Here is a 270,200-nt window from a genome sequence, read left to right on the forward strand (position 1 = left end):
GAAGGGAGTTGGAAGTCAGCCGGGCCGCCCCTGCCGTGGGGTCCTGAGCCCCGTCTCTCCCAGCTCCCTCCTCCCCCTGGACTGGGTCACAGGGACAGAGGCCCTCAGCCCCGCACCTGGGGTTTTCCCAGGACCTGACTCCGGTTCCCCCAGCAGGACAGGGGTGGGAGTAGCTGCTCTACGAAACAAAGGCTGGGAGAGGAGAGAGGAAGTAGGGAACAGGGAAAAGGAAGGGGAAGGGGCTGAGCACACTCGAGGCCACCTCTCCAGGCGCTGCCTCCCCCATCCCTCTCTCCGGTTTCCTGCCCTGAGCCTGTGCTCGAGCGCTGGGGAGGAAGTGAGGGAAGAAGGGCACGAACCAGCTCAGTTCCAACCACCGCCACAGCCTGCCTCACCATGAGGGAGAGTGAGGCCGCGAGTGGGGAGTCTCGGGTGGAAAGGTGTAAGAGGCTCCGGGAGCTCAGCCCCAGTGGGCTGCAGGACGATGGGGGCCGGTACTTGGGGAGCAGGGGAAAGAGCAGGCTGAGCACCCCTACCTGCAGGCACCTCCTGCACCCCCAGCTGGTGGCCTCTGGGCACCTGCGCTTCTACCCACTCACGTGTGTCCAACCTAGTGTGCGGGTGCGAATACGCGCGTGCGTACATCTATAGGTGCGTGTATGCGCGCGCGTATGTGCGTGTCGGTGCGTGCGCTGGTGCGTGGGTGTGCGTGCTCACGTGCGCGCGCATGCGCTTGTACGGGAATGCGCATGTGCGTACATCTGCGTGTGCCTGTGCGTGCGCTCGTGCGTGGGTGCGCGCGCACGTGCTGGTGGTGGGTGTTCGACGGCGTGCACGTACGTGCCTGTGTCTCCAGGTTGGTTAGGTTCGTGTGGAGTCGAGTGGATGTATGTCTACGTGGATCTGCGTGTGTGCCCTGAGTCTCTGTGCCTCTGATATGTTTCCGAGCAGGTCCCCGGGCCTTGCATGTGTGCACACGTATGCACTCATGTGTTTGAGTCTGCATCCTGGGCATGTGTCCGACTGTATGCGTGTCTGTGTGGCCTCCGTGGACATCTTGTTTGCGGGATGGAATGCTGTTTCCCTCTAAGGTTGAGAAGGACCCGTCCTCCGCAGAAAGCCTGGCCCCGGGGAGGAGCGGGGGGCAGGAAGGCAGCTGTTAGGCTCTCTCTGCTGCCTTCCCCCCCCCCCCCCCCTGCCCTGACCGGGGGCTCCGTCCACCTTCAGCACAAGCAGCTCAGCTGAGTTAAAAATAGCCCCAGGGCCTCTGGAAGCGGAAGGGGTAGAGGCACCCGCGGCAGCAGGAGGGAGGAGGCCTGGAGGCACCCCTGGCCCAGCAGGCCGCGGGCGGGTGGAGGCCGGACCAGCATTCCAAGGCCAGCTGGTCAGGCTCCAGCAGGGTGGGCCCCACATCCGCCTGGCCCCACCTGTAAGGCTGCAGGACCCCCACCCTGTGTGGTTACTCTGGGCCCTGTTCTTGTGAAAGAGCCTGGCCTGAGCCCAGCTCTGAGCCTCAGTCCCCAGGGGGGAGGAAGCGCGCGCCCCCCCTCCCCCAGTGATGCCCCAGGGGCCGCCCTCACCTGCCTTCTCAGCTCCCTCCTTGGAGGGTCCCTGGAGCCTTCCAGGCCCTGGTGGGATGCGGGACAGGGCGGAGGGTCCCAGGGAACGCTCCTTTCTCAGGGAGGGGTCAGTGGAGAGATTTGGGGGTTGTTTTGTATAACTTTTTATTGAAATACCACATGCATACAGAAAAGTGCACATACTTTAAGTGTGTGGCTGAATAAATTTTCATAAACGGAATGCATCTTGTCGCCAGCACCCAAGTCAAGAAAACAGGACATCGCAGCCCCAGGGGGGCCTCCTGGGCCCACACCCCAAAGGTCATCCTACGTGACCCTGTTGGCAGCACTGGTCCCCACCAGTGTCACGGGAACCCCTCTGCTCCACTCTCGATGACACCGGTGTGGGGTCCGCAGAGGGGCCTGGAGTCGACGGTGGCTCCACTGTGAGACGGGCCCAATTTTATTTGCCTCCTCTACTGCTGAGGGACATCTGGGTTTTTCCACTTGGGGGTATTACAAATAGGGTGGCTTTGAACATTCTGGTACGTGGTTTTTGGTGAACCTGATGAACAGGTCCCACCGGACCCCCCAGGAGTGGGATTGTAGTTTAAACCCGGCACAAATCCCTCTGAGGATCTGATGGGTGTGCTATGGACACTCTCCCAGAAACGCTAGCGTTTGCTTAGGATTTCCGGGAGTCCTGTTCCCCGCCCCACCCCTGGGTTCCGGAAACTCGAACCCCGGCTTCTCCAGCCTCAGCGTCAGCTTGTCCTTAGCCAGCCTAGGTCTTGGGCTAGGGCCCCCCAGGAGAGATGGGCAGCCCCCGTGCGCCCTCCAGCAGCCAGGCACGCCCAGAGGAGGCGCTCCATCCTGGAGGCCCACCCTTCCTTCCTCAGGAAAACCTGTGGTCTGATAAGGCCTCCAGGCTCTGGTTCTCAAAACCACCCCGGCACTCGGACCCCCCAGGGGAGGAGGGAACAGAGCCCCAGGCAGCCTGTGGCAGCTGGGGTGGGGACCTGGTTCTGGGCACTCCACAACCACTCCTGCACGACAGGTCCTCCCCTCGCGGCGGCCAGGTCGGCGGGCTGTGTGGCAGAGGAGGCTGGCCAGGTAGGGCAGGGCAGCTCCTCTCAGCAGCCCTGCCCCCTTCCCCCCCCCCCCCCCCCCACCTCCCGGGGCAGGGTGGTCCTTCATTCAAGGCTTTGGCCAAGCTCTCGCCCCCCACTGCAGCCCCTCAGCCTGGGCTTTTCCTCTGACCCTACCCGACCCTACCCGAGGGTGGGCAGGGGGCCCAGAGGAGGAATGCCTGCACCCAGTTCTCCCTCACTGCCCGGCAATGGCCCAAGCAACCCCCTTTCCTCCAACGTGGCCTCTTCCCGGGGTCTGTGAGCCCCGGGGCTTCCGCTGGCATCGCAGGACCACTCCAGGCCAAATCCCAGCGGGAAAGGGGTGCCCACACAGCATCCTAGGCTCACAACCGCGGCAGTCGGCCTCAGAGCCCAGGCTCAGCCGCCCCCACCTGCGCCCTTCTTGCACCCACCTGGCTCTGGTGTTTGCTAAGCTCCTGTGTAAGGAGCTGTCAAGCAACACAGCATGTCCTGGGGCCCCTGTCCTGTCTTGCTCAGCCCACTCAGCCCTACCGGGTCGGTTCTTGAGGCGTAGACTGATGCTCAGAGGAGTAAGTCACTTACCCCAAATCACACGGCTGTGCTGACCCCCAACCTGGCCCGGCTGGCCCCAGAGCCCTCAGGCTCTAGGACATAAAGGGAAACCCACACGGCCCTGAGCTCGTGGAGCACAGACAGAAAGTGCAGCCGGTAGGCCAGAGGCAGGGCCACGTGTGGGTGGGGTCTTCCGCCTGAGGGAGAGGGAAGGGCTGTCTGACCTCGGCAGAGTGGGGAGCGGGTCCTCAGGGATGGCTGGGAACCGCGAGGTGGGAAGGAGCAGGTCCGGTTGGGGGCAGAGTGGGTGCGGTAGCCCTGGGGCAGGCCACAAGTAAGTGGTTGGTGCACGTGCAGGCTGGGCACTTGGCCTGTGGAGCCGGTGGGGGGCAGCTCAAGCAGCAACCTCTCGTCCAAAGCAGGGCGTGTGGGCACGGGACCCCCGGGGTCGTGAGACCAGCTGCAGGTACAGCCGGGTGGCGAGTGGCGAGGGAGGGGGGCCGAGTCTGTGCGAGCAGGCTGGCCGGCAGGGGTGAAGGATGCCTGAGCCACAGAGATGGGGAGAGGAGGGAGTGTTCCGTTTCAAGTGTTCCCTTCTCCTTTCAGGCCGGGCTGACCTGGAGGGGACGCGGGAGGCTGACCTGTGTGGTGGCACTTCTGCGGGAGGGGGCCTCACCCTTCTGGGGGTTGGCGTCATCCTGGAGTGTCCGCTGGGGGCTGGTCCCACCCGAGCAGGACTGGAGGTCACCTTGCCACATCTCAGTGGGAACCCTGGGGCCCAGGGAACAGATCCCGGTGTCCCCACGCTCCCCCTCGGCTCTCTGTCCTCCGGGCAAGGCTCGCGGGAGTCACCCAGGGCCCGGGCATCCTGAGGAAGGGGCTCTGCCCTGGTGCCTGCCCAGGTGACACCCGAGACCCCCCGCGAGCAAGAGGGAGGAGTGCGCTGAGGTCACCCCACCGCCACATGACCTCTCCTGACCCCAGCCGTGCAGGGGTGGGGGCTGTGTGCCCCGCTGGCTGCCAGGACGGGATTTCCCCTTTATCACAGGGACCAAGCTCCGCTCCCTTCGAGGGCTCCCCTCCCCCACGTGGAACCTGCAGCCCCTGGCCCAGCGGCAACTGGGTGGCTCCCACATCCATGCCCCCTCTGGCTTCTTGCCCCCCCCCTTGCTGCCACGTGGAGGGGGATCTTCTACACCTGCTCCATCCAGGCGACGTCAGCTCTGCATCCTAAAAATCTCTCTGAGTCATTATTAGATCAAGTCTGTCTCCTGTTCAAAAGTCTCCAATGGCACCCTGTAGCTTGTGGAAAAACCTAGAAGCCCCAGCCTGGGGTTGTTGGAGCCCAGCTCATCCTGCCGGGCCCCAGGCAGGCCTTTGATGGCTCCTCCCCCTCAGGGGCACCCTCTGGACTCGGCTCACTGAAGATCACCTGCTGCCCGCCTCTGTCCACCCCCACAGCCGTGTCCGCCCACCCCGCACCCACAGACACGTCTTGCCCTCATTCCTGAGGCCTGGGCGGGACCATCTCCCGCTCCGTGTCCAGAACTGGGCCCGGCGCACACGCGTGGGTTTGTTCCGCCGGGAGAGAGGAAAGCGCAAAAGCACACAGAGCCCACACTCACACTCTCGCACACTCTCCACACAAATGGCTGCTTCTGAACGAGCACACACAGATCCCCCCACCACCAGGCACACACAGGCACTGTTCACGGACACACGCCTAGACGCACGTGGACACACGCGGGAAGACACACACGTGTGCAAAGACGAAGGCTCTGGCAATTGTCCACAAGAAATAGCACTGGGTGGTCGGGAGTGACCCAGCCAATGTCGCCGGGACCGCCGCACCTGGGGGCGACACACGTACACACTGGCTTGGCGCCCGTGGCACCAAGACGGCCAAGACTTTTACAGGCAGGACGGCGGCGGAGAGGGCCGTGGTGTGGACAAGAACCGAAGGGGGTGACGGAGGTGACCCAAGCGTCGGGTTGCACGCGGCGGAGGCTGCGTTGCGTTATCTTGAGCAAAGACTCAGCACCGGGGCGGGGGGCACCGCAGGGACGCGGCCTGGCGAGTCAAGGTCCTCGGCACAGTGTCGGGGCAAGTGCTTTGTGAGAGTCCGCGGTTTCCGAGGCGCAGGCGCACGCTTCTCGGTCTGCGGGGGAGGGAGAGCAGAGCCAGGAGTGTCCCCGAGTCCCCGCGCTGAGGCCGAGCATCTGGGCCGCGACAGCCCCGGACCCACTGTTTTGTTTGATTGATTGGCGGTTTTTGAAGCTTTTGCTTTTTAAAAACAAGCTTTCTAGGGCGCCTCGGGGGCTCAGTTGGTTGACCGTCCCACTTCCGCGTAGGTCGTGATCTCACGGTTCGTGGGTTCGAGCCCCGTGTCTGGCTCTGTGCTGACGGCTCAGAGCCTGGAGCCCGCTTCGGATTCTGTGTCTCCCTCTCTCTCTGCCCCTCCCCCGCTCATGCTCTGTCTCTCTCTCTCTCTCTCAAAAACAAATATTTTAAAAAATAAAAACAATTTTTTTATTTTGGAATAGTTTTAGATGCACAGAAAACTTGCAAAACAGTGAAGGGCAGAGAGCTCCTGGACAGCCTCCCGCCCCTCCCACCTCCCCTCCCCCACACCTTGAGTGCCTCATACCTCGGGCAGTTCAACCTCCTGCCCTCACGCCTCCCGCCCCTCACACCTCGTGGGCCTCACACCTCGTGGCCCCTCACACCTCCCGCCCCTCACACCTCGCGGCGCCTCACACCTCCCGCCCCTCACACCTCGCGGCACCTCACACCTCCTGCCCCTCACACCTCGTGGCGCCTCACACCTCCCGCCCCTCACACCTCGCGGCGCATCACACTTTGTGGCGCCTCAACCTCCCGCCTCTCATACCTCGCGTCGCCTCACACCTCCCACTCCTCACACCTCGCGGCGCCTCACACTTTGTGGCGCCTCACACCTCGGGGCGCCTCAACCTCCCGCCCCTCACACCTCGCGGCGCCTCAACCTCCCGCCCCTCACACCTCGCGGCGCCTCAACCTCCCGCCCCTCACACCTCACGGCGCCTCAACCTCCCGCCCCTCACACCTCGCGGCGCCTCAACCTCCCGCCCCTCACACCTCGCGGCGCCTCAACCTCCCGCCCCTCACACCTCGCGGCGCCTCAACCTCCCGCCCCTCACACCTCGCGGCGCCTCAACCTCCCGCCCCTCACACCTCGCGGCGCCTCAACCTCCCGCCCCTCACACCTCGCGACGCCTCACACCTCCCGCCCCTCACACCTCGCGGCGCCTCAACCTCCCGCCCCTCACACCTCGCGACGCCTCACACCTCCCGCCCCTCACACCTCACGGCGCCTCAACCTCCCGCCCCTCACACCTCGCGGCGCCTCAACCTCCCGCCCCTCACACCTCGCGGCGCCTCAACCTCCCGCCCCTCACACCTCGCGGCGCCTCAACCTCCCGCCCCTCACACCTCGCGGCGCCTCAACCTCCCGCCCCTCACACCTCGCGGCGCCTCAACCTCCCGCCCCTCACACCTCGCGGCGCCTCAACCTCCCGCCCCTCACACCTCGCGACGCCTCACACCTCCCGCCCTTCACACCTCGCGGAGCCTCACACCTCCCACTCCTCACACCTCGCGGCGCCTCACACTTTGTGGCGCCTCACACCTCGGGGCGCCTCAACCTCCCACCCCTCACACCTCGCGGCGCCTCAACCTCCCGCCCCTCACACCTCGCGGCGCCTCAACCTCCCGCCCCTCACACCTCGCGGCGCCTCAACCTCCCGCCCCTCACACCTCGCGGCGCCTCAACCTCCCGCCCCTCACACCTCGCGGCGCCTCAACCTCCCGCCCCTCACACCTCGCGGCGCCTCAACCTCCCGCCCCTCACACCTCCCGCCCCTCACACCTCGCGGCGCCTCAACCTCCCGCCCCTCACACCTCGTGGCGCCTCAACCTCCCGCCCCTCACACCTCGTGGCGCCTCACACCTCCCGCCCCTCACACCTCGTGGCGCCTCACACCTCCCGCCCCTCACACCTCGTGGCGCCTCACACCTCCCGCCCCTCACACCTCCCGCCCCTCACACCTCGTGGCGCCTCACACCTCCCGCCCCTCACACCTCGTGGCGCCTCACACCTCCCGCCCCTCACACCTGGCGGTGACTCACACCTCCCGCCCCTCACACCTCGCGGCACCTCACACTTTGTGGCGCCTCACACCTCGGTGCGCCTCAACCTCCCGCCCCTCACACCTCGTGGCGCCTGAACCTCCCGCCACTCACACCTCGCAGCGCCTCACACCTCATGGCACCTCAACCTCCCGCCCCTCACACCTCCCGCCCCTCACACCTCCCGCCCATCACACCTCGCGGCGCCTCAACCTCCCGCCCCTCACACCTCGCGGCACCCCACACCTCCCGCCCCTCACACCTCGTGGCACCTCAACCTCCCGCCCCTCACACCCCGTGGCAACTCACACCTCCCGCCCATCACACCTCCCGCCCATCACACCTCGCGGCGCCTCACACCTCCCACCCCTCACACCTCGCGGCGCCCCACACCTCCCGCCCCTCACACCTCGCGGCGCCTCACACCTCCCACCCCTCACACCTCGCGGCGCCCCACACCTCCCGCCCCTCACACCTCGTGGCGCCTCAACCTCCCGCCCCTCACACCTCCCGCCCCTCACACCTCGCGGCGCCTCAACCTCCCGCCCCTCACACCTCGTGGCACCTCACACCTCCCGCCCCTCACACCTCGTGGCGACTCACACCTCCCGTTTCTCACGCCTCGTGGCACCTCACACCTCCCACCCCTCACACCTCCCGCCCCTCACACCTCGCGGCGCCTCACACCTCCCACCCCTCACACCTCGCGGCGCCCCACACCTCCCGCCCCTCACACCTCGCGGCGCCTCACACCTCCCGCCCCTCACACCTCGTGGCGCCTCAACCTCCCGCCCCTCACACCTCCCGCCCCTCACACCTCCCGCCCCTCACACCTCGCGGCGCCTCAACCTCCCGCCCCTCACACCTCGTGGCACCTCACACCTCCCGCCCCTCACACCTCGTGGCGACTCACACCTCCCGTTTCTCACGCCTCGTGGCACCTCACACCTCCCACCCCTCACACCTCCCGCCCCTCACACCTCGCGGCGCCTCAACCTCCCGCCCCTCACACCTCGTGGCGCCTCAACCTCCCGCCCCTCACACCTCGCGGCGCCTCCACCTCCCGCCCCTCACACCTCGTGGCGCCTCAACCTCCCACCCCTCACACCTCGTGGCGACTCACACCTCCCATTTCTCACGCCTCGTGGCGCCTCAACCTCCCACCCCTCACACCTCGCGGCGCCTCCACCTCCCGCCCCTCACACCTCGTGGCGCCTCAACCTCCCGCCCCTGACACCTCGTGGCGCCTCACACCTCCCGCCCCTCACACCTCGTCGCACCTCACACCTCCCGCCCCTCACACCTCCCGCCCCTCACACCTTGCAGCGCCTCAACCTCCCGCCCCTCACACCTCGCGGCGCCTCAACCTCCCGCCCCTCACACCTCGCGGCGCCTCAACCTCCCGCCCCTCACACCTCGTGGCGCCTCAACCACCCACCCCTCACACCTCGTGGCGCCTCACACCTCCCGCCCCTCACACCTCGCGGCGCCCCACACCTCCCGCCCCTCACACCTCGTGGCGCCTCAACCTCCCGCCCCTCACACCTCGCGGCGCCTCACACCTCCCGCCCCTCACACCTCGTGGCGCCTCAACCTCCCGCCCCTCACACCTCCCGCCCCTCACACCTCGTGGCGCCTCAACCTCCCGCCCCTCACACCTCGTGGCGCCTCAACCACCCACCCCTCACACCTCGTGGCGCCTCACACCTCCCGCCCCTCACACCTCGCGGCGCCTCAACCTCCCGCCCCTCACACCTCGTGGCGCCTCAACCACCCACCCCTCACACCTCGCGGCGCCTCACACCTCCTGCCCCTCACACCTCGCGGCGCCTCACACCTCCCGCCCCTCACACCTCGCGGCGCCTCCTCCTCCCGCCCCCACACCTCGTGGCATGCCGGTCTACACCAGGAGCCACATTGGTGCCTTTCTCTCAACTGCAGTCCAAACTCTCCCCAGGGTTTACCGTTTCCCCGTGTGTGTCCTCTGTCCCAAGACCCCACCCAGGACACCGCACACGAAGAGTTGTCACGTCTCCCCACTCTGGGCGGTGACGCTGCCTCTCGTCACCCCTGGCCTGCGTGGCCCGGACAGGCCTGAGGAGCACCGGCCGGGTGTTTTGTGGAACGCCCTTGGATCCGGGCTCGCCCGAGGCATTTCCTCATGATCACACCACGTTATGAGTTCTGGGGAGGAATACGGCAGAGGCGAGCGCCCTTCTCGTCACGCCGGGCCCGGGGTGCCCGACGTCCCACGACACCCCTGACGGTGTCCGCCCGTCGCCTGGTGAAGGCACTGCCTGCCAGGGCTCTCCACAGTGAAGTGTCCCTTTCTCCATCCTCTCGTTCAGAAGGGGTTCTCCGCGCCCAGTCTACACTCGCGGCCTGTGTGTGTGGGTTCGCCCGCCTCCCGGAGGGGAAACCCACACGACCCCTCGGGGTCCAGGAAGATCCGTGTCCCGCACGTAGCTCTTCATCGCCGGGTGTTTGCGCTCCAGGGTCCCGGCTTCTCGCTTCGCGTGCTAGCCCCGCACTGGGTTGACTTGCCGCCGCTCGGTCGGACCTGGCTCTGCCCGTCTTCCTTGCCACCCCCACGTCCCTCTGTTGGCTCCTGAGCACCTGTGTCTGGCAAGACCTGCTCCACGCACGCTCAGCCTGCGGTTCCCACCCCAGCCCGGGCATCAGCCGTTTCTCCCAGATGCCCTCTTCCCAGGTCCCCACTGTCACCAGACACGCTCTCACTGATGTCTCTCTCTCAGAAGTTTTATTTTATTTGTTTTGGGGGGGGGCTGTGGAGAGAGAGAATCCGAAGCAGGCTGCACGCCGGCGGCACCGAGCCCGATGTGGGGCTCACACTCACGAACGACGAGGTCGCGACCTGCGCCGAGGCCGAGAGTTAACCAACCGAGCCGCCCAGGCGCCCCGCTCTTGCCGACCTCCTGACTGAGCGTTATCACCCGGCTTCCTCCCACAACCAAGGAGTTCCGTCTCGCTCTCCAGACAGAACACCGCTGGCGTGCGGGAGGCTCCGTGCGCTCCACGAACGGTGCCCGACAAGTGAATGAGGGAGGGGGGCGTTGAGGCCGGGGGCTGCCACTGCTCAGGGTTGGGGCCTCTCCACGGCCAGCACGCGGACTCCAGAAGACACTCCTCCAGCGGGAGTGGAGAGGCACGTACTTGTCCCCGGAGGGTAGAGCCCTTCGTCCGGCAGGCCTCGGGGGGGGGTGGGGGGGGACCCTCGGCCGCCTCTGTTTCCTCCTCCTCCCGGCTGCTAGCCCAGGAGGGCCAGGTGACCCTGGGCGAAGACTCCCTCTCCGCCCCCATGGGAAGGGGGCCCTCCTCTCCTCCTTTCCGGCCAGGACAGAACCCGGCCAGGCTGCAGCCGACATGGCTCCCCAGTGCCTCCCCCTCTGTGTCCTGGCCTCGCCGCTCCTGGATGGGACACTGGGGGGGGGCAGGTGTCCCTTTCACCTGCCGTGACTATCTGCAGCCATCGGCAGCCTTTGCAATGTGAGCCTCGGTGGCTGTGGCCCTGGGGAGCAGCTGCGTTCCTCCGGTGGAGACTGAGGCGCCCGGCCCCCTTGCCCTGCTCCAGAGCTGACTGGCTGGTTCCCCGAGGCTGGGTTTCCAGAGCCCGCCTGAGATGGAATTTCAGCCCCAAGCCCGCACCCGCAGCGGGCAGCGCTGCCTCCTGGCTCCGCCGGGCAGGGACCGGTTCGCGGACGCAGCTTGCCGTGGCCCCCGGGGGGCAAGGGCTGTGGAAACCCCATGTGGGGTGGGGATCGGGGAAGCATCCCCGGAGGACAGGATGCCACCACGGGGACCCCAGGATGAATAGGGGACAGGAGGTGAAAGGAGGAGGAGGGACAGAAAGACGAAGGAGCCGCAGAGGTGGCCGGGGGTCAGATGACAAAGGGACCTGGGCGGGTGGGGGGCGCTGGGGTGGTAACACGGGAGGGAGCCCAGTGCTACCCCTCTGAGCTCAGGCGGGCTTTGGACAGCTGAGACCCCAGAACTGGGCCCACCTGGCTCTGTGGAAGGCTGGTGGCCCCCCGAGACAGACCTGGGGGGAGAGGGAGGCAAAACGCCCTCTGACCGTCGCCAGGCCAGGGCGAGGTCGGTGGTCAGGCCGAGCCGTCCCCGACCCCCTGAGGACAGGCCCCAGCACTCCCCACCGTCCCCTGGGGCTGCCCAGGCCACGCCCCAGCTGCCGTCCCACCCCTGTGCTGGCCCGGCCGTGCAGCTGGCACTAGATGGTAGCTGTGCTCTGTCCCCCCCCCACTTCTGTTCCATTCTCTTCCCGCCCTTTCCCCTCTGCCTGCCAGGCCCTTGGCCCCCAGACGCGTCTCCAGCTTTCCGCCTCTGTTCTCTGACACCAGCTCCTCCCGGGGAACACAGCAGGTGTGGCCCAGCCTCGGTCCCGGAGGGCAGGTCTGGGGGCACAGCCTCTGTGCTGGGGCCTGAGGGTGCTGGGTGGAGCGGCGGCTCAGGAAGGAAGGGTGCTGGCGCTTGTCAGCGGCACTTCGGAGGGACGGCTGGGGGTGAGCGCTTGGAACGGAGACGGGGCGGCAGTTGGCGGTGGCAGCTGGACGGGCGGTTGGGGCTTGGCAGGGGCGCCGGCCCGGAGGACAGCTGGGGTGGGGCAGCCGCGGGGTTGGCAGGTAGCCCCTGGCCCCGAGCGACTCCGGAGGGTGGTCTCGGGGAGGCCCAGCAGGAGAGCGGGGCCAGCTGGCCACAGACGTGGGCGGGGCGGTGCCGTGCTGCAGCCTGGAGCCGCCTCGCCTCGGCCGGTCCACCCGGGGGTGACGTGCAGGGGCGGGTCCCGCGGGGCAGCCCCAGCATCCTCAGGCCCGCCCTGCCCTCGGCCCCTCTGCCTCCCGGTCGGGTCCTGCTTCCAGCAGGGGCTGGGAGAGGGCAGGGGCAGGTTCCGGGCAGCTCCCCGGGAGGGGGCAGGACTCCCAGGGCTGTTGCCATGGGGATGGCAGAGCAACACCACCGGTCGGAGAATAAACAGACAAGTTCTCCGACTGAAGTCAGCTCAGAAAACCCAGCTGGGGGAGCACGGGGGTGGGGACGCTGCCTGGGGGAAGGCGGTGTGGCGGCGAGGGCCTGGCAAGGGGGAACACGGGGGCTCCGGAAGGAAGGTGCGGGGGATGCCTGCTGCTCCTCCTGTCTTCCCCGCGGCTTCCCCTGGGCTGTGCCGCACGGGAGCAAGCCCGTGGGCGGCAGGGCCCTGCTCCCGTGGTGGCATCAGAGCACCTGGCATGAGGCTGGACCCCTGCCAGCTGCTCTGCCCTCCTGAAGCCTCAGCGTGGGGGTGGAGGACAGGGCGGGGGCTGGCCGAACACCTGGTGCAGGGGGCAGCGCCGGGACCTCATGGGGACCCCGCCGAGCCGAGTCTGTCCTTCAAAGGTGCGAGGGCGGGGGCAGCATGTTTTGGGGGCACTGCCGTCAGCAAGCACATCTGTGGGCCCCACTGCCTTCTAGCGCTTTGGCCCTCAAGCCCCCTACCCTGGCCTGCCGCTGCTCATTCTTTCCAGGCCCCCAGACCGTCACAAGCCTTGACACGTCTCTTGGGCAGGCTGCTGACAAGCTCACACATGTGGCTAGGGGTGAATTTCCAGAATGACCAGCTTGCAATGACCAGGGAGTGCAGAGCCTCAACCATCCGCTTCTCTCTCTCTTTCTTTCTTTCTTTCTTTCTTTCTTTCTTTCTTTCTTTCTTTCTTTCAAGTTTGTTTGTTTGTTTGTTTGTTTGTTTGTTGAAGGTGGGGGCAAAGAGAGAGAGGGAGACAGAATCCCAAGCAGGCTCTGAGCTGTCACCACAGAGCCCGATGCGGGGCTGGAACCCACAAACCGTGAGATCGCGATCTGAGCAGAAACTGAGTTGGATGATTAACTGACTGAGCCACCCAGGTGCCCCTCGACCGGCCATTTCTTAACCTGTCTCGTCTACCAGCTTAGCCAGGGCAGGGACCACATTCAGCTCACCAGTGTTCTCAGGCACCGTATCCCCTGCACCCGCTCAGACACCCGTCTGCGAGACACTGACCCCGAAGTGCTGCTGAGGTCATACCCTCGGTCCTCACCTGTTCTCAGAGCTGCTTCCACGGTGAGGCTGCCCTCAGAAAGGCCATCTGTTCGCAGACAGTGAGAGGCCAGCTGATTGTCAGGTAGCAGGGACTGCCTCAAGTCAGTGCCACGCCTCAGCAGTGAGGGGCAGGGCACGTCATCTGCACGGATGTCCGGGGGATCCAAGGAAGAGAGGAGGCTTTGCAACCCAGCCTGGCATCTGCCCACTGTGAATCCAGTCCTGGCAGCAGCTTAGCCAACCAACACTGGGCACCGACGAATGTGGGGTTCCTGGGGCCATGCAGCTAGTATCTCCCCATCGAAGCAGATGCACCGATGTGGCTCCAAGGAGTCCAGCTACATGATCTCCTTTTTCTCCTGGCTCTGCTGAGAGGCCACAGCTGTTGCTGTTGGCCGTTGGTTTCTTTGTGTGTGTGTAAATACAAAGGGGTTATTGGGGCACCTGGGTGGCTCAGTCGGTTAAGCGTCCGACTTCAGCCAGGTCACGATCTCGCGGTCCGGGAGTTCGAGCCCCGCGTCGGGCTCTGGGCTGATGGCTCAGAGCCTGGAGCCTGCTTCCGATTCTGTGTCTCCCTCTCTTTCTGCCCCTCCCCCGTTCATGCTCTGTCTCTCTCTGTCTCAAAAATAAATAAAACGTCAAAAAAAAAATTAAGGGGTTATTAGTTCACAGAACAATACCCATCTGGAGGTAGTCAGGCTTCAGGTATGGCTTGATCAAGCATCGCTGGGACCGTTCTCACTTCTGCCTTTTTGGTGTTATCGGCTTCCTCTTCAGGCTGCTTGCCCTTCTGTTAGTTCTTGGAGCAGAAAAGATGGGACTTTCAGTCCCATCGCTGGAATGCAGGAGACAGGTAACCTTGAGGCAGGGTAGGGGAGTGGTGGAGAGAGAGGGGCTTATTCCAGAACTCAGCAAGCCTTTCTGTCGGGAGCAGAAGCCCTGGGCTGTGATGGGCTCTGGTCCTGGTGAGACAAGGGCTCAGTTCTCGGGGGCAGGCCTGCTGAGCAATGACTGAGCACCACTGTGTGCTCTGACTGAGGTAGGCTTTGCAGCTCTCATTCCCGCACCCACAGCGGATGTGACAACTCCGCAAGGCTGTTCTCTTTGCGGAGCGTCTTAGGGGACTGAGACATCTCGGGAGAGACTGGGCTCTCCGAGAGGAGGGCAGGCACCAGGGGTCTGGTCCTAATCCGTTTGGCCCCCTTTCCACCGTGGGCTACACGGGTGCTCTAGGCAGGCAGGTGGGGAGACTCCTGGCGAGAGCGCCCCCTGTCCTCTCGAAGGGAGGAGGCAGGTGACCCGCTGGACTCTCCCGGAGGCCTAGAGGCACCCGCTTCTTCCCAGGGCCACTGTGTCCAACCTTCACTTCCTGGCTGAGGAAACTGGGGCCTGCTGTTCCAGACCAGGAGGATGTGACTGAGAGGGTCCTCCACAGAAAAGCTTGGGAGGGGGCTCGCGGGCCGGCAGCGCCAGACCAGGCAGCGGGGAGGGAGTGCGGTGAGGGTGTCTGCACAGCCATTTCCAGGCGCCGGCTAGAAGTGAGGGAGTGTCCGGGCCTTTCATCGCTGGCTGCCAGACCGCGGCTCGCCCTTGTGCACTCAAGGAGAATTTCCCCCGCCGCCTGCCCTCCCGCTGCAGCCCAGTGAATGCCTCCTTACACATCCTGAGAAAGCATCCATAATGGCCCGCCGCCTCCCACCTCCCGAGGAATTCCGCGGCGCTCGGCCCCGGCCCCGCAGGGAGGCAGGGCGCAGACGGCCCGCGCGGAGCCTCGCCATTGGATGGCCGGGTCGTGCTCCACTCCTCTGCGCGGCTGGCTAGCCACAGGCTCACCTCCCTTCCCACCGCCGCGCCCGCGGGAGGAAGCGAGGTGGCCTTTGCCCCCGCACAGGCCAGCCAGGAATGTGGGGCCACGCTTCCCATTCAGCCCGCCCGAGGGCTCGGCTCGACGACAGCGGGGGCGAGAAGGGAGGCGCAGGGCCCATCCCGGGCAGCACGACTCCAGGTCGTGGAAGGGGGTGAGGGGGCCGGCGCCCCAGGCGGCTTGTTTCCCGCTCCTTCGCCCCTTCCCCGGGGGCCGCACCCGCGCGGGACGCACGACGCGGCGGGAAGGACCCCGCGCGCCCGGCCGCCGGCGCTCCTAAGTTGGCCGAACCCAAGCCCCCGGGGGCGGGGGCCGTCGCGTGGCCCGCGCCCCGAGGTGCCCCTCTCCCCGGGAGCGCCGAGGTCCCCCGACGGCGCGAGCGCGCGGCCACAGGCCCTCTCCAGCCGCGCGCCCCAGCGCCGCCGCGACAGCGCTTTCTCTCCGCACCGCGCGAGGTCCGCACCGCCTCCTGAGCAGGCGGGGAAGTCGCGAAGTTTGCGAGACGCGCGCGGCGGGACTGCGCATCGGGTCGTGGGGACAGCCTGTGGCCCGGGGACCCGCGCGCCCCCGAGGAAGAGGCGCGTGGGCCGCGCCGGGGAGGAAGGGGCGGGGGGGGGGCCCTAGTCCCCGAGCCCCATCTCCCGCCGCGGTGCTCGGCCCTCCGCTCGGCCCCCCGCGGGCACCCGCACCGGCGCTCCGAGACCCCCACGCCGCGCCGCCCCCGCCCCCCGCCAACCCAGGGGAGGGGGCTTCCCACAATGCCCAGCGAGCTCCAGCCCGCACTTCCGCTGTCCGGCCGCCCACGGGGCGGGCGGGGGGGGCCCGGAGGAGCCGACCCCCGCCGCGGCCCCCTCCCGCCCCGCGGCGCCGAGCCCGGGGCCCAGCGAGGGGCGGGGCCGGCGGCCGGGCCGGCGGGGGCGGGGCCCGGGGCGGTGGCCGCGGCCCGGGCGCCGCTCGGGCCAATCAGCAGCGGCCGGGCGCGCGCCGGGGGGCGGGGTCAGGGTCCGCAGGCGGGGCGCGCGCGCGGGCGGCGGGGGCCGCGGGGTTGGAGCGGGCGCGGGGGCGCGCGCCGGCCTGACGGACGGACGGACGGACAGACGGACGGAGCAGCCGAGGCGAGCGCGCAGCTCGGACCCGCCCGGACGCAGCGCTCGCCTGGCGGCGGCGGCGATCACCGGCGCCGGTCCGGCGGCCGCGGCGCCCGCCCTCGCCCGCGCCCCATGGGGTCACAGGTAAGCGGCGCCGGCTCATTGTCCGCGCGGCCGGGCCGGCGCATCGCGGCCGGGCCCGGCCAGGGCCGCTCCGAGGCCGGGCAGCTCCGAGCCGGGGCGCGCCCCCGCCGCCTGCTGCCCCGCGCCCCACTGCGCCCCGCCCCGCGGGGGCGCCCTCCTGGCGGCGATCGGCGCGCCCCGGCTGCGGCTTCGGGGGCGGCGGCGGCGACCCAGCCCGGCCCCCGCCGATCCTGAAGCTCGGGCGGCTCGGGGCGGGGCGGGCGGGGGCGGTGCGGGGTCCCCGCGGGGCTGCGCGCGGAGGCGGCGGCGGCGGCGGCGGCGGCGGCGGCGGCGGCGGGGCTGCCCGGCGCCCCTCGCCCTCCGCGCCTCCTGCCGCTGCCGCCGCGATCCCTCCCCCGTCACCTCCAAAAGGGGAATTTTCCAGCTGGTAATTTCTGCTGCGTCAACGCCCGGCCCCAGGAGGCAGCCCAGGGGCGTCCTGGCGCCCCCCGCCCGCGCCGTCCCGCGCGCCCCCCGCCCGCGCCGCCGAGCCGCACCCGGACCCGCCCGCGCCGAGTTTGCCAAGAGTCGGAACTGCGGGAGGTGGGCGCAGGCGGGTCCCCGCGCCCCACCAGGCCTTTGGGGTCATTGTCTCCCCCTGACGCCGGCCACCGGCCTCGTCTCCATTTTAATTGCTGGATGAACCAGGGCGCAGGGGCCTCGGGGCCGGGTGGCCAGAGGAGCGCGGAGGAGACGGGGCGCGCGGAGCGGCCAGGGGCGCGCGGAGCGGACGGGGCGCGCGGAGGGAGCCGGGTCCGCCGCGAGCGGTGTCTTTGTTTCTCCGTAAATAGACATGTCAGTTTCACAGGGTAGCACGAGTCACTGTCTGACAACTCAATCCGATGGCAAATGGGGAATTTTCTGCGCCAGGAGGAGGGCTGTGGCTAGTTGGGGTTCCCCTGGCCCCGGTAACAAATTTATTATTTGTAGGTGTAACGGACCACGCACAATAGGGCTGGACCGAGGAGCCTGGGTACAAGCCCAAAGGGGTAAAGAACAGGTATTTTCTGACACCGAGAAATATAAACAAAAGAAAGTTTGACTGAGATTCACAGCGAATTTCCTCGCGCTCTCCGTGCTACAATCTCAGCTACGCATTTGTGGAGGATTACGGTGGCAAGATTGTTATCAGCATTGTTTAAAGAAATGCTAATTAGGCAACGCGTTTTGCAAACTGCTGGGCGAGGACACCTGTGCGCGGAGTGCTCGCGTGCAGCTTAATCGGGTCAGTTGTAGAATCTTTCCTGTTGGATTTATTATCAAAGCTAACTTTCCGTGTGGGTAACAGACTTGTGGATTCACTGTGTGGCTGGCCCGCTCGCTGCCTGTACAAGGCAATATTTCCACTCTGCAGGAATGGAAAATAGCTCGTTCCTCAGAAAGAAATTTAGAGGAGGGTTTTTCACATGAATAATGAAGTAAACAGTAGTACTTTATCATACTGGAGTCCTTTCATTTGGTTTATTTTATGGTAGTTTTAGATATTTTGCACTGAAAACTGTGGGGTGCCTTGTTATTCCAGAAAGAATTAAGTGAATGATAGGCATGCTGAGGCAGAAGTTACTGAGATCTAAGCCCTGTGTCCCCTATAAAGTTAGTTGTCATCTTCATATTCTCTGCTGAAGGAGGGACGGGGGTGGTTATTGTGAGTTTTCTTTAGAAGATAGTGGAAGGTCCTCACTTTGGGCCTTTCCTGGAGACCAGCCTTAGGGAAGGCATTTTATTAAGCCTCTCGTTGACATCATCTTGGATATAAGAGTTTCGTTTTGATGAGACCGTTTCTGTTCAGGTTTGCCTGTTTTCTCTCTGAAAATGCCTCGTTCCTGTGCTCAGACCCCGGTGATGTCCACCTTGTGGGGCTCAGGTGACTGCCGCCTAGAGGGGCACCACCCTCTTTGACGCTCTGTGTCCCCACTCAGTTATCCAGGGCCCGGTGATTCCCTCGCCCCGGTGACACCCGTGCTCCTCCGTCACGCATGAGCACAGAAAGGGCAACGCAGACCCCTGGAAAGGGCAAGATCACTCCTGGTTTCGAGGAAATGCTTAGGCCCGACGCCCTTTCGCTGTCAGAGGGTGTGTTATTTACAAACATGTTACACGAAATTAACTTTTAAGAGAGTGAACTTTCCAACGTTATCCGTATGTGGGGCTTTTCAAATTAAAAGAAATTGGGCCACACTGTCCCTGTGGTATGTGTTTCTGGGACAGCTGTGTGGCCCTCCTGCTTTGTTCTCTACCAGAGGTCTTGGACCAGCCTGTACGAGCTGAGGAGACCCACTTAGTGCACGGTGCTTAGAAGAGCGGCCGGTCACCTGAGCGAATTCCTTCCTTTGCTGGCACGTCATGTGCCCAGGTGCCTTCTTGGCTGCTGTGTTAAGGTGAGGGGAAGGTTCTAGAAGCCTCCGTCCCTCCTGTCCTCCTCACACCTTGCAGCACAGCACCTGCCACGGCAGTCCATTCTGGGAGTTGGCATTCCTTCCTGACCCATGTTCTCATAAAAATATAGGCTTTTGGGGCGCCTGGGGGGCTCAGTCAGTTAAGCGTCTGACTTCAGCTCAGGTCATGATCTCACCGTTCGTGGGTTTGAGCCCCGGGTCGGGGTCTGTGCTGACAGCTCAGAGCCTTGAGCCTGCTTCGGATTTTGTGTCTCCCTTTCTCTCTCTGCCCCTCCCCCCATTGATTCTCATTCTCTCTCTCTCTCTCTCTCTCTCTCTCTCTCTCTCAAAAATAAATAAACATTAAAAAAATGCATAGACTTTTTATTTCCTCTGACCTAACGTAATTTACCTTAAAGTCTGTTGAGTGATGGCACATTGCCCAGAATTCCCCTGTGTATCTGTCCCCTCCCCTGATAAAACATTGCTACCAGTTTCCTTTAGTGGGCTGGCTGCTAAGAATGAGTGGATGATTAAAAATCTCTGTTGAGGCCACAAGGCTGATTTAAGCGTTTGAAATACTGTGTCATCCTGATCGTGGTTCGGATGCCTTCGGCCCCCAGCTCTGGCTGTGCGTGGCCTGTATGGCTGGGCCTCACGCCATGAGGTTAGGGAAGGGTTCCCTCTTTTCTGCCATTCCGGCCTGAACACTTCGCGTCTTACATGTGCAGACCCAGGCTTTGTGTTCTGGTTTGCTAGTGATGGCAGAATGTGGCCTGGGATGTTATTTGTAGATGAAAAAGTCATAGAAAACAGAGATAACCTTTCCTAACGAGCTAGAAAGTTTTTCTGTTAAAGGGTAAAGAGAAACCAGGCCAGTTAAATTTGATCCTAGTATGATTTATGCAAAGTTTTCTGTTAAATTTCTTATCAATAATGCTATTTAAGTCATATTCAGATTTAAAAATTACTGAGTATTTTAAAACATCATTATTTGGACTTAAAACTCGCTAAGGTAGGTATTTTAGACTAGAAAAGTGAGAAATAATGTTCACGCAGTTTTGAACTTTGTGTGTTGACAGGTGTGCTTTTGAGTCACACTAGAGAGACACTCCCAAAGTTTCTTCTTTTTTTTAATGTTTGCTTATTTATTTTGAGAGAGAGAGAGAGAGAGAGAGAGATTGGGAGTGGGAGGGGCAGAGAGAGAGGGAGACAGAAAATCCCAAGCAGGCTCCAGGCTCTGATCTGTCAGCACACAGCCCGACTCGGGGCTTGAACCCATGAATCTGTGAGATCGTGACCTGAGCTGAAACCAGGAGTCTGATGCTGGACGTACTGAGCCACCCAAGTGCCCTGGCCCTGTTTGAATCTTAAAAACGTTTCTTTTCTCATCCCATCCCATTTAAAGTAGTAAAACTTCTTCTTCTTCTTTTTTTTTTTAATGTTTACTTATTTTTGAGAGAGACAGTAACAGAGCATGAGGAGGGGAGGGACAGAGATAGAGGGAGACACAATCTGAGCCAGGCTCCGAGCCTGATGCGGGGCTCGAACTCACAAGCTGTGACCTAAGCTGAAGTCAGATGCTTAACCGACTGAGCCACCCAGGTGCCCCTAAAGTAGTAAAGCTTCTGAGTGCCATTATCCTTTTATTTCAGAAGCTTTAAGTCAGCTTAGGAAATTTTGAGAGAAGCAGAAATTACTCAGTTTCATTTAGAGACAGAGAACACGCTGGTACAGAAGGTAGCAGCTGGCCCAGGGTCACCCACAGGTTCACGGGCACACAGGCCCTCCTCAAACGGCAGACCGGCTGCAGGCCTGGTGGTGGCCCCGTGCCCCACGAGGAGCCTGTCCACACCTTGTCCGGTCAGACGCTCCCCTTCCCGGTGGGTCTGACGCATAGACCCACCCCGCATGCCCTCGTTGCCCCGGGGGGGGGGGGGGGGTGCTGGGGCCCGGCAGGTGCCGCCTCAGGCCCCGGGGTTGAGTGTCTCTGGCTCCCTGCCCTCGTGCTTCTCCACGTGTGCGCAGGGAGGTGGGCGCCGCCCGCTGTTTCCCAGATGGCGTGTTTGGGTCTGGGCCCTGGACCCTGGAGGCTGCGGGTCTGGGCGGGCCTGAGCCCAGGGTCGGTGGCCGGAGTCCCAGGGCTCCCAGGTGGAGGCCTTGTGCGTTCTCCTCCTGCTGCCAGAGAGCTCCTTGGTATGCGGGCCGCTTCCCGCGCAGCCTCCGGCAGACGGCAGGATATTTGCAGCGCATTGGGACTCTGGGGACTCAGCCGGGTGCCCCTTCCCTCCCAGGCGCCCTGCCCTCCGGGCCCTGCGGTGGCGGCTGGTGCGAGCTCTTCATGCTCCCCATTTGGGTGCCTCTCCGTCCTGCTTCCTCCATCCGCTTCTGAGTCGTTAGAGGTGGCACTTTTCCTGTGCGACCTTCTGAGATGAGAGAGAGTTGGGGATGTGAGTCCTCGCAGACTGGACTCGCAGTTGCTGAGCGCTTGGGGCCGGCTGCTGGGTGTTTTCCGTAACCACGCAGAGGTGCCTGTGCTGTGATTATTTGTCAAGAGAGCCCGAAGGAGTCAGGACGTGGAAGGGCGCACGGGTGGGCACTGGACAAGGCCCTCACCTGAAGCCAGGGGGACGTTTCTGAGTCACGTCGCCCCGTGCAGTTCGGTAATTCCGCTCAGCTTGTCACAGACTACCTTTCCGTTTTTGCTCTTGGTCGTACGTGGGCAACTTTGGAAGTGGAAGTTTACAGGCCTTTCCACGGGGATGTGGTGGTTTTCCATCGTCTGTGGCGATACAGAAACACGTTTTTGTATCGTTTCGTTGTTTTTGTTTCGTTTTGTGTGAAGGCTTTTTTTCCTCCAACCTCAGAGTAGTTTGAAGAACTTTTCAGAGCTCCTTAGCAGACACTGTGCACTGGGGCAGTAACCACACATCTGTGTGGCCCACTGGGAGGCCGAACAAAGTGATTTTTAATACTGAGTAGGCTCGGCTTTCTCATTTTCTTTTCTTGTGTTGGCAGAATGAGACCAGAACAAGGAGTGAAAACGTGACACTGTCTTTGGGCGCCCCTTTGAATTAAAGTTGGCGGAGCATTCAACTCTTCATCTTGGGGTCGTGAGTTCGAGCCCCATGTTGGGTGTAGAGGCTACTTAAATGAGTAAATACACTTAAGAAAAAGACAGAGAGAAAAGTTGGTTTGACACTTGCCCGCTGAACTTGGTTGGGCAATGTAGTGAACATCTGAGGAATGGATAGGTGGTCTTCTGAACTGTTGGCATCTCCTCTGCTCTGGCTTCCGGACTGCTGGTGCTGCTTTGCTGTCTTCGGCACGGTGGAGACCCAGCTGGCCTTGCTGATGGGGCAGAGGGCGGCTGGCAAGGTTGCCCGCAGTACTACAGAGTTCTCCCGATGGAGAGAGCCACGAGTATTTCCAAGGTGTGTGTGTGCACTCGGGGCCCGAGGAGCAGGTTGGGAAGGGGTCAGCACTGAGAAGCATGCCTTCACTGTGTCCAGCACAGAGGTCGGGGGCTCGGTCAGAGGCCAGATGTGTCTTGCTGTCTTCTCTCCTGGGACCAGTAGGCATGCCGTCCTTGCATAGGGAGAGCGGACGGAGCACCAGCACGGCAGCCTCCCGGTGCACTGCCCACACCTGCTCAAGATCATTCACAATCCTCTTGCTTTTTACTTAAGCCGATCTTTGTCTTGTTTTAAGCAAGAATATCCACGAAATCGTGCGTTTGATGTCGGTTACCCTTTTTGGGTGCCCACTAAAGCGAGCACGTGACTCTCAGTGCAGACACAGATTTGCCCAGGAGCTGTTCTGGAGCTGCCCTTGGTGTTGCTGTGGTGTGCGGGCCACCCCTGGGGGTCCACCCTTCTCTGCACAGCTGCCTTCCGCTCTGTGCCTCCAGAGCAGCCCACACACCACACCTCACTCGTCACTCAGAAGAGCGCGTGCTGCGCTCTCCCCTTGTCTCCACCCACAGCCCACGGGAAAGGTCCGGTGCTTCCACCCAGTGGCAGGGGCAAGGGCCACTGAGCTGTTGAACGGCCACCCCTGCCTGGGTTCTGGGTTCTGAATGCCAGCACCTTTGCCGCGTGGCTTTCCTGGGTAAAGGGGCGGACTGTATCGTGGTTCTCACCTTGGAGCCCCTCGGACAGCTTCAAAAGGATGCATCTCCCAGCTCTGCTGCACACCACTGACTTGGATGGGGTGGGTGCTGGTGCATGGGACACACAGGAGGTGCGGAACCACTCACGCCCCATCTCAGACGGCCTTTGTGATCATCTGACTGGGAGCAGTACTCTAAGTTAGGTTGCTGTTGTATGAGTTTCTGGGACTGTCGTGACAAAACACCACAGACCTGGTTTCTACACAATGGAGATTCATTCTCTCGTGGTTCTGGAGACCAGGAGCCCCAAATCGGAATGTGCGCGGGGCCACACTGTCTGCAAAGGCTGCAGGGGAGGACCCATCTGTTGGCAATCCTGGGTGCTCCTTGGCCTCTGGATGCATCATGCCAATCTCTTCTGTGTGTTCTCATGGTCTCCTCCCCTTTGTGTCTAGATTTCCTTCTTACTTTGTTTTATTTATTTTTTGTTAAAATTTTGTAATGTTTATTTATTTTTGAGACACGGAGAGAGAACAAGCTGGGGAGGGGCAGAAAGAGAGGGGAACGGAGGGTCCCAAGCAGGTTCTGCGCTGTCAGCACCGAGCCCCACGTAGGGATCAAACTCACAAACTGCGAGATCATGACTTGAGCCGAAGTCGGATGCTTAACTAGCTGAGCCCCTTAAAATTTTTTTTTAAGTAATCTGTATACCCAACTTGGGGCTTGAACTCATGACCCCGAGACCAAGAGTCACATGCCCCTCCAACTAAGCCTGCCAGCTACTCCTGAATTTCCTTATTCTTTTAAAACAATTTTTTAATATTTTTAAAAATGTTTTATTTATTTCTGAGAGGGGCGAGGGGCAGAGAGAGGGAGACACAGAATCCGAAGCAGGCTCCAGGCTCTGAGCTGTCAGCACAGAGCCTGACATGGGGCTTAATCCACGAACCAGGAGCCAAAGTCATACTTAACTGACTGAGCCACCCAGGCACCCTGGGATTTCCTTATTCTTGAGAGGGCATCAGTTACATTGAATCAACGTCTGCTATGATGACCTCACCTTAACTTGATTAGATCTGCAAAGACCCTGTTTCCAAACAAGGTCACATTCACAGGACTGGGCGGGGGGGGGGGGTTAGGCCTGAACGTGTGGGACATGATTTACCGTAGCTTGTATTTGCACGTTTGCACGTGTGCTTCTCAATCCTGCGTTAGTGAAGGTTCTCCGGTCGCCAGGCATCACCTCTCCAGCTGCTGATTCCCGGATGGCACAGCAGAGGTGGCCTGTGCAGCAGGCCCAGCCCCATGCCTGCCACATGCAGGGCTCTCAGCTGCCAACAAGGCCCTTGCTTTGCTGAAGTGCATGTCCTGAAGGGGAGGTGACAAAGACAGACAGACGGGCCTCTGAGACACAGATGGTGACCCCTTCCCCGGACAGGTGCCCGGGGAGGCTACCGGGACCAGGTTCTTCTGCGTGGTGGTGAGTAGGGCGGAGTGAAGGGTACTCAGTGGGGCTGGGGGTGGGGGGTACTCTGCTGCTGCTGCAGAGAAAGTGCTGGATGCACGTGTGCCCTGTGTGTGCCCCGATGGACGCATGTGTGCCCTGTGTGTGCCCTGTGGACACACATGTGCCCTGTGTGTGCCCCAATGGATGCACGTGTGCCCTGTGTGTGCCCCGATGGACGCATGTGTGGCCTGTGTGTGCCCTGCGGAAGCACATGTCCCCTGTGTGTGCCCTGCGGATGCACGTGTGCCCTGTGTGTGCCCCGGTGGATGCACGTGTGCCCTGTGTGTGCCCCGATGGACACACGTGTGGCCTATGTGTGCCCTGCGGAAGCACGTGTGCCCTGTGTGTGCCCTGCGGATGCACGTGTGCCCTGTGTGTGCCCCAGTGGATGCACGTGTGCCCTGTGTGTGCCCTGATGGGTGCACGTGTGCCCTGTGTGTGCCCTGGTGGATGCACATGTGCCCTGTGTGTGCCCCGATGGATGCACATGTGCCATGTGTGTGCCCCGATGGATGCATGTGTGCCCTGTGGATACACATGTGCCCTGTGTGTGCCCTGCGGATGCATGTGTGCCCTGTGTGTGCCCCAATGGATGCACGTGTGCCCTGTGTGTGCCCCAATGGATGCACGTGTGCCCTGTGTGTGCCCTGATGGGTGCACGTGTGCCCTGTGTGTGCCCCGGTGGGTGCACGTGTGCCCTGTGTGTGCCCCAGTGGATGCACGTGTGCCCTGTGTGTGCCCCGGTGGATGCACATGTGCCCTGCAGACACACGTGTGCCCTGCGTATGCCCTGCGGAAGCACATGTGCCCTGTGTGTGCCCTGCAGAAGCACGTGTGCCCTGTGTGTGCCCCAATGGATGCACGTGTGCCCTGTGTGTGCCCCAATGGATGCACGTGTGCCCTGTGTGTGCCCCAATGGATGCATGTGTGCCCTGTGTGTGCCCCGATGGACGCATGTGTGGCCTGTGTGTGCCCTGCGGAATCACGTGTGCCCTGTGTGTGCCCCAGTGGATGCACGTGTGCCCTGTGTGTGCCCTGATGGACACGTGTGGCCTGTGTGTGTCCTGTAGAAGCACGTGTGCCCTGTGTGTGCCCTGTGGATGCATGTGTGCCCTGTGTGTGCCCCAGTGGATGCACATGTGCCCTGTGTGTGCCTTGCAGAAGCACGTGTGCCCTGTGTGTGCCCTGTGGAAGCATGTCTGCCCTGTGTGTGCCCCGATGGGTGCATGTGTGCCCTGTGTGTGCCCTGAGGACGCACGTGTGCCCTGTGTGTGCCCTGAGGACGCACGTGTGCCCTGTGTGTGCCCTGCGGATGCATGTGTGCCCTGTGTGTGCCCCGGTGGACACACGTGTGCCTTGTGTGTGCCCCGGTGGATGCACATGTGCCCTGCGGATGCACGTGTGCCCTGTGTGTGCCCCGGTGGACGCACGTGTGCCCTGTGTGTGCCCTGTGGAAGCACGTCTGCCCTGTGTGTGCCCTGATGGGTGCACGTGTGCCCTGCGGACGCACATGTGCCCTGTGTGTGCCCCGGTGGATGCATGTGTGCCCTGTGTGTGCCCCAATGGACGCACGTGTGCCCTGGGTGTGCCCCGGTGGACGCATATGTGCCCTGTGTGTGCCCTGTGGATGCACATGTGCCCAGCTGCCCCACCAGGTCATAGCCAGGCAGTGAGTGAGGCTGGTGGCACCGTTTCAGGATGGGTTTAGCGCTTCCCGTAAGATACATGGGAAAGCAAAGGAGCAGCTGTTGAAATGCAGTCTTTGAAATGGAGAAAACTCCGTCTTGTGCTAAAGAAAACGTGGAGCTGAGGGCATCGTCGTGCCCTGCGGGGTCTGCGACGCTAGGCGTGTAGTGGCCGTGAGAGCAGGAGTGTTGCGGGGACGTGGACGAGGCCGTTGTGGTTTAGTGGGGTACGGTCCACACTCACAAAGGCGCGGTCCCTCGAACACTGACCCTGCGCTCGCCAGGAGGTTCAGAGGTCGTTTAATGAGCCAGGAGCTCCGCTCGCCAGGCGGGCCGCTGGGGGGTGGTTGCTGCTGTCACTTCTGTTCATACTCGCTCGCGGTCCCCTGTGAGTGACAACCTGGAGAAGAGGGCCTGTGCCTGTGCAGCCCCAGAGCCGCGGCCTGCGGGTCCCATACATAGCACCTTAGAGTCTGTCTGCGTCTGCATCGCGGGATCACTTATTCTTCCTAAACTACAAGCTGTGTGGGCCCCACCGCCTGATTCTTACTGACCCGGGGCGTTTTCGAACACGCACAGAACTGGCGAAAACGTCCTTGTCACGCAGCCGCACTGGTTCCCATTTCGCTGGTGTCCCTCAGCGTCTTGCTCTGGGCCGCGGGCTGGGTGGGGTTAGGGTGCTCTGCGGACCCTGTTTCCCTGTAAGGGCTGTGCTGTGGGGCGGCCGTGCCGGCCTGGATCCGGGTTCCCCTCGGGCTGTTGTGTGTTCGCTGTCGGTGGCTTCGATGGCACTTGCGGTGGCGCCTCGGGGACCTCATTCACGTTTATCTTATACCGTTTGTTGGTTGAAGATCGGAGCTGTTGCTGTAGCTGCTTGCACCTGTGACCTTAAGGAGCCCCCCACTGGCCCCCGGGAGGGTCTGGGACCAGGCGCAAGGGGCCGTGTGCGTCGTGCGGAGTGTCTGCAGGAATGATGTCCACATCGGAGGCTCAACTCATCATATCTTAAAGCCCAGTAGTTTTTACGTTTTGATGACTGCTTTTTTTTTTTTAATTAAAAAATTTAAAATATTTATTTATTTTTGAGAGAGAGAGACAGAGTGGGAGCAGGGGAGGGGCAGAGAGAGAGGGAGACACAGAATCCGAAGCAGGCTCCAGGCTCCGAGCTGTCAGCACAGAGCCCGACGCGGGGGCTCGAACCCACAAAGCGTGAGATCATGACCTGAGCTGAAGTCAGACGCTTAACCCACTGAGCCACCCAGGCACCCCTGGTGTCTGCTTTTAAAAACACGTGTGCTTTTGGGGCTCCGAGTTTGGAATTTTCCTGTTCGTGAGAAAGTTCTCCGTCAGCGGGTTGACTCCAGGCCTCAGTTTGCCGTTTGCAGGCCTTTCCTTTTGAATGTTTTAACGCGTGCTTCTCAGCTTGTTTGGAGCCGCGTGCTGTTTTTGCCTTAGTTTTCTTCCCAGATAAATGGTTTTTGCCCACAGCCGACACTGGGTCCGAAGAGGAAGAGCTGGCCCGCCAGAGCCACGGGCGTGGACGAAGTCAGTGTGTGGCCGAGCCACGTGGGCTTGGTTCTCAAACTCCGGTCTCGTGAAGAAAACGTGGCGATTTTGGCGGAGCGGGGGGAGCACAGGGGTGGGTTCATCCGTCGCTGTTCACGTGCTGCTTCCCGAGTGCTGTGAAGACGCGAAGGCCACAGCTTGGGTCCTGTGGCCTCTCTCCTCTGACACCAGCAGGCTTGGGGTCTGACGGGGCCTGGGGACGGCGGACGGCTCGCCCCTCGTGCTTGCAGGCCAGCGTGTGTGTCCTGCCACTCGTGTCATCCTGCTCAAGATCGTGGTGACAGACGTCACTTAGCTGCTGCCCTCTGTCCCGGACTGTCAGTCAGTGAAAGATGTCACCGCGTGTAAGGGAGCCGGCGAGGTGGTGGCACACGCCATCCCCTCTGTGTGAGCACAGAGGGAAATACTAGCAGGGAAGGTGACAGCTGTGCGGCCAGAGGGCTCACGGCCCAAGGAGGGTTTCCTTTTGTTCCTTCGAAGTCAGGCTTGGGGTCCCAGGGCTTTGGCAGCCACTCCACGCCAGGCAGTCGGGGGGGGGGGGGGGCGGCAGGAGGGAGAAGTGTGTGTTCTCCTCCGGGGGGGGCCCTGCCCCCTGGTGCTTGGAAGGTCCTAGAGGAGTCCATGGCTCACATTGGCCCGGTTCTGGGGGCCAAGGAGGCAGACCGTCCTTGGTCCTGGTGGAAGGATCTGTGAAAGTCCCGCCCGGGCTCCGCGGGGGCTCTCCCAGCCCAGGTGGGAGGGAAGAAAGGGAAACATGGGTTTCTCTCATATTTATGCTGCGTTCCTCCTCTGCAACGTTAATTTCGAACGGTTTCATCCTGCCCCATGCAAGTGTTTGGTCTTTTGAGTTTTATAAATGAGCAACTTGCCGTGGGGGGGGTGGGGCGGGGATCTGAGCAGACATCTTACGGTCCGTGGTCCCAGCTGTCCCTTCTTTCCGTCAGTTTATTTGTTGTAAACTCCTGAGCACCAACATGAACAACCTCTCATTGTTCCTCTGAGTTGGGCCTTGTTCAGATTTAACGTCATGGTTTCCTTGGCTGCTTGGGCATTTGAGTAGTTTCTTACATCGTGGTGTTATAAGTGGCACTAGCAACATCTTTGAGCAAGTTAGCATTTGGGGTCATTTCCTTGGGGTAGAATTTCCCAAAAGTAGAATTACTGGCCAAAGACGTGTGTTTTGTCTCACCATGTGCTGCAGGCTGTGTTCCGGAAGGACCCGTGGCCTACAGTTCTCTGGTTGCACGTGACCACCGTCATTGGGTTTTTGTGAATTCGTGTTAATCTTTTCAGCTTCATTCGTGCAGAATTTTTCTTTGAAATCTTTTCTCAGAGTCTAGTATGTTTCACCAGGTTTCTTCTAGGCTTTGCCCAGACACCTTTACAGTTTAGCATTAAGTCACGGGGTTCACTTTGAGGCTGGCTGTGGGGCTCACCTAGCACCCCAGCCAAGACCGTCCTCAAGTTGTCACCGGCCTCGGGACCCTCTGTAGCAGGCCTGGGGATAGGTATGCGGGGCGGGCTTGGTGACAGAGGCAGATGATGGCTGGCCTGTGTGGCTCATTCCCGAGGGCTTTGTCATACAGGGGTACCTGGCACCCCTGACCCCATGCTGTAAGGGCAGGACCCCGCCCGCCCACTGGCTGCCCAGAGAGACAGCACCTTCAGTGCCTGCTTCCTGCAGCTGTGGTCACTGCCGGCAGGGCAGACCTGGAGACCCCTCGTGTCTCTGCCACGTGCCCCAGAGCCCTGAGTGGCCCCTGGTAAGTTCCCCTTGAGACCCAGGTCTTCCCTTGTGAATCGGGAGTTTCATTTCTTACCGCGCCTTGGGGCTGGTCCCAGCCCAGCACTTGACAGAGGGGCTTTCCCTGGGAGAGGCCATCTCCCTTACGTGTAGAGACGGGGCACAGGATGCCTGAAACCTCCCCTCCTCCCCCCAGTCCCAGCCCAGACCCTGCCCCTCCCACAGGGCTTCTGCCCCACGGCCTCGGACTCCTGGTGGGTCCAGGTGGCCCCCATGCTGGTGCCCACTGCTGGCCAGGGCGGCCCCGCCTTGACCTCCTGCCTTCATCACATGCCGCTGCCTTGGGCCCCTGCAGCCTGGCCTGTGCCCCCAGTTGGGCTCGGCTGGCCACTGATGGGGTTGCCAGGGACCAGGGTGATCTCTTTGTTGACGGCTCCGGGACTGGCTGTGTTGTTGATGTCCCTGTGAGTTAGGGAAGCTGAGCCATCGCTGGGGGCCGAGCGGTCCTGGCTGCAGCTGCCCACCTGGTCTGCTTCCTGCTCTGGCGATGACCCTTCAGTCAGCAGCTGCCTGTGCGTCCTTCAGTCTGTCGCGTATTCAGCACGTAACGAGTGTTTACCTGGGAAAGGCCTGTGCTGTCTGCTGCTAGTCTCAAAAGGGGACGGAGACGTGGCGATGATCGATGCCTGTGCCCTGCTCAGGGTGGTCCTGGCCCAGCTGGCCCAGCTTCGCGTGCAGCACCTTTTTTTAAAGCCTGTTTATTTATTTTGAGAGAGAGAAAGTGCATGGTGGGGGAGGGGCAGAGAGCGAGGGAGAGAAAATCCCCAGCAGGCTCCAGGCTTTCAGCTCAGAGCCTGACTCGGGGCTCGAACCCACGAACTGTGAGATCGCGACCTGAGCTGAAATTAAGAACTGGGCGCTTCAGTGCCGGAGCCGCCGGGTACCCTGCCGGCAGCGCCTTCCGTGGACCAGAGGTGGCTCGTCTACGACGGTTAATAGGAACGTGGCTGTGTGAACACGTGGGCTAGTACTTGATGTGAACAAACGTTGCAAAAAGTTTAAAACTGGTGTATCTGGTTCAGGGGTGGGTGGGCATTGTCTGAATTATTCTTACAACTTTCCCGTAAGTTGCAAAGTGTTTCAAAATGAAAAGTTGAATACAGCGGCACAAAGGGTTTCATCCTGGTGCCGAAGAGCAAGGTGTTGCCTTTATTTCATTTCGTATTTGGAGTCTGTTCCTGTCTTGATGCAGGGAGTGCAAGTGCTCGGTTAGCATTTCAAGTCACAGCGCGTCTCAGGCTTAAAGTTCACAGAAATGGTTTTTCTGCCTCGTGGAGCTGTTCAGCTTTCTTTTTAAGAAAAAAAGTCCAGGGACGTCTGGGTGGCTCAGTCGGTTGAGTGGCCGACCCTTGATTTCGGCTCAGGTCACGATCTCGGGTTTGTGGGGTGGATCCCCTCTCGGGCTCTGTGCTGACAGTGCGGGACTCTCTCTCTCCCTCTCTCTGCCCCTCCCCTGCTCGTGCTGTTTCTCTCTCTCCCTTTTAAAACAAATTAAGTTGATGTGTGGCTATTCCTAGGACTTTCGTAACAAAGTACCACAAACTGGGGGCTTAAAACAACAGGAAAGTGGGGCCAGAGTTGCAGTCAGGTGTCCCAGGGCTGTGCTCCCTCCCTCTGAGGCTCTGTGGGAGGGTCCTCCTTGCCCTGTGGTTCTCAGGGCTCCAGGCCCTGCATGGGCTGTGACCCCATGGCTCTGTCTCTGCCTTCAGATGGTCTCTCTCTGCGTTTGTGTCTAGATTTCCCTTTTTTATAATGACACCAATACCATTGGGTTATGACCTCATCTTGGTGAAATCTGCAAAGACCCTGGTTCCAAATAAGGTCACGTTCACAGGCGCTGGGGTTGGGGCTTCAACATGGCTGTTTCTGGGACACGACTCACCCACAACAGCGAGTGGCTGCGTCCACCCCCGTCCCACGAGTGCTGTCACGTCTGGAGCCATGTCACCTGGGCACTGATGGCTTGGAGCTGGGATGTCATGGAGTGTGTGGCTGGTCGGCTGCGGCCTTGCCGTCCGCTCCCCCGGATCAGGGATTTGCTGTCTCCTGCTTCTACTGGCGCTTCACGGGGGACGTTTGGAAAACACTTCTCGAGTTTAACACGTAAGACTTCAGTACTACAGGTTTAATGTGAAAAAGGCACCATAGTCATGTTGACCCGAGAGTGTGCTCAGAGGTGTGTTCCTGTGCTCAGAGGCTCGTGCCCTGACTGGGGAGGAGCTCCTGGGAGCTTCCTGGAGGGGGAGGCAGCGTCTGGCAGCTGGAGGGGTTTGCCACACCTCCTCTGTTCCATGCAGAATTTGCCTTTGTAGACAAGGCCCGTTAAAACAGCACGTCAGTACTGCCCAGTGCCTCATGCGTTACCCGAAGGAGCTTAGCTGCCCTTAAGACCAAGTGTGGTTTAAAGGAGAGGCATCCAGAATAGGACCCCGGTCTAGCAGGAGGTGTCTGGGGGGGAGGAGCGCAAAGAGCTGACCTCTTCCCCTTTCTCTCCCCCAGCCCACAAAACAAATTCCCCCAGGCCAGCTTCCCAGCTGCGGAAGCAGAGAAACTGGAAGTCAGTCGGAGCTGCTGCACTTGCTCAGCCCTCAGGTGGATTCGGCAGGCACGGGCCCTGCCTGCTTTTGCACCAGCCTTTTTCGGAGGTCTCTCTCGAGACCCCTGACCCTGCTCAGGCCTTTTCCGTCCTCCCCCACCCCCAGGGCCCGCTCCTGTGCACCAGAACCTGAGTTAGGAGGTCCGGGGCTCCTGCTGAATCTCCCCTCCCCTTGGAGTGCTGGTCTCTGGGTCCCTGTCTTGGTGACTGCTGCCCCAGCCCTGAGGCCGAATCCTCCGCAGCTGGGCACTTGGCTGTCAGCTGGCTCCCGGCCTGTCGCCGGCACTGCCCGGGCTCTCCCTCGGACTCCAAAGGGTGGTGCCCTCACCGCCTCTGTTGTGGGTCTCGCATGCGCTTTGAACCATCCAGAAACACAGAGGCTCGGTGTCTCTCGAGGTTCCGTGGCCGACTGGGTTCTTCTGCCCACATGATGTCGGGTGGGCCTGCGGCTCCTCGGGCGCTGGGCTGGAGTGGCCAGGCAGGTGGCTCAGTGGTCGGGTCAGGGCCCTGCTGGGGTGCCCTCTCCCTCCATATCACCTTAGCTCCTGTAGCTGCACGGACCTGCCCACCCAGAGAGGTGGGTGCTGTCAGCTCCTTGAGGCTCAGGCCAGGCCAGAGAGGGAGAGGCCGCTGAAGGCCCTGGACTCTCACGGGGGGCTTCTTCAGAGGCCACTGTGACCCTCTGAATGTGCGCTGCTCCCTTCCCCGCTGCCCGTGACTGGTTTGTGCCCACTCTGGGGAGCTGCCCCTGCCCAGCCCCTCCCTGTACCCACACAGCACCTTCGCGCTGATCTAGAATCATCCTTGCTGTGACTCTGGTCTTGGTGGTGGTGCTGGCGGCGGGGGGTGGTCTCTGTGTAGGGAGTGGTGTCCTCAGACCTGGGTTGGCTCCATCACACTGGTGGCGCAGTGAGAGCCTGAATTCTGCTCCCATGGTTAGAAATTTGCTCAGACGGTCTTCAGTGGAAAGGGGGCACCTGAGCACAGGGGCGGGGGACCAGGGTGGGGGTGTGCCCGAGAGGGAAGTGACACCAAGGCAGGTATGGAGGCCGCAGGGACAAGAGGGAACAGAAAGCGGCAGAGGAGGGGCCGGAAGTGGGGGCTGTGCCCACAGACCCGCAGCCGGGGCGGGGGGGGGGGGGGGGGGGGCGGCTTTGCATGTTGCATGTTTAGACGCTGTCGGCTGCAGCATGGAAACTGTGAAGTTCTCCAGCAATTCCCGCTGCCTGTGGGTTCTCACCAGAGAAAATTCGGGTAATACCACTTCCCGTGTCGCCGGCCACCAAGGACCATTCGACGTGTAAGAGTCTGATCTGTAAAGTGATTTCCCATCGTGGGTGTCTTCACCTCGAGTTGTTCAGAACATAGCAAATCATCTAAGCACTTCACAGGGTGGGAAATAACATCTGCGTGGGGAGGACAGAGCTGAATTTCAGGGCCGCACAGACTTCCGCAGAGGAGCATTTCCCTGCCGGCTGACCAGTGGTGTTCCTCGGCGGGGGGCATGGTGTCTGCGCGAGTCTCCCTCCGGCTGAGCCCCGCAGTCTCCCCCACGGCCTCCTCGGGGGCCCATCTGTCCCTGTGTCTCCGTCCTGCACAGACACCATCGGTCCCGTTGGACTGGGGCCACCTGGTGACCTCGTGTGAACCAGCTACTCTGCAACCACCTGTCCCCGAGTAAGGCCACGTTCTGAGCTCGTGGGGTTAGGGTTGCAACGAACAAATCTGGGGGGACAAAACCCACCCCACCACACGTGGTGAGAAAGCTCAGGTTTGTGGTTCACGAAAGCAGATTTCTAATGGACTTTGCGGAGGCATAACTTGCACACAGCAAACTGCCCTCATTTAAAGTGTCTCTCTGTGGGTCTGCACGTACCTGGGTGCCAGGGACACCGTCGCGGAGGATGCATCCCTCAGCGCAAGGTCTCTGAGCCCTCAGGACTCCGCCCCTTCGCCGGCTGCAGCCACTGCCCTGCCTCGCCCCGTGGATCAGTCTGCACGTTCTAGATCAGGTTCACGCATGCTGCTCTGTGTGGCTTTTTTTCACTCAGCACGACTACCGTGAGATCCATGCGTGTCCAGGAAAGTGACGTTTGGGCTGGACGTGCGCGGAGACCTTCCTGCCAGGTGCATCCCTGTGTTGGGACAACACTTACTGACTTACCAGTTTGCCTGTAACGCGCGCTTGGGTTGTTTCCGGGTTTTGACTGTTAAGACTGTCTGTGTACCAGCCCTCGTGTGGACCCGTGTTCTCGCTGCATTGGAGTGGTTGGGTCACCGGGTGTTCGTTCAGCTTGTGACAACACTGGTGAGCGTTTCCCAAGGAGGATGCGTCCTCTTAGCTTCCAGCACCCTCGCCAACATCGCTGTGGCCCCGCCGCGGTGGTTGCTGTTTGGACGGGTGAGCGGGGTGCAGGTGAGCCAGTTTTGTGATGTGTCTGTTCAGAATATGGCCCACTTAAAATATCACAAAAGTAACTACAAACGGGGTTTTTAGGGCCATCAAGTGGGCGCTGATGTCTGTGCGGCACCCTCTCTCCTGCGGGGACTTTCCGTGGCAGCACGTGGCCCGTGGGACCACAGTGGTCCGGTTCTAGCACTGACGGTGTTTTCCTCCTGCTTTAAAACAAGGTTTGTCTGTTAGATTCCCTTTTTTTTTTTAAGCAGGCTTCACGCCCCGTGTGCAGCCTGACGCAGGGCTTGAACTCACCACCCTGAGATCAAGACCTGAGCTGAGATCAAGCGTTGGACACTTAACCGACGGACCTACCCAGGGGCCCCTAAGGAAAAGGTTACATCGAGCTTAGCAGGTGCGCACAAGTCACAGGCGCGAGGTAGGAAGGTAAGGTCGCATCTGACGTGAAACAGGTTTGCCCGTGTGTTTGTGATGGACGCTCACGTCTCACGCGAGTTCCTCATTCGATACGGTCTTTCGTGAGTGGGGCTCAGGGACCGGCCCTGGGGGAGGATCGGGCTGGCCAGGGGGGCCCCGGGCCCCTGCGCAGACTGACTGTTTCACGTTTTCATGGGAGCCTGTGGTCTTCCCGGTGGAGCTCCTTACCGTTGAGGGAAGAAGTGATCCCACCCCGGTCCCTGGACCTTGAACACACGATGCCCCCCGTGAAGGGTGGCATTCACGGTGGCCTTCAGAAATCGTGGTTCTTGTGCATTTTGAGACACGCTGATGCATTTGGACGTTACCCATGAAGCACCAGTAGTCGTGTGACAGGTGAATGAATGACAGACGTGTGTCTTCAACAGGCTGGCTTCTGCTGGTAACTTGTAAAGATGGCTTTCTGGCTGAGACGCCCTTATCTTCAGACACTGGAACGTACTCTGTAACTCCCAGGGTGACCGGGGATTGGGGTGCTCTGTACCTTCAAGTTGGGGACCGGTGAGGGAGCTGCCCTGCCCTCAGCATCCTCGCCGCCAGAATCGTGGACCGACAGGACACGCTCCCATGGGTGGGAGGCAGTTCCGGTGCTCGGCTTGGAGCGTGGTTTACTTTGTGCTGGAGCTTGGAGCTGCATCCCTGCCCCGAGGTCCCCGTGCCGAGCAGAGTCATTGGAGCCAGCACGGGGCACGGGGTGCCTGGGAGTGCAGGGCTCGGTGCCACACGCAGGCACCTCCGTTGGCCAGGACCTTCGTGTCTTCGAGCTTCAGTTCTTGCCTCTTGGGGACGCCCTCCACCTTCCCCAGAGGCTGCGGGATCGCAGGTGGCACCTGAGTGTCATTGCGCACGTTGCCTGCCCAGAAAGGACCCTCCCTTTGGTAGGAGTCTCGCCGGTGACGTGGTGAAGTCTCGCTGTGTCCCTGGTTATCCATGACAGGGGCTCCCGAGGCCCCATCGAGCCCCCAGCGCTGCAGGTGACATGACCTTTGAAGCCCGGTCTGGAACGGGGATTCAAGTTATTTGGGTGCCAAAGCGTTAGGTTTCATGAGTGATTCCGTGAGAAGCGAGTGTCTGCAGATCAGGAGGCTGTGAATAGGTAGTGGGGGGCCCAGGGGAAACGAGAATGGAAGTTTGGAGAACAGGCAGGGGGAGGGTGTAACTTTGAGGGGTGCCTGGAGCTCCTTTGTGGCATCCCGGATGCCAGCCCTGCGGTCTCCCCCGGCCCTCAGACCCCTGCCTCACAATGAGATGGAACCCTGACGGGCTGCAGGCTCCTCTTTGAAAGGGCTCCTTCCTCACACGGTCCCACGCAGCCCCCTGACTTCCTGAGGGCGCTGTGGGCTCCGTGCGGGAGCACAGGTGGTTCCGAGGGGACGGTCGGGTTACCTGTCCACAGGTGTGTGTCTGTGGCCAGGTCTGTCTCCAGCAGGTGGTGTACTCGGGCTGAGCTGGCAGGGGTGCCGCCGTCCGTGTCCTCGAGGAGAAGCCCTGTGGACACGTGCTCTCACCTCGGGGCTGTGTCCCGTCCGGACGCCATAGACCTGACTGGCCGTGTCGCCCGGGATGCTTCCACTTTTAGGGTCGCAGCCGCTCAGAGCAGGGGACAGCCACCCCCTGCTGTCGTCCGGCGGGCGGAACCCCTTGGGCACCTTACCGACGCTGAGAGGTTATCCATTTTGTAACGAAAATTCAGCTGTTTTCCTGAAGCTTCTCCGAGCCTGGGTACGCCCCATGTAGCCTTGATATTTTCGTAGTATTTCATGTACCCGTGATAATTTCGTTTCGTTTCGTTTCGTAGCATTTTCAGGTATCTTAGATTCCATTTCTTTTTAGTGTACATTTTTCCCTGATGAAAATGGTCTGGTTTTTTTTGCTGCATCGTACTGTCTGTGAAGTACATAGCTGATATTTAAGCTCCCCTAATGGAGTAAAAATTTATTCCACAGTTTTCTGTGCAAGTTGAAGTTATCTTAGCAGTACAGACCCTGTGTGGTGGTCGTTGGCTCAGTGAAATGGAGTTTTCTGTTGCTTTCGTTGCTTTTCCTAATTCTTACAGAGCCCGTTTTGCTGGCGAGTAAAGAGACTTGTTGTTCATCCAGGAAACCAGGGGGTGAAGCAGCTTCCTGACCGGCACTGGTCACCTGAGCTGTCAATGCTCCCATCACGGCCGGGAACCAGGTACCACTTTGTCTGGACTTCAGGCGTTAAACTGATGCCTTTTGTTTACATGATGGTTTCCCTTGACTTGAGGCACATTTCCGACCCTCTGTCCCTCCGCGTCTGTGTATCTGCGCCTGTAAAGCCGGGCGTGAGGGGTAAAGTCACACCCGGGCGGAATGTCTGTTCCCAAAGCCTCTTCCCGTCCCACCTCAGACAGTCTGGGGTCGGGGGGGCAGCGCCCTGGCTTAGGGCCCACCTCAGGTGGCTCTGAGGTGCTCCAGACAGAGCGCCCGTGGTGTTGTCTGTGACCGCGGGAGCCCTCCCTGAGGCCCATTCTGGACATTCTTCGTGTTTCTTCTTTTTGGTGGCCAGTCCTCGTCGGGGACAGGGTCGGCCGCTGGGACCACAGACCCCACGGAAGGTGCGAACAGCATGTTCACTTTTGCCTTTGGTGCTGCGCCCGTTGGGGCAGGGCTCGCACCCCCGGCGCTGCCCCGAGCTGTGCGCGGCCGGCCAAGGAGAGGGACCGTGTGTCGGGAGCCCCCAGGACCCGGCCATCTGAGGGAGACGCTCTTCCTGCCGGTCTTCCCGGCCAGGGAATGTGAAACGGGGCATTTATTTTTTTAATTTAATCTTACGGCCACTAAAACATAAAGGAGGGTAAAATTTAGAGTGTCAATTTCAACACTTCCATGAAAGCAATGATGGTTTTTAGGTGAATATTAAAGGTTATCCTTGCACTTCTGAGAAAGCAAACAGAATTAAAAATACAAATTTTTAAAAGTATGCCAGATGAGTTAGAATACATGTTCCTGAGTCTGTGAGTCAAAATCAGCAAGAATACAGACCGTTACTCTTGTTTTTTAGAAAGTAAAACGAACCCCGTGTTACATTCCCCTCCCGCTCCTCTCCCTCCCTTCCTAGATGCATCCCAGCTGGCAACTTTTGTGCTTCGCCAGTTACTTTCTCTAATAACGATAGAATGGCAGCCAGCGTGGCGCTCGGTGGTGTGGACCTTCCTGTAAGAGTCCGTAGACAGTAACTCACGTGATCATAATAACCAAAGGGCGAGTACGGTTGTTGTTTCCATTCTACGGATGAAGAATTTGAAGCACAGAGAGGTCGAACAGCTTCCCCGGGCCCCACAGCCAGTGCCGCCGGAGCCAGCGCTCCGGTCCGAGCGTGCCGACGCTGAATGGCCCGCGCGCATCTGGACTCACGAACAGAAAGTGGCCGCTGAGCCTCCAGAACGAGCGGTGTTTTGTGCAAGCCCTCTCGTTAATTTCAGTAAACGTTGCCATTCGTAGCCCTTTTGCAACGTGACGTCTTCATGAAATATTTTTGATTCTTGTTCTTTGTGACATAGACCTACTGCGTTTAACCGCTGGGAGGCCTTGTATTCTCCGCTTGTGGTACAATTGTGTGTTTCTCTCTACTCCCCATCTGTTTATTCCGGGGGAACATCTCTCGGCACGTATAGGTACAACCCGTATTTTGTGACGAAAATGTTAAGATCCACTCTCTTGGCGGATGCAGTTTTTAACCATTAGCAAAATTGAAGTCCAGCGCCGTGAGGACACGGTGTAATCCTAGTTTCAGGTGTACGATACCGTGACCCCGCGATCCCATGCGTCGCCCTGTGTTCATCGTGTCAGGTGCCCTCCTTCATACCCACCCCCTGTTCCCCCATCCTCCCGCCCACGTCCTCTCCGGCGACCATCAGTTTCTTCTCTAGCGTTAAGTCTCGTTCTTGGTGTGCATCAGTTTTGTTTCTTACGTTCCACATACGAGTGAAATCATGGTGTGGGCCATCCTCTGACTTATTTTGCCAGCATTATACTTTGCAAATGGCCAAGTTTCATTATTTTTGTGGCTGAGTAATATTCTATCATATATGTAAGTGCCACATCCTCCTTATCCGTTCATCACCTGATGGACACTTGGGCTCTTTCCATAGTTGAGCTGTTGTAAGTAATGCTGCTATAAACATCGTATCCTTTCAAATTAGTGTTTTTGTATTCTTTGGGTAAATACCCAGTAGTGCGACTCCTGGATCAGATGGTATTTCTATTTTTAGTCTTCTGAAGAAACTCCACACCGTCTTCCACTGGCTGCACCAGTCTGCATTTCCACCAACAGCGCACGAGCGTTCCTTTTTCTCCACACCATCCCCAACACCTGCTGTTTCTTGTGTTGTTGGTTTTAGCCATTCTGACAGGTGTGAGGTGATGTCTCATCATGGTTTTGATTTGTATTTCCCTGATGATGAGTGATGTTGAGCATTTTTTCATGCGTCGGTTGGCCATCTGGATGTCTTCTTTGGAGAAGTGTCTATTCGTGTCTTCTGCCCGTTTTTAAATTGGGGTATTTTCTTTTTAGATGTTGAGGTATTTAGGTATTGATGCTGTGGCCGATGTCAGAGACGTTACCGCCTGTGCTCTCTTCCAGGATTTTTATACTCTCGTGTCTCCCATTTAGGTCTTTCATCCATTTTGAGTTTATTTTTGTGTCTGGTGTAAGAAAGTGGTCCGGGTTCATTCTTCTGCGTGTCGCTGTCCAGTGTTCCCAGCACCACTTGCCGAAGAGACTGTCTTTATTCCACTGGATATTCTTTGTTCCTTTGTTGAAGATTAGCTGACCCTATAGTTGCGGGTTAATTTCTGGGCTTTCTATTCTGTTCTGTTGATCTACATGTCTATGTACTGCTTTGATGACTACAGCTTTGTAATTTAGCTTGAAGTCTGGAATTATGATACCTCCGGCTTTGCTTTTCTTTTTCAAGATTGCTTTGGCTTTTGGGGGTCTTTTGTGGTTCTGTACAAATTTTGGATTGTTTGTTCCAGGTCTGTGAAGAGTGCTGGTGGTATTTTGATAGGGAGTGCGTGAAATCTGCGGACTGCTTTGGGTCGAACAGACATCTTAGCAGTGTTCTTCCAACCACGAGCGTGGACCGTCTCTCCGTTTCTTTGTGCCCTCTTCAGTTTCGTTCAGCAACGTTTTGTAGTTTTCGGAGTACAGGCCTTTCATCTCCTTGGTTAAGTTTATTCCTAGGTATCATATTATTTTTGGTGCAGTTACAAATAGGATTTTTTAAAGTTTATTTATTTATTTTGAGAGAGAGAGAGAGCGCGTGTGAGCAGAGGGAAGGCAGAGAGAGAGAGGGAGGGAGAGAGAGAATCCCAAGCAGGCTCCGTGCTGTCAGCGCAGAGCCCGACATGGGGCTCGATCCCATGAACCATGAGGCTATGGCCTGAGCTGAAATCAAGAGTTGGACACTTTACCAACTGAACCACCCAGGTGCCCAGGATTGCTTTTTAAGTGTCTCTTTCTTCTGCTTCATTATTGGTGCTTAGAAATGCAACGGTTTTCTGTACATTGACTTTGGATCCTGCGACCTTATTAAATTTGTTTGTTTTAGTAGTTTTTTGGTGGGGTCTTTAGGGCTTTCTGTATGTGGTATCATGTCATCTGTAAATAGTGAAAATGTCACTTCTTCCTTACCAATTTGGATGCCTTTTGTTTCTTTTTCTTGTCTGATTGCTGAGGCTAGGGCTTCCAGGACTGTGTTGAATAACAGGAGTGAGAGTGGGCATCCTTGCCTTGCTCCTGACCTTAGGGGAGAAGCACTCAGTTTTCCCCCATCGAATATGATGTTGGCTGTGGATTTTTCATATCCGGCCTTTATCATGTTGACGTCTGTTCCCTCTAAACCTACTCGTTGAGAGTTTTTATCATGAGTACATGTTGTACTTTGTCAAATGTGTCTTCTGTAGCTGTCGAAATGATCGTATGGTTCTTATCCTTTCTTTTATTGATGTGATGCATCACATTGATTGATTTGTGACTATTGAACCATGCTGCAGCCCAGGAATGAGTCCCACATGATCGTGGTGAATGATTTTTTTTAATGCACTGTTGGATTCGGTTTGCTAGGATTTTGTTGGGGATTTTTGCATCTGTCCATCGGGGATATTGGCCAGTAGGTCTCTTTTTTCTGTAATGGCTCTATCTGGTTTTGGTATTGGGGTAACGGATTTTAGAGATGACTTCGGGTGGTGTTTGGATACGTACTGTAATGAGCAAAGGAAGGTGGGTGTGTGGTGACAGCTCTGAGTCAATAAAGAAGCGTTAGAGGTGGACCCAGCTGAGTCCTGGGGAAGCAGCCCTCACGGGAAAGAGGCCAGTGACCCTACACTTGGCCAGCTTAGTTCTCTCCCATTAAACACACGTTGGCATCTTTGGTGAGAGTTCCTGCTTGACTAACCAGCTGGAAAATGGAGTATTTAAGTGGGAAGATCAGTCTCTAACTACCTTGTCTTTCTCAGGGAGTGTTGTGGGGCGAATGTGTCTCAGACCATGACCTAATTTGGATATAATTAGTTAAGATGACGAAGTAGGGTGTCCAATATTACTGGTGTCCTTGTAAGAAGGGGACACGGGGACACAGGCTTCCAGGGAGAAGGTGGGTGAACGTGAGAGCAGAAACTGGTGATTCTTCTCCGGCCGAGGACTGCCAGCCACGAGCAGAAGCGGGGAGACGCCTGGAGACTTCCTTGCCCGGGGCCTTCGAGGGCCTCCAGGCCGCGTGAGAATCTGGTTCTCTCACAGCCCCTGGCCTGGGGCACGGGGTTCTGGCCGTCCTGGGAAGGTGATACCGGCAGCAGAGGAAAGGAGAACACGGCAGACGTACCAGGAGGGCGCCGACCAGAGGGCTTTCCGTCGGGAGCTGCTGGTGCCTCTGGGCCCTGCAGGCCTCCTCCCTCGAGCTGGTTTGAGCTGGAGTTTTGGAGGCTGCAATGTCTGCTTCCGGGCCTTTCTGCTATGTGGGCGTCGCTTGTGTAGGAGGCCTTGTTTCGTCTTTAAAGATACGTCCTCGAGGGTGAGGGTGAATCTCCCTTGGGTTATGTCACCGGCATTTTACGTTTGGGTGGGAACCTCGCTTCGGCCGCCGACGGGCGTTTGCCTTCTTTGTGGACCGTTTGCTGTCTGTTGCGAGAAGCAGCCAGTGCACGTGGGGTTCCGTTCAGGACTACGTGTCCGTTGTGGTCAGCCTGGAACCCAGAGCCCTGCTCGGGTGCGTCCCGCCCGGTGGCCGCTCGGCCAGACAACTGCCGCCTCCTCCGCCCGCGCACAGCGCGCGGCACTCTGCCTGACTTCCGCGGGCGTGTTTCTGCCGGCCACCTGGGTAACTGTCCCGTTCTTGCCCCCACAGAGTCCGTAGAGGAGCAACGGCAAGGCTTCCAGATGAACAACCGAAAGGAAGACATGGAGATTGCGTCCCACTACCGGCACCTGCTGCGGGAACTGAACGAGCAGCGGCAGCACGGCGTCCTGTGCGATGTGTGCGTCGTGGTGGAGGGCAAGGTCTTCAAGGCGCACAAGAACGTCCTGCTCGGCAGCAGCCGCTACTTTAAGACGCTGTACTGCCAGGTGCAGAAGACGTCCGAGCAGGCCACGGTCACGCACCTGGACATCGTCACGGCGCAGGGCTTCAAGGCCATCATCGACTTCATGTACTCTGCCCACCTGGCCCTCACCAGCAGGAACGTCATCGAGGTGATGTCCGCCGCCAGCTTCCTGCAGATGACGGACATCGTGCAGGCCTGCCACGACTTCATCAAGGCCGCGCTGGACATCAGCATCAAGCCCGACGCCTCGGACGAGCTCTCCGAGTTCGAGATCAGTGCCCCTCCTGGCAGCAGCACGGACGCCCTCATCTCGGCCGTGATGGCGGGAAGGAGCATCTCCCCGTGGCTGGCCCGGCGCACCAGCCCCGCCAATTCTTCCGGAGACTCGGCCATCGCCAGCTGCCATGAAGGGGGCAGCAGCTACGGGAAGGAGGACCAGGAGCCCAAGGCCGACGGCCCCGACGACATTTCTTCGCAGCCGCTGTGGCCCGGGGACGTGGGCTACGGGTCTCTGCGCGTCAAGGAAGAGCAGATCTCCCCGTCTCATTACGGAGGGAGTGAGCTCCCTTCCTCCAGGGACGCGGTGATACAGAACTCTTTCTCGGAGCAGGCTGGCGGGGACGGCTGGCAGCCCACGGGTCGCAGGAAGAACCGGAAAAAACAAAGAGACGGTCCGGCACATCACACAGCAGGCGGAGGGCGATAGCCGGGCCGGCTCCCCGGTGGCCCCTTTCCTTCCGACGTCCGGGTGGCCATTCGGCGGCCGCGACTCAGGTAAGCCTTTTGTTTTCGTGGGCGGGGCTCAGACGCCGGCGGCCCAGACGGCGCCGCTTGTGCTGCAGGGGAACCAGTGTGGGCCAGCCTCACACCGGGGCCTCCCACGGGCCGCCTCCTTTTGCGGCAAATTATGTGAGTGCAGGGAGTGTGACTCTGGGTGCCCCCGTGTCCCTGGTGCACAGAGGCCACTTGATGATGTAGGGCTTCTCTGTCGCCGAGGGGTCAGTAGCTGGAAAAGTGGGTGACGTCTGGTGCGGGGGCAGTTTGAGGGTCTGTGTTCCTTTATCCGGGAGTCTTTCGTCAACACTGCTTAGGAGAACTTAATTTTAAAAGGTTGAGGGGCGCCTGGGTGGCGCAGTCGATTAAACGTCCGACTTCAGCCAGGTCACGATCTCGCGGTCCGGGAGTTCGAGCCCCACGTCAGGCTCTGGGCTGATGGCTCGGAGCCCGGAGCCTGTTTCCGATTCTTTGTCTCCCTCTCTCTCTGCCCCTCCCCCGTTCATGCTCTGTCTCTCTCTGTCCCAAATATAAATAAAAACGTTGAAAAAAAAAATTAAAAAAAAAAAAAAAGCTTGTCTTCAGCTGGGGGGACTTGAAGACTTCCGCCTGAAAAGCTCCCCTCGCAAGGAGGGATGTTTCCTTGTTTCCAGTAAGTGCGGGTCCAGTGGTTCAAAGTAATACATGTTTTTTCTCGCAGCCGCTGGGCGTTGCTGTGCTACGTGGGGAGGGGGCGCTGAGCACGCGTCAGACCCTGTGCGTCAGGTTCAAGGTGGCTCTAAGCTCAGCTTTGCGGAAGCTGGTCCTCGCACCTGGATGGTAGTTTTGTGTCTGTCTCGCAGACAGTGGATGATACGTTAAGTGTTTGCTGAAACACCAGACACCCTCCTGGTCCTGGGCGCGTAACGGCTGCTGTTACACCGCCCTTCCAAGTGGCGGACCAGGGGGTAGGCTCCCTCCACCCCCAGCCCAGCCCCGGGTGCACTGGGGTCCAGAGGCTGAGGAAGGGTCTTCGTGGGAACAGAGTTGGTCCAGAGCAGGATAGAAGCTTCTTAGCAAGTTCTCGTCCAGGGGAGGCCCCTCTGGGAAGGTCACAAATCACCGGCAACACGAGAACGGACAGGCGTGAAGGCAGCAAGCTAGGGTCATAGCCCTGAAAAGTGTCACAGTTGCCAAGCATCCTGTGCTGGGGGGCAGGAAGGAAGCTTCCCAGGCAGGGCTGGCGGGCCCCTGGACATTCTGGCTCCCACGCTCAGCTCTCCATGCGTTAGCTTTTATTATCGTGGTGAGATATACGTGCCGTAACCTCTACTGTTTTAACCATTTCTGAGTCTATAATTTATTGGGATTAAATACGTTCACACTGTTATGGCAACCATCATTACCATTTATCTACCAGACCGAGACTCTGTACCCGTTGAACGGAACCTCCCCGAGACACGCTGTCACCTGTGTTCGTTGTCACTCTCTGTCACTGTGTGTTCCCAGCCCAAAGCACAGGGCCAGACCCCTGAATGCTCACTTCAGGTTGGTCGAAACACAGCCTTTTGACCTCGGGCTGGATGGCTCACTGCCGCGGGGGTGTCCCGGGCGCCCTAGGGCAGCAGCAGCTCTGACCTCCGTCCACTAGATGCCAGTAGCCACCCACCCCTAGTCTGGCGACAGCAGAAGTGTGTCTGGACGTTGTAAAGGTCCCTGATGGGCAGCACCCCAGAACTGCTGGAGGTTCACTGGAGAAGAAGGTTAAGTGTCTGAGCTGCTCGAAGAGCCGTCTCCCTGCTGGCTGGCTGTGGGGAGAGGACACTCCGTGTGCTCCAAACTGTTCATAACCTCTCACCGGCTCTGACCGAAATCTGAGAAGCAGTCTGTGGCACATGACCTAAGGACAGCTGCGTCGTGTCGAGCCTTCTGGGCCGGTCGGTGCCGCAGTCCCGTCCTGGCGAGTCCCGTCCTGGGTGTCGAGGGCCGCCCAGCAGGCTGTGACGCCGGGGGGCCTTGAGGTTGAGGGCCCATCAGCGCAGTAAGGAATGTGCTCTCCTCAGGCCTGTAGGTTTGGGGCTTTGAGTGCAGTAGTCAAGCAGAAGGTGTTTTTAGATTCCAACAAGTGACTTCGACCGTGTACTTTTGTTAATGTCTTAAATCCCCTAGGTTTCCAAGGCAACTGTGAACAGCTTCTGTTAGATTATTCTGAGCTGCTGAGGCAGGGATGTGGGGTTGGAGGCTCGCATAGGGTGGTTTCTGCCCTTGGTGGTGGTGGTGGTTTATCCCTCCATCCTGGCCCTGGGGCTGGGCTTGGAAGCTCAAATTGTGATCCCCAGTGGGGGCCGGTTTGTTTCCACTAAAGATTCCTTACCTCTTAGGGAAGAATGCCTTTAAATTCTCCTACTTGCAGGAGCAAAGGCCCTGTTCCAGAAGAACTGTCAGGTGGTTTTCGCACATCCCTCGGAGGCTCAGTGCGGGTGCTCGGATGCTCGGCTTTGCCGCCAGGCCCGCCTGTGTCCCCGGCTTGGCTTTGGCGATTCCGAGGCCTCTTGGCGTTGGAGAGTGATTTTTTCCGAAAGGGCCAAGAGCATGTGAACCTAGTGGCCTCCGAAGTGTCGTTGGAATTCACTCGTACGGTCACTTGTGTGGCAGCTCGGGGGAAGTGGTGTCCACACGCGCAGGTAGGTTGCACGTACTGGGCCGCGTCCTCCTCGGGCCCCGGCCTCCCCCCTCGCGTGCGACCCCACGGTGGCCACAGACCCCCAGTAGGCGATCTGTAGCCGCTGGTTCACAAGCGGGAACGGGAAGGGCCCAGGCGCTCGTCCTGATGTCCCACACACAGCCTAAAAAGTTCCGCCAAAAAAGAGAGTTCTGGAGCCAGGATAAAATGGGTCTGTTTTGTAAAGTAAATGTTTCTGCCTGAACTTCTGTAAAGTTGGATCTTGACATAGTGGGATCTTGAAAAACACATTTGGGTGGGTGAAGGTGGTCTCTGTAGGCTCCCAGCCGACCCCTCACGCCCTTGCAGCATTTCCTGGGCAGGGAGGGGGCAGGTGCACCACCTGTCAGGCCGAGGTCGTCATGGGGGCTGAAGTGGGGGCACCAGATGGGAGGGGAGACATCCCCCACTGCCCGTCCTCAAGTATGTGAGGGTGCGGGGCGGGGGGGGGGGCTTGTTCGAGAAGCGGTGAACCTTTCGAGTTTGTCTGAGTTTCCCTGCATGTCGGGTCGTGACCCGCCTGCAGGCGTGAAGGGTGAACCGAGCGCCGGTCGCCCTGATCCTCCAGTCAGTCTGTCCACTTCCGCGACAGGTGCCCTTTCCGCTGCCGACAGTCCAGCATCCGGCTCAGTGTGGTGTTTGTGACTTTTGGGTAGAAGAGCCTGAATGCAAAGCGGCAGCACGTCTCTGGGACTTTGGCTCCCGGACGGGTGGGCCCGTTCCCGAGACCCCGTCACCCCTGCCCTTCACCCCTTCCTCAAGAGGTGGAGCCCATTGTAGCTGCCGCCCGAAGTTTCCCCTTCCGACAGGAGCAGGACCATGTGGAGCCGGTGCCCGCTGGCCCTTTGCTGTCTGGCTGGTGGCAGGTGGCGCCCTCGTGGTTGCGGTGTTGGGCGAGAGCGCGAACCCTGGCGGCCGTGCCAGGAGGTGGCGGGAAATGCTGGCGACTCAGAGCGGGCCGAACGGTGGCAGGAGCCAGCTGCCTGCGCGGTGCGGTCTTCTGGGAAGGGGCCCCGCGGGTGGAGGAGCCTGGGGGTCGTGCCCTGTGACCTTTGGCTCATCCACGCCCAAGGCCATGATTTTGAATCACTGTCCTGATTCAAGACCCTTATGAACTCGGCTCTGCTGAACTGCTGGTGTAGCTCAAATGCAGGTGCTGCCTTTGCGTCTGGATTTTCTAGAACATCGCATTCGTGAAGGATGAGTCCTTGAAGGGCTCTCACGGGCATCAGGCTCAGCCTGGTGCCTGAGGGAGCTGGGAGGACGTCCCACCTGGAGCCACCGGGCGGACGGGCCGTAGCGTGTCCCGGGCTGCTGCAGGTCAAGGCAGACCACGTCGTGAGGCCGTGGCAGGCTGGAGCCAGAGGAGAAGGTGCTTCTGGAAGCCCCAGGAGTCGGGCAGCACTCCAGGCTCAGGCGACACAGGGAGCCCAGCAAAGGCTCGCACTCAGGATCCCCGAAGTGCGGCCCACGAGGGAAGGGGATCTCAGTGGAATGTGCCTGAGTTGGTGTGATTGCCATTTTGCTAGGCAGCCGGGGGATGTGTTTTTGCACGGCCCGTGAGCACCTCGTTGTGTTCTAGGGTTGTGCGGAAAGGAGCCTGTCCCCTCTCCGAGTGCAGGGCGCCGCCCCCAGCAGCTTACCGGAGCTCAGGCTCTCGTGCCCGTCCCATCCGCAGGGAGCCTCCGCTGCTCTGTGGTCGGTTCGCAGACGTGTAGCCGTCTCCCTGGATCCTGTCTCGATTTGAACTTGGGGGTGTTTCCACCGCGTGAACGCGCACTGCCCACTCCCGTGCCGATGTGGATGGCTCCGGCTGCCTCTGGTTTGGGCTGTGACAGTCACTGCTGCCACACCTTCCAGCGCTTCTGGACGTGCTTCTCCTGCTGTATTCTGGAGGTGCTTCTCGGGGGTGCGGGGGTTTCCTACAGCTGCCGCGAGGAGTTACCGTGTGCCCCGTGGCCTCACTCTCTTCCAGCTCTCAGAAGTCGGGGGTGGGGTGGCAGGGCTCCTGCGTTCCTTCTAGAGTCTCAGGGGAGGACATTTCCTGGCCTTCTCCAGCTTCTAGAGGCCCCGTCTTCCTTGAGTCCGGCCCCCCTGCCGCCCTCTTCCCCTTAGAAGGACCCTTGTGTTGACACGGACCCACCCGGATAATCCGGGACAGTCGTCCGCCTCAGGGCCCCTAACTCCATCCTTCGTGCCGCATGAGGTCGCCCACTCACAGGCCCTGGAGATGGGGACCTGGACGTCTAAGGACCGCGCTCAGCCTACCCCATGGCGCATACGTGTCATTAGCAAGGTTCTGTGGTGAAAATTGCCATTCTTTTTTTCTGTTCCTTGAAGCATGATATGCATGCAGTAAACTGCACAGATTTCGAGTGAACAATTTCGGGTTGAACAATTTCTTGTTTCTGTCTTTAACATTTTATTGGGGAAACATTTATTCTTAGAGAAAAGGTAAAAAAAAAAAAAAAAAAGAAAAGAAAACGAGCACGTCTACCAGCCAGATTCTTCACTTAACGTTTCACTACATTTGCTTTATTGTATGTTTATTCACCTAATCGTCCAAAAACACATCTTATTTTTTGGTGCCTTTCAAACTACCTGGCAGATCAGTATATTTCATTCCAGAGCACGGCAAGTTTTTCATTGGGGTTCGGTCCGTGTGCACGCTCCCACGCCCTGCACACACCAGGCCCGCCGCACCCCTTGACCAGTCTAGACAAATGCGTGCTCCTGAGCCCCCTCGGAGCAGAGTGTCCCCTCTGCCTCCGGCCATCGGTCCCTGCCCCAGCCCCGCGGCCCCTAACCTGACTTTTTCTGCCGTGGGTCGACCTAGCCTGTCCAGCGCTTTGTCTGGACAAAACCTCGTGTCCCACGAGCCACATCACGGAGTACGTGCTCCCCACTCACACCTGCATGGCTGTGCCTCGTGTCCCAGCCTCTTGTCACCCGGCACCTGGGCAGTAGCCAGGTTTTGCTGTTGTGAGTAAGACTCCCGCGAACACTTTCGGCAAAAGCCTGTTTTGTGGACGTATGTTTTCATTTCTCTCGAGCAAATACCTTGGAGTGCAGTGGCTGGGTCTCAGAGGACAGGTGACTTGAGCTTTATAAGAAGTTGCCAGACTTTTTCCTGAGCGTCCGCACCCCCCACATCCTCCATAGCTTGGCGTGTTGTCTTTTTTTCTTTTTTTCAGTTTATTTATTTATTTATTTGTTTATTTATTTATTTATTTACTTACTTATTTTGAGAGAGAGAGCATGAGCAGGGGAGGGGCAGAGAGAGAGGGAGGGAGAGAGAATCCCAAGCAGGCTCTGTGCCGTCCACGCAGAGCCCGACGTGGGTCTTGAACTCACAAACCGCGAGATGGTGACCTGCTGAAACCAAGAGCCCATGCTTACCTGACTGAGCCCCCAGGCGCCCCACGTGTTGTCTTTTTAATTGTAAGTGCCCTAGGCGGTGAGTTGGATGAGTTTTGACAACCTCGGACACCTCTGCCATCTGGATAGAGAACACTTTCACTGCCGGGAAGGACCCTCCTGCCCTTTCCACTCACCCCCCCCCCCCCACCCGGACACGGACAGGACCCGCAGACCTCCCCCGCCACAGCCACCACCAGGGACCCCGGGGTGCCGCCCTCCCCGATCTTTGGCAGCCGGCAATCTGCCCGCGCGTCTGGGATTTCCGCTTGCCTGTGAGGTTTTTGCCGTTGCCATGGGTGTCAGGGGTCATCTTGTATTTCCAGAACTAGAACTGGTGTTCTGTTCCCCGGCTGTTGCGAGACAGGGCTGTGACATCTACACCTACACCGTCAAACGCACCTTGTGAGCATTTTTGGGAATTGTGAAGAGTGGAGGTTTGGGGAGACGTTCGAAACCGGGTGCTGGCTCTCGACCAGACCGTGCCCCCCAAGACACCCTGGTTGTGAGGTCGGCGCCCCTCACCCTCCCGACCCTCCTGCCTCCACGACAGCCGTGTCCCCCCAGACTCTAGGCCTCGCGTGGCGGGAACCCACTCTTTCCGCTTCCGAATCTGCTCATACCCCACTTTGCAACTAACACTGCCTGATCTAGTTTGATCATTTAAACATTCTGCTTATTTTCATCATAATCTCTTTTCTGCTTTTAGCTAAAGATTGTGATCTAAATTTTCAAGTATTAAGATGTATCATTTGTAGAAGAGAAAAAAAACACTGTATTTCCCTCTAGAATAAAACCTTTACATGTAACATGTAGCCCTTACAATTAAATGTTGGTATTTTTAATCCTGTTTGCTCCATTTATTAAAAAGAGGTCAGTGGGGTGCCTGGGAGGCTCAGTCAGCTGAGCATCCGACTTCGGCTCAGGTCATGATCTCGCGGTCCGTGGGTTCGGGCCCCACATCGGGCTCTGTGCTGGCAGCTTGGAGCCTGGAGCCTGCTCTGGATTCTGTGTCTCCCTCACTCTCTGCCCCTCCCCCACTCATACTCTGTCTCAAAATAAACATAATAAAAAAAAATTTTTTTAAAGTTGCCCCAAAACTCAAGATGATGAAAACTATCACTTTTTATCAAAAAGATTCACCTTGTTGGGGCGCCTGGGTGGCTCAGTTAAGCACTGGACTCTGGATTTTGGCTCAGGTCATGATCTCACAGTCGTAAGATCCAGCCTGAGTCAGGCTCTGCACAGATAGGCTCTCTCTGCCCCTCCCCCCACTCACACATGTGCGCTCTCGCTCTCTCTCTCTCTCTCAAATAAACAAACTTAAAAAAAAAAAAAAACTCAGGGGCTCCTGGGTGACTTGGTTAAGCGTCTATCTTCAGCTCAGGTCATGATCCTGCAGTTTGTGGGTTCAAGCCCCGTGTCAGGCTCTGTGCTGATGGCTCGGAGCCTGGATCCTGCTTCGGATTCTGCGTCTCCCTCTCTCTGTGCCCCTCCCCCGCTCAAGCTCTGTCTCAAAAATGAATAAACATTAGAAAAAATAGTAAAAGAGGTTGGCATCAGGAAGTTACCCTGCGTGCCTTTCTGTCGCTCATGCAGCTGGCGTGTGGTCACTTCTCTCTGCCACACACGTGTGACGTGTCTGCCGGGAGCCACGTGTCACGTTGACGCCGTGTCCTGGGGGCAGGGTCTTCCTGGAAACAGAGCTGTTGTCAGTGTTCTGTCCAGAGGCAGCATAGCTTGTGTGCCACCCACACGTGTGCGTGTGAGCGACTGCGTCTGTCTGTGCATTCGGGGGAGTGTGAGTGAGCGCGTGTGCACACAAGCGTGTGACGGTCCCAGGTGAGGGAAGACCCTACGTTACTAACTTACAAGTGAGTCTTGGGAACTCAGCCCGCTTTTCAGACTGAGGTTGGACGCTTGGTGTGCTCGCCAGCTTTTTCTAAACAACGTAGCCTGAGTCCAAGGTTCAGGTGGCCTCCGTCTCACGCTCCAGCCTCCTGGACGTGGCGTTTATTCCAGAACCTCCCTGCACAGACGAGCCGTAGCCCGGGGTGGGGGCGTCCTTGCCAGGCCCGGGATGCGCAGGGTGGGCCCTGTGAGGGGCGCAGAGGGCTGCTTGAACATCTGTCCTTGAGGTTCCTGGTGGAACTCACCGGGGCTCAGAAGGGTCAACGGCCTGCACGCACCGCCTTGGCTTTCCGGGTCTGCGACCAGGACAGCGTGTGTCAGTGCCTCGTGCCTTTCCGCGGCTGGGCAGTAGTCCCCCGTGAGGATGGGCCGTCTCGCCCGTCAGCTGCTGCTGGATGCGGGCCGTTTCCTCTTTCTGACTGTTGTGACCCATGTCACTGTTAGTGTGCACGTGGGTCCCCACTGCTCCGGGCACCGGCTCCTCCAAGGGGCGTCAGGCTCTCCCCCAGCGGCCGCACCATGGGACGATCGCAGGGGAGAAGGCTCCGGTTCCCGCACGTCCTTCTCAGCCCTCGTCACCGTCTGACACTTGGGGTGCAGTGGCCTCGCGGTGTGGCTCGGGTGCATTTCCCTGAGGACTGAGGGTGTCAGATGCTGCTCACCGGTCATTTCTGGGTCTTCTTTGGAGGAGTACCTACTCAGGTCCTTTGCCCACTTTAGAATCGGGTTGTCTTCTTATTGAGTTGGAAGCGTCGGTAACTCTTCCGAACAGGATCTCGGGTCGGATCTGTGATCTGCAAACATTCTCACGGCTTGTCGTCTTTCTTCCTTTCCTTTTTTCAAAAGAAAATTTAAAGTTTATTGTGGGGGTGGGGGGTGGGGGACGGAGAGTGTCAAGCAGACTCCGAGCGGCCAGCGCAGAGCCCGACACGGGACCTCGAGATGATGATCTGAGCTGGAATCGAGTCAGACACTCAGCCGACTCAGCCCCCAGGTGCACCCCCTTTTTAAACCTCTAAGCGGACTCCACACCCGCCCTGGGGCTTGAACTCAGGACCCCGAGATCGAGTGTGGGTTGCTGCTCCGACAGAGCCAGCCGGGAGCCCCATCTCGCTTCTCCGTAGCCTCCTCTGAGACGTCGGAGGTGTTAGTTTTGCCAGAGCCCGGTGTGTCCGTCTGTTGCTGGCACCCGCGGTGTCGTATCCCGGAGCCCATCGCCAAAGCTGAGACCCTGGAGGTTTTCCGAGAGCCTGTGCTCGTGGCTCTTCGGTCCTGGACCCCTGCTCCGTGTCGCCTCTTCTCTGAGAGGTGAAAACGCTGCAGGAACGTGACAGCCCCTGTCCCGTGTCCCCCACCGTGCTGAGTGGAGCTCCCGCCCGAGGCCGCGGCCTCGCCGCCATCCTGGGGCAGGCGAGGGGCCTCCGCCAGCAGGACGGGGGTGGGCTTGGCAAAAGCAGCTGGGTGCTCAGACAGCCTGCCACCCTGGCTTCTCCTAAACGTGCCTGTTTCCGATTGGAGAGTCTTAAATGACCTGCGTGTCCTCTGTGTGTTTGCTCCCCCAGGCGCGGACCTGACTGTCGCCGAAGCCAGCAGCTCTGACAGCCGCGGGGAGAGGGCTGAGCTGTACGGCCACGTGGACGAGGGTCTCCTGGGAGGAGAGGCCAGCTACCTGGGCCCGCCCCTCACCCCCGAGAAGGATGAGGCCCTGCAGCAGGCCGCCGCGGTGGCCAACCTTCGGGCGGCACTCATGAGTAAGAACAGCCTGCTGTCCCTCAAGGCGGACGTGCTCGGGGACGACAGCTCCCTGCTGCTGGAGTACCTGCCCAAGGGCACCCACTCTCTGTCCCGTAAGTGCGTGGCCGAGTGCAGAGGTGGTGCGGGAGGGGTGCGCCCCGCACGGTGCGGGGGGGGGGGGGGTGACCGCTCTGGCCTGGCGTCACGTGGTGGAGAAGGTGGTTGATGGGCAGTTGTCAGGGCAACAGCAAGTACTTGTTCGAAGGCTTCAGGCCGAGATCACTGAGCTGCTGGCATCTGAGCCAAAACCCACATCAGGCTTACAAGTGTTCCCTGGGCGCCCCGAGCCCGCCCGTCTGCGAGGTGGGACCCGCAGGGGGCCTTCGTGCGAAGGGACAGACTCGGGCTCCCTCTGCTGGCCCCGGTCCCACCTCAGCGTGCTTGTCGTCCGCAGGGGAGAGATGTGCGCATATCCTTGCTTTGTCTCCGCTAGATGATGCTGGTCACACGTGGTCACACGTGAGCGTTTAAAGGCCTAGGGTGCCCACTCCGTAAATGTCTCCGGCCGAACTCCAGTTGTCCCGAAGCAAATGACAGACCAGCCTGAGAAGCAGCTAAAGGGGCAGCAGAGCCGTGGGCCCCCGGGACGTCCTTCTCCCAGCCAGACTCGAGGGCATTTGGCTTTTACGTGTAACTGGCCGTGAGCCACACACGCTCTGGGTGCCAGCCCGAGAGCGAGCCACACACGCTCCGAAGATCCGTTCTGGGGGTGCTCGGGGACCGTGGCGGCCACCCAGTGCCCTGGAGGAGGCAGCCGCACTGTCTCTGGCCGTCCTGGGATTAGCGCACGGTGTGCGGTTAGTGCCCCCCGTGGGCGCCGGAGGGGACGAGGCCCGGGGGGCTCCCCCCACAGCGGGAGGCGCTGAGTGTAGCAGGGGTGCAGGGGCCTGCGGTGCGAGCGTGCGGGGCACGAGAGACGGCCCGTGTGGACGCAGCGGTCTCCCGAGCGCCACTGCAGGAAGTAGGTCCATCGTCTGTGTTCGGGTTTGGGAAGGGCAACCTGTTTCCATGTTCAATGTAAAAAAACAGTATTTTTATAACTCTGTTTTCGTGAGCGCTGAAATTTCCTAAGATTTTGTGTTGGAGTGATGAAAATCGCTACGGCTAATAAAGACTAAAAGTGGGAACGACGTTTCTGTTCACTTTATTTCCCTGACTTAAGGAGCCGTTGCCATATTCTGAGCAGCCTGGATGCCGCGGTCGGTTCACGGGACTTGGCTGTGAAGTCAGACCCCAAGCCGAGTACCTCGCTGACGGGCCGCCTGGCTTTGGGCACGCTCTGACAGGCATGTTGAGGCTCATTTCCCCAGCTGAGAACCGCGTCACGCGGTCGTTGTGCCTTTAAAACGCAGTAGTGTCTGTGGACCCTCAGATGTGTGAGCAGAGAGTGGCTGACGTGCTCCCGCACGTCGGTCCTGCCCCGTCTCGCGTCAGACCTTGTGCTGCGGCCAGAGGCTCCGGGGCCGGACGATCCCAGGACACTTGACGGGTGCCGGGGGCGCCTGGCTGGGGGTCGCCGGGACAGGTTTTGTGGATCTCGTGGAAGGAGAGCGGGGGGATGCTCCGGGGAATGGGTGGCCGTGTGGGGAGGTGGGGGCACACTCGTTCCGAACCCCTCACACGCTCCTCACGCGTGCGTGCGCACCGTGCGTCACAGACCGTGGGCAGCCCGACCGGTGCCGCCGAGGGTGGCTTTGGAACAAGGGACGGTCGTCGGTGCTTTTCACGGTCGCCCTGTCTGCCAGGCTTTGCCTCCAGCGTGGCCTTGTCCAAAAGGCCTTTGGTGTATCTGTGCCGGGAGCCACCCTGGGCCAGGCAGCGGGCCTCGCGCCGGGTGGGGCTGGCCCCCCGCTCCCGGGGGTCCCGTGTGGGCCCGGCCCCTCCCGCGGCAGCCCTCCCATCTCGCGGGTGGACGTTTCTCCCCAGACCTGCCTCGTCCCGGGTGGTCAGCACACACTGTGTTAATGCGTCGCGATGCTGGGCGCGTGTGTGACTGTCAGAGGCGTCACACGTTGGAGGGAGCGGAGAGCCCGGCAGTGGGACCCTCTACCGTTTATTTTTAGTACGTCTGTGACAAGTTCCAGGCGAAGTCTCTCAGTGGGTTTTGCTGTTCTGTTCTTTCTGTTATGTTTTAATCTTGCTTTTCCTATTCTAAATTCCCCATTTTTCTTGTATGAACCTACCAGAGGCAGAGGGGCCAGAGAACAGGGTGCAAAAATGGGTTATTTTAAAACGTTGTTTTCTGACATCCCAAGTAAAGTCTGCGACCGGGTATTTGTGGCATCGAGGAATGAAAATACCCAGGTAAAAACCTTGTTTCCCAAAACGTCGTGGTTGGCCGCCGGCCCCTGCCCCGCCCCCCACCGCCCTGTCCCTGGCAGGTGGCTTCGGGGAATCGGACGGATGGAGGCCGAGCTGCCGTCCGGGGTTAGGAGGGCCTGTGGCAACCTGTCCAGCACCCGCTTTCCAGGTGTTTGTCCCCGCGAGCGTGTCAGTGTTGGTGTGTGGCCTGGGCCACTGCTACACGTTTCCCGCCCCGAGAAGGGGCCAAAGCGACTCCTCTGTGCTGTCTGCTCAGCAGTGCCCGGTTGACTGGCACGGTCTCTCCGGGCGCCCGTGGCCAGGGGTCAGGCTCAGAACCCCATGCCGGTCACCCTCCACAACCACTGCTGGTTCCTAGATGCGTCCTCATGGGCGGGAGCGAGTGTTCTGTTCGGCGGAGCGCGGCCTAGCAGGGCCTGGCCCCGGCGGCTTGGTCCCGCGCCTCCCTCCTCACCCCCCAGCGCCAGCTCAGCCTGGAGACGTGTTCCCGGAGCCCCAGGCACCAGCCGGCAGCTGACATCTCCGGCCCGGTGGGCAAGCGGTGCGTGTGCCCGAGCCTCCGACGGCACCTCCGAGGAGGCGTGCTGATAGCAAAGTTCTGGGGTGAAACGCCCGGGCTCCACCAGCCCAGGGGCCACCCCTCAGCTCAGGCGGGCGCAGGGGCCTCTGTCTCCTCCTCGGGTGGCTCAGAAGGGCAGGGGCCGGGGCCGCGGCGTGAGGCGTCCCCAGAGCCTGGTCTGGCGTGAGAGGCGGGCAGTGCCGGAAGGCCAGGCCGCGGCAGCTCCAGCCTCCCTGGGCGGGTTGTTGACGATGCACGTGTTGTTACATGATTTCTGGGGCGCCCCAAACGGGTCCACGTCCCAGCGGACGTGGGCTCGTAGCCGGAGAAGCGAGAGGACGGTGTGGTGCGAGGCTCGAGCGGCTGTGCGGGGTGGGGTCCTGCCCCTGCTCGCCGGGCCTTCCGGGGTCGGGACGTGCTAGGGCACAAGGCCTGGCCGTGGCGGTTCGGCGAAAGAAAGGGAAACAGTTGCAGGTGTGTAAATCAAGGGGTCTGCCACACGTGCAGGCAGGGCACCAGTGGTAACCGGCAGCCAGCCTTCACGGTTCCCCCTGGGCGGTCCGGAACCTTCTAGGGGAGGTTGAGCGGGTCTCATCGCATTGGCTTGGCTGTTAGGGTTTTCGGACAGTTTCATTTCTAGATCAACGGTCTAACTGATTAAAGGACCTGCTCGTGTTGATTTGGCGTAACTTGGTTCTTCTGCTCTTCCCGGGTTCCGGGGGTAGGCCGGCACCGCACCTGCTCACGGTCCTGCTTCACTGAGTAGAGACTGAGAAGCATGGGCTGTGGCCCCAGACTCGGCCCCGCGGGGTTTGTGAGCGTGCGCTGGTCTGACAGGGACCTCGACGTGGGCGTCGCCTTCCTGGGCCTTGAAAGCTGCCACGGGACCGAGCTGCTAGAGCGGCCCGCCGCGGTCCAGGAGGGTGGGCGCCTCGTAAAGCCGCCACGTCCCCCCAGCAGCTGAGAAGTCCCTGCTGTCGTAGGTGTTCAGTCGGTAGATACCACGTGTGAGGGACGGGCTGAGGGTTTCCCCCGGTGCTTACGGGTGGGCGCTGTCGCGTCTGGGCGCAACGCGTGCCGCGTTCCCTCCAGCTCTTCACGGGGAGGGAAGCCTCAGAAGAACGTGGCGTGGCCGCGGGCGGGGGCTTCTGCGTGGGCCCCGGAGCCGCCGGGCTGTGCCCGTCCCTGCCTGACCCAGGCCGGCCCCGACGTCCAGGAGCACTTTGTGGGGAACAGCGGAACCGTTTTCTGTTCTGACTGTGGTTAAAGATGATTTCCTATCATGCGTAAAAAAATGAATCAAGGACCTTTTCTTGATTCTGGATTGACCCTGGAATTGTAAGCGACTTCTTGCAAAGAGGCACTGGATGATGTCACCGCACTTCTAGAGAAACACCCTGCTCGACACACCGTGAAGTACTTCGCGGAAGATCGTTTCTCAAGGCCACAGGTGCGCGTGTGCTTGTGTTTGCACCACGTGTCCTCACTTTCTGTGCTAGAACCCTCTGTTGTAATCCTTTTGCTTCTGGGAGAGAGACCCGGCACGCAGACAAGTCGCACGCGGAGACCCCGGCTGTTTGGGGGTGGTGAGCTGATAAAAATACCCAAACACCGGCCCCCGGCGAGACCCAGGCTTCGTGCATAGCAGTGCTCTGCTCGCGGCATCAGGATCAAGGACGGCGCTCCCGGAACTCTCCAAAACAAGCCACCAGCAGGTGTCCATTCACGTGGGTGAGACTCGTTTCCTGTGTTCCCAGGGCCTGGCACCAGCCCCAGTCACTCTTGGGGGGATGCTCATCGCAGAGCAGAGGCCCCTCCCTCTGGCCCCTCCACCCTCCACTCAGAGCCCGGATGCCTGCTCTGGTGAATGGCCAGACCCAGCCCAGGACAGCACCGCCCCCCCAAGCCCAGGTAAGACGTGAGAGCGGCCGCCACGTCCCGAGCGTCCCGGATCAGCCGCCGTCCAGCAGGCTCGGGTGCGTCCCCGGCATGTCTGTGGTCGTACCAGGCTCACGATGAGCGTCCGTAGCAGAAGCTGCTCTACCAGATAGACGTCTCTGGTGCTCAGCTCGGCCCTAAAGGAACCTCACTTTAGGTTGACAAAGTCACGGGCTTTGGCGGTAGTTACCGTTACGCTCTCACAGCCTGACGTAAGTCACGTATACGTGTCCGTACGTTTTACTGAGGCACGGTTGACACGCTGCTGCGCTGTTTTCGGCGTGCGGCACCCTGATTGCACGCCTCTGCGCCCGCTCCCCGCAGGGCGCCTGCCGTCTGTCGGCAGGTGCCGGCAACTGTGTTCCCTCTGCTGTACTTCTCGTTTTCCATGTGCGTGTGACGTAGACATGTACTTAAGTAAATTTAAATAAAAGTGCATTTTTTAAAGTTGATTTCTATTTAATTTGAGAAAGATACAGAGAGCAGGCGGGGGAGGGGCAGAGAGAGAAGGAGACAGAATCCCAAACAGGACGTGGGGCTCGAACTCAGGAACCGTGAGGTCATGACCCAAGCTGAAATCAAGAGTTGGGATGGTTAACCGACTGAGCCACCCCGGTGCCCCTGAACGTACGTTTTTATATTTAAGTCAAGAGATTTCTCTAAGGAATTTCCCCCTGATGCGAAGACATTTGATTCGTCACCTGCGGGTTAAAAATGGCTGTGCTGGTGGCCGCGCGTTTGTGACCGTCATGGACCCTGGGTCCTCAGGAACGTCACGGGGAGTGAGCTCTCCTTCCTGTTCCTTGGGTCCGAGGGGTTGTTTATAAAAGAAAGCTGGCAGGGTTGCTTGTCTCCCTGAAGGAAAATAAGTCTTTAAGAAGAGCTTACTCACATATTTTGGATTCTGAAATTAATTGATTTCCTATGCGGTCTTTTCCAACAGGACGGTTTTGGTGGGAGATAGATCGTGTTCTGTGCATGGATCTTCCCTGAGTGTTCACTGAGAATCAGTTGTAGCCTCCCTTCCCAGATGTGGGACAGCTTGTCCTCATGGTGACAGGGCAGGGACCATGGCAGGGACCTGATAAGAGGTGGCATCGTCACGTCCCGACCGCCTGTAACTTGTCTGTGTCTTGTTCTGGATCGATGCCCCTTGTTAGCTGGAGCCCTGGGCTCCGCAGGAGGCCTGCCCTGGAGTTGGCCCCCGCTGGCCCTTGGGAGGGTCTGTGGGGGCCAGGGGCCCCCCAGGATGTCTGGGGCCTTCTTCCAGCATGCCGTGCGGCCAGCACTCCACCCCACCCCCCAACCTGACGGGCGCCCAGAGCTCCGACAGCCTGACCGTGAAGTCAGCAAAGGAGCCGTGAGGGAGGCACCCGTGGAAACAGAGGGCTCTGCTGACAGCCTCGAGGCTGGAGAGGCCTCACCAGGCACCTTTGCTCTGGAGCAGACGCTCCCACCCGCCTCTGCCTCAGCCAGGCCTGGCATTCAGGTTTGGTGGCCACTGGGTGACGGCAGAACCACACAGGACGGGGACAGCTGTGGAGGCTGCACTAGGCATCCGTGTGAGCCTTTGAAGCTGTCACTTCTTGGGGTGCCTGGGTGGCTCAGTCGGTTGAGCGTCCGACTCTTGATTTCGGCCCAGATCATCATCTCCTGGTTCGTGGGTTCGAGCCCTGCTTCGGGCTCTGCTGTGACAGCCTGCAGCCTGCGTGGGATTTTCTCTCTCTCTCTCTCTCTCTCTCTCTCTGTCTCTCTCTCTCCCTCTCCCCCCCTTCCTCCTCCCTCTCCCCCTCCCTCTCCCCCTCCCTCTCTCCCAGCCCCTCCCCCACTGGCTATTTCTCTCGAAATAGATAAAAAATAAATGAAAACAAAGCTGTTACTACACGGCAGCCAGGTGCGGAAGGCCTTCCAGTGCCCTGCTGGTGGGCAGGTGGGCGGGGCTCCTCTGGGCGACAGGGCTGGGGTTCGCCCGGATGTTGTAGGGTTTGCCGTCTGCGGGGGCAGAGAAGTATGCCACCGTCCCTGCAGCAAGGAACCTGATAGCTCTGACCCCATTGCTGTCTGGAAAAATCCGAGGACAGGGCCTCCGCACGATGCTCTTGATGTGTGTGTCTCACGACGTCTCTCTCCAGGTGTGAAGGAGAATTACCAAAACTGCTTCCTTTCGGAAAGAATGCCTTGTGTTTGCTTGTCCGCCTCTGTTGGACGCGTTGGGTTCCACCTCTGCTCACTGGCACGGAGCAGGTGGCTGGGGATGTGGCGGGCTGCCCGGGACCCGGGGCTCACTTTTGCCGGCAGGGCAGCGGGTGCTTTCCTAGGAAGGAAGCGGGCGGCCCCAGTCCGGGCTGTGGAGCGAGCGGAGGCAGAAGTGGCTTGGCTTCTGAGAGGGAGGTGCTTCCCCGTCGCTCTGCCGGGCGGCCCCCGCCCTCCCGGGCCCGGCCCCGACCGCGCTGCGGCTGGCCTGGCCCAGCAGTCCCGGCCTAAACGTGGACACTGGCAGAAAGAGCCTGTGTGGATGTCTGGCTTCTGGGGCCACCAGGTGGGGACACAGGGGTCCTCCTTTCATTTGCTCACTTGGAGGACTTTTCCCCGGGGTGGATGGAGTGTGGGCATCTGCACTGGGGACTGTCTGTCTGTGCTGTTGTGCCGAAAGGCTGTGGTTAAAATGTTAAAACGGTCGTGGCTCCCGGCTGGCTCGGTCGGTGGAGCACACAAGACTTGATGTCGGGACTGTGAGTTCGAGCCCCACGCTGGGTGTGGAGATGACTTAAAAATTGTAAAACAGTGAACACGTTTCAGACAGGTACGATCCCCTTAGATGGTGCCTAAGAGAAATAGGTTTGTAAAAAGAAAGAAATGGGTTTGTGGTCGATGGTCCAGGGATAAGAGGCGCAAGAAACATCTTTAGAATAGGTAGCTGTCCGATTGGGTTCTTATATTTACCATTATTTCCCTTAAAACTGTACAGCCATCTAATGTGGAATTTTCAGCAGGTGCATTTAGGTATCCATTGCTCGTATTTTGTTGAATTTCTCGTTGAAATATTGTGGCTCGTGGATTGATCTCAAAGAGTTTTTTAAAAACTTATCAATATGTAACATCAATGTCTCTTGAACACAGAATTTCAGTAATAAAAAGTTGCCTCTTGTTTAGGTATATTTACTGCCACATAACCCGCTCCACATCTGTATTCGCTTCGGGCCTCTTGGTGTATTTGCCGTGTTCACGTGCTGGGGAATGAGAGATGCCACAGACGTGGCTGTCAGTCCCATGTCGCAGGGGCGCACGTGTGCGTGCGTGTACAGAATTGAAGTCTTCTACTCACTTGGGGATATTAAATTACTAATTTAGATTGCATTTAAAATATATCATCCAGGGGCACCTAGCTGGCCGAGTCGCTGAGCGGGTGACACTTGATCTTGGGGTTGTGAGTTCGAGTCCCACGTTGGGTATAGAGTTTACCTAAAAAATCAAAAAGACCCCAAAATCCAGACACAATATATAATCTAGTCTTGATTATTGCTGGTTTTGCACTTGTGTATATAACTCCAGCGCTGGGGAAAAGGCATTGCTTTATTTTAAGGAAAACTCTCTGATCTTGTAGTTTCAGCCATGACTGGCTTGTATTGGGCTTACTCTCCAGCAAAAACCATTTGAAAACCCGGCAAACACACACACACACACACACACACACACACACACACACCCTGGAGACTGGCCAGCTCAGGTGGCACATATGGGGCTGTGCTCCTAGAGACAGGAAGAGCACACAGGACGAGCTATGTTTTCACCTTGAGGTTTTGCTGGTGGATTTCCCAAACGGGGGGACAGGAAGCAGGCCAAGCACAGAGCAGCAGTGTGCTTGCTATGCAAGAACATGGAGGGTGTCCTTCGGGCACCCAGAGTGGCTGGGACTGGAGGAGCAAATCTCAAAAAGCAAGAACCCACAGAGGAGGAGCCCCCAGTTCTGCACACGAGCCCGTTAAACTCGTGAGCCATGCACAGAGCAGAGATCTCCACGGTTGTGCGGCTCTGGGACACGGGGGGGGTAGGGCAGTTCAGGCCCAGGGAGGGAGGCAAGGAGACATCCTGGGCTTTCAGCAGAGACCCCGGAGGGGCCACACTTTGAACGTGAGAGTCACTCCCTCAGAGTAAGACCAAAACCAAATGAGACCAAATTTAGCCCCAACAAGAGCTAAGGCAAAGCTCCACAGGGGAGGGTGATCGTCCCGAATCTATCTGCTCAACAGAAGTCATAACAACATGCAATAAAACCTTAGCTGTCTTTAAAAGAGTGACCCCACGGGTAGCGTCCCCGCTGTCTCATCAGCCAGGCCTGGTGTCTAGGAAGCGGTGACAGCACGTGCTAAGTGACAGAGCCACATGACCGAATCCCTCCAGGGAAGGCGGGCACACACCACATTCACCTGGCAGGGACATGAAGACCCACTACTGACATATTCAAGGAACATTCTGGAAATGAAAGTATAATATCTGAAATTCGGTATTCACTACATAGTTTAATAGCAGTCTGCATACAGCGTAAGGTAGGATTAGTGAACTAGGAAGTTCATAGGGAAAAAACCCAAGAATGGAATAAAAGCAAAGAGGCACAGGAAACACAGTGAAAATGCTGAATGCATGAGTAACTAGAAGTCCAGAAGGAGATAGGAGGAAGTGGGACAGAAGTTCAGTTTCCCAAAGCTGATGAAAGACGTCAACCTACAGATTTCAGAAGCTCAGGAACCCCAGAGCAGAATGAATTCCAGAATAAAGCAACAGGAAACAACATCTGGGCACATTATGGTCAAACTCCTGGAAACCAGCAACAAAAAGAAACATCTTAAAGCAGCCGGATGGGGCGCCTGGGTGGCTCGGTCGGTTGAGCGTCCGACTTCAGCTCAGGTCATGATCTCGCAGCTTGTGAGTTCGAGCCCCGCATTGGGCTCTGTGCTGACAGCTCAGAGCCTGGAGCCTGCTTTGGATTCTGTGTCTCCCCCTCTCTCTGCCCTCTCCCTGCTCATGCTCAGTGTCTCTCTGTCTCTCAATAATAAATAAATGTTAAGAAAAAAATTAAAAAAAAAAAGCAGCCGGTGAAGAAAAGTCTCCCTTTTCAGGGGAGCAACAACTGATGTCGACTCTTTGGCACAGCGACACCTACCAGTACCGCGGGGAGCCTGCCCTCTGATGTGCCCACAGGGACGCCCTTCACCGATCGGGGCTGCGTGAAGACGTTGTTGTCCAAACAAACAAACCGACCCGAGAGTTCACTGCCGGCTGACCCCACGCTGGCTGGAGGGTGGCCCTTGGCAGGCGACCCACAGAATTGACCACGTGAGTGCTGCAAACGCATCTCGGTTGTTTAAAACAACATTTATAGTTTCTTCCAGGGTTTTAAACAGGAATTGGAGTCTAATGCATGACATTAACAGCACAAAGGGTCCGGGATACATGAGCTTGAGTGGTTCTTGGATTCTTCTTGAAGTCATGTAAATAATGGCAAAAGTGGTAAAGTACAGTTAAAGGCTGATGAAGAGAAAAAAATGGAATAAAACTTGATTCATTTGAAATAAGGCAGGCAAGGAGGCATAAAGGAACAAGACACATAAAGGACAGAGAAACCACACAAATAACCACACAAACTAAGATAGATTTCACCCCGCTGTGCCTGTCGTGACCCATAGACTAAAGACTCCAATAACAAGATGAAAAAATCTGCTTTAAAAAAGTTTACTGTTCGTAGGTGACATAAGTCATAGATAAGAACACAAAAAGCATTAAAGCAAAGCGATAAATAAGATAAACCAAGGAAACCCCTAAAGGAAATCTTTAATCTTGATGTCAAAGTAAACTGAAGAAATCTTACTCAAGAGACATTACAGAATGATGGAAGAGCCAATTCTGCAGGAAATGTGACAACCCTAAGTGCGCGTATTTAGTATTAAAGTATAGGAAGTAGGGGTGCCTGGGTGGCTCAGTCTGTTGGGCGGTTGACTCTTGATTTCGGCTCAGGTCATGATCTCAGGGTCATGAGATCGAGCCCCACGTCGGGCTTTGCCCTGAGGTGGAGCCTGCTTGGGATTCTCTCTCGCGCCCCCTCTGCCCTCCCTACCGCTCTCTCTGTCTCTGTCTCTCTGTCTCTGTCCCTGTCTCTCTCCCTCTCAAAATAAGAAATATAGGAAGTAAAAGTCGAATGCCGTCAAAGGAGTAAGACGAGTCCACGTTAGAGTCAGGGATTTTTGGCACGTCTTCTCAGTGATTGACAGGACAGCAGACAAATGTGAGGGAGGACAGAGATCTGAACAGCTTTCAGATGTTACACGAACCGTGAATTTCTGCAGTAAATCCATCTGGTCAAGGTGTTTGTTTCATCTATCGCTGGATTCAACTCGCTGCTGGGTTAGGTGTCTCCCATCCCAGTCCGGGGATGTGCCACTTGTAACAGCACAAGTAACCAATCTGAATTCACACGCAACAGGTGCAGACTCCTCCCAGTGCACCTGAGGCATGAACAGAGTTGAAGGGTAAGTGTGGCTATAGTGCAGGTCTCAGAACCAAAGGACTGGAATCGTAGCGTGTTCTCGGACCTCAGTGAAATTAAATTAACAAGTAAATAAATAACAGCAAAAAGGTACTGGAACATCCCCTAAATGTTTGGAAATCAAACAACATACTTCTAAATAATCCCCAAGTCCAAGAATAGGTCACAATGGAAATTATAAATATTTTCCACCAGGTGATAATGAAAATAGAAGCCATCAGGACTGACACGATGCACGGGGGGACCTCATGCCTGTAGCTGCACTTAGGCTAATTTGGGGTCAAGAAATGAGAAAAAGAATAGCAAATTAAACCCAATGAACTAGAAATCCGACATCCGGTAGGAAAGTGAACAAAACGGAACATCGGTGTGTTGAAAAGATTAATAAAGCTAATGAACTCCTATCAAAAGTGATCAGCACAAATAGAAGGCAGTGCTAATTGTAAATAAAAGGTGTTGAAAAGATCACCACTAAGATCCTATGGACATTAGACAATAATAAAATACTGTGAACAGTTTTATGCCAACACATTTGACAAGGTGGGGGGGAATGCTCAAATTCCTTAGAAAACACTCTATCAGACCCGGATGTACCAGGTCAGCCGGGGAAGGAGCCCTGACTGTGGCCTCCTCGGGACCAATGGGACCAAACGTGGGAGAGAGCCTGCAGGCTCAGGATGGCCGGTTTGACTGACTTTAGTGGCTCGCGGGGGCTGGTTGTGTGGTGCTGGGTGAGGCAGTGGGAGAGTTGGCTCGCATGCGAAAGGCTTAGTTGGAGGAAAGTTATTTGTTATCTCCTGGAATCGGCCAACCCCAGAGGGGCTACCCCAGGACCCCAGATGTGCACGCACCAGAGTCCAGGAGAGAAGGAGTGTGGACACAGTGGAGGCTGCCTCTTGCAGAAGGAGAGCTCGTGGACGCGAGGATTACAGAGCCGCAGTGATCCACGGACAAGCCGACCGCAGAGGGGAGTCTGGCTCAGACCCTGACATGGGTGGGGGCGCCTCCGCCGTTCTTTCCAGTCTGTGGTTCTCAGGGGACCGGATGTCGTGCGTGGCTCTCAGTATATGTGCTGCCGAAGCGAGCACATCGTGCGTGGCTCTCAGTGGACCGGATGTCATACGGGGTTCTCAGTGACTCGGATGTCGTGCGTGGTTCTCAGGGGACCAGATGTCGAGGAGGAAAATGGATCCTGATTTCGGCCTCAGGCCAAGCACAAAAGTTAATTTGGGATGGATCATAAGCCTGATTATAAAAAGTAACAGGTTTCCTAGAAGAAGCCCTAGGAGAGAATAGCTTCTGATCATGGTGGTAATTTCTTAAGCAGTTCATAAAAATCACTAATAATAAAAGTCTGAAAAACTGGACTTCATTAAGTTTATTAATTTGTCCACTAACAGTATCTTAAAGGGAGTAAAAGGCCAGTCACAGAGTAGAGAAAATGTTTGCCATAAATATATCTGACAGAAGAGTCCCATTCAGAATACATGAAACTTTAAAAATCTAAGAAAGAGGCAACTTAGCAAATCCATGAGAAGACTTGAACAAGCACTTCACGGGTGGGCTCAGTGTCTCCAGTGGATGGGAGATGTGTGGCGCCTGGGCCACCAGGGGCAGGAGCGCAGAGACCGACAGATCGGCGATGCCTGGTCTCTGGGAAGATGCGGCAGCTGGGATACTCATGTGTGGCTGGAGGGAACATAAATCGGCACAGCCACGTGAAACACCTCTTGGTATCTACCAAGATGGAACGTCCAAGTACCCTGTGGCCCAGGCATTCCTGTCTTAGGTTTATGTCCAACGGAAGTGAGAGCCCTGTTCAGCGGGAGGCGTGTATGAGAGGCGTCTGAGCACCACTGTCCGTCAGGTCGGATATCCTTCAGCTGTAAGATGGGTGCGCGGTCATGTGGTCATACCATGGAATACTACGCAGCAACAAACAAGAACAGAGTCCTGCTCCAGGCAGCGACGTGGTGACCGTTGCAGACTATGTTACGGGAATAACGCCGGGCCTGAGTGTGCGATCCCACCCTGAAGCAAACGTATGGTGATGGAGGGCAGAACGGTCATTGCCTATGGGGCGACATTGACTAGGAGGGGACCAGGGGCACCTTCAGGGTGCTGCGGACGTGCAGAGTCCTGACGTGCATGGTGGTCACGTGGGTGCGAACATCGGTAAAGATTCACTGAGCCGTACACTTCAGGTACGAGCACTTCATGTAAGGCTAGGAAGCTTCCAAAGATAATTTGGACGTAGCATAGCTTCACTCTGTTCTAACACAAAATAATCGACAGCCCAATGCACTTGTAAACGGGAAAGCAAAGTGGGGTTCACATGAAGTGGAGTCTCTTGGAAACTGTCATCAGAGGTAGGCTAAAAAATCCAGACAGCGATATGGGTAGACTCGCGTGCTCGTCTGGAGAAACTTGCCCCGTGCACCTGTCTGCAACCTGCCAACTCCATTCGTCGTACTGGCGGTTCCTTGGAGTCTCTGATGATACCACGAAATAGTCGTGGAATGTTCGCTTGAATGGTGGATCCTCGTGACAGATCCGATTCTCCTGCGGCCCCGCACGGAGCCGGGGAGGTCCAGGACGGGGGGCAGGGGGGCAGAGGTGCTTGCTGACCAGTGTCCTCGTAGATACACTTCTGTAAAGTCATAGTCGAATGTCGCTGAATTTATTCTGGTCAAGCTGGTGCCAGCTTCTGAAGCCCTGCTCCTTGACCACTGAAGCTTGCTATTTTGCTGGCATGCTTGGTCCCAGGCCAGAGGGTTCAGTTTTGGGGACAGATGGGCAGAGCGTCTGTTCCAATTTAATGGCATCTGTGCTGTTTCGTTGATTTCAGTTGCTCTTTCCTCATTGGCCTCTTAGGGCTTTATTAGTGTCTATGAGAAGGACGCTGTGTGATGCTGAGAGTTTTTCTAAGATACACAGACTGTAAATCACAGGTCCTAGAGGTGTTAGGTTCTTTCCAAGAGTAAGTTATTTCGGTCACGACAGCCAATGAACGTTTCCCTCCCTGCTTACGGTGCTGGCCACTAAATGAGTGGCTTGAATGGTGCCCCCTCCCACGCATAAGCTGTGTCCATGCCCGAAAACCCGGAACCTCTGAGTGTGACCCTGTTTGGGAAAAAGGGTTTTGCAGAGGTAACTAAATGAGGTCATCTTGGAACATCCACGTTGGAGCTAAGTCCAGTGGCAAGTGTCCTTAGAAGGGACAGAGAGGAGACCCACAGAGAAGGAGCCACGTGAGGGAGACGGAGAAGGGGAGGACGTGACCTCAGGCCCAGGACGCCTGGACCGCCTGGAGCCCCCAGAGGCAGCGGCCCTGCCCTGCCTGGACCTCGGACTCTGACTTCCACGCCGGGCGACGGTAGATTTCTGTTGCTTTAAAGCTGCCCAGTTTGGGGGCGCCTGGGTGGCGCAGTCGGTTAAGCGTCCGACTTCAGCCAGGTCACGATCTCGCGGTCCGTGAGTTCGAGCCCCGCGTCAGGCTCGGGGCTGATGGCTCGGAGCCTGGAGCCTGTTTCCGATTCTGTGTCTCCCTCTCTCTCTGCCCCTCCCCCGTTCATGCTCTGTCTCTCTCTGTCCCAAAAATAAATAAACGTTGAAAAAAAATTTTTTAAATAAAAAAAAAAAAAAAAGCTGCCCAGTTTGTGGTGGTGTGTTCTGGCCGAGACAGGAAACTAAGAAAACACCAAAACGTGCTGGGACAGGGTGACTTCAGAGGATGTTTCAAGCGTCCCGTAGCCGCACGGGGGCTGCGTTCCCGGGGAGGGGCCCTGAAGGGGAGCCTTACTCACTCCTGTGCCTGTGTGAGCTAAATTGTTTTTCTAGGGAAAAATGCACTTCCGCACAGAGAAATTTTTTTCACATGTTCGTCTGAGTTGTTAAATACAGAAGGCTGGAATATGTAATTCAGCATTTTAACTGTCGTGTTTATAGAAGCTATGACTAAACACATTCTCAAAAAAAAGGTGGTTTTAAATAAAATAACGTAAAAGTTCACTTCGTCTCCCTTTCCCTCCCAGAGTCCGCTGACTGACGGGGCGGCCGGGCCAGCAGAGGCAGATAAGTGACCGCAGGTGCGACTGGCACGGCCAGACAGACGTCCCCCACAGCTCAGAGCTCCCCGTGTGCGTCCCCATGTCCCGGGTCCTGCCGTGGGGGCGCCGGAGCCCCCCGCCCTGGGGACCAGAGCCCCAGCGGCACCTGGCAGCCCCCTTCCTCCGGGCCCTCCCTCAGGAAGGGCGGCTCCTCTCGGCCGAAGAAGCCGCTGGGCCCGCAGGCTGCCCTCTCACCAGCCCGGAAACCTGCCCGCAGCTCTCTTCCCCAGCCCGTGGCCGCTCGCCCAGCGGTTGTGGTGACCGCCGTCACGCCCGCCTGGCCTCGGGGCTCCTGGCCGCGGGGCCGGGGCCGGGGCCGGGGGAGCTGGTCCCCGTGCTCCTCCTCAGAGCACATCCTCGGCAGGTGTTCGGATGCGCGGACCTCTCGCGGGGGCCTCACGGGGTCAGTCACACAGACAAACAAGTGTGTGTGAAACGGCCACTGGAAAGCATAGCATGGAAAGGTGGTCACCGTGAGTTGGGGCTGACCCGGGCCGGTACGCAGCTTCCGTCTGAAGCCGTTCTCTACGACGGTACGTGACGATTCCAGTTCTGTGATTTAAACAGTATGTTTATGCGTAGAAAAGGGACTCCAAAGACAGGTGTCAGCTGAGGCCACCTTGTGGGATGGGTTACTGGTGGTTTTCCCTGCCTCCCGCTGGCTGTCGTGTTCTCTGCAGCATTCTGGCGTCACCCCTTCCCCCGGCTGCACCTTCCCTCCTGTCCCCAGCTCCCGCCTCCCCCCCCCCCCCCCCCACGTGTGCGTGTGCGCAAGAAATGCATGTGAAAAGTTCCTAAGTGTAGGAAAAGGCTTTACTTCTTTGGACAGGATTGAGATTTCTGAGAGGCACGGTGGGGGCTTGGCACCCTTTCCACGGGCACAGAAACCGTGAGGCGAGCCGGCAGCAGGCCTCCGCGGTGGCGTTGGCTGTGAGCTGTGATGAAGTCCACGTGGCTTAGTGTGGGGGCCGTGATGGCCTGAGTGGGGGTAAAGTCTTCCTGGGAGTGTGTCCCTGTAGGGATCGGCTCTCCGAAGGGTGTCGAGAAGCCCCGGGGTCCTCAGCTCTCAGGCACGTGGTGGGTGGATGGTCTCACTGGAAAATACAGAAACCCGGGTCACTTGATTTTTTTAGATGCCTTTTAAGGGTTCTTGAGAGAAACACTTAAAAAAGAGCAGAGGCTACTTTGCGGCCCCTGCTTGGTGCAGTCGGCCGAGCACCCAACTCTTGATCTTGGGGTCGTGAGTTCAAGCCCCACATTGGGCGTAGAGCCAACTTAAAAAGAAAGAGCAGGGTCGCCTGGGTGTCTCAGTCGGTTAAGCATCTAACTTCAGCTCAGGTCATGATCTCGCAGTCCATGAGTTCAAGCCCCGCGTCAGGCTCTGTGCTGACAGCTCGGAGCCTGCAGCGGCTTGGGATTCTGTGTCTCCCTCTCTCTCTGCCCCTCCCCTGCTCATGCTCTGTCTCTCTCACTCTCAAAAATGGATAAATGTTTAAAAAAAAAAAAAAAGAGCAGAGACAGAAGCAGCGTTCCCCCACACCGAAGTGGTCATATCCTAGGAACAGAGGTGTGGGAGTGAGGCCCAGCTCGAAGCAGGCCAGTCCAGGGGCCGGTGCGTCCGAGGTTTCTGCTCTGCACAGCTCAGCCAGCGTCATTTCCATGGCGACACGCCCAGGGCTGAGGTGTGAACAGCAGAATGGAGTTGGGGCCACGGGGCAGGGCTCACGGAGATGGCAGCGAGGGTCCCTGCCTCTGGGCGGCCTGGTGGGTGGCCCACGCTTCCGGCAGGCTGGCTGGTCCCCTCCAGCAGGAGGGGCCCAGGGTCTGAGTCGCCTTAGCTTTCCTGGGTCCCGCTGTCTTGGGCTGCGTTACTCTGGGGTGCTGGTTTTCTTCTCTGCCTCCTGGGCACCTCCAGGGGCAGCTGTGAGTGGGGTCAGCACCTGCCACACCTAGACATTTGGCAGGGGTCTGAGGGTGTGGAGGAAGACTGCCAGCTGACGGTGTCCACACCCCTGCTGGGGTTCATTCCAGCAGCCCACCTTTGGTCTTGACCGTTCTGGGTGCTGGTGCTGGTGTGCAGTCGGGCAAGTGCCCTCCAGAGTGTAAGGCGATGCGAGGGCCCAGGAAGCTGCATCCAGACAGATGTCCACCTTTCACAGCAGGAAATGAGATCCCAAGATCTGGCTGCTCCCAGCAATCCCAGTGAGATCTGTCTTCAGGACGTCTTTAGGTTAATGTGTGTTCCAGACGGGGTCACTGTGGTGTCTGTGGGTCCCCGTCGCCAAGGGCACCACTCAGGATCAGCTGCCCAGTGCCCAGTGGAGCCCTGCACACTGAGGACCCCACTGTGGGACCAGGGACCCCAACCCCCTTGACCCTCTTGACCAAGAGGCCACCTGGAATGTGGAACGAGATGATTCTGAGGGTGTGGCCACATCCTGGCGTGGAGTGTGGCCCCAGCCATGTGCTCAAGCTGGCCACAGGGGTGACCCCTGTGGGGCCCATGGCGTCACTCTCTGAAGTGTGGAAATAAGGGTGGGCGGGAGGAGCACCCCCCCCCCCCCCGGCCACTGTGGCACATTTGGGGCTGGCCCAGGCATCTCCCTTGGTTCTGTCCACTAGCTGCTCAGGCAGGCTCCTTTCTTCCGGGCACAAAATGCAATGCCACCGGCCTGCAGATGTTTGGACAGGGCGGCTCTGCCCGACTGCCTGCTGGGCACCGTCCGCCTGTGGCCGTGAGCAGCACTGCGGGCTGGGGGCCGTCCTCTGGCTTCCTGTCTTTATACCTGTGTCTTTGTTACGATTCTGCATGTGGACACCACGGGGTACCGGATGCTGATGGGTAAGATAATACCGGCTGTGTCTGAGAAGGTCTCTTTCTTAAAAAAGCGGAAGCAGTGGCCTCTGACCTTTGGCCCCGGCCCTCCCAGCACCTCTGACACCAGACCTCCTGGAAGAGCCCTTGGCAGGGGCCGGGCGCCGGGCGTGCTTGGGGGCAGTCTGCGGGGGCCAGGGCCTCGCTGGGGCCGGTGGGCTGCACGCTGACCGGCTGGTCTGCTGTCTTTCAGTCAACGAGTTCACGGTGATCAGGAAGAAGTTCAAGTGCCCGTACTGCAGCTTCTCGGCCATGCACCAGTGCATCCTCAAGCGGCACATGCGCTCCCACACGGGCGAGCGGCCCTACCCCTGCGAGATCTGCGGCAAGAAGTTCACGCGGCGCGAGCACATGAAGCGGCACACGCTGGTGAGTGCGCGTGCAGGTCCTGGGCGGGGTCCGGGGCGGGATCCGGGGCGGGGCCGGGGGGGGGTGTGTCTGGGCCTGGTTCTGGGCGGGGTCCTGGTTCCGCAAGGGTTTGGCCAGGGCACACTGTGGGGGGCTGAGGTGTGCGGGAAGGTGATGTGGGGTGCCCAAGTGATGGGGGGCACCCAAGTGATGGGGGGCACCACCTTGAACCCCACCCAGGGTCAGGGTGCTGAGGGCAGGGGCCGCATCACCCCCAGCCCTCAGCCTGGCCTTGGCAAGTGCTTCCTCCCCCTGCCAGGACCTCCCCTGGCCCCGTGGGTCCCACCGTGAGGTCCCTTCCTCTGTGCCTGGGCTCCGAGTGGTGGTGAGACCCGGCCTCTGCTCCCCCCGTGGCCTTGTAAGACGTTTGGTTACCTGTCTTGTGCGCACCCTTAGCTGGCAGTTGCCAGGGAGCAGATGCCGAACGGATGGATTTGCTTGGCAGGAAGTGATAGGAGACGGTCATCTTGAAACAGGGAAGCAGATTCGCCAAAAGACACAGGGCAAGGGACTCTTGTGCGTGATGAGCCGTGGGGGCGGGGTGGACCACAAGGTTCCCCGCAGTGTCCAGTCTTCCTTGGACACGGTGGAGTTCAGGGCTGAGGGTGGGGCCACCTGGAGCTTGCAGCCATTAGATCGTGAGACTGTAGATCCAGGCCGCCCTGGGTTGTCAGGTGCCCAGAGCCCCCAGCGCGTGCCATGGGGGCGCAGGGAGAGGGCGCTGGGGCGACGTCACGAGTTTGGGAGTCTCAGAGGTGTTGAGAGTCACCTGCGAGGTGCACAGACTTGGCTGGAGCCCTACCGCATGCTGATCTGATGACATCAGGAGCAGACCCCCCCCCCCAGGAGGTGTGGGGGGACTGTGTTGGCAGTGGTGAGGGTGACCTGGGTGTGCCCTAGCACAAGGGCAGCAGGCGGCAAGGGGAGAGTCTCAGGCCTGGCTGCTGGCGGGGTGAGCCATATGGATGAGCGGGGTCTTTTGCTGTGCACGTCCATCCGTGGGGTGAGTGGGGGGCTCTGGCTCACTTTGGGGTCACGTCCAGATTTACTCTCCTTGGATCCTCCATTTGGCCCCCTTCAAGGGGCATCCTTCCCAGCCCAGTGGGGGGCACTTATTAGGGGGTGAGGACACCCTGGAGAAGCTCCCGTGAGGTCAGGCGGCAAAGCGGGAGGGGAGACAGTCCTGAGAGTGGATGCACCCAGCCCGTCTGACTGAGGGTCGCCCATGACCCCATCCTGCAGTGTCTCCCCAGACGGGGTCAAGCAGAGCGGGAAAGTGGCAGTCCTGGACCCCGGGGCAGGTCTGCGGGGCCAGCAGCCGCAGGCTGGCTGGACGGCACGGGCCCCGGAACTGCCCTGTGTCTCGTTTCGCTCATCTCCCAGGGTCCACCCTGAGAGCACAGGGGTCATGTTAGCAGACCGTGTACAGCAACTTAGGGGGACATGCGCCCCGCTGCCCACGCTGCTCCTGGTCAAGGGATGAGTAGTGTCTCGTCACGCGGAAGTGCTGGAGGGTTGTCGCTACCAGGTTGCTCCGTCTTGTCTTTAGCAAAACCATGTCATTGCTTTAGGAAGCATCAATCCCATTTGAGGCTCAGTGTGGTTGCTACCTTGGATGGGCCAGGTTTCCATCCTGGGTTTGTGTTTGGGCTTCAGGGAGAGTCATAAATCCCTGAAAACGTACCTACCGATGTTTTGGGCTTGCTTTTTTCTGAGAAGAGAATCTGTATCTTCCCCTTTAATTTGCCGGGGGCCCCCGACCCCAAGGAGGCTGAACCCCTGCTGACAGCAGGTGGCAGTAGGGGCGCCCTGTGCCACCTTGTCCCGCAGCGGCCCTTCTGTGCAGACGCCGGTGCCCGCTCAGCAGACAGAGGGGCTGGCGGCAGGCTGGCCAGGGGTGGTCTGGACGGTGAGGTCTCAGGAGCTGCTTGCCACCAGCCGGGAACCACGGGTTGCCATGGTGCCCGCATCCTCTCTCTTTCCCTTGCTTCCGTTTGTTTGTTAGGACAGGTGCTGGGCCATCTGGTGCTGGCCGAGTGGCTCCCTGAGACGCCTTTGTCACTCCTGGGTGTCCTGGCACAGCCCTCAGTTCCCCGCGTGGGAGCCCCAGGTTTTGAGGGGCCTCAGTGGGCACTGCCCAGCCTGCTCTCAGAACACAGTTTCTGTTGTGAGAGTGTTGAGGAAGCCTGGGTTTAAGATACAACAGAGAAGGTGCAGGAGGGCCCTGGGGACCAAGTCGTTTCATGCTCCATTTCTAGAATCAGAACGTGTGAGCCCAGCTTTGCCCGTGCCTGGGGACACAGTGGTCTTCATGGCTGGGATTTGTGGGCAGGTTTGACGGGGAAGGTGGACTGTTCATGTCAGTCTGTGGTGCCACTGAGTTGGGGGGTGGAGGGGCCCTTAGCCCGGGACTCGTGAAGGGGTCCCTTCAGAGGGTGCAGCCCCCAGGACAGTGACCCATCAGTCAGGGGCCGCTCCGAGTGCGAAGGAAGGACACAGCTTGGCAAGCCCTCTTCCACCGTCATGCCACTGGTGGTGTATTTATTGCAGTAACAGTATTTACTCGATTGCTCTAGAACACTGGAGAATTCAGAAAAATATGAAGAATTAAACTTGCATTCTCCGCCCTCCTGCACTGACTGCCCATCCCCCCTGCCCCCCCCCCCCCGCCCCGCACTGACCGCCCGTCCCTCCACAGGTCCACAGCAAGGACAAGAAGTACGTGTGCAAGTTGTGCAGTCGGGTGTTCATGTCAGCCGCCAGCGTGGGCATCAAGCACGGCTCCCGGCGCCACGGTGTCTGTGCCGACTGCGCAGGCCGCGGTGTGGCCGGTCCCCTGGACGGCGGTGGCACTGAGGGCTCCCCCGAGCTGTTCCCTGGCGACGGGCCCTACCTGGAAGATCCCGACGACCCGCGGGGGGAGGGCGAGGAGGAGCTGTGTGAGGACGAGGACGAGGTGGGCCTGGCCCACGAGGACGCGCTGCTGGCGGCCGAGAAGGGGGACGAGGACTCTCCGCGGGGTCCTGGCAGCCCCCCAGGGGCACCGGACAAGGACTTCTGGATCTCCTAGGCGCCGGGCCGGGGTGGCGCGGCACCACCCTCTCCTGTGTGTGCGTGTGTGCGTGTGTGTGTGTGTGTGTGTGTGTCCTGCCTGCGGCCAGGCCATGCTGACCCCCTTCCTCCCCCATTATTCTGTTCCCGCCCCCCAGACACACACACACACACACACACACACACACCACCCTGAGGCTCACAGGCAGGCATGACCCCGGGAAGTAAGGGCTCTGGAACCGAACAGCATGTTGGGGGACACGGGGTGGGGTTGAGCCCAGGAGAGCACACAGTCCAACATGTCTGTGGGGACAAATAGAGGATCCCCAGCAGGTACATGTAGATAGGGCGTCGAGGGAGCCCGTGTGGCCAGTCTGGCCTCGGGATACACCGTAGCCCGATGGCCAGGTCGAGGTCGGCACTGGTCCCGGTTGTGAGCGTGGTCCCCGAGGCCACAGGCCCAAGAGACGTTAAGGGAGGTTTTGCACACGCCCGATGTCCAGCGTGGAGTCTCCCCCTGCCCCCTGCCCTGCTCCCCTCTTCTCAGCAGCCCGGTCACTGCCTGCGGCCACCGCCGCAGTCTCTTGCCGCTGTTGTGGCCGCCGGCGGAGCCCAGGTCGGGTGTGCAGAAAGCCCGCGGCCCTCCCGCCTCTGGGCTTTGGTGCTTAACATAAAACAGCTGCAGAAGCCCCCCACTGGGGCCGGGGACCCCCAGGTGCTATCTTCCGGCAGAGGCAGCCAGGTGGGGACCGATGGGCCACCGATGTGCCACGCTCCTCTGGTGCAGGGCTCAGCGCTCCCCGCGCCTGGCCACTTGGGTCCTTTTGGGGGGCCTGGGCTCTTTGTTCTGCGTGCACTTCCTTGGGGAGCCCGGGGGCGGCCTCATCCCCTGGGCTCCGCCGTCCTCCCTGCCTGGGCCAGTCCTCCTGACCCTCCTGAGTGCCCTTGCCTTGTTGCTGCTAACACTGGAGGCGGTGTTCCTGGCTGCCGTGTGCTGCTCGCACGTCCCCGCGTGGGTAACCAAACCTGTCAAGTAGTCAGAGCCGTCCTGAGGTAGTTACGTAAAAATACTTGGTTTGGCATTATTTTCTCACCTGACGAAACAGAGTTGTCTTTCTCGTCCTCTCGTCGTCTCTTTAGATGCGCTCCCGCCTCTTTATTAATTTTCTGGGTGGAAAGCCAGGCCTGGCTGTGAGGAGCCTCCCCCCGGGCCGCAGGACGCACACTGGTCTGTCTTCTCCCTCGTTAAAGCTGTTCCTGACGACACTTCACCACTAAGACATTCCGTCTCGCACCCACGTGGCTCGGGCTTGGGCAAGACTCAGGCCACGCCAAGACTCCCCCGGGTGCTCAGCTGGAGCCCCCGTGCAGACGGTGGTTTTATTTTCTCTTTTCCACAGACTCTAAGCTTTTACCAGGTTTTCCGTTGTGTCGCATATGTTCTTTCTAGGTGGAAAAGGAAAATGCCACAAGACCCTCACTTCGGTTCCGATGGTGGCCGGGAGCACGTTGGGCCCAGGCCGCTGTTGGGGGTGCTGGGGACCAGGGCTGGCGGGAAGCCCTGCGGGGGGAGGGGGGGTCACAACTTCTGCGTTTGTCTTAAGTACAGTCAGCCGAGTATCCATCAGTTAGAGGGCCTGCACAGAGCTGTCGTCCGGCCTCCTGCACTCCTGTCCCGCGTGGTGACCGCGCGGTGACCTAGCCCTCTCTGGCTGCCCTGCTTGCCCATCCGCCCACGGTGGGCAAGGCCAGCGCAGGGGCTCTGGGACACACTTCCCTTCCCGCCTCTCACCGGTGAGGCCCGGGCTGCAGCCCTCACGAAGCCCTCAGAACCAACCGCGTACCTCCCCGACTTTCTGATCCCTTTTCTACACAGACTGATTTTCTTACAAATGTATTTGGAAACCAGACCTTTGCTACCAACAGTGTCTCTGGGTTTCTTACCGGCCCCCACCCCCCCTTCCCGCTCGGGCCGTCCTGCCCACACCCCGGGCCACCTGTGCCTCCGCACTCAGGACACCTCGCTCTTTCTGACCCGCTCGCTCCCTGCTCTGGACCGCCCTCGCTGGCCTTTTGGGGGGCTCGCCGTCAGTGCCACGGGGCATCTTCTTCCTTAAAACCAATACTGTACCGGACGACCGAGGGCCCCGCTCTGCCCGAGCTCCCCAGGCGTTTGCTGCGTGGCAACCTCAGCTCTACGCGGTTGTCCGCCGTCGGGGATGAACCCGTCACCTCTCAGGAGGCGTGGAGGGAAGAGACGTAATGAAGGGTTTTTTTACGTGACTGATTTTTTTTTAAATCGATGTTTAAACTAATAAATATTTTTTTATGAAGAGGAAAAAATGTGTAGATTACATTTCACGTTTTGTACTTTTCTGTTTGTGTCTTGTGTGTATTTTGGTGTTTGCAACACCAAAGTGGAAAATGCAGTCCGTTGAGTGGGGAGTTCTTTGGGGTGGGGGTGGGCAGGGAACCCGTATGACTTTTGTATCAAGCTCTGGAGCCTGACCAGGTTGTACATTTGGACTCTGGGTTGTGGGGAACAGTCAGAACACTGCCAGGACTCAGTAGGGACCTCGACTCGAGAGACACAGCTGCTGCTTCCAACTTTGCACATCTTCCTTTTTAAAAAAGAAAACTCTGAGAAAATGCAAAAACTGGAACTTTTTGCAATATTATGAAAGATAATCTTATTTTCGCTCATCCTGTGACGTGTGCGACGCTTACGAAAGCCATACTTCACGGTTGTTTTTATTTTTTAGCTTCTATCTTGTGTTTTGTACGTGGCCCTTTCAGAACTACTTGTAGTGAGGGTGCTGTGTGTGCTTTTCTTAAATATTTATTTTTTCAACATGCTTTCAACCTGTCAACAAAAACAAAACAGACAAAAAAGGGCAGTGTTTGAAAAACTGTTGTGGTTTTTTTCCTCCCTTGGGGATGATCTATAGTCTATCAACTCTATATTAATCATCATAAACCTGTGTTTGTATCGGAGACGTGTTTTATACTCGGGGGGCAGAGACTTTGGTAACGGGTCCAGCTGCTACCGTCTGCGGCCACAGGGCAGGCGGACAGCGCACCCTCTCTAGCGGTCTTGCAATTCTTGTCCGCCTCGGCGAGCTCCGGTCCTGCCTGTGGGTTCCTTTCTGTGACGGGGTTAGCTTAGACATTCTTGCAAAGCTTCCACTTTCAATAAACTGGGAAATTGCTGCTCAAGCAGACGCCTCATGAGTGTTTCACGGTGTCCCCTCCTCTGGCCTCAGCCTGGGTGGAGGTGGCCAGAGTGACTGCCCCTGCCCCCCAGCCCTCGGTGGTCTGCGGCTGGCCCCCCACCCCTGCCTGTGGCAGGGTCCCGGTTCCGCATCCTTCCCCCCAGGAGACAGACACAGTTTCTGGAAAAACCCCAAATCTTTAATTTTTCTCCTCGCCTGGTATGGCCCAGACTCGAGACACCTGAGCTTCACAAACAGGAGACAAAGGTCAGCCCCTGGGCCCTGGAACCATCAGGTTAAGTGCAGGCAGGAGGCCCCTCCCCTCAGGGCGCATCACAGACTGGCCCCCCACGCGGCCCTGAAGTTCGGCCTCAGCGTCCTGACAAGTCCACGGGCTGACGGGCAGGGAGGGCAGCCACCCCCAGGGACCCCGGGCCAGGGGGACGGCTGTGAGGTTGGCTTTAGTGCAAAAGGCTGGTTTCTTCAGAGGCACTTTGAGTGGCAAGAACCCCTCCCCCCCAACCTCTGGGGGTCCAGGGTCACCAACTTCCCCCACTGTTAAAAAGTAAACCCTGCAGCTGGGAGAAGCCCCAGGCTGGGGAGTCGGGGGTAGCTTATTTTTTCCTTTAAAAAGTCCTGGAGAGCAGGCAGCAGCACGGTGTGGGGCATGGGGGTGGGTGGGGGGCTCAGTCCAGGAAGTGCGGGGGGGGGATGGGGGTGGGGGCGGGGACGGCCTCAGTCCAGGGAGCGTGGGCACAGAGAGGTGGGGGGGTGCGGGGGCCATGGGGGGGCTCAGTCCAGGGAGTGCTGGCATGGGGGGGGTGGGATGGGGGACCCTCAGTCCAGGGAGTGCTGGCATGGGGGCGGGGGGCAGGGGGCGGGATGGGGGGCTCAGTCCAGGGAGCGCTGGCATGGGGGTGGGGGGCGGGGGGGGGCTCAGTCCAGGAAGCGCTGGCACGCCTTCTTCCAGCGGCAGGCTGTGCACCACAGGTGCCTGTGATCCATGCCATACACCTTCCGGCACTTCTTGGCATCACCTCGGGGCTTCCTGGGGGGACACAGAGGAGACGGGGGCTGATGCGGGGCTGGGAGCCTCTGCCCGAGGCCTGCCCCGGCCCCTCCACACGCACACACCTTGGGCTGGCGCCGAGTCTGGAGGGCGGGGTCGGCACACAGGTCCTGACGGTGGTCGGCTGTGGCTCCGGGCGGGTGGGGGCCAGGCAGCCCTGAGAGGAGACACAGGCGTGTCCTCTCCCCCGTCCCGAGCACCCCGAGACTCACCCCGAGCTGCTGCCTGTGGCCTCACCCACCTGGTAGGCGTCGTCACCTCGGCGCGCCTCGCGGGGTGCCACGGGGCTCAGCACCGGAACTGGGGGCAGGGCCAGAGGGTGCAGCAGGCTGGACAGGGTCCGAGGCTCTGGCAGCTCCAGGCGGGGGGAGGCGGGGGGCACAGAGGCCGCTGGAGACAGGCTGGACAGCCCGTCTGTCAGCACATCCATGCCAACGTCCAACTCTGTGTAGTAGAAGTCCTCCTCCCCGTCGCTCTGCTCAGGCTCTGCCTGCCGCCTGCTGGGGACACGGCCGGGGGGCGGGGGGGGAAGCTGAAGCACTTTGCTACTGGGGGCTGCCCCGCCCCCACCGGCCAGCCCCATCGCACCCCAGGTGCACCAGGCGGATGTGTCTCTGCATCCCGGAGGCCGTGCTCAGCACTTTCCCACACCGCTTCCACAGACACTGGAACAGGACCCGCACGGAGCTCTGGGCGACAGGGGCTGGTGGTCAGGCGTGGCCACCACGTCCACCCTGCCCTGAGGGCTGCCTCAGGCTCACCTTTCTCTTCTTTGGGGCAGGTTCCCCGAATAGGAAATGGGCTGCCTCGGAGGGCGGTGGGGGTGAAGGGATAGATGGAGAGGACCGGTCACTGGCCAGGTCCCAGCCCCAGTCTCCGCTGCTGCTGCAGCTGCCCAGTGGCCGCACCAGGGCCTCCTTCCAGGGCTCCAAGCCAGGCTCTGTGGGGACACACCAGCACCCGTGTTAGGGCTTTTAGCGGGCTCAGCCTGCTCCACAGAACCCGCCGCCGCAGGGCCCTTAACTCTGGGCCTCCACCTGTTTGCCTGTTCACTGGTGAGCTTGGTGGGAAGGCGGTGGCCAGGAGAAGCTGGCGCAGCACAGGGAAGGATAAGCAGAGACATCCTGTGTGGGGATGCCCAGCCCGCCAGGTGGAAACGGATCAGAGAAGCCCGCACACCGGTGACACTGGCTTTGACCTCAGTGAGAGGCACTGGGGATCCTGAGGTCTATTTCAGGCCTGGAGAGGTCTATTCACAAAGTGGCCTTCCAGGCAAAGGGCAACTGCTTGCCCCAAGGGGGAGGCAACTACGGTGTCCTGGAAAGGCAGTGGTCCTGCCTCCCTACCCAGGCCGGGTGTCCAAGTCTCACCTGGGCTACAGGCTGCAGCTGGGGCCCCCAGAAGGAGGGTGCTGGTGGACAGACTGGTGAGGGCTGCCGCAGCCATGACCTCGTCCAGCCGGGATTTTCCTGGGGGGTCTCTGGAAGAGACGCGAGTGGCATCCAGCAAATACTTCAGGCATCTCTCCTGGCCCTGCGCACGCGTGCGTGCACACACACGTGTGCGTGCACAAGCGCGCGATCAGGCGCCCGCTCCCTCCCTCCAGGCACTGGGCCGGAGGCCCATCTCCACCCCCCAGCTCAGGTTACAGAGCCCCAGATCTCCAGGAACCTCTGGGAACATGGCCTGGGCTGGGGTCTCCCCAAAGTCTTGAGTTCTCTGCAGCCTGGGCTTTGTTCCACAGTGACTTCTTCAGGGCCTGGAGCTGGACAGGGGTCTGAGCGCCGCCTCCCCTCAACCAGGCCAGGCCAAACCCAGCCCTCCTCCCCCAAATCACACATTAACCAGCGTTGTGCAACAGCAGCTGCGGGCCCATGCCAGGCCTGGAGGGGAGGGAGCAGCCAGCAGTCGGCAGCAGCTAGGGCAGACTGGGCTCCAAGCGCAAGCAGAGAGTCCCCAGGCCCCAGCAGGCCAGGCCAGAGCCCGCCTCTACCTGAGAAGCCAGCCCCGGGTGTGGGGCACCCAGGAGGGTTTCAGGCAGGGTAGGAGCCGGCAGTCAGAAGCCCCGGGATTCCTGCACCGTCAACCTCACGCCAGCCTGGCAGCCTCTACTGCACAGATTGACAGGGGCCCCCTCCCAGCCCTGCGCTCTGGCCCCAGAGCTTGGGGGGCACAAGGAGCGCTATATATTGCTAACTTGTGCTCAACTCCTCCAGGGCTGGAGAGCTAGGGAGGGGGACACAAAGTCCAGATCTGGGCCCAGACCTGTCCTCCACCAAGAGCCCCACCGCAGGGTGGGGTTCAAAAAGGCACGTGCCCGCGCCCCACCCACCACCCCTGCACACGCCAGCGCACGTGTGCGCACGCCCACCTCGGCCTGGCGCGCGGGACCCTGGCTCACCTCTGCGCTGGCACCGGGATGTGCGCCGACGGCGTCGGGGGCCCCGCCGCTCCTCCCGCCCCCGCCCACGTCCCCGGGACCCCCAGGTCCGCCGCCCGCGGCTCTGGCTCCTGAGGCAGCGCCAACTCCAAGCCCGCAAAGCCGCCGCCCACGGCAGGGCCCTGCGGAAGGGGCAGGCTCAGCGGGGGCGGGGGCTCGCGCGGGGCGGTGTTTCCCAGCCCCCACCCCGGATCCGCTCCGCACCCGCCCCCCAAACCGGCCGCGGCCGGTGGGAACAGCGCGGCCCCGCCCCCGGCCCCGCCCCCGGCCCGGCGCGGCGGGGAGAGCTCCCGGGCAGCCCCGCACTGCCAGGCCCGCGGACACGCGAGGACCTACGCGGCCGCCCCCGCCGCCCCGCCCCCGGGGGCCCAAAGTTTGTGCGGCCCCGACGCCATCTTTGCAGCGAGGGAGTTTTGTCGGCGCCCCGCCCTCCGGCGCCCGGTACCTGCGGCGGCGCGGGCACCGACATGGGCGAGGCCGCGGGGTCCCGGCCGGCGGCACGGGGCGGGGGGCACCCGCAACCCGGAACGGGCACCGGAGAGCGCTCGGCCTCCATGGCCGGCCGGCCGGGTGCCGAGGCTGCAGCGGCGAGGGCGGACGCTCAGGACACGGCCCCGGGCCGGGCCGGGCCGGGCTGGCCGGGCCGCCGACCCCCGCCCTCAATCGGCCGCCGCCCGCGCCGCGCGGCCGGGAGGCTGCCGGCCGGCCACGCCCCCTTCGCGCGGCTCGCGCGCCCCGCCCCCGGCGCACGCCCATTGGCTCTCGCGCTGTATCAACATTCCGAGGCGGCCGGCGGCCGGGGCCAGCCGCGCTCCCATTGGCTTGTGCTCCGAGGCCCGGCCCCCGAGCCGGCCGCTCCCGCGCGGCCTGGGGAAAGGGCCCGGCTCGCGCGGCACCTCGAGCCCCCGCCGGCCCCTCGCCCCTGCGGAGCTCCCGGTGCCAGCGGGACCCCGCCGCCGGGGAGGGCCGGCTTACTCGCGGGTGTGCCCGCGCGCGGAGTTGCCAGATCCGGGGAAGGGGCCGCGTCTCCTTGGCGGGCTTCCCGGGACCAGGTTATTCTTTAACGCACGACTGCCCACCTACCCCCACACCTTATGTAACACCAGGGGCTGCGTGGCGAGGCCCTCTCTAGTGTTCAGGGTCCAAGTCCCACCCTGGGGCGGCCAGCTTGAGGGCCGGCTGCAACCCCCGCTGAGACCAAATGAGCTTGGGGACCGCCACTCCTGGGGTTTGCCTCCCTTCACCACACCGTCTTCTGAAACTGACCAGCCAAGCACAGCTTCAGGTGACAGTGCCCAGGCACCCCAGGCAGGAGGGTCCTTCTAGACAATCCCCGACAACCTTCCCGGGTCTTCAAGAAGAGCAGACTGCGAGGAACGGCTGTATTCATCTTTCCTGTGTTGGGTATTTATTAAGATCTTGCGAAAGGCCAAGAGGCCATGGGGGCCAGGACCCCCAGGGACCTCACAGGCTAGAAGCCTTGGGATCTGGACTTTGCGCTGCCAGCTGGGGGGGGGGGGGTGGACAGGGAATAGGCGTTGGGCACTACTTTGGAAGGATGACCGTCTATACTTGGTTGTTCAAGGCAGATGGGGGTTGGATGCCCCTCTGGGGTGAAACTGGGGAAGCAGGGAGCCCCCATGCCCTGCCTCTGTCCTCTTTTCTTATGCTAATAGCTACAGCCAGAGGGCTCCGGGTGCTCAGGGGCCCCCATCTCCTGGATAGTCTCGTACACATTGTCTGGGAGGCCATCATCCATGCCTAGGCCCCTGAGTGGGAGGGTCTCGTAGGCCTGGTCACTTCCCAGAGCCGGAATTTCTCCTCTGCCCTTGGGGTCCAGCTGATCTGTGGCAGGTCCTAGGTCCCTCTTTTTAGGCTTCTTAACCCTGGAGTACAGGATGTCCACCTGGAAAGAGGAAGCCCACTCAGGGAAGGGTCAACATCACCAAGCACTCTCCACCCACCCTACCCCGTCCACTCTACTTTACCTGAACAGCTGGGGTCACCTCGGCCTTCCACTGCCTGAGGCTTTGGGGGCCTTGATCTGTTCCCTTGAGCTTCTGGATACAGGCATACTCAGCCACCCCGGGTCCGGCCTCAGGCCCGGGCCTGGCATGGCTGCTGGTCAGCCGTGCCCCTGCCCACACCACAGGGCGGGCAGCCAGCCCCACATTGGAATAGGTGGCCTCGGGGCAGATGGAGGGCAAGGTGGCAGCAGGCGTCGCCCGGGGCAGTTCTCGGTGTGAGAAGGCTGTCAGAGGTCTGCTGGTGCCTCTGGGCACTTCCAGCCATCGCGGGTACAGGATATCCACGCTGGCAGGTCGAGGGGCTAGGGTTGGGGTCAAGACTGAGGTCACTTGGGGATGGGGGAGCTGTTTGGGTAGCCTGGGAGCAGCCTAAGGATGCAAGCCCCCACGCAGCCCCGTCCGCCTCTCCCGGCTTGGCTCACCCCTGCAGCTTTTTGGGCCCCGGTGCAGCTCATGCAGTCTGGTGTCTGACTTGCTGAGGGAGCAGAGGCGGTGTTGTCTCAGCAGTGACTGGGGACAAGGAAGGCTGGTGGGTCCTGTGTTGGCCCCACCCTGGCCCCGGGGACAACCCGGCACTCACCACTTCCACTGGCATCACACAGCCCTGGGGCCCGGCCCGCGACCTCTGCACCCGCTTCCTAGGGGCAAGGGGCTCATCAGGCCAGGGAGGCAAAGACGGGGGACTGAGGTGCCAGCCTCTGGCCCAGGGTCTAGTAGGGAGGCTCGTGCAGAGCCAGACCCGCCTGGAGCCCTACCCCACACCAAGCCCGGGCCAGGGATGAACATACCTGTGGCAGGCTGTGCACAGTGTCCACAGCCAGAGGAACAAGGCAAGGCACCCTAGGACCCAGAGGACAGGAGGGGCCGAGGGCACCTGTGGCCCCATCCTGTGAAGCCACAGCTAGGCCTGGGGCAAGAAGACAGGGATGCTGGGGGCTGACTGACGGACCCGGGCACATACCTGGGAGCCCTACCTACTTTTGCACCTCAAGCTGTGGGCAGTCCCCTCCCCCTTGGGTGCTCTGACTCAGCACACAGGAAACCCCAAGACTCCACAGCCCCTCCTTCCTGCAGAAGCATGGAGGACGAAGCCCCAGCAGCCACCTTCCTAACTCTGGCTGGGGGGCCCTGGTGACATGCGAGGAGGTGTGCTCTGCTCGGCCTCACGAGTACCTAAGTCGGTGTGGATGACCCAAGTGGTAGCTGAACATGGCCAGTGAGGAGGGGCAGGGGAGCCGCGACCAAGCCAAGGGCCTGCTCTGCTCACCGTAGTCTAAGCCTGGGACCCGGGGAGGCCCTGAGGTCACGCCTTTGGCCCTCCAAGGCACAGGCCACAGACGCAGGTGATGCCCCCCTAGCCATCTACTGCAGAGCTTGGCCCCCTGAAAGGCTGGAAAGGCAGGGGAGGGGTCAGCAGGCAGGGGGAAGTTGCTTTGGCCCCTGACCACCCCCACCCCATTTCTTCCTTGGCTCTCTCTCTCCCTTCCGACTGTCCCGGTCATCGGATCGGTCTGCTTCCTGGGATCCTAGAGCTGCTAGGGTGCAGGTCTATCCCGCAGTCAGCACAACCCTTCGTAGCACAGAGACAGGGGGTGGGGTGTCTCTGGAGATGGGGACCAGTCTGCCCAGACCCAGGGAGTGGGCTCACCTCGCAAGAGGGTCCAGGCTGGCTAACCTGGCCCCAGTGCCCCAATCTGGTAGGGCCTAGTCCTCCCAGACCCCAGCCCTCAGCTGCCCCCAGGAGGCCACCAAGGGGTCTGGGGTCCCAGTCGGGCTAGAGGCCGGGAACAGGCACTTACCAAGGCCCTGCGCACGGTAGCTCCTCCTCGGCCCCAGCTGGAGCAGGCCCAGTGGCTTGGGCACCTTCAGAGGTGCCCTTGTGCAGACCTCAGCAGAGCTCCCCACCCCACTTCCTGCCAGCGCATCTCCCCACATCTCCCCACATCTCGACACGCAGCCGCTCAACCCTCTGCTGCCGCTGCTCCTGCCGTAGCCCCCGTGTGGGATCTAGACACTATTTGGTGGGTGTGTGCAGCAAGCCAGCACCTGCTCCAGCAGCCTAACTCACGTGGTCTCCACCCACGAGGAGGTGGGCCTGCGCTAGTGAGGTGACAGGCACAGCACGGGAACTGGGCGGTCTCGTGGCCACCAAGCCCTGGGCTGAACGCCGCCTCTCAGACTTCCAACCCACCCCGCCAGAGCCTTCTGCTTCATTAGCAGTGCCTCCCAAGGGCCCCTCACCAGCCGCAACCTTCTCCTGGATGCTGTGGCCTCAAGCCCCACACATTAGTGGGTGTCGGGCAACGGGGGGGGGCACCCTGACCCCCCTCAGACCAGCTGGCAGAACCCCATCCCAGAGAACGAAGAGAATGCCAGCCCTCTGGGCCCTCTGCCTCTGGACCGGGGGCAACAGCCTCACTCAGGACCCCCTAGCCCGGACCCATGGCCCTGTGCAGAGATCCCTTTATCCCCAAAAACCTCACAAGCCTGAAAGACACCACAACACAACACTTTAATGTCCTTGCTAAAGAGACTCCCTAAGACACTGGCAGGTGGGCCCAACAGGCAGGCAAGTGTCCAGAAGTGAGCCCTGCAGGGCCGTCTCCATTCAGCAGCGTCCACGTGCCCTATGCCAGAGAGAAGGCTGACTGTGGGGGCTGGCCTGGCAGCAGGCCGGCCCCTCTCCCAGCGGCATCCGGTTGTTGGGTGACGGCTGGTCTTCCTGAAGGCAGCCAGGAGCTGGGGTCCCTGAGCTCTGTCCGCTGTGTGTGCCCGGGGTTTCTAGAACTCCGTCATCTTCTTGTGGGTGTCTGCTTTCCTCTGCTCGAGCTGCAGGCCTGCCTCCTGGGCCTGGAGCTGCCCCAGCTCCCGCTGGGCTCCCGCCAGCCTCTCCTGCAGCTGGGCTGCCGTCACACTGTGCCTAGAGAGGAGCCTGCCATTCAGTATGGGCTGCTGGGCCACGGCCACCGAGCCCCCACAGCAGCGTGGCCACTGCCCATCCTCCTCCCGTCATCCAGACCCTCCTCAGACAGCCACCACCCTCGGGTCAGAGCAGGCTCCTGCGTGTGAGCTGTGGGCCGAAGGCATCTCCACCCTGGGGCGGCCCTCTGCCTTGACTTTGGCCCCCACGTACCGGCCGGTGTTTCGGGCAAGGGCCTTCTGGATGCCCCGGATGTCCCGCTGGGCTTGCTCAATCTTCTTCTCAGTCTGGAAGAGCCGCAGGCTCAGGGCCCGCTTGGCACTCTTGCTGGCGTGGTACGTTTCCTTACTGCCCCTCCTCCCTGGGGAGGCCACCCCCGCCTCCAGGGTCGCAGGGGCCCGGCTCTGTAGCTTCTCGTTCAGAAAGTCAAACACGCTACGAGGGGGAGGGCGTCCACCCCCTCTCCGCGGGCATTTCGGGGGCCTCTGGATGCCAGCCTTGCTGTCCTTCGTCCTCTTGTGCAGAATCTCTGCGCACTGGTCCAGCGACTTCCCCCGAGGCAGCACCACGGCATGGATGGGCTCTACCCGGCCCTCTGCATGTCGGCCCAAACCTGGGGGCACACAGGGCTAGCGCTACTGCTGCGGGACCCCTGAGCTGCGCCGTGACACCCGCCGCCCCAGCGCAGCACATACTCACCCTTGCCAAACTCGTAGCCCATCTTGGCAAGGAGTCTGGAGCCAATGCCCCGTGTGTGCACCTCCCAGCCGGCGAAAGCAGAGCTGCAGGTCCCGTGGTCGGCAGCACTGGGTTCCACCACTGCGGGAAACAGGGCGACGGCTGGGCCCCACTGCCCACGGAGCACCTGGGCTGCAGCCAGCGTCAGCCCCCGAGCTCAGCTCTGGGTCGGGGCCGTGATCCCCTGTACCTCGGGCTCTCCGCTGGCCGCCCAGACCTGTCGTTGGCCCGTGAATCTGAGGCAGGAGGCACGGCAGTCTCCGGCCCCGTCTGCTCCAGCCCTCCCCCCACAGGTCACATGGCAGCTCCTCGGCACACGGGCCCTCCCCTGACCCACCTTCTGGAGCAGGGAGCTCCCCTCGTCCCCTCGTAAAAAGTCATCGCCTACTTCACGGCTCAGTCCTCCCCTCCGCTACCGTGGACACGGGCTTTCCGAACCCACCAACTCACAGAACAGATCCCACTGGAACGCCTCCCCCCTACATCCTGGCTGACCCCTGGGGAGGGCGGGATGGCCCCGCCGGCTGCCTGGACACGCGGACACCCGGCCCGTGTGGGGACCCTAGTGGAAGGAGCCACCCCTTCCCGCACCCCCACGCCCCACGTGCCCGGCAGCCACAGCTTTGGTTTGCAGGGTGTGGACCTGTAGTGGTCACGTGTGTTCCTGGAAGACAAGACCCCGCACGTGGTCACATCTCCCCCCACCTCCCAGGGTGGGTCTCCATGCCTCCGCAGCACGACTGCACGCGGCCCCCTGAACACAGCCCGCCTCACTGCGGTCACACTCTCCAGCCCCCTGGCGAGATGCTCACGGTGCCCGCCAGCCGGAAGCCTCTCGGGCTGCTGCCGCCACTGCCTCCCCACGCCCCACCTTCCTGGCTACGGGGACGGCCGCCGTACCTCTGGCATAGCTGGGGTCGTCCGCATCGCCGCTGTCTGAGTCCGAGGACCCTGTGGGATCTGTGCGCAGTGGGGGCAGGATGCTGTCCCCCTCCACCACGGCCTCCTTCAGCAGCAGTGAGTCAAACTTGACTGTGTAGTAGCCGCTATCCACATCTGGAGGCAGGGGACGAAGACAGGCCAGATCAGTGGCCTCAACAGGTGGTAGGAACCACCCTGGAAGTCGGAAGGAAGGCGGGGCCAAGGTCAAGGGTGGTCTTGCTCCTCTGGGCACGGAACAGGGTCCTGACGCCTAACCAAAGGAGTGGTCCCACAGGAGTTATCACACGTGAAGCACGGACAGGGCCTTCCCGGAAGGGCAGCCTCACCAGTTATCCGGGCTGGGTACCAAAGGCCATCTTGCTGCTTGGCCAGACACGCAGAGCCAGTCTGTAGAGAGCTCAGGTCCGGGTCCTGGAAGGGGCGCAGCTCATCGACAGAGACCACCTGCCCATGGGAGAACCTGCCAAGAGAACCACAGGGGGCAGGGGCTCAGACAGGGCACAGCAGGGGCGAGTGAACCCAGGGCCATGTCCACGGTCCGGGCCGCAGCCTGAAGGGTGGGAGAGACGGGGGACAAACAGACACATGTATCCATGCACACGCACACACACAGGCACGCACACACGTACCCCTGCACGTAAGTACAGACACGTTATGTGCGTGTACACACGCGTGCACACTCTCGGTCTCGGTGTGGGCCTGGCCGCTCTGAGGACAAGATGTCTCCGCTACGCTCCAGCTCTCTGGGCTACAGTAACTACGTGGCGGGCAGACAGCGGTGTGAACCCCACCAGACAGGAGGCCCCCGGCACGAGCAGATGATCAAGGCAGGTGTGTTTGTGCGTGTGAGCTCACAGGACGGAGTCCTTCCCAAACCCCGTAGGAGAACCCACTTGCAACAGTGATGTCCTGACCTTTAGTTATCGGCGAACCAGTGAGATTAAAACCAAAACCGAGAGAGGGAGGGGAGGGGAAGAGAGGAGGAGGAGGAGGAGAGAGGAAGAACCGTGGGGACAGAGGACTAAAGCTTCAACTCTGCCAAATAAAGGCATGAAAGACAACCACACATCCACTCTACTGTGCCGGCATTTCAAAGAGGAAACAGTTGTAACCCTACAAAAGCAATCAAGGACTGGCATTTACTCGGTGACACGTGGCAGTCCTTCCGGGCAGGAATCGGCAGTGGCAGAGGGAACGGCAAGGAAGGGGTGGGCAAAGATGGCCGCAGACACCTCCCTGCGGGATTCCAGGCAGCTCCTTCTCGTCCCGGACCGTCCTCAGGCCCTCAGGACGCTGCCAATGACCGAGTGCAGTTGCAAGGCTGGGCCCCAAACGTACTGCAGAAGTGACTCCGCTTGAAAACCCTTCCTCAACTGAGAAGGACGCAGTGTGTTAACAAACCCCACTGAATCCAACTAAATACCCACTTCAACACACACGCACACACACACACCCACGGACACCACCAATTACACTTTTCCGCAGGACTCTCCGGTGATAACAGAAGCCTGAAAATTCGGTACACTCCTTAACCTGGGAAAGTGGTTCTAGGAAATGACTCTAGAAAAACAATAATGAAAGTATGCAACGATGTGCCCCAAAAGATGTTAACCAAATACAAAAGACTTGGAAATAACCTACATTTTTTTTTTTTTAAGTTTTTATTTTAGAGATAGAGAGCATGCCAGCGGGGGAGAGGGGCAGAGGGAGAGAATCCTAAGCAGGTCCAACACGGAGCCCACGACCCTGAGATCATGACCCGGGGCAAAATCAAGAGTCAGATGTTCGACTGACTGAGCCACCCAGGTGCCCTGGAAATGACCTAAATTTCTAACCCCAGGGAGTAGTGACTGGCATATCCACAAATGTGAACTTAAAACTAAGAGAAGAATGGTCAGGCTGATGGATGGAATGGAAAAGAGCACCGTGCACACAGCTTTCTGTGTGACGGGCAAAGAGCCACACACAAGGCATCAAAGGAGGGATGGCTGGTTTCATAAGGAAAAGATTAGAAATTGGCTTCCCACATAAAAAACCCAACTCAATCTCCTACATCACAACATTCACAGGAATACATTCCAGAATACATAACACTTGAACCTGAAAACAAGCATGTAGAACTATAAGGAAGGTGCTGGTTCCAGCCGTGGCCAAGTATAGAAACAAGGCTAAACCTCAGCGACATTGCCAAAACTCACAGCTTCAGAGCTCTGGAAATGAAACGAAACGGATGACACACGGGTAAGTCGTCATAGTTGAGGAAACGCCCAGCTTTGGGGCGGAAAGGGAGCAGGGAGCGCCTGTGCCTTCGCCGTGGGGGCTGCCTCTTGCTTGCCCCTGGGGCGGAAGCGCGACAGGGGCAGAGACCCAGGGCCCGGAACACCAGTAGAGAACACCGATGGCTCGTGCTGGGAGCCCGGGTGGAGCGGGCACTGGTGTGTCACAGGGAGGTACTTACCAGGGATGCAGAGACCCTGAACACGAAAGAACCACAGAAGGGCTCCACCCGCGAGCATCCCCGATTCTCTCGGAAACGATGTGCGCGGATCGGGGGCTCCAAGAGACGCCACGGCTAAGTGGAAACAGAGAGAGACTGGGGGCTGGCTGAACTATGATGTGCCCCCCCGCCCCAGCCCACATAAGTTGACTGACTGATGGGGAGAAGCCTCCTTGGCAAGAGTGTTGGAGAATAACTTCTGCCCAAATCACTGGCTGGCCACTAAGCTATGCAGACACGGCAGTGACTCCCAAAGAGCCAGGCTAAAAAGGAAACACATACTACGAGATCTGAGTAGCGGTATCCGAGGCTGCACCCTATGAGGGGCACAGACTCTGTAACGCGGGCCCAGAAAACATACTAAAATGAAACAAAATACTGAGGAAGACGATTCAGAGTCCAGAGTTGCTACAACGTATTACCTGAAACGAAAAGTTTTCAATAAAACTTGCGAGGCGCGCAAACAAACAGCAAGTTATGACCCACAGTTAGGAACAAAAGCAGGTTTAAGACAACCCGAGTGGGCCCAAGTGCTGAATGCGGCAAAGACCTCAACACAGATAGCGTATGTTCCAAGAACTAACTAGAAACGTATGAAGGTGATTCAGGAAACTGATTCTTTTTTTTTTTTTAATTTTTTTTTTCAACGTTTATTTATTTTTGGGACAGAGAGAGACACAGCATGAACGGGGGAGGGTCAGAGAGAGAGGGAGACACAGAATCGGAAACAGGCTCCAGGCTCTGAGCCATCAGCCCAGAGCCCGACGCGGGGCTCGAACTCACGGACCGCGAGATCGTGACCTGGCTGAAGTCGGACGCTCAACCGACTGCGCCACCCAGGCGCCCCCAGGAAACTGATTCTTGAAACGTAAACGCAAAGTGTGTAAAAGGGAGGAAGGAGAATCTGCAGAGCTGGGAAGTCAACAGCCGAAATGAAACCCTCATCGGACCAGACACCCCTGGCTTCCGGTCTGCACGTCAGGAGCTGGGGAGTTGCCCCTTTGCTCCAACCAAAGGTGAAAGGCCGAACAAACCAAAATTCAAGAACTCTTCTTAGATCCGCAAGAGAGGTGAGGTCACGCAGCCAACTGCTATGCCAAACTGGAGGCCAAAAGGTGAATGTGGAGAATCACCACTCAGCAGACCAGTGACCCGCCAGCAGTCACCACGGCAGGACCCGGAAGTAGAAAGACTACCTTCACTGTGGCTGGGTGTGGACAAGTCTGAGTTGAAGCCTCCAGAGTTTGTGGCTTTTACTCGGGTGAAGACTGGAGAAGACTCGTCTTGTGCCCCAGCAGAGGGAGGGGAAGGGGGCATATTCTGAAAACCTCAGAGCACTGGCTCTTCCTAACAAGGCCCGTCCTCAGGGGAGACTGGCGAACCAGAGCCTAACTGCACAGGAGGTCAGGGAAACGCCCAAATCCAGCCCCGTCTGGCCACCCTGCCCCACCTGACGGGGGTGGGGGGTGAGGGTCATGATCCAGAGGCACCGGGATCTGGTCGGAGGACCGCAGACTGCTTCCCTCCCTCACATCTCACCACATTACTAAAACCCCGTTAGAGCTATGGTTCCTTAAACCCAAAGACAAAGAAAAAATCCTGAAAACAGCAAAAGAGAAGGCACTCCTCATGTACAAGGGATCTTTAGGAAGGCTAACCGCCAATTTCTCATCAGAAGCAATGGAGGCCAAGAGGCAGCGGGATGACAGACTTAAAGTCCTGAAAGAAAAAAACAACCACCTGTCAACCAAAATTCTATCTCTGGCAAAACTATCCTTCAAAAGAGAAATTAAGACATTCCCATACAAACAAAAGCTGAGGGAGTCTGCTGCTAACAGACCTGCCCCACAAGGGGTGCCCGTGTGGGTCCTTCGGACCAAAGCAAAAGGACACGAGACGGTAACTCAGCCATGCGAACGCTGACACAGGCCACTACGGGGGTGAATGTACAAGCCGGTGTTGCCGAGGAAAACAGTAACGGAGGCACTGAGACGCAAACGGCAGAAAGAAGGAGGTGACGGGCTGGCTCAACCAGAGGGATGTGTGACTCTTGATCTCAGGGTTGGGAGTTTGAGCCCCACGCTGGGTGTAGAGATTGGGTAAAAATAAAATCTCTAAAAACAAAAAGAGAAGAAAACAAAGAACAAAATGACTGAGATGTCTTTCCCCATCGGTAACCACTTTACTTATTTTTAATTTCTAAAATAATTTTCTGTAATTTTTTAAATGCTTATTTATTTATATTTTTAAAAAATTTTTAATGTTTTTATTTATTTTTGAAGGAGAGAGAGAGACAGAGCATGAGTGGGGATGGGGCAGAGAGAGAGGGAGACACAGAATCTGAAGCAGGCTCCAAGCTCTGAGCTGTCAACACAGAGCCCGGATGCGGGGCTCGAACCCATGAACCACACGAGATCATGACCTGAACCGAAATCCAGAGTCAACTGTTCAACCAACAGAGTTACCCGGCCACCCATCAGTAACCACTTTATTATTTGTTTTTTTTAACGTTTATTTATGTTTGGGACAGAGAGAGACACAGCATGAACGGGGGAGGGTCAGAGAGAGAGGGAGACACAGAATCGGAAGCAGGCTCCAGGCTCTGAGCCATCAGCCCAGAGCCCGATGCGGGGCTCGAACTCACGAACCGCGAGATCGTGACCTGAGCTGAAGTCGGACGCTTAACCGACTGAGCCACCCAGGCGCCCCTAACCACTTTAAATGTAAGTGAGGTAAACTCTAATTCAAAGGCAAAACTGGAAAAATGGGTAAAAAGAATCATCAAATTCTATGCTATCTATAAGAGACTTATTTTGGGTCCAACGATGACAATATGTTGAAAGTTACTAATGTAGATTTTTCATAAAAAGTGGTATAACATGAACTTTTGAAAAGTGGGGGAATATCTGTATAGAAAATCCTAAATAGGGGATGAGCCTGCGTGGCTCAGTTGGTTAAGCATCTGACTCTGGATTTCAGCTCATGTCATGATGTCACAATTAGTGAGTTCAAACCCTGAGCTGGGCTGTGCGCTGGTGGCGTGGAGTCTGCTTGGGACTCTCTTTCTCCCTCCTCTCTGCCCCTCCCTCCCTCCCTCCCTCTCAAAAACAAATATATAAACTTAAAAAAAAAAAAAAAACAACAACTTTAAAGAGGAAAATCCTAAGTAATCCATAGAAAGTCCTATTAGGGCTAATAAATGAATTCAGCAATATCACAGGATACAAGATCAACATACAAAAATCAGTTGTATTTTAATACACTAGCAATGAGCAATCTGAAAACGAAATCTGGGGCGCCTGGGTAGCTTAGTCGGTTAAGCAGCCGACTCTCAATTTTGGTTCAGGTCCTGATCTCACAGTCACGAGATCAAGCCCTGCACTGGGTTCTGTGCTGAGTGTGGAGCCTGCTTAAGATTCATTCTCTCTCTCTCTCTCTCTCTCTCTCTCTCTCTCTGCTCCTCCCCAACTCGTGAGTGCTCTTTCACACACACAAAAAAATAACAAAAATGAAATTAATAGGGGCACCTGCTGGGCTCAATCAGAAGAGCATGTGACTCTGGATCTCGGGGTCATGAGTTTTAGCCCCACGTTGGGTGTAGAGGTTACTTAAATAAGTAAAAGTTAAAAAAATTTTTTTAATTAAAAAAAAATGGAAGTGTTTCATTTATAATGTCATCAAAATGAACAAAGTACTTTGAAATAAATTTGACCAAAACCTGAAAACTATACAACACTGTTGAAATAAAAGAAAACGTAAATGAATAGAAAGACATCCCATGTTCATGGTCAGAAGACTTAAAACTGTCAGGATGGCAACAGTCCCCAAACTGATCCGCGGTTTCCATACATCCCTATGAAAATCCCAATGGTCTTTTATGCAGAAACAGACAAGCTGATTTTAAAATTCATATGGGGGCGCCTGGGTGGCTCAGTAGGTTAAGCATCTGACTTTTGATCTCAGCTCAGGGACTTGATCTCAAGGTCAAGTTCAAGCCCTGTGTCGGGCTCTGTGCTGGATGCAAGTGAGGCCTTAGAGGCGCTTGGGTGGTTCAGTTGGTTGAACATCTGACTCTGGATTTTGGCACAGGTCACGATCCCGGGGTCTGGGGACGGAACGTGCACTGAGCATGGAGCCTGTGTAAGATTCTCTCCCTCTCTCTCTCTCTCTCTCTCACCCTCTGCTCCTCCCCTGCTTGCACACACACACACACACACGCATGTTCTTTCACAAATAAAGTTAAAAATTAACAAATAAATACTAAAATTCACATGTAATTGCAAAGGATCTTCGATACCCAAAAGAATCCCGAAAAACAGAGCAAATGTTGGAGAACTACCACTTCCTGATTTCAAAGCTCAATCACAACAAGGCAGCGCTGTCCTAAACACAGACGTACAGACGGATGAAACAGGAGACAGAGCTCAGAAGTAACCCCTCACGCGCATAATCGATGGATTTTCAACAAGCGGGTCACGACCACTCAATGGGGAAAGACCAGTCTTTTCCACAAATAGCGCCGGAAAAGCGACATCCACATACAAAAAAATGAAATTGGACCCTTACCTTACACTATTAGAGCATGTGATTTATAAATGAAATAAAGTCAGATCACTATTAAGCTTTTCAACAATACCTCACGTAACAAGAAAACAGAGTGACATATTTAAGACATTCAAAGCAAGTTGTGCAAGCTGAGCATTTCATATCCAACGAAACTCATCTTCAAGACTAAAAGACACAGGGGTGCGTGGGTGGCTCAGTCGGTTAAGCGTCTGACTTCGGCTCAGGTCATGATCTCACAGTTTCGTGAGTTCGAGCCCCGGGTCGGGTCTGTGCTGATGGCTCAGAGCCTGGAGCCTGCTTCAGGTTCTATGTCTCCCTCTCTCTCTGCTCCTCCCCAGCTCATGCTCTGTCTCTGTCTCCTTCAAAAATAAATAAAAACATTAAAAAAAAAAAGACTAAAAGACACAAACAAAGATTTATCAGCGTGCCAGATCTCTGGGAATGTTATTCCCGTGAGCCCGTCCTGAGGAATCTCATAGAAAATGAGCCTCAGACAGCCAAACTGACTAGAAAGACACCAACATGTGGGACGCTGGTGAGCATGAAACACGCAATTCTTTCTAGAACTACGGCTGAGTGTAAGAGGAAGATGATGGCACGGGACACTGTGTGGTCGGACACGGTAGGACCACGCGAGGTAGTCGTCAGTCATCCTACCAAAGAGAGGCTGTTGTGACTCTCAGTGTCACGTGTGTAAGACAAGATGAAACCAAGAAGTCCGGATGGGACATCTAGGGTCCGCCATGCCCTTGAGAACCGGAGAAGGAAATAAAGATGTGGTCCAGAGAAGATCAAGTAAAAATGCCACAGTCCTGATCTGAATTGGAAAGAGGAGTATGGATTCACAAGGTATTCTGTCCTTAAAAAATAGGTACATGGCGTGTGCACACACACGCTTATACACGCAGACGCACACGTCCACCTAGACTTCTTAGCTCTGTGTACTGAAAAGACCCAGGACAATGACTGCCCAGTAACAAAGAGTATCCCAGTGCTTGCACTGTCTTGCAAAACCATCTCCCATTAAAGGAAACCAGGGCTGGGCACCGGGGTGGCTCAGTCGGTTAAGCATCCGACTTCAGCTCAGGTCATGATCTCATGGTTCATGAGTTTCAGCCCCATGTCGGGTGAGCTCGAGCCCCACTTTGGGTGAACACAAGCCTGCTTCATGTAAAACATGAGCCCCGGGTGAGCCTCACTTCTCTCTCTGCCCCTCGATCACTTGAGCCCTCTATCTCTCTCTCTCTCAAAAAGAAAAGAAAAGAAAAGAAAAGAAAAGAAAAGAGAAAAGGAAAAGAAAAAAAACAAAGCCAGGGCTTCTTGGAGACGTCATTGATTCCAGATGGGACAGCTTGAATCTCAATAAGGATCAGAATCTCAAGAGATTGAAATTTGTCAAATATATTGAAATCCATGAGTCCATAAAGATACTGCAAATATTTTAAAAGCATCTTTTTAAGTTTATTTATTTTGAGAGAGACAGAGACAGTGCAAGTGGGGCAGGGGCAGAGAGAAAGGAGACAGAGGATCCCAAGCAGGCTCTGGGCTGCCAGTGTAGAACCTGATGTGGGGCTTGAACCCACAAAACTGTGAGATCGTGACCTGAGCTGAAACCAAGTCAGATGCTCAACCAACTGAGCCGCCCAGACACCCCTGGAAATATTTTTTTTTTAACCTAATTCATTACTTTCTCACCATGAAAGAAAACCAACTCATTATCTTGGAAACTACGTAAAGAAAACAGGAACAGAATAGAGAACCCAGAAATGGACCCACAAACGTATGGCCAACTAATCTTTGGCAAAGCAGGAAAGAATATCCAATGGAATAAAGACAGTCTCTTCAGCAACTGGTGCTGGGAAAACTGGACAGCAACATGCAGAAGAATGAACCTGGACCGCTTTCTTACACCAGACACAAAAATAAACTCAAAGTGGATGAAAGACCCAAACGTAAGACAGGAAGCCATCAAAATCCTCGAGGAGAAAGCAGGCAAAAACCTCTTTGATCTTGGCTGCAGCAACTTCTTACTCAACACGTCTCCGGAGGCAAGGGAAACAAAAGCAAAAATGAACTACTGGGACCTCATCAAAATAAAAAGCTTCTGCACAGGGAAGGAAACGATCAGCAAAACTAAATGGCAACCGACAGAATGGGAGAAGATATTTGCAAACGACGTATCAGATAAAGGGCTGGTATCCAAAATCCATAAAGAACTCCTCAAACCCAACACCCAGAAAACAAATAATCCATTGGAGAAATGGGCAAAGACATGAACAGATGCTTCTCCAAAGAAGACATCCAGGTGGCCAACAGACACACGAAAAGATGCTCAACATATTCATCACCAGGGAAATACAAATCAAAACCGCAATGAGATACCACCTCACCCCTGTCAGAATGACTAACGTTAACAACTCAGGCAACAACAGATGTTGGTGAGGATGCAGAGAGAGAGAGGATCTCTTTTGCACTGTCGGTGGCAATGCAAGCTCGTGCAGCCACTCTGGAAAACAGGATGGAGGGTCCTCAAAAAACTAAACAGAACCACCCTATGAGCCAGCAATTACACTACTAGGAATTTATCCAAAGGATACAGGATGCTGATTCGAAGGGGCACATACACCCCAATGTTTATAGCAGCACTACTGACAATAGCCAAAGTAGGGAAAGAGCCCAAATGTCCACGGACTGGTGAACCGATAAAGACAATGTGGTATACGTATATATACCCAATGGAACATTACTCAGCGATGAAAAAGAATGAAATCTTGCCACTTGCAACAACGTGGATGGAACTACAACATATTGTGCTAAGCAATATAAATCAGAGAAGACCAATATCATACAGTTTCACTTATAGGTGAAATTTAAGAAACACAACACATAAACATAGGGAAGGGAAGGAAAAATAAGATAAAAACAGCAGAAAGCAAGCCATAAGAGACTCTTAAATACAGAGAACAAACTGAGGGTTGCTGGCTGGGAGGTGGGGGGGTGATGGGCTAAAGGGGGTGATGGGCATTAAGGAGGAGGGACCCTTGTTGGAGATGCCTGGGTGGTTCAATCAGTTAAGCATCCGACTTCGCCTCAGGTCATGATCTCACGGTTTGTGGGTTAAAGCCCCTTGCTGGGCTCTGGGCTGACAGCTCGCAGCCTGGAACCTGCTTCAGATTCTGTGTCTCCCTCTCTGCCCTTCCCCTGCTCGTGCTCTGTCTCTCTTTCTCTCAAAAATAAATAAACATTAAGAAAAATTAAAAAAAAAAAGAGGACACTTGTTGGGGTGAGCACTGGGTGTTGTACGTAAATGATGAATCACTAAATTCTACTCCTGAAACCATTAATACACTATTATGTTACTAACTTGGTTTCAAATACACTATAGAAAAAAAGACAGACAGACAGAAAGAAAGAGAGAAAGAAAGAGAAACAAAAAAAAAAAGAAAGAAAAAAGAGAAAGAAACAAAAAAAAGAAAGAGCAAAAAAGAAAAAGAAAGAAAAAAAGAAAAAGAAAAAAAAAGAAAGAAAGGAAAAAAAAGAAAAGAAAGAAAGAAAGAAAGCAAGCAAGCCAGCAAACAGGAAAATCCAGCATTTGTCCTGCATTTCCTATGTGAACTGTTAACACTGGGTCGCCAAACCACAGATGACGGAAAGCCTCTTTAAAGGTAATAAATGCAAATGGACTGAAAGATGTCTGCTTTGCAATCCCCACCACATCAGTGGATCAGGCACTTATCCCCAAGGGATCGGTCACTGCCAATGTCACCAAACGAGGCAGCAAGTAGCTCCTGATGAAAGAACCGTACACGCTGGCTTGCCAAAGGGTGTGAGCCTGCGTATGGTCCCCGGCTGCAGCTGCCCGCTCGCAGAGGGACGTGTGGACCCCACCAGGGGTGTTCAGTGACGGGGCAAAGGGCCCACTCCCCCAACAAACTGTGAGGCCCGGAAAGGCAGGCAGAAAGGTGTGGACGGCCAGATTCAGACACGACAGCGTAGTGAGCGAGACCACGCTAGGGCACTTACAAAACAGCTACACTTGAGTGATGAGCCCTAAGGAACACAGAGAGGTGATCGTAATAAAAGTCTGGAAGAGTGGTGATTTTTGTAGGAGAGAGCAGGCCATGTCTGGTTTGAGGTGCACGGAGGGGCCTCGGGGGTGGCGGCAGTTCTCACCGAGTGGTGATGGCCAGGGGGCTACAGTAATCCCCAGGCTATGAATTTACTTCCCACGTCTGATTTTATTTTGCGGCAAGATGAAAGTTTATACCCACTCCGAACTTACAACGCGTGACGTGCTATCTTGGACTCTTTGCACACATTGACGTCTTTCATTCTCCGAACCACCGTGAAAACCAGTTCTCCTTTCCGTTTTACAGAGGAGATCGAAACATAGGGCCTAAGTGACAACAAACGTATCGAAAGCTACTCTACCTCACTAGCATCTAGGAAATACAAATCCAATCATGATACCGTTTTCCCAGCTTTCAGCGGGCAGGAATCTGCAAGTCGGATAATGTTCCCACCGGTGGTTATAGAGAAGACTAAAGAAAAGGACTAGGACACCTGGGACCAGAAACTGCATGTACTCCGCACCCCGGCGACGTCACGTCCCGGGGAAATTCTCAGCAGGAACAGAGAAGACACTGAGATGATCACAGCCAGTTGTTTGTATAAATAAAAACTGGAAAACACCCCAAAGGAAACAGAATAAATAAAATGTAGCATTTCACAAGAAAAAATAGCAGTTACCAGACAGCTCTGTAAACACCAATATAGATGCCCCTCACAAACGTGCCTTGCGAACAAAGCCAATTACAAAATGAACCACACCGCGTGATACACTTGTTTTAAACACGGCACAAATATGGGGTGCCTGGGGGGCTCAGTGTGTTAAGCCTCTGACTTCGGCTCAGGTCATAAGCTCACGGTTCGTGGGTTTGAGCCCCTCGACGGGCTCTGTGCTGTCAGCGCAGAGCCTGGAGCCTGCTTCGGGTTCTGTGTCTCCTTCTCTCTTCCCAAAATAAACGTTAAACACGCGTGTATTAAACATTAAAAGAAAAAAAACAGCACAAATATGCAGCCTTCGCATATACGCTCGCATCTGTGAAGCACACACACCAGAAACACCATGGAGTTGTGACGATGACAGCCCCCTGGGGTGGGGAGGGGGCAGTAACAGAGTGGGGAGCCAAAGCGTGCTTCAACTCTACCCGTTTTATATCACTTTCAAAAACGCAAAGGAAACGCGAGAAAATAGCTGATTGCTCCTAGGTGGAGGCGAGCGCTGTTGCGGGACGCGTCAGGCCTAAAGCTAACGCAGCAGCAGCTTGGGAAGGTACGGCACCTAGGGGCCATCTCAGAGCTGGCCTGTCCCCCGGCGCAGGCTCCCGCGCCACCTCCCGGAGCCCGGCAACCTCGGCCACTGCAGGGCCCACCTCGCAGGGCTGCTGTACGGATGGATGAGTTCACGCACGCGGAAGTCTGGGACCGGGGCCTGGCCCAGAGGAAGCAGCGCCCGGATGCGTCGCCAGGGCCGTGGAGGTGCCCCAGAGGGACTAACGGCAGAGAGGTCAGAGGGCTCACTGCTCTGCTCCTTGACCCACTTGCTCCCCAGCACGTGGGTGCGTCCACTCCGCGCACGCTCATCGGGCACACCTACGGGGGACGCGCCCTCCTGTGCATAAGCTACGCTTCAGTAAAACTTAGAGAAAAAAAGAAGCCAGGAAAAATGTGCCAGATAACGCTATGGGCCCAGCGGCAGCCTACAAGGAAAGACGCCGACCGAAGACCTAGGGACGGTGTCTCCGCACTACGGACTAAAAAAGAAAATTACCTGCGAAAGATTTCAGCAGACGTTCCTTCCAAAGACAAGGTAAAAAGGAGCAATGGCAAAGTTACACACTTAAGAAGAAACAGAAGACGTCGTTCCGACAGCCACAGAAACTTCAACGTAAACAAACAAAACGTGACTGACAATCTCGTCGGGTACGTCCTTAAGTGTTCATAGGTGAAAAAACCAGTAACTTCTAGAATCCGCTTTGAGACAAGCCAGAGAAAGCCACACGGCACGGGGAAAAGCGCTGAAGCAGACTGGCAAACGCCGGCCACCCAGGAGGCTGGGTGGCGGAGCCGGGGCGCTGGCGGGGACCTGCACTGCAGCGGGCTTCGCTCTGAACACAAGCAGCGGCGGGTGGGGGGGCCGGTCTTTGCAAGGTAAGCCCTGCCACACTTCCCCATCTGCCCACGGAAATCCAGGGGGCACGTAAGCAAGGACACGGCTGTGAGGACCCACCGGCCCCCAAAGCCCTCTCTCTGTCGGCACCCTGCGGGCAGAGGACCCACTGTGACCCTGAGCCTGCCCCTCCTCCCCCACTCCGTGGGCCCCCAGATGCCAAGGCTTTACCTGCAGTTCTCCTGGAAGCGGCACTTGCCCTCCAAGAAGAAGGGGCAGGGCTTCAGAGACTTGTGAGTGGGGTAGAGGTAGAGGACCCGCACGCCCGCCGAGCCGTCGTCCGCCTCCTCTGCGCCCACAATCATGGCGTTGTGGTACTCCAGGGTGCCCCAGGAGCTGTAGTAGGGGGCGTTCACCTTCCTCCCACTCCACTCTTCCTCCTCCTCGTCCTCTCCCTCTTCCTCCTCCTGCCCAGGCCTGCTGGGTTCTGGCCCGGCCTCCCCTTCAGGAGCCGTCTCCAGCTCTGCCCTGGGGGCTACAGACCCCTGCGCCCCCTCAGCAGCGGCCTCCTGGAAAGCCAGGTACTCGGCATCGCCCCGGGCTGGGTGCTCTCCGTCCAACGTGGCCAGCAGCTTGCTCTTCCTGACGGACACCAGGCTGGCCTCGGTGAGCTCGATCAGCTCCTTCAGGTCCCCCTGCAGCTGGCGCAGGTCGGCCAGCTCCGAGGGATCCAGGCCGGCTCCCAGAGCCAGCTCCACCTGCTGCAGCTGGGCGTCATAGGTCCGCAGGGCGGTCTGCAGGCTCTCCTCGTCCATCCTGGACGGAACGAAGGCAGGGGCGCGTCCTCGGGGCCTCAGAGCTGCAAGGAACACAAGCCGAGGGGTCCCGGACCTGCCGCCCTTATTGCCGAGCTACCCCTGCGGGGCCGACGCCGCGCCCTGCGCCGACAGCTGCACTCCGCAGTCCCCACCGCAGCCTGCTATTCTCCCTCCCGTTTGGGGGACGAGAAAAAGGGCCGGCAAGGCCATCAGCTCCGAGTGGAAAAGCCGCCGGCCCCGCGGCCTCGGCTCCCCTCCCTCCGCGCCCGGCGCTCCCCGGCCCCGCCCCCCAGGTCACCCCTCTCCCACCCCCCCCCCCCCAACCCCCGGCCTCCCCGGCCCCAGCCCGCCTCCGCTCGCCCTGTCACCTCGGGCCCCGGCCCGGTCGCCCCAGATCGCGCCCCCTCGCCCGGGCGGGGCCCCTCCGCCTCCGCGCGGGCTTCCCGGCCGCGGCCATAGAGACCCCGCGGGCCTCACCGGCTAGAGCGGCCAGCGCACCGCTTCCGCCCTCGCAGCCCACCGGCACTTCCTCCCGAAAGCCGCCGCCGCCGCCGGAAGTGCCTGGCGCGGAGACCGCCGGGATGAGGCGCGCGGGGGCCGCCGGGACGACTCCGCCCTCCCCGAGCCGCCGGCCCCTGCCTCCCGTCGGGCGCCGCGCGAGGTCAGCGCGGGGTCAGCGCGGGTCTGCGGGGTCAGGCGCGCGGCGGTTCCGCGGCCCGGACGGGCGCGAGGTAGGCCGCGGGGCTGGTTGCCGCCCGCCCGGGCCCGAGGGCGCGGCGGGGACTCGCGGTCGGCGTGTCGGCCGGCTCGCGAGCCCGAGACCCGGTGTCGGAGCTGCGCGGCGGAGGCCGGGGGCGTGGGGCCCGGGCGGCCTCCCCCCCCCCCCCCCCGCGGTCGTTCCGCGCCACCTGCCGGCCGTGCGGCCTCTGGGGGGCCGCCGCCGCCCCGCCATCCCCGCGCGGCCGCCACTTCTGGAGGGCGGGCCCGCACCTGCTGGCTGCCCGGCGGCGCGCCGCCTCCGAGGTGGCCCAGGCCGGGGGCGGGGCGTCCTGGGGCTCGGGGGAGCCTGACGTCACCGCCGGGACGCAGACCGGGACCGGACCTGTCTTCTGAGGGCCGAGGGCCGGGGAGGGGGAGGGGGGCCGCCACGGGAGGGGGCGCCGGACTTGGCGAGTGCGGCGGCCGTACACGGAAGGGGAGGGGTCGGGCCCGGCCGCCGCTCGCCCCGTGTGACGCGTCTCTCCGGGTGCCCAGGGCAGGATGTACACGCTGCTGTCGGGCCTGTACAAGTACATGTTCCAGAAGGACGAGTACTGCATCCTGATCCTGGGCCTGGACAATGCCGGCAAGACGGTGTGTGCCCGTCCCTCTGTCACCACCCCCTCCGTGGTCCTTGTGCTGGTGTACCTGGAGCTGCGTGTTTACTGCCCAGAGTCCTCTCCAGCTGCTTTAGAAGCAAAAACACTGTTCTGTTCTGCTTTGTTCTCAAGGAAAAGGCCCGAGAAGGGATGTTTGGGAAATAGACTGGAATGGATCCCAGTCCTTACCTGCTGTCTGTCTGTCTCTCTCGTCAGACGTTCTTGGAGCAGTCAAAAACCCGGTTTAACAAGAACTACAAGGGGATGAGCCTATCCAAAATCACTACCACCGTGGGTCTGAACAGTAAGGGGGTCCCTTGGGGCTGTGGGTTTGTGGGGCAGACCCCTGAGGATGCTGCGATGTCCGCAGGCCAGCCGGCAGATGAGCAGGGCCACGTGAGGCTTTTATCCCAGTTCGCACTGGGCAGATGGTGGGGGAGCACCAGAGTGGCTCGTTCCTCTCCTGGAGCTGGCAGGCGGCACGTCAGGGACCCAGGACACGCAGCCTCATCCGTCTTCTTCTCTCCCCAGTCGGCACTGTGGACGTGGGAAAGGCTCGCCTCATGTTCTGGGACTTGGGGGGCCAGGAAGAGCTGCAGTCTCTGTGGGACAAGGTAAGATAAACGCTGTGTAGGGTCCTTGGCCACGCACTGCCTGTTCTCAGGCCGTTTCTCCCCCGGTGACACCCCTTGGCCGCTTCCTTTCCTCGTAAGGCCTCAGACTCCCCTTTTTTCTTTGTTGTTGGTAGCTTTGTCACCCGCTTTGTTCCCCGGGCTTCCCCCCCCCCCCCCCGCCCCGTCCTATCCCAGCTCCCGAGTCCTTCCCCCAAGAGCAAGGATGTACTTGATTCCCTTTGACTTGGAGATGTTGCTGCTACCACAGGACAAGACGAAAGCTGGCCAGGAAACGGGTGTGGGGGAGGTGCGATGACAGCAGGACACTCCGCTTCGCCGCTGGGGCTGAGTCCCTCTGCTCGGGCCCTTTCCCTCAGTCGTAGCTTGGGACCTGGCCTCTGTGGTGGCCTCTTCCCCATTAGGGGAGGATGTTTTCAGAGGCCTTTAACAGCTGCCTTTTTTCTTGATGAGGTTTTGGGGTGTTTCCAGGGCCCCGGTGCCGTGCTGCTTTCCCCACGCACCCCAGCCCTGAGGTCTGTCTGCAGCTCGCCCTGTGCCAGGCACTGGGGTCCAGCGGCGAGCAGGACAGACCTAGCCTCTCCCTCAGGCGGCCCCCTCCTGGTGGATTGGTACAGTGGATTTGGTGCAGCCGATGCGAGGGGCACAGATGTGCCTGCCCCAGTGCCAGGGGCACGGACACGCTCATCTGCACTCTCGTTAGTCATCCGTGTCTTTAGAACTAGCGTCTAGATCCTGGTACCCGGTCACCTTTTCCTGGCTTTCCTCTAAAGTGTCTCCTCTGTTCCGACTTCCCTCCAGGAGGCCGGCTTCCGTCCCGTGGCCGGAAGGTCACCAACAGGTTCTCTGGCTATTTAAGGTCACTGAAGCAGAGTGAAGCCGGGGCCTGCTCTTCTGAACCAAGACCCATATTCCTGACGCTGTGTCGCAGGCCAGGGTCTCAGGAGCAGACGCTGAGACAGATGTTGGGGCATAGGATGTGTGTTGAGGGCCAGCACCTGAGATGGGAGCTGGGTTACTGCGGGTCTGGGGAGGGGAAGGGCCAGCTCAGGTGGCCGGGCCAGCAGGGAGCCCGGCAGGAGAATTCCTTCCTCACAGCCCTCCCACATCAGGCCAAGCCGACTGGGACTCACACGGCCTCGTGGGTCACCACATGGGCTGCCTTGGGCAGCTATGACTTGGTAAGGTGGCTCTTGGTGGGTTAAAGTAGGCGCCGCAGGAACCCGCGGGCTCACCCGCTGGGTGCGCTGCCTGTCCCTGGGCTCCTGGACCACGGCCCACCGTGCACCGCTTAGCACTCATGCCCTGAGGTGGGCGTGGCTCTGCCAGGCGGGAAGAGAGAGAGAGAGGAGGCTCTGCGGCTGGCAGCGTCCCCCACTCCAGCTACTGCTCCTGCTGATGTTGTGGTTTGTCACAAGAGTCTGCGCCCCTGGTGGCTGACCCTACTAGGTTCTTCATGAGCTTTCCGGCCTCCCTGTGGAGCGGGTGCCCTGCCTCCCGCTGATAGTGTCCATTATCCCCGCCAGCGTGGGGTCTCTGCTGGCTCCTGAACGTGAGTTGTCCAACATGCCCAGGAGACAACCGGGGTTTGTGATTTAGCGGGTCTCTGGCTGGGCCCTAGGGAACGGGGAGCCTTGGTGGTGACCACATCCCCAACCCTGTAGGGCCCAGAGCTGTGAGGATGGGCAGCAGGGTCCCCTGTGGGTCACCAGGATGGATGGGAAGTAGAGCTCCTGCCACCCCCGCCCCTTCCTAGACACTTGTCCTGGGGCCTGGTCCCCTGCACAGTCTGACACCTTGGCACTGTATTGGGGTGGCCATCGTTTCGTCCCTGGGTCTGTCCACGTACCAGCCTCGGGCTGCACGCAAACAAGACTGGCGGACTACCCGTGCCTGCCACAGGGGCCCTTCTAGCTTCCCTCCCTCCAGGCCACACCCGAAAGCTCTCCGTCGTGCGGTCATGGGTGACACTGCCATCAGGGTGCCGTGGGGCGGAGGCAGCCCACTGTGCCCCCAGTCCTACCCCTGCTCAGCCCCCAGTGCCCAGCTCCATTGCTCCCGGTGCCGTCGGCCATCACCTTACACCCGTCTGCCAGGCCAGGTCATACGCCCCGAGGGCTGTGAGGGGATTCCCCGGGCTTGCCGTGAACCCCGTGCGGTACCCCTTCCTGCTACGGAGACCTCTGTCGCAGGGCCCGCCAACTTCCAGCTCTCGGCAGCAAGATAGGGCCTGCAGCCCTCACACCACCTAGCACGTACGCTACAGAGGTCCCTGCCTCTGTGTGATTTGCGGGCTGTGGGATCCAGACGGCCACGCGTGTCGGGCTTCCTGTAGCGAGTGTGGATGCTGAAGCCTGTCCCGTGCGGGGGCGGTTGCTTTCAGCTTGCCCTCGTTACACCCCGAGAATTCCCCGGAGCTGTCAGGCCTGCGCATCTGTGGGGTCGTCAGCTCGCGGACCGCGAACTGGCACCTGGCGTCCTGTCGCGTGTAACGTGCGGGTGTCCCCGGCCTCCGGGCTCTAGTGACAGCTGGGGGCAAAGTGGCAGAGATGCTGCTGTCTGCTTGCCAGACGGGGACGCTTGCGGGTTGTATTTTTCGATTAGGTAGAATGTGGGTTTACCAAACGTGTGGCTGCGTCACCCGTGCCCCGCACTCCGAGGGCCCGCCCCCACGCGCCCCGTTTTGTCCATCTGTCGAGATTCCCTTTGCCGCGTGACACTTCCCTAGGCCTGGGCTCTGATGCCGCTGCTGTGTGCGTGCCTGGGCTAACTGCCTCCTGCCCCAGTCCGGCCCGCAGAGCTCAGTGCTGCTGGTCTGGTCCTCGGCGCCGCCCCTCCCTCCCTTCGGTGGCTGTTGCGTGGCTCCCGAGCAGTATGGCCATCGGCTTGCTGTCCACACTGGCATGTGATCTGGCTAGCATCCTCCCTCCACTTCCAGGGCTGCGTGGGGACACCCTATCCTTCCCCCGCCCCCTCCCCACCAGCCACCATCAGACCTCCGATCGTGGGCGGCTTTCAGGAGCGGATGCTGAAGTGGGGTTTGGGGGCACGGTACCTGGGAAATGACAGTGTTGCCCGAGGTCAGCAAGCTGTTCCCAAAGGCCTCCAGGGCCGCCTCACTCTGCCCTACCTTCTGCCCCCCAAAGGCGCCTCGGAAGGGCCTTCCAGTTGGCGGCTGGCCCTGGGGTGGCCAAGTGCCTGTGGCCCAGCACCCCCTTTCTGCCCCTCCCCAGTACTACGCGGAGTGCCACGGTGTCATCTACGTCATCGACTCCACAGACGAGGAGAGGCTGTCCGAGTCCAAGCGAGCGTTCGGTGGGTACAGCCCGGCTCGGGGCTGGGGAAATGGTCAGGTCTAGTCTGCCCACCCCAGGTGCCTGGAGCTGGCCCTGGTGGGAGATGGGGCCCACACTAGGTCAGGCAGGGCTGTGGCCAAGAGAGAGCGCACATGTGGTGTGGAGGGGTGGGTGGGCCTCGGCAGCCACAGGCAGATCAAGGGTGCTCACTGTCCCCTTTCTGCCCACTCCAGAGAAAATGGTCACGAGTGAGGCACTGGACGGTGTCCCCATCCTGGTGCTGGCCAACAAGCAGGACGTTGAGGTGAGCTCACTACAGCATGCCCACAGGGCAGTCCCCGGCAGAAGCACGTCCCACTGACAGCTGGGACAGGGTGCCTGTCCTGGACCTCCCAGGCCAGGTGTGCTCTAGGTGCACCTGGGCCTCTCGAGCGGGGCACCTTCTCTGCACAGGCAGGTGGGCGGGCAGTATTCCTCTGCCACTGGCGTGGGTGGACATGAAACGCAGAGGCGTCCCAGGGTGAGAGTCAGCTCCGATCTTGGCCTGTCTGCTGCCCTTGGGATCGCCTCAGCTGGCCAGTGGATGCTCAATGGCAGTCTGTGTGGAGAGGGCTTTGCAGGGCAGCGTCCTGATTCTGCAGCAGAGGCGCTCTAGGGCCAGGGTGCGTCGGAGATGGCTTCCTTCCGCCTGCGGTCCCTTTCCTGCAGCCCTTCCGTGCCACCTGCTCCTCCTCCCGAGACTGCTCGCTGCAGGGCCTCTCCTAGGCAGAGAAGCCCTGAGCCCAGCCCCTCCCCACCAAGACCACGTCCTGCCCCAGGAGCAGGACATCTGCAGCGCCTGCGACCTTGCCCCTCACAGCCTCTCCTTCCCCCAGACTTGCCTCTCGATCCCCGACATCAAGACTGCGTTCAGTGATTGCACCTCCAAGATTGGCAGGCGCGACTGCCTGACCCAGGCCTGCTCGGCCCTCACTGGGTGAGTGGGGCTCTCCCTGCCGTGGGCTGGAGGCCGGGCTGGCCCCACCTCATGCTTACTGTCTCCACAGCAAAGGGGTGCGCGAGGGCATCGAGTGGATGGTGAAGTGCGTCGTGCGGAACGTGCACCGGCCGCCGCGGCAGAGGGACATCACGTAGGCATGGCTGGTGCCTGCTGGTGCCCACAGCTCACCCCTGAGTGCCCGAGGAGCGCTCCTGCCAGCTCTGAGCCGCCAGGCCTGGGGGTCGGGTTTGCTTTGCTCTTGGTTTTTTCAGTTGCTTTGTTTTTTCTTTAAGACAAACGTTTCCCTGTGTCCATAAAAGTGTGGGCATGCAGAGGCTTCTGCTGAGGGGGAATCGGGGCGGCAGGGCCAGGCTGGGTGCCACCAGGGGACCCCCACAAGACCCCTGCCAAGCCTGCTGGTGTTGGTGGGCCGCCTGGCCCTTTGGAGCCGCCACCCCAGCAGTGTGGCCTGCCTGGCCCAGGGGGCGGAGGGGCACCTGTCTGGAAACGAGATGCTCCAGAGCTGCTCTGTGCCGTTCACCCACGGAGGAAGCTGGTGGGGCAAGTGTGTCTGTCCTCAGTCTCCGTCCCCTCTGGGCCTGGACATGGGTTGGGGGCTCGTGTCATCTTGAGGGAGGAGGGAGACCTGGTCCACTTTGCTGGAGGCCAGCGGGGCCCTGGGTTCTGATGCCTCGGAACGGGGTGGGGGAGATCTGCCTGGGAGGCCCCGTGTCCTCTTCCGCTGGCCTCCCGTCCAGTCAGGGAGGGAGGGAGTGTTCCCTCTGAGCGTGTCTGCCGCTGGTGCAGGACAGCCAGTCGCCATTGTGGGGGGCACACCAGCATGGGTGTTCCAAAGGCCAGCTAGGTTCCTGTGGAGCCCAGGCCAGTTGTGGGATGGGCCTTGATTCCCAGTTGGATGTGAGGGGTGGGGTCCCCGTCAGGTCTGGGGACGGGCTAAAAACCCATTTCCGGGTCTGTGCCTGGAAACTGTCCCTCCGGGTGAGGCTGGTCCTTGGGACCCTCACCACATGGCCCCTGTGGGAGCTGGCAAGACCCAGTGGGCCTAGCCCTGGGCAGGAGGCTGATTGGCCAGCACTGGGTGGAGTATGCCAGAAAATGGCAGTCTGAGTCGCTGCTGTCTGTTGTCCCTCCAGAACCCCAGGACTGGGTGGTGGGCTCCCAACTGTCTGGGCACAGTGACCGCAGCACGAAGGGCTCCCAGGCTAGACCCAGGGCCTGTCTGGGCACCACCTTCCTGCTTCCGTGGGAGTGCCAGAGCCAGAACCCTGACCCTGCTAGACTACCCTCCCTCCGAGGTAGCAGCCTTGGAGGGCCTACTGAGAAAGGCTGAGTCAGGGCTGGGGGTGGGAATGCAGGTGAGGTGACTCATGGGGAGTCATAGGCTGTGGGGTCCCACCCCCCCCACCCCCACCTTGGGACCTATCATGGGGATCAGGCGCCAGGCTCCAGGGCTCACGGGAAGGGCTGGGAGTCGGCCAGGTTGTTCTGGAGCACTCCAGCCCTCATCTGAGCCTTCCTGTGGGGAAAAGCCGTGTTTCCCAGAAAGCACATGGGATGCACCCGGCCTAGGGGAGGTCCTTGGCTGGTCCCCTCCGGGGAAATTCCCTGCCTGCAGGGACTGGGTGGAGCTCAAGTGGAGGGGCAGGGTGAGGGGGAAGGGTCTCTTGGCAGCCCAGGTTAGTGTTGGCCAGTCCAAGCTGGGTCCTATTCCACAGCAAGAGCCCCTAAACTGGGTAGGACCCTCACGACACTCCCCCCCCCCCCCCGCAGCTGTCCTTCGCACAAAGCATGACTTGGGGTCATGGGATGAGCCTCAGGGATCTCCACTGTGCCCACAGCCACAAGGGATGCACCTGCCACCCGCTGGCCCTCTCTGACAGTCCTTCCCACCGAGGGTCTATCCCACTTGGGGTGACCAGCAGCCAGAGGAAGCATGGGACGCTAGAAAGCCCATGCAGGTGTTTGTTTCCCCACCAGACGTGCCCGCCAGCACCCGGTAGACATGGCACAAAGTTTCATACAATCCGTTTTATAACGGCTTTATAAAAAATAAACTTTGTTACTGTAATGGGACCCCGGTCGGTTGAGCTTACTTTAGTAAGTCACTTTCGGTGTGATGCCCATGTGGGAGCCCCAGCTTGGGAACAGAATAAATAGGGGGCGGGGTGCTCAGCGTGCCCAGAAGCGTGTGCGGACACTGCGCTCCAGCCCAGGCAGCCGGGCTTCGCGCAGGGCCCGCAGCAGCCGTACAGCCAGCACCCCAGCCTGTGCCTCACGGAGCTCCAGGAGCTGCTGCCTCAGCTTAGGCTGCAGGCCGTTGCGACCCTCCCTGGGTGGCACTAGGCCTTGTGCTTCTGGGCCCCTGAGCGCCTGCCACAGCCGCAGGAGCTTCTTGAAGGACCAGTCCTGGAAAGCCACGAAGTCAATGACAGCGCGCTCACACTCCTCGGCTCCTGCAGCGGGAGGGGGGGGAGGGGGGGGTTAAGGACCCAGTGGTAGAGGCCTCCATGTGCTCTGGGTGTGGAGGGGAGGGACACCCGACAAGGGAGAAATCCCTGCCCACTAACAGGTTCAGTGCAGAGGTGGAAGAAGAGGTCAGAGAGCGTGCAGGGGTGGGAAGGGAGATGGGGTTTAAACTCCCTGGGAGTCCGTTTCCCAAGAGGGGGTGGGTGGGTGGCTGGCGTGGCCTGCGGAGGCACTGGTGCCACGCCACCACCGCAGGGGACTCCCCAGGTAAGTTTCTGGAGGACCCTCCCAGAGGCTGGATAAACGCTGCATACCTCAGGACTGGACTCTGGCCTGGGGACAACGGACACAGGCTGACCTCCTCTGACTCGCGCGCCCCCTCCCCTGCTCACCTGGCCCCCCTGGCTCCGGGGTGCCGAGTGGGAAGCCGGTGCAGCTAGTGCACAGGGCGTCGTGGGAGGCGGAGCCGGGCACGTTGAGGACGAGGCCCAGGGCCGTGCAGTTGCGGTGGGGCTGGCACTGTTCCGAGCTCGAGCTGCTGGCCGAGAAGGTGCCCGGGGGGCACGGCTGGCATTGCGTGTTTTGGCTGGGGGTGCCTGGGGACGAGATGGGGAGGAAGGGGTCAGGGGGAGCCAGGGGTGCCGTCCTCACCGGTGGCTGAAGTCCCAGGCCGCCGCCCGCCAGCCCGGCCGCGCACCGGGGACAGTCACGCCCGCGCCGGGCGGGCAAGGCGCGTGCTCCAGGCAGAAGCCCGCGTGGGCGAAGAAGCCGGGGCGGCAGCGGCAGGCGCGGTTGTGGGTGGCGTCGCAGGGCCGCGCCTCCTCCTCGCGTTCCCCGCAGATGACGTTGCAGTAGCGGCAGCGCTCCAGGTAGTTCCAGAACTGCGTGTAGTGGCGCGGAGGGCACGCGCCGCACGTCGTGGGGGCATCCCGACGGCACGGCCGCTGCACGAAGGTGCCCGGGGGGCACTGGCCGCACACCAGCCACTCCCGGGTCTCCGCGTCCCGCCACGGGTAGGTGAGCGCGCCCGCCGTCGCCGTCGCCGCCGCCCCCTGTGCCGCCAGAGCCAACAGTAGGGTGGGCAGCGCCCAAGGCCGGGTCAAGGGCGGCGGTCCCCGCCTCTCCAGTGCCCACATGATAGTCACCGGAGCGGCGGCTCGGCCTCCGGGAGGCCCACGAGCGAGGACACGGGGACGACGCGTCCTACCCTACCTGTCGCCACCCCACAAGCTCGCCCGTCGGCGGCCAGCGCCGGCCTATATGGCCCGGCCTCGCCACGCCCCCGGGGGGAGGGCTCACGACCTCCACGGGGCCGCGCTGCGACCCGACTTTCGGCGACGTCACCGCCCCACGGCCCCTCCCTCCCCAGGGAGCCCCCTCACCCCGCCCCCCGCCTGGCGCCAGCCTCCGCCGGGCCTTAGTCCAGGGGGCGGTCCTGCGAGGGCCTCCCCAGCACCAGGGGCAGCTCTCTACCCGGGAGCAGGGCTGGCAGCCGGGGTGCAGGCTGGGGATGCCTGGCTCCTCTCTTCTCTGGTCTCAGCCATCTGCCGGTCCACCTGTGAGGACGGAGGCTGAGCCCAGTTGGGACAAAGCGCTCAGCGTGCCCTTTCCCGGACAGGGTGGGACGACCCTACTCAGATGCCCACGTCTTCCTTCCCAGCACCCTCAAACCCCATTGCCAAGTCCAGACCCTACAAACAGCGTCTGGATACGGTATCCGCAACTTTATTAGAGAACCTGTCACCTGATTAAAAGCAGGTCCACTGCGCGCGCGCGCGCGCACACACAGGTCCCGGAGAGGAGGGAGCAGAGCGTTTCCCCCACCTTCCAGTCCTGGGCTCAGGCGGCAGCAGCCAAGCGCCTGAAGCTCCACCCACAAAACAAGCAGCCAAGGAAAGTTCTGAAGAGGTACCTTTTAGCAGACCCTCCCCAGACCCTAAGGGTACTTCGGGGCTTCTCATAGGCAGGCGCCGATCCTGCTGCCATTTCAGGGGCATCCCCACGGGCACTGGCCTGGCCCGTGGCCCGCACCCCGTGAAGGGACAAGTGCCCCAGCTGCGTCCCAGCTGGGACAGAGGCGGCGTCCGCCTGCCCGAGGGTCTCCAGCCTCACTGGGGCTCTGGCCAGAAGACCTGTGTGATGCTCTGCTTCCTGGCAGGGGCGTGGCAGGCCGGGCAAGTCCTAGAGGCCTGCGGAGATAGGGCAGTGCTGCACAGGCGCCGCCCCCCGCCCCCCCCAGCTCCCGGCCCCCCAGGTGGCAGACGCGCAGCAGGCGGGTCCGCAGGGTCCCGCCGCCAACCTGGAGGAGCCGTCGCCAGCAGGCCCGGCAGCGGTGGAAGTTGCAGGAAGGGCACTGGAAAGGGACCGTGTCCTCCGCCCCGCAGCCGGGGCACGCCGAGCCTGCTCCAAGGGGCCGCTGTGAGCGCCGCGGCAGCTGCGCCGCCCCCACTGCCCACACTCCCTGCGGCCCCTCCCAGGAGACCTACCGGACTCGGAGGGCGCGTGCCTGCGGGGGGCGCTGGGGGGCTGGCTGGGAGCCCCCACATCCCCGGCCTGCCTCGGTCTAAGGAAGGCCAAGATCTTGCTCTGGGTCCTCCCGGGTTTGTCCTGTCCTGGGGGACCTGGAGACACAGGCGCGAGTCTGAAAGGGTGGTTCGGGCTGATCTGCGGCCCCCTTTGCAGGGCTGCGTGGGGCTCCAGGGGCACCAGGTGGTCTCCCCCCTGCTCCCCCCCGCCGCCGCTACCTGGCCTGGAATCACCGTGGGCGAGGTCGGGAGGCACGGTGGGGGTCCCGTCCTGGGGACACGGCGGCTCAGGGCCCGCGGTCGGGGCGGCCGGGCCCATCAGGTCGGCGCACACCTGCCGGAAGCGCTGCTGGTGGCGCGGTCTCAGGAACGCGCCAAACCCTGTGGGGAGAGCGATCAGGCCCCGCCCGCAGCGCCCGGCCCCCCGGCCCGCGAACCCCCAGCCCCGCCCCCTCCGCGGCCACTTGCTCTCCAGCAGGTGCAAGTCCTCCGGCCTTGAGGTAGTGAGTGCGGCCGCCACGGCCACCACCTTCTCGAAGTCACCGTCCCGTCTGTAGGCGGTGAGCGCTGCGAGGAGCTGGCTGCAGCCTACGGACCCCAGGGCCTTTCGGACATCGGCCAAGTAGGCGCTCCCCACAGGCGGGCCTTGCTTCTCCACCCTGGGGGCTCCAGATCCACCCTCTTTTGGACAGCTGCTGGGGTCTCCTGGTGGGGAGATGGACAGGATCATGGCGGGGATCTGGGGCCCGAGGGAGCTCCCCTGGCACCCTTCACACCAGCCTGCTCCCTCGCTCTGGGGTTGCAGAGCCAAAACGGCACCCGCGCCCCCCAGGGAGGACGCCAGGGCTCTTGTGCTCTGCTTCGAAGCCTCTCTGGGGACTGGTACCTGCCGGGGCTGGTCCGCAGACCAGGTGAGGCCTGCCTTGATTCAGGTGCTGTCCAGGGTCCAGTTGCCCAGCTGCACCCTGGGACAGGGTCAGCTTTGGGTCACACTCCCTCCTTCCTGAAGAAATGGGGACACACAACGAACCACCCAGCTGGTTCCCAAGGGTCTGGAGTGCTCCCTGGGGAGGAGGCAGGTCTGTCCAAGGGGAGACTGACACCTGCCACCCTCCTCTGACCACAGCACGACCCAGGCTTGAGCCCCCACCACAACCAACTGCTGCCAGGGGACCAGCAGAGACACCCCAGTGGGCACCAAGCCCAGAAAGGAGAGGGGTGACTCTTTTGCCGGAAAGTCCCCTCCTTGGGGCCAAGGGGTCTTCCTAAGCCAGCTCCCCACCCCCCTCCCTGATACCTATCCTTGGGGAAGTCCCTGCTCGGGGGTGAACTGTTTGCAACCGGGGACACAGGCTCCCAGGCTCTGAGGTGCAGGGCCCACTCCTGGCAAACACAGGTGGGGACAGGGTCCCAGCCTGGGCCATGCATGCTCTGGGGGACACACACCTCACCCTCAGCGGGCCTCCATGGGTGAACAGTCCCACCCACGAGCAGGGAGGCTGGGCCAAGCTAGCATTGCCCACCACCCCCGCCCCCCGGACCCGGACCCGGGGTACCGCCCGCTCACCCCTGGGGGCCTGGGCTGACGGAGCGCCCCGCCTCTGAGGAAGGCTGTGCTCAGGCCGGTAGCCGCAGCCATGGCCTGTCCACTTCAGGCAGGCCTCCTCAAACTGCTGCTTGTGGTGTGGCCGCACGAACTGGTAGAAGCCTGTTGGAATGGTTCCACCATGCGGCCCCCGCGTGCTGAGCTGGGTGGAGGGCTCTGGGGTCGGGGGCCGTGCACCGGAACCTTTTCTAGGGAGCAGGGACAACCAGGGACCCTGATGCCCGCCCACAAGCCCCCCTCCCCGCCATGGCTGCCGCACTGCCCCTGCCCCTGGGTCGGGGGACCACCGCGGGCCAGGGCACCTTGGAGCAGGCCGTGCTTCTTGGGATCCTCAGCAAAGAGTGGGCCGAGACAGGCCACCAGAGCCTCAAAGTCGTCAGAGCCCTTGTAGTCCTGCAGGGCCCTGGTGAACGTGTCGAAGCTGGCCTGGCTCAGCGCCTGCTTCACGGCCACCATGAACAGCTTGGCCCTGCCCGCCTGTGTACTGGCCGCCGGCCCCTCCTGCTGGACACAGGGCCAGGGGCCCCATCAGTCAGGACCCACCCTCCCCTGTCCCAGGGACGCTGGGCTGCTGCTGTGGAGCACAGGCACTGGGAGGGACACCCCGGCTCCAGGGCACGGCTGGCCTGGCCCCAGGAGGGAATCCACAAAGACAGCCATGCCCCTTGGAGAGCAGCAGAGGCCAAGTGTAGTTTTGCTTCCCCTGGGTCGGGGGCTCCTACTCCTCAGCCAAGTTCCCTGCGCCCACGCAGCAGCAGACAGCCCCAGCCCGAAGGATGGTCAGATCACAGCCAGAGGGCACTTCTGACCAGATGGGGGACCTAAGACATCACTGTGCCTCACTCGTGCTGCACAGCTCAGGCCCGGACGCTGCCGGGGCTCTCAGCAAGAGAACACAGAAACCAGACAGGAGGGGTCCAGGCTCCCCAGTCTCCGCCCACTCCACCCACTTCCTGACAGCAGCAGTTCCCAGACGCCCAGGGAGATGGACAAAGGCAAGTGGTGCATGGGGCTTTCCAGAGCTTTCCTGGTTCAGAGGGACTCAACTGCCCTTAAATCCTTCATCTGAGGCTGAGAAAGCAGACCCTCCCCACACTCGGGCATGTCAGCACCCACACTTGAGCCAAGGGCTCAGCTCAGGGGGAGCTGACCTGGCTGCCAGCCCCACACCAAACCTGCCCAAAGGGTGAGGGCCCGATGTCTGTCCAGCTGGACCTGTCTACCACCCACAAAGTGGTCTCCAGGAAAGACAAAAGGAAACGAAAGGCCCAAAGCTGACCACAAGTTTGCAGGACTCCAAAGTGTGGAGGAGCCACCCCCGGTGGGAGGGACCCTGTGGGCCCCAGGCAGGGCCGCACTGGCAGGGCCGCAGGACCCCATGCCGTTGCTGGGAGCTCTGCGGGGTCTGAAAGGTTGTCAAGGTGAGAAGTTAAAATGCAAAAGAGACCTGGAGCCCATGCAGGCCAGGCCCTGCAAAGATGCTGGGAGGCAGGAGGGAGGCGGGAGGGGGCCCAAGCCCAAGAGGAGGGCGGGAGGAGGCCCTCGGAGCTGTCAGAATAGGCTCACCTACTAAGAGATGAGGCTTAAAAGACCCTCCTTTAAACATTGCAGCTGAACAAAGGTTGGGGGGGGGGGCAGGCCTTGGAGAGCCAAGGGCATGGGGCCAGGCTGCACCCCTGGGAAGGCAGCAGGGAGGCCAGGCCCAGCCACACCTCACACTCCCTGGTCGGCACCGTGCGTCCTGGGCCTCCCACCAGACCCCGTACGTGGGACGCTTCACGTACCCGGCTGCCCACCAGCCTGATCTTCCTTCTGCCTCCTTTCTGCTGCTGTGCAGGCCTCTTCTCACGTGGGAGGGACAGGGTGGAGACATGCGCTGCCTGGGGGGGACACGCTGTGGTCCTGGCCACGCCCTCAGAGCCCCCAGGCCCCTTGTGACACTGCAAGGGCCCACAGTGGGAGAGAAGAGCCCTCTCCTGGGTCCGGCCCACCAGCCTCCCCCGTGGCCCAGATGGGAAGGGTACGGAAGGGATGGGGGGAGGGGCCGCCTGCTGTCGCAGCCGGGCTCACCCCAGGCCCCAGGGAGCAGGACTGGGAGGGGAAGGGACTCTGCGGCAAGCAGGGCACGGGGGCTCCAGGTCCAGCCAGAGCTAAGGGCTCCAGCGCAAAGGCTCCAGGTGAGGAGCTGTGTCCCCCCTGCCCATCCCCACCCCCAGCTCAGGCTCCCAGAAAGGGCTGACCTCTGGGGCAGCAGGAGCTGGACTCTGACTGCTCGTGCCAACCCCCAGAGAACCAGCAGGGGCGTGTAGGGCAGCACCAGCTGAGGACTGGGGGCGGGGGCGGGGGGGCGTGCCAGGGGTGTGCCGAAACTCAACCACCCGCCTGACCAGGGGGTTTACAGGAGGGAGAGTAGATGTGCCCCAGGCTTGGGAGTGGGGGGGGGGGTGCACGGGTCTGTCTCTGGGGCCTCCCGCACCTTCTCCTCCCCAGGGGAGGCCTTGTCACCAGGCCCCCCAGCCAGATGCTCGCTGTGTTCCAGGGCTGCCAGCAGCCCCACAGGCCTCTGCTGAGCGAGGGCCAGCTCCCGCCCGTACTCCACACACAGGCTGCTCTCGGCGTCCCTGGTCGGCGACCCTGTGGGAGCACAGATATCAGCAGCAAAGCCCGTGGGAGGAAGGGGGTGATGGGGGTGGGGGGAGGGGGGACAAGTCAGGTCTGTCCCAGCAACACTCAGGCTCAGCCAGGCACTCTGGTCACTGGACTGAGCGCACCGGTAGCCAGCAGGAAGCACCCCAGGCCCCCAGCCCGCAGGGCCCCTGCCCAGCCATGTCCCTCAGGCAAACGCACCCGCGGGTCTCCGCCTCAGGCTGGGGACGTGCACATCCAGACTCTTGGCTTTCCTGGTGGAGAGGGGGCCAGGCGACACGGCCACCATGACAGCACCTTCTCCCTCACCCAGACTTGGGGCAGCGAGTAGGGGGGCCGGCACCGGCATCTGGACAGTCACAGAGAGGTTGGGGTCGCGCACAGACCCATCCCCTGGGTAGGGCGTGAGGACGCAGCCAGCTGGGCATTAGGAACTCACATTTTTCTGGGCGACACGGAAGAACTGGGCCACGTCCCGGATGACGTGGCCGAAGCTGTCATACACCTTGACGTGGGGGCGCACCCAGGAGGGCAGCTGGGCTCTGGCGTCTGCGTGAGTGAACCTGGCAGGGCGTCGGCTGTCAGACGGGGAGCCCCGCCCACCCCATGGCCCACGGCCCACAGCCCAGGCTCACGCTCGCTGAGGGAAGGACCAGAGCCTAGCTGGCCACCCTCGAGGCTGCGTGGAGAAGAGCCGCACCTGTGGTCACAGAGGAAGATGGCCCCGTAGTCGTGGCGATGCCGGATCACCCGCCCGATGGCCTGGTTCACAGCCCTGGACGCCTGCTGCCGGTACCACTCGTGCCCGGAGAGGAGCTGTTGGGGGGGAGCTCAGTCATGGGGGCTCTAGACCCTCCTCCCCACTCCCACCCAGGCCTGTGGCTTCTCACCTGACCTCCAGGCCCGCTGCGGCCCTTCAACTCGTCCAGGAACTGCATCTTGAGGACCACCCGGGGGTCCATGCGTGGGGGGTACGGCAGGCCCGTGACGATCACACCGCGGCCATTCGTGTCAGCAAAGTCTAGCCCCTCGCTGGCCTGGGGGCGTGAGTACTCTTTTCCCCGGTCTGCCTTCCCCAAGGGTCTGCCCACGCCCAGGTCCTCACAGCCACGCATGTACGGGTGGGGAGAAGCCTCCCACCCTGAGCCAGGCCCTACCTGGGGTTCACGGCTCCCGGGGTCTCACACTCCCGGAAGCTCCTCCACCCTCCCCACCCGCAGCCGGTGAGGGGCGCTCACTCTCAGTGCCTAGACCCGATGCCCGCCAAAGGGCTATCCAGCCTGGGATGCCAGGGCTGCACCCTCCTCACTCCTGCTTGCTGGACACGGGGCACCAGGGAGGCGGTCGGACTGGCCCATCCCACTGTGTCACAGCCCCCAGGTCATGAACTGTGAGCTGCCTCCGACACAAGCACCAGCCGGGGGAAGACAGGCTGGCGGGTGTGGGGCACAGACCCTCAGCAGCCTCACCTTCCCCCGGCACACAGCCAGGAAAGTAGCCCCGCTGGACCCGGGGGAGGCGACTCGAGTGTAATAAGCATCCACCACCTGGGAGGAGACACCGGTCAGCTCCTTCCATCCACGGAAGCGAGACCCCAGGTCTCATCCTCTGAGATGAAGGGCTGTCCCAGCTCGGAGGTGGGCGAGCAGAGTTCTAGAAGCTTCCTCATGGCACAGGTTTCCCAGGCTGACCCAGAACCTGTTCAATGTTTCCCAGAAAGCATGGGGACCCCAGGGCTGGGCTAAGGGGGCAGGGGAGGCTTGCTTCAATGACGGCCCCTCAGACTCGAGGGTCTGGGGCCATCATCCCCATGCCCAAACTTCCTAAGAGGTGACCTGTCAGGGCCAGTGGCCAGCCTGGGGCAGCGGAGCCCGAGAGCTCAGACCTCTGAGAAGCCACCTTTGCTCCTCGGCTCCACAAATAGAGGCTTCAGGGACTCCAGCTTCCTGGCAAAGTCACGGGCCTGTGAGGAGAGACAGGGAAGGGGGTGCCCATCACACCTGTCACATCTGGCAGGCGGAGGGCCACATTGCAGTCACCTCTGCCTTCTCACACAAATGTTCGTGCTCTGGCCCTGCCAGAGCCTTGGCTGTCTGGGGCTCCCCTCCCACCCCCAGGACACACAGAGGAGGGACGTACCCGCCAGAACTCCAGGCTTTTCTCCATGACGGGGTAGGAAGGGAAAAAGACCAGGAGCCCGTGCGGGACCACGCGGGCGATGTTGCCTACAAGTGCCACGGTGGCTATGTCAGCGGGAGTAGGTGCTCAGAGAGGCTGCCAACGATACCCCCTGGGGACAGCAGGTAGGGCAGGGACCCCAGACACCAGGGAGTGGGTGGGACCTCAGGATGGAGGCCAAAGCTTCCCACGGGCACTCACCTAGCGCCTTGCCGAGGGAGGACAGGCATGCATCAGAAAACCTGCACAAAGCCAAAGGCCCACCATCGCGAGGGTTCCAGCAGGTGGCACACTGCCCGCCCACCTCCTTATCCACCAGGCCCCCTACCGTTTGTCAAAGGCAGAGCTCAGCTGGGCTCCATCGGGGCCTTTGGGGACGATCCCCACCCAGATCTGGTGCTTGTCGATGACGTGTGGGTTCTCCAGGCAGACTGGGAAAGGGCTGGGGCAGCAGGGTGGCCCCCGTGAGGTCTTGAACCCCAGCACCTGGCGGCCCGCGGCTGGCCCTGGGACCCCCCGCCCCCACAGGGCACAGGGCAGCCTTACATCTGCAGCTCCAGGGCGAAGGAGGACACGGGGGCCAGTGTGCCGCTGGTGAGGATGAGGGTGCGGACGCCCTGACGGACCAGCTCGCGCATGCTGTGGCCGGGGCTGAAGCACCAGTAGCTCAGCACCTTCCCTGTGAGGGGGAGTGTGAGGCTGGGTGGGACACAGGAGGCCTGCCACAGGCGGCCGCTGGGCCCCGCAGCCCACACGTACATGTCTGAACACGCGGACCTGCCTGAGCCCTGAGCTGAGGGTCTGGGCCAGGGCCCCTCTTTCTTCCTTCAGGCGTCCTGGGAGCATGGGCGGACCCAGAGCAGACCCGCAAGGGGAACATACTGGGGGTCACCTCCAGAAAGGCCAGCCAACCCAACCTAGACTTGCAGACACGGACGTGTGGCTCAGGGCACCGAGAGCAGGCAGGCAGGCTGCCATCACGTGCCCCTGGCTGAAGGGCACACCTGGAAAAGGAAGCAGAACCCAAGCTCTGCTGGAGGAGGAGGAGGGAGGGGCCGTGCTTCCCGGAGGCGGGATCAGTGCTTCCCTGGAGGGGCGGGGTCTGCGCTTCCCTGGAGGGCGAGGCCAGCGCTTTCCCGGAGGGGACCGTCGTCCCCCCCCCCCCCCCCCCCCCCCCCCCCCCGCAGGCAGCGCCAGCGCTGAAGTCACCAGCAACAAGACAGTGGTGTCCGGAAGCGGAAGCAGCCGTTCCTAAAAGTGCCTGCCTCCTACTGGCCCCCAGCTGGGTCCGGAAGCTTAGGAAATTAAACCAGCACAAGAAGAATGACTTTAAATAGCACTCCAAAGTCCACACTAGGTCATGGGTCAGCAGGGCTGTTTCCAGAAAAGAACCAGTCCCCTCCTGGGGCCAGAGAAGGTTTTTCCACCTTCAGGTGGGAATCTGGCCCGAGATGGAGGGGGAGAGCGGGGGCTGGGTGCTCTGGCCTCTCCCAGCAGGGCCGGCCTGCCCCTTGCTCACGCACATCCTAGCTTCTCGGGAAGGTCAGCAATGAACCGGCTTCCCACAAACGCCCAACTCGGGGCGGCTATTTCTGAGAATTCACATGAGCTCCGAAGTACACAGGACACAGGGGACGCCCCGCCCCGCTGGCCATGGATACCTGCATACCCTGCCCACGTGTGAGTGCTCCCCCAGGGCGGGGGGGGGGGGGGCAGGCCCCAGTGCTGGCGCAAACTGCTTCCTGTGACCTCACAACACGCGAGGGTTGCGCTGGTCTCCTTGCCTTTCATGGAAGCTACTTCCTGCTCTGAGAGGCCAGGTGACTCGCCGAGGGCACCCTGTGACCCTCCTGCTTGGCGCCAGCCTTGCCCATGGGCCCAGCCCCCCTCTTCCTGCTCGGCTCCGTGGGATGGCTGACAGAGGCATGGAAGGGGGTGTGCCGGCAGGGCTGGGCCCAGAACACAGACCACCAGCCATGCTGAGGGGTGACCGGGACAGGACAGTGACCTGACCTTGGGACCCACTGCCCCAGACGTGCCTGGCAAAGCCCACTCCAAAGGCCAGGCTGCATGGGGTGCTGAACTCTGCCTGGGATTGCCGGGACACTGGCCACCACCAGTGTGGACCACACCACACCACAGGGACACACACCTTGGCCAGGACAGGCCAGCCTAGCCTCACACCAAGAGCCACGGGATGCCTGACACAGACCCCATCCTCAAGTCACAAGTGGCCCCGTCTCCAGGACACGTGGAAGCAGGTAAGACCAGTAACAAACCTGGAGAGTGGGACGTGGGGTCAGGGTAACAGAGGCAGCACCAGAGGGACCGAAGTGGCCATCACACATGACCCTGGGGTCTGGAGAGTGGCCTCGGCCTGAGCTGGCCCCACACGTGTCCGCTCGGTGGGACGGCATTAAAGCAGCACACCTGTGCCGACGTGAATGTGCCCAGGTCTCCCCTCCCCGTGGGGTGGGGGACCTGGCTGTGCCCTCGCTCCACGGAAGCCCTTCAGGTGACTCTGGGTAGGCCCTGTGCCGTCGGCCAGCTCTGAGGCCCTTCTGTCTCCGCCAGCTCTGTCTGGTTGAGCTGTGGGGTCACGCGGGGCAGGCTGTGCCCGGGGCGGGGGGGCCGGGGGCGCTGTGCGGAGCTGGAACAGGGGAGCGCGGCCCCGCCCCCCCAGGCACCATACCTTGCTTTCTGGCCGCTGTGGCGTTCCAGGCGTCTGATCGCCGAGCTGTCCTCTGGTGACCGGCATCAGGGTGGATGTGCACCTGGAGGGACAGAGGGGACAGCATCCCGAGACCCAGCCCCAGGGTCCCCCCCGTCCCCGAGGCAGCCCCTACCTTGTAGGATTGAGAGACCCCAGGCCCCATCACGGAACTAGACACGCCCTCCGCAGGGTCTGCACTGAACACAATCTGAAAAGCAGACATGGGGGACAAAGTCAGCAGAGACACGCTGGTCACACAGCGTACAGCAGGGGCCACCACTCCTGAGTCGCCCCCACACACGGGACGGATGCTCAGGGCATTGTCATCCCCTACCCTGCCTCTGAGCTCATGGCATCCCTGCTGTGGGACTCCAGGCCGAGGGGCAGGAGTCGCACTTGCCTGTCCCCTCTCCTGAAGGACCCCACGGCACCGGAGACACAGCCATCCCCCAGGGCCCCCTCTGTGGTAGCTAATCCGTGTGCTCTCACAGGGAGCAGGCCTGGGGTGGTCAGGGAGCCAGAGGAAGGGACTCAGTTCATCCCCAGAAGTAAAAAGACAAAAGCGACCCCTAACTAAAATAAAGAGAACCGTACTCTTGGCCAAGGCAACAAATGGAGAAAAAGAGTCGAGCGGTAACTTTGGGGAAGAAGGCGCACGATGCTGGAAGTTAACAAACCACATGGCGGGACTGCTCAGAAAACCAAACGACTTTTACAATTAGAAGGAAAACTTAGTAAGACAGTACCAGGAGGCCGACAGAAACACCAAGAGTGCCCCAGGATGCCCTGGGGCCCAGCGGCTTCCTGTCCACGGCTTTGCAGGTGAGCAGGTCTCACGCCGCCCCAGGGCAGGCTGCACCTGCCCCATCCCTCCTGAGGCTGCCTCTGTCTGTGTGGGCTACATACCCCCTTTCTCACCCTACCTTGAGGGGATCTGAGTTTCGGGAGGTACGAGGCTCTACAGCCCGCCTGGGGGTGCTCTCAGTGCGGCCTGTGACATGGGCTACCTGTCTGGCCAGCCCACTGACATCCTGTAGCCCCGGGGCCAGCCCAGCACACCCCCTTCCCATAGGAGTCAGGTCTGGGAGGAGCAAGAGCCCGGTCACACTTCCTACAGCTGGAAGGGACACACCAGAGAGAGAAGCTGGCCTACAGGCAGCACGGGGCAGGCAGGGACACGGAGCCATCTGCCAGGCCCACTGAGAGCGGCTGCCAAAAGAAATTCCAAACCAATGGGGTAGGGGTGCTTGGGTTCCAGTGAGTCTGCGGGGGAGAATCTGGGGAGGGGAGGGGGCTGCGTGGGACCGGGTTTGAGCTCAGGGCACCTGTGGAGGGGACAGCAGCCCTAGCCCAGCGCCCGCTCATCTGCAGGGACCCTGAGATCAGTGGGGAGTACACGCAGGGAGCAGCTCAGAGGAGAGGGCCCGCCTGGCAGGAGTCTCAGACAGGGGCCAGGGTACCCAGAGACCCGACAGTCACAAGAGGCCATGGCCCCAGGCAGCAGTGGCCTGGAGCGCCTCAGAGAAGTGCTGGGAGGACAGCAAGGCAGGGCCTGGCACGCCAGGACAACACCTACCCACACTTCACACTCAAGGAGACGGAGCCTCAGGTACCAGATCACGGTGGCTCTGGGGGACGTATACCTGCCTTTCCCTGGGCTGCAGGATCACCCACTCCTAGCTCCTCCTCCCTCCCCCCCATCCCAGTTGGACCTCCCCCTCCTGGCCTCCCCCAACCCCAGGCAGACCTCTCAGCCTGGCCTCCCCCCACCCCAGTTGGACCTCCCCTGCCTGGCCTCCCCCCAACCCCAATCGGACCTCCTGCCACCCCAGTCGGGCCTCCCAGCCTGGCCTCCCCCAACCCCAGTCGGACCTCCCCCCTCCTGGCCTCCCCCAACCCCAGGCAGACCTCCCAGCCTGGCTTCCCCCCAACCCCAGCCGGACCTCCCCCGCCTGGCCTCCCCCAACCCCAGTCGGACCTCCCCCGCCTGGCCATGCAGGTGTGAAGAAGCACCACTGAGCACAGAGCCTCCTGTGTCTTGTTTCAGCAAGGACCACTAGCACCAAGAGTCCTCTTAAGAAAGGGCTAGCGAGGCCCTCATCATAGGGTCCTTTTCCTCAGAAAGGGACGGTCCTTGACAGCTGGCCCGGCAGCCACTCGACTGAGGGAAACAGACCCTGGCTTGTCCACTTGAGCTGAGAAGTGGCTCAGCCAGACCCAAAGACGGCTAGCTGGACACACGACAGCACCCCGGGGGGCAGGAGGCAGCCGTGTCCACAGGCCCTGAGGTGTGTTATGTCCCCACTGGTGGCCTGGCTAGGGAAAGGTGGGGTTTGCATGCGCCAGGAGGGGCTGCCCTCACCCCAAAGTGGATCCCAGAGGCCAGAGTGAGGCCAGTCTGGCCCAGAGAACATGCTGGCCGCGCCTGCCGACTCTGAACGCCAGCCCCATGGGCCCCACCTGGGCTCACAGGCGTTGCCCAGACGCACTCACCCCTAGTATCTGAATGCCTCTCTGGGTGGGCTGGCCCAGTGGCCAGACAATGGGGCTGGGTAGACAGAGTCGATGGCCTCTCACTCTGTGATGGACTCATGCTTTGACTTACCTCTGAAAAGCTGCTTCAAGAAATTACTTGAGAAAAGGTGAGAGCGGACGGTGTGGCCACGAAGCCTGCCTGAAACCCAGGGGACCCCGCCAGGCCCCCACACCCCCTGGCCCCCGGGGAACCCGCCCTGGACCTGACTGCCCAGAGCAGCCAAGCATGGCCCGCTCCCCTAAGGCCTCGCAGAGCACCTCCAGGTTAAGAGGAGACACGCTTCAGGTGCCGATTCGAAGCATGTGGCGTGGGCGCCTTGGCCTTGCCCCAAACCTGGGAGAAGGAGGCACCCCTCGACCCCCATCAGGAAAGGAGTCGCCATACCTTCGCCATAGGCCCACCCTACCTGGATGATGTCTGAGAGCTTCTGCAGCCCCGCCGTGTTGGTGAACGGCCCCGTACCTGTGGGAGCAGCAGATGCTGGCCATCCCGCACCTCTGCCAGGGAAGGCCCCGGACCCTCCGCCCTCAGGAGCCACGAGCAAGCTTGGCCTCAACCCAGTGTTGGTGTGGGGCGCGCCCTTGCGGGGGGTGGGGGGCAGTTCCCACACTGCTGCCAGAACGTCTCCGGGGGGGTCGGCGGGATGAGAACAGGCTCTGTGCTCAAGTAAGGCTGAGGCTGCTGGGCCACCCCAGGGCCCAGGAGCACAGCAAAGTGACCGTCTGAGATGAGAACAAGGCCCCACCCAGCAGAAGTGGGCCCACGGTACAGCCTCTGGGTGGACACAGGATGCGGGGGGCTCAGGGGAGAGGCTGGCGGGACCCGTGGCTCAGTCGCCTAGCAGGTGCCTCACCACCCTTCCCCTCCGGGGCTGACCAGGGAACGTGCTTTACAAAACACATGCCCGTTGAACGGCAGCGAGGCTTCAACACCCCAGGCAGAAAGGGGGATCTGGGGGCAACGTTCCTGCCTGGGGGTGCAGCAGGCTACAGCCCTGAGTCAAGGCCAGTGTGGGGGCCAAGGTGGCCGCGGGGCCCAATGGGGACTCACGTCCTGCCAGGTGCTGGATGATCTGGTCCAGGGAGTCGAGGATGCAGCCTTTGGTCTGAAAGGTTATCTGGGCTTCGGCAAACAGCTCAAAGATGTAGCTGCAGAGGACAGAGGCTCAGGCAGGGCCCAGGCCGCCTCCTGAGAGGAGGCCAAACTTCAGAGCCCTGAGTGTGAAGGAAAAGGCAAGGCCCCACAGGGCAGCTCTGGGAGGCAGGTAAGCCCTGCCGTCTGGGCCGTGAAGGCCGAAGGGCCTGGGGCAGCTGGGAAGCAAGTGGGAGTCCCACAAGGCTCTGAGCACAGTGTGACAGATGGGCTCAGGAAGAAGGCAGGCAGCAGTGCTCCAGCACATTCTAGAACATTCCACACCTCGAGAACCTGAGGCTGGATCCCAGCACAGCTGTCAATTGTGCCCTGAGGAAAGCTACAACCGGCCCCAGGCCACGATCTCTCACCTGCCTTTAGGAAATAAAGCCAGGTGCCCTGGGCTGCTGAGACCACAGTCCTGCACACCCCGGCCAGCCATCCGGGCCTACGGGCGGCCGGAAGAGGAGGCTGGCGGGAAGATGCGCACAGAAGCTCCTCACTCTGAAGGGTGGCTGCGCTGTCGCCCAAGGGCTGGGCCAGAGCGGGAGAGGCCGGGGCCAGGGCAGCTGGGCACTGTAAGGAGAGCCGGGCACACCCACTGTCCTTTACCTCCCTGGCTTGGTGACACCACTCTGGTCCCCCGGCAGCTCAACGGCATCAATGGCCCCCTCCAGGCGAAGCAGGATCACTGTGGGCAAGGGGTCGTCAGGTGCAGCCCGCCCGGCCACGCTGCAGCGGGGGAGGGCAGCACTCACCCTTGAGCTTGGCGAGGTCTTCCAACTCCATGCGCAGCCCTGGGAGAGCGGCAAACGCACAGTCACTTTCCACCGCCACGCACCGCATCCTGGAGACAGGATTCGGGCCGGATTCCTGCCAGTTTCCCCAAGTCGTGGCGGTCTGGAGGTTCGCACAGACCAGTCCAACAGGCTCTGAACCCTTCCAGCCCGGCTCTGAACCCTTGCAGCCTGAACGCGGGCCAGAAGCAGCGGTGTGAGCTGGCGGTGTCTCACCTCTAAGGACACGCGAGCACACACACACTCGGATGCTCGCTGGAGGCCCAGGACAACGACCCAGCTACAAAGTGTCCCAGCGCCCGCCTCGTGGCTCTTGCGAGATCAGATCTCCCGCGAGAGGAAACCAGGACTGCTTGGAGACTTGGCTGGAGCCAGATGAGGGACAGGAAAAGCGTGGACAGGTGAGGAATATCCCAGTCTCCCTCAAGGCCTGGCGGGGCCACGCTAACGGCCAAAGATGGGACCCTGAGTTCAGGGAGGATGAGGCTTAGAGCAGACCGTGTTGAAACACAAGTGCCCACTGATGACATTAAAACTACTGTCCTGAGGGGCGCGTGGGGGGCTCAGCCGGTTGAGCGTCCGACTTCGGCTCAGGTCACGATCTTGCAGTTCAGGAGTTCAGGCCCCGCGTCCGGCTCTGCTCTGACAGCTCGGAGCCTGAATCCTGCTCTGGATTCTGTGTCTCCCTCTCTCTGCCCCTCCCCTGCTCATTCTCTCTCTCTAAGAATAAATAAACATTAAAAAAATTTTTTTTCAACAAACAGAAAACCCCTACTCTCCTGAGGGGGACAAGGGACCAATAAGCAGTCGAGAATAAACTCCCAAATATGAAAATTGGGAAAATAAAGGAAAACAAAAAAAGAAGCATCTATTCTGCTTTTCCTATAAAAACAATATCACCAGGGGCATCTGGGGGGGCTCAGTTGGTTAAGCACCTGACTTTCGATTTCGGCTCAGGTCATGACCTCATGGCTTCATGAGTTCGAGCCCCACATTGGGCTCTGCGCTGACAGTGTGGGGCCTGCTTGGGATTCTCTTTCTCCCCCTCTCCCTGCGCCTCCCCATCTCTCTCAAAATAAGGTTAAAAAAATTCTTTTTTAAGTTTTTAATTTCAATGATGTCCAATTTATCTTTTTTTGTGCTTGTTAGTTGGCGTCTTTTTTTCTAAGGTTTTATTTATTCACAAAAATCTCTACACCCCATGTGGGGCTCAAACTCACAACCCCGAGATGAAGCATCACACGCTCTTCTGACTAAGCCCACCGGGCTCCCCAGCTGGCACCACTTGAGACCACGGGCCTGTGTGCAGTCCCAGAGAGGGACACCGAGGGGAACGGGCCCCAGGTGTGGGCTGTGCTGAGCGGCCTCCTTCCAGGGAGGACGGGGTGGAAAGGAGAAGAAACCAGTGGCTGCAAAGAGGCCCCGCACACAAAGGGGCTCGCCTGGCGGTCCCGGCCGAGGGTCCTAAGTCACACACAGCTGGCGGGACGGGACAAGAAGGGCACTCTCCCAAGCCCGGGAGCCCCAGCACGGCCCTGAGAGAAACATCAGACGCATCTGATTAGGGCACACGCTGCCAAAGGCCTTATCAACCTTCCTCCCGACCGACTGTCAAGGTTTTTCAAACTCAAGGAAAGTCTGAGAAACTCACAGACAAGAGCTGGCTGGGGGGGGGGGGGGGGGGGGGGGGGGGGCTGGTGTCACGTGGTTTTCTGGGACAGAACAAGGACATCACGTGAAAACTAAAGATATCAGCCACTCCACACCCACAGCACAGCCCTTCCCAGAACAGAATCCACATTCCTGAAACAACTGAAAAAGCCTTCAATTTCACTCCCGGAAGGAAAGCAAACGAACAGCACACCGCGGCCCGGTCTATTAGACCGGCAGGATGAGAAGGCCCAACGTCGCATTCTGTGGCCAAGGCTGTGGGGACGCAGACCTCTGCCCACTGCCGGTGGGAGTGCAAACGGTCCCCTGCCACCAGTGATGAGGGGCCCAGGGTTCAACAGCCCAACAGCATGCTTCCCTGTCGACAGCAGCCCCGGATCCTGGAGCTGACCCTGAAGTGCGTGTGCCATGTTGCCCCCACGGCGCCGTTTGTGACCGGGGGTGTTGGGAACAGCCTAGATGCCATACGGACGGACATGGGGCATCCACAGGGGGACTCAGGCAGCCGAGGAGGAGGGAGCCTCTGCAAGGGGAGGCCTTGGCCGGGCATGCTAGGAACGAAAGCAGTAAGGTGCAAACACGCGTCTCCAAGGAGCACACGGCCCTGTGTGCAGGGGAGAAGAGGGAGGCAGCAACACACGCTTGTATCTGCTGCTTTCGTGGGGGAAATAAAGCCCAAAACAGAATAAACCAGAGACTGACAAGACACTTCTCGAGTAGACGATGACTTCTGGACCCACGTTAACATTTCAAATGCTCAAGAAATAGCAAAGGCGTGATAAAATCAACAGAGGGAGAAAAATGCGTAAGAAGTGAAATCTAAAGGAGAGCAAGGGAAGCGGAGAGGATGATGAAACGACAGTGGAGCTGCAGGCACAGCCGAGCACCAGGGCACAGTATGCGGGCTGCACACTTGGGCCGCCGACAGAACGGGTACGAGCGAGCGTTCGGCTCTGGCGGGGAAGCCTGCCGTTATCACGGATGCGTGAGCTGTTTAGAAACAACCGTCTGGGTATTCCAGGATAAAACAAGTAAGTGGACTATTGGGAAAAACAGAAGCCAGCTTTTTCCACTATCAAAAAAAGGATGGGGGGGGGGGCACCTGGGTGGCTCCGTCGGCTAAGTGTCTGCCTTCAGCTCAGGTCATGATCTCACGGTTTGTGAATTAGGGCCCCGCATTGGGCTCTGTGCTGACAGCTTGGAGCCTGCAGCGGCTCCTCTGTCCCCCCTCTTTCTCAGCCCCTCCCCAACTCGCTCGCTCTCAAAAATAAATGAACATTAAAAAAAAAAATTCTAAAAAAAAAAAAAAAGCCCCCATGTTTATAGCAGCACTATCAACAATAGCCAAAGTGTGGAAAGAGCCCGAATGTCCATCGATGGATGAATGGATAAAGAAGACGCGATGTATATATATAATGGAGTATTAGTCAGCGATCAAAAAGAATGAAATCTTGCCATTTGCAACTACATGGATGGAACTGGAGGGTATTATGCTAAGCGAAATCAGTCAGAGAAAGATAAAAATATATGACTTCACTCACATGAGGACTTTAAGAGAAAAAACAGATGAACATAAGGGAGGGAAACAAAAATAATATAGAAACAGGGAGGGGGACAAAACAGAAGAGACTCACAAATACGGAGAACAAACTGAGGGTTACTGGGGGGGGGGTGGGAGGGGGGATGGGCTAAATGGGTCAGGGGCACTAAGGAATCTACTCCTGAAATCACTGTTGCACTAGATGCTAACTAACTTGGATGTAAATTTTAAAAAATAAAAAATATAATTAAAAGTAAATAATACATAAAAAGGGTGGATCGGGGCTCCCGGCTGGCGACTCTAGACCTCAGGGTCCTGAGTTTGAGCCCCACACTGGGTGTAGAAATTACTTAAACAAATAAATAAAAACAAGACAAAATGGATGGGAAGACCGACGTGGACGGGGAGAAAGCGAGGATGAGACGCACGGTTTCAGACAGACTGGAGCGTGTGCGTGAGCCCGCGACCCCGCACGCACGGGCAGGACGCTGCCCTGCCGTGTAGAGGAGCAAAGTCTTCCATACGGGGAAATTCCAATTCGGAAATGAGCGGCATCCGGGGGTAAGAAGACACGTCATTTTGCAAACATTACGGTAATCGTTACTTCAGAGACGAATCGCGAACGGACGCCACAGGTTACTTAGAAATTACAAATGGAAGAGCAGAAACTTCATAGCAGGAAAATCCGGCAGTCGTCACTTACCGAGTGATCAAAGTTGGCGTCACCAACAACGCACACACAGACGTGCCGAGCCTCGTCTGTGATACGAGCCCGAGGGCGCGGCACTTGTGGACGGTCCTGAGCGGAGTCACGAGGGCACATCTCACACGTCCCAAGTGCAGGGCGTCCAACGTAACTAACCTTTCTCTTCACAGGTATCTAGGCCACAGAAGAGGATATCTGTCCAGACCACAGCTCTCAGGCCACAGAGACACGGCCACGGCGTGGCTCCCAGACCACGACATTTCCTCTGGTTGTGTCTCAGGCTACAGTGAGGACGGCTGGACAAATTCTTGACAAGAGTGCACTATCGATGTTGGTCCCCCGGTCAGAGCAAGGCCACACGAGAGTGTCCTTGTTCTTGGGAAACAAACGCTGAGATACAGAGTATCGGGAAGGACGCACAAAGAGATCATCCGTCCACAGAACTCAAATAGAAACAGGAGAAAAACAAAAGATGATTTTAAAAACGAAGACTAAATCGGAAGGAAAACCAAAGTGAACGCCTGCCACGGCGACTTCAGAGAAACAGGAGAAAGGGGGCAATTTTTTACAAGTCAGGAAAGACACAGGAAAGACCTTGAGGCAGAGGAGGCTCGGAACGCGTCCCAGAAGAAGAAAACCGGAGCCCATAACAAGAGCTGAGCACGGCAGGCCAGGACACTTCCGCGGACGCAGAGCAGTCTGAAACCACGTGTTGAGGGGGCACGTCGCATGGCGGACACTGAGACACTACGACAAAGTCACCGCGCTTTGGAGAGTTCTGAGAGGACACAGGACTTGAAAATAAAAATCTCAAGATAACAAGGTTTAAGAAAAACATAAGACCATCCATCCAGATAATCCACTTCTAGGTGTCCTCGCAGAGAAACACGTAGCTGTTCACTCAAACACACGTGCATTCGGGCGTTGAACACAGCTCTGATTCAGCAGTTCTGATGAAGGGAAAATGTGAAACAGGTACAAACGGGCAGGGCTCCGTGGGGGCAGACAAGCTCCTGTGAGGCTCAGGGACCTGGAGCCCGAGACCAGCTCGGGGGGCCCGCAGGGCCGCACCTGTCTTCATGACGACGCCACCCCTCAGCATGACACACAGTTTGCCTTTCCCCTCGGATGGACCGGCCTGGACGGACTCGGGAGACCTAGAAGACGATACATCTGTGTTGCCCGGCGTTGCCGGCACTACCTACAGCAGCAGCGGGAAATGAACGCAGCATGTGATGGGCGGTACCGCATCAGAGCAAAAGCAGAAAGTTACGGCCCAACCACCTTTGACAAAGCCAGATTATTGAACAGATCTTCTTAACCATAACAAGATGCCACTCTTTCAATTTTTAAAATACAGTCGTTTTTTTTAAGAAAAACGTTCTTGGGGCACCTGGGTGGCTCAGTCGGTTAAGCGTCCAATTTTGGCTCAGGTCATGATCTCACGCACAGTTCCTGGGTTCGAGCCCCGCCTCGGGCTCTGTGCTGACAGCTCGGAGCCTGCTTCGGATTCTGTGTCTCCCTCTCTCTCTGCCCCTCCCCTGCTCATGCTCTCTGTCTCTCTCTCTCTCTCTCTCTCAAAAGAAAGGAAGGAAGGAAGGGAAGAAGAGGGAGGGGAGCGGAGAGAGATAAAGAAAGAAAAGGAAGGAAGGAAGGAAGGGAAACAAAACATTATTTGTGTTAACATGCCACGGACTGAACCACGTTCTATAAAAAGATCTGTTCGGGGCGCCTGGGTGGCGCAGTCGGTTAAGCGTCCGACTTCAGCCAGGTCACGATCTCGCGGTCCGTGAGTTCGAGCCCCGCGTCTGGCTCTGGGCTGATGGCTCAGAGCCTGGAGCCTGTTTCTGATTCTGTGTCTCCCTCTCTCTGCCCCTCCCCCGTTCATGCTCTGTCTCTCTCTGTCCCAAAAATAAATAAACGTTGAAAAAAAAAAATTAAAAAAAAAAAAAAAAAAAAAGATCTGTTCAATTCCTAACCCGTGGTCTCTGTGAGTGTGACCGTATCTGGAAACAGGGTGTTTGCAGATATGATCAAGTTAAGATGAGGTCACTGTGCACGACAGTGGGTCCTACTTCCGTGACCAGTGTCCTTACAAGAAGAGGGACATTTGGACACAGACACACGGGAGAGAAACCCGCGTGAAGACGCAACAGAGGCTGGAGGCTGGACAGACGCCCCAGACGCCTCAGGAGCCTTAGTGTGGAGCCAACGTGTGGGCCTCAGACTCGGGCCCCAGGGCGGGGGCGGGGAGAGGGGGGTCCTGTAGTTCCAGGTCGCCCGGCTTATGGCGTGTTGTTACGGCGGCCCTGGAGCCTCACGTAACGCGTAATGGCTCGTTACTCACAAGAACAAATACATCGTCGTGACCTGTTTAGTCTCTGTTTGTTTAGTTTCCATTTCTAATACAGGAATCATCGATAAACATAATTCACGGGAAGACGAATCAGTAAGGTTTCTTCTTAACTTTAACTTTTTTTAGATTTAAGTTTTCATTTACTTATTTTGGGAGAGAGTGTGCGCGTGAGTCAGAGAGGGGCTGAGAGAGAGGGAGAGAGAGAATCCCAAGCAGACTGTGCACTGTCAGCACAGAGACCGATGCGGGGCTCAAACTCATGAACCGTGAGTCAGACACCTCACTGACTGAACCGCCCAGGTGCCCAGAATTCAGTAAAGCGTTAAGAACATAAAGGTCCAAACCAAAACATTTGAGAACTTCTGTGCCAACCACACAAGCGCCGCTTACGAACCCTCCGTCCATCGGTGCGGGGCTGTGGGCGAGCCAGCGGAGGCCTGACCGAGAGGGCAGACGCAGGTGCCCTGGGCAAGAAGGGAGCATGGAGTCCGCAGGGGGGGCCTCTGCTCCCTCTGGAGACTGTTCAGTCTCCGGTCGCAAAGAGGAAGCTCCAGCTGGCCCTGCCGGCACCCCGAGCCCGACGGCACGACACAGCAAAGCCTCTGGAGACGCCACCGTGCAGAGCACAAACGTCCCAAACCTCTAGCAACCAGACAGGGGAGGTGCCTACGGCAGAGCGGTCCTGCTGTGACCTTGTCAGCCACTGACAGAGGCCGCGGAGCGGATCCACGCAAACTAACCATGGCCACCAAACACGTGCACGTCCAGCACAATTACCCTCGTGTTCAGGAAAACACCGGGAGGGGACTGTGAGGAGAGTAAGCCACATACGAGTAACGCTAGCGGGTCTTTGATAAATGACGTACTTCACAGTTAACACGTGTAAGTTTCATTTTTATACAGTGGAGTCTCCACCGCTGGGAAACTGTGGAAAGGTCTTCAGAGAATGATGGAACGGTCAGCGGGCACCCACTCCCTGCTCCGTGAAGCCCCAAGACCCTCCTAACATAATTCATCTTGGGGCGCCTGGGGGCTCAGTCAGTTAAGCCTCCGACTTTGGCTCAGGTCAGGATCTCACTGCTCACAGGTTCAAGCCCCACATCAGGCTCTGTGCTGACAGCTTGGAGCCTGGAGCCTGCTTCCGATTCATCTCTGTCTCTCTGCCCCTCCCCTGCTCCTGCTCCCCCTCTCTTTCGCTCTCAAATGTAAAACGTTGAAGAAAAAAGAAGTTCACCTTGTCCCCAAACGACTGAAGAAGGCGCTGGGACCGGAGACCACCGGGCAGCCTGTCTCGTCTCTCGTCTCCCACCTGCAAACTCACCTGAGGCGGCAGAGTCCGCACTGAAGTCCAAGTGGAACTCGCCCTGCTGTGCCACCTTGGTCTGCTCCTCCAAGACCTGGTCTATGGCGTCCAGTCCAGAAGCCATGTCATGGGGGGTCAGGTCGAAGGATGCCGACTCCTCACACATCTTTTCCTGAGAGACCAGCATACACGTTACAGCCAAACGGGGCAGGGACTCGGGGGTCCAGGAAGCCAAGGTGCGGGTGAGGGTACAGGAAGCAGAGCCCCCCCCCCCCCCGCCAAAGTCCCCCCTCCACGGTCTCTAAGGCCAGGTCACAAACTGGTCCAAAGATGGCCATCCAACCACACGAGTGTCTAAAACTTCGTCAGCAGAAAATTTCCCATTAGAATATAGATTTCTGGGGGCACCTGGCTGGCTTAGTCAGAAGAGCATGCGACTCCTGATCTGAGGATTGTGAGTTCAAGCCCCAAATTTGGTGTAGAGATTACTAAAACAAAATAAACTTAAAAAAAAAAATAGAGAGGGGCGCCTGGGTGGCTCAGTCGGTTGAACGACCGACTTCAGCTCAGGTCATGATCTCACGGTTCGTGGGTTCTAACCCCATGTCGGGCTCTGTGCTAACAGCTTGGAGCCTGGAGCCTGCTTCAGAGTCTGTGTCTCCCTCTGTCTCTGCCTCTCCCCAACTCATGCTCTGTCTCAGAAATAAATAAACATTAAAAAAAGTTTTTTTTTAAAATATAGATTCCTGGTTTTCCTCAAAAATTCTATCTGGCCCACTGGACCTATCGTCCCCCATAACAATGCCTGGAACCAAGCGGAAGCTTGAGGGTGGCCACCACTGTCCCAGGACGCAAGGCTCCAGAGCACCCAAGCAGCCTTCCTCCAGTGCCCTGGCCAAGGCCAGCCATTCCTGGAAACACAGGCCCTGAGCGGGGGTCACAGGAACGTGTGAGGCAGGGTGCAGGTGAGAGAGAGGGGCCAGGAGGTGGCCTCTTTGAGCCGAGTCTGGTTATGGCCACCAACGGGGAGCATCAGGCCAGGCGTCCACCGAGAGACAAAGAGAACAAAACAGACGGGAGGGGGGTACTGGGGGGGATTCCAGGTGGAAGTGGGCCACGGGGCCGGACGGCGTGCCTCGCCTGGGGCTCGGAAAGGTCTGCACTGCTCTCCGCAGGAAGGCGGCAAAGGAGAGGCGTGGCCGACGGCCACCCAGCTACTCACCACATTGTGAGCTTCGTCGAAAATCACAACCGTCCCCTTCAGGTCAATGCTGTGCGCCCGGCGGCTCTGCACCAAGAGGGGAAGGACGCAGGGCTGGAGCCAAGAAGCACGAGGCAGGCAGGGGTGGGCTGGCCCTCCCCCTCCTCCCCAAGCGTCACCACCGCACCGCCGGAGCCGCGGGCAATCCCCTCCACTCCACCCACCCGCCGCTGAGCTGGACTTCAGGTGGCCCTTCTGGCGACACACACGGCACGAGGGAGCAGGTACGCGACCCCACACCGCGCTCGCCACACAGCCGAGGAACGGAGGAGGAGCAAAGCGGGGCTCAGCCTAGCGTTCCCTCGGGGTGGGGCGGGGTGACGTGGCTGGGGTCTAGGACTACAACTTCTGCGTCTCCACCGCAGCTGACGTTTCCATAAACAAAGTGCCCGGTTTAAGTGCGTGGATGGGTTTTGACAGACGCGAGCACCGCGGCTACTGCAGCCACACCCGCCTGCTGCCCCGAGGAAGGGTCTAGTCTCAGGAACTGAACGAGCAAAGGCCCCACCGGCCCCTGTGAGGCCAGGGACACCCGCTGACGTCAGCACTCGGCAGCCACGCAAGCAGACGGCTCACCTTGGCGTCCAGCAAGTAGTTGTAGGGCATGAAGATGATGTCAGCCTGCTGCTTCAGGTTCCGAGACAGGTAGTACGGGCACAGCCTGTGGGGAGCAGGGAGGTGGCGCCGTGAGCACCACAGAGGGGGGACCAGGTCCCCGGAGGGGCTCCTGCTGCGGGGCAGGCGTGAGGAAGGAGCCCTTGTGCTGCCCGGGGCCCAGACAGGAGCCGGACCTGGGGACGGTGGGAGGGCCCACAACTCACACCTGAGTCTCTGACCAGGGACTTCGGCTGGGTCACCGATTGAAAATTCCACATAAACAGGGGCGCCTGGGTGGCTCAGTCGGTTAAGCGTCCGACTTTGGCTCAAGTTACGATCTTGTGGTTCGTGGGTTCAAGCCCCGCATCGGGCTCTGTGCTGACAGCTCAGAGCCTGGAGCCTGCTTTGGATTCTGTGTCTCTCGCCCTCTGTCCCTCCCCTGCTTACGCCCTCTCAAAAATAAGTGAATGTGCGTTAAAAAAAAATTTTAAGCAAAAAAAATAAATTTCTACGTAAACAAAAACCCCAATGCTATTCCTGGGTACAGAGCTGAGGCAGTCAGAAAGAAAACGCTGAACCCCATCTTAGCACAACTTGGAGCCCCGAAGCCGTGAGAGGCTGATACACACAGCAGAGAGGCAGGCATGTCTGTGGGAACGGGCCAAGTGGGGAGGGCAGGTGCGCTGCCCACCGGCTGCTGGAAGCCACAGTGCGTCCTCCAGGAGGCCAGAGCTGCCCGTCAGCACAGCGGTGACGGCTTCCCTGCCTGTGTTCCTCAGAGACGCTTCCGTTTTTCACACTGAGCAACTGTTAGCTTTAGGACCAGTCGAGGCAACGAGGACCACGGCTCATGGTGTCCTGCCAGAACCCGCCCGGAGGACGCGGTGGCTGCTGCCTGGCTGGGAAGGGTCTTACTTGTGCTTGTTCCCACTTTTGACCAGGTCTTCAATGTCCAGGACGGAGGTAGTCAGCTCCTGCTCCAGGCTCTTCTCTGGGGAAAGAGGCAGGAGTAAGGACGTGTCCTCGGGCCCACTGAGTCCCCGCAGACCCCAGAGGGACGCCCAGAACAGCATGGCTCCCACATAGTGAGCAGTGGCCACGGCCACCCCAAGACTCTCCCTCAGGGCAAGACGGGGCACCCCCCCACCAGGGACTCCCCAGAGAGAACTCCTGCCCTGTGACCCTGAGGGTCACCTGGGAAGGACCCCAGACCTTAAGCGATCCTTAGGGAGCCCTGCCCTGTACCTCAGAAGGTGGCTGCTGGCCTGAGACTGATAAATAGGAGAGGGGATCCCTGGGAACTTGGGGGTTACGGGGCTGGAGGGGGTGCACAGCCCCACAGCCCGTCACCACCATCCCAGACACTCTCGAGGCCGTGCCCTGGGAGCATCTGTCTTACTAGTAGGCTTCAGTCTGGCACCAAGTTGCTTTCTCTCCCCGCCCCCACCCCCAAATGTCAACAGTGCAGGGAGCACAGAGCAGAGGCAGGGCAGACGGGAAGGATGGGGTGCCCCGAGGCAGAACCCACCTGACAGACCCAGGGCCCCTCCCTCGGGATAGCAGCCCATAAGCACCACACCCTGCTGGCTATCCACCCTGCTGGCTGGACAGCCAGGTGGCCCAGGGCAGAAAGGTGCTCCAGAAGGGGCACAGGACCTTCCCAGGGCCCCAGGAACCCTCTGGGGAGCTGCTTTAACCCGGCCACTCGGGAGCCCTCTCCCAGGCTGGCGGGACCAGGGCTCTTCTCTAAAAAACACCCGAGGGCCCCAGGGCAGCCTCCTGTGGAACTGGGCTCCTGGCTCCCGGCCCCACTGTGGCAGGTACCAGGCCCAGTCCACTGCAGAAGCCGGAACACAGTGACCCGACCCCGAAATGGCCCCAGGGACAGCAGGGAGAGAAGCTGCAAGCTGGCACCGCCACAGCAACAGAGCAGCCAACCACAGGCTCTGTGGCAGGCCAGCCGGAGCCCGGACACCTTCCTGGGGCAGGAGTGTGGGTTGTGAAGGGGTCCCAGCCAGCGCGGACCCCGGCACGCAGATGCTGCGGGCGGCCAGCAGGACCCTTCGCCTGCTTCCCCAGATGCAGGCCAGGCAGCACTCCGGCTCTGCACCTCTCTTCCTCCTGCACGTGCCTCCCCTCCTCTCAGACCCCTCCTGCAGTCTCTGCTCACTCTCCCCAGCGCTGGGCAGCTTCTGGCGATGCCCCCTCACGTCCCACAGCAGGGCAGAGGAGGCTGAGACACGGACCTCGGACAGGGCGTGCGGCAAGAACCAGAGCAAAACGCGGAGGCTGGGGATCAGGGGAAGACCGATGGAGGCTGGAGCCAGCAGGGCAGATGGGGCGGCACCCACACTCTGCCGTGCGGGGCGGGGAGACCGGAGGGGGGTGGTCTGCAGCCCAGAGGACCAGCACACGCCAGCTCCAGCACCGACTCCGCTTTGGGCTGAAAGTGCCCCTCAGCTCCCACCACCCACCTCTGGACTCCTGACCCACCCCTGCTCCAGCACCCACCAGACAAGGTAAGGGATACTGCAGGTGGGATGGTGCAGGGGGGGACAGTGCAGGTGTGGATGGTGCGGGGGGGACGGTGCAGGGGGGGACGGTGGGGGGGCACGGTGCAGGTGGGGACGGTACAGGTGGGGACGGTGCGGGGGGGATGGTGCAGGGGGGGATGGTGCAGGGGGAGACGGTGCAGGGGGAGACGGTGCAGGTGGGGATGGTGCAGGTCTGGATGGTGCAGGGGGGCGGTGCAGGGGGGGACAGTGCAGGGCGAGATGGTGCAGGTGGGAACGCTGGGGGGGAGGACGGTGCAGGTGTGGATGGTGGGGGGGAGGACGGTGCAGGTGTGGACAGTGTGGGGGGGATGGTGCAGGGGGACACAGTGCAGGTGTGGACGGTGCGGGGGGGACGGTGCAGGGGGAGACAGTGAAGGTGGGGATGGTGGGGGGGGAGGGTGCAGGTGTGGACGGGGCAGGGGGAATGGTGCAGGTGTGGACGGTGCAGGTGTGGACGGTGCAGGGGGGGGGGGACAGTGCAGGGGGAAACGGTGCAGGTGTGGACGGTGCAGGTGGGGATGGTGCGGGGGGGATGGTGCAGGGGGGGACGGTGCAGGGGGAACGGTGCAGGTGTGGATGGTGCAGGTGGGGACGGTGCAGGGGGAGACAGTGAAGGTGGGGATGGTGGGGGGGGTGGGTGCAGGTGTGGACGGTGCAGGGGGAACGGTGCAGGTGTGGACAGTGCAGGTGTGGACGGTGCAGGTGGGGACGGTGCAGGGGGGGGGACAGTGCAGGGGGGAACGGTGCAGGTGTGGACGGCGCGGGGGGGACGGTGCAGGGGGGATGGTGCAGGGGGGGATGGTGCGGGGGGGATGGTGCAGGGGGGGACGGTGCAGCGGGGGGACGGTACAGGGGGAGACGGTGCAGGGGGAGACGGTGCAGGTGGGGATGGTGCAGGTCTGGATGGTGCAGGGGAGCGGTGCAGGGGGGGACAGTGCAGGGCGAGATGGTACAGGTGGGGACGCTGGGGGGGAGGACGGTGCAGGTGTGGACGGTGCAGGTGGGGATGGTGGGGGGGGAGGACGGTGCAGGTGTGGACAGTGTGGGGGGGATGGTGCAGGGGGACACAGTGCAGGTGTGGACGGTGCAGGGGGAACGGTGCAGGTGTGGACAGTGCAGGTGTGGATGGTGCAGGTGGGGACGGTGCAGGGGGGGACAGTGCAGGGGGGAACGGTGCAGGTGTGGACGGTGCGGGGGGGACGGTGCAGGGGGGACGGTGCAGGTGTGGACGGTGCAGGGGGGGATGGTGTGGGCAAGGACACCGCGGGTGTCGACGGTGCGAGTGTAGACAGTGCAGGTGAGAAGAAGTGCAGGTGAGGGCTGGGGAGTGGAGAGCTGGCCCACAAACAGCTGTGGGAAGGTGGCGGGGACAGTTCCATGAGGAGCCGTCAAAGGTTGTGGCACGGGAACAGGGTACCTGCACGCCACCCTCTTTGCCTGGAATATGGGGAGGGAAGTCAGGGCGGCCACAACATGGTAAAACAGAGAGCACGCCATCAGGCCCCACGAGCCTGTCTGCGGTGCCCACGCAAAAGCAGAACTGAAGGCGGAGGGCTGTGAGCCACAGGTAAACAAGGTAATGGGGAAACGATGCCGTCAGAGCGACCCCAACACCACAGCCCTAACACAAACAAGTCGGTCAGCAGTCTCCGATCCAGGGCCAGAGCCGACACCGGGCCACGGGGCCAGCGGCTGCGCAGGTCTGAGTCCCCCGTAGGCCAGGCTTGTGCTCGCTGCCGTTCCAAGGGTCTTCGGTGCCACCAGACCAAACAACACAGCGAACGAGAAGGTGGTGCAGAGCGAGCTCCGGGAACGGGGCCCAGGGATGGCAATTACTGGGAGGTGGGGGATCCCCGGCTCCCGTCCCCAGGAGCAAGCGCTGCCCTGGCATGCTGGGTGCTCCAAAGCACCACCACTGTCTTGTGACTGCTCTCGGGCCCGTGTCGCCTCTGTGCCAGGATCTGAGTCCCAACCCAGAGGCAAGAAACAGGAACCCCCCCACCCCCCACCCACACACAAGCCACAGAGCTCTAGCTGCAGACAGTTAACTGTAAAGGCCACACCCCAAAGAAGCCCCTCTGCCATTGCTTTTGGTTCCAGAAGTCCTTGACAGGTGTGAGGGGCACCCCCACCGTGGAAAAGCAAAGATCTGACAGATTTGGAGTCAAGGGCACCAGCACCAGCCCTCCACTCTGGGCCCGAGGAGAGGAAGCAGTATGCACCAAGGACGTGGGCACCTGCACATGCACCCATCGAGCCACACTAGGGCCAGCTGTTGTCATGACCCTGTGCCAGTCACTTCAGCCACCTCTGGGAGAGGCTGCCCACTCCCCGATACAGCACCAAAGGACAGAGCACTCCCAGGACTCAGGGGAGCCACGGTCAAAGGACACATGCCAAAATCAGAAGGAAAAGCCGGTGGAGTTCGGGAGACCACGGAGAAGCTTCCAGAACCCCCTCCCTGAGCTAACTCCCCCAGAATGAGCCGAGACTACGTGTGAAATGCTGTCTACTGGGAGGCTCGCCAGAAGCCCAGCGCCCAGGGCTTTTGCTGGGGGCTGGTCACGTAGGCAGCCCTGGCTGGAGAGCACCCCAATTCCAGACTCTGCTCAGCATAAACCATGTTGTTTGCACCAACAGTTTAGGCCCTGAGAGCCCCTACCAGGGAATGGTGAAGCCCTGAAATCCCAGTTCCCAGACCACAGCAAGGCCAGCCTTGCCAGGAGGCCCCTCTGGGATGGAGGCCTCTCCTGCCCCGGCGTATGAGCCGTTCTGCACACGACCCAGGGCAGGCCCGCGGCCAGGAGACAGTGCTCGGACCACTGCGCCTCGCTGAGCCCCCGCGGCCACTCTGGAGCCCGAAGGGGAGAGCCAGCAGGCCACGAGGCCTAAGAGGCTGCACGTGCTCCAAGCCCACCTGGCTGTACGCTGAGCGAGCAGCAGGAGTGGCTTCCACGAACCCCCTCTCACCTTCCACGTTGTTGTAGAAGTGACAGGAACGACTGGCCACCTTTTTCCGGCACAAGTGGATCTGGGAAAGAGAGGGAGCAGGCCCGGCGGGCACATGGTCAAGAAAGGACAGCGCACCGGGCCAGCCAGGGAGCACCCTGCCCGATGTGTGGAGAGCGAGTCCTGTCCCAGCCCTGCCCCCACCAGCTCTTCACCGGGCTGTCCCGCGGGGGCACAGCCGAGGGAAAGAGCCACCCCAGGAGCCCACCTGCATGTGGTTACTCTCCTGCTTCTTCACCTCAGGGTGGATACACAGCTGCTCCCGGGAACCCAGCACACATACCCTGGGCCTGGCAGAAGAGAGAGCCATGGGGTCCAAGAACCAGAGGGCACCAGCCCCCAGCGCCATCCGGCAGCAAGAGCATGCGCTGCGGGGGGCACAGCGGGAGACAGAGCTCACTCACAAGAGGGAGTGGCTGGGGCCAGAACGGACCCCAGGCTTGGGTGGCACTCTCTCTGCTGCATCGCCCAGAGTGAGCAAGGAGACAAGGCAGGGGAAGCGGGGCAGACGGAGGAGACCCCACCTACTCTGTGCTCCCCCACCCAGGAGGCTGGGGCAGAACGCCAGGACCCCCGCAGCTGTGCAGGGCTCCGACAGAGGCAGGGCCGCCCCCTTCACGCGCCTGCCACGGTGACCCGCGCCCGCAGCTGACACCACACTGCTTTCCAGGACCTCAGGCTGCCGCTAACCCAGCCGCTTTCTCATAAGCAGTGGGCAGCAGGGTCAGCCTGGCCAGCACACAGCCCTGGACGCGGAGCAGACAGTACCCTCGGGGCAGGGTCCAGGCAGAATGCCACCATCAACCACCTGGCCAAGGCCCACCCCCCGTAACTCCGAGGCAGGGGTGAGTGCCGCCTGGCCCTACCGGTAGGAGGTGCTCCGAAGCTCGCTGATGACCTGAGTGAGCTGCGAGTGGGTCCTGGAGGCATAAATGATCTTTGGGATGTCCGAGTAGCAGGCTGCCCAGACACAAGGAAGCAGGGCAGGTCACAGTTCCAGCAGACAATGTTCTCGCAGGCTGTTAACCCAAGGGCACGTGGCCAACTCGACCCTGCGTACCTAGCCCCGGGAACGAGCTATGTGGCTAGCCGCGGCGTTCTAGTGTGAACACGTGGCTCCCACCTGAGGCTCACGGCCAGATGCTGGGAAAGAACGGAGCAGCCTCACCAGCCCACTCTGTCCCTGCGTTTCTTCTCTACAGAGCCCCAGAGGGGCCGAGAGGAGCCTCACCTGTGCTGTCTCCATCGGAAGCGGCAGCTCCCCAGGACAAGGTGTGATCGACAAAAAGCCCCCCCTGCGCCCTCTCGGCGATCTTGCGGGCAGAGATGGTGTCACGGAGGTGCTCCCGCCAGGCCAGCGTGGTGCAGAGGAGGCACAGTGTCTTCCCTGTGCCTGTGGGGCTCTCCAGGATGCCATTCACTTTCTGAACGGGGTCAGGAACAAGGTCACGGGGAAGCAGGGAGAGGCAGTGCAGACCACACCGCCCACCTGACACTGGTCTGGGGCAGTTCTGTCCAGGCAGAGCCCACCCAGCAGGTGGCAAAAGGCCTGGGGAACAGTGGACAACTGGACAGTGCTTCCACTCTCAAACCAAAAGCCAAAAGCTACCGGGTTAATTCAGCCCTCATTAACAAACAGCTTGCAGAACGTTACCTAAAGTATTTTTCCGCGTAACATAAGTAGTAAAGTGACTAATTAGGTTCCAAGTCTCGAGACAGAAAACTGTTCTGCGACTTTGCATGCAGACATTCGCACTGTCTGAACAGAACCTGACGACCTATGTAGACCTGCATGCACAGGCGGGAGCCCGAGCCGCAAACCCGGAGACACACAAAGGCACATCAGCAAAGCTGTGCCCCTCGCTCCCGGGACTGGGCACCAGGCTCCTCACTGCAGGAGTCCGGGTCCAGAACAGCAGTCAGGAGCCCCTCAGGGGCTGGGAGCTTCAGGAGGGTGTGAGAGAGCCTACCAAGAAAGCCAGCAGGAAGCAGCCCGCACCCCCCCCCCAACTTTCCTGCACACCCCTGGGGTTTGAAGACCTTCCAAAATGACAGTTGGGCACTGACTATCCCTCCATGTGGAATTACTTCCCCCAGATCCTCAAGTGGGCCTCACGGTGCTCCCAAGCCTATGACCTCACGACTATCCTTAGGAGTGAAAAGTGTCTTTTTCCGCCTACTTCCCTATCATCTTTCCTAGAACCCCAGCCTCATTTATGACTGAGTCCTGTATCCAGAGGGAGACCTCATTCCCAGCAGGGCCCAGCAGGAGTGAACAGGAAGGTGGACCCACTCCCAGGGCACAAAGCCCCCCATCTGCAGCTGTACCTTCTGCAGACACTCCAGGACCTTGCTCATGTACTCCTCCTGGCATTTGTACGGCTGGAAGGGGAAGTCCACTGTCACGCCATTCAGGGCTATCTTGGGCATACTGGCCTGTTCTCAGGAAGGCACTGAGGCTGGCTGATATGCAGGCTGTGAGACAAAACCCCTCCGAACATCTCAGGATCTCCGCCACTGCGGGTAAGTGATGCCAGCCAGCGGCGCTGGGACGTGACCCTGCTCCCAGCAGGAAGCCCTATGGCAGAGACGGCAAGACTGCTTATAGCAGGCCTTTCTGGAGTGCCAAGCCACCTCACCGATCGATCGGGCAGGCCCTCCCCCCCTGCAAGGTCGAAGGCAAGCCTGTGATGTCCTATCATAAGGAGCTCGGGAAGATGAGGAACCTACACGTCAGCCCTGCCTCGTTCTCCCGCCCCGCGCAGCTCGGTCCTGCTCGGGGAGAGTCGGCCAGACCCACAGAAACAGCAAGAGCCGAAGCCCGGGTGCAGTCCCACAAGCTCCGCCTGCAGTAATTCACTTAGTGCCAGCGGAGCTGGAGAGGCCAGACCCCCGGCTTGGGCCGGCCTCAACGTCCAGTCCCAGTTTCGCCTGGACACTGGGGCTAACGGGCAGTTCACGTAAACACCGAATGACGGCCCTCCCCGCAGAGCCCGGCCCGCAGGGGAACCACCGCCCGGGAACCGGCTCCGCGCGGCGCGGGGCGCAGGCCACGAGAACAGGAAAACTACCGGCCCCAGAAGGCCGCGCGGCAGAATGGCCGACGCGCGGGCGCAAGGTGGCGCGGGGCCTGCCGGGAGCTGCAGTTTCGGGAGGCGCCGCTCGGGTAAAAGTACCTGTTCCAGGGTCTGTGCGACTCACGGCCCAACGTGTGTCCGCAGGGAGCCTTGCACGACTCGGGGTCCCCAGGAATTTACCCCAGTTTACCGAAGCACGACACCGCGTCTCCTCCACAGTCAGCCGGTTCGGACTTGGCGGGCTGAGGCGCACAATCGTCACTGAACGCGCTGCACTTCCGTCCCTAATTCCGGTCCGCTGCGCGTCGCTCCCCGCGGAAACCGTTCCGCTGCGGAGGGGTCCGCGCGCTCGGTTCCAAGCCCCACCCTGCCCCCGCCGTCGACCCTGAGCCTGGGGAACGGCACCTCCATCGCCCGCAGGCAGAAACCTAGGGTTCCAGCCGTCTCCTCCCTCGATGCTTTCCCCACCAGAGCCTGCATTCCATTACTCCTCCCTGGGCTGAGCCACCTGGATTGTCCAGACAATTGCACAAACCTTCGGATTGGTTAGCTGTGATCCCTCCTCCCCTTTTCTCCCCAAGGGCTGCTCGTGCCTGGAGACCCTCAGCCGACTTTCTAGCCAATGTCCCCCCGACTGGTGAGGGTGGACCCCCCTGACTCCCCAGCACCTAGCACCGGCTGGCAGTCGGCAGTGGGACCAAGGGGTCTGCACAGCTCTGTAGGCTGTAGGTATTTGTAGATGACCCCAGCCTGTCCCAAAAGGCACCAGCCAGCTGGCAACGCTGACATCAGAGTTTCTCATGGGCTCTGTTTAATGCCTAGATGTGTGACATCGTGCTTAGAGAAGCACGTGGACCACTGGTATCCACCCCCCCCCCCCGACCTGTCCCACCTGTGAGGGTGTGTGCAGTGTTTGTCTTAGACTCTCAGCTAGAGATTGGAGAAGATGAGGAGACCTGGCCACACACTTGCTGAGTACTCACTCCAAACAGATTTCACTACCATCCATGCAGGCATTGACATGTTTGTCTTCCTAATGGCCTTTGAGATAAGTTCTTTTATTATCCACACTTCACAAAGAACATGCTAGGTGGTTAGCAGATCGCCCAAAGCCAGCAGCTAGCAAGTCTCAGAGCCAGGAGTCCTCCTCTTCAGGTCCACACACCCCTGTCTTCTAAAAGCAGAGGTGTTGGTGCTTCCAGAAGTCCAAGGAAGGTAGGGCAGGGCCCAGAGACTCGAGCCCCCTGGGCAGGACTGGAGCTGAGGACCCTGAGACCCTGAGTTGATGCATAAGCTGCCTGGTCACAAACCACACATGGGGACTGCCAGGCCTCCTACAAATTATAACCTACAAATTCCGTGTGCTGAACTTAGCCACGAAAGATGAGGGGGAATGGACACCGAGGCTGAAGGATGGCCATAGCCAGCCCCTCCCAGCAGGCACAGAGGTCTTGATCAAGTCAACAAATTTGAGTTGAGCCTGCTGTTACGGGCTTTGTGAGATACCCATGTGGGTCAGACACTATGTGGAACGCAAGACAGATGTTAACACACTCGCTGTGTGTGTATCTCAAGGTGTGTTTCGTATACATGCTTGCTGGGCCTGCTCCAGGCTGACTCTGACCCTTAGGTTTGTTCCTGTCAGTTCCCTTTCTGAGCCTACCTCACCCCTGTGCAGGCTCCTGAGATTGCCCAGTTTTATTCCTGTACTTAGCTGTGTGTGCCTACCTGACCGCTGTGTGGGCTCCTGAGATTTCCCACAGTTTTATTCCTGGACTTAGCTGCTTGTGGAGCAAGCGCTTCTCCAGGCCTCGGTGGCTCTGTCCCTAAAATGGGAGTGACACTCCATCTCTCTGACTTCCCAGCCCCAAAGGGAAGAGAGATGGTCACTTCAAGAAAGGACCCACCATCTCTGCCAGGCTCTCCCTTTGGGGTACCAACCAGAACCCTAAGCCCAGAGGAGGAAGGGAGGCATGACCCCCACGCACTCACCAAGGGTGTACCCTCTTCTCCTCCATCATCTGGAGACTGCCATTATTTTTTATCTTACGCTTGAGAAATGGAGGCACAGGAAGTCAGAAACTTGCCCCAGTCACCAAGCAAGTGGGTGTCAGAGCTGGGGTTGGAACGCATCTCTGTCTTCCTTCAAAGCCCTTGTTCTAGGCCTCACCATCCCCATTTGCCCTCTTTTCTGCCTCAGAATCAGCTCATCCTCTGGGATGCTCCTTGGAGGCCTTCCGGACCAATCCCCACCCCCACTGTCTACGACAAACTTTCCCCTCAGCACAGCCCTGGGCACACAGAAGGCACCTCCCAGGCTCAGGTGAAGAGCTCTCCAATCTCCCCCCCCCCCCCCCCCCCCGGCTGTTGGGGTCTGTCCCCTCCTGCCACGCCCACCCTGGGGAACGGGGAATGTCTCCACCATCCCCCCAAGCCTGCACAAAGCCAAAGCCAAGTTGGGCAGCAGTGGGTCCAAGAGGTAAGCAGTGGGAGGATGGGCATCTGGCTGCAACACTCCACCCTTCGTCCCAGGCGGGTCTCTCCCCTCCCATCCTCCCCTGTCTTCACTCCTCTCTCTCTCTGACGGCTGCCCCTGCCACAGCCAGCCAGGCGCTCAAGCGCACTCTCTCTCTCTCTCTCTCCCTCTCTCGAGCGCGCTCTCTCTCCGTCCCTCTCTCTCTCTCTCTCTCTCCCTCGCTGCCTCCCTCCCTCTCTGCGCCCGCCTCCCGTCCTCCCTCGCTCTCTCCCCTCCCCAGCACTGCAGCATTTGCCGACTGCAGCTCCAGCCGCCGCCCGCGCCTCCTCGGCCTCCGCAGCCTCCGCCGCCGCCAGCACCATGGCCAGCACCTTGTCCGGTAGGCGCCCGGCACGCGGGCTTCCTGGGGCGGCGGCGGGTCTGAGCTGAGGCCATTGTCTGGCCTCGCCCAAAGCAGGGGCTGTTGGCGGACTCCTGTTTCCACATCTCAGACCCCGCGCTCAGAGCGCGGGGCGCGGCCGGGCCGAACCCCCATGAGCCAGAGTTCAGGACAACGGGTTGGGACGACCTGGTGCCCCAAGGGCAAGGATTGTGGCGCTGGTGTGGCGAGCGTGGGCCGTTGGGCAGGGGCCGCGCCCAAGGGAGCACCCAGGGTGAGAACGTCAGGTTCGGAGGCTCATTGCCCCTTCCGTGTCCGCCGTGTCAGGCCAGGCGTGACTGTGGCAGAGTGGCTCCCGGGCCTGACGCGGGCCGGTGCCCCTGGGTGGACGCGCTGGAGAGGTGCGGACAGCGTCCCCCGAGGCGCCCGGCTCCCGCAGATCCTGGTCGGACCTCGCCTTCGCGAGGCTGGGGACTGGGAGGGTAGGACTCTTTGCGGGAGCCCTGACCCAGGGCTGCCGGGCCCGGGCCCTCCCTGCGCCAAAGGAGCGCCCTGGGGGCTGGAGGGACGCTGCGGAAGGACTGGGGAGCGAGCGGGGAGCCGCGCCCCCGTCGAGCGTCACCGCCCCCTCCCCTCGCTGCTGCGGGCTTGGGGACCGCTCTCTGCGACAAGGTGCCACCCGTTCTGGTCGAAAAAAGCCACCGCCCTTTGCGCAGCAGGGTTTGCATGGGGGAGGGGCTGCTGCAGTTTCCAAGCCCTTCTAGCAAGGAGGGGTCTGCCCCTCCCTCCCCGACCGCCCCGCCTCCCAAGCTGCGGATCCACAGAACCCCCCATCCCGCCCCCTCTTCCCCCCTACCCCCACCACCAAGGCTGCGACCCTCCTCCCTCGGGGCCTTCCAGGAGGGGAGCTCTGGCGGAGAGGTGGACACGGGGCAGTTACTGGACGCAGGAGAGCTGCAGGTGACCCTGGATGTGAGGACGTTGGGCTTGCTGTCCCCAGGAATGCTCTGAGCCCCCAAACCAGCTTCATCTTTGCACTCCATGTGGAAGGAACAGCAGGGCAGCACCCCCTCCCCAACCTCCACCCCGTTCCCCACTCCATCCAGAACCACACTCCCAACCCTCCCTTCCCTCCCCCCCATCCCGGAGATGGGCACCCTAGCTAACCTTATTCTCTAGAGAGCGAACACAGCTTTAGCAGAGCTCCACCCACTCACATGTGCCCAGTCCTGCCCAGCCTCTTAGGCCTCCTGGGCTCCAGGCCCCAGGTGACTGACTTCTGCACTTGTCCAGGAGGGGAACATGTGTGTCACTGACCACACCCCTCCTGCACTGGGTCCGTCCATCTGGTCTTCATCCGCCCCCTGCTCTCTCTTGTTGACATCCTTAGAGATATTGGGATCTGCTCTGGGCAGAATGAGACCTTCCCCTCCAGGAACTGAGGGCAGTCTGTCCTTCTCATGGCCAGAGTGTTACCCCAGTCCTACACTGAGGTGGAGCTTCAGGCCCTTGCTCAGGATCTGTGCCTGAGTGGGAGACAAAGAGCAACCACTTGTGGGCGATGCTCTCAGCCTTTTCTCTCACTCACCCCCTTTAGTAAGAACCCCCTTTAATAAAAGCCCTCAGTAGGCCTCATTCCTGCCATCTGACAGGTAAGCAGGTAGATTAGGTGGTGAAGGGAAATAGCCAAAACGGCACCACTGATGGCTCTCAGAGGTGGGCCCGACACTGACCTCACAGCCCCGATACCAGCAGTGCCTTGTTGGGGCCCTGCTGACCCACGCTTAGCCCCAGGATTTTTCTGGGTGCCCAGGTTACCTTTTCACCATCCGTTTTGTCCAGCACAGCCACTGCCTCATGGATGTGCTGCATGCCAGCTGGAGAACGTCCCCTGGCCAGAGTCACATGGGGCTGGGCCTTTCCTGTTTCACCATTGGTGCTGCCCTAGGTAGAGCACAGCCCACACGTGTACCTACCTGTGCTCATCTTCATAAAAGTTTGATAGGAGTTTGGCCCAGAAGTGGCTATGTGAGCACACCATTAATTGTGACCAAAATCAGTTTAAGTGAATCCCAGCTATGACTTCTCTGTTAAGAGACCTCTCTGATTGGAGCTGATCTCCCAGGCCTCAGTGGCCTGTCTGCCCCAGCTCGCTGGTGGGCTTCATTTGGCCTTGGTGACTAGAGTCATTGTCTGCTATGATCTCATAGTCACTACAAGATTGACCTTAGCTTTCTCTTCCTCTGTTGACCGAAAAGCTGAGTGCCTGCTGATGGGCTATATTGTTGAGACTCACCTGGGAACAGGTGGCCCTCCCTTCCCTCCCCTCCATCCCGGAGATGGGCACCCTAGCTAACCTTATTCTCTAGAGAGTGAACACAGCTTTAGCAGACAGGTGGCCATCTCTTGATGTCCTTCCCAGATGCTCAGCTCTTCACACACTTTTGTAGACTCCTGCTCATATCTGTCTCCTTATGCAACTCTGTTGAGCTGGGAGGCCTTGCACATGCTACCTAAACTCTCAGGGCCGCATGTGGATGGGGATGGCAGTGGCAGTGACAGCACCTCCCCTGGGCTTGTTCTGAGAGACAGCAAGATACTGCAGGAACAGTGCTCGGCCTGCTGCCTGACGAGAGGTGCGTGCCCAGTCTGTGTTGGGCAGTGTGACTGTTGCAGCCACATTTTGCAGAGTTTCCTGCTCAGAGAAAGGTGAATTCTGCTGGCAATTCCTGCCATGCTGGGCTCCCAGCACATTGCATATGACTCTGGGTAGTGAGAGGGGCAGCCTGGATGGCAAGGAGTTTCATCTGTGAAGAAGCAATTAGCAGCCTCCAGGACCCTTCTAGGGGTGAGTAGGCATCTGTGGGCCCCCTGCCCTCCCAGTTCTGACTAGACACCACCTATCACCACCACCATGAGGCTCCAAGCAGAAAAGTACAGTCAGAGGCTGGGACTCATGACCAAGCTCCCATCCTGGCATGCTGTGTGACTCTGGCTGGGCCCCTTGCCTTCTGAGTCTCTTTTTTCCCCTCAGTAGAAATGAGCCTGACAAGCGTATCTACCTGGGCTGGCTGGTCTTGAGGGTCAGTTGGGAGTATGGATGTCATGCACCCACCTTATGAGTGATGTCATTATTGTTACCATGCCACTGTAGGCTGAGGTGGTGCCTTCTAACTCTTGCTCACCTGGGATCTAAGCATCCAAAAGGCCAATGTGCATATTTGCATATTTAACATTTAATACAATGAAGAGGAGGGGGGAGATGAAAGCAATCCAGTTCACAGCAGAGATTTGTTTTTTAATGACTCCCTGAAGTCAGTGATGGGGAAGAGAAGGGTCCTGGTGAGGGGGAGAAAGGGCATGCCTCCAAGCTGTAGAGGGGTTTCCTGACTTGAGCTCTGTGTATGGAGAGGTGCCTAGATGGGTCTGGCCCTCAACCTCTTCCCTCTGCAATGAGACATGGCCTTTAAGCCCTCCAGCTCTGAGGACACAGGTGTAACCTCCTGTGTTTGGAGCCGCTGGGCCCAGCCCTGCTCCCCGGCCCCATGTGTGGGCTTTTCCTGGCTCACTCTCTGCAAATTTGCCAATTTCCTCACTTGCTGTCCAGTCCCCTCCAACTTGTAGCCAAACCATACAGCAAGCCTCACTCCCAAAGCCCCCTTCTGGGGGGGCGCCCCTTCCACTTGGCTACTCAGGGAAGGAAGCTCCCCCTGGGCCATCAGCCTGGGAGAAACCAGCCCAGGGAATCTCCATGACCATCAGACACTGAGCTGCACCCCTATTTACAGCTGTAGGACAGAGTCCCTCACTTTCCAGTTGGCACTGGCCCCCTGGGCTGAGCTGTGACCTCAGAGAGCTCTGACTCAGTCTTAGCCCTACCATCCCTCTCCCCTCTATCCTAACAATGCGGCGCTCACGCCTGCCAAACCTCCCCATCCTGCTCCCTGAACTGCCGCCAGCCTCCCTTCATGCTGAGGTGATATTTGTCTGTGAACTTGTTCTTCCTCTGTAATAAATGTGCAGCTCCTTCTCCCAGGAAAACCTCAGCCTCAAGGCAGAGAGGAGCTTGAGCAGCGGCGAGGCCCCAAGCTCCTGGCCTGTATGGTAGACCCACTTGCAGGTTTCACATGTGGTGTAGAAGGACTCCCTGGGAGGTGGGGGAAGCATCGTCTCTTGCCAGGGAGGCTGGTGGTGGCAGGGTTAGACTGAGCCCTTTCCTTCCTGGCCTCTCCCAGGACCCAAGTATGTCGCCTTGACCCAGATACCCTCTTGCTCCCATCCTGACCTTGCCTCTGAGCACAGGGCTGGTGACTTCCCCAGCCTTTCCAAACGCCCAAATGCCTCCTGGTCTGCTGCTTCTGAAGGGCTGCTTTGCCTGCTCTCACACTCTCTAACTCCCCAGCACATGTATTGTGATGTACCCTCTGCCTTCTTTTTAAAATTAACTTTCACAGCACAAAAATGCACAAATAGATTCTGCTTGTGAAAAAATAAAATTGGCAACTCAGGCCGAAATTCCCTTGGAAGCCTGCCCCTGTCTGGCCCACTTACCAAGATATGTCTTTGCCCTGCTTCCCCTCCAAGCCCCTTAAAGGCTCTCCCTGCTGCCAGCCCAGGATTCATTGTGCTCCCTTTAAGGTCTCTCGGGCTCTCTCCAGAGGAGTCTGGATCATCAGGACATTTAGATCAAATAACATCATTCTCTGCACTGGTTGTGAGAAAACCCTGCTCACTGTGAGCTATTCCCTCAGACAAGGGCCTGATGATTTCTGTCCTGTGTCCTGTGTCCTGTGTCCTGTTTCTACACCAGCACTTTCCCCAATTTCACATTAACTCAACTTAAAGACATTGTCTCGTGAAATTTGATCAGGAATTTTCTTGTCCACCTCAACACTTGTCCAAATTGGTATCTGCCCCTGGGAAGAGCCCTGTAGGTAGCTTGTCCACCTCAACACTTGTCCAAATTGGTATCTGCCCCTGGGAAGAGCCCTGTAGGTAGCTTGTCCACCTCAACACTTGTCCAAATTGGTATCTGCCCCTGGGAAGAGCCCTGTAGGTAGCTTTTCCTTCACAGAAGCCATGTTCCCTCTCTGGAGCATCTCTCTGGAGACCTGTCCCAGCTTCTCTAGCCAGGGAGGCGGGGGCATGGGTCTCTGAGCCTCCTGGTCTTTGTGACATGCTGGAGTTGTAGAAAGAACACAGACCACCTGAACTGTACTTGAGGGGCTTTGCACAAGTCACCCTCACCCCTTGGGTCCAGTATCATCTCGGTTGAGCAGGGGGACAGTCTTGGACCTGAAGATGGTTAAACACTAGTGAGACACCTGACCAACGTGTCTACTTTGGGGTCTGGCTTGTCACAAATGGACCACAAATAGCTCATTCATTCCCACTCTGACAGTGGGCTCCTCCATCTTCTGACAGGGCTCATGGCCTCCTTTTCTAGTTGGGCACTGGGGACACTGGCTGTGGGCACTTGCTCTGCAAAGCTAGAGGGCAGGTGTTGGTGCTGAACGGACAGCTCCCTACCCTCTGGCCCTAGAAGAACAGAACGCCTGGGCCTGTTCAGAGCCAGGTTTTGGGGGTTTGGCGGGGGGGGGGGGAGGCTGCAATGCTGTCAGGGTAAGTGGGGGGGGGGCGCATAAGAGGAATTCTGAGGGCTTCACCCAAGTGGACAGCCCAAGAAAGTGCTTCCTGCAGAAGCACCCACATCTGATGTGGTGGTTAGTATCTGTGAGAGGGAAAGGGGAGGAAGTAAAGAGGGGGAAGTACAGGGAGGGTGAGTTGGGAAAATACAGTGACAGAGTCATGGAGATGTGGAAAGATACAGACAGAGAGTGACAGAGAGTGAGGGAGACAGAAGGATGAACAGAAACAAACAGAAATGCCAAGAGAGAGAAGAGGAGGGAGGGGAGCACAAGGAGCCTGGAGCAGGGAGAACAATGCAGGACACAGGGAGGGGTGCCAGGGAAAGACCGTCAACTTCTGGGAGGGGTGGGGAGAGGAGGGAAGAGGAGAGGAGAGACGTAGAGAGGCGAGGGAACAGAAAAGAGAGCGAGATAAACAGACTTCCCGAGAGACACAGCATGGGAAGAATGCCGGGAGAGGACGAGGGGGCCACCAGGAGGTGAGGTCGTGGCGCCCTCTCATGCTGGCCTCATGCCCACAGCCTACAAGGAGAAGATGAAGGAGTTGTCAGTGCTGTCGCTCATCTGCTCCTGTTTCTACTCACAGCCGCACCCCAACACCATCTACCAGTATGGGGGTGAGTGTGCCCCGGGCCACTGACAGGTCCTGCTTGACCAGTGCCTGCCTCCTCCTTACCTTGTTCCCTGGCCCTGTGGCCTCTCCAACCCCCCTCCCCCACACGCTCCCCTAGTTGGCTTCTGGAGAGGGAAGCTCTGATGGGGGCGGTGGTCCTGGGGGCTCAGGCCTGGGAGTCCCACGTGAGCAGCCGTGCTCCCTCCCCCAGCCCTTGACTTGGATGTGTGCTGGGAACAGGCCCCCTCAGCATCCTGAAGTCCCCGTCTGGTCTTACAGACATGGAGGTGAAGCAGCTGGACAAGAGGGCCTCTGGCCAGAGCTTCGAGGTCATCCTCAAGTCCCCTTCTGACCTGTCCCCTGAGAGCCCAGTGCTCTCCTCTCCCCCCAAGAGGAAGGACACCTCCCTGGAGGGGCTGCAGAAGCGGCTGGAGGCAGCTGAGGAACGGAGGAAGGTGAGGAGCCCACCCCTGCCTCCAGGTCCTGAGGAAGGTGGCCAGGAGGCCTGGATGGGCACAGACAGAGCCCTCCAGGCACAGGGTACTCCAAGCTGCTGCTTGGCTATTAGCTTGGGGTGGAGAGGGTCCCATGGTTCCCTGGATCGCCTCTGGGGAGATCAGAATGGGACAGGGAGGATAAGGCATCCCCAATGGCAGCCAGCCGGAGACAGATAGGAAGCAGAGGCTGTTGGAGGGGATGTCGTTGGCCACAGCCAGGAGGAGTCCTGGGACATGAGGCTAGACTAGCACCCTTCTCCAGGGCAGAGAAGTGAGAACAAAGGGGTTGCCATGTGTTGGGGGCTGCAAGTCCAGACCTGCTGGGAGCTCAGGGGGCCCCAGCCTCCCTCCCCACCCCTCCCCTTCACACGAGCCCCATGGAGACTGAAACACACACAACAGGGGTACCCTCAGGAGTGCAGTGCTGAGGGCTGCCCCTTGGGCAGGGGCAGTGGCTCTGGATCCCTTGTAGCATGTCCCAGTGAAACCTGGGGACCCAGGCCTCCCAGGGTTAGCTAGTAGTGACTGGCACGTGGGTGGGCCCAGAAGGAAGGAAGTGTGGGTGATGATCCTTGGGTCTCTGACCCTCACCAAGCAGCCCCTCCCCCAAATAAGGACAGACAGTGTAGAGCCAGGAGTCCCGGGCTCCTTGCCCCAACCAGTCCCTTCTCCCCAGCCCTGGGGGCCCGTGCACAGCTCTCCGCACCTTAGGGAATTCAGAACCTGGTGCGTATCACGCACCTACTTTTTAGAGGAGACAGTGAAGGCTCAGTGACAGCCCTTAAGTTTTGAACTTGCTCTGCTCCTCCAACATTCCCTGAGTGCATCAGGAGCTCTGGAGGCGGCAGCGAGCAGGACAGAGCCTCTCTTACTGCGTGGGCGCACTCAGCCTCGTGGGAGGGGCAGCTCTGGGAGCTTGAGGACTCACACAAAGGGTCAGCAGCTTCCGGTGTGTCTGGGGCCGAGGGTTCTGCGGGCACGCGGACCTTGCGATGCTAAAGCCCAGGAAGTTCCCGGCAAAGCGGGACCAGGTGGACACCCTCGCCGACGGCAGGACAGTGTAGATCCGGGCTCCTGGAAGACGCGCGTCCAGTGGGCAGCAGGGCAGGGCAATGAGGGCACTGGGCGGGGCGAGACCGCGCGCCGGGGGCGGGGGGGCAGGCTGGGGGCGGGGCGGGGCCGAGCGGGCGGCCACCGCCCACGCGCGCGCCCCCGCCCGTCCGCACAGACGCAGGAGGCGCAGGTGCTAAAGCAGCTGGCCGAGCGGCGCGAGCACGAGCGCGAGGTGCTGCACAAGGCGCTGGAGGAGAACAACAACTTCAGTCGTCTGGCGGAGGAGAAGCTCAACTACAAGATGGAGCTCAGCAAGGAGATCCGCGAGGCGCACCTGGCGGCGCTGCGCGAGCGGCTGCGCGAGAAGGTGCGCGCCGGGGCGGGGCTTGAGCAGGGAACGCGACCGGGACCGGGAGGGGGCGTGCCAAAGCAGGGAGGGGCGGGGCCCCACGCAGGGGGCGGTGCCGGGGCGGGGTGGATCCCGGGCCGCGAGAGGCGGGCTCCGCCTGCATTTGTTGGGCGCCTCCCGCAGTGCCACAGCCAAGGCCAATTGTCCAGTCCCGGTGGGACAGGGCCAATAACCGCGGTAATAAACGGGTGGTCATTGTTTTGGAAGTGCCCGGAAGGACGCGTATCCCGGGTTTGAGCCAGAAGAGGGGAGGGGCCGGGGAAGCACCCACGAGCCCCTTCCTTCGGTTGGCCCCTGCCCACCGCACCACCAGCGCTCTCGCGCCCCGGCTGCTCCCTGTCCAGCTAGGAGACAGCCCAGAGTGAGGCGAGGCCCTGCCCTGGCCGGAGCCCCCGGGAGTGGCCTCTGCTTCAGACCACAGTGTGGAACCAGGTTGGTGCCAGGGGACACCGTGGAGTCCGCAATCCCAAGGAAGTTACCTGAGTTCCAACTCCCCCTCTGTGGTTTGGGCGCAACCCCAGTCGCATTGAGGGCCAGTCCCCGCACTCGGGCCACACTTTCAGAGGATGACGCAGACCTCCTCCTGCTCTCTGTTGACCCTCAGTCCTGGTCGCTAAGGTGCCCTCGTTGGTCGCTTCTCCCGCACTTGGGAGGGTCCCTGAAAACTGGGTGTGTGGGAGGGGCGGGCCCCCCTCTCGCCCCCGCGGCGCAGGCCCCGCCCACCTCCACCTGTCCTCACAGGAGCTGCACGCAGCTGAAGTGCGCAGGAACAAGGAGCAGCGAGAGGAGATGTCCGGCTAAGGGGCTGCGGACCAGAGGCGCCTGGATCCTGAGAGGAGACGTCTACACACGCGGGTTCTGGTTTCGTCTTGTCCCACTTTGTCTAGATGCAACTTTGGTTCCTGCCCCCTCCCCACCCTGCACTCCTAGCTCATGCTTCTCTTTCCGCTCTGAGCTGTCCAGTCCTTGTGGCCTGTCACTCTCCACAGGCTCTCCCTCAAGGAGCCACCAGAACATGGCACACAGTCCCTCAGTTCAGGCACCAGGCCGGGCAGTGGCTGGGTCCCCTCTTGGTGGCCCTCTTAGCAGACGTGGTGGCAGCCTCAATAAATCCAGTGGTGGTAGCAGGAACATGTGGGTCCTTATGCTGGGTTGTCCTGTGAGCACCTTGTCACTTGGGGCACATCCTCTGAGCCAGCTCCCCGCCGATAGGCAAAGGCACACCACCTGTGCCGTCTTTGGTGGGAGAGGGCCTGAGCGCGTGGGAGGGGACGGAGGAAGAAAGAAGGACCTCGGGGCAGGGCATTCTGTCACTGCAGCCAGCTGAGGAAGCCGTCTGTGCAGTGGAATGTTTTGGAATTGGTGGGTACGGTTGGCAGCCTTTTACTGTGGTCGCAGAGGGGTCCTCTGAGACCACCTGGTCTTCAGGGGGCAATTTGGGCTGACCTGGGAGGCCACAGCCATTGCCTGTGGCTGAAGTGGGAGTGGGGAGGGATATGGCCTGGCCTGAGTCTCCCAGGAAGTGGGCATTCTCCACCAGGGACCCAGGAGCGAGCCGCCATGGTCTAGAGGGTTGTGGGCACCCCTTGCTGGCCCCTCTCCCAGGAGTGCCCTCCTAGAGCTTCTGGCCCGGTACCCATGTGGGGAAAGCCCTCCTCCATCATCACTGCTCTTCTCCCGCTGGACTTCACAGACCCTTGGGGAACCCCGTCCTCGGAGCTCTTTTGAGTCTTGGCCCCTTCGCATGCCCTCACTCTGGTAGAAAGACGCTCCCATGATGCTCCTGGCCATGGGCCTTTCAGGCTTGCCTCCGGACAGGTGTGGCTAGGCGTGAGTGAGTGGCAACCACGAGTGCCCCTCAGGGAACAGACAGCAAAGGGAGTAGGGGCCCAGCTGCCTGCAGATTCAGATGCTGGGGGACAGGGTTCCCAAACAGCCTTCCTCCCTTCTCCATCCTTGACGTTCTTGACCAGCGGCCCCCTCTGGGCAACCTGCAGGTTGGAGACGTGGCCCTAGGCCTCTCCTGCCAAGACCTTCCTGGACTGGGTTCTTTCCCCTCCCTCAGCCAGGGGTGCGATCCCCAGATCCCCCAGCACTGGCCTGTGAGGCCTTCATCTGCTGGACACGGGCGGTGTCCAGTCTTTGTGTCACTGTGGCATCCTGCCCTTCTCCATAGCAGTCCCATCCCACAGCGGAGCACCGAGGGCAGGGTCCCTGTTGACCATCCTCTTGCTGGCCAGCATGAGGGGACAGACTGCAGGTTCTTGCAGGACCCAGAGCCGGCACCTCAGAAACCAGGTGGGTCCAGCGCCCAGTGCCCCGGTATCCGTCCCACAGAAACCTACGGGGGCACTGCTGGTGGTCTCCCAGGGCCGAGCCAGAGCGCACAGCAGACACAGGTTCCCCGCCATAGACTTAGAGGAAGTAGGGACCCACACCCGCTCTCCTAATCCCCACCCACACGGCCTCCGAGGGAACGGCAAGTTAGGATTGGAACCCACATGTGGCTTTTGTGGGACTCACAAGGGGAAGCAGAAAGAGAAGGGAAGGCTGGATCTGTGAGCCGGGGCAGCTCTCGCATAGCTGGAAGCCTAGTGTGGCTGTGCCGACGTCATCCACGTAGTGAAAGTGAACTTTAAATTAAATCAAATGAATGACTACAGACAGAAAAACTCGCGTGTTTAAGAGGCGGTTGAACTGTGCCCTGTGCCTCCTGCACCCGTGGGGTCACACGGGCTTCAGGGCCACTCCTCGTGAGTGCCTGAGTGCTTAGTGTAGAACTGCGACTAAAGCCCCTGATCAAGCTTGTTCGAATCACAATTACCGACAGTTCTAACGACCTTGGGGCTTTAAGAAGTGAGTGTGGAAATGACCCACCAGTCCATTTTCCTCTCTGGAGCCCCAGGTGACAGTGGCAGTGTGAGGGAGGGGGCAGGACTTGTGGCTGCAGCGGGACTGTCCTGGCAGCTTGGGCTCGGGGGCCTCCGGCTGCTGCGATGGGGGGCACATGGGGGCCTGAGGTCTGAGGCTTGTCTTTCTCACTGCACCGTCCTGTGGGTCTCACTCAGGTGTGGGTGGGTCCTGGCCTCCCAGGGACGTACCCCACGGCTCTGTGGACCCCACTGCGCAGCTGATCGCTCACAGGCAGAAAACGGGTTCCTTGAGCGGCAAAAGGAGAACGAGAAGACATTGGACTTCAACTGGTCGTCGGCCTGTTCCGTGGGACCCACGTAGCCATTTGGGGTGCCCAGCAGGGACCCCTCTGCTGGGGAGGAGGCATGTTTGGTGGCTGTCCACGCAGCGTCTGCTCAGGCCCACACATGGGCCTCAGGTCCAGGCCCTGAGTAGGTGCCTGCTCCCCAGGATCCAGGGGGACCCCGTCACCTCTCCCCCACACTCCTGGCCCTCCCCTGAGGCAGTCCTAGCGACTTCCCCAGGCTGACACAGTGGGAACCATATCCTCACCTTCCCCCGCCCAGGGACAGGTGGGAAAGGCAGACTCTGGACACACAGCTCCACAAGAAATAGAGCCATCAGAAGCCTGGGGACAATGGGAGAGAAAGGGGGCGTGTTGAGAATATTTTCATGAGGCATAAGCTCTGCACGGCTGTATTCTGGTTACATAGACACATGCACGCCACGGAGCCTGGCGTTCCCAGAGGACCAGGCTGGTCACAGACCAGGGCTTCTCAACTCTTAGGGGGGCCCTAGTCAGGCAGCGAGGGGCAGATGGCATCTGCAACAGTCACAACATGGAGGAATCCTTCACGGACAGATCACGCTTTCCCTAACAAAGAAGAGGAAAGGCAGGAGCCCTTCTGGGGAGCCAGTCCTGTATTAGTTATCTACTGCTGTGGAACAAGTTACCCCAAGCGGTGGCTTAAAACAACACCCCTCATCTCACAGCGTCCATAAATCAGGGTCTCAGGAGCTGGGCCGTCCGGCTCAGGGTCTCTCCTGAGGTCGTGGTTGGGACATCGGCCAAGGCCCTGGTCACCTGCAGGCTGGACCTGGGCCGGAGGGTCCCCAAGTTGGCCCGCTTACGCAGATTCGGCCTCAGGTCCTCTCCCCATGAACTCTCCCAGGGCTGGTCCCCTCGGGGCGAGCCGCCCGAGCTGCGTGAACCGATCCTGGGCGGAGCACACACATGCCCTTTGTCAGAAGCGCATCACCGGGTCGCCTGGGTGGCTCAGTCGGTTGAGTGTCCCACTTTGGCTCAGGTTGTGATCTCACGGTTCGTGAGTTTGAGCCTCGCTTCCGGCTCTGTGCTGACAGCTCAGAGCCTGGAGCCTGCTTCGGATTCTGTGTCTCCCTCTCTCTACCCCTTGTCCGCTCACCCACACTCTCTCTCTCTCTCAAAAATAAACATTTAAAAAAAAAAAAAAAAGAAGCAGCACATCACCAAGAAGAGCCCGCACTGGAGGGGAGTCAGGCTCCACCTGCGGAGAGGAAGTGTGTCAAAGGATCTATGGGCATCTTTTATACCCGCCTCAGGTGTCCTGTCTTGAGCAACCCGTGTGTTGTGGACACAGCTGGTGTTCACTCAGTGTCTGGGGGCTGCTGCGGGCCCCCGCCCCAAAATACGGCATCTAGCAAAACAGGCCAGATGGCAGCACAGAGAGAGGTCTGTCCCGGGCGGGGCCTCCCTGCAGCCTCTCGCAGGCTTCCCCTCGGGCAAGCTCAGCTGTGGCTGCGTGCAGGTGGGGGCGGAAGAAGCGAGCACCGACCGCGGCCGTCTCTCTCTTCGCTGAAGAAGTTTCGCTCTTCAACATTGATATTAGTTTTCTAGGTCTGCGGTGACAAGTACCACAAACTGGGGCTGAAAACATCAGAAACGTATTTGCTCACAGTTCTGAGGCCAGAAGCCGAAAATCAAGGGGTCCCAAGGCCGTGCTTCCTCTGAAACCTGGGCCAGAGAATCCTCCTGGCCTCTCCTAGCTCTGGCTGTTGGGAAAGGCAGCCTTTCAGTCCCAAGCAGCACCACTTAAGAATGAGCTTCAGGGGCGCCTGGGCAGCTTGGTCGGCTAAGCGTGGGACTTCGGCTCAGGTCATGTTCTCACGGTTTGTGAGTTCGAGCCCCGCGTCGGGCTCTGTGCTGACAGCTCAGAGCCTGGAGCCTGCTTCGGATTCTGTCTCCCTCTCTCTCTGCCCCTCCCCCACTCACCATCTGTCTCTCTTTGTCTCTCAGAAATAATACTTAAAAATTTACAAAAAAAGAAAAAAAATGGGCTTTGGGCCTGGAACCTTCTTTCCAACAAATAAGAAGCCCACAGAACCTGTGCGGGACACACTTCCCCACCGCGAGCTCAGTCCTGCTTGTGCCTGCACCGTCAGGCAGGCCCCCGGCTCTCAGGGGGTGGGGCCTTCCCCCTGCGGCACAGGAGGGGTGGGGCCGTGGGGACCAGCCACCCGAGTAGACCCCACCGGCTCTTCCTCTTCCTCGCATGAGTAAACTGCTCTCAGCGCCCCGCTGCTTCATGGTTTTCTTGGCAACTCCGATGCCAGGATGCAGGGGCAGAAGTGTTTGGACTTTTACCCGAGTGGCTGGTGCTGTGATGAGCTTTGCTCTCCCCTGGGATTGGGAACCAGCGCTGGTGTTCTGCTGAACACTCAAAATCTTTGGCATCCCTTGGCTTGTACATGTGTCACGCCAGTCTCTGTGGCCACATGGCCGTCTCCCCTTTGTGCGTGTCTCTATGGGACACGAGACGTTGGATTCAGGGTCCAGCCTAATACAATATGGCCTCGTTTTAACTAGCGACGCCTGCAACAACGCTATTTCCAAGTAAGGTCACACTCTGAGTTACTGGGAGTTGAGATGTCAACATATTTTGGGGAGGGACACAATTCAGCCGCCACCAGAAGTTGCAGACATATAATTCATAGCTTTATTTTTTAAGGGTTTATCTGTTCTTAAGTATTTCTACACCCAACGTAGGGCTTAGACTCACAACCCTGAGATTAAGAGTCACGTGCTCCACTGACTGAGCCCGCCAGGTGCCCCAGTATAATTAACTTTAAGACATTCATGCATTTAGGGGCGCCTGGGGGGCTCAGTCAGTTGAGCGTCTGACTTTGGCTCAGGTCATGATCTCACGGTTCGTGAGTTCGAGCCCCACATCGGGCTCTGTGCTGACAGTTTGGAGCCTGGAGCCTGCTTCGGATTCTGTGTCTCCCTCTTTCTCTGCCCCTCCCCTGCTCACGCGCTGTCTCTCTGTCTCAAAAATAAATAAAAACATTAAAAAAAAAAGACATTCATGCATTTATTTGTATATTCAGCATGAGTTCAGCAAGTGCTTACTGTGTGTGTGTGCCTCACTCTAGAGAATGGTGTTGGCTTGAAAGCCTAGCCCCTGCCCTGGGAGAACTTCCGTGGTAGTAAGACTATGCACACAGGGTAAGTTATGATTTTTCAGGGCATTTTAAAACGTTTCTGATCTTCATAATGTCCACTATGAGGAAAACAGGTAGGCATTATTGTATCACATCAATGTTTTTTCTGGTTATACGTGTCACATGTTCACTGCAGAAGTACAGAGAAAAAAACCTCGAGTCACCAAAACTGCTTTCCTGCAGACAGGACGTGCGTCGTTAGCAGTGTTGAAGCTGACACACTTATAGCCTCTGGGAGCTGTGCTTCTGTGTCCTGTGGCTGCACCGCTGTACCGGGCTTTGGGGAAATTCTTTCCAACTTCTTGGTTTCATAAACTTCCTGTTAATGTAGATTGTGCAGAGTCACAGTTACCATATTAGAAATTAAAACTCAGAAATTAAAAAAAAGAGCAATTCATCTGAAATGACCCACCCATTACATATTAACATAACATTTTGAGAAACAGTATTGTGCTGCAACTCTACCCAAGTAAAAAAAAAATTAGTGAAAGTAATAATCTCACTTAAGGAAAGAAAGACCCCTATTGGGGTGCGTGGAGGGCTCTGTCGGTTAAGCATCCGACTTTGGCTCAGGTCATGATCTCACGGCTTGTGAGTTCGCGCTCCATCAGGCTCTGTGCGGACAGCTCGGAGCCTGGAGCCTGCTTCGGATTCTGTGTCTTCCTCTCTCTCTGACCCTCCCACACTCACGCTCTGTCTCTCTCTCTCTCAAAAACGAATAAACATTAAAAAAAAATTTTAATTGCAAAATAAACCCCTTAATTTTAGAAGTTCCCTAAGATATAATGGAAAATGACAAAATAATGTAAAACAAAAGTGAAATAAAAGCATAAAAGATGTAAAATAAAATCAAAGTGGAAAAACAACAGAAAAGACAAGGGCTCTAGGATCTTAACTGGATCCTGAAAAATTACACTTGATTTTAGTGACCTGGTGAAAACATACAGTGATATTGTAGCACAAATATCTAACGATGTTTGCTTAAAAAAAAACCAGGGGCTCCTGGGTGGCTCAGTTGGTTAAGTGTCCGACTCTTGATTTCAGCTCAGGTCATAAGCTCATAATCATGAGATCAAGCCCCGAGTTGGGCTCTGTGCTGACACCATGGAGCCTGCGTGGGATTTTCTCTCTCCCTCTCTCTCTCCACCGTCCCCCATGTACATTTGTGCACTAATAAAAAGTGTAAACAGCCACAACAAACAAATAAGTGACACTTTCTTAGGGGAAAAAAATTAGTGAGAATGAAGCATATGAAAAAAATCTGGCCTCAGATCCGTGGTTGAAGGAAAATGTGTTATTAATAGACTGTTCTTTAATAGTAAACCAAAGCGTGATATGGGGCAGTTTCTTGTAGTTGGAGGCAATGTGAACCTTCCATACTCTTCTGTCAGCCCACTGGTCTTGAGTTTGCGTGTGCCTCGTCCCCCTGTGTGGTTCTGAAGCTGCCGGGCATGAGCCGCCTTCCCCCAGGCGCCCTTGCAGTGCTGGAGGGAAAGATCAGCTGATTGCCGGCAGAACTGGAGCCTGTCTTTGTCTTGCTTTCCTGTCTGGTCAGGAGCCGAAGGAAGCAGAGCCTGAGTACGGGGTGGGGCATGGTGAGGCCATAGCATTCTTGGGCCTGGATGACACCCATAGTCTCATGGCCTCCATGGGGTCCAGGCATCGTCAGAAGGTCTGAAGTCAGTGGCTTGCAAGACAGTGTGACTTGCCTTCCTCTGTAATAAATCGAGAGCAAACTCTCCCCTCCCCTTGGGAGCCTGCGGTGGGCTGGGAATCTCACATGGGTGTTCCTGGGGAGAAATCACCACCCCAACCCCCTGTATACGCTGTTCTATTCTGCTCTCCTGTCGGCCAAGCAGAGCCCAGAGCTGCAAGTTCATTCTTTGGGAGACAAAAAGGTGAGCACAGGTCCCACTGCCGAGCCTGAGGGCCTATGGTAGGAACAATGAAGGTCACGCAGCAGCCCGAAAGCAGAGACCAGAGACCAGGGATGCTGGGTGCCCCCGGACTCGGGCTGATGGCCACAGCACCAGGCAGCTGGTACAGGCACACTGTCACGTGCACGCTCTCTCCTGGGCCACAGGAGCATGGTATCCGTCTGTCTCCAGCGCCCTTCTGAGCATTCTCTCTTTGACTTTATTGGCATTTATTTCAAGAACGTGAGGACAAAGAAGCTCAGATAAATGACAGACACACAGATTGCGCGTGTATTCTCATATTTACCAGATAATAAAACAACAGCACTCGCACAAACTGAATAGTTTAATCTTAAAAAAAATTTTTTTTTAATGTTTATTTATTTTTGAGAGAGAGAGAGTTCGCTCTCGCATGCAGGGGCGGGGGAGGGGCAGAGAGCGAGGGAGACAGAATCCGAAGCAGGCTCCAGGCTCTGAGCTGTCAGCACAGAGCCCGACGGGGGGGTTGAACTCACCACACATGAGATCATGACCTCAACCGAAGTCAGACGCTCAACCGGTTGAGCCACCCAGGTGCCCCTCAGTGGTATCATCTTAAAAAAAAAATTTTTTTTTCCATCACTGGTTTAAGTACACTCTAAATTATTGAAGACGGAATGAAACTGCCACTCTCCCAATTATAACATCACTGAAATGAAGTCTGTTTAAAAACCTCCAATTTGGGAAATGGTCTTCAGTGATCTTCCTACTGAAGACTGATCACGGGTTCATGCTCGTTCTGAACAAGGCGTTTGTTTCCTGCCTTTCCTGTGCCCTCAGGGGGTGCACGCAGGGATGAGGGGGTGGGGTTCTCTGGCCGGCTGCTCGCAATGAGAGAAATCAATCACACCCACATCAGAAGAGTTCATGCTGTCCACCCTGTTCCCTGAGTGGGCGGCCAAAGACACCCTCTGGGTGCTGCACCCAGACTGCCCGGTGCAGGTAGGGAGCGCAGGCGGACCAAGGAACACGCGGGATACCGCACCGCTGCAGAGACTCCTCTGGCGTCCTCCGGCCAAGGGCAGAAAGCCTGCCAAATGCCCAGCTCTGGACCGAGCAGATGCAGCTAGATAACCACCGCTCTGAGGCCTCCCCCTGCGCCTCTCAATCAAACAGCAAGGGTGGTTGTACCTGGCTCCCAAATCAAGGGTACCCCATAAAAACTGAGTAATGCTTACTATCTTCTTACGCTCTGGAAAATGCATGGGCCTTACCTGTAGTTAAAAGTAACTAGAGTGAGCGCGAGCAATTCTCAGAGCTCCCTAACCCTACATCTGCGTGTGTCTCTTGGCTCAGTGAAAGCTGAGGCCCCGAATTTTAATTAACTTAAATGTAAATGAGGGCGTGTCCAGTGGATACAGGACAGTGCGGCTGGGGGGTGGCAGTCAACAGAACACTGTATGGCGCAGCGCGGACTCAGAAAGAATGTTGAAAGCCCCTTTTAAGGGTTACTATGAGAAAGAAAACCTGGTAATTGCAGGATTCCGACTAGACACGCGGGAGGACACAGACGCAAGCTGCTCTTCTGGCGCCCGCCTCCGGACAGGGAGCCTCTCACACGCTTGAGATGACAAGCGGACCTGCATCAGTTCCTGCCACCGTTCGTACACCTTCCCCCCGCCCCCATCCTCCAAAAGGTCTCCCTACGGAATCTTTCCGCCCGGGAGACTCGGGCCCACCCGGGCCCACAGCTGTGTGGGCGGACCCCCGCAGGTGCGCCGGTGGGCGGGGCCCGGCGAAGGTGCCGCCGCAGCCGCCCCGCGTCCCGCCTCTGCCACCCTCGGCCCTCCACCCGGCGCACGCGCGGCCGGCTCCGCCGGGCCTTATTTCTCGGTGCCGCACGCCTTCCCGCCGAGCGCCAAATAAGTCTCCGGGCCCGCCCCTGCCCTGCGTGCGCGGCCCCGCCGCCTGCGTCAACTAGGAAGCGCGCGCCCGGGCCGCCGCCGCCGCCGCCGCCGCCGCCGCCGCCGAATCCCCAACAAGGAGCGGAGCCCGCGGCCGCCACCGCCGCCGCCCTCCTGACGCCGCCGCCGCCGCCCGTCCGCCGGCGCCCGCGCAGGCCCGGCCGCGGCCCAGGTAAGCGCCCGCGGCCCCCCCGCGGCGAGGCCTCTCGCTCCGCCGCGCGCCGCCGTCCAGTCAGGGGTCCCTGCGGAGCGTCAGGACGTTACGGCGGGGGGAGGGGAGCGGGGGAGGGGCGGCGGCGCGCGGCGGGCGTCACGGGCGTCACGGGCGTCACGGGCCCGCGTCAGGCGGCGTCGGCGGCGGCGTCCGCCTCCATCTTGCCGGAAGGCGACGGGCGGGCTGCTGGGGGGCGATGGGCATGGCCCTCGGGCTGGGCGCGACAAACGCCCCCCCCTCCCCCCTCCGGTCCCCGTCCTGTGGGAGCTGTCTGGACGCCCCCCTTTCCCCCGGCCCGGTGGGAGCCGCGGCCACGCGGGTCCCCTCCCCGCTCGGTGGGCGCCGCGGCCACGCGGGCCCCCTCCGCGGCCAGCGTCGGTTGGGAGCCGTGTGGACTCGGTCCCCGCCCCGCCCCGTGGGCCGTGCCCGTGCGGGCCCATACTGTGTAGGCGGGGGACCAGCGCCAGTAACGACCTGTTAACAAAGTTGATTAAGTTTGCAATTCACTTGGTTGACTTTTACACGGAGTCCAGGTTCTCTCCGCTAAAGCCTCAAATACAAGTGTCGGTTACATCAGTCTTGCTTTGACGTACAATTAGTAGAGCTTAATTGATAAGCATAATTAATAGAGCTTGATGAATTGGGAGATAAGTATACGCCGGGGAAACCATTACCCCATCCTGTCCTTCGCCTCACGGAGTTCCCTCCCACCCTCTTATTTCGTGATGGGAACGTTTAACGCAAGATGTACCTCCTTGGCGAATTTTCCAGTACGTGGTCCGTGTTGACGGCGGGCACCGCGCTGTGCTGTAATGTCTGCACTGGCTGGTGCGCAGCCTGAACTGCTGCTGGCGTGCGTTCCCTCCGCCCGGCCCCTGCTCCCCTGAGTTTTCTGTAGATTCTCAGGGAAGCGGGGTCATGCAGTGTTTGTCCTGTGCCTGGCTTCCCTCACCCAGCGTGTTGGCCTCCAGGTTCATGCGTGTCGTCACTAGATTACATTCCGCCTACGTACACCACGTTTTCTTTACCCTAAACTCGTCTCTCCGCGGCCCTTTGGTTGTTTCCACGACGCGGCCGCTGTGAATGGTGCTGCTGGGAACATGGGAATGCACATTTCCCTGGGAGGCACTGATTTCATTTCCTTTGGATCTGTACCCAGACGTGGATTGTCCGGTCAGGTGGTGGTTTTTAGGAACCCCTGTACTGTTTTCCTCAGTAGCTGCACCGATTTACATTCCCACCAACAGTGCCTGACGTCCTACTACAGCGTCTGTTGGTCTTGTTAACGGTGAGATCCATGGATTAAATACAACTGGAACATAACAAGATGAACTAGGCAGACTGCTTGTCCCGGAATTGTTTCTTCATAGGAAGTATCTTAAAGTTTTTGGTAAGAGGAGGCAGGGCGTCTGGGTGGCTCAGTTGGTTAAGCGTCCAACTCTTGATTTCGGCTCTTGATTTCGAAACTCACGCTTCGTGAGTTTGAGCCCTGAGTTGGGCTCCACACTGACAGCTCAGAGCCTGCTAGGGATTCTCTGTCTCTTCTCAGTCTGCACCCCCCCCCCTCGAAAAAACAAACATTTAAAAAAAGTTGGGGGAAGACATCCTGGAGGGGGGAGGAATTTGTATATATGCGTACGAGCACGGCAGAGTTTCTATGAATTTAGAACGCTACAAAACTACATTCAAGTCTAGGATTTAAAATCACAACCCATTTCATGCCTGAACTGAGAAAGGGGGCCGCCGAGATGCCTTCTCAGAGCCGGAAGACAAATACGTGTGCAGGGGGCCGCACGCTGGCGTGTCTGGCGCAGCCTGGCCGGGTAGGACGCGGACGCTGCGGTTGGCGCCGGGGAGCTGTGGTCTGTGACTCCCTGAGGAGGGCAGGTGAGGCCCAGATGCTCCCAGAAAGGCAGGAAGGACCAGAGGGACCGCCTCCATGGAACAAAGCAGCTGAAAATCTGGATTTTTTTATGTGAACCCGGTGAACTTTGACAAAGTTGGCAACTCGTTAAGTTTGGAAACCCTGGGAGAATCCAGCTAATGGCGCCCGAGGACCACCACGTGTGACCTCAATTGTGTTCTTAGTGGTGTTTTTATCAAAGGAAAACATTTGTGATCTTGCAGAAGACTCGGGAAGCCAGGTCTGAATCTGATGTCCTGATGTCCTCATGAGACACTAACAGTTTTGTGTCGTTTTTACATATTTATGCTCAAGAATGCTATTTAAAAAAACGTTTCCTCGTATCTTACCTCACAATTAATTGGGGTCTGATTGACACTTCAGGAACCCAGGCCCTGGGAGTAGACCCGGGCTTCCGTCCCAAGTCCACCCGGTGCTAGGGGCTCCGAAGGTCACGCTCACCCGCTGGGGAGGTGCGGTTCCTGTGCTGGGGGCTCGATGACACCCTAGTGCCTGCTCGGTGTCTACCTCCCCGTGTCAAGGACTTGAGCCACATTTTGTGGAGTGACTTCCGGGCGTGTTGTTTTGGAAACTTGATACAGTTGCCACTGGAGAGGCAAGAATTCAGTTTTGTAGTTTATGCTTGCTTAGTCCCCTGCAAAGTTTCGGAATTTGGGGGAGGACACGGGGTTTGGGGGAGGACACCGACGTGTAGATCGGATTCCTGCCTTTTCTGCAGTTTCGGTTGAAGTGTGACTTTTGTGACCCCGTGGAGCTCTCCCAATGAAAATAGAGATCCTCGCTTGGTAAGATAGCTAAACCCTGAGAAATTAGCACCAAAGATCGATATTTTAAGTTCAGTTTTAATTAATTGATTGATTAATTAATCAAAGATTTTATTTTTTTAAATAATCTCTGCACCCACCGCGGAGCTCGAACTCAAAACCTTGAGATAGAGAGTCGCACGCGCTCCACCGACTGAGCCACCCAGGCGCCCCTTGAGTACAGTTTTAAAGTAGACTTTTATTCATGTTTGTGTAAAAGATTTGGTTTCAAAGCTGAAATCTAGAACACAGAAGTTATATTTTAGAAATGGGCAGGAAGTCTGTTGGTGTCAATGAATTCATTGTGGCAGCTTTCCTGGCTAAAAGGCATTGTGAAGACAGCCTTCAGGTCCCGTCCCTGGAGACCCTCCCCCAGGACCCCGTGGCACAGCACATCGTCTCCCTCGGAGCCGTGCGTGTTTGACGAAGGGTGAACTTACACGGACACATCGGAATCAGGACCGCCGTGGTCTAGGGTTTACGTTAGGTTCACCTCGGTGTCGTACGTGCTGTGAGGTTTTGGCAAATGTATAACGTCATGTAGCCACCGAGCCACCGATACAGCGTGTTTTCACTGCCCTCAAGTCCTCCGTGCGTCACCTTTAGCCCTCTCTCCCGCACACCTCTGGCAGCCGCCGAGCTTTTCACTGTCTCCCCAGTGTGGCCCTCTCAGACTGGCTTCTTTGGCTTAGCGCTGTGCAGGAAGGTCCTGCGTGTCTTTGTGTGTCTTCATAGCTCATTTACTTTTGCCTCCGAGTAATAATCTGTCGTTCGGAACATAAAGCAAACCATCTGTTTCTCCGTTTACCTTTTGAAGGACTCGGTTTTTCACAGCGTGCTTCGAGCAGCATTTCCCCGCTTCAGGTGGGACGGAGAAGCCCCCTGCCCCACCATCCCCTCGTGCGTGCTGCGTGTTACTTGTCGTGTGCGTCGCGAGTCCAGCCAGACGGCGCGGAGTGTTTGCTTTCAAGCTGTCGTGTAAAGAACGTGGTGTCGTGTGTATTTCCCCAGATAGTCACCGTTTCCGTTGCTCTTTTCTCGTTCTTGAAGTTACGGGATTTCTCTGTAGAATTTCCCTTCTGTCTGAAGAACGTCCACTACCGGCTCCTTTGGGGCAGGTCTCCTCGTGACCAATTCTCTTACGTTTCCTTCATCTGAGAACGTCTCTGTTTTGCCTTTATTTCTGGAGGATCCTTTCACTCTGGTAGAACCCTGGCGGACAGCTCTCTGCCAGCACGGTGTACGTACGCGCCCCTGCCCGCTGGCCCGTGGCTTTCCGGGAGCGCCCTGTGGCCCCTTGGGTTGCTCTCGACAGGTCGTGCGTCCTTTTTTGCCCGGCTGCTTTTCAAGCGTTCTTACTTTGTCTTTGGTTTTCAGCAGTTTGACTGCCATCCGGGCACGGATTTCTTCGAGCTCGTCCTGTCGGACATTTGCCGGGCTACTTGAACGCGCATGTTTAACCTTTCACTGAACTGGGGAAGCGGTCGGGTATTATTTCTTCACACCATTTTTCCAGCTTCACGCTGTTCTCTTCCTTCCTTCTGGGGCTTCCGTGCTGCAGATGCCCAGCTGTCTTCTACTCTTCCACGTTCCCTGAGCTCTGCTCCTTGTGTTTTTCCACCTTGTTTCTGTGGGTCAGCTTGGGTAGTTTCTGTTGAGCTCTGTTCATTTCACTGTTCTGCCTCCGTCTTCTCCTGTCTCTATTCTGACAGTGGGTCCATCCAGTGAGTTTTGTATTTCTGTTGTTATTATGTTTTTAATTCTCAGATCTCCATTTGGCTGTAACTCCTGTTCCTGTGCTGAGACTTCCTATCTTTCTGTTTGTTTCCAGAATATCTGGCTTCATTCCTGAAGCCTGGTGCACCAGCTGCTTTAAAAGCTCTGACGATTCATTTCAGACTGGGCTTTTTTGGATTATTTCTTCTCTTGAGAATTGGCCAGACTTTCCTGCTTCTTTTTTTTTTTTTTTTTTTTTTTTTACATTTATTTATTTTTGAGAGACAGAGAGAGACAGAACACAAGCGAGCAGGGGGCAGAGAGAGAGGGAGACACAGAATCTAAAGCAGGCTCCAGGCTCCGAGCCGTCAGCACAGAGCCCGACGCGCGGCTAGAAGTCACGAACTGCGAGACCGTGACCTGAGCTGAAGTCTGATGCTTAACTGACTGAGCCAGCCAGGCGCCCTTCCTGCTTCTTTTTATGTCAGAAAATTTTGGATTGTATTCTGGACGCTCTGAGTCTTGTGTTGTGAGGCTCTGGGTCTTGTTTAGCTCAGAGAGAACGTTACATTTCTGTAACAGCAGGAAAGCGACCTGGTCAGGCTCAGGCTGCAGGTGGTGAGCTCCTTCTGTGGGCAGCGTCCTCACATCAGCTCTGTCTTCAGAGCCTGTGCTGTGCTCTTTGGAGCTGACGTGTAAGTCGGTTCTCGAAACCCTGGGTTTGCCACTTCGGGTCAGGCCCCCTCGCAGACGGGCACCCTTTCCACACCTCCCTACTCTGCACAGCCTCCCCGACACTCTGACCCCAGGGTCCCCTTCCTCCGACCAGAGACCTGTGGCTTTCGTGTGTCCTCAGTGCTGTGAAACCTCAGCACAGGGTCTGCCTTGGCCAAGCGTCGGCATGGGGGAGGGGAGAGAAGTGGGGTCCCCCAGCCCTTGGACCGGTGTGCCTCTAGGCCCTCAGTGCTTTAGGAGCTGCTGGGCTACTCGCATCACAGTTTTAGCAGGGACTGGGACTGGCCTGAAGGCAGAGCCCGTAGCAGCAAAAGTAATAATAAAAGCAAGGCCCTTCTCCCTTTGCTGTCTCGTGTGGGTTTCCCTTCCATTTCTGCAGACTGGAGATTGGACTTGTCTCCAGATACTTACTGTGCGCAGTTCTGGAATGCAGGCTGCCTCTGGATTGGGGCCGGGGGGACTCCCGTCCACAGGAGTCCACTTGGGTCCTGGTCTCCTGCCCTGTCCCCTGCTTTGTGACCATGGGGTTTTTGGGCCAACGCGCGCCGGCTCCCTGCATTCTGCTCAGGGATTGTAGCTGTGCTGTTCCGTCTGCCCTGGAGGAGCCCTCCTGCTGTCATTTCTGTCCAAAAGTAGTGGGCCCGGACCGAAGGGGGGCTCTTGGAGGTGCTGTGAGCTCCGTTGTGCAGACACAGAGACCGCCTGAGACCCCGTGCCCTGCCTTGTGGTTTCCTCTAGGGCTTGGGACCCTGGCGAAGGACCGTGTCGGTCCCGGCGTCTTCTCCTGCTGAGCCATGGCAACCCCGGATGTGAGCGTCCACATGGAGGAGGTGGTGGTGGTGACGACGCCCGACACGGCGGTGGATGGCAGCGGCGTGGAGGAGGTGAAGACTGTGCTGGTGACGACCAACCTGGCTCCTCACGGGTGAGACAGGGCCTCTGTCCTTTGAGGGCCGCTCGGGCCCTGGTGGGTGCCTGGGGCATCACGTGAGGGCGGGGGCGTCTGGAGTTTCCCGGACCGACTTTTTCCAAACCGGACTCACGTGTCAGTGTGAGCAGAGAGTTGGAGGAGAAATGGAGCCCTCACATCAGCCAGGAGGCAGAGACAGCGCTTTACCTTTGCTTTTCCCTCCTGCGTCAGCACGGTCACGTGGTTCTCGTTTCTGGAGACGCGTGGTCATTTGGCTTTTGATAAGGTGGACAGTGGGAGCAACTGGGAACTGTTTTTGCAAAATGAAGTTAAAGAGCCAGTGAGTTTCTTGACATGCCACACGAAAACTGTCTTTTCCTCCTCCTCTCTCATGGTAGATGTGCAGAGAGAGTAGCCATTGGCAAGGAAGTTCACGTCTGACTTGAGGGAGCTGCCTCGTGGGGCAGAATGGCTCCTGCCTGTGTGCCTTCTGTCACCCTGCCGCCTCTGGAAGGGCTGCCATACAGGAGCAGGTCACCCGGGGGTCGGGGGGGGGGACTGGTGGCCCCCTCGCGCTTCCTGCCAGGGGGACCCGGGCTGGGGCGGGCCTGCTGTCAGTGTCCGCTCTGCTGTGTGTGACCCGTTCAGACTGACGTCGGCGCCACGCTGCGGCAGGGGTGAGCTGTGGCCTTTTCCCTGCCCGACAGAACTTTTGAGAAGAAGGTTCTGGACCCAGGACCTGACCTGAGCGCCGACTCCCGTCGCTGGCAGAGAGGATGCTTGTGTTTCCGTTCCTTTGCACAGCCACCTTACGGACCGGGCCTGGAGACTCTTCCTGCCTCACTCGCGTAGCGTTGGGGCTGAAACCAGACCCGGCCTTTGTCACCCACCCTCCTGCAGATGGGATGGAGGGAGGGCCGGCTCTTGGTGGGTTGCTGGGTTCCACGTCCAGATACTCAGGGCTTCACCGACAGAGTGTATAACTGTGTCTGGAAACGCAGGGCCTTCCTGTTGGATTTCCTGCCTACGTTCTCGCGTTTACTCTGGTCAGTGTTTATGTGGTCTGTGTCCCAGCTGCGGGCAGGCGGTGAGGGCAGGTTTCCAGACAGTGACACCACCGCCTCTCGTCCACGTGCCCTGCAGTGACCTGCCCTCCCCAGCAGGAGGTGGCGCCCGAGCCCCCTCCCTTGGATTCAGGCCTGTGTCAGGATCGGACACTCACTTGGGGAAGGCTGAGCTGCCTCCCCCCGGGGCAGGCGCCCTGGATGCTGTAAGGAGCCCTCACCCACAGCCATTCTCGCCGAGGTGCTCTGGTCCAGGTCAAGCCTGGCTTCGTGTCCCCCCCCCCCCCCATCCAGGTGCCCAGATGACCAAATGGTTGGTCATTTACGGAGGAAAGGAGGGGCCGCATGTGGCTTCTCCCTGGGGGAGGAAACCCCACGCCCCAGCGGAGGCAGTTTTATCTCAAGGGACCTAAAGATATTTCTCTTCTTTTTCTGTGGCAAATTTTACCCTCTACCCTACTGCGTGGAAGCCGAGATTCACCCTTGCTGTGTGTTTAGAAAAGGGTGGGGTAAAGGGCCAGTTAACTGCTTTGTGGGTGCTGAGTTCTTTTCCGGCTGGGTGTTTGGGGGAGAGCTTGGGAGTGCCCCTCGCTTAGGGAAGCCCGCTGGGCCTGCCACCCACCCGCCGCTCTGCCCTGGCAATGGGCACGTGGGCCACGCTGGGAAGAAGCGAGTAGCATTTTGTAGATAGCCAGCCATTCCCACGAACATTTGCTCTAAGTGAGGTGGACGTTTTTCAAATGAAATTTGAAGGACAAACGCCAATGACTTTGCCAACTAAAGATTCCTGCCCGCGGGGTGTGTGCGGTGGGCGGGCACAGAGCAGGGCACAGTTGGTCGTGGTGGGGGCCGGACGGCTGGGTTTCCCCAGGGTGGCCCCTGTGGGTGGCCTGCTGTATGTGCACGTGGCCTGCGGTGGGCCACCGCTCTGCGTGTGGCCCACTGAGCTCTCCGGGGCTGGCGCTTCCCTGCCTCCGTCTCCTTCCTCGCTCTCTCTGGGGGACGGTCCCGGTTCTCCTGTGTGGAGGGGCCTGCTCCCTGTTTGGATGTTGTCCTTCCTGCTTCCAAACTCTGGCTTGGAAAGACACTTGCCCTGAATTGGCGCGTCCTGGTAGGAGCGCCGGTGTCCCGTCCGTGTGATGCTTCACGTACGAGCCGCTCCTCCTAGGCCCCAGACCACGGACTCTGAGTCTGCTCTCCTCAGCTCTCGTCCTGACCCGGCGGGAGGTGGAGTGAGGTCTCGGAGACGCAGAGTGGCTTTGACTGGGCGCCGTGGGCCGAAAGGGGAGTGGGGGCCCCGGCGTCGGCGTGCTGCTCTCGGGGGGCCTGGCCGGGAGCAGGTGCATGTGCAGAGAGGCGGGGAGAGGAGAGCGCAGGGGTGGCCGTCCGACCCTGTGGGAGGAAGGAGGGCTGGGGGCATTTGAGTCAGGAGCATTGACTGAGACCGTGGGGGGGTGAGAGCGGCCACGTGGGTTCCCGGCCAGGGGAGGGCGCGGGCGTCCGGGAGCCGTTCCCGACGGGGCCCGTGTGTGCGAGTCCACCTCTCCCCATGGAGAAGGGTGTGCACCGCCCTGGAGGGGAGCCCCGTGCAGGCCCCCGGCTGGCTTCCCAGGCCCTGCTGTGCAGGCGGGCCCGGCTCGAGTATGCTGCACGCATACCCCTCGGGTCGGGGTCTCTGCTCCAGCTCGTGGCCTGTTTTCCTCGGACGCCGTCGTGGCCATCTGAGGGTTCCTTAGATAACAGCAGGAAACAAGCTGTCTGTCCTTGCGTCCTTTCCCCTGGTTCTCTCTGTAAAAAAAAAAAAATTGTTCGTGGTGTTTCCCCCCTCCTCCCCACAGAAAGTTTTTATCTGTGTTTTTTAAAGGGAAACTTACCTTCCCTTTTATTCCTGGGGTTTTGTATTTGAGAAAATCCTTCACCGCTTTCAAACCGTTTAATTCCTTTTCTTCTGAGTTTAACGCTCCTGTGGTTTGCACTTACTCGTGCGTTTGATCTGCACGCAAGTTGTGTGGTGGAACGTGAGGGCAGCTGTGGGCCATTCTTTTTTCTTTCTTTCTCCCGCATTTCTTGACAGTGTCTGTAACCGCGTGAAGTCGTTAGAATAGAAATAAACAGCTTTATTAAAGAAAGAAGAGGAGATTTAAAATTCCCACTTAGGTGTTATTGCCTCCACAGATGTGCCCTGCCGGTGGCCCCGGGGACACTCGGGGAAATGCCCGCTTGGGGCAGCAGCGCAGTGACCATCACCGCAGGGTACCTGACCGGCACAGCCACTGCTGAGACCCTGCGGCGCCTCAGGGAAGGGGCGGCGTGCCGGCAGACGGTGCGCCAGGCACGCTGTCTTTGGGGCCAGCTGATGTGTCCCTCCCTCCTAGGGGCGACCTGGCGGAAGACAGTATGGAGACGGAAAATGCAGCGGCGGCTGCCGCGGCCGCGTTCACAGCATCCTCGCAGCTCAAGGAGGCCGTGTTAGGTAGGGAGCCTGCCTTCCCGCCTCTGTGCCCGCAGACGGGTCAGGAGAGGGTTTGCCCGACGACGGTCCTCTGGTCATGAGGGGCCCTCCTGCCCGAGAGTCCTCCCAGCCGTGGGGGGCTGAGGCCTCTGGCGTTGTGACCGGCAGCAAATAGCCAAAGGCCTCAGAAGTCTTCAGAACGGAATCAGTTTCTCTAGAACGATTCCCAGTAAAGCTTGATTTCATTTCCTTAAGTGGCTCTTCGGTTGAACCACACTCGAACGTGATTATCTTCACATTACTATCACAAAATCGCTTTTTGTGACTTTGCCTGAAACTCTAACCCCGGAGGGACTGATGAGTGACGTCGCTGCCCACCTGGGCCTGTCGCAGTCCCCCCCGGACCTTAACGTCTGGTGTTTGTGTGGCGGCTGTGGTGCTTTTGCAGGAGGTACTTTGGAGAGGTTGTAACTGATTTTGTCTTTCCCCTTTCCCTGTCGATGCACCTTGTGAGAAGTGAAGGTGGCTGAAGAGGAGGAGGGCCTGGAGGCTGAAATCGTGTACCCCATTACCTGCGGGGACAGCAGGGCCAACCTGATCTGGAGGAAGTTTGTGTGTCCGGGCATCAATGTGAAGTGTGTTCAGGTGAGGCTCCGACGTAGCCAGGACGCAGACACGTGTGCCAGGCTGCAGGGGAGGGAGGCCCAGCAGCCTTGAAGCAAACAGGAAGACCCCGCTGGGGTTGGAGGGGCGGGGGCGTGACCCGTGCCGTGTGTGGCGCAGAAGGCGGCGGTCCCGTATGCTCAGGAGAACAGAGGAGCAGGCGTAAGCCCTCAAGGACAGACAGGATTGTTGCTGTGGTCATAGGGGAAACCACCAGGAGGTACTGACTCCTTGTTTCTGGAGCGCAGCCGTGGGGAGAGGCTGGGGAAGTGGCCGTGCTCACGCTGGGGGCGCCACAGTCGCCGAGGGGGGAGCTGTCTTATTGGCAGGTTGAATGAGGTGTGTGCTAAGGCGTCTCCCCGATGCTTCCTTAAGCTGGCACAAATGGATGGAATATTCCAGCCGAGGCACTGAGTAAAGGTGGGGCTGTAGAGGGAGGCAGAGCGTCACTCCAGCTTTGGCCTGCAGAGCCTTGGCCTCACACTGACTGCTTCCGCCCTGTAGGGCCCAGTGCTCCCCTCAGCTGTGTGGGTGGGGGGCAGGGATTGTCCCCTGGGATGCTGTTACTTTTCAGGGGTTCTCTCCTTGGTGTTGGGGCAAACCACTAATAACATGCCCCCGGCCCCCCTCTGTCCCTGGGACAGGGACCTCCTGCCCCCCATCTTAGCACTGAGGGAAAGAGGGACCCTCTTGAGGAGCATTCACATTGGGACCGTACGGTCTGAAAATTGTAAGCGGCTGGCAGTTCCCCCAGGAATCATACAGAAGCAAATGAAAACTCCCTTTTGGAATTTGGAAAAACTTGTCTTTATTGGAGGTTTTGAGTAATTTCAGCAAAGTCTCCGGGGAGGAACAGCTCGCTGAAACAAGTGAAACTGAGTTTGCAGGGAGACAAGCACCCAAGCAAGCATGCCCAGAGACCATGGACAGGCCGGGACCCACAGACGCTTCAGGTGTCGGAATTTTGAGACATGGAACATTAAATGAGGTTTAATTTATCTCAGGAGATGGAAGAGAGGCTCGGACATGAGAAAAGCATTAACGTACTTAGAAAAACAAACTAGGAATCCTAACAAAATAGAACCTTTAGTGGGTAGCTTTTGCAGCAGATTAGACACAGTTGAAGAGATAATTCGTGAACTGGAAGGTAGGAGTAAGGAAGTTATCCAGAATACAATCCAGATAAATAAAGAGGGAATAGAGTCTCAAGAAAAATTGATACATCGGTTGAATTCTGGAAGCCGAGAAGAAGGGTCTGAGAGCTTTCACAATAGAAGAAAGATCGCAGTCCACAGTCCAAGAGATTTAACAGATCCCACACTAAATGAATACAAAAAACCAACCAAATTTCAAACAGCTGTGGATGCCAACTCAAAGGCCCGGCTCCATCTGGGACAATTTAACAGCGAGATAATTAATGATAGTCTGAATTATAAGTCAAGATAAGAGTCTGTAAGTCTGTATTTATTGCAGTGTATTTTATGGTGTTTATGTCAAATGAATAGAAGCAAAGCTCTCGTGTTGGGATGCCTGCTAACAGACGTGGAAATGGATGGAGCCTCAGCCCCAAGACTGTCTGCCCAGACTGGCTGCTGAGAGCCGGTTAGGGTGTTTGCCAGTCTCAGGATAGCCCCCATCAATTGGGTGCTCACTGTAGAGGAAAAATAGCGACTCTGCACGGGAAGCCTGGCAGGTGGCTCATTCACCAAGTGAGGGGACCTCCGTCACAGGGCTCCTGATCGAATGGGCAGTAATTCTCTGGTATTCCCACCAGAAATCCATAACTTGGATCTACTCATGAATAGACATGAGGGACAGACAGTCCACAAAAAATTCACGTATGTACTTCAGAAATGTCGAGGGCAGGAAGATGAAGGCAGGCTGTTCAGGGAGCAGGTGTGGTGTGACGTCCGGGCAGGGTGGTGCCTTGGGATAAATTGCTACAAAGGCTGTTACTGGGGCAGTTCGTGAACTCTGCGTGTTGCCTGTTGGTTGGATTACACGTGTGTGTTTGTGTGTGTACGGTTTTTAATGTTTGTTTATTTATTTATTTATTTATTTATTTATTTATTTTTTAACGTTTATTTATTTTTGAGACAGGGAGAGACAGCATGAACGGGGGAGGGTCAGAGAGAGAGGGAGACACAGAATCTGAAACAGGATCCAGGCTCTAAGCTGTCAGCACAGAGCCTGACGCGGGGCTCGAACTCACGGACCGCGAGATCATGACCTGAGCCAAAGTCGGATGCTTAACCGACTGAGCCACCCAGGCGCCCCTTAATGTTTATTTTTAAAGAGAGAGAGTGTGCACGCATGAATAGGGGAGGGGCAGGGAGAGAGGGAGAGAGAGAGAATTCCAAGCAGTCTCCGAGCTGTCAGCACAGAGTCCAACTCAGGGCTTGAACCCACAAAGTGTGAGATCATGACCTGAGCCAAAACGAGAGCCGGATGCTTAACCGACCAAGCCGCCCAGTTAGATACTAAATATTAATGGCAATTTCCTGATCTGGGGAGTGGTGCTTCCCTAGCAGAACCTTTTTTCTTAGGAAATAGATGCAGAACTCAGAACAAGCACCTGAGCCGACAGTTCCCCCCGCCGACAGTGTGGAGGAGTGGACGAGAAGCAGGGGCAGAAAGGTCAGGTGGGGGGGGGGTTGGGGAACCTGGGAGGGGCAGACGCACATTCTTCCTGCTAGTTTTCCGTTTACTCTGTAAGTTCAAAATAATAGCAAAATAAGTTAGAAACCAAAACCTGTTTAGCACAGATAGCATCGTAATGGAACTGCAGACTGAGACACAGAGAAGACCCTGGAAGAGCCGAGAGCAGACGGTTACTCAGGAGCAAGAGTCCGCTGGCAGCGGAGCTCCTGGAAGTCCCCAGAGTGGCCGGAGGGCGGTGGCACTGCGTCCTGTGTGAGGGAGAAGAGCTGCGCACGGCAGAATCATCTTTAAAAACTGGAGGGGACGAAACGTCTGTTTGCGCCGAGATTGCGTTTGCCACGAGCGAGGCTTCACTGAAGGGTGTCCTGGGAATTGTGCTTCAGGCAGAAGGAAAGCGACTCCATGTAGGGGTCCTTAGGTGCGAGAGGGTGTGATGAGTGAAGGAAGTGGAGACGTGTGGGTGATCCGAGCACAAGCGTGTCTCCTGCTCTGACGACACGTTGCAGGAAGACTGAAAACAGAGAAAACATGGCTGCCTGGCGGTGGGGCCAGGGGGCTCCTGACTCTGACAGCGCAGGTGGGCACAGCACCCACCCCAAGAGTGGCGTGCGATCTGCCAACTGGCGGACAAAACTCGGGAAGCCTGCAAGTTCCGGTCAGCCCAGACGGTGGCAGGAGAGGAGCAAAGGCAGCGTGTGGAGGCGAGAGTAGAGGAAAGGCGAGAGCCGGGAGAGGTGGAGCGGTGGGGTGAGGCCAGGGTGGGCCAGAGACCGTGGCCCAGATGGCATCGTGTGGGGTGGTGGAGGGGGCAGTGGGGAGAGGGCAGAGCTGATGTCAGGCCTGGAGGGAGGGGAGAGAGGGCATCACGCCTGATGGGGGCGCAGAGCTGATGTCACGCCTGGGGGAGGGGGGAGAGGGCATCACGCCTGGTAGGGGGACCGAGGTGGTGTCTTGTCCAGGGGGTGGGAGGTGTCGGGCAGAGGCTCGGCCCAGCCCAGCGTGGGCTTCCTGCCGGCTTGGGCAGCGGCCGAGAGGTATTCTGACTCTGCTGCCTGGGCTCGCAGCCCATCTCCCCGACCGGCTGGGTGAGGGGCCGAGTGGCTTCCTGGACTCCGTGGAAGGAAGTGTGCAGATGCTCCGGAAGTTCAGAGAACCCCTCCCATCGGCAGAGGGCCCCAGGCGGCTTGCACTGGCCGTGACCCCAGTCTGCCCTGAGTCTGCCGGAGATGCTCAGTGCTCTGTGCTCCCAGCAGGATGCGCAGGCTGCTCCCGGCCAGGCCTGAGCCCAGACAGCAGCGGAGGCCCAGCGGCACCTCCGTTTCCACCTCTGCCGACAACCCGGTGACCCCCCTCTCTCCTGCCTGCTTGTTTCCCGAGTAAATGCAATATTATTCTGATTTTTTTGGTTCCAAGAATTGCTTGCTTAACAAGACTGAATAAGATATTTTAGCTTCTCAGGCCACCTGAGCTCCAACCCTGGGTGACACTGGCCCCAGAACCCTGACATTGAAGTGGATGTGTGTGCACCAGTGTGAGGGACATGTGCTCCAGGAGAAGGGTGGGCCGGGGTGGGATGAGGGCAACAGTTCACACCTCCGCCTGCACCCCGTCTTGTATCATTTTCGTGTCACGTGTGTATACATTATTACTGGAATAAATCACGCACAAGTGGGTTTGCTGAGTCCCATCCGGAAGGGACTGCCTTTCTGAGCTCTCCTTTGAGGGCCCAGGCCCCCAGCTTCTTCCCCAGGCTTGGGGGCAGCCGGAGGCCAGCTCCCGCCCCAGCCCCTGAATTGTTCTTTCCCTGCCGGGTCGAGATCACGGCTGGTTGAAACCTAAGTGTCAGATGGAGAGCAAGCCAGCGGCTTCGGGAGCCACACCACAGCCCTGTCCTCCTGTGCCCGTTCCGGCTGGGCTGTGGCAAAGGGTCGGGCCGGAGAGGTGGGCCACCCCAGGTCATCCTGACCCTGCTCTGCTGCACTTCCCTCCACAGTATGATGAGCACGTGATCAGCCCAAAGGAGTTTGTGCACCTGGCTGGCAAGTCCACGCTGAAGGACTGGAAGAGGGCCATCCGGATGAACGGCATCATGCTCAGGTGAGGGCCTGCATGGGGCCAGAGCTCAAACCCGCCAGCTGTCTTTCCGTTGCTTTTGCTGGTTTTTGAGCTTTTTTTTTTTTTTTTTAAGTCTATTTATTTTGAGAGAGAGAGAAAGAGACAGAGAGAGGAAGAGAGAAACAGACTCTGTGCTGTTAGCTCAGAGCCCGACACAGGGCTTGAACTCACAAACCCTGAGATCATGACCTGAGCTGAAATCAGGAGTCGGATGCTTAACCGACTGAGCTACCTGGGTGCCCTGGTTTTTGAGCTTTTTAAGCTGAGGCACATTGTAAACAGGATGAGACCGGCGGTGCCCAGGGACAGCACCGGCCCAATCCCTGCCTGCACGTGGCTTCCAGGCCTGCGAGTTTGTTGTGTCAGTTTGCTGTCCCCGCACCACCTCCCTGTGTGCTGCCATGACAGAGGAGGTACTCCTGTGTCTCTGGGCACGCTTGATCAGGGGCCTGTGTCTCTGACCCGTGGTTCGTGTCCGTCTGGCCGATCGTCCCTTGCTGGCCTGGCCGGCCTGCCTCCAGGGATCCCGTCTAGACCACACCTGAGTTCGGGGGCCACGTGTCGGTCTTCGTGTAGCTCCCTGACCTTTCCTGTCATTGGATGAGGTTGTGCTGGGTTGGCACCCGTGCCTGCCTGTCGATGGCGGTGTGCTCTTGGTCAGGTCTCCCTTGCTCCTAGACCTCCTTTTCCCTTTAGGGTCAATCAGGAATCTGGAGGAGGGTTTGGGCTGGCTCTCCGCTCCTTCAGTGACATCGAGTCCCAGAAAGGAGAGGATTGGAGTTTGCACCTCAGTCCCCCAAGGGGCCTTTTGCTCGTTTGTGTGGGTCAGTTCTCAGGCAGCTGCGAGGCCAGTGCCCGCTCTGCCGGCCACCCTGGGTGTGTGTGACCCGTCCCCAGTGGACTTCTGTCCCCTGCCTGTCACCGTGAAACAGGAATGGTGGTGCCCCTTCTCAGAACCCTGAGGACAGAGTCTAGGCTGTAAGTTTGTCCCCCAAGAATGTAGATCTCCAGTATTCGTGTTTCCTATTTCCTGCTTGGGCGGTAACAAACTCACCCCGCCTGATGGGGCCAAGGCCACCTCTGCTGGCTGTTCCCACCCCCGCCTGTGCTCGCCACATAGCCCCTCCTGTCTGGGGGCCGCTGCTGTCTGGGACAGTGTCTGGGATAGCTGGACTGGGTCACTCTGCTGCTGAAGGGGCTGCTCGCCTTCACGTGTTTACTCTCGGGAGAAGCTGTGTCAGCTGTGTTTGCTGCATGGGACTGCCTGTAGCCTCTGCTGAGTCCTGGACCGCCGCCCTGTTCAGTCTGCCCAGGAACCACCGTCCGGGCGGGCGGCCAGAGACCCAGCGGGCCTGCCGCTTCGCACCCTTGCACTTGGCCCCGGGTCCCTTCCTTCTGCGCTCATGATTCTCCTCTACACCCTGTTCATTGAGCGAGCCCCTGACTTTCTGGAAAGCATCTCGGAGGCCCAGCTGTGAGAAGGCCACGGGCTATTTCCTTGGAAGAGGCCCCAGGGGGGAGGTGCGCCCTGGGTCATCGGCAAGCCTTGAGGTCAGGCACGCTGTCAAAGGCCCAGCAGTGCAGAGGTCCCGTGGAGGCACCTCACCCTCTCACAGGTTGAGGCGGGTGAGTCGAGACATCCCCAGACTTAAACCCAGGCCCTTCAGAGAGGCGTAGTGAGGGCCTCCCTGGGACGGCTGTCCCTGGCAGGTGGGGGACATGCTGTGCTCTCCTGAGAAAACCGAGGCCGGGGAGGGAGCTGCCTTGAGTGCGCAGCGAGAAGCCAGAGGTGCTCGCGCCGCCCTGCCCTGTTGTGCGTGCACAGGGCCGGGCTGCTCCTGAGCATCTCTTCTGCCTCACGGTCACCTTGTGGGTGCACTGTCAGCACTTTTGGTAGCCGTGGGTGCTGCCCCGGGGCCAGTGGGCGGCGGAGCATCCCTGGAGGGCCCAGCCCCACCCTGCTTGAGTGGGCATCTCCGGGATGCCTGCCTGCGGGGCCCTCCTCTCTCTTCCTGGGCACCAGGCAGCAGGGTGGCGGTCCCCACAGACCTTCCACTTCTGCGGCAGGCAGTCCCCACGCTGGCTAACAGAATTTTGGCTGGAGGGTGTCGGACAGGCCTGTCTGGAGCCTCAGTGGCGCCTACCGCCCACCTGGTGGGGGCGTGTCCTCAGTTGGCCAGTTTACCTGCCCCTCCTGGGACCTGCCCCCAGGCCGAGCTTTCGCTTCCTTGCCTCCAGGACCTGAGGACACTTGAGCCGGGTCACGGGACATCACTGAGGTCCCCTTCGGGTCCAGCCGCACACTTGGAGCCCTGGCCGCGTCCTCAGTCTCTGGTCTCCTTTGCCACAGGAAGATCATGGACTCCGGGGAGCTGGACTTCTATCAGCACGACAAGGTCTGCTCCAACACCTGCCGCAGCACCAAGATCGACCTCTCGGGCGCCCGCGTGTCACTGAGCAGCCCCACCTCCGCCGAGTACATTCCACTCACACCTGCCACGGCCGATGGTACGCACTGGCGCAGAGGCTTTGTTCTTTCTCTTTTTTATGTTTGACTTTGGAGAAAGGACGAGCAGGGGAGGGGCAGAGACAGAGGGAGAGAGAACCCCAGGCAGGCTCTGTGCTGTCCACGCAGCCTGATGCGGGGCTCTGGCTCATGAACTGCGAGATCGCGACCTCAGCTGAAACCAAGAGTCGACGCTCAACCTACTGGGCCAGCCAGGTGCCCCTCAGAGGCTTTGTTCTTGCCGGCGATTTGACCCAGTCCCACTCCGGCCGTCCCACGGAGGTGGGCCTCTGCACACCCACTCCCGGGCAGGGCAGCCTGGCCTGCCCCTCCCCAGCTCGGCTAGTCCCTCCGGGCCCACGCTGTCAGCACCGCCCCCTTCCTCCCTGAGAGAGGCTAGCTGAGTTGCCCTTTTCATTGACAAGGAAGATTCAGGTACTTTTTCTTGTTCAGTCATCTTCGTTACAAAATATGATAACTCACGTGTGGAAAAGCCTGTGAAGTACAGTAGCACAGGTGCCCAGTGCCCGTCACCAGCCCCGACCGGTTCAGGGGTGCCCCCATGTGGCCGGCCCAGCCTCCCGCCTCACCCCCCGGGGCTGCACAGCCCGCAGCCTCTGGCACTCCACTCACGTGCGTGTTTCCTGCAACTTGGGTCTTGACTGATGTGTTCGTGACCTTCCACGTTGACGCCTGCAGCTGTGCCCTGTGGATGGACTAAGTATTCGCTGGAGGCCTTCTAGCTGTTGGGAAGAAATTGTTTTTAATGCTGAAGTTAGAGTGAATTAGGTCCCTAGTCCCCTGTGCTGTGGCCTGGTGATAATTGCCTGGGGTTGCCCTTCCAGTGAGGTCACCTGCCTTGTCCCTACCTTGTCTCTCTACGGGGTCGGGCTGTGTGTGCCGCCATGTGGCCAGGGGCCGTCCTCGTCGCTAGACAAGACGGTGGCCCGTTGAGGGATGTTGGGAGGACGGTGGGAGAGGCCGGGGCAATGGTGAGGCTGTTGTTGAGTCCCGATGGGCTGGCCAGACTGCAGAGTCCTTCCTGGCAGCTCCAGGAACACGTCGGTGCTGGTGGTCAGAGGCTCCAGTGGCTCCAGTTTGCAATGACGTGGGGCCTCGGGTCTTCAGCTTGTTTCTGGGCACAGCCCCAGGCTGGGCCCGGCCTGGCTTCTCGGATAGCACAGTGCAGCGTGGGGACGGCCTGAGTCCCAGCCCAGCCCTCTCCCCACTGCTGGTGGGCCAGTAGCTCTCACGAGAATAGGGCTGCTACGAGGTGGTGGGTCCAGACGGTCTGCTCTGCCTCATGAAAGTCAGCCAGGGTGAGTGATCTCGTCTCCAGGAAAGGACCAGGCTCTGAGCGCTCCGGGCAGCGCCACAGTGTCCCAGGTAGGCAACGTCGGGTTTAGTTAAGATTTAGCTCTTTGAACCCTGTCATCACTTGATGGTTGGGACAGGCCCGTCTGTTGCTCTTTGTGACTCACCCACGTGGTGGTTTGTTCAGCCCGAGCCAGCGGTGTGATTAGTCAAAGATTGTGTATCATCCAGACTGTGGAAAAGATCCATTTATGCCCCAAGTTATCCTAAGCATGTGATATTCCCTAGCGGGACATCTTTGTGGGTCGTAGAGGAGGCCTGCATGAGGCTGGGGAGCTGACGCAGCCTCGGCCTTAGGCCACGGGTCTGTGTGACGCCAGGCCTCTGTCACAGGCAGCCCCACGCGGCCAAGCGCCAGCTGTGCGCGCAGCTGTGCGGGCCCCAGAACCGAACCAGAGGGTGCGCCAGTGTGGGCGGCGCGGGTCCCTCTCAAAGTCCCACGTCTCCTGACCCGGGGAGGTGCAGGGCCGTGTCGAGGCCTTGGGGGTGCTGGTAAGGGCGTAAATGCCGCCAGAAGAGCAGAATGTGGGCAGTCGCGGAAGCTGGCGATGGGGTCAGGGAGGCTCACTTAGCTCTTTCTTGGTCGTGTGCGTTTGGAGACATCTGCGATTAAGAAGTTTGACAGAGGCAGGTACACATGTTTGCGGATTCTGTGAAAATTGGTGCGAGGGGGAGATTCGGAGCTGGCGTTTCGATGGCGGGTTGGGAGGCCTCTCGTTGTCAGGCAAAGCTCACTGTGGCTCCGTCTGGGTTGCAGTGAACGGGTCTCCAGCTACCATCACCATAGAGACCTGTGAGGACCCCGGTGACTGGACCACGGCCATCGCAGGTACGGGTCCCGCCGGGCAGGCGGGCTCCTGGTGGGTGGCAGTGTGGGGGCGGCGGCGCATGCAGGGCAGCCCTGGAAGGGGTGCAGGCGGGCCGGAGGGCCTCCTGGAGGAGGTGCCGGTGTGGAGCGCAGAGCACTGCCTGCAGGGCCTCGGCCCCTGATCCACAGCTCTCTGCCCCTGCCTGTGGTTAGAGGCCTGCAGGGGCTGCTCTGTGCATTCTTCTGAGCCCATCCGCCCCCCACAGATGACACATTTTCCTTCTGGCGAGGGCTCAAGGATGCTGGTCTGCTGGACGAGGTCATCCATGAGTTCCACCAGGAGCTGATGGAGACCATGAAGGGCCTGCAGCAGCGGGTCCAGGACCCTCCCCTGCAGCTCCGAGGTGAGGGGCTTGTGTCTGCCTGGCATCTTGCACTCTGTGCGGGGGTGGGGGGAGGGCAGTGCTCGGTGGCCTCAGGGTGCCAGATACGCAACCTGCCCCCGCTTCGCCGTGGTTGGGCGTCTGGAGGCGGAAGAGGGCCGTGTGTGGGACGCCGTGTGTCCCTGGGACTCCTCTGTCAGGCCGGGCCCCATTCTCAGCGTGTGCTCGCCCTGCCCTTTAAGATGCCGTCCTCCTCAACAACATCGTGCAGAACTTCGGCATGCTGGACCTGGTGAAGAAGGTGCTGGCCAGCCACAAGTGCCAGATGGACCGCTCCCGGGAGCAGTACGCCCGGGACCTGGCAGGTGCGTCCGGTGGCCGCCCGGCCATCCCTGGCCCCAGATTGGGACTGTGGGAGAGCCCGAGAGCCTGAGGCAGAGCCGGGGAGTCGGGGAAGACCAGCAGAGCCTCGCGCTGTCACGCAGGGAAGCCGTGACGCGGGGCCGGAGCGTGTGGAATTCAACACACGGCTATTTACGGGGAGAACTAGGCAGGGGGGCGGTGATTAAGAGTCCCCTCTGACATTTGTGCCTGTCTTGCCGGGTCTCCCTCGGCGTCTACACTTGGGGAGCTTACGTGTGGGTGTTGACCTGCTTTTTATCCTACCGTGTCACAAGACCTTTCGCGCAGAGATTACAGAGTTTGGAGGGTTAGGATGGGGAAGGTCTGTCCCCTCGTCCGGCAGCTCGGAGGGGCAGTCAGTGCAGGCCCCACAGAGAATGTCACTGTGGGAGGCGGGGTGGGGCGGGGCAGGGACAGAGCATCACTGTGGTGTCAGCACAGGCCCCTGGTCAGGGTGTGTGTGGTCTGACACTCTGTTCCCTCCCTGTCCCTGCTCTGCGTGCCGTGTCCCTGCAGTGACGCTCCCATCCCCCCGTTAGGCTTGCCGCCCCCCCCCCCCCCCCCCCCCCCCGCCCATCCCCACGGTGACGCTCTGTCCCTGTCCTCCCGCAGCCCTGGAACAGCAGTGTGATGAGCACCGACGTCGAGCCAAGGAACTCAAGCACAAATCTCAGCACCTCAGCAACGTGCTTATGACACTCACGCCCGTCTCCCTGCCGCCCCCCGCGAAGCGGCCGCGGCTCGCGAGGGCCACGTCCGGGCCGGCCGCCATCGCCTCGCAGGTGCTCACCCAGTCTGCCCAGATCGCCCTCAGCCCCGGCGTGCCAGTCTCCCAGCTGACCGGCGTGCCGCTCGGCAAAGTAGTGTCCGCCCTGCCCTCCCCTGCACTGGGCAAGGGGCCCACGCAGGCTGCTCCCGCCGGCTCGCCAGCCTCGCCGCTGCTCGGGGGCTACACGGTGCTGGCCTCGTCGGGTGCCACCTTCCCCAGCACGGTGGAGATCCACCCGGACGCGTCCAGCCTCACGGTCCTGAGCACGGCCGCCATGCAGGACGGCAGCACTGTGGTCAAGGTGGTGAGCCCCCTACAGCTGCTCACCCTGCCCGGCCTGGGCCCCACCCTGCAGAACGTGGCTCAGGTGTCTCCGGGGGGCAGCACCATCGTGACAGTGCCCACAGGGGCCGTCGAGAGCGCCGTGGCCGCCTCGGGCCCCGAGGAGCACACTGCCACCATCGAGGTGGCCGCCATGGCGGAAGGCCGTGAGCACAAGTAGACGTGGGTGGAGGACGAGGCCCGCCGTGGGCACAGGGCCGGCCGCCTCTCCTCAGGCCGCGGCCGGGCGGGAGCATGGTGCCGGCGCCCTGCGGGCCACGTTGGGCTGAACCAAAGAGAGGAAACACCAAAACAGACGGCGAGAAAAAGGGATCGAACACAATAGACCTGTGCGGTCAGCCCTCCACTCGGAGCCTCCTCCCCCTTCTTTCTTGGGAAATACATTTTTCCATCTGTTGCTTGTTGATACTGTTTACACGTCAGGCCTGATGAGGAGCCGGACAGAGAGGATGAGGAGGCAGAGCCGGGGAGTGGGGTGCAGACTCTGTGGGTGCGAGGGGCCCCTGGGTGGGCCGGAGCCGGCTGGGGGAGGGGGTGTCGCTAACACATGTCTTGGGAACCGTCCCCAAGTGTGGAAACCCATGGATCCTATGGATTTGGTTTCTTCCCACAGTTTTCTGTAGGTTTAGTGTGGCCTGGCACCCTGTTCCCCTGTCTCCGGGACAGCGTGGGTGCTGCTGCGGGTCTGCGTGTGGCCCCGGTCTCAGGGTGGGGGAGCTGGGACTGGAGTGTGGACCCAGGGCCCTGACAGCTTGAGTTTGCCATCTGCCTTGGGGCAAGAACGGGGCAGTACCCCCACCTCCCTCTGCCCGGCAGGTGCTCAGCACCAGGGGCCGTTGCACACGCACTGTGGGTGTTTTTAAGTGAATTGTTTAGTAGGCTTCTTGCAAGAGTCAAATTTATAGCATTTTCAAACTAAACAATGCTGAGTGCCTAGGCTTCCCGAGTTCGCTCTGGGTTCCAGAGTGTTTTGTACAGGACCATAGGGATGGCCCGCGGGCGACTGTGCTGGTGGTTCCTGCTGTGAGCTGTCAGCACCAGCAGACCCCCCCCCACCCGGGGAGTGTGACGGTGGCTGTGCCCCTGGGGCTTTGGTCCCTGGGGGAGCGGGTGGTGGTAGGGTGCAAACAGAATAAGTCAGGGGCGGAGGAAGATTTTGGGGGCTTAGTGTCGACCCCTGTGCTCAGTCCGCTGGTGGGGCCACCGCGACAGCTTGGCCCCTGGGCTCCCTGGGACTCCCCTGGCCCCCTTCTGGCTGACACTGGTGCCTGAGGGCACTTGGGAGGCCCAGACTGCCCACGGGCACGGCCACGGCCGCCATGGGCTGTCAGCAGGTCTGTTTGAGACCCAGGAGGAGGACCAGGCAGGGGTCCCCTGGAGGCCTGGCGCCCTCTCCATCAGGACCCCACGGCAGGCCCGAGCCTTCAAGTGGCAGGTTCCTGGGCCCCCCCGCCCCCCAACGCTCCAGATCTGTTGCCTGCTGAAGACCCTTCCTTCTCTAGGGGAAGGCAGGGGGGAACTCCAGAGACAAGCCACTGCCCCACTTTGTGCTTTGAAGGGAACTGGGTTGTGTGTCCGTCCTTCCATCTGTCAGGTGCCCCAGAACTACCTGAGCGGGTCTTGGCCCCCGAGTCAAGCCACTGGGGTGGTCTTTTTCCGTTTTCTTTCTGTTGCGAACTAGTTTGTTGTTGTCATGGGTCAGCTGGTGTCTACACTCCTCTCCACTGAGTCCTGACACCTTCGGCAGTGTGACCCCGCGGGCGTGGGCACAGTCCAGCTAGTCCTGCCCGTCTGCACCAGCTCAGACCACACAGGAAACTATGTGGCTGATAAGACCACGGTTTGCTCTTGGAGCCTTTGTCAAAGTCGGGCGCACCCGCCCCCTTTGAAGCTGCCACCCCTGCTCTCAGACCACAGGGCACTGGAGGGAAGTTCACACCAGAGCTTCAGAAATGACCGCAGCCCCTCCCCCTGCCTGGCACCTGTGCCACCCCGGGAGGGTGCGAGCGCCCCTTCCAGTCCCCTGGGGCCAGAACCGAAGGCTGCTTCTGGGGGGCAGGGTCGGTGCCTGGGGCAGGGAAGCATCCGGGTTCTACTTTGTACGTTGTTTTGCAAGTATCTGCTTGGTACTTTGGTTTAAAGTAAAAACATTTTTCGTAATTTGTGTCCGACTCTTACGATGCGGGTCAAGTTCGCGCAGGCGTGTGCCCACTGCAGACGGCGCACACGGCCTGCCATCTGCTTTTGAGAGGGTGGTCTGGGGGCCTTCCCCGTCGCCCCACCCTCCCCGTGCAGTTTACTGGAGGCCAAGGGGCGTGATGATGTCCTTGAGCGGTGGGTGGGCCGCGGACAGTGGCGCACATCCACACGCCCAAAGGCGGTCAGGTTCACCTCATGGCGTCGCTGCGGCAGCCCCCCTGCCCGAGCCTCAGGGTCCTGCATGGGAGGGGTTCCCGAGGTGAGAGTGCAGGGCCACCACGCTGAAGTGGACCCGCCTGACCCCTGCTTTCACGTGGGGGAAGGTGGAGCCAGGAGAGGGTGGCAGGGCCGGGGTGTGGACCGAGCTCCCTGGCCCTGGTCGGGCGCTCCGGCCGGGCAGCGGGGGAGGTTTGCTGGGAGAGGGAGGGCCCGTGCGGGCTCCCCAGGAGCGAGGCGTTCTCCGCAGTTGTCTGTGGGGTCTGCTGTCCTTGGTTTCTTGCCCTCCACCGCCCTTCTTAGGGGTCCCTTGACCACCAGGCCTCCCGCTACAGATGCTTTGAAGGCTCCCCACTCCTCTCAGGAGGAGCCCGTCCCGTCATGCCCAGGGCTCCTCCTCGCCCTCGTTGGTGGAGAGGCGTGGGGCGCGGGGGTCTCTGCAGTGGCCCGCTTGCAGGGAGACCTCAGGAGCACCGCAAGCCCAGAAGGGCAGTCCTCAGTTGTGGAGTTGCCAGTGTGGGAGCCCGCCCCGGGGACATCCGCTAATTGGGCGTGGTGGAGCCTGGAGGCTCCTGCTTGTGGATCTGTGTCCCGTGGCCTGTGACCCGCCCGGACAAGAAGTGTCAGAGTGAAAGTTGTCATGGGGATACCAGTGAGAGGCACGGCCGCCTCCACTGGAGGAGAGGAGGAGAGGGGGTCCAGGCGGTGTCCGTGCTCAGGTGGCCTGGAGAGACCATTGCTGGAAAGTGGGCGGTAGGAAAGCGTCTCAGGGGTGGGGTCTCGGGAGGCTCGCCTGAGCAGATCTGAGGTGTGCCTGCAGACACCCCATGAGAAGGGGCCCAGTGAGCCGGACGGGTGGTGGGTACACCCGTCAGCTCCTGATTTGCTGCACAGAGACGCACCCCACCCCTCAGAAGGGTGGGTGTCCGGTGGGGACCCTCTGCCCCCAGCGCCCGGAGCAGGGGGAGCGAGGGCCCCGACTTGCAGAGCACAGTTTCTGCCTCCAGAGTTCCCGCATGTACTGGGGGGTCGCACGGAACGAGCCCCACTTGGCTTCTCTGGCTCAGTGTGGGTGTGGGAGGCCCACCGTGCACGTGCACTGGCTCCCCACGCCCCAGGAGGAGGGAGGGCCGCCGGGGAGCAGGACCCGGAGCTGGGCCCTGGCGGGGGGGAGGGGTCGCGGCCAGAGAGGGTGGGACTTGGACGACAGGGGTCTGTGGAGCTGAGGGCGGCTCCCACTGCAGGCTCAAGGCGGGCCCTTCTGACTCAGCTTGTACCCTCCCCGGGTCGTGGGGCGCCCTCCGTTCTGTGATCCCTGCGAGCATATTGAAGAGGGTCAGAGGGCACGAGTGCAGCCTCTTGGCACAGCCAGTGGGGCGGACAGAGGGCCCCCTCCTCCCTTCCTGGGGGCTGGCTGAGGGTCCCCTGGGAATGTAGTGCCGCCTCCGACCCGGACCGGAGAGGGCGCCGCCGGCACGCGCGTGCCTCCACGTGTATTTGCTAAGCGTCTTCTGGGCCTCGAGCCCCGAGTTACACATCAGGGGTAGCCGTCAAAAGAACTCGGGGACCGGGAAGAGTGATGTGTAGGCAGTAGGCGCTCTCCAAATGAGTGTCGGATATCCAGGTGCCAAGTGTCCTTCAGGGAGCAGGGCCGCTGGGCTGGGCCTCCCATCCTGTGTCCAGGGCCTGCCCCGTGGCTCGAGAACCTGGGCCTCCACTCTCCTGCGGCCATCCTCTCCCAAATGTCCCCCAGGCCTCCTCCCCGGGCTTCCTGTCAGGCGGGGCACCGCACTCCTCCAGGGGCTGGAAATGAGCCTGCCGGGCCCTGGGCTCTCCCTCCAGAGAGCCCCTCCTCTTCCCTGCTCGAGGGGCACCCTGCCGGGCAGGCACAGTGTTGTCACAGGTTGCTAAGGCCACCCTCTGACTGGCCTCCTGCTCTACCTGTCTAAGCTACAGCCTTGAGTGAGACCTAAATCAGACGAGCCTCGCTCCCCAAGGCCCTCTACCTCTATCTTGCCTCTCCACGGGGACCACAGGTCTGAACCCTTGACTCTCTGGATCTCTGCTCTGGAACCACATCCATTCTTGAAAATGGCCATGTGTGCTTGAGGACAAAATGTGTATTTTCTCTTGGCCAAATGTGTTTATCTATTGGATCAACTTCATTCATTGTGTTGTGGAGCATTGCTGTCTTTTTATTTATTTTTCTGTCCGCTTGATTTGTCCCCTTCTTAGAGAGGTGAGTTACAATCCCACTTTTAAACGGTGAACTTGTTTGACACACTTAAAATACTTATTATTAATATTTATTTTCAGAGTGGTTTTAGGTTCACAGCAAAATCGAGTGAAAGTGCAGAGATTTCGTACATGCCCCCTGCCCCCACCCAGCCAATGAACCTGCACTGACAGGTCATTGCCTGAGTCCATGGTTCACGGTGGGGTCGCTCTCCGTGTTGTGGCTTCGGTGCACTTGGACAGATGTATAAAGGCACCCTCCATCGCAGCGTCTCGCTGGGCGTTTCCACTGCCCTGAAACCCTCGGAGCTCCACCTGCAGTTCAGGCCCCCTGGCCCCCCACCAGGGACCACAGGCCTTGCAGCCTGCGTGGTAAAAGCAGCACTTTGGAAACTCTGGTTGCAGATCTGAGTCAAAAAGCTTGAGGAACACTCTTTGTGGACGATTCCCTCTTTCGTTAAGCAGCGTGCCTTCCTATTTCTAGGTTGGCGGTGTTTTTAATCTTTGCCCTAAATTCTAGACTGTCTGAAATCAATATTGCTATGTCAGCATTTATTTTTTGGTTGGTAGATGCCTGGAGTATCTTTTTCCCTTTTTATTTTATTATTTTTTATGTTTTTATTTTATTTTTGAGAACAGGGGGAGGAGCAGAGTGAGAGGGAGACACAGAATCCGAAGCAGGCTCCAGGCTCTGAGCTGTCAGCACAGAGCCCGACGCGGGGCTCGAACTCGTGAACCACCAGATTGTGACCTGAGCTGAGGTCGGATGCTCAACTGACTGAGCCCCCCGGGGCCCCTCCTTTTTTACTTTTGACCATACTGCGTTTTTGTGTTTTGGTGCGTCTCTGATAAGTACCAAATGGCTGTGTTCCTTTCCTTCTTTCAAACGCCAATCTCAGATTCTCAATCCTTTGATAGAATGTAGTCCTTTATGTTTATGGTAATTACTGATGCGTTTGCATCCTGTCTCTTACCAGGTTGTCTTAGAGGCTGGAGTGTTTGTGAGGAGCTGTTGTGGGCTTTCTTCTGGGTTGGCTCTGCCTTTTCCTTCCTCGCTCTTTTCCGACTGTGTGGACAACTCGGCTCTCTTCTGTGTGGTGGCTTTAGGACGTATCCACACATTCTGTGACACTCCTCCTACAAAAGTTGGAGTCGGACTTCCCTCCCCGTGCCGTGGGCTGGCCTTAGTGGCTCACTTCTGACGAGCGGGACGTGGCAGAACACATGCTGCATGAGGCTGGGCCGGGAAAAGGCAACAGTACCTCCACCTGCTCTATCCTCTCAGAACACGCCTGCCCTGGAGCAGGCGGCCACGTAGAGACAGACAGAGCCCTCAGGAATGCCGGTTGCGGCCCAGGTCCCAGATACAGAGTGGGGAGCATCGCTCCGAGGCTCCTTCTGGCTGAGGCTCTGGACACCATGGACCCGGGGTCTCTTCTAATCACTGGCCTGCAAACCTCCTGAGCATGATGGATGGCCGTTTGATTTCAGCGAGTTCTGGGGTGTTTGTTACGCAGCCACGTTAACCGGGACATACTGTGCCGTCATCAGCTTCTCTCCATCGGGGCCACACCTGGGTCCTATTCTCTGTTTGGGGCCAAGACCTGGGGAAGGGGTCATCCAATGGTTTCCTTTCCGTTGGAATGGCTCTTCTGCAAGAGACCAGGATTCCATAAGACAGTTTTGCCGTGGCCTCGGCCAGGACCCACGGATTTCCAGATCAGATTCGAGCAACTTTTCTCTTCTTAGGGTACCTGCACCAGGAGAGTATGATGAATTTGTGTGCCACTGCCCTGGTGTTGTAATAATTTCTCTGTTCTTGAACGTCATCTACATGGAAGCATATATTAAATACTCTTTTGAGGAGCACCTGGGTGGCTCAGTCGGTTAAGCGTCTGACTTCGGCTCAAGTCATGATCTCACGGTTCATGAGTTTGAGCCCCGCGTCGGGCTCTGTGCTGACAGCTCGGAGCCTGGAGCCTGCTTCTGGTTCTGTGTCTCCCTCTCTCCCTGCCCCTCCACTGCTCATGCTCTGTCTCTCTCTCAAAAATAAATAAAACCTTAAAAAAAAAAAAGGTAAATACATGCATGCATACATACATACACACATACATATTCTTTTGGGCCTGACGGCTCTCGCTCAGCAGAACGTAGTTGGGTTTCGTTCGTGCTCTTGTGAGCTTGCTTGCCACGCTGTGGTTTCCTGAGTAGCATCCCATTATACAAACACACCAGAATTTGTGGAGGCGCCCGGGGGCTCAGTCGCATAGGCGCCCGACTTTGGCTCAGGTCATGATCTCACGGTTCGTGGGATCGAGCCCCACGCCGGGCTCTGTGCTGACAGTGTGGATGCCTGCTTGGGATTCTCTGTCCCTCTCTCTCTGCCCCTCCCATGTTTCTCTCTCAAAATAAATAAATAAACTTAAAAAAAAAACCACACACCAGAATTTGCTTATCTGGTAGTCTCCCCAAGGACACCCGCGTTGTTTACAGTTTTGGGCAGCAATGAATAAAGCCCCCAGGAACCCACGGGCACAATTCGAGGACAGACTGACACCACCCCATGCAACCAGCAGGGGGAGCTCCCCCCAAGAATGAGAATGGAGAGGCTGTTCTTCTCTTGGGTAGTAGACCGGGGAGAATTGCTGGCTCACAGGTAGATGTTTGTTTCCCTTTATCAGAACCCAGCGAACTGTCTTCCAAGGCGGCTGCTCCATTTTACCCGCCGGTGATGTCTGAGTGCTGTGTGACGGTGCCATGTGCTTCCAGTCTTTTCAAACTCAGCCATTCTCCTGTGTTCCGCGGGGCATCTCACTTGGTATGCATTTCCCTGGTGACCAGAGATGTTGGGTACATTTTTAACGTGCTTGCAGTCATTTGTCTATCTTCCTATGTGACGTGTGCATTCAAAGATTCTGTTCGTGTGTGTGTGAGGGAGGGAGAGAGAGAGAATGTGAGCCAGCAGGGGAGGGGTAGAGAGAGGGAGAGAGAGAATCCCAAGCAGGCTCCAGGCTGTCAGTGCAGAGCCTGACCTGGGGCTCCAATCCCACAACCGTGGGATCATGACCTGAGCCGAGGCCAAGAGTTGGATGCTCGACCATCTGAGCCACCGAGGGGCCCCTAGTTTGTTCATTTTTTTAAAACCGTGCTTTAAAAATACTGAGTTTTAAGGATAAAAAATAGTCTACGCGCATCTTTTCATCTGATACGTGCATTTTGAATATCTTCTTTCAGTCAATGGCTTGCCTTTTTATTTTTCTCATTGGTATCTTTTGAAGAACAGAAATTTTTGCTATTTATGAAATCCAGTTTATCAACCTTCTCTTCTATGTGAGTGCTTCTCATGTCCTTTGAAAGAAATACTTGCCTACCCCAAGGCTGTGATGATTTGTTCTGTTTTCTTACAGAAGCCTCACACGTTAGCCTTGACATTTAGAAGGCCCATGCTCTTAGCTTGTGTGATGTGAGGTAGGGCTGGGGTCCATTCCTTCCTCACCTGTCTGCTCTGTTGTCCCAGCACCAGTGGCTGGAAAGCCACCCTTTCCCTGCTTCGGTGCCCTTTTGAGAAGACCGGGTGCGGGTCAGTCCTGGATGCCTGCCGGCTGCACCCATCCAGTGGCTCTCCGGACACTTACAGCCACGTGGCCAGCATCCCGCCTGTTCTGGATTGCAGGGGAGATTCCCCTGCCGCCCCCGCCTGCCCGGTGCCTGCCACGCAGTGTGCGTTCATCGTCATGAACTTTCTCTTTCTTTACTCGACCAACCCCTGTGACCACCCCAGGTCCTGCAGGCAATGGGGTAGCTGGGGACTGGACCTCGCCTGGGAGGCGACAGGGCAGGCCGGCCGCATGCTGAGGAATGACGCCCAGAGGTCGGGAGTGTGGACTCGAGTCTCTGGCCACGTCTGTGTTTCCTCAGAGGAGACCCGGGGCTCTGGCCTCCGAGGACCTTGCTCCCATCCTGCAGCCTGCTCGGCTGTGGCCGGCGCACGGAGCCTCAGCTTCCCTCTCTTCCCCCAGTGGGTTGGGGGTCAAGGCGGGTACAGCCCACCCGACAGAGCACACCAGGCATCCAGCCCCTGGGGTGGGGGGAGAGGTCAGGCGCTGGTGGGAGGCTTGGGGTCTGCGCTGGGTCTGCAGTGCCTCTAGGGCACCAGTTCCCATCAGGGGCAGCTCCTCCCTTTGTTGGGAGTGCAGACGCATCCTCCACCTGCCCCCAGCGTGTCACCTTAGAGGATAGGGTGGTCCCACCCCCAGCGAGGCTTCCGCTTTCCTGGGGGCACGAAAGGGAGATTTGGGGATTGTCCTCAATCTTCCTGGTGAGATGGTCCTAAATATTCACAGTGACCATCTCATCAGCTCCACAATGCTCGCTCTCCTGGGGCTCAAGGCCCGGCCTGGGGGGGCTCCAGGAAGGGTTCTGAGTGTGGGGCGGGGGTGCACAGACAGTGGTGCAGAGCCGTTGTAGGTCGGGGTGGGGAGTGCAGCTGGGACAACCGGCCCTTGGGTCTGGTGGGATGCAGCCCCCAGAGGCCTTCGTCCCAAGGCTCCCCAGGGAAGGACGGTGCTAGGAGGCCCTGCAGGCTGTCCCCTCCCCACCCCCGGGGTACACTGGGACCCTCCAGTTCGGAGACTCAATCGCCTTCTTGCTCCCAGGCCAGGGTGTGACCTTCTGGGTGGGACCCCTGGGTGAGTCCCTGGGAGGGTCCTTGGGGGACTGTACCTGGGTATTAAATTTCTCTCTGGGTGGCTCTTAAACGGAGACTGCTAGGGGTAGCTGAGGACCAGGCAGGTGAACTGAGGCCTGGCCCCGAGGCCTGCGAGCCCCTCACTCCCAAGTGACGCCGGCAGGGTTATCTGGGGGCTTTCCCAGCGGCTCTGGTGATGGAGGAGGGCCACAGGAGGCGAGGGCCAGGCTACGTCCACCAGGAAACATGCCGGATGAGGGACGGCTGCTTAACGGGGGGAGGTGTTGGGTGGAGGCTTTGTTTACCTTTTAATTTGATATAATTTCAAACCAACTTACACTCAAGTTGCAAACATAGTGCAAAGGACTTGTATACACTCTTCGTCTAGATTCACCAGTTTCTGACATCTTGTCCCATTTGGTTTACTACATAAATACACGGTGATTTCTGAGCCGTCTGCAGGCGAGTTGCAGACATCATGCCCTTTACCCCCGCCCCTTAGCACCTGTTTCCTAAGAACACGTACTTTGTCAATCATTAAACCAGGAAACTTACACATCGCTGGTTCTCAGCCCACATTCACATTTTGTTAACCGTCTCATAATTCCATAGGTACGGATATGGGTTCTTCGAACGGCCAGCTCTTCGTGGTCTCTCACGTGGCCTGGACGCTTCTGAGGAGGCATTTTGTCTGCGATGTTTCCTTGTGATTGGCGTGAGGTTTTGTGTTTGGGGCTGGAACCACAGGAAGGGGCGGTGTCCCTTCCTGCGTGGCGCCCGGTGCCTGCTGCGCCTGGTCCCAAGGCCAGGAGAGGGCTCTCCACTGTAACTATAAGGCATCCCAGGGGAGACACTTGGAGACGATATGAATGTCTGTTTAGGTTGTCACTGTCAAGGTTGCAAACATCATCCGTTTCCGAACTCGTCCCGCTGCATTTACTGGTTGGCGGAGCGGAGCAGAGTGTCGGAAGGTATGCTATGATGGTAGCAGGGACCTGGGAGCCAGGAGGCTGCTGTAGGCGTCGACGCTTTCTGGGGCGGCCTGGGTTTGGAGCTGCAGCATTTGCTGATGGCTGGAGGTGGAGTGGGAGGAGGGGTCCAGGGCTCCCGGGCACCTGGGAGGATGGGGTGCTCATTTCTTAAACCCGGGAGGCTTTTGGAGGAGCAGGGGAAAGTGTGGGCCCAGTGCAGTGTGACAGGCCTGCCTGACATGCAGGGGAAGAGGCTGGGGCTTGCTGTGTGGGTCTGGGTTTTGGAGATGAAATTGGCACCATCGACGTCTGGATGGTCTGCAGGGCCGGAAGGGGAGAGGCTGTCATCCCGGCATGTGAGTGACACCCACCAGAGAGGATGGTTACTTCGCAAGAGCCCACGATTCAGTACCCAATGTGGTGCCTTTCACACTCTGCCTTTGTATTTGCTTAAGGAATATGTGCACTGAATCCAAACTCCAATGTCCAAAAAAGTAAAGGAAAAACGTAAGTCTCCCTCCTCTCCTGGCCATGCAGTTTACTTCTGATTTCTGTAACTGACTTTTGAACTTTGTATAGTTTTTAATTCTTTTCTTAAAAACTCAAGGTGCGTTGTGGTAGACCTCAATTTTCTTCTCTAACAAAGTATCTTGGAAAAAACTGCATTTCACGACATTTGAGATGCCTCCTCTTTTATGGCCTCAGAGTAGTTGGTGGCACAAGGGACGGGATGCTGGTGATGACACGCACGGGGCACCCTCGGCCACTGTGATTAGACAGGAGGCTGCCACAGATGCCATGTGTAGACTTGGTTCTGCATACGTGCGTCCGTCAGCCTTTGGACAGATGTGTCCCGGCGCTTCTGGCCCGGTGCTGCCCGATTGCCACTGTGGTTCCAGTTCTGACACCCCCTCCCCACCAGTGCAATGTCTGGGGACCTTGCTGATGGAGAGGTGGAAAATATTATATAATTGGAACTTGCATTTCCTCAAAAGGAGGTTTCGTTACATTTAGAGCTTTTAGCTGTGATATGAAGTATAATTCTTTGTCAGTTTGTGTTTGGATTTTGACTCTTGTTTTCCCTTTTTTTTTTTTTTTTTTGTGGTTGAATGTGTTAATGGTGCGCTGGTAGATGGTTAACTACTGGTTCTCTGAGAAGGAAAAAAAAAAGTATTTGCTGATTTCCATGGCCGATTTCAAACCATCAACTAGAAGTCAGTGAACCACGTGGGAGGAGATGGGAGCACCGGCTGCTTGGGTTGGTTTTCCTGAGAAAGGCCTTCCCACCACAAGACTACTAACTCATAAACACATTCTTCCTCGGCTTCTTCTAGTGACTTTATGGCTGTTTTTTTTTGTTTGTTTGTTTTTGTTTTTCCTGTTTAAATCTTTGGTCCATTTGCCGTTTTATTTTTGGTGTAAGGTCTTGGGTAGAGAATCCCCCTGCCCTATTTTTGTTTCAAGATGCTAAGCAGTTGTCCTAACAGAATGGTTAGAAATCCAGCAGTTCTAACAGAACCTGGGTGGAGGGGAACCTCCCTTCCTGGGGGCCCGACACACCGCCTTCCATCGTGTATGGAACCCTGTGCGCAAGTCAGACGTTTTCTCGACTCTGTTCTGCTGCCTTTCTCGACTCTGTGCCGCTTGTCCGCTTGCACTCCCGGAATACACTCTTAGTGGCTTTACAGCATGTTTTCATATCTGGTAGGGCTAGTGTCCTCTTACTCGTTTTAAATTAATGTCTTCTCCACCCATTTATCTGATTACAGACACTGAGGTTGTTTCCGCGTCTTGGCCATTGTGAATAGTGTTGCAGGGAGCACGCGAGTGCACATGGCTCTCGGAGACCCTGATTTCATTTCCTCCAGATTTATACCCAGAAATCACGATTTCATTTCCTCCAGATTTATACCCAGGATCAGACGGTAGTTCTATTTTTAATTTTTTGAGGAACCTCCACACTGTTTTCCATCGTGGCTGCACCGGTTTACATTCCCACCAACAGCGCACAGGGTTCCCTTCTCTCCACATGCTCACTGACCGACACCTGTTATCTCTTGTCTTTTTGGTATTCGCCATCCCAACAGGTGTGAGGTGTCTCCTGGTGCTTTTGATCTGCGTTTTCCCTGATGGTGAGTGATGCTGAGCATCTTTTCATGTGTCTGGTGCTCATTCGTATGTCATCTTTGCAAACATGTCTATTCAGGTCCTCTGTCCATTTTTAAATTTGATTATTTCTTTATTTTTGCTATTGAGTTGTATGTGCTGCTTACAAATTTTGGATATTAGCCGCTCATCGGATGTATGGTTTGTGGATATTTTTTGCATTCTGTACGTTGCCTTTTCAATGTGCTGGTAGCGCCTTCGCGGAACAGAAGCTCTTTAGTCTGATGTGACCCCACTTGTTCGCTTAGTGCTCCCTACCTGTGCTTTCAGGGTCATATCCAAGAAATCGTTGTCAAGACAGATATCAAGGCTCTCTCTCCCTGTTTTCTTTTTCTAGTAATTTTGTGGTTTTAGGCCTTACATTTAAGTCTTTGATCCACTTTGAGTTAACTTTTGCGAGTGGTGTAAGATAGGGCACCAGTGTCATTCTTTTGCATGTGGACATCTGGTTTTGCCAGCACCATCCGTTGAAGAGACTGCGCCTATCCCCATTGTGTGTTCTTGGAACGCTTATAAAAAGTTAGTTGACCCTATCTGTGTGGGTTTACGTGTGGGCTCTCTGTTCTGTTTCTCTGGCCCGTGTGCCTTATTTCTGCCAGTACCATACTGTTTTGGTTACTATAGCTTTGTATGTAGAGCTTGAAACCAAGACGCGTGATGCCTCCAGCTTTACTCTTTTTTCCCAGGGTTACTTTGGCTATTTGGGGTCTTCTGTGGTCCCAAATAAATTGTAGGATCGTTTTTTTCTATTTCTATGAAAAATGCCATTGAAATTTTGATTGGGATTACACTGGATCTGTAGATCGGTTTGGGTAGTATGGACATTTTCAGGACATCATTTCTTCGAATCCATGAGCATGAAATATCTTTCCGTTTTTCGTGTGTGTCTTCTTCAATTTCTTTACGTCTTACTGTTTTCAGCGTACAGGCCTTTCACCTCCTTCGTGAAATGTATTCCTAAATATTTCGTTATATTTGATGCTATTGTAAACGAGATTGCTTTGTTTCTTGTTCAGATAGTTTGTTGCTAGTGTACAGACATACAACTGATTTCTGTATGTTGATTTTGTATCCTGCAACTTCACTGCATTCATTTATTAGTGCCAGCAGTTTTTTTTTAGTGGAGCCTTTGGGATTTTTTGTATATAATATCATGTCATCTGCAAACATATGATTTTACTTCTTCCTTTCTGATATGGATGCCTTTTATCTTTCTTCTCTAATTGCTGCGCCTAGGACTTCCAGTGCTATGTTGGCTAGAAACGGTGACAGAAGGCATCCCTGTCTTGGTCCTGATCTTAGAAAAAAGGCTTTTAACTTTTCGCCATCGAGTAGGATGTTAGCTGTGGGCTTGTCACATATGGTGTTCATTATGCCAGGAACATTCCTCCCATTCCCGGTTTGTTGAGCATTTTTATCATGAAAGGATGCAGTGTTCGGTCACATGCAGAGAAGCATCTACTGAGACGACCATACGATTTTTATCCTTCCTTCCGTGAATGTGATGTATCACTTTTGTTGATTTGCTGATGTTGAACCATCTTGCCTCCCAGGGATAAATCCCGCTTGGTCATGGTGGATGATCCTTTTAATGTGCTGTTGAGTTTGGTTTGCTAATATTTTGGCGAGAATGTCTGCATCTATGTTCATCAGGACAATTGGTCTTTAATTTTCTTTCATTGTGGTATCCATCCGGCGTTGGTACCAGGGTGAGCGTGGGCTTGTAACATGAGTTTGGGACTGTTTCCCTTCTTCGGTTTTTATGACTCCTTCTTTGGCATAATTCTCCCTCCTCTTCTTGCTTGTTTGTGTTATGCTTTCCTTAATGAGTTAAAACGAGCACGTCCACCCCTGATTCTTCCTCGCATGTTTACTGAGATGGTATTAAATCCATACATAAGTTTAGGAAGGATGAATGTCTTTATGCAGTGTTAAGTCCCTCATCCAAGAATGTGGTATCTGGTCCAGTTTCTACGGTGTCTGTTGGGAACGTTTCAGTTTTCCTGCATGTTTCTTGTCAAGCTCATCCCTGGGCCTTTCGCTGCCATTGCTTATGGAATATCTCCTCTATTTTGTCCTCTGACTTGACGCTTGTGTATCTCAAGTCTTCTGGTGTGATTGCTAACGGTGCAGCCGGCCGACTTCCTGACTGGCCGCTCCCAACACAGCTCTATGGAGCTGACCTTGGCTCCATGGAGGTGGGTTTCACTGAGGAACAATATTGCTGTATCAGGTCTCCATTGCTGTGTGAGGGATCACCCCCAGACTTTGTGACCTAAAACAACATTAAACGTCGGTTAGCTCGTGGCTGGAAGTGGCTTAGCTGGTGGCTCACGCGTGGGGGCTCTCACGAGGCTGCACTCACCTGGAGGGTCTCCTCGCGGGGCGACTCACACACGTTCCCAACTACCGGTCCGGGTTGGGCGGGAGGCCTCCGTCCTTCTTGGCGCGGGACTCTCCACAGGCCGCTGCTTGAGTGCCCCCACACCGTGGAGGCTGGCTTCCCCCACGGTCGGCCTGAGAGCGGGGCGGAAGCACCGTGTACTGTGACGCGGCCTCAGTCGTCACACTGCTGCCATGGTTTAGCTCTCTTCATTGTTCAAGAAGACTCTACAGGGATATGAATCTAGGAAGCAAGGGTCCTTGGGGTCACGCCAGGTAATGGTGGGGGGATCGGGTGCTTTGCTAGCTGCTAGCTGCTGAACCTCAGCCAGTGACCACGGTGCCTGTTTCCTCAAGGGAGACCTGTTTCCCTCAAGGGAAAGTTGGGGGGTCAAATGCGATTAAGCTGCAAAATTCTCCTGATGCTTCCTGTGTCTAGAAGGGGGAAGCTCTCCCTCGGTCCTGGTGCTGGCATGGGCCAAACATGTCCTGAGTATTTTAAGGGGCTGGAGAGAACTCCAGAGTCATTGCCAGGTAAGAAGGCAGGTCCCCTCTAACCTAGACTGGATGGAGCCTTTTAGGAAAGGGTCACTGCCCCAGCCCTCAGCCCTCTCCCTGCAGGTGCGCTGTGGCTCAGGTCTCCGCTGCCCGGGGTCAGTCAGCGGCCACCCATCCGGGGTTCTTGGGACCACCTTCCCCCTTTGCTCTGATTTTCTGGTTTCTCCACCCGCCCTCCCGCTCCCCGCCCCAGGGGACGGCTTGCCAACCTCGGAGGATCCCATCCTTCCCGAGGCCCAGGCGCCGCGCGGGTGGGCGGGTCTGTGCGCTCCGGACACCGGGACGCGAGGCGGGGGTCGCAGCCGCTCCGGGGCCCCACCGGGGGCGGGGAGACGAGCTGTCACTTGAGGGCGGTGCCGGGGGCGGGGTGGGGGGCAGTGAGGTAATTTCCGCGATGGGGCGTCAGCGCTTTGAGTCACCCTGGGGGCAGAATCGAAAGTGATCGCTTGGCGGGGCGGGGACGGTGCACCGGGCTGCGGGGAAGACAGGATCGCGGAGGGTGAGCGGGGGGCCGGGAAGGTGAGCGGGGGGGGGGGGGGGGGGGGGGGGGGGGGGGGGGGCTGGGGGCCGGGCCTGGGGTTTCCCCCGCCAGGTGGCGGCTGCCCAGTGCCCTCCAGGCTCCGGCTTTTGTGGGATCCCCGTGCGAGAGGGAGAGGAGGGGAGGCCGCACCTCGCCCGAGGGGGTGCTGGGGTGGTGAGGTGGTGGGGGGACCCAGAAGCTACCTCTGAGCCCCCAACCCTGAGAAGCCGCGACACTGGCCGCCTGGGGAGGGGCCGTGATCTCCGGACCCCTTTAGGTCCTCCTATTTCTGAATATCCACCTGGTTCTGGGTTCTCACCCTGGTCCCTCTGGAGGTGGACTCAAGACTCACTTTGGAGTGGGGTGGGTTCTCCCGCTCAAGGCTGGGGCTGCACTCATTTCCTTTTAAAACGTCTTTGTGTTGTCCTCAAAGTTTCCTGTGAAAGTTCTAGATCCTGGGCATCCCTGTTTCCTCTGGGAGGAAAATGTGCCGTCCCGTCCTGTCCTGTCTGGCAGGGCCGGCCTCTGAAAGGTTCTGCCTGCCTCCGCCCCTGCCCCCACGGGGAGGAGCCCAGTCTCCCCTTGTAGGCAGGTGCAGGGTGCACCATCTCACAGAACAGGGAGGTGCTGTGTTCAGATGAGTCAGTGCTCCAGGAGCGAGCGTTTCAATACAAGGGCCCTAGCGGGAGGCTGCCGGGGAGCCCCAAGCCTCCAGGGGCCTCCAGAGCCTCTGCCAGCCTGCAGGGCTCCTGTCGCCGGGGCAACCTCCCTCCCACTCGCCGCCGGCAGGCCAGCTGGCTCCTTTTGAGCAGGGGCCCAGAGACCTTTCAGAAGGGGAGGGGTCTTGGTTGGGTCAAGGTCAATGGGGCCCAGCTCCTTGGACCTACCAACCCTCTCCTCCCATCTGGGGGATGGGGTTCTCCCTGCTTCTGTTTCCTCTGCCCCTGCCTGACGGAGAGGCAGAGTGTGTCTGAGCCCCCACCTGGGCCCATGTGGACCTCCTGGCCTCGGGACCCGACCTTGCTCCCTGCTGCTCCCATTCCAGACTCCTCCTCATGAGCGAACAGCCCCAGACCGCCGGCTGAACCCGTGAGCCTCGGACGCCACTCCACAGAGCCAGGCCAGAGATGGCGTCCCCGGGGTCTGGCCCACCACCCAGCAGCTCGGCGGCCGCCAAGGAGCTGTCCCTGGCCAGGCTGTGCGCCCAACTGGACCTGTGTCTGGGCTGCTCCCAGTGCACTCAGCGGCTCAACGAGAGCACCTACCTCCTGCGCAGGGTAGAGCACAGCTGTCGCCACGAGATCCTGCTGGCCCGCTTCAAGCGAGCCACCAAGAAGCACGTCTGGCGCAAGGTGGACCGCCGGCCCAGCTTCCCGCGGCCTGCCCGCTACGAAGTGTGCCGCTACTACAGCCCGGGGCTGGGCTGCCGGCGCCACCACCACCAGTGCACGTTTGCCCGGAGCCCGGAGGAGGCGCTGGTCTGGACCTTCGAGCGCGAGCACGACGTCCGGCGTCTGTGGCTCAAGTGCCAGGTGCAGGGCAGCGGGGCCCAGGGCGACCCGCGCAGCCCGGCCGACGCCATCCGTGCCGAGTACGGCGGCCGCTTCCAGCTGCTCTGTGCCCACTGCTTCCAGGGCTGCCCGCCACGCCTCTGCCCCGTGGACCCCCAGGGGCGGTGCCCCCAGCACGGAGCCTGCCCTTCACTCCTGACCCACGTGAGCACCGAGGGCCGCCGCAGGCAGCAGGTGGTGGAGGTGCGGCCGCAGCCCCAGTACGGCCAGCCCCTGGCCTACTGCAGGTTCGTGGGGCGCGGGCGGCCCTGCCGGCACGGGGCGGCCCGCTGCCAGTACGCACACAGCGCCGTGGAGATGGCCGTGTGGGAGGCAGAGCAGCTGGACGGGCTCCAGAGGCGGGACCTGCTCTCGACCCCCGGCCCCGGCGGGGAGGAGCACACGGCTCCCCACCGCCAGCCCCCCGGAGCCAAGCTGTACTGCCGCGCCTGCCTGGTCACCTGCTGCTCCCAGGAGGCCTTTGAGAACCACTGCTCATCCCTGGAGCACGCGTGGATGGTGGCCTTGGACCCGGCCGTGCCCTGGAAACACCGCAGCCCGCCTGCCGGGCTCTCCGAGTTTGAGCTCTGCCCGAAGTAAGGACCGTGCGGTAGGGGATGAACCTTCGACCGAAACCAGGGGGTTCCTGTCCCCTCTGTGTTCCCTACCGGCCGACCCCCGCCCCGGCCTCTGAGGCGTGGCTAAGGCGGGCCCATTCAGGCCTCTTCTTGTGGGCACGGGATGGAGGAGGTCCCCGTTCCTCCCCCCGCCCTGCCCCCAGGAGCCCCTCCCCCACCTCCAGGCCAGGATCTGGCAGCCAGGGCTCACCCCGCCTCTGCTTGCTGACCTCCCCTTTCCCAGATCCGGCCTCTGTGAGTACGGGGACATCTGCACCAAGGCGCATTCAGACCAGGAGCTGCAGGAGTGGATCCAGCGGGCACGGAACGTGGAGCTGCGGGAGCAGGCCGCGTGGCAGGAGGGGCTGGTGCCTTACCAGGCGCGGCTGCTAGCCGAGTACCAGCACAGCAGCAGTGAGGTCCTCGTGGTAAGTGGGGCCTCGTGAGCGGGTGGGGCTCGTTGGGGCCAGAACGACCTGCCCACAGCCGGGCTTCTCCGTGCAGCTGGCCGGGACCGTGGACGGCGTGTTCATCACCTGCAGCCAGCCCTTGGTGCATCGGGCCCACGAGAAGAAAACGCAGCACAGCTGGATGTTCGACGTCTGCTCTGAGGTGAGGGGTCGGGGTTTGGGGTCTGAGCTGCCGCCTCGGAGATCTCGCCCGTGTCTGTGATCTGGAGCACGAGCCTCAGCCGCTTGGGCCGAGCCCCGTGAGGGTTTTTTGGTGGGGTGTCCGGCACAGAGAGCGAGGACCAGGCCGGTTACCACCTGCGCCCTGAGCATCCTGTGCTGCACCATTACCTTGCTCGGCGTCCGTGGGGGGCCGCCTGGGCCAGCTCGGTGACCCGCCTGCAGACGGGAACCCCGAGGTTCGGACGGGCCGAGCACCCCTCTGGGAGCACAGCAGGGTGGACTCTGGTCTCTGACCGCTGGGTGGGGTCCAGGGGCCACCTTACCATCGAGTCCCTCCCCCAGGAGCCCCTGCTGCACGTGGCGCTGCTCAAGCAGGAGCTGGGAGCAGACTTCTCGCTGGTGGCGCCCTGCCTCCCGCCGGGCCGGCTCTACGCACGGGGCGAGCGCTTCCGCGTGCCGGCGGCCTCGCCGGCCAGGTTCCAGGTGGAGGTGCGCGTGCAGAGCACCTCCTTCGGCTCCTTCGAGCAGTGGGTGGTCTTCGACTTTGGCCGCAGGCCGGCGCTGCTGCGGAAGCTGGTGCTGCAGCTGGGCCAGGCGCAGGGCCCGGGGCTCCGGGGGGAGCCGGCAGGCGGCCGCCCCGAGGAGCTGCGGCGCTGGCACGGCGGCAGCCGCCACGTGGTCCCTGGCGTGGAGCGGACCGCCGAGCAGGTGGCCCTGCTGGCCAAGTACAAGGTGCCTGACCTGGCCCTCGACTTCAGCCCCGGCGGCCTGGCCCCAGGTCCCATCTCCTGCACCAACTACCGGCAGAGGATGCACCAGTTTCTCTACGAGGAGGAAGCCGTTCGGCAAGAGCTGGTGGCCAAGTGAGTGTGGGGCGGCGGGCGGGCGGGTGGTGGGGCCGGGGCGTCGGCCGCAGAGCCGTGGCCCCGGCCGGCTGACCCCTGTCCTGCCCGCCAGGCTGAACTTCCGGGGCCCGGTGCCCCTGAGGACAGTACTGGAGACGCCGGCCCTGGGCATGGTCTTCCCGCCGCCGGGGGCCCTCTACGCCGAGGTGCCCACGCCCTCCCCTCTGACGCCAGACACAGACCGGGGCTTTCTGCTGAGCCGGGCGGTCCGCACCGCCCTGGTGGCCCCCGTGCCCGCCCCTGACGACACGGTGTTCGAAGCGCGGCTGGAGGCCCAGGCCGGCTCGGAGAGGGCGCTGTGGCTGCTGCTGCCGGCCCGCTGCTGCGCGGCCCTGGGACTGCAGCCCGACACCAGCCCCGTCCTGGAGGTGCAGTTCCAGGTCGACCCGCTGACCTTCCGCTTCTGGCACCAGGCGGTGGACGCGCTGCCTGAGGAGCGCCTGGTGGTGCCCCACCTGCCGGCCTGTGAGCTGCCGCGCCCCCTGCCCACCCTGCCCGTGCTGCGCGGCAACCAGAAGCAGAAGTTGGCGGTGGCGTTCATCGCGGGCAGCAGCCCCAGGGGCGAGCGGCCCGTCGCCCCGCTGCTGCTCTACGGCCCTTTCGGCACCGGCAAGACCTACACGCTGGCCGTGGCCTCCCTGGAGGTCATCCGGCAGCCGCACACCAAGGTGCTCATCTGCACGCACACCAACAGGTGAGCCCGGAGCCACCCCTGGGACCTGCCCGCCACCTGCTTCCTGGGCTGGGGCGAGGGCACCGCTGTGGGGGTGTCGCTGCAGGAGAAGGGGAGCCCGGGTTCTCAGGTTCCCTGGAGGTCTGGGCAGCCGGTTCCAGAGGAGACCTTCCGGGATTGCCTGGCGGAGCTTCCTCCTCTGGCTGCTCGGCGCATGCTGGGGTGGGGGGGTGGGGGGCGGGGGGAGCACGGTGCAGCCCTTGGGCTGCGTCAGGGTCACTCTGATCCCTGGGACTCTCCCTGATAGCTGACTGGTCCTGGGCCGAAAGGGACAGGGGACGATTGTGCTTCAGGCCCAGCACAGGGTGCCCCGGGGGTCAGGGTCTGCTGTTTGGGGGAGGGGCGGGTGCCTCCACAAAGGCCCCGAGCCAGAGAGAGCAGCGGGTAGGGGGTCCGGCATGGCCCATCTGGCACTTCCCCGGGGAGAGGGGGGCTCTGCTGTGGTCTTTCAGAGAAACACAGACTCTTGTCTCGGCTGTGATGGTCTCCCGCGGTCAGTACGGTTTTCTTCCTGCTGCTTGGGCAGAGCGCTCCCCCCCCCCACTCCTCCCGGGGTGGGCCTGGGGGTCCCTGGGTCTCTGAGATGCCCCAGGGCTGTGACGCGTCCCCAGGACGCGCTGGCCCCAGGGCCCCTTCCAGCCACGCCCAACCTTACTGCTCACCTACTGACAGCCAACTGGGAGCTGAGCTCAGGGCCAGCCGCAGCCTCTGGCCACCCTGGGCTGCCTCGGGCAGTGGCCCGGCTGTTCCCTTCTCTGCCTCTCTGCACGGCCAGCTCTTTCCCATCCCCCCTAGGAAGCCCTCCCTGACCACCTAGACCCTCTGTGCCTTTGCCGTCTCCCCTCGTCCGGCTCTGACCTTCCCTGTCTCTCTGTCTGTCTGTCCCCTCCACTGACGTTTACGCTCCGTGGGGGCAGGACACAGGTCTGTCTGCCTCTCTTGAATTCCTGGCATCCGGGCTGGGCTGGGCTCACTGTAGGTGTCTTAGCGGACGGCGGCTGAGGCCCCGTGGGCCCTTCTCCCCTCAGTGCGGCCGACATCTACATCGAGGAGCATTTCCATGGCCACGTCAGCAGCGGCCACCCTGAGGCCACCCCGCTGCGGGTGATGTACACGGACCGCCCGCCCAGCCAGACGGACGCGGCCACGCTGCGGTACTGCTGCCTGACGGAGGACGGCCGGGCCTTCCGCCTCCCAACGCGGGCGGAGCTGGAGAGGCACCGCATCGTCATCACCACCACCTCCCAGGCCCGCGAGCTCAGGGTGCCTGCCGGCTTCTTCTCGCACATCCTCATCGACGAGGCCGCCCAGATGCTGGAGTGCGAGGCCCTCACCCCGCTGCGCTACGCCACGCCCCGCACCCGCGTGGTGCTGGCCGGCGACCACATGCAGGTCGCGCCCAAGCTCTTCAGCGTGGCCCCGGGCCAGGCGGCCGGGCACACGCTGCTGTACCGCCTCTTCCAGCACTACCAGCAGGAGGCGCACGAGGTGGCCCGGCGCAGCCGCGTCATCTTCCACCAGAACTATCGCAGCACCGAGGCCATCCTCAGCTTCGTCTCGCGTCACTTCTACGTGGCCAAGGGCAGCCCCATCCACGCCAGTGGCAAGGTTCCTCGCCACCCCCAGCACTACCCGCTCGCGTTCTGCCACGTGGCGGGCAACCCTGAGCGTGACGCGTCAAGGACGTCCTGGCTCAACACAGCCGAGATTGCCCAGGTCATCGCCAAGGTGCAGGAGATCTATGCCTCCTGGCCCCACTGCTGGGGCCGCCGGGAGCAGAGGCACATCTGTGTGGTGTCCCACGGCGCCCAGGTAAGCCCCGGCCACCGGGACAGCCCCCCTTCCCCACTCCCGTCAGAGCAGCTCAGAGGAGGGGGGGGTCCCTGTGTGGTCTCGGGGACCCGCGCGCCCCCGCCCCGGTGGGCCTTCTCAGCCTCTGCGAGGGTGGCCGTGGACTTAATCTTCCAGACACCATGTGATTGGTGCCAGGGCCGGGCGGCTCGAGGGCACCAGGGTGCGGGGGCCAGTGTCCCACCCTTGCGGGGACCCTCACTGCACACAGAGCGCTCACCCGGGCCTGCTGCTCCGGCCGTGTGTCTCCAGGTGAGCGCACTAAGGCAGGAGCTGAGGAAGAGGGACTTGGGCCAGGTGTCCGTGGGCAGCTTCGAAGTCCTGCCAGGTGGGTGCTGGGTGCTGGGGGCGGGGTGGGCAGGGCGGGGCCCCCCCCTCGAGCCCGGCCCGGCCTGACGGCACCCCCCCGCAGGGCGCGAGTTCCGGGTGGTGGTGCTGAGCACCGTGCACAGCCCGCACAGCCTGCGGAGCCCCGAGGCCCCTGCCCTGGGCTTCTTCACGGACGCCCGCGTGCTCAACACCGTCATGACCCGCGCCCAGTCCCAGCTGGTGGCTGTGGGTGACGCCGTGGCCCTCTGCTCCTTCGGGGCCTGCAGCAAGTTGTGGAAGAGCTTCATCTGTGAGTGTGTGAAGCATCGCAGCGTCTGCCCCGAGGGCCTGTCGCTGGGGCACATCGAGCAGGCCGTGGTCCACAGGCGGCACTGGGCCCTCGGAGCAGAGCCAATGCTGGCAGCTGTGGCGCAGGGCACTGTCCCCCAGGAGGGGGCAGCCGAGGGCCCAGGTACAGCGCGCACAGCCGTGGAAAAGGTGGAGCCGGGGGCGGTGGCCCAAGGCGGTACCTTCCTGCCCGGGACCACGGCGGCGGGAGACACAGCCACACAGGCGGCAGAGGCTGGGGATACAGCATCGGGGTCTGCGGCCGGGGGGCGCCTGGCAGCGGGGGACACGGAGGTGGAGGACACGACATCAGCAGAGAGCTCAGCGAGGGGCGACGTGGCCCCCGGGGATGCGGGAGCAGGGCTGATGGCCACGGAAGGCAGGGACCCCGAGGACCCTGAGGACTCCGAGTCCGACTTCTGGCCTGACAGCGAGCTCAACGCCGATGACTCCATCCTGCAGGAGCTGCTGGATGAAGGCCGGAACGTGATGGTGACCGTCCGGGAAGATGGGCTTCTGGACACCGTGGCCGGGTCCGAGTCCCCGCACCAGGACTGGGGGTACACGAACCTGCCGCGGGCCAAGCTGCGGAAGCTTCTCCGCTCGCAGCCCGAGCGGTACCGCCACTGTGCCTTCATGCAGGAGACCTTTGAGCGGGCGACGGCCGTCCCGCTGGACGGCGTGGACCCCGGCCCCATCCAGGTCAGGGGCCGCTTGCGCTGTGGGATGGCCTTCAGCGGGGACGAGGTGCTGGTGGAGGTCCTGGGCGGAGACAGGGGCGCCTCGGGGAGGCTGCAGGGCCGCGTGGTGGGGTGCTGAAGAGGAAGCACCGGGAGCTGGTGTTCGTGTGCCGCATGGACGAGTGGGACCCCCGCATCATGACCCCCATCGACGGCTCCGTGACGAAGATCTTCGTGGCCGAGCTGAAAGACCCCCTGCGGGTGCCCATCCACCGCGTCCTGCAGGGCCGCGTGCAGCGCGTGGGGCACGAGCGGCTCACCGCCGAGGCGCGGGGCAGCTGGCTCTTCCGCGTGCGCATCGTCCTGTGGCGGCAGCGTTTCTATTACCCGCTGGGCATCGTCCTGGAGGTGCTGCCCGAGGCCAGCACCTGGGAGCGGGGCCTCCGCGTCCTGGACCTGGAGCACGGCCTGGGGGAGCCCTCGCCAGAGCCGGCCTCCACCTGCAGGGCCTCGAAGAAGCACCGGGCACCCGGCCGCCGGGAGGACTGCCGCGGCTTCCTGACCTTCACCGTGGACCCCCAAGGCGCCCGCTACCTGGATGACGCCCTCAGCGTCCGAGATCTGGGCCCCAGGTACGAAGTGGCCGTGCACATCGCTGACGTGGCCAGCTCTGTCCCCAGGGACGGGGCTCTGGACGTGGAGGCCCGCAGGCGGGGCACCGCGTTCTACGCCCCCGACCGGGAGCCGGTGCCCATGCTGCCCGACAGCCTCTGCCAGGATGTGCTCAGCCTCCTGCCGGGCCAGGACCGCTTGGCCATCTCCCTCTTCCTCACCGTTGAGAAGGGCAGCGACCAGCTCAAAAGCCTGCGCTTCGCGCCCTCCGTGATCCGCTCCGACCGCCAGCTGTCGTACGAGGAGGCCGAGCTCGCGATCAAGAGGCACCCGGGTGCGGGCCGGGAGCTGCCGGCCCAGCTGGACTCCGTGGACGCCTGCGTCGCGGCCGCGTGCCACTTGTCCCGGGTGCTGCGCCGGCACCGCCTGCAGACGGACTCCCACTACGAGCAGCCGACCGAGGACTGCGCGCTGGGCTTCCGTGCGGCCCACGTCATGGTCAAAGAGTACATGATCCAGTTCAACAGCCTGGTGGCCGAGCTCCTGGTGAGCAGCGAGCGCACGCGGACAGTCACGCCGCTGCGCTGGCAGCCCGCGCCCAGCGACCGCCAGCTCGCGGCGCTGCGCGAGAAGCACGGGCAGCTGGTGCCCCTGTCGCTGCACCTCCGCCACCACCTGGGGGGCTGCGGCCCCCCCCCGCCGCGGCTCTACCTCCTGGCCTCCCTGTGGAGGCACGTCCAGCTCGCAGCCCGCGCCCACGACGGTGACCGCCTGGCGGACCTCGTCACCACGGACGACGTGCACCCGCCTCTGGCGCCCGTGGGCCTCGACCTCCGCAAGGCCCTGGGCCGCTCCGTGTTCGGCCGCTCCTGCGAGGGCGGACGGCCGGTGGCCGGCCACTACGCGCTGCAGGTGGACTGCTACACGTGGGCCACCTCCCCCATCCGCAGGTACCTGGACGTGGTGCTGCAGCGGCTGATCCTGCTGGCGCTGGGCCACGGCGGCTCCGCCTACTCCGCCCGGGACATCGGCGGGCTGTGCCACGAGTTCAGCTACCAGCACGGGCGCGCCCAGAGCTACCAGCGCCGGGCCCGGAGCCTGCACCTGGCGGTACAGCTCAAGACCCAGTCGCGCAGCAAGCTGGGCTTCGTGGTGGACCTGGAGGCGGGCGCCCGCTGCTTCAAGCTGCTCTTCCCGGCCAACCGCGAGACCCTGCCCGACCCCTGCCCTATCTTCTACCGCGCCCTGCAGCTGGCCGAGCACCCCTGCTGCCTGGCGAGGCGGCCGGGCCTGCGGCTTTCGTGGCGGCGCCGCGTCTACTCGGTGCAGGAGGGCAGGCCGTGCTCCCCGCCGCCCGGCGCCCTGCTGGACCCGCACACCCGGCCCGTGGACGCCGACCTGTGGCAACGGCTGCTGCGGCTGGTGGAGGAGCAGCGGTGGCCCCAGGCGGCCGCCCTGGTGCAGGAGCGAGGTGCGGCGGAGCCCCAGCGGCGGGAGCTGGGGCGGGTGCGGCGGAGCCACTGTGGCCACTTTGTGGAGGTGGCCCGGGAGCTGGGCGCGGGGGACACGCTGCAGGTGCAGCTCAGCGCCACCCTGCAGCGCGGGTTCCTGGCACCGACCCTGCAGCTGTGGACTGTGGCCCCTGGCCTCACCCTCTGCCTGGAGCACGTGGAGAGGCCAGGCGACTGCTTCTCGGGCCAGATGCCCCAGGCGGGGCGGGACCGGTGTTCGGACGTGGGCGAGCACTGCCGCGTGTGGGGGCCCTTCTGCTCCCTGGAGGCGGCCACCAGCGCCGTCTCGGAGAATGACTCAGTCACGCTGCAGCACGTGCGCATATCCTGGGAGCTCACGGCGCAGGAGCGGCTGCGGGGCGCCTTCTGCCTGGAAACCTCCTTCCTCAGCGAGCACTGTACCGACCTCAGCTTCAGGCACTGCTACCTGTGCATCCGGCTCGAGGGGCTGCCGGCTGGGGCCGGTGCTGGACCCGGCCAGCCTCCCCCGGCCGCCCCGTCCTCCAGGCCCAGCAGCCTCGGGCCCTTCCTGAGCATCGACCCCGACACGTACACGTGGGTGGCCCACGGGCTGACAGAAGACTGGGACCTGAGAGAGAGCCAGGCGGACCGGCAGGAGATCCCCAAGCAGGTGCACTTCTCCATCCAGCACATGGCCATGGAGAAGGTTCCAGAAGAGGTGCTGAGGCCTGGCACCCCATTCACCGTCGAGGTGCTGCCCAAGCAGCTTCCTGACATGTGAGTGGCCTCCACAGGGAGAGGCCGGTGGGTGGGGTGGGTGGAGAACACTCTGGGTTCCCTCGGCTGGTAGGGCGTAGCTGGTGGGGCTGCGGCCCCTCCCCAGGGGGAGTCCCGTGGAGGTTCTGGTGTCCACCCTCGTTGCCACCTGCCCCCAGCCGCAAGGAAGAAGCCGTGTGTGGGCTGAAGGACGCGTCCCCGCTGGTCATCAGCATTGCCCTGGGCCAGCCCATCCCTCCGCACTGCCAGCAGACCCTCTGCCAGGGTAGGTCCCTCCGGCTTCCCCCATGTCCCTTCGTCGTGCCTGAGCCCTGCCCTGGGCCCCTGCTCAGGGAGGCCTGGCCCTTCTTTAGGGACCTACGGCAGGCTCCTGGAGAAACAGACGTTCGACCTCCCCGGAGGCCGCCACACGCTGAACCCCAGCCAGAATGGGGCCATCAGGGAGGCTCTGAAGAAGCAGTTCACTGTGATCCAGGGCCCTCCAGGTGGGGCTCACGCTGGTGGAGGTGCTGCTTCCGGCCGCCCGGGGCGGGCCCGGGGGACCCTGTTCATGGTGCCCTCTGCCCGCAGGCACAGGGAAGACGGTGGTGGGCTTCCACATTGTGTTCTGGTTTCACAAGTCAAACGAGCAGCAGGTGGGGGCCTGTGCCCCCCCCAGTGAGGAGAAGCAGCCGGGGGGCCCCTGCATCTTGTACTGCGGCCCCTCTAACAAGTCGGTGGACGTCCTGGCAGGTGCGCTGGGCTGGCGGTGTGGGGGCTCTGCCTGGGGGTGCTGGCCCCGGGGAACGGTCCCTCATGCCCCGCTGCCCCCAGGACTGCTCCTGAGCAGGAGAACGGAGCTGAAGCCCCTTCGAGTGTACAGTGAGCAGGCGGAGGCTGCGGACTTCCCGATGCCGGGTGTGGGCGGCAGGGGTCTGCCCAAGAAGAGCCCTCGGGAGGGCAGTCCCAACCAGACGCTCAGGTGCGGTCTCTCCACCGTCTGCCTGTGGGTGGAGGCAAAAGGCCCCACCGTCCTGTCTCGGACAGGGGTTAACGCGGGGCTTCACGGATGTCCCCCCCCCCCTGCACCCCAGGAGCATCACCCTGCACCACAGGATCCGGCAGGCTTCCAACCCCTATGCACCAGACATCAGGGCGCTTGACGCCCGGCTGCAGAAAGGGGAGATCTTTTCCAAGGAGGATCTCAGCTGGTAAGCAGTTAGGGGCGTGGGGTTTGTCCTCTGCCGTGGAGGTGGCAGAGGGAGGGGGGAGGGGAAACGGTGTCCCCGGATGACCACACGGTGACCGCACGCAGGTACAGGAATGTCCTGGGGAAGGCACGGAAGTTCGAGCTGGACCGGCACACAGTCATCCTGTGCACGTGCTCATGCGCGGCCCTGGCCAGCCTCAAGAAGCTCAACGTCCGGCAGATCCTTATCGATGAGGCCGGCATGGCCACAGAGCCTGAGACCCTCATCCCGCTGGTGAAGTTCTCGAAGGCTGAGAAGGTGAGTGAGGTGGGCGGGGAGCCGGAAGCCCCAGGCAGGTGTCCCTGGCGTGGTCTTTCGCCTAAGAGGGCAGCACCGCAGGCAGGGCCGAGTGGCAGCGGCCACGGAGCTGGGTACCTCTGGGTCTGGGGGGGTGTCAGGACCACACCTGCCTGTCCCTCCAGGTGGTTCTTCTCGGGGACCACAAGCAGCTGCGGCCTGTGGTCAAGAACGAGCAGCTGCAAAATCTGGGGCTGGACCGGTCTCTCTTCGAGAGGTACCACACGGAGGCCTACATGTTGGACATACAGTACCGCATGGTAAGCCCGTCCCAGCCTCTGCCCCTCCCGCCCAAGATGTGACCCGAGGCCAGGGGTGCCACAGGTGCTGCTGCCCACACCCCTACCTCCTGTGTCCACCCTGGCCTTGTCCTGGGGCCACAGCAGGCCCCCCCGAGACCCCGGCCCTCGGCCCCAGGACAGGTGGACAGGAGGCCTGCTCTGGCTTATGCCCTGCCTTGCAGCACGAGGGCATCTGTACCTTCCCGTCCCTGGAGTTCTACAATGGGAAGCTGAAGACCTGGCAGGGCCTGAGGCGGCCACCCAGCGTCCTCGGCCACGTTGACAAGGAGAGCTGCCCTGTCATTTTTGGCCACGTGCAAGGCCATGAACAGAGCCTACTGGTGTCCACAGATGAAGGGAATGAAAACTCCAAGGCCAACCTGGAGGAGGTAACAGAGGTGGTGAGTGTCGGTGAGGCCTTTCCTGCTGCCCCTTGGTCGCGGAGGGCTTCCTGGAGGAGGAGGCGGAGGAACCGAGGGAACAGGTGAGGCTCCGGTGCCCAGGGTTAGCTTCGACAACACCCTCTTGGTCCCTCAGGTCCGCATTGCCAAACAGATGACCCTGGGCAGGACAGTGGACCCCAAGGACATCGCAGTTCTCACTCCCTACAACGCTCAGGCTGCGGAGATCAGCAAGAGTCTCCTGCGGGAGGGTGTCGCTGGAGTGACTGTGTGCTCCATCTCCAAGAGCCAGGGTGAGGGTGGCTCTGGGGCAGAGGGCACGTGGGCCAGCGGGTCACGAGGGAGGATGCAAGCAGCACGGTCAGCGGCAGCTGACAGGGGCCTCAGCATGCCTGCCCAACTGCGCAGGAAGCGAGTGGCGCTACGTGCTGGTGAGCACGGTCCGCACGTGCCAGGAAAGTGACCTGGACCAGCGGCCGACTAAGAGCTGGCTTAAGAAGTTCCTGGGCTTTGTTGTGGACCCCAACCAAGTGAACGTGGCCATCACCCGGGCCCAAGAGGGGCTCTGCCTCATCGGTGGGACAGCTTGGCTGGCGGAGGGCTGGGGCGGGGCTCCCCCCTGGGGCTGCGGCTGCTTGGCTGGGGGTGGGGAGGGCGGGGGCGGGGCTCCTCCCTGGGGGCGTGGCTGCTTGGCTGGGGATGGGGAGGGCTGGGGCGGGGCTCCTCCTGGGGGCGTGGCTTCTTGGGTGAGGTGGGGGGGCGGGGCGGGGGCGGGGCTCCTCCCTGGGTTGGGGGGGGGGTGGCTGCTTGGCTGGGGGAGGGGAGGACTGGGGCGGGACCGGGGTCTACCATGAACTCGTCTCCCCTCTCCCCACCCCTGCAGGAGACCACCGCCTCCTGCGTTGTTGCCCTCTCTGGCGTAGATTCCTGGACTTCTGCGAGGCCCAGCAGAGCCTTGTGCCCGCCAACCAGGTGCGAGTTCGGAAGAGGCCAGCCGTGTCTCCCTGAAGAGCCCTCTCCACCTGCCCACCGCTCTCAAGCTGCCAGGACTTGGAGGAAAAGACCGTGCCCTCTTCTGAGGGCTCCCTAGTCAGGCACCACTCAGGAGCATCCCGTGTGCCTTCGGTGGGCACTGTGGCCACCCCGCCTATCGGACTGGGTTTCTGAGGCCAACTTCTGAGCAATAATCTCCTTCTGGAGTCTTGGCCTCTCCCCAGGGCAGAGAGCAGGCCAGGCCCCACCATACCGATGTGCTGTGCGCCTGCACTGGGGAGGAAGAATCCCTCTCTCCCTGCTGAGTCTTTCGTCTGGAAATCTGGTGACAGGGGACGTCTCAGGGGTCAGGGGCTCGGGGAGGTCCTCTGGACCTTGTGGTGTTACTAGGAAGGCTTGGGGTCAGAAGGAAATCCTGCTGGGGCTACTTTTTGGTCTTTGAACACCATCCCTGAGACACTGGGCGCTGGCTGTGGAGCTCAGCGTTTCCTTTTTTCCCTTTCTCACTTCCTTCTTTCTTTTCTTCCTTCCTTCCTTCCTTTCTTTCCTTTATTTCTTTCCTTTCTTCTTTTTCTTTTCTTTTTTCTTTCTTTTCCTTCTTTCCTTCCTTCCATCTTTCCTTTCCTTCTTTCTCTCCCTCTCTCTTTCTTTAAAGTAAGCTCCATGCCTAATGTGGGGCTTGAACTCATGACCCTGAGAGTAAGAGTTGCCTGTTCTACCGAGTCAGCCAGGTGCCCCTATTTTCTATTTTTAAATAAACCAAAACCCAGTGTCTTTATTACTGGAACAAGGTCCTTCGCCCAAACGTAGGGCCTAGAGGCCTCCCTGGAAGAGAGGGCCTTTACTCTGTCATCACTGCCCCCCCTGACTGGGGCCCGCAGCCCTGTGTCCTCTCAGGAGGAAGGGCAGAGCAGCACCAGATGCCCGCACAGCCCCGCCTATACCGGGCGGCACCCCTGTGGTGTGTGGGTGGGGGCTGGGACTGAGCGCCCCCTGGATGGGCAGCCTTGTGCCTTCACCCTGAGCTTTCCTCCCCTTTACAACCTCAATCCTGCTCCTGGTTCAGGGCCTTCAGGACAACCTGTGCTGCAAGTCTGTCTTTGCAAGGTTGAGGACCTTCACCTGCCTCTCAGGGTGTATTTATATCCTGCTTTTTCTGGAAACCTCTTGCCTCAATATCAGCCCTCACCTCAGGCCACCCCAGACCCCAGCACCCCCCCACCACTTCCACGGTCCCCACGGCCTGAGGGTTTGCTGCAAACAAGCCGCTTACTCTAGGAGGGGTGTGCCCTCTCTGTGGCCTTACTGAACCCTCTGCTGGTGGGGGAGGGGCGGGGGGGGGAGGATGTGTCTATGCGTTCCGCGCTTTCTACAAATCCAATGTCTACATTCCAATTTTTATATCTTTTCTTTGGCTCTGTGTTATATGATTGAATAATAATTTTATTACAAAGACCACTCTGAAAGTTCTCCCTTCTGGGTGTTTGAGGTTTTATTGGGGGGCAAGGAGGGGTGGCCCCTCCTCTTGGGTCACAGGGTGGCTACCCAGTCTGTCAAGAGTCAGGAGCCCGTTACAGCCAGATGCCGGACAAGCGAGCTCGGAGAGGCTGGCGTCGCCACGTCACAGCTCTCGGCCTGCCGGGAGGGTGGGGGGTGGGGGTGGGGTGGGGGGGTGGCGTCCGTGCCAGAACGAAGGAGGCTGGGGGGGGGGGCGGCTGACTTGGTGAGGGTGGGCTACAGCCCCAAGCTGTGTCCAGGGAATTTGGGCAGGGCCTTCCTACTGAACTCTGACCCCAAGCAGGGCTGGCTTCACAGTGCAAGTCCAGAGTCCCCACGGCTGCCAGTCCTGCTGGAGTCCTGCAGGGTCCAGGCTCTGACCCTGGACCAACGCCCACCCCCTCCAGGCCAACTTGAGCTACTCAGGACTCGGCACGCTTGTGGCCGAGCCCCCAGAGCCACAGCACCGGCTGTGCGGAGGAAGGCACGCCAGGGCCCTGGCCTGCCTAGATGCCAGCATGGGTCTCGACAGGGATTGGAAGTCACAGAGAATCAAAGAGAAAAGGAGTCTCTAAGGCCCGTGTGTTCACTGTGGGACTGCAGAGGGGCCACGCGGCCTTACCTGGAAGAGCAGCCATCCAGGCTCGGAGAAGTTTTCCTGGCTGGTGAAAAGCAGTTGAAAGGAGGACGGACAGGGGCCCCGAGGCAGGAAGCCAGAACCTCTCGGCCTGGAGTCAGGGAGGGCTTCACAGAGGAGGGGGCGTTGACGACCCGAGGGCACGGGCAGCGGCGCCCAGAGGCAGCGTTCGCGAGCCCGGTGGCTGGTGGAGGGTCGGCCTCGTCCCAGGGAGAGTCGCGGTTTCGAGTTAGGGCGATCTTGTTGGAGGCAGCGAACCCAGCGAGCCCGAGCTGAGAAAAAGCGCCTGGCCCTGTGTGCGGCCGTTCAAAGACTCGGGAACCCCAGGCTGGCGCGGTGTGGTCGTCTCAGAGCGGGGACCGGAGTGGGGCCGGCCTCTGTGTAGCTGCCTTCCTTGGTGAGGGCTGGAGGCACCCCCCCCGACCCCAGCCTGCCTCATTCTCGGTGGGACGGTGTGACCCCGCACAAATCCTGATCTCTGATCCCTGCCCCGTCCGCTCTACCCTGTGCCCTGCCTCACCACACGCCATTTGCTAGGAGCACCCTGGCTCTGCCCGGAACACCCTCCAGCCCCCCACCCCCGGAAGCCTTGGGATGACCAGACCCTGAGGAACGTCCAGGAGTGTCCGCCCCATAGCCACATGATGTCACAGAGTGTGTGACAGTCTGACTTGAGCCCCTGGATGATGTGGGCCAGCACACCCATGCCGCAGCAGCACGCAGTGGGTCAGTAACTGCGGACGCCTGGGAGGACCCACCCCACCTCTCAGAGAGCACGGCCTATGGCTGGGGGGCAGGTCCTGGGGCCTTTCCGACCCAGTTGGGGGCCTGCTCCGTCCAAACCTGCCTCTGTCCAAACCACTTCTCTGCCAGTGGAGGAGAGAGTCCCTCCTCCTGGTCACCTTGCCCTATGTTCTCAGAGGGCCCACTGTCCTAGTGACCACCACGGTACGCGGGCGGGCAGCTCATGAGATGTCAGCATCCCGACAGTCCCCCTCGGCCGTGACTCATGGTGCTGGCCACCCTGGCCCCAGACCCAGCCAAGCTGCGGCAGGAGCCAGACGCATTCGCCCGCCCCAAGCAGTGACCGGGAGGGAGCGAGCTGCTGGCCACACTGGTGGTCAGATGACCACACCGGAGGGCGAGGACAGACCATCAAGGCAACGATCTCATGGTTCATGATTGCCAGCCCCACACTGGGCTCCGTGCTGACAGTGTGGAGCCTACTTGGGATTCTCCTTCCCTCTCTCTCTGCCTCCCCGCTCTCAAAATAAATAAAACTTAACATATATTTTACAATAAAATAAAATAAAATAAAATGTCCTCTTGGCCTTGGTGCCAACTCCAGTGAAGCTGGGAGCAGTAGTATGGGGCATGGCTGCCCCCATCGAGATTACTGTACCCCCTGGAGACGGGCCAAGGACACAGGAAAGGATGGGCAGAGCCGGGCTGTTGTGACGGAGCGGGAAGGAGAGATGTGGGAGCGGCTGGGCCCACGCGGCAAAGCCCCGGAGAAGCTCTCCTTCACTGGCGGTGGTAGCCAGTTGCCGGGGCGATGCTCCTTTCTCCAGGGGTCAGCTCTCCTGGAAGGTCCAGCCCGGGTCCGACCCGGGAAAGGGGGCTGGAGCCTGGGGGGCCTGGGGCTGGAGGGGAGGCTGGCCGGAGTCCGAAGAAGCACTCACACAGCTGCCGCTGCCTCTAAAACGTAAGCAGGTTTGCTTCTTTAATGGTGTGTGTGTGTGTGTGTGTGTGTGTGTGTGTGTGTGTTTATACTCCTCTTCACTAGTGGATAAATATTAGAAAATCATCTCTCGGAAAGCATGGTCAGGGGCGGGCCTGGCTTGCCCGGCCGACTGGGGGTGGGCCCTTTGGGGGGCCCCGGCCTGGTCTGCAGCGTGAGGCTGTCCCGCCAGGGCTCGTACACCAGCGTGTAGCTGTCGGCTCTCTTGACGGTGAACTTGTAGGAGCGGTTGGGCATCAGGTTGTGGATGTCGAAGGTGCAGGCGGCCACGGGGATGATGCCACACTGCATGCACTCCTGCTGTGTCCGCGGGTCCAGCAGCTTGAAGCGGAGCTCAAACTGCTCCGGCGCCACCGGCTGGATGGTGGCAAACCACCGCAGGCTGACCCAGTCCTGGTGGGCCACCGACTCCTTTCGGTCGAACATGACGGGCATCTTGGTGCTTAGCATGAGCCGGATGTGCGGGATCTTGGTGGCACCGACGTCGGACACCAGGCGGTGCTTCATGTGCAGGCGCCCAGGTACCGTCATGGCCAGGAAGCTGTCCATGACAGCCGCCAGGTCCGCCAGCCTGCGCTCCACCAGCCCCCAGCCCGCCAGGAAGGGCTGCGGGTCGGGTGACCCCAGCAGAGCGCCCAGCTCGGCGCGGCCACGGTCCAGCTGCTCCAGCAGGTCCGTGAGCAGGAGGAGCTGGATCTTGGTCTGGGCCGCGCCCACCTTCTTCATGCGCTGGAACTTCCAGGGGTCGATGAGCTGGAACATGGCGGTGGGCAGCACCAGCGGGTTCTGGTCGCCCAGGGCCAGGTGCTTGGGGAGGATCTCGATGTAGTAGGAGCATTTCTTGAGCAGCTCCGTGCGGGCGTGGTGGCGCCGGAGCAGGTGGGGGCTCAGGTCGGAGGTCAGGAAGCCGCGCAGGGCGGTGCGGCGCTCCATGTAGGTCCTCCAGGCCTCCGGTTCCAGCAGCTGCGGATCGTCAGCCTCCTCCGCCTCCTCCTGGTCCAGGAAGGACGGGGGACTGTCCAGCTTCATCTTGTTCAGGCCCAGGCCCGTCACCTGGAAGCTCATTGTCTGGGAGCAGGGGCGGAGGGCGGGGTGTGAGCTGAACGTCAGTTGGCCTCCGCCACCCGCCCAGGGGCTCCCTCAGGGCAGGATTTGTGTGTGGGGGTGACTTCGGACCCACTGCCCTCCCTACGGGTCCCTCTGTCCTCCCCTGGGCCGGGGTGGGGGGGGGGCGGAGCTTGCGGGGAGAGCATGGCCCTCTGCAAAGAGCCTGATGGAGGGCCGGGCCGGCAGGCTGCAGACGTGCATAAAGTTGGGCACCGAGGGGCCAGCACTCCACTGACGGTCAATCGTGATGGCACAGGGAGGAGCTGATACAATGAGCTCTGGGGCAGAAACCCCAGCCCACTGACCAGCTGCGTGGCCTGGCCAAGGTCTCAGTTCCTCGTCTGAGTGGGGCGAAGGTGCGCCCTCGAGACAGTCGAGAGGATTCAGTGTGATCCTGTGTGTGCTGCACCAGAGTCCCCCTTGGGGACACCGCTGCCCTGTAGACCTTCCATGCCTGGCTGCAGGTGCAGAGCAAAGTGCCAGGGCTCACCCAGAGACAAGGCCAGTTGGTGGCTGGAGCCAGCGAGGGTGGCAGGGTGGCCCCAGCCTCAGCTCGGAGGGATAATCGCGCCGGCTCCTAGTTACCGGGTCCACGCTCCCTACCTTTAACGAGCTCACTGCACACAAAACCCCTCAGAGTGGTAAGGTCCCCTGACCTCATCTCACAGATGGGGCGCCTGAGGCTGAAATGCTTCGGAGTTTGCTCTCAGTTCAGAGTTTGGCCCCAGCCGTCAACTCCAGAGCCTGATCCTCCTTCTGTGCTACTCCTGCCTGGGTTCCCAGCTCTGGGGGGCCGTGGAGGGGCCGGTGAGCTGTCCTTCCAGGACCGGGACACAAGGATTGGCCCTGCAAGCTGGGGCTCTTTGGAGAAGGTGCCAGCAATCTGGCTGGCGTCCCGGGTCCCGGCCACCCCCAGGGCAGTGAGATGGCCGCTGGGTCAGCACCACGTGGGAGACCTCAGGTTGTCCCAAGGGTTGGATGAACTATGAAGACAGCTCACAGGTTGAGTGACCCGCCCAAGGCCACACCCGCTAAGTGACAGTGAGGTCGGGACCCAAGTCTGCCTCCCTCCCCAGAGGCCACCTTCCGGGGGAGCAGAAACGAGAGCAGGCCCTGGGCACCACCGTAAAGGTACTGGGATGCAGTGAAGCGTGCCTCTAGCAATCCCAGCCCGAGTCCTGTTGGCCCCTGGGTCTGACCACCGGTTCAGGGATGCCTCCCAGGCTGTCAGTCGGAAGAGCGCGCGGGGCTGCTTGTGAGTTCTGGGGAAGGGGCCGCTCCGCGCCCTGGGCCGGGCGCCCAGACCTACACCCTCCCGGGCCTTCCAGAAGCCCCAGACACCTCCCCCGTCGCCTCCCCCAGCAACCTGCCCGCCTCCCCGGCCCGCGCCCAGCCTCCTGGCGCGCCCACTTGCCCTGCCTCCCGGAGCGGAGAGAACCACGCGGCTGACTGTGCGCCCAGCGCGCACCTCCGAGGCCGGCGGGTTGCCATGGCGACCGCGGGCCTTTGTGACGCCCCGCCCGTCTCCAGGGTGGAGCGGGAGCCCAGGGCCCAGGGGTGCGGTGAGACGTCGCCGGGGGGCGGGGGCGGGGGCCGGGCGCTCTCTGGTCTCAACACCCAGACAGGAGCCACTGGTGTCAGCCTCCGGTCCCGCCCCCCACCCTGGTCTCAGGTGCCCTCAGATAGTTCTGGGGGCTTCGTTCCCTCCCCGAGGAACCTGGGGCAACGCGCCCTGCGCCCTGACTTGGGAACCACCTCGAGTGGCTATTCCAAAAGCCAAGCCTAAAGTGGGGTTCCCCGGAGAGGAGTAACTGAGGCTGGCTGTCCCTCTGCGAGTGCCCCTGTCCCAGAGTCCTGTGGACACAGTGCTCACGTGGGGCTGCCAGAGCCGGGGGGAGGGGGGGGAGTGCTAGTGGGGAAGAGGGCTCCTGCTCGTGTGCCAGCCTGAGACCTGCTCCAGGAAGCCCTGGGAGGACCTGGGGGGAGCAGCAGTGACCTCGGAGTGAACACCTGTCACCGCAGGGAACAGCGCAGGGATCAGAGCAGCCTTTCCTGCGACAGCAGGCTTCCTCTCCCACCTCTGACAGTGCGGGGGTGCTGGCGCTGCTCATCTACCTGGGTCTGGACGAACGGGGTCTCCACAGTTCCAGGGAGCCTGTCAGAGGGGTTCTCAGCCCCCTCCGTGACCCCATCTGTAGCCCCCAGCTGGACTCAGGACCTCCGGGCTCTCTCAGCAAGCCTGGGGCCTCCCTCAGGCAGTAGTCAGTCTCAGATACCCAAGACACTAGTTGTGCCCCTTTGGGAGAGGCGGGAGGGAGGGAGGGGGGAGGCGGGGGAGGGAGGGATGCTCCCCGGGTCTCTGTCCTCGGGGACGACAGAGGTGGGTCCAGAGCCTCCCTCCACTGCACCCCTCCCCTACGGCTGGCCCCACTCTTGCGAGGAGGCTCCCCTGGCTGGGCGTCCATCAGTTTACCCTCAGGCCCAGGCCTGGGTATGGCGCCCCCAGGAGGTCAGACCTGGAGGGGGGCCGGTGGGTGCGTTTCTGCCCTCCTCTCTCTGTTCTGGGCTTTCAGTAAATGCTAGCTGTTGGTGTTGTTATTCAGGGGTCTGAGGATTATTTGGATTATTTGGAAAGGGGGTGCTGTCTGAAGGCTGAGGGGGAGGCTGGCACCGGAAGGGGGGCGGGGGAGGGAGATGCCCGGCCCCTGCAGAGGGGACAGAGACGCCCCTGCCCCCGCCCTGTTCTGGGCATGTCTGGGACTTCTGCCGTCTCCTTGGTCCCACCCCCTTTTTTCTGTTTAACTTTAAAAAATTAGCCTCTTCTTTTTCTTTTCAAATTTCGATTTAAGTGCTAGTGAAAAATTAAACTCAGTTTTGAGAGAGTTGCAGATTCCCATGCAGTATAACACAGTCCACATACTCTTGTCCCGTTCAGAACATCTTGTCACAAAGGGCCGCCTGGGACAGTGACGGTGACCCGGCGAGAGCAGGACTGGGCCATCCCGCAGGGACCCTCACGTGGCCTTCTGCCACCACCCCCAGCCCTCCTTTCCGCGGCAACCACTAACGCCGTCTCCATTTCTGCAGCCGTGTCCTTTCCAGAACGCTGTGTAGGAGAGCTGGATGCTTTTGGGGACTGGCTCCTTCGCTGGGCATATTTCCCCTCATCGCCGGGCGACCGTGCCTGGCATGGACGGGCCAGTCTGCCCAGTGCTGTGTGCCGCCACTTGGTCCTAGGAGCCGCGAGGGTGGGGAGCCCGGTGGTGGTGAGATCACGGGGGGAGGGTTCACCTCCACCGCAGGCCCCCATTATGTGTCCTCCGGAAGATGAACCGAACCCACGGTGTGGTACTCTGGGCTGCCAGCCTCGGCCCGGATACCCAGGGGGCCCCCTCCTCATCCCGGCAGATCTGGTCTGAACCCTCACTCGGCCCCTGCAAGCCCAATGCTCTTAGAGACGGGGACGCGGAGGCAGAGAGGTCTAGCACCTTACCCGAGACCATACGGCTGGTGAGCCTGACAGCAGGGCTAGAGCGCCATCATCTGACCCCGTCCAGGGTTGGGGGTCCTCTCCCCCCTTCACACACCTCTACACCCCCCGCCCCATCCAGCACTGTCTCTGTGGTCAGGGCCGATGGAGGGCGTGAGTGGCGGAGTCAGGGCAGGGACCGTCCTGGGGGCCTGGACGCTGCTGTGTCAGGTGGGTGAGGTGAGAGAGGGAATGGCAGGTCCCAGAACCTGGAGGCCGGAGGGCGGGCAGGGAGCCCTGAGAGCCACCAACGACAACACGGACACAGGTGGCTCTCGCTGCCGGCTGCCTGATGCCGGGTGTGTGTGGTGCCGGGGTGGCGGGCCGTGTGGGGGTTTGTGGGGTGAGGGGACGGGAGAGGGCCCGGGCAGGGGTTGCCAGGCGCGGGGTGCTCCCTGCAGAGCCCACTGTGCGGGGCAGACGAGGAGGAGGACCCGTCCTGGTCACCGGGAGGTGGGGCAGTCATTCTTTGTGAGCCGGGTCCCCACCACCCAGCACAGGTTCCTGCTAGAAAATGTCCCTGCTCTGACCTTGACGAGGTGAACTGAACCTTGCTTCCTCACCTGTAGGATGTCCTGGAGGTCTTTGTAGCGGGGAGAGGGTGGGCAGCCCACTGGGCTCTTTCCTTTGGGCACCAGGCCTGGGGCCAGGCCAGAGGATGAGGAGGAACCCTCCCTGCCTGCTCTGGCCACCAAATGAACGTGCTGATCCGAAAGCCTGGGGCTCTGGGGCTCGGAGGGACTGGGAGTGTCCAGAAGGAATCTGTGTCCAGTGCTCCGAGCGCTTGACCCCAAGCACGGTCAGCACAAGCAGGACCCTTCCAGGACCCGAAGAGGCCTCCCTGCGCCGGGTGGGTCAAAGACAGGAAGCATGGCTTCCCAGGAGGAGAGCGGCGCAGGCATAAAGGACTTGAGGGGACCCGTGTGCGAAAGGCAGACTCGCCCAGGGACGGGAGGAGCAGGTCGTGGGTGTGGCGGCAGGGTCGCCAAGCGGCTGGTGGAGTGGAAGCTCCAGGCCCCTTCAGTGGGTGGGCTCCAGAGAGGAGTGTCTGCCGCGGGTCTGGCCCGGGTAGGTGGCTGTTCGGCCTCTCAGTGACCAGCGGTCACACCCGTCTGTTGGCTCTGCTCAACCACATGAACATCCAGCCGTGGATCCAGGGCAGGATTGGGAAGGGGGTTTGCGGCTGTCACAAGAGGGGTGTGGGCTCCGAGCGCTAAAGTGGATGAGCTGGGGGGAGGCCAGCGTGGGGTTGGGGGGTGGGGGGGAGCATGCGGTGGCCTGGGCCCAGACCCACCTGCCCCCACTGTTCCCCCACCCTGCCCCAGGCCGCTCAGGGTTTGGTCTCCCCACCCTGCCCAGAGACAGAGGCAGGGCTCGGCCGGCCTCTCCGCCAGTTCACATCCCTGAGGTGGGGGTCAGACATCAGAGCTTCCCCCTCCCGGTGGTGGCTGTTGGGGGGTCTCCCGACCCCCAGGGGCCCAGAAGATACATCGCCCCATCGTCCGTGCAGCACCCACTCTGGTGCTCACCGAGCTCTGGCGGTCACCAACTCCCACCTTATGAGGGAAAAACCAGAGCGCAGGGAGCCTGCCCGCCTTGCGCGAGGTCCCAGGCTGTCCCCAGCCGGACTCAGACTTGGCTGCAGACGTTCCTGGCCAAGCATGTGAGCCTGTCCTGCGCAGGGTTTTGTGTTGAGAGATTTGGCCAACACGTAAAGAACCAGACAGTTTTCTAGCAAATCCGGGTCACGGCCAGGCGCTGCGCAGCGGTGCCTCCTTCTGAGGGCAAGGCTCGGGTCAAGGGCGGGCGTGTGGTTCACTTGAGCGTGACCTCTTGCGCGCGCCCCCACCTCCGTCGTCCCACCTGCACCCACGGCCCCGCCCCGAGGCCCCGTCCCCTAGGCCCCGCCCCGTGGCCCGCCCCAGAGGCCCCGCCCCAGAGGGACCGCCTCCAGAGGCCCCGCCCCCAGAGGCCCCGCCCCCCGGCAGGTCCTGGGGCCGCGTTCGCCCGGGCCAGGGAGAGCGGCTGTGAGCCCCTGGGCACGAGCAGCTGGGGAGCAGCCGTGGCGTGGCCACCCTGCGCCCCTCCCTGGTCTCAACCCCAGCCCGGGAGGCGGGCGCCTTGTTGGAGGGCTCTGCAGTGACCTGTGACCCACGCTCCGCGCCACCCGCTGACCCCTGCGGCCGCGGCCCCTCCGCTGAGGGCCCCGGTTTCGACCCGGGACGCCCCGGAGCATGGAGCCCTTCCTCAGAAAGCGCCTGGCCTTCCTGGCCTTCTTCTGGGACAAGATCTGGCCGGTGGGCGCGCCGGACGACGGCGTCCTGGGGTTCCCCGACCCTGAGGCCGGCGCGGAGCCAGAGCCCCCCGCCGCAGAGCCCCGCAGCTCCCCGGCGGCCGCGCAGCTCTTCAGGGCGCTGTACGACTTCACCGCGCGGTGCGCCGACGAGCTGAGTGTCAGCCGCGGGGACAGGCTCTATGGCCTCAAGGAGGAGGGCGGCTACATCTTTGCCCGCAGGCTCTCCGGTCCGCCCAGGGCCGGGCTGGTGCCCATCACCCACCTGGCCAAGGCCACCCCGGAGACGCTCTTGGACCAACCGTGAGTATCAGCCTGCTCTGCAGTGTCAGGAGTGAGGACACAAGTGAGTCCTAGGATCACATGTCCCGACCCACCCTTCCTCCCTCCTGTCCCTCACGCCCCCCTCCCAGGCCTGGACCCACAAGGCCTTGCCATGCGGCGGTGAGTGAGCACACGGGGCGGCGCACACACACCGGTGACTGTCTCCTGGTCCTGCCAAAAGGGAGGACGGTAGTGGCTCCTGCAGGCGCGGTCGGGTCCGGTGCTGAATAAGCCACACGGCGCGTACACACGCCACCGGCCGGGCCCCCAGCATGGTGGTCGCTCTGCGGCCCGGTCCTGCCAGCCGGGCCCTCCTGCTCTCACACAGGGATTCAGCCTGGGGAGCCGAGCACTCTGGGGGTCTCCACAACATTAAGCCGCGTGGCCATTGCTTGGAGGGCAGGGGCCAGGGTCCTGAGTGTAGTTCCAGGTGAGACACGACACGGCCCGTCCTCCCTGCGCTCCTGATCAGGACGTAAGTGACCAGAGGGGCCCTCCAGATGCAGTGAGGGGGTGAGGGGGTGAGGGGGTGCCATGCTGAGTCGGAGGGCTGCATTCACCTGCTCCTCACCGGTCCACATTCACCCAGAACTCTCCTTGCTGCCCCGGGCCAGGTGCGGGGCAGACATGACCCCGGCCTTTGGAACTGCTCCCAAAGAAGCTTGTTTTGAGAGGGGGACACGGGTGGAGGGGGGGGGGGCTCACCCGTCCCGCCCTCCCCCCCTCCAGCATGCCCGAGGCCCCCAGGGCCGGGGCATTCCACAGGCAGGGATTGGCCGGCACGGACACCTGGCGGGTCGCACGCCCGTCTGCAATCGTGGAGGGAGGAAGACAGACAGTGGAGGCTGCGCTGCAGGGCTTGGAGAGGGAGATGACCTCTCAGCCCAGGCTTAGGGTCTGAACGACAGGGTAGCCGTGGGTCCACCCGGCCCCGTCTTCGTAGACATCATGCGCAGGCCTCAACCATTCAATCCAAACTCTGGTCGTGGCCCCACCTGTCTTTCCCCTTAATGCAGTGGGTCAGCCTGGATGTCATGGCCGTCGCAGTGCCTGACGTCCAGACAGATGTGGCACCGGCTAGGAGGACCTCCGGGGGCGGCAGAGACGCCATCCCCCAGCCCCGGCATGCATGGAGGTGATGTGCTGGGTGAGAACAGGCCAGAAGCTGGTCGGTGACCAGGCTCAGCAAAGCCAGGCCCAGCTGCCCAGACCCCTGCCCTGTCAGACCTGCCCAGGCTGACACTGGTTTCTTATCCTGTGCCCGGCTAGGCTAGGACTGAGCCCTAGACATGTCCTCTGCAGACCAGCACTGGGTCTCAACTTCACTCAAGCCATCTCCAGTCCCCTGGGGGTTTTGCATGTGGCCTGGAAAGCCTGAGTCCTAGGAAGGCGCCTCCTGAGGGGCCTCCCACCCAGTGACCAGCCTGCTGGGAGCGATGGGAGGGACCAAGCAGCCGTTCTGATGGGGAGGGGGCCCACAGTCACTCCAGGTGTGGAGGGCAGATCCCATGAGCCACTCTTAGAGGTGGCTGGCAGGGCTGGGAGCGTCAGAGGGGGCGGTGCCGGGAGGAAGCAGTAATGAGTGTTTGCCTGGGCCTGGGATGAAAGGGCCGACCACACTCACGGTGTCATTAGCCCCAGACACCTGGCTGTCTGTCCTCAGGGCCAGACTGGCTGGGCAGGGGAGGAGCCTCGTTCTCAGGGTTGAGGGTTGACCTGAGAACGAGGCTCCTCCAATCTTAGCTCAGCCACTGCCCCACCCCGGGGAGAGAGTCCCGAGAAGGTGCCTGAAGCTCGGCGTATGCAGGGTCTTGGCCTGCCATCGGCCCTTGCTGTGGGGCTGGGGACCCTTCTGCCCCTCCTCTCCCCCCCCACCCCCCACCCCGCTGTCCTGGGAGGGGCCTCTGTAGCCCTTCGGATGCCCTCCTGGCTGGTGGGCCGCGGAAGGCGGGGTCTGGCTGCGTAGTTCCTAGCTACCCCCCCTCCCATAGCTCCCCAGGTGCCCAGAGGCCTCTGTGCCAGTGCCAGCCTCCCTCTGTCTCCCTCCTGCCAGGCACTGGCCTCACCCCAGCCTCCGGCAGCATCCGCCTGCCTGGGATGGCACAGGTTTGACCACCCAGTCCCCTCTTTTCAGGGCACCCCCACTTTGTGTCGACTCACTTCGAGTCATGCCTGGGGTCCCCTGGGATAACTGCCAGTCCCACACGCCCAGGTGGGGGTCAGAGCCCACCCTCCAGCCCCCAGAACCCTGAGTTTCCCCCCGTCAGAGGGGATGAGAGCCATGCTCACAGGGCTAGTCGCCTAGTGGCTGTGCCTCCCCCTTACAGGAGGCAGGCCTCCTGCCACGGGGTCCCCAGAATCTCCGGGAAGCAGGAGCCTCCAGGGTGGGAACCTGACTCAGGCGTAGGAACCTGACTCAGGGAACCTGACTCAGGGTGGGAACCTGACTCCCAACCTGGGCCTTGGGAGGCAGACACAGGCAATGGGGTGGGGCCTGGTGCCTTTCCATTTTCCTTCCAAGGATGTGGAGCAGGGAGCTGTACCTGGTGTGGCCCAGGTGGGTTATGGCCCAAACGGGTGTCAGATGGGGGAGCCCCGGGCAAGCCCTCACCCCCTGCCCCGCTCCACACTAGGGTGTGTAGGCTCCTGGTATCTGGGCACCCGGTGCTCGGAGCATCTCAGCGCGTTGAGGGCCGGGGGCTGGAGCCCCTCAGAGGCAGAGGTGTTTTGAGCCCCTCCCGCCTCTGCAGGCCTGCCCAGCCTGGCTCAGCGGCCTCCTCCAGGGCCTTCCCGGCCAAGCTACCGTCAGCCGCGCTGTCCTCCCCTTGGGCGGGTGGGCTCTGCCTGGCCCGGCTGCTCGTGGTCCTCCATACACCCCTGCGGCCCGGCTGGGACCGCTCCCCGGGGGCCCTGGTTCCTGGTGCCCCCCTCCCCCGGGCAGGTTGGGCCGGGGCCGGTGGTCATTTTACGAGCAGGGCTAGTGGAGAACCTGCGGCCGAGGAGTGTGGACAGTGTCTCCCGACTCAGGTCCCTGCTGGTGGCCGGCCCAAGTGGTCCCCCTGTCCCCTCCCCGACGGCTCCAGAGGCTGGGCACCAAGGGCCGGGGCAGATGCAGACCTTGGGCCGGGACCCTGCACTGGGCCCTGGGTGCACCTTGTGCCTGGGAAGACGGTGGGAGCCGGGCATCGGGGCCTCTGACCGGTGTGGGGGCAGGGGTCTCTCAGGTCTGGGCCTGCTGGTGACCACCCACCTGCCCTTCGCAGCTGGTACTTCAGCGGCATCAGCCGTGCCCAGGCCCAGCAGATGCTCCTGTCTCCGGCCAACGGGCCTGGGGCCTTCCTCATCCGACCCAGCGAGAGCAGCCGCGGCCACTACTCACTGTCAGGTAACGTGGCGGCCGCTTGCGCCTGTCCCCGGGCTGAGCCTGCGCCAGAACGCCCCTGACCTTGGGGCAGGTGCTCCCCAGGCCTCGCTGGCCGCACGTCGAGCTCGAAGGCACCTGCAGCTGGTCACCTCTCAGCTCACCAACCTGCTGGTTACCTTCCCTCCTGTGCCTCTGAGCTGCCCGGCCTGCACAGCCGCCCAGCCATCACTCACCCTCCCTCCCTTCTTCCGCTCATTCTCAGACTCTCCACGTGCCCTGGGCTCTGTGCCCTGTGGCCAGGAGCCCCCAGTGCCCCTCTTACTGCGCCTCTGGCTTGCGGCTGTCCACGCTCCCTCCTTTTCCGTGAGGCCCCTGAGGCGGGATCCGAGCCCGGCCCGTGGAAGGTTGTGGTGGCCATCTGGTTGGGCTGGCGGGAGGGTCTGGGGCAGGCAGCAGCCGGAGGAGGCCTTCATCTCTGTGCGCTCACAGTCCGGGCCCAGGCCAGCGTTCGCCACTACCGCATCTGCACGGCGGCTAACGGCCTCTACCTGCAGAAGGGCCGGCTCTTCCCCAGCCTGGAGGAGCTGCTCGCCTACTACAAGGCCAACTGGAAGCTGATCCACAACCCGCTGCTGCAGCCCTGTGTGCCCCAGGTGGGTGGGCCAGTCCCGCCCCCGCCCCCTGCCCAGCACACGTGGGGAGGGGCAGAGGGGGGTGCGAGCCAGGCAGCAGGCCCAGGCCGGTCTCCGAGCGCGGCTGCAGGGGTCTGACACGGCCCGGAGCACTGGGGGCCCTGCCTGGGGTCGGGTTTGCTCTCACAGGTACTGCGTCTCTATCTCCAAGGACTTCTGGTGCCCGCCCCCCACCATACCCAGTTCTGTGGGGGGCAGGTGAGGGCCGGGACAAGTGTGGGGAGGCGTCTGGGGAAGGTGCCCACAGCAGCTGTGCGCCCCAGGAGGAAGCTGTAGGAGGAGACGCCGGGACCGGCTGCACACCCGTGCCAGAGCTGGAGCCCCCGGGCCACCACGCACCGGCCGTCCTGCCAGGGGCCAGGCAGCCATCCAGTTGCTCTGGTTTCTAATGACAGTCTGGCCAGGCACAGTAATGAGTGTGCGTGGGTGGGTGTCCACCTCCGGCAAAGGGGCCACTTAGAGCCCGGAGCCACCGGGGCTAGACTCCTGGAGCTCATCGCCTGGCTCCCCAGGCCTCCACCAGGCCGGCGCAGGGCGAGCGCCGCGGCACAGGTGCTGGAGGCCGGCGCTCCAGGGGGAACTGTCCCCTCTGTCCAGGGCGCAGCAGGCGGAGGCCCCGAGTGCCCCCCACCCCCTCAGCAGCCTCTTCTGCAGGACGGGTGGGAGCGGCCTCGCTCCGAGTTTGCCTTGCGGAGGAAGCTGGGTGAAGGCTACTTCGGGGAGGTGTGGGAAGGTCTGTGGCTCGACTCCACACCGGTGGCAGTCAAGGTCATCAAGTCAGGTGGGTGAGGCCTGCCCGCCCCTGTCCGCCCCGCCCTCTGGCCCCCCTCGCCCCGGGGCAGCGGCAGGGTGGCACGGGCGGGGCCTGGAGCGGTGCCTCTCCTGCAGCCTACGTGAAGCTGGCAGACCTCACCAAGGAGATCCAGACTCTCAAGAGCCTGAGGCACGAGCGTCTCATCCGGCTGCATGCCGTGTGCTCGGCCGGCGAGCCCGTGTACATCGTCACCGAGCTCATGCGCAAGGGCAATCTGCAGGCCTTCCTGGGCAGTGAGTTCCGCCCCCGACCAGGGGCCGCGGGTGACCCAGGTCTCCCTGCGCAGCCACGACCCGTCGGCCCCCTTCTCGGCTTGGGCCTTTCGCGGCGTGCCAGGCTCGACTGTCAGGGCTCTGGCCCACAGCGGGTTCGGGGCCCGGGCCCGTGCTGTGCCTCGTGGGGGCACTCGGAGCGTCGAGGTTCCAGGCTGAGCGGGTGCACGAGGGGTGGGGCCCGCCCGTGTCACCAGCCCTGCGCGCCTTCCCTGCCTTGGCCCCCCTCTGTGTCTGGTCTCTCCCGGGGGCCCGGGTGGGTTGCCTCACTGAGCGGTCCCTGCACAGCACAGTGACCCTGCAGCCTTGGTGGGAAGCCCTGCCCTCACCCCCTCTTCAGGGTGAGGAGGCTGAGGCACAGGCGGAGGTGACCGGTGCAGACGCCCGGCCCCCTGATGGCCCGCCCCGCCCCGTCCCACAGGCCCCGAGGGACGGGCCCTGGGCCTGTCCCTCCTGCTGGGTTTTGCCTGCCACGTGGCCGAGGGCATGAGCTACCTGGAGGAGAGGCGCATCGTGCACCGCGACCTGGCCGCCAGGAACGTGCTTGTGGGTGATGACCTGGGGTGCAAGGTGGCCGACTTTGGCCTGGCCCGGCTGCTCAAGGTCAGTTCAGCTTGAGGCCACCGACCCCGCCGTGGCTGGGAGGCGAGGGCGCCGCTCCGCCCCGCCCACCACCGGTGTCCCCTCACCCAGGAGGACATCTACTCCCCAAGCAGCGGCTCCAAGATCCCCGTCAAATGGACGGCGCCCGAGGCAGCCAACTACCGCGTCTACTCCCAGAAGTCGGACGTCTGGTCCTTCGGAGTCCTGCTCTATGAGGTCTTTACCTACGGCCAGTGTCCCTATGAAGGTGGGCCGCAGTGGGGACCTGATGCCGGCCGGGCAGGGTCTGGCCAAGAGCTGGGGGGAGGCGCCCACGCTGAGCCCTCAGCGGAAGAGAGCCCCCCCCCCCCAGCCCTCTCGTTGCCCCTCGCCAGGACTGAGCAACCACGAGACCCTGCAGCAGGTCACCTGGGGGTACCGGCTGCCGCGCCCGGCGTCCTGCCCGGCCGAGGTCTATGCGCTCATGCTGGAGTGCTGGCGGAGCAGCCCCGAGGAGAGGCCGGCCTTCGCTGCACTGCAGGAGACGCTGGACGCAGCCCGCAGGCGCCTCCACCCCGCCCTCACGTGACCTGGGGCGCTGGACGCAGGGGCTGGGGCCACTCCTCCCCGCCCGCGTGTCCCTGCAGGACAGCACTGGCCGCCAACACACACGGGTGCCGGCAGCCTGGAGCCAACTCTGACCGAGGGCTGAGGGCCCTGACACACACACTGACCCACACTGTGCGTGTGGATAGCTGACACACGCAGACACCCGCTGACACAGGAGGGTATGATGGCCTTTGCCCTGCGTGACCCAGTGTCCCTGCCGAGGGAAGAACTCGGCATAGAAGTCCAGGTGGGGGGATGCGCTGGGCCTGCCGCCCTGGACGCCCTCCACCCCCTCCCAGGTCGAGAGCCAGAGGCCGGACTTCCCAGTGTTCTGCAGGGCCCCCCTGTGGCCGATGTCGGGCTGGCGGGCAGACCCCAGGCGCTGGGCACACACGGCCCAGGAACAGACCCGGGCACACGGGAAGGCAGCGGGCACGCGATGAATGCACACCGAGCTGACTCAGACACACGCACAGACACGCGTCACCCACAGGCCGCAGCCCCAGCCCCGGAACAGACCCGGAGTTGTCATGGCCCACCAGCTGGTTCATCGTGGCAGACAGACAGCTGGCCCCATGCGGCCCAGGCCCCCGGCCCAGGATCCTAGCGCCCAGACCGGGGACCCAGAGGAAGCATGACTTCTGGGCCACTGGCAGGACTCTGTGCCGGCCGCGGGGGCTGTGTGATAGCACCTTCCATTTCCCTGGGGCCGGAATTGAAGGGGCGGAGGGAGGGACTGGGTCAGGCCTTGGGAAGGTCCGGCTGGCTGGCTCTTTCTGGGGACGGGGCAAAGGTCAGGGAGGCAGAGTCTGGGTCTCAGCGGCTCAGGGTCCCGGGTGCTGGCCTGCCCGTGCAGGGTCAGGCAGGGGTGGGGTTGGATGCCACGGTGTTCAGGCAACTGGGTCGCAACCCGGTCTCTGGGGAAAAGGAAGCGGGCGGTTTCCAGCGTGTGACTGCTCCCCCAGCGGCTGATTTCAAGCCACTGTTGATGTCACTGAATGAGGAGCTGGGTGCTGGGAGGGGAGGGGGGACGAACAGCATTGCTTCTCAATCATCCTGCCCAGCTCTGGTCACTAAGAGACGGACAGACGGAGGGCGGGGGGCCGGGCAGGGGAGATCTATGCTCAGGGTCTTTACCCTCCACTCCTGTGCCCCCCATGATGATAGCTGCGCCCCGAAGGCCTGTGGGACGGAAGGACAGAGGCGCCGAGTCTGCTTACCGTCCCCTGGAGAGAACCGCCCATGTGCACAGTTGGAGGCAGGGGTGAGCCTGCTGAGGCCAATTAGCCCCGCCCCGCTTGACGTGAAGTGTTGGGGTTCGGAGCCGAAGGCTAAGAAAGAACTCTTGAGATGTTTTTGGTGCAAAAGGTGGTCTTATTAAAGCGTGAGGACAGGACCTGTGGGCAGCAAGAGCCGCACTGGGGTTGTGGGGGGTGATGGGTTATATAAAATGTTCTATCCTATGTGGAGGGGAACGTGACGTTAGGGCTTCAGGAAATTGAATCCGTAGGTTCCTGGGAGTTTGGCTGTTGATAAAATGGCTTTTTTCCTTGTAAATCATTAAGACGGTTGTAGACTGACAGACTCGTGTCCTGCGTGACCGTGATCTCTACCAGTTATCTGTTTGTTTGCCCCTTTTCCTTTGTTCTGGGGGCCAGGAGAGCGTGAAGAGAGTCACACACATCCCATGGGGGAGGGGCCGGAGGCGGGGGAGGGGGTAGCTTGTGCTCAGCCCTCAGCTGGCCTTTGTTTCCCACATCACCACTGATGACAGGCCCTGCCCTCGGGCTGGCAGGAGGCTGTGCAGGGCTGGATGGTGGGGGGCTTCCCAGAGGGGAGGGTGCTGAGGTCACCAAGGGGAGGGCCGCACAGAGGGAGGAGGGAGGACACGGCAGGGCCCGGGTATGAGTCAGGGCTGAGTGGGGAGAGGACCGGGGCTCCTTACATTGGGTGCCGGGCGTGGGCCAGCCCTCACGGGGGTGGGGGGGAGGGGGGGCGGGAGGAATGGGTGGGCTTGGCGGCAGCCCCAGGTTCCCCCACCCCCCACCCCCCCGGTCCTGCCCGCGACAGACGGAGGAGCAGGTGAGTGTGGCGTGCGGCCGGGCTGTGGCCTCTGAGGGAAGGAAGGGAGGGAACAGCTGGGCTTGGACCAGACGCAGGTGTGCGTGGGGGTCACCGGTGCGTGCCTGGCGTGTGTCATCAGCCACAAGCTGGACGGGTTTGGTGCTCAGGGGCTTCCAGGTGTGGCCCGGGCAGAACCAGGACGTCCGTGCCCAGGAGCCGACTGGAGCAAATGGCCCCACGATGAGGGAGGCCTCGAGGCTGGTGGGGGGGGGGGGCTGCCTTGGAGCCCTGGGCGTGGGAGATGCCTCGCAGGCCCCGCCCAGCCGGGCCCCCTCCCCACCCTGCTCTGCCAGTAGGACTGTGACCTTACTGAGTGACCACACTCCTGTTCTTGACCCTTCCCTTTCCAAAAGAGGGAAGTGCCAAGAAATCAGGCTTAGTATCTGGTTTTCCCTGGTCGTTGTCCTCCCGGACCTCCCATCAAGGGGGCAGGCTGGGGCAGGCCGGCCACGGATGGACGGCGCACCTGGAGCCCCCCCCCCCCCCCCCCCGCGCCCTGGCTGCCGGCTCCCCTTGGGGGCTGGGCCCCGCCTGCCCCCACCCCGAGGCCCCGGTGCCGCTCCCTCTTTCCGGCGCCTGCCCACCCTGTCCTGTGTCTTGGAGGCCAGCGCAGCTCCCCTGGGTGGTCGGACGTCTGGGGAAGGGAGTGTGTGGTGGGCCCCCAGGGGTCAGCCTTCAGGGAGGGGATGGGAGGCCACACCCACCGGGGCTCCAGGAGTGACTCTGGAGAGCTCAGCCCCAGCGGCCCCGGGGGTCGGGCAGAGCTGATGTGCTCACGGGTCTCCAACCCCCCTCCCGCTCACTCCCACCTAGGTTCCACTCACGCCGGAGCCCCGGTTGCTAAACTGGACCCCAGGGAGGCCCTGTCTGACCCGCTACTCGTCCCCCCCCCCCGGGAGGGCGGGGGCTCAGGTCCAGCCACGCGACCATGTGGTGGGCACGCTTTCCAGGGCAGGTGGGCGGGAGCAGTACCCAGACTGACTTGGCCTCAGTGGGCAGGAGGACAGATGGAGCCCAGGGCAGAGGCCCATCCGGGCTGCGGGTGCGGCCGGCCTGGCTTAGCCGCCTCGGCACCAGGAAGTGGGCAGGCTTCTCGGCCGGGTGGAGGTGGCCTGTCAGGGCGGGCCCCACCCGCCGTTCCTAGCCACAGGTGGTGCCGCCACCAGCCCGGTGACAGGTGTTGAGGCCAGGAAGCCAGTCCTGCCGCTGCACCCGCCATGGTGTCCCGGGACCAGCCTCACCCGGGCCCCCGGTACGTGGGCCTGTGGGACTTCGAGGCCCGGACGGACAAAGAGCTGAGCTTCCGGGCCGGGGACCTGCTCCACGTGGCCAGGAAGGGGGAGGAGTGGTGCTGGGCTGTGCGGCTGGACGAGGCGGGCAGGGCCCTGGCCGAGGGCTACGTGCCCCACAGCTACCTGGCCGAGAAGGAGACGGTGGAGTCTGAACCGTGAGTGTCCCCATGGCCCTCGTGGGTCACCCCAAGGCCCCCCCACTCTGGGCCCTGTGGCCCCTCGGGAGCTCAGGGTGGGGCAGCCCTCAGGACAGAGCTCTGCACTGCTGCGGCTGGGCTCTGGGGAGGCCGGTGAGGATAGGGGACATGGGACTCCATTTCCCTATGGTCCCCAGTCGGGGCCAGACCCCACCACGCTGGTCCCGGGAGAGCTGACGAGGCTTTCTCTGTGTGACATCTGGGGATACAGAGCCACAGAGGCAGGCGGCCCCTTCCCTGGGCTCCCCCACGGTCACTTGGAGGTGCCAGGACCCAAACAGGACAGAAGGGTCCACGGTGGGCTTCCGGGCCAGCCGACAGGGATGTGGTCTGCGTAGGCGTCCGAGGCAGGGACTGAGCCTTTTGGGGAGCAAAGCTTCGCTCACCTTCCAAACAACCCAAACCAGATGCATGACCTAGTTAGAGGGAGCAGGAAGGTGATTGCGACACGCCGGGTCTGGGCGTGGGCCGCGGGCTTTCCCATCACCGGCAGGGAGGCTCCTGGAGGTGGTGGTTGGTCCCAAGGGGCTGCCCAGGAAACTTGGGCCACAAGGGCAGCCTGGAGTGGGCGTCCGCACAGCCCCCCGAGCTCTGGGCCAGGATGGTCCAGCGTGAGAGGCCCCAGGAGCTGCTGCGAGCCGGTGCTGTCGCACGGTGAACGGGCGTGGGGGTTTCCTCCTGCTGAAGAGGGAGAGCAACAGGGTCGTAAACCGCACAGCTTCAGAAGGCAGGGGCCGGCCACGGGGATCGTGCAGAGGTGGGCGTGATTGGTGCTAAGGCCCCGAGGTCCTGAGAACCTAGTGCATTTGTAAAGCAGGAAGGAAGCAGGGTGGTTGCAGGGGTGAGCCAACGAGAGAGACTCCAGAGCTGCTACCTCGGCCAGGCTCAGGGTGGGGCGTGGCCCTCACGAGGCTCCCCGTGGGGGCTTCCTGTTCCAGGGACCCCTGCAGGAAAAGGGGGAGCTGAGGGCCGAGCAGCCGGCAGCAGAAGTCACCTAGGTAATTCTGCAGACCCCACCCTGCAGCCCAGAGTCCGGGGCTCGCCCGTGCCTGGGCACCGGTGTGTACGAGCAGGCGTGAGTGTGGGTGTGCGTGTGTGAGGGCACACGTGCAGAGCCTTGCCGCTCAGACGCCGACCCCACGCCCCACAGTCCCACAGCAGAGCGTCTGTGGCCAGGGTCACGGAACAACGTGGTCCCTCTCACGGGACAAGATGGCACATCTCTGGGACAGGAGTGGCTCTGAGCCCACAGACAGGGGACTCCCCGGGCAGGCCTTTCCTTGGTGTCCGGACGGGCCATTTGGGGGCTGGGATTCAGCGTGGGCAGGGTGGGAGGAAGCGGGGGCAGAGAGGGCAGGGGACGAAGGTCACTGTGGGCTCAGGACTGCCCCCCACCCCCTGCAACCTGCCCTGCAGGTGGTTTTTTGGCCGCATCTCCCGCTCCGAAGCGCTGCACAGGCTGCAGGCAGAGGGCAACACAGCCGGGGCCTTCCTGGTCAGGGTCAGCGAAAAGCCGGGCACCGACTATGTTCTCTCAGGTACAGCCTCCCTGGCCCTTCTCCCCCCTCTGTGTCCCCCGTGCCGTTGACCCTGGGGCTGCTTGCCCCCAAACCCAGCCCCGCTGGCCTACGCCTCTCTGTCTGCCACAGCCGGGACCTCCCTCCGGCGGGCGGGCACTCCAGGGCCTTCCAGGGCGGCTCGTCCCATTGGTCCTGGGTCTGGGTTTTCTCCCATCGCCACTGGGCGTGCCGGGGGCGGGACGCGGGGCCCCGCGAGCGCTTCTCGAGAGGGGACTGTGATGGTGGGCGCGTGTCAACCTGCCTCAGCCCACCCTCCCCGCACCCCAGTGCGTGACGGCCAGGTCGTGCGACACTACAGGATCTGGAGGCGTGCTGGCCGGCTGCACCTCAGCGAGGCCGTGTCCTTCCCCAGCCTGTCCGAGCTCGTGGACCACCACAAAGCCCAGAGCCTGTCCCACGGCCTGCGGCTCACTGTGCCCTGCTGGAAGGTAGGGTCGCCCGCCTCCCTCTCTCCTGACGTGGGTGGAGGGGGCACGGGGACACCTGGCCCCAGGGACTCTGGCCATCTCCAGCCATGTTCCCACAGAGCGGGGCGTGGGGGCAGGGCTGTGCCTTCCTTTGCTGGGTCACCCTTGCCCCTGGGCCAGGGAGAGGCCTGTGCTCCTGCCAGTCCCGAGTCTCTCTGGGGCAGTGGGAGCCTGGGGGACAAGAGCTCTGTGGGACTGGCACTCAGGTGGATGTCACTGGCCTAGAGTGGGCAGGTGAGGGTGTCTGCAGCACATGGCCGGGGTCACCAGGGCAGTTCCTGGGAAAGCCTGGCTGCGTGCTGGGCCCTGGGGCGTTGCCCTGAATCCGAGGATAGATCAGGGGCTCCCATCCTGGGGTCAGAGTGGGTGGGCTGGGTGATGGGCACGGCACCCTGCCTGTCCCTCCAGCATGAGCCCAAGCCCCTGCCCCACTGCGACGACTGGGAGATGCCACGGGAGGAGTTCACACTCTGCAGGAAGCTGGGGTCCGGCTGCTTCGGGGAGGTCTTTGAAGGGCTCTGGAAAGACCAGGTCCGAGTGGCTATTAAGGTGATTGCTCGAGGTGAGTGGGCCCCAGGCCAGGCGCCCCAGCAGGGACTTCGGGCCTTGCTCCCTGGGGACGGGCGGGGTGGCCAAGCATCCCCGGCATCCCCCGCGCCACCTGCGGCTGTATGTGCATCGCATGCGTCGTCTCCAACAGTGTCCACGTGGTGTCTTCCTTTCAATGTGCATGTTTTTACCGAAAATGCGTTTATTTTATGAAAAAAAATTTTTATGTATATTAATTTTTGAGAGAGAGAGCGAGAGCATACATGAGCAGGGGAGGGGCAGAGAGAGAGACACAGAATTGGAAGCAGGCTCCAGGCTCCGAGCTGTCAGCACAGAGCCCGACTTGGGGCTCGAACTCGTGAACTGGGAGATCCTGACCTGAGCCGAAGTCAGTCGCTTAACCGACCGAGCCACCCAGGCATCCTTAAAGGCATTTGTTTTAAAAGGGAATTTTAAATTCTTTTCTTTTTAAGTTTAGTTTTATTTATTTTGATAGAGATATAGACAGCAAGCACGAGTGGGGAGGGGCAGAGAGAGAGAGAGAGAGAGAGAGAATCCCAAGCAGGCTCCATGCTGTCGGCACTGAGCCTGATGCGGGGCTCGAACTCATGAACCCTAAGATCATGGCCTGAGCCAAAATCAAGAGTTGGACACTTAACCGACTGAGCCCCCCGGGCACCCAGGCAATTTTAAATTCATAACGTACATGGAAAGCTATTAAAATAAATAGATCACTAGACATCTGAAAGGGTTCGTCTAAAGTCTCCTGTGAACCCACTAGAGGTCTGGACCCCCCGCTTCAGGAATTGGGGCAGGGGCACGTGGGGACACACCCGGGGGGTGAGCCACTCCACATCAGGCTGGGGACAGGGCATCAATGCGGAGCCCGGTGTGTGGCCAGCAGGTGGTGGGTTCGGCACAGCCTTCACGTGGACGCTGTGGGGCGGTGCTGGGGCGCCCCGGGGAGGGCGCCCACGTGTCCCCGAGCCGCTGCCGCGAGCGGGCGGGCGGGAGGAGGCCGGGACTGGGCCGCACCCACGGAGGCCGCCTGCCCCCGCAGATGACCTCCCGCACCAGCACACCTTCCAGGCGGAGATTCAGGCCATGAAGAAGCTTCGGCACAAACACATTCTGCCGCTGTATGCCGTGGTGTCCGTGGGGGACCCCGTGTACATCATCACAGAGCTCATGCCAAGGGGAGCCCTGCTGGAGCTGCTGCGGGGTGAGCTGGCCGCGGGGCCGCACTCGGGGCTCCTTTCCTGGGGATAAAAGTGACATGTGCTTGAGGGCATGGGAAACTTGCACAAAGAAAGAGGAAATCCAGGTGGGCTCAGTCGGTTGAGCGTCCGATTTCGGCTCCGGTCACGATCTCGCGGTTCGTGGGTTCGAGCCCCGCGTCGGGCTTTGTGCTGACAGCTCGGATTCTGCGTCTCCCTCTCTCTCTCTGCCCCTGCCCTGCTCAACTCTCTATCTCTCTCAGGAATAAACATTAACAAATTTTTAATAAAAAAAGAAAGAGAAAACCCAAATTGCGCCCGTACCAGGGACAGGACAGCCCAGGGGCTCCTTGACAGCCTTGCCTGCTTAAGAAATGATTTCAAATATCCTGTGGTAAATGCACCACCCGTTTATCTATGGAGGTCAAGTGAGATGAGCTAGACAGGCCAGCCCTCCATCCCCATTAACTGAGACCATTGTGTTCAAATGCCAGGCGTGGCAGGCCCACCTCTTAGCCTGGGGGTCACGCCGGCCTGGTTCTTACGGCTTTTCTTTCTAGAAGGTGCTGACCTTCTTCTGGTGTCCGAATGTGCACGTACACTTGCACACGCATGTACACAGACACCCTCATGTGCTACAGACACACACAGACACGCACACACTTCAACATGCGCGGACTCACAGACCTCGTCATCTGTACCTCATCGAACACCCAGAGCGAACGCGGCCACCCCACCGACGGCACGCTACCGTACCCACGAGCTGTGCCTGTTTGGCGAGTCCCCTCTCGTTGAAGCTTTCTGAGGTTCTTAGTCGTGTGAATAACGTTGTGATGAGCTTCTCTGCACTGACACTTCCGTGTGGATTCCCAGGAAGGGAACCGGGGAGTGGGGCAAAGGGCACACGCGTGGACCGCATCTGGCCTTCCAGAAGGGCCGTGACAGGTGCACTGTTCAAGTCAGGCAGCCACCCTCTGTCCCAGCGGCACACAGGGCCGGTGGAGGGGAGGACGTGGCCCCCTGCCCCTCTGACCGTGGCCTCCCCTGGCCTCTGCAGGCTCTGACGAGAAAACCCTGCCCGTCTCGGAGCTGGTGGACCTCGCATCACAGGTGGCCGAGGGCATGTGCTACCTGGAATCACAGAATTACATCCACCGGGACCTGGCGGCCAGGAACATCCTTGTGGGGGAAAACAACATCTGCAAAGTCGGGGACTTTGGGCTAGCCAGGCTCATCAAGGTAGGGCCCGGGGAGCACGCAGGACTCCCTCTGCGCATGGAGCTGGGGCTCAAGGGAGGCCGGCTGAGCAGCCACGGGGCGGGACGCCGGAGTAGCGGCAGCTCCCAGGTGAGGCCCAGGGCGCAGCCCTGATGGGGTGGGCAGGCCTCTCCGGGGACTGAGAGCTGGAGGGGCAGGGGGACCCCCGGAGGAGAGAGAAGCCACACGGGGGCCGGTGGGGCGCTCCTGGGCGGGTGGGGCACCTGCTCACTCTTTCATGGTGTCTTGCGTTCAGCGCTCAGCGAGGGGAGAGGGTGGGAGTGGCTTGTGAGCTTAGGGCAAACGTCCCCCCTACAGAAGACACTTTTATCGTGGAGGGTTCTGAAGACAAACGTGGACAAAACGGTGTAACGAGCCCCCTCCCCAGCCCCATCCGGTGTCCCCTCCTTCCACGGTTAGACCCAGGTCGACACGTGCACAGAGACTCCAGACAGAAACAGACACAGACGCATTTCTGACAATTAATGGGACTCCTTAAGGTCATCACATGCCCCCTCGGAGCTACGTTTCCAAATTCCCGAGAGCCAAGAATTCATTTGTTTGCTCCCACTGCCTGACCCCTTCAGTCTGTGCTCCCCTGCGGCTCCTTCGGTGCTGGGCCTGGCTCTCTGGCTCCCTCTTCCCAGAAACCCCCCTTGTGGCAGGGCCTTCCACTCAGGGCGGGGTCTGTCAGTGGGCGAGTGGGTTCTGCCTCAGTTCCCCTGGCATGGTGGGGCACTGATGGCCAGAGTCCAGGGCCCTCCACTCAGGGGCTGATACCCTGATGCTGTAGTCCTTGACCGTAGGCTGGGTACTTCTAGAAAGGCATTTCCCTCATTCACTTGGTGGCCAGCCCATCCGGGCTGTCTCTGTGAGCCCATGGTTTGAACACACCGGCAGGCTCCGGCGTGGCAGGCACTGTCCCTGCTCGTGCTCACGCTGGCCGACCTCTGGGACGCGGATACCACCTGGGAGGGCCACGTGTATCCCAGTGCTTCCTGCGCACCCCCCGCCCCCAGCCCCTGAATCTGGTGGCCCAGGGCCTGCCTGTCTCCCAGTGCCAGCACCACCTCCCTCTAGTGGCGACCGTCCATCATCAGTGCCCAGTCTGCTCTGGCCCACCGCGAACCCAGCTCCCCACGTGCATCCCCACGTGCGTCCGTGCTGCGGGGCCAGAGCCTGCAGGCTGCCCCGTGGCCTGCCCCAGCACGTCTCCACTCGCAGGAGGACATCTACCTTTCCCACGGCCGCAACATCCCCTACAAGTGGACCGCCCCGGAGGCCCTGTCAAGAGGGCTTTACTCCGTCAAGTCGGACGTCTGGTCCTTCGGGATTCTCCTCCACGAGATTTTCAGCAGGGGTCAGATGCCCTATGCAGGTACTGGCCCCCAACAACGTCCCCAGCCGTGGGCAGGGTGGGAGGGTGCCGCCACCTGGACTCGGGGCGTGCGCCACACAGAGCGCCAGGCTGCCTCCCTGGGGCGGCCTCCAGACGGCATCAGGAGGGTGCAGGGGATGCAGAGGGCAGGAGAGCGGCCCAGGGTCCCCCGGGGGGGCGGAAGACGGCGGTGAGGGGACAGCCCCCGCAGCCCCCGCTACCGGTCCGCTACAGGCATGTCCAACCACGAGGCCTTCCTGAGGGTGGACGCGGGCTACCGGATGCCCTGTCCCCCGGAGAGCCCGCCCGCTGCGTACAAGCTGATGCTGTCGTGCTGGAACAGGGACCCGGAGCAGAGACCCTGCTTCAGAGCCCTGCGGGAGAAGCTGTCCAGTGTCAGCAGGTACGAGAACCCGCTCTGAAAGGGACACCCCTCTGGTGCTGCCTCTGAGGCCACGAGAACCTGTGAAGGGGGGCCCGGGTGCCGCCCTGGACCTCAGATCAAGGGTACGGGCAGACGAAGGTGTGGACAAGTTCGCAGGACCGGGCTGAACGCTTGGGGGACGGAGATCCTCCAGCCAGGGGCCCACCCTGCCCCGGGGCTGGGGGAAGCAGTCCCCTTGAAGTCGGGGGGCTGAGGCTGCCCATTCCTCCTGTCTGCTCCTTCAAAGACTCCAGCTCCTGGAAAGTGCTGGGACTCTCCACAGCCAGCTCTAACCCTCCAGGAGCCTGGCCACTCTTCTTTCCAAAGGGAGTGGACCTGTCCCTCGTCCTGACTCAAAGCCCATCAGCTGTCAGGACCAGGGCGCAGCTCCCCCAGGTGGGGCATGAGGAGGGGCCTGGATTTTGGGCGGACCCACCCTGGGTCACCTGGCCTGTGTGCAGCTCCTGCGATGGGGCGACATGGCCTTCTCAGTACTCTGTGAAAACGGGCTATTTGCTGGTGGGGCACTGCGGTCTGCTACCCGGGGCGGTGGCCATCAGCAACCGCCACCAGGAGTCCTGAGGGCCTCATCTGGATGCTGTAGCCAGGAGACTGGGCACCTGCCCCCACCCTGGGTCCGTGTGAGGTGGGAATGAAGGCCTCCCCTACAGGCCTCAGCACGGACTACTGGCTTTGGGAGCACAGGGGGCCTGGGTAAGACTGCACCGACCCTGCAGCCTGCCTTGACACGATGAGGGCGGACAGGACAGAGGCCCTTGAGGGCCATCAGCTACACGGGATGCCCTGGATCGGACTGAACCGTTTCTAGCACAGAGTGGGGGCAGAATGGCCGAAGAGGAGGCTGGGCTCCCTCAGTGGCCCGTGGGGCCCCTAACTTCATACCAAGCCCCCATCCACGCCCTCCCTAAGCTGCCCCCTCCTGCCCAACAGACCCGGGCCAATCTCTGCTGGCCACTGAAGGTGTGTGGACACACAGTCCACCAATCACGCCCGCCCACGGAGGCTGGCGGAGGACGACACAGCCACACCCTCCCAAGGCTGGAGTTCGTCCAGAGCCGGGTCACCAGTGGTGGGAAGGTCCCTTGGGAACGCCCCCTCGTACCACTTACGACTCAGTCTTAATTTTGGGTCCCCGCCCCCAGAGTCGGGGGACCCTACCCAGAGCTCGTCCTGCAACAGGCTAGAAGAGACGACACCCTCACAGGAAGGCTCCGGGAGATAGTCCGGCCCCGTGAGCCGCACACCAGTTGGGACAGCTCTGGTACCGGCCCCTCACTGCCCTCCAGGGTGTCAAGGGCAGGGGCCCTTGCCAAGGTCCTTCCAGGGGCACCAGGTCCCTCCAGCTGACGGCCCCTAAACCCACAAGCAGAGGCCCAGGACTCCAGTGGCTGCCCCGGAGTTTCTTGTCCAACCTCTGAACTGCCTGCTCTTCCAGGCCCCCCACCCCTTCGCAGGTGCCAAGGCTCCACACTTGCTGTGGTGGCTTGCCGCTGTGAACCTGGGCCAGACCCAAGAGGTGGCTCCCCAGCGAGGGAACCCAGGAAGGCCCAGGGAACAGGGCCAACTCTCCACCTCTGCCAGGAAGTGAGGTTGAGAAACATCAGCTTCTCCCACGGGCCCCGGGGGCACATGGTCACACACACCATCAGGGCTACTGGCTGCTCGGTTTATTTTCCACTTGGTGCAAGGCACACGGTTACAGGGTGTCGGGAAGGCTTGCGTGTGGCTTGGATAGTAAAGAGTGGGGTTCTCTCGACTTCCTTTTTGGTGTTTTGTTATTTTGATATAAAAGAACCCAAGTGCTTCTGCCGCAGCCCGCCTAGTCTATGGGGGGGGGAGGGAGGGGAAGAGGGGATGGGGGGGGAGGGAGGGGAAGAGGGGATGGGGGGGGACGGGAGGGGAGGAGAGAGGGGAAGGTGGGGAGGGCAGGGGACGGGCTCTGATGAGCCTAGCGCCTCCTGCAGCCTGGCACGCCTCCTGCAGCCTGGCACGGGCCGCTCAGGACTGGGGCCTGGTGTTGGCTTTGCCAGGCTGGCCACCAGGCTGCTTCCTCATGGCTTCCAGAGCCAGGTCGCAGGCGATGGAGCCGCTGGACGCCTGGGGAGATTCCGAGCTGGGGGAGAGCTTGGGGTCAGGGGGGGTTCCACCTGCCCCCACCTCCCATGCTGGCCCCCAGGAATGTGGACTCACCGCTCTGGGGACTCCAACACTGTAGCCATGAACGGGAGAGTGGACTTCCCGAAAAAGAAGCTTGCCCACCAGTGACCTGGGTCAGCCTTGGGGAGACCTGAGACAGGCAAAGTAGGGTGGTGGTGCCCCTGCCTACTCGTGGTGGGATCCCTCCACATAGTGCCGCCCACCGAAGGGGAGTGGCCCTGCGCTCACCGGGGTGGTGAGGGATGGCTTCCCCAGGATACTCCGCACTTCCGCAGGAGCTGTTACTGGAAGTGGAACCCAGGCGGCCTGGAGAAGAGAGGCCTGGTCAGCTCTGCAGGGCACCGAGTCCCCTGCCCTGTCCACCAGGCCAAGCGCTGGCTTTGCTGGCAGCACAGCGGCAGAGCCAGCGCTTCTAGCGGCCCACCCCCCGCCCCGACGGGACCTGTAGGGCAGAGGACGAGGAGGCTGACTTACGCCGGTAATAGTCGTGGGTGGCCACGAGCGAGCCGCTGGAGGGGATGGCTGCCATGCTGTCGCTTCTATGGCCGGTGGAAGCCTGCGCACACAGGGGTCGGGGAGCCCCCCTGGTCACCCGCCGGCCCTCGGGAGGGGCGTTCCCCACTCGGGTACCCGCCCCCACCCAGACTCCGGAGTCCGCCACGCTGAGTTTATTTCCCGAGCGGAGGCGGAGCCCGAGCCCGGAACTCCCGGCCGCCTTCATCGCGCAGGGCGCGGGCGGCTCCAACCGGCCCGAACCGGCCACGCGGGAGCAACAAAGGCGCTTTGTGCGCGGGGCCGCGGGCCCGGGGTTCCGGGCACCTGCCCAGCCCGCCCGGCCCGTCGGGCCCTAGCCCAGCCCGCGCCCCCGGCCGTCCGGCCTTCCGTCCGCCAGTCTGTCTGTCCCGCCAGCCGTGGCGCACGGGGGCGCCCCTTCGGATCGCTCGACCCAACTCACGCGCCGCCCGGGTCCTCACCTAGGCGGCGACCCCTCGCGGGCCTCGGCGCGCGATCACGGGTGGCGGGGACGGGGACGCTAGGCCACGGAGCCCATTTGCAGACGAGACCGCCTAAGGCCGCTCCACGACCGAAGCGCGCGCGGAGTGCGCACGCGCGGCCGCGCCCGCTTATATAGCGGCTCCGCGCTCGCGTCACGGGGGCGAGGCCAGGCGAGGCCCCGCCCCGAGACTGGCCCCGCCCCACTCGTCCAAGACACACCCCCACTCCCGACCCCCGCCTCTGCGAGGCCCCGCCCCGAGCTCGGCCCCGGGCCGCTCCAGTCCCATTGGGCCCCGCCCCTGGGTCCGTCCGAACCCCGCCCTTAGTGGCCTGGCTCCCGCAGGCTGGCCAGGGTGCAAGTGCCGACCTGCGGCATCGGTCCGGTCTGGGGCCACCTGGGAAGCCCGTCTCGGCCTGGCCTGGGATTGGGATGGTTAAATGACCTCCCTACCCCGTCCCGGAGCAGTGCCTGTCCGGCCACCTCCCCTGTCCTGAAGAGACCCTCTCTCCTGTCTCAGAGCAAGGCTTGTTCACCCTTCCTGAAACCCCGGGACCCCAGGTGGTCCAACCTGTCTCGACCTCTCCAGCCCTTCAGAGGCGGTGGGGGCGCTGGACGTGGCCACGCAGGCCCAGCCCCTGCGGTGCCTTTCTCCTTCAGCCTTCTCCACTGGGGACAGAGCCAGTCCCACTGTCACCCAGGACAGACTGGGGCCTCTGCTCTGCGTGCCCAGCCCTCCAACCAGATGTGGGTCCCCAGCAGCTCCCTTCACTGCCTCCGTGGGCTCGGGGTGGTGCCTGGAGCCCTCCAGCTGGGCTGTGGCAGACGAGGCCCTTCCGGGGTGTCCCTCTCCCAGTTCTGGTGGCTCTGGGACCCACACCCCAGGCCTCCAGCTTCAGCCAGCATCCCCCTGCTTGTGAGCACAGCTTGCAGGGGAGGGTGGGGGTGGGAGGGCAGCGGCCCAGGGAGGGGGCCTCATTTGAATGAGTGGAGGTAAAGAACTGCCATCTGGGGATGTCTCCCCCAGCGGGAAACAGAGGCCCCCTGTTTGGGGCAGCCGCAGAATGTTCCCTGAAGTGTCTGGGGCCTTGCCACACCCCGGTTGGTCAACCAGGACGACAACTTCCTTTTCTGTTGTGGAAATCAGCCCTCCCCCCAGCCCCTCAGCTCCTTGTCAAAGGCCCCGAGCCCCAACCTCCCTCTGCAGGGAGAGGCAAACTTGGCTTTTTGCATTCTAGGCCCTGGCTGGGTGTCTCTTCCCTGATGGTTGGGAGGGTCTTGAGAAGTCCCTGCGGGCATCAGGGAGAAGCCAGGGACATCTCATAATGCCTTCTGCCAGGCCCTCCCCATCTTCAGACCCCGGCAAGGACCCCTCCAGGATTCCTGAACCTCAGTCCAACTTCTCACCCAGCAGACAGGAAGTCAAGGCCTCAGGAGGGGAGGGACCTGGCAGCCCCTGGATGTGACCCTTTATCTGGCTGGGTGGGGGGTCGAGGCTTCGGACATTCTGACCAGGACCTGGCTTGGGCAGCGGTGTGGCCCAGGGCACTGTAAGAGGACCTCAGTCTGGGTAATGCCCACTCCTTCTCCAGCGAGTCCCCTGCTGGCAGTTCCGGGGGGGGCTCTCACGCAGGGGGTCAACCAGGCCACACGCGTGGAGGAGACAGCCTGGTCCCCGCCAGCTTGCTCTCATTTCGCCACAACCCCAAGCCGCCTTCACAGCCGACGACCTTCCCCTCTCGTCGACTCCCGCTGTCTCCAGTTTCCTGTCCCTGCGTCAGGCTGATTCTGGATCATAAACTAGGTGTGACTTGGTGCGAATCACATTTAATTGTTAAAGGACATTTGTCATCCACTACCTCACCCTCACACTCACCACACCTCGAGCCCCTCCGTCAGGTTAGTGGGTCAGTGGCTGTCTGGGGTCCGTGCTGGGGTGCCGCCATGGGCTTCAGTGCCAGCCCCTGATGCTGGCCTGGAATGGGCCAGGCCCATGTGCACCCCCCCCCAACTTGTGGGGTGCCTGTGCCTTTGCCTGACTCTTCCTCCCCTGAGAAGCACCGGACCCCCCTCCCAAGCTAGGGGCAGCTCCTAGGAGGCTTGGAGCATGACTGGGTTTGGTGTTTTGTGGTCCACAGAGGTGGCTGGGGTGGCTGGGTGCCAGCTCTGTGCTGGGTGCTGTAGGGGAAACCGAGGCCAATAGCACCTGCACTCACTGCACAGTAAAGACACAGAGAGCGAGGCAGGGATGCTGGGGAGGGGTTTCTCATGCCCCCAAGAACACAGAGATGGGCCTGACTCAGACCTTGCACCGTTCTGGTACTCAGTACGTGGGTTTGTTGAATATCTACTATGAGCAAATGGCTGAGCCGGACAGGAGTGGAAAGGCCAGTCCAGAGTGCAGGGGGACCCAATGCGGTGAGGCAAGACAGCAGAGGGGGTGTCAGGTTTAAGCTGAGATCTGAGGAAGGTGGAGATGGGGGGAGGGACCGGCAGGGACACGCTGAGACCCAGCTCTCCGTGCTGCCGGGCAAGAGCAGGGAGGCTGGTAGACCCTGGGATGGGGAGGGGCCAGGCCGGCCCACTGGGGCCACTGAGGGTCACTCGTAAGGCAGATTGGTCAATGTACTGGCCAGGAGGGAGCAACGTTCTAGTAAGACCCACAGACCTGTGGTCTGTGGCTGAGTGTGTGACTGTCTTGTGGTATGTCTCACACACGCCTCCAACAGGACTGTGGGTTCAGGGCTCGAGGACCTTGGACAGCGCTTATGGCCAGAAAATGGGGTCGGGGCTTGGAGGTCAGGCCACAGTCTCTGAAGCAGTGGGGTGTCTGTTCTGAATCCTGGGCATGGTGGTCACTCAAAAGGGGCGCAGCTGGGGTTGGGGGGGTGGCAAAGGCTGATGCTACTCGGGGGGGCCTGGGTGGGTCAAAGAGAGTGTCCTGGGGGTGGGGAGACACCAGTGTGAGCAGGAGGAGGACAGGCTGGGATCCCTGGGGCAGACCTATCCTGTTGGGGGGGGGGGTGTGAGCGGAGACAGCTGGGATTGGGGGCCACCTGGAAGGATGGGGCCAGCTTGGGGCTCCCAGGGACAGAAGGGCTGCCCAGCCTCTGCTGGGAGGGGCTTGGTGCTGGAGGCCGGTGTTGACGTTGCTTTCCCGGCTGAGGCTCGTCTTTCTTCCAGAGAGTACTGGAAGCCTACTGTGTGCCTGGCAGTGCAAGGCCTGTGTGTGCAGAGCTGGATGAGTGGGAGCCCCTGCTCTCCCAGGGCTCAGTCCCAGGCTCAGTCCCCAGAGCTTGAGAACGTGCTGTCACAGCCCCCAGGGCAGGGAGGCACACAGGCCCTGGACCCAAAACCCCTCGCACACTGGGCTCAAGGTGCGTGGAGGTTGAAGCTATGTCCTGCCTCCTGGTGGGGAGCAGCGGGCGAGGCGTCCTTCTGCCTCCCCCCAAGTGGGCACACCAGGCACGGCCCTGCAGGCTGGGCAGTCCTTCCCTGAGGCCTCAAAGCTCCTCCTTCAGCTGTGCTCACAACAGTGAGGGCCCTGACGCAGCTGCTCCCCAGGGACCCAGGCCTGTGCCTCTTGGGGGCTTCTCGGGTCTTCTTAGGCCCGGGCATCTGGGGCAGAGGGTTCTGGGAGAAGTGTAGAGGGGCCAGGCAGTTGGGGTCCTGACCCCCCTCCTGCAGAACCTCCAACCCCAGGCACGGCTGCCTCCATCGCATGGACAGAAGCTTCAGACTCTCACAGGAGAGACCCGGAGTGGTCAGGCCGGCCTCTGTGGCTTGGAGCTGGGACTTCTTGACATTTTGTCCCTCTTTCACATGTGAGCACCGGTTCTATGACTTTTCTATGACTTGGTGCTTTTCACTTCAATTTGACTAGATTTGCTTCCATTCACACTGACCCTCTAGCTCCAGCCAGCCAGGCCCTTCCTCAGGCCACATGACGCCCCACCCTGGCTGGGTGCAGACATGTGCTGGGTGTGGATGCCAGGCAGAGCCTGTGAGCCCCCCTCTAGGGCTGAGGGCAAAGCCAGCCATGCCCAAGGGTCACTTACCTCAGGGTCGGGAACCCAGTCTGGGGGCCCAGGCAGGCGGGGCACTTGGCCGCCATCTGGCTGTGGTCACCTCCCCTCTGGGGCCCCCCCTGTAGAAGTGTCATAGGCCAGGCTCTCGGGAACAGAAGTGAGATGGACACGGAGAGGCAGGGCGCATGTTGGGTGGGGGGCCGTGGGGCCAGTGGGGGCCCTTGGCGTGAGAAGGGACAGTCAGGGGTAACCTGCATTGGCCCCCACCCCACTCAGACCAGCCTGGGGAGGAGTCCTGAGGCGAAGCGGCTCTGTGGCCTGTGACCGAGGCCAGCCCTGCGGGAGCTGTCAGCAGGGACTGTGTGCTGACCACCCCAGCCGCGCAGCGAGGCCTTCCCTGGAGGAGTGCGTCTCCCGTCTCCCCAGGCCACCCTCCAGCTGTCCGCTGGGCCAGCTGACACATCCCCAGCCTCACCGGCATCTTCAAGAACAGAAAATCTGAAAGGAGGCGTTTTTTTTTTTTTCTTTAAAGTGTAAACAGAGAAGCTACATTTACTGAGCCAGGAGGGTGGAGGCTCTGCCAGTCCCCCCACTTACTAAGTGTCAGGGACCCAGAAGGGGGTTTGTGGGACAACCTGGTTACAGTGGGGACCCATCGCCACTGGTGCATCCCCAGCCCGTGTGCGGACTGCGTGGCATGGCCTGAGGTGGGCGATGCTCCTGTCTGGTGTCCACCGAGGCACCGAGAGGAGGAGTCAAGGCCGCTGTCCTGCCGGCCGGCCCCCAGGTGTGGCTCCAACATGGCGGGGGGGCGTCCCCAGCTCTGGGGCCATGAGGCCTGGGGTCGAATCTGCCTCCACCTGCTGCTGGCAGCAGGACCCCCACCCAGCCAGCCGCTCAGTATCTGGGCCGGGCGGTCCGAGCTTGGACAGGTCAGCCCTTTCCTTCCGCTGGCTCTGCGGGGAGTGTGGCCATGTGCCTGGAGGGTGGTCACGTGCTCAGGGTGCACAGGGCTGGGTTCTGTGTCGGGAAACACCCGAGCCTCCAGCCACTGGGGAAACGGTGACAGAATAATCACTCAGTGGGGCAGAGACGTGCATGCTGCCTCGGGCTGGTCGCACAAGGTGGGCGGACATCTCTGCTGAACACCAAGTGGCCGTCCCTCTCGCGGCCACCGGCTCCCGCAGGGTGGCAGGGAAAGGCTCAGGCCCCGGGGGTTGCTGGGACTGGGGCTCGAGTCCCAGCTGTGTCACAGCCGTGTGACATCTGGAGCCTCCACTCCCTTCTGGGGAGATGAGAGGTCAGGGTAACGACCATGCAGTCCTAACAGGTGTTCCGTGGTGACGGGCTGGGAGAGGCAAGGCTCACAGCAGCCCCTTATAGCCGGGCACTGTGGCTGTGCGAGCATGTGGATTGTCACCCTGGCCGCAGGTGTTTGCCCTGAGGTGAGACCTGTGCTGAAGCCAGAGGCCAGGGCTGGGGCCCTCAGGGCTCAGCCTACTCCTGGGGAATGAGGGTCCCCCCGGGAGCCCAGCAGCCCAGCCCCCGCCCCTGGTGCCCCAGGCAGCAGCTTCTGCAGGCTTCTCCAGCACACGCACTGGCACCTCTGTAGGTGGAGTCACCATTTGCGGAAGAAAACAAAACAGCTGACTGATATTTGGTGAACGATGTGGGGGCACTTTGTGTGGCCGGACGATGTCCTCGGGGCCGCAAGCCCCGCCGCTGTTCCCGTCTTCCCACCTGTAAGATGTAAACGCTTAGACCAGCACTGAGCACGTAGTGGTGAAAGTTAGACATGATCTTTATTAACAGTGCTTTTCGCTGCTGGGAATAGCCTAATTTGTTTACCTGTTGGTTAGACAAAATCTACAGGAAGAGAGTTTGTGTCCGTCGTGCGCCCAATGGCTGAGAAAGAATCGGCCATGCAGTAGACATTCAATAAATACAGTTGATGAAAGGATGAATTGAGTAATGAAAGACATTACAGATTTCGGGCGTGAAGGAGTGAGGAGGTCAACAAATGTTCTCCCCAGAATGCGACTATACACCTGGAAAAAACTGTCAGAAACAACCGTTTTAGTGCTCCAGGCACACAACAAGCTGAAAAGAGTTCATTCATCAAGAATTCTGAGTTTCAGGACAACACCCAAAATTACTTGGCATAAAAGCCCCAGGAAAATCTCAACTGGTGTGGGAAACAATAAACAGGCCTGGGAGGCCCAGACGCCGGATGATCGGACTCAGGCTCGAAAGCACCTGTTACCAGCAACTGGGAGCATTCATACCGTGTGCTGGGGACCCAGCATCCGTCCATGATGACAGCTCGGAAACGAGGATCAGAAAGGCTTTCAATCTAATACAGAGCACTGGCGAAGAACTCATGCCAAGTACGTTCAGCATTGTGCACGTTGGAGAAGGTCTGCACCCCCCGTCCAGGACTGGGATGAGGCAAGGACGTCCACTCTCGCCACAACTCCTCCACACCTCCTGGGAGTCTTGGTCGGTACGATAAGGCAAGGAAAAGAAACACAAAGCCTATGGGTTGAGACTGAGAAATACAACTATCCCTGCTCACCGACAACATGATGCTCTGTGGTCACGGAAAGTACGCCAAGCGGATAGAGCAAACGTGACCGGCACGAGGCGGGGTCAGCCATATTGTGACACGCTAGCAATTTACAACTGGAAGCAGACATTTTTTTATTTTTATTTTTTTAAAGTTTATTAACCCATTTTGAGAGAGAGAGAGAGAGAGAGAGAGAGCGTGTGTGTGAGTGGCGGAGGGGCAGAGAGAGGGAGAGAGAATCCCAAGCAGGCTCCATGCTCTCAGGGCAGAGCCTGATGCGGGGCTCAATCCCATGACCCTAGGATCATGACCTGGGCCAAAATCAGGAGCCTGACACTCAACCGACTGAGCCATCCAGGCGCCCCCAAAACATACCATTTTTCAGTTACCCTCTGTCCGTGAAGCACTTACGTATAAACCTAGCAAGACGTGTGTGCCCAAGGCGAAATGCCAAAGGAAGATGTCAAGCCAGACCTAAGTAAACGGAGACTCAACACAGTGAAGACCAGCTTCCTCCAAACTGATACACAGACCTAGGGCAATGCAAGTCAAGTCCCTGCGAGATCAGTGAAAACAGACAAGCAGGTCCTAGAATTGGTGTGAAAAGACAAACAAGCTACACTAACTGAAACATGTTTGAAGCCTAAGAACAAGGAAAGATCGCGGTACCCAGATCCTTTCATGGAGGGTAAGTTCTAAGTTCCCAGAACATGGACGTCACCGTTTTAGAGCGTGCATTTTCGCACATTCGCAATGTTGTGCAGCCATCACCTCTGTCTAGTTCCAAAGCATTTTCATCTCCCCAAAAGGAAACCTTGTGCCCACCAAGCAGTCCCTCCCCCAGCCCCGGGAACCACCAATCTGTATCTGTCTCCGTGGAATCAGTGTCTGGCTTCTTTCCCTCAGCCTAGTGCTGTCCAGGTTCATCCACACTGCAGCACGGATCAGTACTTTCCTTTTCTCAATACAACGTCTATTGTGGTAAAATACGCGTAACAACATTTACCACCTCAGCCGTTTTCAGTGTGCGGTTCAGTGGCGTTAAATGTACTCCCAATGTTGTGCAGCCTCAGAGCCACCTGCATCGCGGTGGATTCATCCGCTGAAGCTGCGACTCTGTCCCCACTGACCCCCGTCCCGTGTCCTGTCTCCCGGCGGCCACCTCTCGGCCCTTTGTCCCCGGGACTTTGGTGTCGGCATCTCCTGTCTGGCTGTGACGGGGGCTCCCTCCCGTCTTTATTTCCTCTGGTTTAACTTGTTCTCCCCCTCCTAGTTCCCTAAGTGTGAACGTTACATTGCTGACACGAGACCTTTCTTGTGTTTTCACGTGTGTTTATCGCCATAAATGTCCTCCTTCCGGTATTTTAGCCGAGTCTCTTGTGTTCTGATGCCTTATGTTTTCCTTTTCTCTCCTCTCCGAGTATCTTCGGAGTTTCCTAGTGGTTTCTTCTTCCGGAGTGTGTTGTTTAGTTTCTACAAACCTGTAGATTTTCTACTTCATCCTATTGTGGTTCAAGGAGCTATTTTGTGGATCTTTTAAAATCCAGCAAGATGCAGCCTGGGGCCTGTCGTCGGCTCTCTGCTGGAGACCGCCCGGTGTCCTGCTGATGCGTGCTCTGTGTGTGTGTCTTAGACCTGCTTGGTTCATCATGTTAAGTCCTGTTTCCTTACCTTCCATCTGATTGTTTGCTCGTTATGGACAGTGGGGTACCGATGTCTCCAACAATTGTTGTAGGAATGCCTGTTTCTCCCTTCAGTTATGTCAGTTTGGGTTCATGTATTTTTTTTTTTAAAGTACAAGATTTTTTTTTTTTAACATTTACTTATTTTTGAGACAGAGAGAGACAGAGCATGAACGGGGGAGGGTTAGAGAGGGGGAGACACAGAATCTGAAACAGGCTCCAGGCTCTGAGCTGTCAGCACAGAGCCCGACGCGGGGCTCGAACTAACGGACCGCAAGATCATGACCTGAGCCGAAGTCGGCCGCCCAACCGACTGAGCCACCCAGGCGCCCCTGGGTTCATGTATTTTGATGATCTGTTATATAGGTTCACAGTGCCTAATAATGTTCAGTATCTTTTCGTGTGCCCATCGACCATCTGCAGATCTCCTTTGGATAAATGTATATTCATATACCTTGCCCATTTTTTAAAAGTTTATTTATTTATTTTTGAGAGAGAGAGAGAGAGAGAGAGAGAGAGAGAGAGAGAGAGAGAATGTGAGCAGGGGAGGGGCAGAGGGAGAGGGAGACACAGAATCCGAAGCAGGCTCCAGGCTCTGAGCTGTCAGCACGGAGCCCGACGCGGGGCTCGGACTCAACAACCATGAGATGGTGACCTGAGCTGAAGAGGGACACTTGACCGACTGAGCCACCCAGGTGCCCCTCCCCCTGCCACCCATTTTTAAATCGAGTTGTAAGAGTTCCTTATATATTCCGGACACTGGACCCTTATCCAACATGACCTGTAAATATTTTCTCCCATTCTGTAGGTTGCATTTTCACCGTCTTTATAGTGTCCTTTTTTGCACAGAAGCTACACATTTTCAAGTCTGGTTTACTTATTGTTTCTTTTGTTGCCCATGTATTTGGTGCCACATCTTAGAAACCACTGCCAGATCCAAGGTCATGAAGATTTACACCTGTGTTTTCTTCTAACAGTTTTATAGTTTTATCGGGCTTTTGATCCATTTTGAATTAATTTTTGTATATGGCACGAGGTACGGGTCCAAATTCGTTCTTTCGTGTGTATTTATCCAGTTATCACAGTGCTACTTGTTGAAGAGACCATGCTTTCCACACGCTGCCTGAGTCTGGCAGTTGCCATAAGACTATAGTAATCGGGTCAGCATGGCCTTGGCAAAGACACGGACATAAATCACTGTGACAGAAGAGCGTCCGGAAACAGCCCTCCCACACACATGCCCAACGGTGTTTTGAGAAGATGTGAAAGCAATTCGACAGAGAAAGTATAATTTTTTCAATAGGCGGTACTGGGAGAACTGTACATCCTTATGCAAGAAAAGTAACACTTGACCTAAATCCCACACCTTCTATAAAAATTAACTCAAAAATGGGTAATGTCTCCAGGTGGGGCACATAGAACTTCACGGCTTTGGAGGAAAGTATGGGAGAAAATCTTTGTGATCTGGGGTTAGCCAATGTCAAAAGCATGAAGAGCATGATCCGTGTAAGAAAAATACGGATGAATGGACTTTATCAAAATGGAAAATTTTGTGCTGTGGATACAAGTACAAAAAGAGAAGCCACCGGTGGGGAGGAAGTATTTGCAAATCAAATATCTAACAAAGATTTAAAAACGTTTTTTTTAACATTTATTTATTGCTGAGCGACAGAGCACGAGCTCTGGGGAGGGGCAGAGAGGGGGAGACACTGAATCCGAAGCAGACTCTGGGCTCTGGGCTGACAGCTCAGATCCTGTAACGGGGCTCAAACCCACACACCGTGAGATCACGACCTGAGCCGAAGTCGGACACTTAACCGACTGAGCCCCCCAGGCGCCCCTAGTTTGGCAGTTTCTTAACAGGTTAAACACACACCTGTCACACGACCCAGCAGCCCCTACTCCTGGCATTTGCCCGAGAGAAACCCAAATGTGTTCACACAAAAACTTGCGTGCAAATGTTGATGCATCCATGACTTCCCGAACTGGAGACAACTCAAATGTGATTCAGGGGAGAGGCGGGTAGATAACCTGTGTTCTTGCTGTATATGGAATTTTATCCATCGATAAAAAGGAACAAAGGGTTGCGACACAGCGACCTGGATGAATCTCCAAGGTCTTATGCTAAGGGAAAGAAACCAGCCCCAAAAGGGACATGGTGTAAGCTTCCGTTCACATGACGCTCCCAAGACGACGCCACAGTAATGGAGAACAGCTCAGCGGCCGCCGGGGCAAGAGGACCATCTAAGCATAAAGCGAGAGCGTGGAGGAGAGTTTTGGGGGATGGGACAGTCTGTGTCCTGATCAACGTGGCTACAGTCATCTGTGCGTGTGCTAACATTCATCCGACTGTGTATTCCCCCGAGAGTCCCTTTTCTGTGTGACAACTTAAAAAGATAAAAACAAAAAATAATTCAAAAAGCACAGCCACCATAGTAGAAATGGATGCAGGTAAGAATCATCGATGAGTGTTGGGTTGAAAGAGGATTTCGATGAGGAACAGGGTATCTACAGAATCCAAGGTGCATCCTCATTGATTAGCTCATACTTACGAGGGGAAAATAAAACTTTGCTACAGGAAAAGCTAGCGGCCACCACCGTCACTGGGTCGTCGGGGGTGACGTCCCTGTCAGGGAACTAACCAACGTGAGGCACCTCCCCTTCGGATGCGTTGAGGGGAATACGTGTTGCTCGGCGGGGATTCCCACCAGGAAAATAAAACTTGAACTCATTCGTGCAGAAACATCAGAAGCTCCAGAAGACAGAACTCTTCAAAGCAACTGGCCTCAACTCTTAAAAAACGTCAGTGTCATAAAAGACACAAATGGCAGAGGAACTATTTCCAATTAGACGAGATCGGGACATGTGACTTGGGAAACCAGCGTTCGGTCCCAGACCGGGAAAAGCTGCCGGGGTGGCTGGCGCCATGGGAACAGGGCTCGTAGACGGAAGTGTTGTGTCAGTTGGAAGGACGCAGTCGAGTGCTGAGGGCAATGATTTACGCAGCCCCTTCGCAAGTGGCTTGGAAAAAAGAATATGCGTAGACACACACACGGAGAGTTGCATAGACGCACACAGAGAGGATTGCATGGACACACACACAGAATTGCATGGACACACACAGAGAACGAGAACGCAGATGGGCAGGCATTGACAATAGGGTGCCGGCGAAGGGCGCCCGACGCTGGGGGCACCTACTCTTGCAACGTTTCTCTAAGTTTGCAATGATTTCAGAATAAAAAAATGTACATGTGTGGAATCTACTGCTTCCGGCCACGGTGAAATGGCAGGTGGCAGGCCAGCCCTGTGTCCACGAGGAAGCGTGGAGCTAGACCCCATTGTGGCAGCCGCCCCAGGCGGTGGGGGGCCCAGGGAGTAGGGCTGCGGGTGGAGGGAGGTGGGTTCAGCGGACCCACACTCGCAGGGTCATCCAAGTGGGTCAGGCTGAGGCTGGGGCGCAGGCCGGCTGAAGCGCGGGGAGCGGCTCGGGTCTGTGCCTTCTGGCTGGGGGAGCCTGGGGGGCTCACGGAGAACAGACACCACGGTCTGTGCCCTAGTGTACTAGTTATCTATTGCTGCATAACAAATGATCACAGGTTAGTGGCTTTACAAAACATGCGTTTATTGTGCACACCCAGCTCCCTGGGTCAGGGGTCCAGGCACAGCTTACTGGGTCCTCTGCTCAGGGCTTCAGAAGGGTGCCACCAAGCCATCAGTTTCCTTACGAAGCTCACGGTCCTCTTCTAAGGTCACATGGCTGCTTTCTTTGGCTGGACAGCTGGAGGCCACTCACAGCTCTTAGGGGTTCCTTGACCTGTGGCCCCTTACAGGCCTTCTCGCATCTTGGTAGTTCTCTTCTTCAAGGCCAGGAGGAGAATCCCTCGTTCCGGTCTGTCTGCCGAGACAGGGTCTTAAATAACGTAGGCCAAGTAAGGGAGTTATAGCTCACCCCCTCTGTCATGTTGTGTTGGCTGGATGCAAGCCACAGGCTCTTTCTGCCCTCAGGAGGAAGAAGTTACTCCAGGGCATGAATCCTGGGGAGGGGGGGTGAGTTGAGATCGGAGCCAGAATATCAGCAGACATCCCATGCTGGGCACCACTGGTATCTGGACCTGGCTGGGGTGGAGAGACCTTCTGACTTATTTCTTATTATTTTTTTTTTTTAATTTTTTTTCAACGTTTATTTATTTTTGGGACAGAGAGAGACAGAGCATGAATGGGGGAGGGGCAGAGAGAGAGGGAGACACAGAATCGGAAGCAGGCTCCAGGCTCTGAGCCATCAGCCCAGAGCCCGACGTGGGGCTCAAACTCACGGACGGCAAGATTGTGACCTGGCTGAAGTCGGACGCTTAACCGACTGCGCCACCCAGGCGCCCCCTGACTTATTTCTTTAAGAGATAAGACTACAGGGGCACCGGGCTGGCTCAGTCAGAGGAGCACACAACTCTTGATCTCATGGTCATGAGTTTGGGCCCTATGTTGGGGGTAGAGATTACTTAAATAAATAAAATTAAAAAAAAAAAGAGAGAGAGAGATGGGGTGCCTGGGTGGCTCAGTCAACTTTGGCTCAGGTCATGATCTCACGGTTTGTGGGTTCGAGCCCCGTGTCGGGCTCTATGGTGAGAGCTCAGAGCCCGGAGCCTGCTTTGGATTCCGTGTCTCCCTCTCTCTCTGCCCCTCCCCCACTCACACTCTGTCTTTGTCTCTCCAAAATAAATAAACATTGAGAGAGAGAGAGAGAGAGAGAGAGAGAGAGAGAGAAGAGTACCACCTACAGTAATGTCTACTCTAGGACCATCTAAGGAAAGTTAAAGCTGAGCCTCATGAAAGGCTGGGGGACCAAGATTGAAAGTTGAATCTTATCCATCTGAGGGAAGTTATGTTGGGTGTTCCACAAATCAACACCAAAAAGCATGAAAACAAGCCCCTACAGGCCCAGCGATTGAATGGCCACTAAAATAAGAACCCACAGTCTCCAGAGGAAGATAACAGAATCCAGAGTCTTTACAGAACGTTCAGCATTCAGCCAAAAATTACTAGACGTGCAAAGAAATAGAATTTCCTCATACCTGCAAGGAAAAAAGCCAGCGATCAATTAATTTTCTCTCAGCGGTGAATTTATCCTTCAGTGCCTGCCCTATGGAATGATCTGCTCACCGTAAAGCAGAAATGCTTCGAGTAAGTCTGTCCGTCATCACAGAGCAGGTTTTGAAGCGGGAGTTTAGAGCCAAGAGGCGGTGGACAGATGACGACGCACACCTGTGGCTCCGAACCCCATCCCCGTGGCGTCCTCGCACAAGTTCACACACAGCGGCACACGGCAACCTTATCGTGGAGCGACACTGAATGCGGAACCCCGTACGGCAGTGAGAAGAAACAACTACCGTGTAGACCGTGTATGTGAAGTCTGAGAGTAGACAACATGATGCACGGTCTAAGAAGTCAGGACAGTGGTCACCTCTGAGGGCACGAGGGAGTGTTGTGTTTCTTGATCTGGGTGGCCAGGTACCTTTGTCATTTGTGCACTTTTCTCTAAGCATTTCCAAGGACGGTCCCCGCACCCCCCCCCCCCAGCCTTTTCTCTAGCCAAGGACCAGCTTCCTCAGTCTTGCCAGTAGGGAGGGGGTCTCCCCTGGGGCAGGGCAGGCTCTGGACCTCTACCATTGATGGAGGCCGCCAACAGCCTCCTGCACCAGTCACCCTAAGACACCCACGAGGCCTCCTGCTCTGGAGGCAGGTTATTCCCAATTGCCCTGCCGAGGGTTTGCTCTACCTACGAGGTGAAAACATGGGCCCAGAGTTGCTAAGGAGCCTCAGGATCCCCAGGGTTGTCTGCCTGGAGACACTCCTCCTTGAATTGAGCACTGAGGCCTCTCCCTGCAGCACCTGAGGAGTGGGCAGTGGGTCTGTAGACCCTCCCCAGGGGCTCCCTCCGTCTCTGGGCCCCACCATAGGGGCTGCCCCTTCTTGGCCAGAGAGGCTGACCCATCCCCTGGGCTCTCCAGTGGCCCCCCAGCCTGCCATGGACCACATGGGGGGGCTGGGCCCCCCCTCCTCCTGGTGCTAGGCTGGAGCCCTGGACTCTGGGGGGCTCAGAGGGCAAAGCTCGCCAGACCCCTTCCCCGGTGGTGGCGCTGGGCTTGGGCAGGGCAGGGGTGGGGCTCTGGTGGCGGCAGGAAGCTGCCCTCCCAAGCACTGGTGACACTAACCCGGGCTCTGGGTGGAGCTCTGCTCCTTCGCCATGGCAACAGCGCCCCGCTGTGTTGCTGGGGGATCAGCGGCCCCAAGTGCTGGTGGCTGGTAGGGCAGGCCCGGCTGACCTTCCCTTCCCTGAGGGGCTGCGTCCCCCTCTTCGGGGCCTCCCACCCTCCAGGCACGCTGGGTTTCTTAAGGTGGGCCGTTTGGGGGCCTAGATTGTCTAGTAAGTCACGCCCTGCACCCCGTTCCACTCGGCCCAGGGACTGAGCCCAGGGCTGGATGCTCGGTGGGGCCCCTGCCTAGCCTTGGGGTCTAGTTGGGGTGCAAGCCGCGGCCCGCCACCCCCCCTCCAGCCCCGCCCCAGCCCTGCCACCAGGCCGCGGCCCCCAGGCCCCGCCCGCCGCCCCCTCTGGCCCCTACTTCTCTGATTTGGGGCCACGATCTCGCTTTTCCGAGGGGAGTTCAGCAGCCGACAGTTCCTCCTCCATGGACCCCACAATAATGTGCGGACTCATGGGCAGCTCAGTTCCCTGGTTGTCCAGCCTGGGGAGCTGGGGGAGGGAGGACCTTGACCCCAAGGCCGTCCAGGGTCCTGCTGCCCAGGTAGGCTGGGAGATGAGATTTGATTAACCCCGCACGTGAGGGTGAACACCGGAAGTCCTGGGGACAGACAGGAGCCTGTGGCCCAAGGCCAGGAGTTGAGGTCATTCTGAGATACCCCAAGGCTGGAGGGTGTGCTCAGCCCTGACCCCCATCCTGCCTCCAAGTCACTGCCCGGGCAGCAGCTCCCAGGGTGACCACTGGCCTTGGCCCCGCAGGAAGGCAGATGCCCAGCTGGTCAGTTATGCATTCTCAGGTTATTATTAACCCAGCAGTGACATCACCAGCAGCCAATAGGAGGAGGGTTTATTTCCAGGCTGACAGCTTGATAACGGTTAATTTTAGCTGGGTCTTCTTTCCACGGGCTCACGAAACCTCAGCCTGTCAAAGTGGGGGCTGCCTGTGTCTCCCCAAACAGCTCCCCGCTGGGGGTAGCTGGGGGCCACTGGAGGGGACAGAAGGTGTGCAGTGAGGCGGTGGCCCCTTCTTTGCTCCCCCTCCCCTGCCCTAACCACCCCCTTGGCTGCTCTGGGGGCCGTTGTGACTAGAGGCTCGGATTTGGGAGGTGGGGGTTGGGGGGAGTTGGAGGGGGAGGCGTGGCAAGCCTGACCTGGGTGGAGGGGAGGAGCGCAGGCGGGAACCGGTTGGCCTCTGTCCAGGAGTGACACTGCCGGACTCAGGCCTTCCAAGCTGCCGGCAGGTTCCGCTCTCCTTGCTGTGTGACCTTGGGCACTGTGGCTTGTCTGTCTGTGCCCAGCTGACTCTTGGTCAGTGGGTGCCCCACCGCCTGGTAGGCCCACCCAGCACTTGATGAACTCACAAGGCCCGGAGACGGGTTATTTAGTATTTGGTGTTTGGTTCTGTTCAGTGACCTGTAGTTATTAAATGCTGTGCGATGGTGAGGAGGTGTTAGTTAGTTTGGGGACTCTGCAGTCGTACGGGCTTGTTCAGCACTGTCGGCGTCTTACTATGCAGTCTCACCGTCCAAGAGAGCTTGAGTGTCGCCACCTCACCCAGCCTCCCAGGGCCCTGCAGGCTGCCCGCTGCAGGTGCACAGGGCGCATCCTGGGGACACAGAGGCACCTTGGAGAAAACACCCGAGACCCCTCGGGGTCAGCGTGTAGGGCCTTCAGGGAGGACGCTGCATCCCACCGGCAGTGGCTGCTCCCCTGAGCAGCACCTCCCGGCACCGGCCTGCCCCTGGCAGGGGTGTCGCAACGTGATTCGGTCCCCACCAGGCTGACGGCCGTGGGTAAGCCCAGAGTAGGTGCGCAGTCCAGACCTGTTGACGGGGAGCGGTCTGCAGGCAGCCCGGGGTCCTGGGCGCTGGTGGTCCCTCTGGGGAAATGGGGGTGGGCGTCTCCAGGGACCTGGGCCTCCCTCAGCCTTGGTTTGGCCCATCCCAGCTTCAGCCAATCCCGATGTCTCCCAGACCCCTGCTAACCTTCAGTGGGGAGGGACGCATTAAATATAGAGGGCAGCTGGGCGGGGGGTGGGGTGGGTCTCCGTTTCTTGCCAGGAGTTTATTTTTAATTCCTGGCTCCTGCGTGATAGTATCAGCAGCACTTGGAGGTGCCCGGAGTCATCTGTGAGCCCCTCCCTGCCTGAAAGGGCCAGGAGTCCGTCTGTCTGTGGGTGCAGACCTTGGTCCTGTGGGGCAGGTCCCCCGTCCTCACAGCCCAATGGGACAGCCTGTCCCTCCCTCAGAGACCTCTCCCTGAGCAGGGGAGACCTGCTTGCCCCCCCCCCCCCACTGTGCTGGGCCCCTTTCCCCCCTGACCTCTGAGGGTCCCATCTCTGAGGGCTCTCTCAGCCACTGCCCCCGTGCAAGGAGCTGGGCACTAGGCCTCTGCTCTCACCCACTCAACACACATTTCTAAAGACCCTGCAGTCACTAAGAAGAATAAGACAGGAGCGGTGGCCGGACGATGGCAGATGAGGCCACGGGGAGAGGTGCCAACAGCGGAGAGGCCTGTAGACTTGGTTTTCACACAACACAGCGCTTCCCCGTCCCTCCCCTGAAAACCCATTTTGGCCATTGCCCTGGTCTGCCCAGGACCCTCAGAGGTCCCCCATCTGTGGCCTGGGACTCTGCTTCCCTGGGGGCTCCTGCCCGTCGTCGTGCACACCAGGGCAGCCCAGGAGGCACCAGTGGGCCCTGGGAACAGACCTGGGTGCTCCCTGCATGGAGAGAGGCCCAGGGTGAAAACAGTCCTTTCCAGAAGCCTCGGAGGGACGGTGGTGGAGGTGGATCGCCTCAGGCCTCAGGTCACTCTGGCGAACTGAGGGGACCCTGGACACACCATTTTCAGTCTGTCCCATGGGGCCGGACTGGGGGCATGCCAGGGTGAGGCCACGTGGCAGGCACCCAGGCACAGGGGCCTAGAAGCAAGCAGATTCCAGGGTCTCGGGGAAAGGACCCATTCCACAGAGGCCACACTGAGGAGGCAGAACAGAGGCTTGTTAGTGCGTCCGGCACCAACCACGTGGAGGGCCAGGCCAGGGCTCAGTCCCTGACCTCAGTCCCCTGACCTCAGTCCCTGCCCCCTCCTGGCCGAGGCCTTACCTGCTGCTACCCTGGCCCCACCTGTGTTTTCCGGTACCTGGGGCTGACCCCTGGCCGGAGACCTCCCTCGGCATCTGCAGTGCCCTCTCGCTCTCTCCAGGAGCGCCTGAGCCTGGCCACTCCGGCTCTGCTTCATCTGCCCTCCATCTCTGGCTGTTTCTCTCCCGTCGCCTCCCTCCTCTCCGTCTCCCTCCCCCTGCCCCCCTCTCTTCTCTCCGCGCCTCCCTGCCTGCACTCCCTCCGGGTGCGTCCGCGCCTTTGTGGCTCGCTCCCTCGCCGCATCTTTCTGTCGCGTCCCTGCCGCGCCCGCGCGCGTCCGCCGTCCCCGCATCCCCGCATCCCTCGCGTCCCCGCCCCGGCCCCGCCCGCCCCCCTCCCCCGCCGGTACCGCATTGCCGTACTGCAGGGGCGCGGTGCATTGCGCCCGCTCCGTCAATAGGTGGACCCCCTCCCGGAGAGATAAAACCGCCGCGCCGGCGCCGCTAGTCCCTCTGGCTGAGATCTCGGCTCTGGGTAAGGACGCTCGGCCTCCGGGTCTCCGGCTCCATCCCCAGCTTTCCGCAGAGGGCCCTCTCTCGGGGGACCGGACCTGGAGGCAGAGAGGGGCCCGGGAGGCGCCTGGCCAGGCTGCGCTGCTCGCCCCGGGCTTCGGCCAGCCATCCCACGCGCCCGGACCGGCACCAGGGTTCGGTCCCTGCGGGCGACAGGGGCTGGGGTGGGGGCACCGCGGTGGCGCTTGTTTATGCGGTGGTGGTGGTGGCGGCGGCGGGGGAGCGGTCTTCTGGGCGGCGGCGATCGCCCTGCTGCCGTGACCTTGGAACCGGCTGGGGCCCTGCGGGGTTGGGGCAGGGTCGTCCTTGCTGGGGGCTGCTGGAGATGCCCGCGGAGGGGGAGGCAGTGAGAGCCCGGAGGCACTCGCCACCCTGCCCCCACTGGGTGGGCCTAGGGGTGTCCGCTTGGTGTCTGCACTCTAGGGTGCACTGTTTCCCTCCCCCAGGCACCTGTCCCCTCCTGGGCTGCCCAGATTTCTTCACTGACCTCCAGGATGGGGCAGGGGCTGTAACCTGGGTTCTGACCAGAGGGAGAGGGGGAGGGGGTGCCCCCCTGCCCCCACCAGGCTGCAGGCATCGCTGTCTGGCTCTTGCTGAGCTTGGCTGCGGGGCCAGATTCTTCTCTCCTCTTTCAGAGCCGGCACCCCACTCCCTTGCCCTACTGTCTGCCCCCTACCCGGGTCCGGGGAGGGCCCAAGCTATTCTAGGCCCCCTGTCTGGGCACCACCGCCTTGTCGGAGCTCTGGCCCAGCCTGTCTCCCCCGGTGCCAGCCTGCCTGGCAGGGATGAGGGGAAGATGGCTCCCTCTCTGCTGGAGGAGAGGAGTGGGGAGCACTGACCGTCTCTCCACCAGGCGACAGCTATGCTGGTGGGGGTGGGGCACAGCAGTGGGCCTGGGACTCCTGGTAGGGGAGAAGCATCAGGGACAGAGCCCCGGAGAGCGGGGCAGGGTGACTCATCACCGGGCTCCTGGCTGGTCATGGGGCTTGCCCAGCTTGGCGCTCCTCCCCCGCCTTCAGGGGGGGTTAGCCTCCTTCATGGGGGTGCCCTGTGGGCACAGCACCCCGATATTTACTGCAGATTGGACTGCTGGGGCTTGCCACTTGACCCGAAAGGGCCAGGCCCAGGCTGGGGGGTGGTCTTCCCTCCCTACTAAATGTGGGAATGCGGCCCCTGCCTCGGGGCCAGGTGTGTGGGCAGGGGTGGGGGTGTGCTGGCAACCTGTGCAAGGCAGTGTCTCTGCTGGCCTCCGTCTGAGGCTCTCTGTGGCCTGTCCCCCACCCCACCCCACAGAATCACTGCCCGACAGCCCCCTCATCCTGAGCCACAGCGCTCCAGCTCGGTCCGGCCCCTCCCCCCACCCCGGGCAGAATGGGCAAGGAGAAGACCCACATCAACATCGTGGTCATAGGCCACGTGGACTCCGGCAAGTCCACCACGACGGGCCACCTCATCTACAAGTGCGGAGGCATCGACAAGAGGACCATCGAGAAGTTTGAGAAGGAGGCGGCGGAGGTGAGCCTGGGGGCCCCTGTCTTTTTCGCCACACTGAGGGGACAGCTGCCCGCCTTGGAGGCCGGGCTGGCGCGTCCCTGACTCCAGGCACAGCTGATCTCCTCCAGGGCACGAGGGCGTGAGCCCTAAAGGAAGCCGCGTGGGGGACAAATATCTGAGAGAGTCCAGGTGGAGTGGCATGGGCGGGGGGGGGGGGGGGGGGGGGAGGGGAGGTGGCGTTGCCTCCTTCTGAGGATGTGCTTGGTGTTGGCGGGGGAGGGGTGGCCCGCTGGCTCTGCCCCTGGGGCAGGGGAGGTGGCCTGGACGCAGCATTTCTGCTGCCCCCCTGCCACAGCAGGCTCCGGAACTCTCTGCCACACTGGACTTGAGAACCTGGAACGGGTGGGGTTCCCGTGTCCCCACGGCCGAGTGCTGGGGCTGCAGGCACTGCTGCCCTCACTTGTCCCGGGGCTGGGCCACGACTCAGGGTGGCTATTAATAGCTCACTGATGGGCACCCAGCCCCAGCCTGTCAGCTCCACTTTCTCATGCTGGGCTGGGGAGGGCTGCTTGTCCAGGGCGGCACTCTTTGGGGGGGGGGTTCCTGGTTGCCTGGTGAGGATGAGAGGGGCCCCGGTGACTGAGCTTTCTCTCAAGTGGCAGAGACCCCCGAGTGGGAAGTGGTCACGGAGCGGGGGTCTGCTCTTTGCGACCCCTGTCCCCACCCCTGGGCTCTGGGAGAAGCCCCCGTGTGGGGGGCTGTAAGGGTCCTCTCCTGGATGACAGAGGGGTGGGGGCCAGGGCCCAGGAGGAGTCAGTTGCTGGCCTGGGGTGACCTCGCTTGGAGTGGGGGGGGGGTTGCTGGGCCGCCTCCCTCCGCGCCTGGGCCCAAACGCTGCGTCACTCCCTCCTTCCTTGCGGGTTTGGCGCTGGGGGGAGGCCGTGGGTGTTTGCAGGATGTCTGATTCAGGTCTAGCTGGGTCCCATCTGGGTCCTGGCAGGGCGGCCCTCCTGGCCGGGCAGCCTCACATCAGCCCAGCTGGGCGGCAGTAACCACAGCTCTGGGCCCGGCACGGGAGGCCTCGCTGGGCTGGGCACAGGTGTTTGCAGGTGGGGCGAGGAAGGGGAGGA

The 270,200-nt window shown here is 60.2% G+C and overlaps 15 protein-coding genes and 2 long non-coding RNA genes across 50 annotated transcripts in view; 8 read left to right on the forward strand and 9 right to left on the reverse strand.

The window, feature by feature from the left end:
- Positions 1-16,400: 16,400 nt before the first annotated feature.
- ZBTB46 (zinc finger and BTB domain containing 46) lies at positions 16,401-78,332 on the forward strand. Its single transcript, XM_043553401.1, is given in 6 exon segments — positions 16,401-16,574; positions 42,523-43,373; positions 43,375-43,492; positions 53,084-53,368; positions 71,853-72,028; positions 74,766-78,332. Coding segments are annotated over 5 exon segments (1,770 nt in total). The 5' UTR covers positions 16,401-16,574; positions 42,523-42,554; the 3' UTR covers positions 75,138-78,332.
- Positions 78,333-78,507: 175 nt separating this feature from the next.
- Positions 78,508-82,479, reverse strand: SLC2A4RG (SLC2A4 regulator). Of its 2 annotated transcripts, none has more exons than XM_043553402.1 (8): positions 82,285-82,479; positions 81,801-81,961; positions 80,770-80,879; positions 80,161-80,339; positions 79,988-80,088; positions 79,641-79,899; positions 79,465-79,556; positions 78,508-79,378 (listed from the first exon to the last, which is right to left on the reverse strand). In XM_043553402.1, exons 1-8 carry the CDS (start codon positions 82,393-82,395, stop codon positions 79,267-79,269), a joined length of 1,125 nt encoding a protein of 374 aa, XP_043409337.1. In that variant the 5' UTR covers positions 82,396-82,479; the 3' UTR covers positions 78,508-79,266. The 2 variants fall into 2 exon arrangements, with proteins under 2 accessions (XP_043409337.1, XP_043409338.1); XM_043553403.1 differs by having other exon boundaries at positions 79,641-79,896; positions 82,285-82,476.
- A 741-nt stretch (positions 82,480-83,220) lies between these two features.
- Positions 83,221-86,316, reverse strand: LIME1 (Lck interacting transmembrane adaptor 1). Of its 2 annotated transcripts, XM_043553439.1 has the most exons (5): positions 84,655-85,601; positions 84,447-84,504; positions 84,289-84,376; positions 83,828-84,168; positions 83,221-83,745 (listed from the first exon to the last, which is right to left on the reverse strand). In XM_043553439.1, the coding sequence occupies exons 1-5, from the start codon at positions 84,750-84,752 to the stop codon at positions 83,509-83,511; spliced, it is 822 nt and encodes a 273-aa protein (XP_043409374.1). In that variant the 5' UTR covers positions 84,753-85,601; the 3' UTR covers positions 83,221-83,508. The 2 variants fall into 2 exon arrangements, with proteins under 2 accessions (XP_043409374.1, XP_043409373.1); XM_043553438.1 differs by lacking the exons at positions 84,289-84,376; positions 84,447-84,504; positions 84,655-85,601 and adding an exon at positions 85,666-86,316.
- Positions 86,317-86,359: 43 nt separating this feature from the next.
- ZGPAT (zinc finger CCCH-type and G-patch domain containing) lies at positions 86,360-103,114 on the reverse strand. Of its 2 annotated transcripts, none has more exons than XM_043553427.1 (7): positions 102,997-103,114; positions 101,933-102,560; positions 88,793-88,926; positions 88,425-88,580; positions 87,486-87,605; positions 87,000-87,399; positions 86,360-86,786 (listed from the first exon to the last, which is right to left on the reverse strand). In XM_043553427.1, exons 2-7 carry the CDS (start codon positions 102,514-102,516, stop codon positions 86,648-86,650), a joined length of 1,533 nt encoding a protein of 510 aa, XP_043409362.1. In that variant the 5' UTR covers positions 102,517-102,560; positions 102,997-103,114; the 3' UTR covers positions 86,360-86,647. The 2 variants fall into 2 exon arrangements, with proteins under 2 accessions (XP_043409362.1, XP_043409361.1); XM_043553426.1 differs by having other exon boundaries at positions 102,888-103,064.
- ARFRP1 (ADP ribosylation factor related protein 1) lies at positions 103,078-110,878 on the forward strand. 8 transcript variants are annotated; one of them, XM_043553433.1, is made up of 8 exons: positions 103,078-103,250; positions 103,774-103,872; positions 104,094-104,181; positions 104,409-104,491; positions 107,743-107,824; positions 108,039-108,109; positions 108,681-108,781; positions 108,852-110,878. In XM_043553433.1, exons 1-8 carry the CDS (start codon positions 103,101-103,103, stop codon positions 108,937-108,939), a joined length of 762 nt encoding a protein of 253 aa, XP_043409368.1. In that variant the 5' UTR covers positions 103,078-103,100; the 3' UTR covers positions 108,940-110,878. The 8 variants fall into 8 exon arrangements, with proteins under 8 accessions (XP_043409368.1, XP_043409366.1, XP_043409372.1 ...); XM_043553431.1 differs by having other exon boundaries at positions 103,124-103,250; positions 107,656-107,824; XM_043553437.1 differs by having other exon boundaries at positions 103,125-103,250; positions 103,779-103,872.
- TNFRSF6B (TNF receptor superfamily member 6b) lies at positions 110,819-112,634 on the reverse strand. Its single transcript, XM_043553428.1, has 3 exons — positions 111,969-112,634; positions 111,664-111,867; positions 110,819-111,258 (listed from the first exon to the last, which is right to left on the reverse strand). Exons 1-3 carry the CDS (start codon positions 112,405-112,407, stop codon positions 110,975-110,977), a joined length of 927 nt encoding a protein of 308 aa, XP_043409363.1. The 5' UTR covers positions 112,408-112,634; the 3' UTR covers positions 110,819-110,974.
- A 346-nt stretch (positions 112,635-112,980) lies between these two features.
- On the reverse strand, positions 112,981-145,777 carry RTEL1 (regulator of telomere elongation helicase 1). Of its 21 annotated transcripts, none has more exons than XM_043553412.1 (36): positions 145,669-145,777; positions 144,730-144,979; positions 143,633-143,825; positions 143,268-143,361; positions 142,610-142,691; positions 142,363-142,423; positions 137,753-137,828; positions 136,817-136,901; positions 136,202-136,267; positions 134,998-135,151; positions 127,365-127,403; positions 127,219-127,297; positions 126,526-126,623; positions 125,882-125,937; positions 123,073-123,147; positions 122,919-123,000; positions 120,773-120,905; positions 120,555-120,668; positions 120,428-120,468; positions 120,188-120,273; positions 119,934-120,011; positions 119,518-119,595; positions 118,939-119,085; positions 118,749-118,864; positions 118,488-118,611; positions 118,250-118,397; positions 117,879-118,036; positions 117,187-117,282; positions 115,705-115,903; positions 115,364-115,504; positions 114,683-114,799; positions 114,265-114,501; positions 114,016-114,177; positions 113,758-113,912; positions 113,571-113,671; positions 112,981-113,460 (listed from the first exon to the last, which is right to left on the reverse strand). In XM_043553412.1, exons 2-36 carry the CDS (start codon positions 144,829-144,831, stop codon positions 113,259-113,261), a joined length of 3,975 nt encoding a protein of 1,324 aa, XP_043409347.1. In that variant the 5' UTR covers positions 144,832-144,979; positions 145,669-145,777; the 3' UTR covers positions 112,981-113,258. The 21 variants fall into 21 exon arrangements, with proteins under 21 accessions (XP_043409347.1, XP_043409353.1, XP_043409351.1 ...); XM_043553418.1 differs by having other exon boundaries at positions 113,758-113,892; positions 145,669-145,776; XM_043553416.1 differs by having other exon boundaries at positions 113,758-113,892; positions 115,705-115,906; positions 145,669-145,776.
- Positions 145,778-148,164: 2,387 nt separating this feature from the next.
- Positions 148,165-157,684, forward strand: STMN3 (stathmin 3). The gene is made up of 5 exons (XM_043553440.1): positions 148,165-148,333; positions 154,503-154,598; positions 154,874-155,049; positions 156,320-156,511; positions 157,295-157,684. Exons 1-5 carry the CDS (start codon positions 148,315-148,317, stop codon positions 157,352-157,354), a joined length of 543 nt encoding a protein of 180 aa, XP_043409375.1. The 5' UTR covers positions 148,165-148,314; the 3' UTR covers positions 157,355-157,684.
- A 5,119-nt stretch (positions 157,685-162,803) lies between these two features.
- LOC122467155 lies at positions 162,804-167,989 on the reverse strand. The gene is made up of 2 exons (XR_006292844.1): positions 167,771-167,989; positions 162,804-163,265 (listed from the first exon to the last, which is right to left on the reverse strand). It is a non-coding gene; the product is annotated as an uncharacterized LOC122467155 (long non-coding RNA).
- Positions 166,779-190,806, forward strand: GMEB2 (glucocorticoid modulatory element binding protein 2). 2 transcript variants are annotated; one of them, XM_043553442.1, is made up of 10 exons: positions 166,779-166,977; positions 172,936-173,122; positions 176,547-176,644; positions 177,141-177,268; positions 181,941-182,044; positions 184,413-184,570; positions 186,700-186,771; positions 187,017-187,154; positions 187,376-187,498; positions 188,148-190,806. In XM_043553442.1, the coding sequence occupies exons 2-10, from the start codon at positions 172,992-172,994 to the stop codon at positions 188,804-188,806; spliced, it is 1,611 nt and encodes a 536-aa protein (XP_043409377.1). In that variant the 5' UTR covers positions 166,779-166,977; positions 172,936-172,991; the 3' UTR covers positions 188,807-190,806. The 2 variants fall into 2 exon arrangements, with proteins under 2 accessions (XP_043409377.1, XP_043409376.1); XM_043553441.1 differs by having other exon boundaries at positions 166,852-166,977; positions 177,138-177,268.
- Positions 190,807-204,458: 13,652 nt separating this feature from the next.
- On the forward strand, positions 204,459-219,737 carry HELZ2 (helicase with zinc finger 2). The gene is given in 21 exon segments (XM_043553443.1): positions 204,459-204,559; positions 205,626-206,726; positions 206,992-207,175; positions 207,252-207,359; positions 207,722-208,242; positions 208,337-208,978; positions 210,046-210,829; positions 211,121-211,196; positions 211,281-212,330; positions 212,333-215,066; positions 215,225-215,331; positions 215,420-215,551; positions 215,637-215,798; positions 215,880-216,027; positions 216,140-216,256; positions 216,361-216,553; positions 216,718-216,852; positions 217,056-217,274; positions 217,411-217,567; positions 217,683-217,850; positions 218,158-219,737. Coding segments are annotated over 20 exon segments (8,781 nt in total). The 5' UTR covers positions 204,459-204,559; positions 205,626-205,707; the 3' UTR covers positions 218,283-219,737.
- Positions 219,738-222,094: 2,357 nt separating this feature from the next.
- On the reverse strand, positions 222,095-224,742 carry FNDC11 (fibronectin type III domain containing 11). 2 transcript variants are annotated; one of them, XM_043553444.1, is made up of 2 exons: positions 224,664-224,742; positions 222,095-223,210 (listed from the first exon to the last, which is right to left on the reverse strand). In XM_043553444.1, exon 2 carries the CDS (start codon positions 223,205-223,207, stop codon positions 222,206-222,208), a length of 1,002 nt encoding a protein of 333 aa, XP_043409379.1. In that variant the 5' UTR covers positions 223,208-223,210; positions 224,664-224,742; the 3' UTR covers positions 222,095-222,205. The 2 variants fall into 2 exon arrangements, with proteins under 2 accessions (XP_043409379.1, XP_043409380.1); XM_043553445.1 differs by lacking the exon at positions 224,664-224,742 and adding an exon at positions 223,555-224,606.
- A 4,042-nt stretch (positions 224,743-228,784) lies between these two features.
- SRMS (src-related kinase lacking C-terminal regulatory tyrosine and N-terminal myristylation sites) lies at positions 228,785-237,310 on the forward strand. Its single transcript, XM_043553447.1, has 8 exons — positions 228,785-229,374; positions 232,659-232,780; positions 233,249-233,412; positions 234,049-234,232; positions 234,340-234,498; positions 234,959-235,140; positions 235,231-235,387; positions 235,515-237,310. Exons 1-8 carry the CDS (start codon positions 229,013-229,015, stop codon positions 235,706-235,708), a joined length of 1,524 nt encoding a protein of 507 aa, XP_043409382.1. The 5' UTR covers positions 228,785-229,012; the 3' UTR covers positions 235,709-237,310.
- Positions 237,311-239,069: 1,759 nt separating this feature from the next.
- Positions 239,070-246,334, forward strand: PTK6 (protein tyrosine kinase 6). The gene is made up of 8 exons (XM_043553448.1): positions 239,070-239,299; positions 240,758-240,879; positions 241,189-241,349; positions 241,797-241,950; positions 242,998-243,159; positions 244,212-244,393; positions 245,636-245,789; positions 246,024-246,334. The coding sequence occupies exons 1-8, from the start codon at positions 239,070-239,072 to the stop codon at positions 246,209-246,211; spliced, it is 1,353 nt and encodes a 450-aa protein (XP_043409383.1). The 3' UTR covers positions 246,212-246,334.
- Positions 246,335-247,886: 1,552 nt separating this feature from the next.
- Positions 247,887-249,506, reverse strand: PPDPF (pancreatic progenitor cell differentiation and proliferation factor). Its single transcript, XM_043553449.1, has 5 exons — positions 249,366-249,506; positions 248,866-248,947; positions 248,620-248,697; positions 248,425-248,521; positions 247,887-248,347 (listed from the first exon to the last, which is right to left on the reverse strand). Exons 2-5 carry the CDS (start codon positions 248,918-248,920, stop codon positions 248,233-248,235), a joined length of 345 nt encoding a protein of 114 aa, XP_043409384.1. The 5' UTR covers positions 248,921-248,947; positions 249,366-249,506; the 3' UTR covers positions 247,887-248,232.
- An 11,756-nt stretch (positions 249,507-261,262) lies between these two features.
- Positions 261,263-266,096, reverse strand: LOC122467163. Of its 2 annotated transcripts, none has more exons than XR_006292845.1 (3): positions 264,280-266,096; positions 262,819-263,068; positions 261,263-261,552 (listed from the first exon to the last, which is right to left on the reverse strand). It is a non-coding gene; the product is annotated as an uncharacterized LOC122467163 (long non-coding RNA). The 2 variants fall into 2 exon arrangements; XR_006292846.1 differs by lacking the exon at positions 261,263-261,552 and adding an exon at positions 262,330-262,730.
- Positions 266,097-267,406: 1,310 nt separating this feature from the next.
- The window catches only part of EEF1A2 (eukaryotic translation elongation factor 1 alpha 2), a 9,380-nt gene continuing 6,586 nt past the window's right edge, over positions 267,407-270,200 (forward strand). The window contains exons 1-2 of the mRNA XM_043553450.1: positions 267,407-267,538; positions 268,870-269,091. Of these exons, the coding sequence (XP_043409385.1) occupies positions 268,948-269,091 (144 nt within the window). The 5' untranslated portion in view covers positions 267,407-267,538; positions 268,870-268,947. The remainder of the gene's footprint in view (positions 267,539-268,869; positions 269,092-270,200) is intronic.

Source organism: Prionailurus bengalensis, chromosome A3, assembly GCF_016509475.1.
Source record: "Prionailurus bengalensis isolate Pbe53 chromosome A3, Fcat_Pben_1.1_paternal_pri, whole genome shotgun sequence".
Classification (NCBI taxonomy): Eukaryota; Metazoa; Chordata; class Mammalia; order Carnivora; family Felidae; genus Prionailurus; species Prionailurus bengalensis.

Bases quoted from the DNA above. Each gene is read 5' to 3' on its own strand.
- SLC2A4RG (XM_043553402.1), bottom strand. From the start codon at position 82,395: ATGGAGGCCGAGCGCTCTCCGGTGCCCGTTCCGGGTTGCGGGTGCCCC. The intron at 80,340-80,769 runs GTGAGACTTGGA...GTGTCCCCACAG, and splicing joins AGCTGCAGCCTGTAGCCCAG to AGCCTGGCTTGGAGCCCTGG. The intron at 79,379-79,464 runs GTGTGTGCGTGT...GTGTCCCCCCAG, and splicing joins AGACTCGGCGCCAGCCCAAG to GAAGCCCCGAGGTGATGCCA.
- LIME1 (XM_043553439.1), bottom strand. From the start codon at position 84,752: ATGGGGCCACAGGTGCCCTCGGCCCCTCCTGTCCTCTGGGTCCTAGGG. The intron at 84,505-84,654 runs GTATGTTCATCC...CCTTGCCCCTAG, and splicing joins CTGTGCACAGCCTGCCACAG to GAAGCGGGTGCAGAGGTCGC. The intron at 83,746-83,827 runs GTAAAGTAGAGT...TCCTCTTTCCAG, and splicing joins AGGTGACCCCAGCTGTTCAG to GTGGACATCCTGTACTCCAG.
- ZGPAT (XM_043553427.1), bottom strand. From the start codon at position 102,516: ATGGACGAGGAGAGCCTGCAGACCGCCCTGCGGACCTATGACGCCCAG. The intron at 87,606-88,424 runs GTACGGCGGCCG...TGTTTCCCGCAG, and splicing joins CGACCCCAGCTATGCCAGAG to TGGTGGAACCCAGTGCTGCC. The intron at 86,787-86,999 runs GTACGTGGGGGC...GCTCCTCTCTAG, and splicing joins CTTGCCCGAAACACCGGCCG to GCACAGTGTGACGGCAGCCC.
- ARFRP1 (XM_043553433.1), top strand. From the start codon at position 103,101: ATGAGGCGCGCGGGGGCCGCCGGGACGACTCCGCCCTCCCCGAGCCGC. The intron at 103,873-104,093 runs GTGTGTGCCCGT...CTCTCTCGTCAG, and splicing joins TGGACAATGCCGGCAAGACG to ACGTTCTTGGAGCAGTCAAA. The intron at 108,782-108,851 runs GTGAGTGGGGCT...CTGTCTCCACAG, and splicing joins GCCTGCTCGGCCCTCACTGG to CAAAGGGGTGCGCGAGGGCA.
- TNFRSF6B (XM_043553428.1), bottom strand. From the start codon at position 112,407: ATGTGGGCACTGGAGAGGCGGGGACCGCCGCCCTTGACCCGGCCTTGG. The intron at 111,868-111,968 runs GTGCGCGGCCGG...TCTCGTCCCCAG, and splicing joins CGCGGGCGTGACTGTCCCCG to GCACCCCCAGCCAAAACACG. The intron at 111,259-111,663 runs GTGAGCAGGGGA...CTCCCGCTGCAG, and splicing joins CCCGGAGCCAGGGGGGCCAG to GAGCCGAGGAGTGTGAGCGC.
- RTEL1 (XM_043553405.1), bottom strand. From the start codon at position 144,831: ATGCCCAAGATAGCCCTGAATGGCGTGACAGTGGACTTCCCCTTCCAG. The intron at 125,938-126,525 runs GTGAGTCCCCAT...CTGCTCCCACAG, and splicing joins CATCCAGCACCTGGCAGGAC to GTACGGGGCCGTTCACCAAC. The intron at 113,672-113,757 runs GTAGGTCTCCTG...CCCTTGGAGCAG, and splicing joins GCACGCGCCCTCCGAGTCCG to GCTCGGCGTGCCCCGGCTGC.
- STMN3 (XM_043553440.1), top strand. The intron at 154,599-154,873 runs GTGAGTGTGCCC...CTGGTCTTACAG, and splicing joins CACCATCTACCAGTATGGGG to ACATGGAGGTGAAGCAGCTG. The intron at 156,512-157,294 runs GTGCGCGCCGGG...CTGTCCTCACAG, and splicing joins GCGAGCGGCTGCGCGAGAAG to GAGCTGCACGCAGCTGAAGT.
- GMEB2 (XM_043553441.1), top strand. From the start codon at position 172,992: ATGGCAACCCCGGATGTGAGCGTCCACATGGAGGAGGTGGTGGTGGTG. The intron at 177,269-181,940 runs GTGAGGCTCCGA...TTCCCTCCACAG, and splicing joins TCAATGTGAAGTGTGTTCAG to TATGATGAGCACGTGATCAG. The intron at 187,155-187,375 runs GTGAGGGGCTTG...CTGCCCTTTAAG, and splicing joins CCCTCCCCTGCAGCTCCGAG to ATGCCGTCCTCCTCAACAAC.
- FNDC11 (XM_043553444.1), bottom strand. From the start codon at position 223,207: ATGAGCTTCCAGGTGACGGGCCTGGGCCTGAACAAGATGAAGCTGGAC.
- SRMS (XM_043553447.1), top strand. From the start codon at position 229,013: ATGGAGCCCTTCCTCAGAAAGCGCCTGGCCTTCCTGGCCTTCTTCTGG. The intron at 232,781-233,248 runs GTAACGTGGCGG...GTGCGCTCACAG, and splicing joins CGGCCACTACTCACTGTCAG to TCCGGGCCCAGGCCAGCGTT. The intron at 234,499-234,958 runs GTGAGTTCCGCC...CCCGTCCCACAG, and splicing joins TCTGCAGGCCTTCCTGGGCA to GCCCCGAGGGACGGGCCCTG.
- PTK6 (XM_043553448.1), top strand. From the start codon at position 239,070: ATGGTGTCCCGGGACCAGCCTCACCCGGGCCCCCGGTACGTGGGCCTG. The intron at 241,951-242,997 runs GTGAGTGGGCCC...CTGCCCCCGCAG, and splicing joins TATTAAGGTGATTGCTCGAG to ATGACCTCCCGCACCAGCAC. The intron at 244,394-245,635 runs GTAGGGCCCGGG...CTCCACTCGCAG, and splicing joins GGCTAGCCAGGCTCATCAAG to GAGGACATCTACCTTTCCCA.
- PPDPF (XM_043553449.1), bottom strand. From the start codon at position 248,920: ATGGCAGCCATCCCCTCCAGCGGCTCGCTCGTGGCCACCCACGACTAT. The intron at 248,698-248,865 runs GTAAGTCAGCCT...TCTCTTCTCCAG, and splicing joins CACCCACGACTATTACCGGC to GCCGCCTGGGTTCCACTTCC. The intron at 248,348-248,424 runs GTGAGTCCACAT...GCTCTCCCCCAG, and splicing joins GTGTTGGAGTCCCCAGAGCG to CTCGGAATCTCCCCAGGCGT.